The sequence below is a fragment of the Patiria miniata genome, unplaced genomic scaffold (genome assembly GCF_015706575.1).
Source record: "Patiria miniata isolate m_02_andy unplaced genomic scaffold, ASM1570657v1 HiC_scaffold_7, whole genome shotgun sequence".
Lineage (NCBI taxonomy): Eukaryota > Metazoa > Echinodermata > Asteroidea > Valvatida > Asterinidae > Patiria > Patiria miniata.
Genome location: NW_024037074.1, coordinates 8584767 through 8873124, shown reverse-complemented (window position 1 = coordinate 8873124; position 288358 = coordinate 8584767). Strand labels below are relative to the sequence as shown.

Genomic DNA, 288358 nt, shown 5'->3' with positions numbered 1-288358 from the left:
GACAACGGCAACACGTGGTAGCCTCGCCTTCTGAAGAATCTGAACATCCAAGCAGCCCACCTGTATATGCTGAAGTGCAGAAAAACAGAGCGTCCCTTGTAGATAAAAAGGGAGAGCAGGAGAAAGTTGGCACTTATTCCTCAACGAGTACCGCCCCTAATCACGGCCAACCTGTCTATGCCGAAGTGCGGAAAAACAGACCTTCACAAGGACACACCAATCTTGCCTTCGTTCCAACTGATGATCAAGACGAGTCCTTAGACCCCACATCTAAACCGACAGCTATTGTAAAACCACTGAGTGATGGTCAACGACCGTCTGTGGCGTCCAAACCCCAAAGGAACCATAAATCTTTGAGCAACGGTGAGACTAAAAAAGCTGAATCGCCTGTGGTGGGAAACAAGCGAAATATCAAAAAGTTTACACCAAAGAGCGGTCAGTTGGCCAACCCCGACGATGTTTCACCGCCTCCTCCACCACCATCATCTCAACCATCTCCAGTGCCTGCATCCTCAACTGACCCACCACCTCATCAGCAGCCTCCATCTCAAGCTAAGGAGCAGATGAGTACTCCAGCCTCCTCATCAGAGTTACCACCTAGCCCACCATCATTTATCCAGAGACCAACACCTCGGGATGAGCAACAGGTGAACATCCAGAAAGACGATCATCACGAGGCATCAGCGAATCCTCAAGACCCCGATGAGAACCCTGCCTTCAAGGAACATGAAGTCATGTATGCTGAGCTTGATTTAGAACCAGACACATCGGGTAAGTTGCCTACACCCACTGAGGAACCGACAATGTATGCCACCATCAAGGATATGCCCAAATAGTTCATGATTGGCTTTGAGATTTACCGTTTGCAGAATTATATTCATTTGGTTTATTTTTTTCTCAAGTTTTCATGAGGCACTTATGGTATTGATGACAACGACGTAGACACGTCCACCTGTCTTGTCGGACATGCACCTTTTGAAGACAATTAATGGTCTTTTAATAAATTCCCATCTAAGTTTATCAAAATTCATCAAAATTAACTGCAAACCGCCTTAAAAAGAATGAATATATTTACAAAGGCTTTTTTTGTTTGTTACACTGCTATCCTTCTCCGCAAAGTAAGTGATGTTTTCGTTGAATAATAATACTCAGTGTGATTTAGGGCAAACATTTCACAGAGAGAGAAATTTTCCGGCGTTTAATCCTACTTGAATAAAAATTTTACTTTTCAGAATGTTTCTTTCTTGTTTTATTGTACAGCTTTGTGCAAAATGAATTTGTAATTTTATCCGTGTGTTTTAATCTCGCATACTGTGCCTTACATTTGGCTACTGGATATTAAAAAGTCTGTAAATATTCAAGTTGTTAATTCACGTTTCATACAATGTTATGATGAGAAATGCTTTTATGTAAAGATATGTTTTTAATACTACCATTGTATTTGAAACTCATTAATCGAAAAAAAAAGAGCTGCCCACAAACTATATTCTGGTAAATTAATATCAACTGTGATATTTTACACAGACATTTTTGTCAGGTTAGTCATTTAGGTATGGTAGAATTAGAATATAATACTCATGCAGTAGAATGCGGAAACGTTGGCACATTTTGTACCCTGTGAAAATAATGACGAAATGTTTAGTCAAAGCAAATAGCTGTACCTAATGTACATGTACTTCGTTTTCGTCACAAATTCCGTTTTTATAAAAACGAAAGTGCAACTGTGAGGTGAAATCAAAGGAAAGGTCCAAGAGTTGCTGATTGTTCCTGTTTCTCAACTATAGTCAATTTTGTACAGAATCACAGATATATCAGGTGAAAAAAATCATGTTAAAAAAACACAAGTGCAAGGAATGGCTAGACTCCTATATTCTACTTTCTTTTTGGATTATTTCCATGTGTATATTGGGACAACGCCAAATATCAGAGAAAAGAGAAAAGTATAACCCTACACTGTGCAGCTTCAAATCAGACGGAGCTATTTTTCTGATTGGGTTATTTCCTTGTGGGGAGGGTTTGTGCTGTGTACAGCCTATTTTGTGTAGGTATTTGACACGAATTCTGTCACAGCCACATAGCATGACCTATTCACACTGGCAACCAACGCTCAAGGTGTGGCTTTTGTTCCCAATTCAACCAGACGGCGGTGTAAGCCGCGTGGTATGCCGAGGGAATTCCCAATAAAAATCACAGCCATCGAAACCAGTCAAGCCCAGTATTTAAATTGTTAAAGAAAATAATTGGGGCGGATTGCAATAACCTTAAGCGGTCCAAACATGTTTGCAGCAGGCATAGCGAATCTAGGTTTGTTTGGCGTGGAGCGCGGCGGAGAGACACGATTGTTACCATTTTTACCAGCTGTAAGGTGTTGGGAACAGAAAAAAATGCCAAATTATCCCGACCCCCGGAACACCTCATTCAACATGGATTGAAATATCTTTATTGGAAAGAATGTCTTTTCGAAGCTTAGCCAGCGTACTTAAATATTTAGTCCCAAAGGAGGTCATTCATTAATGTTAGGCAGTGTTTTATGCCAGCTATTGAAGATAAATTTCCATATTCGTAAGCAAAAGTGCGATTTCTTTCAGACAGAAACCTCAGTTAAGCTATTTAAGCACCAAAGTTCCCAGATTTTTGGATATTTTGCCGTCGTACTCATTTGTTGTTTCCACAGTTGGTTCACAATCTGAATAAAACCCCCTAAACTGAAAAGTGTGTCCCTAATGACGTCACAGCAACAGCGCCCTCAGTTGTCACAAAAAGCATGAATGGTACATTTTAAATGTTTAAAGAAGAGCACTTTTCGAGAAAACAAAATCCAAAATAGGGATGTCAAAATTTCAGAGAAATAAAATGGTGCACACAATTTAATTGGTTCCGATGTAAAATTTATGTTATGGTAAGCTAATGCACAAAACTGTAAAGTTCATTATGAAAACAAATAAATTATTAAAATCACGAGTTCTGAAATTGGTTAATTGCAAAACGACACGCCATAATTTACAAGTATACTATACTATAGCTGGTATCTGGACTGTTGTTTTCGTTGAAATATCTTTCGCAGCTGACCGAATGCCAATCTTGACCAGGGGCATGCACACGTGCACGTCAAAGTTTCAGCGTGAAAATGTACACCATTACACGTTGTGGAAATGTTAATGCAATATCTGTACATAGGCCTACATGTACATACAACAAAATGTCACTCACCAAGTTGAATTGATGGAGAAATGTCAACCATCCTTACTCTTCCCAAAAGCTTATAAAATTCCTCACACGATCCATGGTATCAGTGCTTCCACGGTGTAATAGAACTTCCCATTTGCATCGTAATTTTGAGCCAGTGAGATTAAAATGTTTTCCCGATGATTTGCAGACGAAGTCGACAAACTTTGAACCCCGCGCGCTAAATAAGACTGGTTCCCGCTTCCATTACTATGTGGGTTGAGCTATGAGAATGATAATCAAGGGGCCGGGAACCACTCGAGTCGTGTGCGTCAGTTATTTTCTTTTGCAATTAATCATTTTGTTAGATATTTCCAATTCGTTTTGAGTATTTTGCGACCAGTCTTTGTTAATACCTTGACTGATTTTAAATGAATGGATATTCTTCGTTTATTGACTTTTACAATGTTTGAAAACATGACGCCATAAAAATGGTGGTGTAGATTAAACTGGTCAACACTTGACATGCATTGTCCATACAATTACTGTTATCCATGACTTTGTTCGCATTTTGTAAATTGATCTATCTGCAATGTGAACGCAAATAGAATGCTGAATAATTCATTGCTGATACTTAAATGGCCTACGTAATCTTGAAATGGGGGTGTGGGGGGGGGGGGGTAGCATATTGTTCCACGCTTGATTGTGCATTTGTGTGATGATCCCAGTATGTTTAATCATATTTGCTAAACTTGTACAAATGTGTTCTTGTATTTTCAACAGCAGCTGCTTCATTCAAAATTTCAAAAAAAAATTCAAAAAATAAAATAAAACACTTGGTCAATGTTTAATTGTACTTTTGCAATACTCATTGCAAACATTTTATTCATGAATTGAACATGTACACAGATTTGTAAATTATGGTTTTATACTTTAAAGTATATTTTGGTTGAATAGTTTATGGCTTACTTTGTAAATTAGTACTTAAAACAGATGACTAAAATAAGACAAAAAAACCAGAACAAACAATATTCAGCAAAAATATCTGTAAAAGATTCAAATGACAAAGCGTTCTAAATGTCAATGTATATTTAGTTGCAATCTTATGTCTTTGCTGCCTCATATAATAGCTCATATAATCATCGGAAAGCAAACTAATCACACAATGAATCAATTGTACAAAACAGCCAAACCTGCTTCAAATTTAAGCAAGCTACAATGTATGTACTGTCCTATTTAACCTATGCTTCTGTTTAGCTGAAACAAACAAATGATAATTTGGAACTGGTTTGGATTTGATTAAGTTGGGTTTGAATTTAAATAAGCTACTTTGTACTCAGTAAAAGTGTAATGTTTGTACTGATAATTGTAGTGACCTGTTCCCATGACATAACAGAATTATACCCAGCATGATTTGAGACGAAGGGGTACCCCCCCCCATACCCTATGCCAACCCTAGACTATTGTGACCTAACACATCCCCCTAGATATCTCACCTGAGATTGTGGTAACACAATGACCAACACAAAGGAGGGGGCTTTCCTCCGTCTCATATCGTGTAACATATGAAGAGAATAGTTGAAAATTTCAATGTTTAAAATTCAACTTTGTTATTCATTGAATGGAGATCCTACATTGACGTCTCTCGAGATGATGAACTCGGTAGGACCCCAGACATAAAAAAAAGTATGATTCATAACTGTCTGATTCAAGGAACACATTAAGTATTGACAAGTCCTATAAAAGCATTAAAAAAAAACTGAATCTGAAAATGTAATTCAGTCAAAAAACAACTTTCTGTGACCTCACCAGAATTTCATAGGACCAGGTCCCATTTACACAGAGCCCTTAAGGTACTTTTGTTAAGCTTTAATTACAACCATTTTTGCTATCTACCATTCGTACCCACTGCCCTATTGCAAACAGCTAACGATGGCCAAGCCCTAGCCATATCTGAATTGCGTGGCTGCGGCTTTCTGTCACACATGCGCTATAGAAGCCGCTGAAGCCATAGACAGGTCATTCTGATCGGGCCTCTTTCACAACATATTGGCCACCCGATTTTAGTTTAATAGTTTATATATAAATATTCCTGTTTTTAATATTTTAAAGCGATTGTGGATTTTATATGGGTTATGTAACCTTTTCCACAACCCGCGACAGAAATGTCGAAGTAAATAAATAAATATTGAGAAGGAAGTCTAAGGCATTGTGGGTAGTTACGAGGTATGCCATGCACCCACAATGTGCACAACAGATGTGTTGAGCCTGGGTGATAAGTCAAACACATCCAGCCAATGAGGGCACAAAGAAAATTGGCAGTCACCGGCTATGATAGGGCAGTGGGTACCAGTGAGTATATTACTGTAATACTTGAACCTACAATTATGCAATTAAATGTAATAACAGAATAGAATAACATGTACACAGAATGAGTAATAAATGCTACAGCGGCAAGGTGACGGGATGCAAATGGACTTAAACTTAGTGTGCATTATTAAGGTGTCTTGTCATAGTTAACAGAGAAGAATTAACAATTATAGTCACTTTCTGTTTGATATTCACAATTATCTATGAGTACTGTATTAACAAACAAGGTTTTCGTACAAGCATCCATTGTAATGAAGAGATGACGAAACGGGTTTGGAAATTAGCAGCCCGTTAAAAAAACTTCAAACTTCTCAGTATTTCAAGCCTGTAATCCCGGGGCACTGAATTAAAGCATTTCTGCAACTGGTTTGCCATTTATATGCTTTATGCTATGTCACGACCAAATTCAGACATGATAATAAATTTCAATGAAAAAAAAAAAACCCAGGAAAACTGAAGAAAAAAAATGTGAAATCAGGCAAAAAAGCCCCAAAACAGGCTCAAAATAGATAAAAATGTGGACATTTGGGGAAAAACAAAAACAAACCAGGAATTCCTGTTTAAACAGGAAGATTCTAATCCCTGCAAATTACTCAGTAAGGTCGTGTCCAAATTACTCGGCTACGACTTGCAATTACACAGGAGTCTATGGTAGCCGTTGCAGCCACTTCACATAGGCTCGTGTGTAATTTCAAGCCACAGCTAAGTAATTCAGACACGCACTAAGACGATAATCAAGGTGTGAATTTGAAGCCTGTACTTCTTTGGATAATAACTTTTGCTAAGAACAAGTCGATAAAAATATATTAGTTGCAATCATGTTTGAAACCAGGCAACCAACCACACATCTGCCAAAATATTCAATAGAATTTTCCAACAATTCACAATATACAACTTATTTTATACATACAATAATCACAGTGTACAGTTTTGTTCGAGGCAAACACAAACTATATACATTTCTAATTACAACATTCAAACATTTGAAAGTAACAGATTTCTTTCGTATAAATATCCAAGTACAGTACATACAGACAAATATTCACATCACTTCCAGACATCCAACCTTTGCAGAAAATCTGTCATTGTTAACAAACACAAAGGACTTAGCTGCGGTTAGTAAAGTGCAAACATGCCTGGGGGCACCTACATATGAGAGAGTACATGCCAAAGTTGGAAACAGGTGAACATGCACACTATTGTTGTGATTTCATACAAATATGCACTTCATTTTCATGTTCATGAATAGTACTGGGATCAGTGTTTGCGAATCAAAACAGACCATGAGGGAAAAAAATTGGTTCACTTTAACAACACTGAAAAAACTCTTTTCTCTCTTTTCCAATGGCATGAGGAAGTGGAGGACAAAATATTAAATCACAGTGCCTCCTTTTTTTATCTGAAATTTATTACATTTTAACGGAAAGCATATAAAAACCAAACTGATCAATCAAACCAATCAAAATAAAGGAAGTGTTCCACATCTATTTTGTAAAACTAATCCACTCGGCTGATTTCCAGATTTAACAGCTACATGGCCTAGTATTGTCTAGTACTGCATGAAGGTCGCATGGTTCCAGTCAAAAGTCCCTTCAGTTTAATAACATCAACCTCATTCCACCAGAAAGTGGCAGTTAGCACTGTTATTTAGGCACAACTTGAAATCCTTGAAAAATGTTTTATGCAAGGTCATAAAGTTGCTGATAGTGGTTTCTTTTAATCATTTACTACCACCAGAAAAATTGATGTCTAATAATTTTTGGGGGAATTGGACATATTCCACAAATCATCGCGCCAGTGCAACAAGGGCCAAGTTTGCGCAAGGACTAGAGTTGACCAATGGTTAACTAACGTTTGCCCGAAATCTGTCCAGTCAACGGTGGTTGACTACGCTAGTCGACTATTTGGAACCAGCCTACTGGGGTTGGTTGCTTCGCTGGTAACCAATAGCCGCGCGCATTCATAACGCTAGCAGAGAGCCAGGATCCAGAAGTTTTGACCAGCGTTTGACTAGAGATGTTCGCACGTTGCTATCAGTGCGCAGGCGTAAGGTACGTCACAAATCAACCACTAGTCGACTAATGGTCCTTGCCCGAACTTGGCCAAGGTCGTAACTCGACGTCCATCAAGTGTGTGCACATCCGGGTTATTTAAAGTGAGATACTACATTTTGACATTCTGAAACTCGCGTTTCACGAACGGCCCATTTTAGGAGACACGATCTTGTTGCACAGACATGACAAAATATATGTATATTTAACTAAAATATAATACTGCTCTGTTATCACATTTTTCTACATGCTTCCACATTTATACATGCCCCCTAGCTAATCCTAACTGAATACCAGTAAGATTTAGGAATTGAAAACAATCAGAAACTACAGCATCCACGTCAGGTTTCTGTCATTCATTTCTTCCTGCTTCCTGATGACCCTGGGCCGGTCTGTTTCCATGACGACATACCTACAAAATAATAAACAAACTGGATTTAGAGGAACTGTCCTTTCAATGTGCTTACACGGCTGGGTGTGCGTGTGTGTGCATTAAATGTTAATAGCTTCAGCCAACATTTTCAAGGTGACCAACATTTCCTGCAAAAGGAAACACACTAACATGGAATTCACATCAAATCTATTGTGATGAGGACAATGATAACAGCAAGCATGGATTGTGAAAACAAAAATAACTTTCATTTAGTGAGTAAGGAAAATCTTGACAATAAGCCAGTCCGGTATTCCAACTGCACATATGTGGGCATCAAGATCTGACGATCGTCCTATCTGGACAAAAATTCGCTGTGTCTGCAATAGCAGGTATCAGAAAAACTAAGGAAACTGTCTTGTTCCGAAGTAAACATAGCATTTCAAAAGTTTGAACAGCAATGTGATTTGGCTTATTATCATGACAATTCACAAGTACATGCTCCGTACTGTACCTGTGACCAGATCCAATACAATTAATCATGAGATGACAGAAATCGTGTATGCGGCCATTTCATTACAACCCTAAGAAATACATTGTGTTTTGAAAACAACTTTTGAATAAAATTAATTTGAAAAGGATCTTTCATGAGGGTGCATCCAAATCAAACGGGGCAAAAAGTACCATCTGTGGACTTTTTATTCAGATCTGGTCACATTTTAGTTACTTTGTCAAAGTGAATGTGCAAGTACAACTCCAGTGATTGGGCACTCGGTGCAAGGTGTGGTGCAGGCATCATTCTGTGACGGTTAATGCAACATGCCAACCTGTTAGAGATCTTACTTTAGGACAAATTAACGCAGGTTATAGCAGGTGGAGGATTACTGCTTGTCATCCTTGACAGAACCTGGGCTGAAGACCGAACGATCACCTATGGTGGGCCAAAATGTTACAAGTTAAATGAAGAAAATAATTACGTGAGCAAGATTAGTTAGAGAAAGGTGCCTTGTTAGAAAAACTCCAATGCTGGTGTGCCAGCAAAGGCCACAGAAGGCTCAAGGCGTGACGTAAAAATCGATTAAATTTTCAATTTCAATTTCAATTCAGTTGACATTGTATTTAGAACTCTCCAATAAACCAATACAAAGTAGGATAATATTAATAATACAGTAATATTAATGTGAACATTATTACCACTAGAAACAACATAATGCCATGAATGCTTTGAAAGGGGACCCTGGACTTTAATAACATTGACAAGGGAAACAGAATTGTAAGGTTATTTGATTAGGATTGATGCTGACATGTTTTGGCCATGATGATAAAAAAAGTTGAGCTATCAGGCACTGAGGCATAAAGATGGAGTTAATACATGAAAATGCCTATTAGAATTCAGTGACTTACAGAAAGAAGTACACTAGTAGATCACATGACATAAAAGACAAAATACATCACATGACTGGGTATGGTAGGTATGGTCATAAGACTTGTAAAGATTAGTAGATTACACAATACATACAGTGGCAGACAGACAGACAGACAGCAACACAATGACAGATGCTGACACAATATACAATTCTGCATCAACCCCACCTATACAGAATAAAACACTAAAAAGGATGACAAAACAAAACAAAAATGAGATGTTTGATGGTGTGGGGAATTTGGAGTCAGTGGATTGTATCGTGTGTTAGTGCAGACAGCCTACTTTTCACCGATGCCAATCCACTAGGTTCTCTGGACGGATGGTCTGATGTACCACTACCAAAATGTAGAGAGACTGAACTCATGACTGACACCACACCTGTTGGTAATTAATTGATTAATGGTCAATTAGTGAATGAAATGGATTTGCAATGAGCCGAAGCAATGAAAATATAAACACACCAGGCAAACACAGCACAATGCAATGCTTTCAAATACTTTGCGAAATCAAATTTGGTTAAAACCATTTAGTTTTACCAACCCATTCCAAACTTTTTTCATGTACTTCTTTATTAGTAACACCTCGTTACTCATATTATCCCTAGCCTTACCAACTCCATCAAAATCCATCCCCCATTTTTGGGAATGCTGGCAAGTAAGCCATGTGTACCAAGTCTATCAAAATCCACCAACACCAGTGGTGGATTTCAACAGATTTGGTCCTGAAGCATTATGTGAATCAGAGTGAGTGATGGATTTTGACGGACATGGTCCTCTACAAAGTCATGTAAGTCATGTGTGTTTGTAAGTAGGGAGCAGGGATGAGATTGTCAATTGTAAAACAACAAAACATGAAAATTGAAAAAATTGTCTGAAAGATGCATTTCTTTCTATACTGATAACATCTTACTCTCAGATTATTAAAATGCAAAAGTTTGAAAAATCGCATACCTGGTAGGACAATTGAACACTACCCTTCTCAAGTCAGGATGTTAATTTGTCAGTGTTTGTATCTTATATTTCCTGGAGATTTTGGATGATGCTTATTTGCCCCCCCCCCCCCCCTAACTGCTAGACTCTGGATTGAATTACACTCGATGCCAACATGAGGATGAGTGTTCCGTCACTACATACTTATGTAGGTTTCCCCCTTGAATGTCACTTCAGGGTTTTTCTTCCACCTCTTAAACTCTCATTTCCCTTCTCATCTTCTACAAAGGTACATGCATGTACCCAACAGTCAAGGGAGTTTTGTGGACTATCCCAGCTGAATACCAAATAAATAGTATACAAATAATGAATGGTTATGAGTTCAAAGGTAAGAATAACTTCATGAGGTGACAGATGGAATGTTCCATTCCATGAGGCGAGGCCGAGTGGAATGGATTATTCTGTCTGTCACCTCATGAAAATATTATTTCCATTGCATGAATGTACATGTAAACATTTCATTATTTGTTTTATACAACGCCCGTATAAATCCTCGTAATCTGATCGGTACCTCTGTCAACTGGTACTATGAGTGTACAGAGTTATCAGAGCTGTGTTAAAGCACAACCGATAATGTAACCAGGAAATGAAGTTCTATTTACTGTGGAATAGAACTTCTATTTCTGCGGTGCAGCTTCACTGTGCATTTGGACAAATAATTCAAAGACACGTGATCAATGACCCATAATCAGATGATTGGGATTTAGTCAGGCATTGTGCAATAAAATTAGCTTCACAGTCACCAACGCCCCGAAACCCATACTCCTGCGGAAGAAAAGCTTAGATTAATATCTTATGAAAACAAATCAAAATCAGCTGATGTTTTGTTGCATGTTAGTTGGCAGGAACCCATCTCACACAGCAAACCAGGACTTACTAGAGGTACTGCTGGGTCTATTTATAGCTTGGTAATCCAATTCCACATTCTCAACTGGAGGCAGACTAGCGTTCCTTACACCAGACCTGCTACCCTTCTTAGCTTTATGGAGAGGGTAAGAAATGGACATACATTTGACAAGGGACAAGGTACACATAATATATGAATTGTATAAACTGTACAAGTTGCAGCCGTTTACAAAACAATGAAAACGTCTTTTAGAATGATGCTCAAACAAATGGTGGACAATCAAACAGGTATCCAATGGATATTAGCAATGGAGTCAGTCAGTGACAGACTTCTGGGAGATCAACATTTTTCTGTGAATGGGCTAATGTCCACAGATAAATAAATAAATAAATAAATAATACAAATAAATAAAATAAATAACTCCATAATCTATTAGTGAAAACAGGCAGCAAACAGCTACCAGGCATGCAACTGTGAAGTCAAAAAAAAGAGGAAATTCACATCTTTCCAAGACTTTGTACAGTGTTTTTCTATTTTCAATGGCACACATGGGAAATGAAAAAAGAGGAAATCAGCTGATCCGAGGAAAAGCTGCATGCCTGAGCTACCCTTAATTGAAAGCTTGGCTGGCAGGCATTAAAAAGACTTCAATAAATGTCCAACTATGCAGAGTTGTTTACATGCAGTACATTTTCTGGGTTTTTTTTTTTGGGGGGGGGGGGTTCTTGGAGGAAGACATGTGAATTGGGTTTTGAATGCCTGCCTGATTTTGTGGGTATTTCCTCGGAATGTATGGGGGTTTTCCTGAATAACTTTTAAAACATTTCTTCATGCTTTTAAACGATTCTTAATTCCCTATTTTACGACCAAAAATATTGTGTGGCCCTCACATGAAAAATAAGGTGGATTGGTCGGTCAAGGGTTTTAACATTTTTTTGGGGGGGGGGGGGGTGGTTTCACATATAGGACCATCCTTTCGTCTATTCCATTGGGTTACCAGTTCCTCTCTATCAATGTACAAGGAACGTTTAGACTACATGTACTGCACGCAGCAACCATACTGTGTACATGTGCGTGCATGAATGTGATACAATGTACAGTGCATGCACACATGTATACACTGTATGCAGTACATGTACATCACACCACATGCCCCAAGCCTCAGCTTCAGTTACAAAATACCGTAAATTCAAACTGTACTACCATGCAGGTATGTACGTTTTGTAACGATATATTTATATGCAAAATTATTGCATTACAAAGAAACAGTAAAGGTAAGGTATAAAATTTATTTAATATTTTTCAAGTAGAAAAAAAAAAAATTGACTGGAGATTTCCAGCTTTTTGGGTCGGTTGGATGAGAGGAACACAACCAAATTTTCTTTTTGCCGTACATAATAGTTCTTGTGCATTATGAGGAATGCACTTTATCAGTTGAAAGACATTAAATGGACTTACTTTGTCTACTTCCCCCAGTGCTAGGTCTGTTCATAGGAGGTGATCCTGATGCCTTAGGAGCAGGTGGAGGGGTCATACCACGACTGCTGGGACGTCCCTTAGATGAGGTAGAATCACGCGGGATCTTAGGACGACTGGAGAACGCCAGCTCATATTCATTCCTGTGACAGACGGACAGTTCATCTTCAATGTCATTTGTGCATTGGTGATAAACTGAAGTCTCTTCAAGAGACTTTTCTGGAAGGATAAAAAACAGCCTAACCCAAATCTTAGATCATTTCTAAAACTCTTTCAGAGTAGTTTTCAATGACACTTGACAGTAGTAATTGAGTAATCTTTTACAAAATATCTAAATTTGGATGGAAAAAAAATTGCTATAAAAATTTGTCGGGATTGCATTTGAGCGAGTACCAAATAGTTTTGCTGAATGAGTTGAAATTAATATTGGAAATGAAAATGGATTAGAATGACAAAAACAACAATCAATTTAACTTTTGCATCCAACTGCATGGACCCGCTGACAAGACAAATGTTTAATAAGTTAATGTTCAAAGTAAGTACCTGAGAATGAATGTACGAGTACACCACATGCAGGGGTGAGATTGGGGTGAAAGTGAAAAATTGACAAGAAAAGCAGCGGAGGGTCTGAGGGTCACTGAGGGCCCCAGAGGAATGTAGGGTCTATGGTATATACCGGTATATGTATTTGCCTAAAGGTACCCCTTCAAACACCGATGTCTTTTGTTCTTTATAAACTTTTAAAGGCAAAAAACAAAATAAAAGAAGCAAAGTCTGTCAGGAACCAATGTGGCCCATCAGACCGGCGTTTACTTCCAGCTTTCTTGGCATGAAACCACTGAGAATATTTCTATTCCCCCTGGATGGGATGCTAGTCCATCGCAGGTTACCCCCCAGCTAATGCCGGTACCCATTTATACTCCTGGGTGGAGAGAGGTAAGTGGGGATGAAGTGGCTTGCCCAAGGACACAACATATGGCCAGCAGCTAGATTGGAACCCCGGACTCTCCGAACATGAGTCACAAACCCTAACCACTAGGCCACACTCCCTCTCAAAACAACTTTTAATGGTAAAAACACCTTGGGTAAAGCTCAGAAAAATTCCAGATTTCAAAAGGGATTCTTAAAAAATCCTAAAATCTGGAAAAAAAATCCTCACAGAAAAATCTTGGCAAATCTCACCCCTGCACATGTTATTCAGGCTGGTAACCAGAATAACAAATATTGGCTGTTCCAAGCAAATTCCTATGCCTAGTGGCTCCATAAAATCAGCCCATGAGGAACACTTACTGTGCTTTACTCTTCCCATTGACACTGTTTACTGATTTAGAGGAAGGAGTCCGTTCTGGTTTCTTATCCTGTTGCAAATGAACAAAAAAAGAAAAGATATTTGTTGAGATTAATTTGAATTTTCAATCAGATTTGAGCTTTTCACTGCTTTTTATTTTGATTCTTTTTTATATGTTAAAAAACAAAAAAATAAGCTTGAAAGTAAAACAACTCTTGAACTTACCGCTGTTTGTCTTGAAAATGTTTTTCCTCTCTCAAGTTCCAATTCTGCAAAGAGTGAAAAAGTTTGAAAATTATTTAAGCTAGATGAGAATATCCAGATTAAATGACACTGACCAATTTCTACTTTTAAACTTAATACCATTGCGATAAGTATACCTTTCTAAGAATACTTTAATCAAAAACAGGCTTGATTTCAAAATTCCTTCATTTTATGCTTAAATTTGACGATAAAAATGCATTTTGGACTGTCGGTCAATCATGGACCCTATTGTCCTCCATTGTTCAATGTGCATACACATACACACCCTTTGCGCTTTATAGTATAGTGGTGGTTCATTATGAATATTGTTCACTTTTTTTATCCACTTTACCACTCACAATCCAACACCCCCCAAAAAGAATGTGACAGCTCTTACCACTCAGCTCTTTGTCATTTGAGTCCCCTGCCGCTGCTGCTGCTGCTGCTGCTTGTGAGTGTTGACTGCTGCGACTGCCGCTGCGAGTTGGTGGCCTAACAACCTACACCAGCGACAAATCAAAGTACTGTCAGCTACAAGCACAAGTACATTGTTTTCTTGCCAAACACTCATGGTAGGTAATTCTCCCAAAAAATCTTAAAACTGAAGTTATATTTCACAAAACTAAAGCTGTACAGGGTGTTTCATTAAAAAGGAAACCCAACTTTGAAGAACCAGTATGGACAAACTAAATGTTTACTAGCTATAAAACTGGTATCATCTGAAAGCGTAATCTCTATACTTTTCAGAGTTGTAATGACTCGAGTCAATGACTCGACTCGAGTCCGACTCGAGTCACATTTTTTGGCGACTCGACTCGACTCGAGTCCCGACGGGTAAATGACTCGACTCGACTCGAGTCACTGTGAGCAAATGACTCGACTCGACTCGAGTCCCTCATCAGAATGACTCGACTCGACTCGAGGAAGGCTAATAAGACTCGAGTCCCAAAATGAAAGCAAAACTTACTTGCGAAAAATATTTGCAATGACTTACGCTGCGCCGTTCGCGTTGGCAGTTTTTGTTCACGTCACGTTAATGTTCGCGAATAATGTACAAACATACACCGTGTCGCGGACTCCCACCTTGTGGTTCTATAGCATGTATTGCTAAACCCGGAACCAGACTTAAAACGCATTTCTCAATCCGTGGTTTCATCATTGGTTTCGGGCGATTTTGAAGTTCTTGGTGGAACGCTGGCTAAATTCATGTCCCGATTTTACACAAAAAAATGGATACGGACGGGCCCACCTTTAAATAATCAGAAACAGTTTTGTATAATGCAATTAGGTTTTAACCATTGATCTCCATATACACAGTATATGGAGATCAATGGTTTTAACGTTGTCAGCGATCAGCGAACACAAAATCTAGACCCGAAGCCAAACCAGTTATAAGACCGAAGTTTCACATCTTCTTATCTGTGACGTGAGCTAGCAATGGAAACTGTTGGTTGGGTACCATACAGCATACTTTATGTCTTTGGATTTCCGTAATAGACTGGTGCCTTGTATTCTTTCTCTCTTGTGTTTGTTGCTTTTTATTGTAATTTAGTGTTCAAATATTTGTGACTCGATTGACTCGAGCTAAATACTTGACTCGACTCGACTCGACTCGACCACACTCTGTGACTCGACTCGACTCGACTCGACCTTGTTGACCTAATGACTCGACTCGACTCGAGTCACTTCTTTAAAATGACTCGACTCGACTCGAGTCACAAAAATCAGTGACTCGTTACAACTCTGAATTACTTTTTAATGATACCTTGTTTACATTTCCAGGGTCATGCATCACTGAGCGCCACTGTCATGAGATTTTGATGCAAAATTGCAGTTGGTTCACTTTCATGTCAAACGCAATAGGCATGGTGTGCATGAGAATAAGTATTCAGGAAGAAGACACGAGTGCCTAAAAAGAAACCAACTGCATTTTTGCATCCAGTTTTCAAGACAATGATGCTCAGCGATGCATGACTCACAAAACCTAAACATAGTATCATTGAAAAGCATAGAGATTACGCTTTCAGATGATACCAGTTTTATAGCCAGTAAACATATCGTCTGTCCATACTCATTCTTTGAAGTCTGGTTTCCTTTTTTTTTTAAACACCCTGTAGTAATACTTCATACAGAACAGGAAGAATTTTAGAATAAGTTATAATTGAACAAATAATGATTAAAGTTTGTAGTTACCTTTCGGGAAAACCCCCCCAAAAACAATAGATTAACTGCATACCTGTCCATTTGGTTCATTGGTTGCTGGTGGAATGCTAAAACAAATAATAAATGCAAAAGTAAATTCTGTGAAATGTTTTTAATCAGAAAGTAAATTCACCAATTCCACTAGAAACAATTTAAACTTTGTTTGGATAGGAGTCAGTCCATAAATGTGGGTCCAATTGATTGTATGTCCCTGTTACATCTGATGTAAGATTTTGTAAATGTGATGCGATCAAGCTAAATGAGTCGTTCGTCGGGAATTTTAATTTGGAGATACAGGCCAAAATAGGGCCACTTCATCACATCACTTCATCACATCGCTTGGTGCTCCGACTTCCATAATTGGTGAGCTAAAGATGGTATCAGCATGCGGTTTTGACAGCAGTAATGCTGAGGTTGTACTCTTTTCAAATCTGTAATAAAATTTTTTTTGACCAGGGTCGACAAACAACTCATGTAGCTTGATCGCATCACAAATTCAGGACATTCTTTAATGGCTTCTATCTCCAAGAGGATAAAAGAAAAGTACCTGACAAAAAAAGAAATACTTTGAAGTACATTTTAATAATACTTTATGGAAAATTGCACAGGTCAGGTGTAACAGGGACACCAAAATGTCACACTTTTGGACCCCACATTTATGGACTGATCCATGACTGACACTTTGAATACATTTATACACTGGGATAAGTATTAAAAAAAGTGCCACAAATGCTAAAATTATTTCTTTTGGGAAATTTGACAGGAACCTTAAATGCCAGTCAGATACTTACTCTTGTTGTCCATCAGTAACATCCACAGCTGAGTGTCGTACTGATGCCGCTGACCGTTGGACATTGGTCGCAGCTGACCGGCGCTCTGTGTCTGGTCTGGAAAATGGCTTCTCATTCATCGCAGAGCCCTGAATATCATCATACAATGAAACTAAATCAATCAAATAGCTGGAAAACTAAATTCACTTTAAAATCCACTTGAGTGAGTGACCTTTACAACCCAACAAACATACATGACTACATGGTTTAAAGGCAATTTCTTGGCTTCACGCATGCGCCACAGCCTAACAATAGGAGTAGACTAGTCTGGTTCCGGTCCCTCCACAGTGCTCTAGATTTTAATAGGAGAGAAGGAGCATTCTGGATACATGCAGTCAACTGGCAGGGTTTGACGAAAAATGTAAACATCAGCTGCTCACAACTAAAGACAATTGAACAATATTACCAATTACCACCAAGACGTACACATTTACCAGATACGATTCAGTGAATGACACAGCACAGGACACATACAATCATGACAATAGAAAGGAATTGAGTACATGTAGATTGAGAGTCATTGCATGTGAGAGGAACAATTTATTATTAGAAAAAAATATGCATTAAATGAGACAAAGGCATCCGAAAAACTATTACTGTGAATAAATTTCAAATAATGTACATCATAGCATTTGCAAGTTGTTTGGGTAAAACAGTGTCACCGATTGGCACAGAACATATCGGAATAAATATTGCAATCATGCATGTCAAAGTGTAGGGATGTGATTTTATTGAATTGACTGTTCAGACAAAAATTGGGGGTCTGCCGATGTGACACAATCAATTGATATCATGATCTATTATGTGCAATAGGCCAAAAAAGTTAATAGTTGTACTACTATATGTAATAGTATGAGTACCATTCGTTGTAAAGACATTGAGCTCTTTATCAGTAATGTAAATAGTTTCTCAAGCTACATATGGGCAATTCCACACCAAAGTGGACATGACACCAAAAAATTCAAATACATGTGACTTAAACAAATTTGGTATCAAATGAAAGCTAAAAGTCTATATTTTCAAGATTTGAAGTCGGAATTTTATTTTTTATACATTTCGGTACCAAAAAATAGGATTATGTAATAATCCTTTTTTAATCCTAAAAATGTGATTAATAGTGATATGAAAGTATTCTACCAATAGACACACAAAAATATGTACTAATGCCATCAGTTTCTGTCATGAGAAAGTATTGGTCTTGAAAAACTGACTAAAACTTGTTTTTAACATTTTGCGTAATTTGTTTCGCTTCAGTGACTTCTAATATTTCAGCCTTCGAAAATGTCCTTCCGTTACCGAAAAAATACATATTTTAAATTTATTTTTAAAACTTGCAGTATGAATGCATTGAAAGTTATTGTGCAAAGCAAGTTTGGTAGGCCTTCAATATGACATTATAACTGACACTGCTGTACTTCTCGTTTTTTAATTACAATTAATTAAATCACGTCCTTCCGTTACCAAATTGGTAACGGAAGGACGGTAACGGAAGGACAAATCGTATTTTTATCAAATGTTACGACATTTGCGCTCATGTTTGAAAAATAAAAATCACTGCAAATACATGCATGTATAATGAGCATTAAAAGGACATTCATGTGACCCACCTTCGCAAAAGCAGGATAAGCAGGGCAAGGTGTTTATTACAAAGGAAGGCACAGGCATGTACAACATGTACAATGTACATGTACATACATGAGAACTTGTACATGTATGGAGTTGTTGCAGAAAATCAAATCATAAAGTTGCTGCCATCAGCATTCATGGACAATAGAGAAAGATACGAATTCTGTGAAGCCATTCCAGAAGCAAATTAAGTCAAAAATGAGATGGCAGAAAGTACCGGTACTTTGGGGCACTTTCATTCAATTTACATGTGTAAGATATGTGAGGTGCAATCTTTGACAAATTATGCCCAAGTTAACAATTTCAGTTTGGATGTTTATAAATTAATTGTTACTACTCTAAATCATTGTAATTTGATTTTTCTTTTGTTATCATTAATTAGCAGGCTTCTATCTTTATCTCAATAGTTTCTTGGGTATAATTATTTATGCCAGGTCTGCATATTGTTGATTTCACATTCAGTTACACATTTCATCAATTTATTTCACTTGTATAATTAGTGTAAATTCACATTTTGTTCATGCTATAATTGAGTAAACCTTTTGTCCTTCCGTTACCGTCCTTCCGTTACCAAATTATAATCTGCTTAAAATGTTGTAATTATATTACCGAAACACTTAAAGTCAAATGAAAGGCGGTAGAGTATAGATAAAGCTTCAGGGATTCCATTTCCTACCTTTAAAATATAATTGCCCCATAAAATTCACAGAGTTTACGCAAAACGCGAGTAAGTTGGAAAACCCTTGTCCGTTTTACCGTCCTTCCGTTACCGACCTCATTAATATTCATAATTCATAAACGGGAGGCATTCATGCCCCCCAAAAGTGTGGAAAATGAAAGTAGCATGATAGCAATACAATTGTGACATTTGTTTGCTGTAACTATGAACAGTGTCTGTGATACACACATTTGAAATTTTGTTTAATGAGTGAAAACGTCCTTCCGTTACCGTGGAATTGCCCATATGTGAAATAACTGTAAGGGCGGAGTTAAACAGTGAGTCCCCTAATCTGATTGGGCAGCAGACCATGCAGAATATGAATAATGCATCACTTTCTATTCTGGAAAGTGTGGTGGGTGGGATGACACATGCATCAGCCAATCGGATTGCAGGATGGTTACACACTGTAGCAATTATGCAGGTAGGGGTGGGATTAAGCAAACCTCAACTAATCTGATTGGGTAGCAGGATATAATAACATGAATAATGCATAGACAGTGAAGCTTAATGCTACCTTGTCTTGGGACAGACTTAGAAACTGAGCATTGGTCAGCATCTGGAAGTGAATAAGGAATTAGGTCAAGAAGGAACAGGTTTCATATTCAGTACTCAGTTGAATACAATTCCAAACTCCTCAATTCCTGATTTGATAAACATATTTTTAATTTGTCTATTAGGTTAACCACTCCTGATGATTTGAGCATACAGTGAATCAGACACTTGACATTATACAAACATTAAGCACAATGAATTTATATCGACAAAGAACACCGCTGCAATTATGGCACGATAACTATCAATTCACTGCAAATAATCACTCAACATGATGAATATGCATGAGAACATATGAATAATTCATGATTGCAAATTCCTCTTACCCCTAGGTACTCAGTGCTGAGTAGTTTCTCTCCTGCTAGCTCACCAGGTTTAGCCTTGATGGCTTCAGCTTTGTCTAAATCTGCTTCCATCGCATCTTGGTCCTGATCTTCCTGTAAATTCAAATTAAGAATTGTATTGTATTGTATTGTATTGTTTATTTTTCCATTTGTCACAAATTAATATAATGCTAATGCAACAGTTTATTTACTACAACAATAACTAAACTTAATAGAATGCAAATACATGTACAAGACTTTGATCAATTAAACATAAATGGTGACAGATGGGGGAACCAGGAAAAAAGCCTCAGCTTATACAGAGCCTGGTCCCGTTTGTGAATAACTTATGAAATAAACAACAATTAAAGCTATAATCTAAATCAGTGGTTAATAAATTAATTAAGTAATTAGTTGGTATAATAGTAGAAAAACTGAAGGAAATTGAAATATACTGATTTACAATATAACATTTGATTATAATGGAATGTGACTTATACAAATGTGAATTATGGGAATTCAATTACTTTGGTTGAAGTAAATAAACAATTGTTTTATTTGGGGCCATGTCCTTTATAGTAACTCATTAATATTCATGAATACTCATTCATATTCATGAACTCATTAATATTCATCTTTTACCTCTCCATCTTCCTCCTCTTCTTCATCGTCTGATTCAGCGTCTTCACTGATGACATCTAATGAAAAAATAAAATATATATTTCACAAAAATAGTTCACTCACACCGACCTCGATTCCACTTACAGTATTAAATTGACATAAACGGCTTTCTAGATTCTGTTCTTCTCTTGATGATATTACGAAAAGACGATTTTTTTTCTATCTTTGCAAATTGTTTGATTGAGCAGTTTTTGATTTTGCAGAAATTTGATTGTACAGGATTCATTAGATGGCTTGAAGCTAGTATTGTTGCAGAGTTCTGTTTACTGCAGCAATTTGTTGAGGGAAAGCCTAAAAATGAGGGTTTTTTTTTATCCTTTTCTGATCCTTGTCTGATTCCCATCAGGAACACCTTGCAGATAAAGTCTCAGCTGTTTGTCTCCTCAAGTACGATTTGCCATGCATTAGTTTTGTGCATTCAATCATTTAAGCATCTGTCAGTCTGTACCTGTGTTTAGCTGTTTGATGATGAAGTGTATCTGTCGGTTCATCTCTGGTGTGTCATCTTTGATGAAACATTTCAGCGTTTCCTCCATCCCCTGAAAATATTGGAATAATAACAATAAATCACGGCAAAAGTGTTACCAACAGACAGCATGTAGCATTATGCTGGACATCAGAATTTTTTTGGCCTCAAAAAAATTACATAGTTTTCAACTTTGCCCAATCATTTTAAGTTAAAAGAAATATTTCAAAGCTGTAAATGAAACATGCAAACCTCTGAGGTCGGCTAAACTTGTCAAAAACATACCAGTAATTTCTTCAACAAAATAATGTTTTTCTCCTTGCAACCAAAATTACAAAATCAATCAAACTCTAATTACTCTATTTACTTTGTCCTTACCATTGCCTTAGCTTCTTCTCTTATTTCTGGCACAGAAAGGATGCTGTACAAGGTGCCATTCACATAGGGACGAATCTGTATAAAATACATAACGACATAATACTGCTAGAAAGGATGCTTTACAGGATGCAGTTCACATACACATATGAGCTAATCTTTACCAAATATATCACAAATAAGTTGACAAATACACAGTTTTGGATTTTTTCCCCAAGATTTCCAAGATTTGCCAGAGCTAGACACTATACCTCTTGGTCTTCATGTCCCAATAAGTCACTCAAAACCTTCAGCATCTTGGTCCGATCAGTCACACAGTTTTTCTTTCCTGTAAAGCACAAACACAAGAATGATTTGCATTCCAACAAAAGCTTTTTCTAGCAATTTTTCGAATGAAATGTTCACACAACTACATTTTTTTTTATAATAGATAGAAAAACAAGACCAGTCTTGTCTAGTTCAACTGGACCTGAAAGTCGGCCCAGTTAAGGACCGTCAGTCAGTAGGTCAGTCAGTGAATCCTGAGTTAGTCGGAGGATCTTTTGATCCATCAATAATTAAAACGTCCTCAAATTACCTGCGGTTCTGAGACACAAGTTCATCAAGAGTGCTACTGAATACTCCAGGGTGTAATCTGAGAGGGAGTCACTATCTTCTAGCACACCCACCAGCCAGTTGATGATTCCTGCATTGATCATGGATGTTTGTAGATGTCGCCTGAATGAAACAAAAATGTCAAATATTTCTTTACTATAATAATAATTTGGGGGCTTATCATCTTTACTCGCTGCTGAGAAACTGAATTGCGAAGGACACGGCTACAACGTGGTCGGGCCGCAGGCATGTAAAGGCACCTTAGGCAGCCGCCATGCGACCATGTATGACCACAGAGCACAGCCAGAAAACCGGAGAGTCGGACAAAAACCCTCGTGGCACAGGAGAGAATCTACGCACAACTCTACTTGCATAATTGTACGAGCTGGGAATCGAACCTGGGCAGCAGTGGTGAGAGGCAAGCGCTTTATGCACAAGCCACCTATGCGACCCTGATGGCATAAATAACTGTCTTAAACAATTGGAATTGAAAGAATGCTTGATGGAATTCAGCCAAAACATTGGTACATTGGTCCAGCAGGTACCATTTTGATCAATATTTCTGCTTACCGTACAGCAAAATGATGTAAAATGAAAAGATTCTTAACTATCATGAACTACTTCTGAAAGTTCTTATCATTTTAGGCCAAGTTTCCACAATGCCTCTAACTGTTCAGGTTTAAAAGCAGCATCTTATTTCACTGAGCTATAAGCAGAAAATGGTGCATAGCAAATAGTCTAAGCAAAAAAACCAACAGGGAGCCAGCCACTAGCAATGTACATCACACACGATTCCGGCTGGTGACCAGTTTGTGCTAAGCATTTTTTTTCTGTGCTTAGCATCTCTTAGCATCATGACAATGGGCCTCTATGTAAACAAACTAGGCAGACTTATCCGCTTACTTGAGACTGAGTTTCTGCAGAGCTCCCAGTACATTCTCTCTAGTGATAGGATCCTTGTCTTCTGATTGTAAGGCCAACTGGAGCACGGAGACTATCTCTTCATTCTTGCCAAGATAGTTCCTCCCTGTCAGTCAAGATGTGAAACATCATCACAATCATCTTAAGATCATGTGATTATCGTCTTGTGGACTTTCAATACTGCTTTTTGTAATCAAGTCCATAACAGGTCTATCACAGGGCAATCAAAAGTCCTCCATTCCCAAGTCTAGTCACAAGCTAATGAAACGAACTCTGACAAAGGTTTTGCGTTGTTATTGTCCATCTGACTTGTGAATTGACTTGAGATTTACAAGTGTTCTGCCTTGTGATTGACTTGTGATGAACTTTACTACATCACCGATGCATTAAAATGAGTTTAATTGTATTAAGTGGATTTTAATCCCTACTGTTACACTATTTTATAAATTTCACAAAAATTTGTTAGTGACTTCATGCTTTTCAAATAGGTTAGTACAGACCCTAACGTTTACACTGGCCTTGAAACAATGGTACACTAGCTGCAAAAAAGTGTTTTATAAGAAACTTTGGCAAAATTATGGATTTTTATGTTATGAGAACAAAATCTGAGTCCAACTCTACCTGTTGAAAGAGACGCAAAAGCATTGAAGAGCCTGGCCATATACTGCTGGGTCACCTCCTCCCCAGAGGTAAGTGCATCCATCATAGCATCCTGGTTACATACAAAGGAAAGGGTCAGGTTTTAAAACGAGGTTGAAATAACTTGAAAGTTGGGATGTTCAAGAGCAGGCTGATCACTAGTACAATAGAAAATGGTTTCATTTCATTTTTAATTTTTTTTTAATCAACACAACCATGTTGCTTATACTGACAGCAGTTATAAGGTACCATGACTTTCAGGGTTGAAACTTTTTTTTCTTCATACGGATACTCTTTGTATGCCAACTTCTTTTGCATATGGGAATATTATTCAGACACGTATGCACTGCTGCCGTTTTTGTCCCTGTGGTCACATTTTTACATTTTTGTCACCTATCAAGCCCGGTTCATACTCCATGCGAAAGCGAATGCGAAGCGAATTTGACGTCATGAAACATTTGCTGCGAAATTCGCCAGAGTTGAAATGTGTTCAACTTTTACGAATTCGCAGCGCGAATACTTGCCATGACGTCACAAATTCGCGTTCGCGTTCGCTTTCGCGCTGAGTATGAACCGGGCTTTAAGCACAGATTTTGTCTGTCAGCATATTTTGCATCCATGCAATAATGATAATGAGACAGCAATACCTCAATCTATGTCAAAGGACCAAAGGAAGAAGGCTAACACGTGTGTGTTGTTGCCAAAAGTAGCCTACTAATTCAGACACTGCCTAAGTCAGTGTTATGATGTAATTTGAATCACTTACTCTATGTTCATCATCCTCAGCACATCCCAACAAGTCATGCTGTATGTAAGCAGCTAGTACAGTGTCTCGCTGTTCGCCACGCTAACTGTGTGAGTCAGTGTTATGATGTAATATGAATCACTTACTCTATGTTCATCATCCTCAGCACATCCCAACAAGTCATGCTGTATGTAAGCAGCTAGCACAGTGTCTCGCTGTTCACCAGGCTAACTGCGTGAGTCAGTGTTATGATGTAATTTGAATCACTTACTCTATGTTCATCATCCTCAGCACATCCCAACAAGTCATGCTGTATGTAAGCAGCTAGCACAGTGTCTCGCTGTTCACCAGGCTAACTGCGTGAGTCAGTGTTATGATGTAATATGAATCACTTACTCTATGTTCATCATCCTCAGCACATCCCAACAAGTCATGCTGTATGTAAGCTGCTAGCACAGTGTCTCGCTGTTCACCAGGCTAACTGCCTAAGTCAGTGTAATGATGTAATTTGAATCACATACTCTATGTTCATCATCCTCAGCACATCCCAACAAGTCATGCTGTATGTAAGCAGCTAGCACAGTGTCTCGCTGTTCACCAGGCTAACTGCCTAAGTCAGTGTAATGATGTAATTTGAATCACTTACTCTATGTTCATCATCCTCAGCACATCCCAACAAGTCATGCTGTATGTAAGCAGCTAGCACAGTGTCTCGCTGTCCACCAGGTTCACTACGTGTCAAACGCTACAAGAAACAAAAAAAGTCAACAACATTTCAAACTTTTTACCAAATACCGTTCCTCTTAGATAAGGAGGGTGCCAGCATAGGGCTGGATAGCTTGGTTGGTAAAGCACTGGTAGGGTTATCCAGAAGTCCCGTTTTCAGCCAATTTCTTTGTAAAATTTAAAATGTGACTAATAAACAAGAGTAGGTTTGCCTTTGTCGTACTGGAGCCAAAAGCTCAGTTAATTAAGAACATTATTAATACTCGGTGGCTCAGTCAGTCTTTCACAGATACAGATACATACATTTATTTCGATGCTGCATAAAGGACGATACATAGTGTTATATATTCAAATTGGCAATACATGTACATATATATGTATTTACAATAGTGAACATTAACTAAATGGCAGCATCTAGGTACGGGGTGAAGCATCAGCTTTTGTTCCCCAGCCTATGGACAGACAGACAAGTGACAGACATACATGGAAAGACAGAGCACAAACACCGGTGTAAGACAGTAATCAAGGCCGTTGTTATCCCTATTACATTGTTTTAGTATGCAATTAAAAATTGATTTTTTAGTTTTCTAGCAAAAATAGAGAGAGTGGGTGATCTGTCTGTCTGTCAGTCAGTCATCCAGACAACAAGAGGGAGTCCAGCCAAAAGGAAACTTCACCAGTTTGGCTTGTTTGTTTCAGTAAAGTACCAGTTCCTTTGAACCTTCTTAGTATGTTTGACTCACCCATCTTAGAGCTTGCAGCAATAATTCTCGTCGTCTTGACGGAGCCTTGACCATGTCATGTTTCACTCTGTCGTAGTCTAGTGATGGTAGTAAAGGTACCTCCTCCTTACTGTGAACCAAGATGTAAATGTGTCAAAGTGGTGACGTACTAAGAAAACTATACTTTCACAAATTGACCTGATACACCCAACAAAGAAAGTCATTAAAAGGTATTGCATGCGTTTGTCAAAGTAGCTCAAGCATGTAATTTAGTTAGGAAATAAATATCTCGTCGGGTCTCTAAACTCATAAAGTGGAAACCTTTCTTACATAACTTTCATATATAGTTCATGCGGTACCCGCTGCTATGTACATCAGATTCGAACCAGCCAACCGATCCCGTTAGCTCGGTGGTCGAGTGGTAAGACATCTGCACTAGAAAGCAGGAGGTCGTGGGTTCGAGTCTCACCCGAGTGATTTTTTCCAACTTTCACTTGGGAGGTAACACACTGAGTATACAGTGTTTAAACGTCGGTGAAGGGCAAAACCTAATTTGAACTTTCATATAGTTAACAACTTTGTATATGTATTATTTTCATTTAATATAATGTATGAATCAAGCAACAGGTTGAAGAATGGAAAGTAGAAGCTACAGAGCTCATTCATGTTAGCAGAAGCAGAAAGCAAGAGATGCTGAGATGTTAATGTCTATCTAAATGCTACCACTGGAACTTGAAGGCAAAATGAATGCTTATATAAAAGACACACTGAAGATTTGTTGGATATGCACAATCTGTACAGCACTTTAATGAAAAATATGAAGTTATTCATGGCGTGTGTCGAGTTAAACTGTTCCACAAGTACACATGAATGATAAGTACACAGCGTTTGTTTGATGAGGATGACAAATGAATAAGCAATGTCTCTCTCACTGATTAGAGGTAAACAGATGTTGATTAGTCTATTTTACATTCATCTTGAAAACAGATATAAAAGGTACTAAAGAATTTGTGAAATAGTGCTAATGATTTAACAATCAAGTACAGAAACTACAAATTAACAATTCAAGAAGGAGAACAAAGGAAGGAGAACCAAAAGAACAAAAGGGAATGATTTACCTTCTTTCCTCGGGAATCGGGCTACATTGAGGGGAACACAATGGGGATAGGGACATGCATCATCATCACCAACATGCAACCAAATCAAACAAAAAATAACAAAATCAATTAGCAAAAATATATAGATTCACCTGCAATCATAAAAAAATATAATAAAAATCACGAAGCTAAATATTACACAATATACAATATTTGTACTTCAAAGAAACCAAAAAAAGAAAGAAAAAAAAGTAAAAACATCCCAACACCAGTTGAACTACTTTCCGTCATACTAGATAAGAACCACATGGTTGCAATTCAATTGAGATTAAAAATATTACCAAATTTACCACACAATCGGTACTCTTTGAAAAAACTAATTATTTCTGTGCAGAGATGGAAATCGTCGCATTGCATGTTTATGTTATATTACCTTGGAGGTGCAAATGAAGCACGAAACATCTCTCCAGCCTACAGCAAGAAAAAAAAATTGAAAGTTGATGTAATATTTTCCTCCCAAAATGTAAAATGCGTGAGATCCCAAATCTGACAGTTTGCCCTGAAACATGCCATCAACCAAATGTTTCCAAATTGTTGTAAATTGCATTTACAACATTCACTGAATAAATCATCAGCGATCAAGTGTTGTAAGTTGAGTCGATCAAGTGTTGCAAGTTGAGTCGATCAAGTGTTGTAAGTTGAGTCGATCAAGTGTTGTAAGTTGAGTCGATCAAGTGTTGTAAGTTGAGTCGATCAAGTGTTGTAAGTTGAGTCGATCAAGTGTTGTAAGTTGAGTCGATCAAGTGTTGTAAGTTGAGTCGATCAAGTGTTGTAAGTTGAGTCGATCAAGTGTTGTAAGTTGAGTCGATCAAGTGTTGTAAGTTGAGTCGATCAAGTGTTGTAAGTTGAGTCGATCAAGTGTTGCAAGTTGAGTCGATCAAGTGTTGTAAGTTGAGTCGATCAAGTGTTGCAAGTTGAGTCGATCAAGTGTTGTAAGTTGAGTCGATCAAGTGTTGTAAGTTGAGTCGATCAAGTGTTGTAAGTTGAGTCGATCAAGTGTTGTAAGTTGAGTCGATCAAGTGTTGTAAGTTGAGTCGATCAAGTGTTGTAAGTTGAGTCGATCAAGTGTTGTAAGTTGAGTCGATCAAGTGTTGTAAGTTGAGTCGATCAAGTGTTGTAAGTTGAGTCGATCAAGTGTTGTAAGTTGAGTCGATCAAGTGTTGTAAGTTGAGTCGATCAAGTGTTGTAAGTTGAGTCGATCAAGTGTTGTAAGTTGAGTCGATCAAGTGTTGTAAGTTGAGTCGATCAAGTGTTGTAAGTTGAGTCGATCAAGTGTTGTAAGTTGAGTCGATCAAGTGTTGCAAGTTGAGTCGATCAAGTGTTGTAAGTTGAGTCGATCAAGTGTTGCAAGTTGAGTCGATCAAGTGTTGTAAGTTGAGTCGATCAAGTGTTGTAAGTTGAGTCGATCAAGTGTTGTAAGTTGAGTCGATCAAGTGTTGTAAGTTGAGTCGATCAAGTGTTGTAAGTTGAGTCGATCAAGTGTTGTAAGTTGAGTCGATCAAGTGTTGTAAGTTGAGTCGATCAAGTGTTGTAAGTTGAGTCGATCAAGTGTTGTAAGTTGAGTCGATCAAGTGTTGTAAGTTGAGTCGATCAAGTGTTGTAAGTTGAGCCGATCAAGTGTTGTAAGTTGAGCCGATCAAGTGTTGTAAGTCGATCACAAATCTAGTCACTCGTCAATCGCAAGTCAATTTCCAAGTCCAGTTACAAGTAATAAGGGAAGACCAATGACAAAGGAATGCCTTTGTCACGGTTCCTTTGAATAGCTTGTGAGTTGACTTGTGGCTGGATTTCTTTTTGGGACTGTCTTGAGAGCACGTCTGAGGACTTGTGATGGACTCAAACACACCACTGCAGCAATCAACTTAGAATCAGTCCACTTACCGTGGAGGGTCTGTTGATATCCACAGATTCACGGAGTTGATTGGAGAACAGTCGCTGACAAACGGTCTGTAAGTACTCCGGGGTTACCTTTGACAACACAATACCATGAAAATTGGTGGATTGAGAATTCGTTATGGGCGTCTTCATATCACAAGTTTAACGACAGAAGTGAGAAATCATGAGTTGAAGAGTCTGAGTTTTAAAATGGATGTGATATCTTGAATCCATTTTTGTTTATTAGCAAAAGAAGAAGACCCCCCTTAGTTTTCACAACTTATATTAATTCTATAAAATCTAATACACAGTTTTGATGAATCCAATAAAATCACGACATTAAAAATAAAATTATATGAAGGAAAAAAACCTAGTTGAATTTTTATACAACTTATAAGATATTTAACATCTCTTATCAGTAACAGTAAGTGATTAGCAGAATGATACCAATTGGTGCTAAGCGTTTTTGTTAAACTGCTTACCGGGTCACCATTAATACAGCTTTCCAAGGAGTCCACAAGCTCTGCTGTGATCCCTATTAAGTTGTGGTAGTCCGACTGTGAAGGTAACAGACATAAATCCGATTCCAATTATTTCTGTACAATATTTCACAACCACTCTAAAGCATTATTAGCACCTGTACTACATTGTATTACATTGTGTTACATTGTATTACATTGTACTTCATTGTATCACATTGTATTACATTGTATTACCTTGTATTACATTGTACTTCATTGTATTACATTGTATTACATTGTACTACATTGTATTACATTGTATTACATTGTACTTCATTGTATTACATTGTACTTCATTGTACTTCATTGTATTACATTGTATTACATTGTACTTCATTGTATTACATTGTATTACATTGTACTACATTGTACTACATTGTATTACATTGTACTACATTGTACTACATTGTACTACATTGTACTTCATTGTATTACATTGTATTACATTGTATTACATTGTACTTCATTGTATTACATTGTACTTCATTGTATTACATTGTATTACATTGTACTTCATTGTATTACATTGTATTATATTGTACTTCATTGTATTACATTGTATTACATTGTACTACATGGTACTACATTGAATTACATTGTATTACATGGTACTACATTGTATTACATTGTATTACATTGTATTACATTGTATTACATTGTGTTTATTCACCGATAAATCCATACAAACATAGAGCGCTCAGGCAGTTTCAGGCAGTACGGGGAGTAAGAGGCAGGGCAGTTTGGGGCGGTACAGCATCCGCCCCTAAATGCCCAAGCACTCAAAGGTTTGTAGATTCAACAGAAAACAAATACTGTGGCAACAAGGTTACCCCAAAGTCAAAGTATATCTGACCTGTAGCTTGTTGTAGCGTTTGATGTACGTCATACACCGCTTCTCAGCCTCGACTACATTCTGCTGTAACTGGTTCATTTGCTCGGCATTTTCTAAAAAAAAAGAAGGAAGAAGCAAAATGTCTTTGTAAAGAATCCACCATTTAATATTGGAAGAAAGTCCAATTATCAGATTATACGATTGAAAAAGAAGGCACCCAATTAAAAAATTAGGGGAAAAACTATAAGTCGGACAGAACAAATGCTACTTTCACTCAATACAATTATACTTACTGTTATTGAGATCTTGCTGTTTTATACTAGGTTAAGAAAAACAATATTTATTGACACACGCATTAACCCTCCTGTATTTTGAACAGTCACAGACAGTCAAAAAAATCAGTCCTCTTCCCCTGCCATGCTTTTTACACAGGCTAGTCACCAACAGTCAGATCACATTTCAAGCAAGCACTGTGACTAGTCAAATTCAGTCAACAGACAAAAACAGGCAAGTGGTAAGCACAGCTGGCTTATCAATCACCTACAGTCAAAGCAAAGCTGTATCAAGTTACATAAACAGTCACAGCCAGTCAATCCTGCTTTATGTAGGCTGGGAACTCTGAACTGTTGAAAACAGTCACTTGATTGATTTTGACTGCAAGGACAACTTGGCACAGAATGTATGTGTGCATAGGAGGGTTAAACAAATTATTTCATATTGCCTGTACTTGTCCGTGTCATTAAAACATGTCAATGAGTTTTCACTCCAGAAGACTAGAGTTCATTCCAACACAAGCATGTTATTCTGAAAACTTGCTAGTGTACACAATCTAAGGATACGTAGATCTCAAACAGCCTCGGCTGTGGATGAGCAGGCAACGTCAGCATCAGAAACTTCTCCAGACGAATCTGAAGGTCTGGTACCCATGAGTCTTGAAACAGTTCCTTGTAGGAAGGGTGCTTAGTCGGGTCTGGAACGAATGGAAGGGCGTAGAAGGGAAGGAATTCCGTGGTTTGGCTGAGCGCGGCTCCTCGCGATTCAAGAAACGTCTTGAATGACAACATGGAGTCCTCTACTTTCATCTTGCTCTGTGGAATCATGGGAAAAGGCGGAAATTGAACTCTTAAGAAACTGGTAAATCAAGAAACTAAAATTTACATGTACAAAACATGACATCTACAGAATACGGTGCATCAACTCATTTTTAATTTGAAAAAAATATATGATATTTTACACAGCTCACTTTCATGATTATTGGCTTATTCTCCAACCAGAAGAAAGCAAGCACACACGTCTGCAGTAGTTAAATTCAACATTTTTTTAACCTCATTAGGACTATTGCTTGGAAAAAAAAAAAAGTTCCCTGCAACTTCAACTTCCTAAAATAAACCACTCACCTTTTTGCCTGTGCTGAGTTGATATTTGATGGGATAGATAGCAAAGTAGATGCTGAGATAAAACTCCAGTTTCTTGCAGACAGGGTCGTTGGACTTCACGCTCTCAGGAATGTTCTCATCCCAGAGGTGGAAGAACTCCTTACGAGAACCAACTTTGAACAGGGAGAGCAAGTTGGACTGCAAAAGCAAAAAGAACACATCAACTTATTTCAAGGTACATGAAGGGTAGGTTGGGTTGGGTTTGGTTGGGTTTGGTGGGGTTGGGTTGGGTTGGGTTGGGATGGTTTGGGTTGGGTTGGGTTGGGTCAGGTTGGGTTGAGTTGGGTTGGGTTGGGTTGGGTTGGGTAGGGTTGGGTCGGGTTGGGTTGGGTTGGGTTGGGTTGGGTTGGGTTGGGTTGGGTTGGGTTGGGTTGAGTTGGGTTGTGGGTTGGGTTGGGTAGGGTTGGGTCGAGTTGGGTTGGGTTGGGTTGGGTTGGGTTGGGTTGGGTTGGGTTGGATTGGGTTGGGTTGGGTTGGGTTGGGTCGGGTTGGGTAGGGTTGGGTTGAGTTGGGTTGGGTAGGGTTGGGTCGGGTTGGGTTGGGTTGGGTTGGGTTGGGTTGGGTTGAGTTGGGTTGTGGGTTGGGTTGGGTAGGGTTGGGTCGAGTTGGGTTGGGTTGGGTTGGGTTGGGTTGGGTTGGGTTGGATTGGGTTGGGTTGGGTTGGGTCGGGTTGGGTAGGGTTGGGTTGAGTTGGGTTGGGTAGGGTTGGGTCGGGTTGGGTAGGGTTGGGTTGAGTTGGGTTGGGTAGGGTTGGGTCGAGTTGGGTTGGATTGGGTTGGGTTGGGTTGGGTTGGGTCGGGTTGGGTAGGGTTGGGTTGAGTTTGTTTCTGCATTCAATAGGGGACGTTGAATAATAGAGGACAATAGGGTCCCGAATTCCCGAAGGTTCCCAATTTAGCGATCTGTACAAAACATATGGGAGGTCTTCCTAAAAACTTAAGAGCACAAACAAAAGAGGGACAATAGGGTGTTCCCTGATTGCAGGCAAATACACACTTGTGTTAGTTGGGTTGGGTTTGCTTGGGTTGGCTTGGGTCTGGTGGGCTGGGGTGGGTTGTGAGATTGAGTTGTGTTGTATTAAGGTTGGGTGGGGTTTTACTTGGATGGGTTGGTCCAGTGAGTTCAGTTGGTTTTCTCAAGCTGAGTTTGAAAGGATTGAGTTTCATTTGGTTAATGGAGGTTTGGTTGCTCCTACCTGTAAGTCTTTCTTCTTCATATCCCATGGTCTCTTCGGCAGCGGCTTCAAGGGTTTACCCCTCTCTCTACTCTCAGACTCAAATGATTTCAGTGTTGCATTGAAGGTGCAGAATTCTAAATACTGAACATCACAGACCAGGGAAAAAAATACAAATTAAAAGATTCAAATGGCAAAATTGGATCATAAATCTTAAAGTGTGCATTTTGGAAAGAATTCTTACCTCTTTAACGATTGAATTGAGATCATCCTCGAAGGCAACCAGAGTATTGCCTGGCGCTTTCTTGGATCCCATGATGGTTGAGTACTCTTGACACTGTCAGATGTTGAACAATTATTCTTGTCATCAAGTTGTGATATAGCTGAGCATTTTGGTTGTTACTCAAACCTGCAAAATACAACTATAAATTGTCAAGCAATGTCACCATGAAAAAAATAATTTATATTCAATGGAAGAAAAGAAGTCAGTCTCGCATCTCCTCAAGTATATCAAGGCATTTTGCTTTGGAAGTTGTGTACAAACTACAAAGTCTACGGAGAGACATGAAACATATACATTCTATATAGATAAACACTGAAACAGGCATCAATGACTGGCTGTCAACTTGGATGAATAAGAACTCCTCCATGCTGTCACTGAGCTCTATATGGTGTAAAAAAGGGAAAGGCCTAGGCCTACTGCATTGTAATTTTTAATATTTCCTCGATCCTCCTAAATCCGCACAGATAACGGATTAATGCTTTGCAACGTGCGCATTGCCAAACGCAAATTAAAGGTGAGTGTGTAGAAATAGGATCATGCAGTTTTACTGGTCTGATTATACAAACAATCAGACAATACACATGTATTCTGTTATCATGGTTATTATTTATTTTGTTTGTTGTCTGTTTGTTATTAAACTAGGCTATCTGACCATGTTGACTTTGTCTTTTCTTCGATATATATTTTGATGAGAAAACTACCACTGGCACTGACAAGTGACATGACTGACCATGGACTGACTGACACATGAAGTCATGTCACTCATGAGTGACACGACTGATTTAGCTCTGAAATATATCACTCAGAGTCAGATCCTGCAGGAAAAGTTCTGTCATTAATGTCCAGCATTATTAACTGCTGACACAGCCGATCGATCATCCATCCATAGAGCAAGGAACAGCTCTATGACATGTATGATCCATCCATCCGCATAGCCACAGCGTCCATCGTTACGGAAATCAACCATGCATAACGATCACACGGTACAGTGTGCATGTGATGCGCACGTCTTACCGTGAACTAGCTATCTGCTATGCGTGTAAAAATCACAACCAAACGATAATTACAGACTTTATTTGGCTCCCAAGTTCTTGACACTTTTCTACTAGATATATACACACAAAAGTCTCACACTGTGCTGAATTCTTCCTTTTTATCGGTGTCACTAATTTAAAGATCAATCCTCTATAAATCGAAATATTTGGTGGCATTTGACTTACCATTTTTAGAACCTAAAAAGACAATTTAGTGCACACACTGGCATTCGGATACAACCTCATACCCATTTGATTCATTGTCAGATTTCGTGTGTGTAAAAAAAGGTTGAAACTCAGCGTAAGAGAAAGTCTCATGGTACCCGGTTAAGCTGTTATAAATCCATAAAAGAAAAGTTTGGTTACCAGCCATGAGAAAATATCATTTTAAAGATGGCGGGTAACTCGCTCACCGGTGCTGTGAAAAGGCATCCAGACAATCCGGTTGTTTTCTTCGATATTTCTATCGGAGGACAGGTATTTATTTCAATGAATAAAGAATTTCAGAGTTGAGAAAAAAAATTGCTTTATTAATCCGTCTAGATCAATTCGTTGTTGATTCTTTGAATGTTTCAAACTTTCAATGGGCGTTTCATGTTTCACATGTTGACTGAACGTCGAACACCGACGGATCAGTACGCTGTGCGCCCTCGCGCGGTTGGCCAACTTTTTCTTTGGGGGGGGGGGGGGGGGGGGGGGGGGGGGGGTGAACTTCAAATCGTTTGGACCATGTTTGGACAGAAACATGTTCGGCAATTTCAATAATTCATACTGTCTTTAGGGCAGGAAAGGGGCGACAATCGAGTCAATAATGACAATGTTAAAAAAAAATTGATCTTTTTTTGAAATTGTTTTAATTTTACCCACCTTCCCGCCTAAATTTTGATTTTTAAATGCTGAAAATGACTTTTCAATATATCCAGCAATGTGTTTTTATTCCTCCATGATATATCGTATACACACAAAGTAGCCTAATTCTTCAAATGACACTGGGCAGACACTTCAGTTCAATGCTGTCCTGGCTCACAAGTTTTCAATGGTACTAGGCTTCCAGCACGCAACTTTGGTTTTGAAACAGACGGAAATTGCCAAGCACACAATACTTTGTACAATCATGACAATGTTTCCTGTTTTCTAAGAAATTCATAAAATAAAAAGGATTATTTCTGCTTCGTTATGATTAGCTCTTGCTGTGTCCAATGACAGACATGACAATCTGGAAGAGGCAGCTGGGTATTTTTTGGTTTTTTTTGTTGTTCCTTTCTTGTATTATTTTCTTCTACATGTAGTTCTAAAACTGAATTTAAATTTTCAGTTATTTCCTTTGACCCACCCACCCACAGTTTCGAATAAAAGATCGACATTTGTTAACATTGACTATTCTGAATGGCCCCTAAGTAAAACAAAAAAATGGGGCCTACCCCCCAAAAAAGAAGCATGCGTATGGCATGCTTGTATTCTGTTTTTTAGTTATTGTAGCCTAGTGTACAAGGTTTTATTGTTCGTTTTAATCCAGGATATAGGAAGAATGAAGATGGAATTGTTTGCCGATGTCGTGCCAAAGACAGCGGAAAATTTCAGACAATTTTGTACGGGAGAGCACAGGTAAATTCTGATCAAGAAACCATTGATTGTCTAGTTTAATTGTGTTTGTATTAAGCTTAATGCTCATGCTCAAACACAGGTTTGTTATTAATAAACAAGTTATACATATACCTTTGTTTTTGTCATTACTTGAATCCACAGAGATGAAAAGTCAATTCCCATTGGTTATAAAGGAGCAACGTTCCATCGAGTGATCAAAGATTTCATGATCCAAGGAGGAGACTTTGTCAAGGTACAGACTACAGACAGCAATGCCAATAAGTTCTACTAATGGAATTTTGCAATTTGCTTTTTTTGAAGTAAGTTGTTCAAACTAATTCATCAGCTTAAGCATGGATATTAACAGAATGTTCTGGATTCAGCCATAAAGCTGCGCCCACTTTTTGTCTGTACATTTCTCACAATTCTGTCATTCTTGTGACTGAGTTACCTGTATCTTTGCTACTGAACAAAGGCCTTGAAATATTGGTCATTGCACACTGTTTTATGGACATGCACAAAGTCAGGCATGCAACGTTTCCTCGGATCAGCTGATTTCCTCTTTTTTTACTTCCCATGTGTGCCATTGAAAACAGAAAAACACTGTACAAAGTCTGGGAAAGATTTTAATTTCCTCTTTTTTGTGACTTCCCAGTTGCATGCCTGACAAAGTATCAATTCTAGTGATGGGATTAAAATCTTGGTTTTCTAAAATTGATTTGAAACTCAACTACATGTGCATGTACAATCAAATCTCGTTAGTACAAACTCTGTTAATACAAAATTCTGGTTATAACAAACAAAAAGCCTTATACTGTGCATTTATGTGCACAATGAAGGGGACTGATGTTCCTCTTAATACAAAATTCTGATACAACAAACAATTTGGCTGGGTCCGAACGAGTTTGTATTAACGAGACTCAACTGTATTTGGTTTGGATTTTGAAAACTGGATATTCGAAACCAAACATTTGACCCTTCCATTTTTCTGTGACACAAGCTAAAAAAAACCAACTGGAACATCCCCCAATTTGCTCCATGGTGTCTGATTGTAACTGCATTCACTTGCTAGTGGTCTACTTGGTTCATTGAATAGCCTGCCCATTCGACTGATCAGCTATTTCCCACCCATTTTTTTCAACATTACATCTCTGCAGTGTATTTTCAAAGGCCCAGTGGTCACTGAATCCTGCAAACTATACCTAATCATTGTGCATGCAGCACGTCACTTGTCACTGTTTGTGAACATGACGGTGAGCTGAATTGGAGATTCTGGTGAAATCGGACAAGTGTTATTCGCTGCATAAAAAATTAGGATAACCGGCTTTTGAAATCTCCGATTTCTCCCACCATTCTAATTCTGATTTTTAATTGATTAATTTGGATTACTTTAGGGAGATGGTACAGGTTCAAAGTGTATCTACCACGGAAACTCCTTCCCAGATGAAAACTTCCGACTAAAACACGATGCAAGCGGACTTCTCTCTATGGTATGTAAATCCTGGCTAAGAACAATGAGAACTTCCCTCTTAAAACAAATTTTTTGTCTCTTAAAAAAAAACAGGTTGTTACATCACACCCAGTTGACTCTAGTTCATAAAAATTTGGTCACAACAAAATACTGGTTACAGTGAACAACTGAACATAAATCCAACAGCCCAGTCATGCATTGTTGTGTACAACAAATGGGACCATCGCTCCACTTGCTAATAAATTCCTAATATTTGGCAAGGTCCAGCTGAGTTTGTACATTATTTACTTACAAAATGCAATGCTTGTCGTATTCTTGACGCTGCATTGAAAGGAAGTAATCTTTGAGATGCAAAATGTTTCACCTCATTTCCAATCCATCTCATTTATGTCCAGGCAAATTCTGGACCCAACACCAATGGCTGCCAGTTCTTCATTACCTGCGCCAAGTGTGACTTCTTAGACACTAAGCACGTTGTCTTTGGCAAGGTGATTGATGGCCTTCTAGTTATGAGGAAGATAGAGGTAGGTATATTTCTCAGTTGATTCAGCGGGGAGGGGGGGGGGGCAGTTAATATAAAATTCCCAAAGTGAGACCCTTATATTTTGGCACAGTTTATAGGGCAAGCATAAGAATCGTTTTAAAAATCTAAATTTTTGACTTAACTTTTGCTCAGTTGTAAAAGCAAACCTGTACCAATTCTAAGATGATAACCACATCATTTTCAAGTTCTGTAGTACTCTCTTTATTCAGTGAGGTGGTTGCTCACCTAAGTAGGAGATGTCTTGTCTCATTGTTTCCCTTTTCTCCTCTTTTCTTTATCTACAACCCCGAACAAAATTGCATATTTTTGTCCCCTCATTCAGAATGTACCAACTGGATCCAACAACAAACCCAAGATCCCTGTTGTGATTTCGCAGTGTGGGGAGATGTGAATGCCTTCAAGGATTGCAGTCTTGCGGTATCACGGACCAAATCCAGGGATAAGTTCACGATGCTACTGGACCAACCTGAAGTGAACTGAACTATAGAGGGTGCCGTTGACACTTCCTGGCATGGTTTGAACTATAGGGGGAGCTCTTAACCATCCCTGGCCATTAAGTTCCGTTCCTGGCATGGACCTAAGCTGTGTATTATCAATCCGCATGTTGGCCTTTGGAAGATGGTATTTTAGAGAGCAGAGTGAACTTGCATCATCAGTGCCATATTTTGTGTATAGCAACCGAGGCGTCGTCCTCCTGCACTTCCGATCCCCGTGTCTTTAACGCCATTAATTTCAAGCCATGTCCACATGACTTGGCTACGGCTTCCGGTCACACAAGCACCTATGGGAGTAGTCTAGGGGCTAGACCTCGTTATGGTTAGATACGTGGTAACCTGCCGCTGCGAGAGGGCGCTATCACGACCAACCAATATCGTCCACGGACTTGTCAGAAACAAAGGAATCTCGTATTGGTTGTGAAATACGCACGCACCTGTTTGGCCTAATATTATAGAAGTTCCGAAGCAAACTCTCAAATTTCTTCCAGTGCAATAAAAGATGTAGCAAGACCTTTGTGCAACTTCACCCATCAGCTCTTTTGATACGAGTAGTATGTGTGGGACCGTAATTGCCTGCAGAAGTTGCGTATGAGCGCTGGTTTCCCCAATTTTTCGGTGGGAGATTTCAAGAGATTCCCTAGACATCGTTCCTGACAAGTCTGTGGGCGATATTGGTTGGTTGTGATAGCACCCTCTTGCAGCGGTGGGTTATCGCGTATCAATAGACTACTATGGAAGCAGCTGAAGTCACTTTCCATAGACATGTACACATGTACATACTGCTAGCCATAGTCATTCGGATGTTGCCTTAGCTTGTGCTCTGGCATGAATTAAATTGAAGCCTTGAATTCAAACAAACAAAAGACAATGTTCTTGTTTAAAAAAAAGTAATTTTAACATGATGCAAGGAAAAAAGTAATCGAGGAACAAATCAAGAGCCCACACTTGGCATTTTCTGCTATTTTGTAACCGTGAAAGTAGTCCGACTTGTTAAAATTGAAATAAGTTTTATTGGTGTAAATAAAAGGAGACAAACAGTTCTTTGCTCAAACGTGATGTTTTATTTTTGAGCCTTATTTGGACTTGCAATGCAATGAGGTGTTACAAAGCAAAGACAAGTTGCAAACAAGATCTCCTGCTAAAGATGGTAGTAAATTAACAGAAAGAAATAATAATACGCAGGAATTACCAAAAAATTGCCAAAAAGTAGGACCAAAATTATCCTGTAAAAGCGACTGGGAATTAAGAATGGCCTTTACGCCTGGCACCTGCCAATTACAAATTTAAATAATCCAAACTTCACAAGTTGTCATTTGCATTCAATCCATTCAAAACATTTTCTCAAAATAAATTTATTGAAAACCGTAAGCAAAAAATGCAGCAAATAAGCTTTTTTCTCTTTTTTTCCTTCAAAAAACCAAATTTCAGATTTAAATGAAAGTTTCAAACACTTGGGCGGAAAAATTCATCAAATGGTACAAAAATTCCTGCAAAAAAATGAAAAATTCCATTGGCAGATACCTGGGTTGGTGATAACATTAAACCACAGCCAATAAAGCAAGTCTGATGGAAAAAGACAAAAGACCTCAACTACAATACTGTAATACCATTAAGATTCGCTCTACAATACGCCAGGTCTTACGAGCTCAATCCCGTGAATAACTGATGATACTAAGGTTGCAACCGCAACAGGATATTTACGAGTTCTTGGTATATTGCTACATTTTCTGCTCGATTTGGTGAGCCTCAGCAGTCCAATTCTGTGGCTTAATTATTCTTTTTTGCCTTGAAATATTAACTGAAAATGGTCCTCAATACCCCTGCAAAATGGTAAAAATATGGATCAACGTAAAAAAGTACTGTTTGCATTTATTCCCATGTGTCCTAAATGATAAAAATCTTTCTGATTCATCCCGCTAAATATTTGGTTTCGTAGCTAGTCAAATCCAAAGAAGTGAATACCTGGACTGATTCCAGCTATTACATCCAATCTCAAGTCCATGAATGTGGTTCATCTAAAATTGATTTTTCTTTTACTTTCCAACGATGGTGCTTGGATTTACTTTAACTCTTAACGTCTGTTGACATGACACTGAATACCTGAACTAATTGTAGATGATTGTTAGTCAACAGATCAGAGCTACCAAAAAAGGGAAGCGCAAAAATTCATCCTTCATGCCTAGACAGCTTCTCAAGATAATTCCAAAATTGATGTTTAATCAGAAGCCTGCGGTAGCATTCCCCTGGGTCTATATGAGGGTATGTGTGTGGGTGTCTGCCTGGCCTAAACTCGATGTTATTCACTCCTTGTTCTCTGATGTATCTGCCGGTGCTCTGTCCTCACGGGCTGCAGGAGGACCTTCCTGCAGAGATGAGAAAACACAAGAACACTTAAAAAACAAGTCAGGTGTGTTTACAAACACAAATGCCCCGCAACCGTGACTGTTCCCATGACATATAACACCACTCTTTTAACATCAACTTGCATGTACCTTGGTCACATGGAACGTTCATTGACAGCATTAGTGTTTTCTGTAGGTTTATATGAATTAATCCCTATGATGATGATCTCAGCAAAAATACAAGATTTCTATTGTTTTAGCTACTGTGACCTTGACCCTTAAACTTGCGACCCCCAATGCAAAAGGTTTCTTAGGATTACCAAGAACGTTACAATACACAAACCAAATTTGAGATTCATATGTAAAGTATTTCTCCAGTTATCACGCTGACAAAATTTCTTTTGTTTTAGCCACCGTGACCTTGACCCTTGACCTTTCGGCCCCAAATGCAAAAGGCTTCTTAGGATTGCCAAGGACAATACCCAAACCAAATTTGACGTTCATATGTTAAGTATTTCTTAAGTTATCGCGCTGACAAGATTTCTATTGATTTAGCCACTGTGACCTTGACCCTTGACCTTTCGGCCCCAAATGCAATAAGTTTCTTAGGATTACCAAGACCAATAAACAAACCAAATTTGAAGTTCATATGTTAAGTATTTCTCAAGTTATAGCGCTGACAAGATTTATCCGAACACACACACCCACACCCACCCACCCACCCAGTCGTTTTTTGCTATGCTTCCGAGGATTGGCTTTGTGTTTTCCTTTGTTCCCTGATCTAAACCTTTCCCATAGACTTAGTGCACAAACCGGCGTTCGAGGACAATAGGCACCGTCGTTCGAGGATGAATGGCCCCTTTGTGCTCCTTTTGTTGTCTGTCCTCGAGCGTAATACAATACAGGAACACCCACACACACCCACCCAGATAAGGACAAGGCGGAAACAGTATGCCCCTTCGGCTTCGCCGCGGGGCATACAAAATTGGTTTATCTTCAAGTATACTAAATGCAACAATATCCAACACAGCTGAAGTAAACGCTCTGCTAAATGCAACCCACCGCAACAGTGGATACCGTTGCATTGTGCAGTAAACCCAGTATACACCTAGTAAGCACTATGGAGCTACCCTGCTACATGCAACAAAACTGCAAGAACGGATTCTGTGGGCAGTTAAGCACTATGGCCAGTCACCCTGCTAAATGCAACAAGATGCAACGCAACATGGGATTTGATTGCTTAAAGCAACAACTTTTTACCATTTTGTTGCTTCCTGTTGCATTTAGCATGGTTAGGGTAAAACATTATATGTGGCAACTAGGACATAAAAAAACAAATATGGAAATTATGAGCTTCATGTACACAACTTACAAAACCTTGTTCAGAAACTGATTGTAGTACATTGTGTAATTTAAAAGGACAGCCAATTCAAGACAAAGTTTCTCTGTGCACACATTCATTCCATTTAACACCTCAAGATCACGGCTGACATTACCTCTCCAGAGTCTGTCTTCTGGCTGCGTGGACCTTGAGGTCTGCGTCGACGATAACGTCTACGTTGAGGGCGCTGTTCTCCTCCCTCGTTCTCTTTGTTCTCATCCCCACCCCCTTCTTCCTCGCCTTCCTGACGACGTGGGCGTCTGTAGTTACGGTAACGGGGTCGGTAGCGACGACGGTTGGGATTCTGACCTTCCTCACCCTTTTCATCATCCTCTCGCTTTTGTTCAAAAAAAAAAATTAATAATAAAACCAAAAACAAATCATTAAAATTGCCAACAGAATCTGCATACTAAGCAATGATAGTCTTTAATTAATTCTTGTTTTAACAGTCACAGTCAGAAATTCAATGCACGTCCACTGCAAAAACCGTATACACAGGCTAGTCGCCAACAGCCAGATTGCATATAAAACACTCTGACTACTCAAATGTAATCACCACAAAAAGGTAACAAGTACAGCAGAGCATTGCTATAACAAACATGATGGGGTCCTCAATGGGGTCGTATAGTGATTTTTGATCATCTGCGTGACACTCCAAGTTGACAAGATGGTGTCTGTACACATGTGCATGTGTAACTGTATGTACTTTCCCTTCCATTCAATCAAAAACAATTCCAGTGCGTCCTCATCAAAGTGTTGCCATTAAATTTATAATTGTACATAAAACATCAGAAGCCAAAGGATGATACATGTAATCGTTATAGCCAAATGCTGGGTAAAGCTGTGTTCATTATAGCGAGGTTCCACTGTATAGTACGACATTCTACTGTACTGCATGGTGTACAGAGACTAAAATATTCAATATTTCTATGTTACAACATACTAACACAAAGCTCGTTGCCAATAACAATGGAAGAAAACCCTCGGGCCAAAAAAAAAAAAAAATACTAGGTCTCTGGTCAGCGCGCGTGTCGATTTTAATCATGCGCATCAACCTTTGTTTTTTTCTTCAAATTAACACGGAAGCTACAACAGCGCCCTCTATTGCCGCACCTCCTCAAATGTTTGTACCAAGGAGCACCAAGGAATGGGGAAATTGCACCAAGGCAAATGATAAAAGGGCACCAAGGCAAATTATGGAGGACACCAATGTATAATGAGGACACAAAACAGACCCACATTGTCTGTACAATACAAGCTTGAAAAAAAAAAGCCACAAAAAAAAACGCGTCGCCGCATCAGTTCCGGAACTTCGGTCTGACCAGAGACCGACTATTTTTTTGGGGGGGGGGGCCTAATCATAGGCTGGTATTTTATTAGGACATATTCTATACCAGCCTTAGGAGCTACATCTATTGTCAGCTTGTTCACAAAAAGTTGTAACGGGTGAAGACCTTGACTAAGCTCTAGACAAGAGATTCCAATACGGCCTTTATAACAACGAACAGAAAATCTGTCATCTTGGATTCACCTTTTCACCACCCTCGTCTGATTCAGGAGGCGGACGACGGTAACCCCCACGGTTACGATATCTGCCACGCCCTCTCCCACCTCGCCCTCTCCCACCTCGACCTCCTCCACGTGGACGCCTCCCGTCTGGGTTATCTCCTCCTTCTGAAGTTCCTCCCTCCTCCTCTTGATCTTCGTCGGGATCGTCTGTGTTCTTGCGGCGACGGTAGTAGTTACGGCGATTGCGGAACCGACGTCTGTCCGGGGCATACTTGCTTCCCTGCACTGCCTCACCATCAGGGCCGGTCACATTGCTGGCTTCATCTCCCTATATCAAGACAAGACACGGTTATGAGTCTATTGGCTTGATGCATCTATTGTTGAGGGCACTGTATGGACTCTGTGTGGGGACAGTGTTTCGTGACTACTAGGTAACACATGTAGCTCTGTTGGGAAGACACTGTGTGTGTGCATTACTTCATGCGCGTATGGGGCAAAGTACATACAATTAATCCTAACCCCTAGGCCTTTTTACAAACACTGTTAATACAAATTCTGGTTATAGCAAACATAAAGCCTTGGTTCCAACTGTGCTTTATGTGCAAAATGAATGGGACTGGCACTCCTCTTAATCCAACATTCTGATATAACAAACATTTTGGCTAGGTCCGGCTGAGTTTGTATTAACCCTAAAGTACCTGAATCCATCAAAATCCACACCCCTGTTTTGGAGGATTTCGGCAAGTTCAGGATACCTCCATATTGGACAAGTTGGGGGATTCTGATGGATTTAGGACAGTAAGCCAAGCAGTACTGCAGGATTTTCATGGATTCATGATACCTCCATATTGAGCAGTTGGGGGACTTTGATGGATTCAGGATCTAAACAGTTTAACTCCTTGGCTATATGTTTGGTGTGTATGATGTATTGTGGATTCTGATGTACTCACTGGTGGATTCTGGGGGACTCAGGACACCAACATTTTTTGCATGACAAAATTGGTGGATTTTGGCGAATTTAGGATACTTTCTAGTAAAAGTGCTCAAGGGGTTAGGGTTAAAGAGAGTCGACTGTATAGCCTCAATCCTCCAAATCATCAGATCTGTCTTGAATCTGTTCATTGGAGAGATGACCACTACCTCAATCCTGCAAAATCCACCAACAATCACTGTTAATACTCAAGTCAGTGCCGATGATATCCAGAAGCAATGAGGATGATTTCAAATATAATCTAGACCTAAATTTGTGCACGGCAAAGCATGAACAACACAAGGTGCACCCTGAAACTTGACACAGTGCATCCTCCAAAATCAACTGACACATTTTTGCCACGCACCCCCAATCCTTCGAAATCCGTCCATATGCAAAAAGGATTTTGGAGGATTTGGGAAGGTAGGGTTAATCACTGAATTGTGTACATAGTGTCCATGTAATGACTTACTTTCTTTCCAGCCAGAACGTCAAATTCTACCACCTCTCCATCGCCAAGACTACGGAGGTATTTCTTAGGATTGTTCTTCACAATGGCCGTCTGTAGAACAAAAGTAGTTGCACCTGTTAATATCCTGATATACTTCAAGGACCAACTTGCAGATTTTACTTCCTTTATCTGAGATTCATGCGTGGACAATTTTAGAATTGTTGTCTGTTCTTTAACCGTAACGGTGTCAGACGCAACACAGTGCATCAGGTGGGACATTGCTGCATTGAGCCATCAACACCAGTGCATAAATTGCAAATTCTGAAACAATGAGAGCTATAGTCCCATTATACAATGCCACAGTTGTATCCTGCTGCAGTTGATGACCACAGACTCTGAGGCACATTGGCCTCGAGACTTTTGACCTGATGGATCTTGCTTCACTGGCAGGCTTGTCATTTTGACAAGTGATGGATGTTGCTGAATGCTGACTTCAGCAGGGTTTGTAGCAAAAATACCCTAAGGGGGTTAAGTGTTAGCAAAGATGCATATGGACTGCAACTGCACAGATGTCACTGGTACAATTAATTCTGTGATTTTTTTCTTACCTGGTGAACAAATATGTCCTCTTGGGTGTCATCTCTGAAGAAAAAAAAAATATTCATTACTAAAATCTGCCGTGCGCATGGGCCTTTTCAATAAATTTGGGGTCCACTTTTTTCCCTGTCTACATGTATGTGACATCTGACATCAATGATTTTATTATTCAAATGAACTCCTAATTGCGGTTGTTACCACGATTGCAGTCGTTCTCCAACAAATCAAAAATCATTTGAAGTCATAATTAGGATACCTGAATGGCAAATTACAAAGTATCCAGGTAACAGGGACAGGAAAAAAATATCATACTTTGGATTCTAAATTTATAGAATGACCCACATGTATCTACCTCAAGACTCCAGGAAGAGTTTACTATTATATCCGCACCATTACTACCAACCATGATAATTGAAAAACAGCTAGCTTTTCTTGATCAGATTGATAGAAACCCATGACACAACCTCTGTACTTCATGAAAATGCTGAGTAAAATAGGCCAGAAAAGTGGGTGGTAGTTGTTCTTCATACCGTCCAATTTTGGACTGCTTTTTCACTGAATTGTACATACTTATTAACCCCCCCCCCCCCCCCCCCCCCCCGGCTGACAAGGCCAGCCCAGCAGTCAAAATAAATCAACTGACTGTTTTTAACAGTTGAGTGCTTCCTGCCTTCTTAAAGCAGGATTGACTGGCTGTGATTGTTATGCCAGTTGTGCCTACCTATCGCCTGCTTTTGTCTGCTGATGGAATTTAACTGTCACAATGCCTACAAGAAATATGATCTGACTGTTGGTGACTAGCCTGTGTAAAAGGCATGGCAGGGGAACAGGATTGAATTTTTGACTGTCTGTGACCGATCAAACGAAAGGTGGGCAATCAAGAGACTGTGCCATGTGTTTAGATAGTTGTGATCAAGTAGAACTTATTTTTCCAAGAATATTCAATTCCTGGTGCAGTGGAGGGCTGGGGTGTGGGTGGAGATGGGAGGGGGATGGAAGGGAGGGGGGGGGGGCTTCAATAAAGAAGTAAGATCTTTCCATGACTCTCATCTCAACATTCATGTGTCTGTGCAATGTTTCCGAGTTCATATTACCTCTGGCTCAGAGGCTGTTGTAACAAACGCTCAAATCTTATAATTTGTATCCCCTAAAAATCCCATTTTTTTAAGACTTCAAAACAAAGCGTGTCATTTTTTTTGAAGGAGACCAACCTGTTGATGAATCCATAGCCACTGCGGACATTAAACCACTTCACAGTCCCAGTGACTCCAGAGGCTGGATAGAACAAACAACAAGACAAGACAAAGTAAGCCTAGTTAAGCTGGTCCCAGAGTACACAATATTCTATCCAATGGATTCAGAATGGCTTTCATCGAAAAGATGTGTTCATGCATCTCAGTAGCCCCACTTGTGTGGCCTCAGTATTGCTGTGCTGTGCTGTACATGTACATTAGGCCACTTGTCTGGTTTCCCAACTTACTGAGGAGTTAGTCCAAACACTGGCGCATATGGACTCCAGAAAGATGCTAAATTTCTCAAAAAATTTGAAGAAAGATTACCTGATCTACCCGGAGGGCAAAAGATGAGAAATCATAGAATACAACCATATACACTGGTATATAAAAAAAAAAAGCCAAAAAAGGGTGTGCCAGTCATGCCAGTGTTTGGAATAAACTCCTCAGTAGTACTGGAGAACCTGGCGTGTGGCCAGAGATACAGCGCAGCAATATCGCGGCCATACTAGTGGGGCTAGCATCTCAGTCACCAATGTCAATGGAACTCCAAACGCATGCATCTATTGAGATGACATAATGATGAAAAAACTGGCGTGAGGATGCAACATTATTTCCAAATATTTGTTAAAGTTTATTTTGGCTTTTAAAAAAATCTTCGCAAAAAAAATGTAAAAGTTTGAGGTGGGCAAGTTGACAGCAAAAATCAAGATAGGTCGGTTTACTAGGCCTATGTAATGTTTTAAACTGCAAAACCACTTCTTCATTTTTAACCTAACGTTATCTGGGCTAGCCGTCTTTGACATGTTTGAAACATTAACAGTGTAAGTGATGAAAATTAAACCTTTTTGAAATTCGCACTGCATCATGGGAATGACAAACAAGTAGGGGCCTATGCAGTTTATGCTTTTTTTTTTCTTCATTCTATAGTATACGCTTTAAAAATGATATTTTTTAACAATTAGGCATGTTACCATGGTTACTGTTAGGCCTATATCAGACATGCAACTGGGAAATCACAAAAAAAGAGGAAATTCAAATTTTTCCCAGACTTTGTACAGTGTTTTTTTCTGTTTTCAATGGCACACATGGGAAGTAAAAAAAGAGGAAATCAGCTGATCCGAGGAAAAGTTGCATGCCTGCCTATATGTCAATTACCAGTGCAAAAATGTGTAAAAAATCATCATTATTTAAATTCTTGACATAAACATGATAAAACGAGGATCCAGAATCAACAAATGAAACTAAAGTTTTAAAATACTCGGCCCCATAGGTTTGTGCACAAATTGTCTGGTTGTTTGTCATCCAATCCCAAGATGCATTGCGAATATCAAAAAAGAAAAAGGAATCCAGTCTTCTTTTGCTCATGTTGCTTGAGCCTCAGAATCAGATGCTCTGCGACTGTACCCATGGCCATATTCATATAACTTGATGCCTGGTTCATCATTCCAAACATCCGCTGGTTCCCGTAATGAACATATTACTTGCCGGGCACCAGTTGAATACATTCCACATGACGCATGATGAACTGTTGTGATTTCACGTGTACCGTACACGCATTGGTATTGCTACTGCACTTATTTGAAGAAAAAAAGTGCACGAATGGTTAGCATTCTTAACGAATATCTCGGCAAGTATGGCATGTCTACTCGTAATTTTAACATCATTTTACCCAGTAATTTCTTCTCCGAGGGCAATTCGGCCTCAGGTTGTTGTTCCGACTCCTCGGGCATGTTTTTAAGGCAGATCTTTTTACCGGGCGGTGATGTTACTCCCCTTCGCACAACGATCTTTCTTTGTGCTGCCAAGATGGTGTCCAAATTTCTCACGCAATGAATTGTGGGAGTACGTGACGTATTCTTTTGGAATGAGCTAATTGAAATTTGTTAGAGGGGTGTCCTTGTTGTTGGCGTGTAAACTCGGCCTTGTGCTTTAAACTTGAAAAAAAAATCGAAAAGGCCATCAAAATTCGAAAATCATCCAGTTATATTCTAATGTGCCCATTTCCCCCTAATTTTAAAGAATGTAATTATTTCCAGTCTCATTAAAATGGCATTGAGTCTGGGAAATATTTGCATATATGCAAATTATTATAATTTACATTATTTAATTCTCTGCAGATAATGAAACAAAAGATTCCTCAAAAGCCCCGTAGGCCGTGTCACTCGCAAGCCTGAAGAAACATGTAAAGAGAAGACAGTGAGAAGAAATTACAGTTTTTGAGGTGGGAGAAAAACCCCAGAATACTACTCTGGTGAAAACCCAAGGAATCAGGTACGGGAGTAAAAACTCAATCCTCGTGTTGGCCCAGGCGGAATATAACTTGAACCCAGCTAGGTCACAGCGGTGGAAGGCGAGGAAAGTATCACCACACCAACCCCCTGAAGATTGACCTGACTCCCCTTGATTAATATACGCAATGTTATCGATCGATAACTGAGCCTGAATTTAACCTGCCTACGGTCAGAATATTAAATTTGTCTTTCTATAATCTAAGGGAATACGTATTGCAGTGTTTCCCCTGCCCATCCGAACGTGAGGCGGCCCACCTTGCTACTTTCAGTGACCACCTCACTCAATTCTTGCCAATATCACCACCTCGCTGTGAAGATTTGCAATAAGGAAATTTACTAATCGAAAAATTTACATTTTGTGTAATTTATGAGCGTTTTCCTTGACCTTTATGTATCAAGAACTCACAATTTGGATGTGTTTTGGAATCATCGCGCATTTTTTGAGAGCACTGCATTCTTTTTAGTTTGCAGCCTGCATAAATTTTGTTTCAATCATCAATTTGAATTTTTATCACCTCGCTCAGTTCATTAGTTAGGGGAAACACTGACGTATTGACTAAAATTCCAAATAGATAGTTGAACAGAACATTTCAAAAGCAGATGAAACGACTTGTGACTGTTTATCCGATAGGATTGAGCAAATATGAAACTTTTAATATTTGCCTAGATCATATGCTAATTAATAGGTAAATTTCAAGACAAGGAAATAGGTAAAGGTGTGTAAACCCATGGAGTAAACCACTGATCTCTCAACAACATTTCTACAATCACCAAACACCCCTACTATTTGGAACAGTCTTATTTGGGGGTGGCACAATTACCTCAATTGTGGCAACCCCTCCCGGAAAAAATACTCCGTCGACACGGGTGATGCGCATGCGTGGTGCCTTCATGCGGTCTTTCCCGATCCCGCACGAAGGAGCCACATGTGAGTAACTACGTCGTAATTTACCAGTTGAAATCTTACGATTTTGGGTTGAAATCGGAACGTTATTATGTTAAATTTCAAATACGTGTAATTTTCGATTGATTATCATCAAACTGTTCTAAAGCAGGTCAGCAAACACTTTTTTTACTGATGTTATTTTTTGAAATAAAATTTGGGCCTGTGATTTTGTGTTGTCATCATGGTCATGTTGGTGGCTTGTGAGTTGTACTGTGGGCACGTACAAGGCCCACGTACGGCCGGGCCCCGGACGACAATGCAATATTTGCACCGTACCGCGCCATGATGGCCGGTCAGCGCGCCTTCTTAATCCTCATGGTCGTTGCAGTGTTGAGTCATGCCGCTTTCGGCAGATTGCGTAATGTATGTTGGGCCCAAAAATAAAGTTTTTATGAATTGCAAACCTTTCAATATTTTTAACAATATAATTAATATTATGTGAATACTGAACATGCTGAATGTGATTATTGTGTGAATAGGCTTAGGCCTATGTCCCACCATGTGTTTTTATTCCTCCATGACCATGTCCTCCAAGTCCATGGTCCCACAATTATTATTGCCATTTTCAACTAAACTAGCGCAAAATTCAACGTGATCAAGGATTAAGCCGAAAAAATAGTTCTGCTTCCGATTACATGCCTTTCAAAACAAGGTCTTTTTTTTTTTTTGCCAATTTTTTTATGCAGATTGAATGGGGTATTCAATTATGGTATTCAATTATATGCGAAGTTTTATCCTGAACTATTTCCATTGCACTACGAAAGCAGCTATACACAAAATGGCCACAAAAAGTGAATAAAACCTACCTTAACTATTTTCAATATATTTACGTTCGATAATTCTTAAATTAAAAAAAAAATAATGGAAAATTCAGGTCGTTCGCACCATGTGCACAACGCTAGTCAAGACGGGAAGCTGGCCAAAACTCCGAAGTGTGTGATGCACTGTGCATGTGTGGCGCGCGGCCAACAGACCTCGTGATAATGTGTCCTAAAAAGTCAAATTTAGCAGGGAAAATATTTTAGTATTTACTGAGAAAACACTTAAAAAATTAAGAGCAGTCTCATATGGGAATCTTTCCACCATGTTCAACTATTAATTACCAACATGACCAAATCAACAAGTTTGTTACTTTTTTTGACTTGTTGGTGGTTGAGCAAAACACGTAATTAGGCAGAAACTTCAGTGTGCTCCAGCATCAAAAGTTTCCAGAATTTTTGGGGATATTGCCATGGTATTTGTAAATGCATTGTATTTGTAAATGATGTAGGTTTTTTTTCTTTGAAGGTTTAATCATGTAGACTTTGTATTTTATTTTGTAAACAATAAATATTTTAAGAAACGTTTACATTTACATGTATTTCACAAATGCTGATGTAGATCGGCGTGAAGGACATGATAAATCATCAATGATTGACAAAATATATTGTAGACAGTCATTGAAAAGTAAAAACTCAAGTAGGCCGCTGCGGTGCCTCTAAGGTTTTGTAAATTAACAAGATCTGAAGATGTTAATTTTTGTGCTATGTTTGTTAAACTCAAAGGAAGATCACATGAACATATGGACCCTTTTTCATAATTTGGGTTTTGTTTAAACATTTGGAAAATTTGTAAACGGATTTAGAATTATTTTCTTATCCTTAGTTTTTAGTGTAGGCTAATGATTAAATGATTAGCTCCATAAACATGTCTCAAAACATCTCAAATGCTGGACTTCCTCCGAAAAATGAACCCATTTTAATAGTGCATGGTCAATTTCTGTAAAACTTGTGTTTGGAGTTTGAAATCTGGGCTTGACTATTTTTTCACTTAATATTGAAGCTACTTGAATTCTGTGCCAGTACTATGTCATGTCTAAACAGAGGAAGGAACAGTCTTATCCCAAATTTGCAGAGTTTGTCCAACAATGCCTAGGCTATAGTATTCTTTTCAAGGTCATACACCTTTGACCTTTCGATTTTCACTGGTTGTTGAACAGGATCACCAGGTAAAGTACATGTACATGTGCAATGTACCTTCCGTGGTGAATATGAAATAAGAGAAAAACAGTCGAAATTTCAAACTGTGGAAACAACTTGCATGTACATGTACATGTAATTCAGGAAAGTTTGCATGCATTGGTGTGTGACTCACAATACAGAGGAAGTCCAGTATTTGAGCCACAATTATGGGGCTAGCTAATAATTGGACTAAGTCTGCATGGTCTGTTAGTAGTAAGTGAACTTCCTGTATACATGTAGTGTTACATCCCAACTATAGGTGGGTGCAAACATCTGAGACCTTAGTACTGTACATGTACATTGCCTTGTGTAGTTACCAGACCTATTAAAACTCAATGGTTCTCAAGTCTAGATTGTTGAATGATAACTCATCGCAACTAATGTAAACTGTTTGCAAATGAATTACAGGTACATGTAGACGTTTTCATGGGTTGGCAACTTGGCATAATCCCGCCCACACCAACAGCAGCTGTCCCTACGCTATATAAATAAAAAGAAAATATATAATCACAGGTTCAATACTGAAAAACCAATACTTGTCAGCTGGAGATTTGGACCCGCTCGCGCCCATGAATTTTACTTAATTGGATGGAGGAATGAATTATGTAATAACACCCGCATGAAAGATGTGTGCTTTACAAAATAGGCTCTGCAGCAAAAACTAATGTACCGAATCAAGAGATCTTGGTATCATGTTTCTTCTAAAAAGAGTCTCCATCCATTGGTACAAGTGGTTTGAGTCTCAAGCTAGTGGAAGTTTGCTGTTCCTTTTTTTTGGGGGGGGGGGGGCACCCTGTATCCGGTTCGTTAAAGTGACGTTATCTCAACTGAACTATGCCTACCAATACTTCACACGGTGTAGCATAGCACGAATGGAACCAGAAGTTAACGTAACTTGAGTGTTTATCCAATAGGCGCTAGTAATCAATGGTGCATGCGCGTATATGACGTTTAAATTAATAATGCACCGGATAGCACTTAGTGAGTAGTCGGGGGGGGGGGGGGGGGGGCGTTAGGTCTGAGACCAAGTCTGAGTTTCATCTGTGTTGAAATCCATGCAAGTCTAAACCCAAATTGTTATTAGATTCAAATTAAGCATGAAGTCATCAATTTCAGTTGCCCTTATTAGAACCTTAACCCTGCTGAATCCAACAGGATCCAACTATGTCACATACCCGATGGAGCCTGTTGGATTGAGCAGTTAACCCCTTGTGTATATTCCTGAAGCAAAATGTTGGATTCAGCAGGCAACTGAACAGCATTAGAACGTCATGTTGGACTCCATTGGATTCAGCAGACAACTGAAAATGGGGCACAGTGGATTGAGCAGGAAAGTCCAGTTGGACTCTGTTGGATTTAGCTGGGTAGTCCTGAGGAAGTACTAAGGGGTTAGGGCTGGGGGGTAAAATGTGGCCATGTTTATTATGTCAGTGGCCAGTTAATGGCCAACCATGTTCCAAACCATGCGAGATAAGGCCTACATCAGATTACATTCAGAACTACAAGTACATGTACATGTAATGAGTGCACACACAGAAATATGCACATACAATCTGCATGAACCACGTCTCGGTTGTAGTATTGTCTGGACTCCTTACTAATCTCGGTAAATTGCTTGCATTTTTATGCCCTCACCTTGCAATCTCGCATTCCGATATGGAAATGATGGCTACCCTAACCGCCCTGAATCCTTCAAAATCCTCTTTGCCAAAGTGGAGGAATTTGGAGGATTGAGGTTACATGGCAAAAGTGCGTTAACTGATTTTGTAGGATGCACTTTGTCATGGTCTTGGCACGGATCTTGTGTTGTTTTTGCTCAGCCATGCATATATACATGTAGGCCTGGATTATGCTTGAAATCCTGCGTACTGCTCCAGGATGTCACTGGCTAAGCCTCAACATATTGACAGTCACTGCTACAGGATTTTGCAGGATTCAGGCAGTGGTCACTCCACGGACCATATTCAAGAAATAATGGAGGAATTTGCAGGATCGAGGCTATATATGCCATTTTTCCATGAGGCCAATTGGAGGATTTTGCAGGATTGAGGCTACATCCTGGCAAAAAAGGCCTAGGGAGTTAGGGTTAACTGTGAGAGTGCTATTCCCAAATGTCCATCGCCATTTTTGCATGAGTCATCAAAATATGGACTGTTTGATATAACAAAATTGGGTTGTCTTCCCCACTGTATGTTAATCGCTTGAACTTTAAATGATCCAAACGTGTTGACATTCATGTAGTTTGTTTTATTTTGGGCCTAATGACATTACAGGGCCCATTGTCTATTAGGAATTGTTTTCCACAAAATATGTAGGCTTTCGTTGGTGCAAAACTTTTTAAAGCATGCGACATACAAGTACGTGTACAAACTTTACGACTCCACGAAGCTAAAGGACATGGGTTCGAGTCCCACCTAAGAGCTTTGTGATTTTTTTTCTTACAATTACCTGGGACAACACTGAGTATACAGCGTTTATAACATACTTTGGGGATGTTTTTCCAATGTATTTCTAACTTATTTGTTTGTTTTTTTTACAGTGAAATCACTCACAATGGCTGCTGAACTGAACTCCGAATTTGATACAGTACATTCGGGAGCCTCCGACACCTTTCCAGCTCAGTGTTCTAGTCTCCGCAAAAGTGGCCATGTGATGATCAAAGGCCATCCCTGTAAAATTATGGAGATGACCACATCTAAAACTGGGAAGCATGGGCATGCTAAGGTATGTACCTAACAATTGAGGTCTTACTGCATAGACTCACCGCAGTCATTCTGCACGGTGAGTGATAGTTTTAAAGCTAGAGTCCATCATTTGCAGCCATCCGAAAAAGTAACTGGCGTAATTATTGTTGAAAAACAAACTTGGTTGAAAGATAGTAAGGGAACTAAACTCCCTGTGAAATTATTCTTTCTGGGAAGCTGTCATTTTGAAGTAATCAACGAAAGAAGGCATTTCCAACGGTGATTCTTAAGAAGCACCGTAGGAAAATTTAAATCATGAAAAAAAGTAAAACTGCTGCAAACTGCTTACTGACTGGATGGACCTGAAATATATAAATCTTAAAATTAATGTGGCCTGACGTTGCGAACTTAGCAAGTTCTTCTTCAGAGGCTAAAACAGAAAAAAAAAAAAAAAGTTTTAGCCTCTGAAGAAGAACTTGCTAAGTTCGCAACGTCAGGCCACATTAATTTTAAGATTTGAAAATTTAAATCAGTAGTTCGTTTTGTTATTCAGCGCAGCGCGCACAAGTATTGGAACGACGCACACGCGCGCGCGGTTGTTATAATTCGTCGGATCAGTGCGCGACATCGCGTATAGCTGCAATTCAAAACAATTGAAAACATGATTCAGTAACTTTTGATTTGAAATTGAGATCCTAGAATGCTGTTTTTCATCAGGTTAGTTGCTCAGTACCCTTCATTAGATTTTGAGCACTTTTGTTGCTTCAAACGAACAAAATGCACAAATTACAAATGATGGACTATACCTTTAAAGCCAAGTGTACTGGGGTGCGAGTCTCGCATCTTTTGTGCATGCAGTGCTCCATCACGATCACCGTGCTAGAACGATACAGGAATATATGTATTGTACTTTCATTGTCGTCATACAGTATACATAACACATGGTGTATTGCGAGGTGAGTATGTACAATTTATGGTGTATTGCGATCATCACTGGTATCCCTGTGACAAGGCAACGAAACGTTGCCAGTATTTTGCAAGTACGTTTTTCGATACATGTTGAAGACCTAAGCAATCATGCAACACATCTGCCTTCCATAAAGTCTCATTTGAAAGCAGTTTGAATTTCTTTCCCTGATCAACCCTCGTATGCAAACATACATTCTGTGCCAAGTTGTCCTTGCAGTCAAAATCAATCAAGTGATTGTTTTCAACAGTTAGGAGCTCCCAGCCTACATAAAGCAGGATTGACTGGCTGTGACTATTTATGTAACTTGATATAGCTGCGCTTTGACTGTAGGTGATTGATAAGCCAGCTGTTTTACAGTGTTTACACAAACGTGAACTGGCTGTTTTTGACTAGTCTTTATGCAAATGCATGGCAGGGGAAGTGGAAGAATTGTTGACTGTCCGTGACTGATCAAACAGTAGGAGGGATAGATCAGTTTGATAGTAAACTGAGTGCCAATCAGGTCAATTTATTGCACTGGGCCTTGAATCAAAAAATAAAAATACTATCTGAAAATGAAGGGTTTTTTTTTGTGTTTTTATTTGAAGGTTCATCTTGTTGGCATCGATATTTTTACTGGGAAAAAGTATGAAGATATCTGCCCCTCCACACACAATATGAATGTTCCAAATGTGAAACGTACCGACTATCAGGTAAGATGTCTTCTTCTTTTATTTCAGTTGGAGCTGAGATGGTATTGGGTTCCTACCCCCTCACATCCCAGCCCACAATCGTCCGGCTCCATAGACCACAGTTTGTCATTCTGTGAAATTAGGGTGCAAAGTGTGAACTTTTTCAAGTCCCTGTTAACTTGGTACTTTGTACTTTGTCATTCAAGTATCTTTAACAATGACTTCAAATGATTATCTATTTGCTGGGTAGTTTGGTATTCATAATCACTCTTGGAGGACGATTGCATTAACCCTAACCCCCTAGGCCCTTTTTGCCTAGAACCATCCTCAATCCTCCAAAATCCTCCAAATTTTGCAACTCCGCCTACATTTTTCAAAATTGTCAGACAGTCCTGCCTCAAAATGCATTCATCGTCAATCCTCCAAAATCCTCCTCATCCCAAAATTTTGCACTCGTGTTTAAATGAAGGATAACCAACGCCAAATCCTTCAAAATCATCAGACAGTCCTGCCACAAAATGCATTCATCCTCAATCCTCCAAAATCATCTTGTGCTTCAATCACCATTCATCCTCAATCCTCCAAAATCCTCATGTGCTTCAATCACCATTCATCCTCAATCCTCCAAAATCCTCTTGTGCTTCAATCACCATTCATCCTCAATCCTCCACAATCCTCATGTGCTTCAATCACCATTCATCCTCAATCCTCCAGAATCCTCATTTGATTCAATCACCATTCATCCTCAATCCTCTAGAATCCTCATTTGATTCAATCACCATTCATCCTCAATCCTCTAGAATCCTCCAAAACGCCAGGAGGATTTTGGAGGAGTGAGGTGGGTTAGGGTTAACCCTAACAATGCCCGTCCATTTAAACTCCAACTTCAGGTTTTGTTGGAATCTGTTGGAGTGAGTGAGTACTGTACTAGTAAACTGATTGTGTATCGTTTCGGTTTGAGGTAACACCATGTGATAATAACTACTGCTTAGAAGATATTAGTTCTGAAAAGAACTTGTCCTGCTTATTATCAACTTTGCAAAGTAGTTTTTTTGTTCTGATTGAAAACTGATTGTGCTTTACATGGGGTTAGGCATGCCACAATAATCAGAGTCCAACAGTTTGGGTGTTGAGTTTACCAAATGGTGTTGGATTTTTTGTAGACTTTACCAAATGGTGTTGGAATATGCAGGAGTGAGGAAGGTTCCAAGTAAATCACTCAAGGGGATTAGGGTTAAGGAGTGCATCAGAATTATGAAATCACAGATGTAAGGGACAGGGGATCGGAAAAAGCAGACCTGAAATGTATAGAATGAGCCAGTTGCGATCCTGCCAGTGCAGGTTTTGTGGATTGTGTTTTCAGTAGTTTCCTCTGCCTTCTCAAGCTGAAATACAGTCGACTCTAACAAGGTCGATGGGACTAGGCAAATTACCTCTTTATAACAGGAATGTTGTTATAAAAGGACAAAGAAACACAAATAGAACCTGAGATTTGGGACCTCAGAATTTGCTCTTTATAAGCAGAAACTCTTTATAAAAGTGATCTTTATAATGAGAGTCGGCTGTATATGTCCGTTGTCTTACTATCTGGAATAAACCTTAATTCTCTAGATGGTATTTTGTCTAAATAACATGGAACACTTGACAAAATGAAAAGCCTGCTTGGCGTTAATAGTGTAACAGTATAAATGTCAAAAATCCTAAGATCAAACGGCCTTAAGCTGTGTTCACATTGGACTTTTTTTGGTAAAACTTACAAAGATTGTTGTCAACTTAACCAAATTAAGTCCAGTGCGGACAGCAGTTTAAGTTCGCAAATTGTCAAGTGTCGATTGTAAATGTTACGGTCCGCAGCAGTAAGTTTTACAGGGCCAACTGGCTCACAGAAGAATTACGTTGCTATGTTTACTTAACCCTAACCTTCCCAAATCCTCCAAACTCCTCTTTGCAAATGGAGGATTTTAAGGATAGAGGCCATATGGCAGAAATGTGTGGCTGATTTTGGAGGAGGCACTATGTCAAGGTCATAAGCCAGACCTTGTGTTGTTTATGCTCAGCTGTGCATAAATGTAGGCTTAGATTATACTTGAAATCCTCTGCACTGCTCCAGGATGTCACTGGCTCTGCCTCAACATTCTGACAGTGATTTTGCAGGATTGAGGCAGTGGTCATCCCTCCAAGGACCACATTCAAGGACCCATAGCAAAAATGCCTAGGGAGTTGGGGTTAATGAATGACTTTCCGTGGCCTGAAAGTAATCCAAGTGCGCACACACAGTAGAGTAAACGTTACAATGTTAACAATCACTCAAGGTAACTTTTAGCACATTAAATCCAATGCAAACGTGGCTTTCAGACAAGTTTTGTAAGACATTATAGTTTTATAATCGTTCTCAGTCCAAGTCCATCAAAATTGCCCAGAGTAATGGCCATTGACCTTTTTTTTCTATTGACAACAGATTGTCGACATTGAGGAGGGTTTTCTGTCCCTTATGGACGATGGTGGGGAGATTCGCGCTGATATCAAGGTACCTGACAATGAGATTGGTAAAGAAATTCAAACCAGATTTGATAATAGCGAGCAATTCATGGTAAGTATGCAATACTATTTTGATTAGATAATTTTGTTCAATCTACCCAATCTCGCTGCATGTACATGTACATGTACCTGCAATGTTCTCTAACTAGCTAGGGCTGTGCATCGGTACCATGTACTAGAGTACCTCAGTACGAATAATGTATACATTATACATACGTGGTTTGATCAGTGTCCCCATTAGTTGAATGACGATCAGCTGGCACCCCCTTTTTATTTTCATTAAGAGGCAAATGTGGTGTCGCTACACATGTAGTAGCCCGAATGTAAAATTTAAAAAGCCAAAAATGACTTTCTCTCTTGTGTTTATTTATTGTATAGTGCTCAAATATTTGTGACTCGAATTGACTCGAGCTAAATACTTGACTCGACTCGACTCGACTACACACTGTGACTCGACTCGACTCGACCGTCTTGACCTAATGACTCGACTCGAGTCACTTTTTTAAAATGACTCGACTCGAGTCACAAAAATCAGTGACTCGTTAAAACTCTGACCTCACCTAAAGCTACAGAATACTACTACTACATGTACTAAACTGTAGTATAAAATACTTCAGCATATAAGTGTGCACAACACTCATAGTATTCTTTAGTATTCAGTTCTTTATCCCAAAGTAATGGCTAGGATGTTGGAGTTCAAAGAGGTGTTTGAACTTTGTATCTTCGTAAAAATTCAGCGGAAAATAAAAGATAAAAGGAACATGTTGAATGTGGAACAATAGACATGTCGAGTCAAACGGTGAGGATAGTTGAGGGTGTGGTGGTTATGGAACAGCACTCTTGGTGTGTTAGTGATTCTTATCATATTTTTGTTAACCTATTCTTATTTCCTGTTTTTGTTCATGTTTTTCCCTCTTTTTTATGCAGGTCACTGTGCTAAAAGCATGTGCACATGAACTTGCTGTTGCAACCAAGAATCTGACAATTAAGTAGAGATGTGCACCCCCCGTTAACCTGTTGGCACCTGCTGGCCATAATGGATTGGTTTTGGGCAGAACATTTAGTCTGCAATTCTTCCACCATACAGGCCTGTTGGACTTCTTCATAATCACACCTTTAATTTATGCATGAAAGGGGATAAAGAACTGTTCTGGATTGGCCAAATATATGTATGCCCATACATATTTGGCCAAGTAAATGCACAATCCGTGAGTTATGTGTCTCACAAAGTCTTGGATATTTTAAGTTATATATAAGCCAGTGATTGCACTGGCTACGTTATTGACCAAATTTTCAAACTTCTGGGAAGCCGTGCCCACGGAAGATGCCATAAAGATCTTACAACTAAGTTAATTGTTGGTTGTTTTGGGGGGAAAGATCTTCAATCCAGGTATTAAGTGTCAGTATCGATTGTGCATTTGGCTCTAACAGACTTACATAGCCTCTGATGGCAAACAGTGCCTACATGATGCACCTTCAAGTATTTTTTATTATTATTATTATTTTGGTTTTTTTTTTAGGGGGGGGGGTTCATGAGCAGGCTTTTCACTGGGGCGGATGAGCTCAGTGTTTTATTTAATCACTTTTGAACTGTTTTCTTGTCCATTTCACCTGAGGGCTTACATGAAAGGCAGAAATTTTGAGATGTTTTTTTTTTCTGCTACCCATGTTTTAAGTTTTTGGTCCGTGATAACATTCAGTTCAATTTACTTGCATGTCAGTGGTGAAATGTCGGGAAAAGTCCAACATTTTCTGTTGGCTTGTCTGAAGCATTTTGGCATTGAAAGTGGGAGGATAAGATCAAAACATCTCTAAATTGATTTTTTTTTGGAAAGGGGGGGGGGGGTTTGTAATTGGGGCTGGGAAATTACATATTATTTTTTGAGTGTGAATAACTTGATAGCTTTTCATACAAGATATACAATAGGTTTTCCCAAGAAACTCATAGGCGTTGATTAAAGAAAGATCTATTTTAAAAAAAAACTCCTTCAGAAGGTAGAAAATCTAAAAGTAGAGAAGCTATCTAGTTGTAAGAATTTCAACCAGCAGAGACTCCCCAGGAATTGTTGGTTGCTGATGCTATATGATAAAAAATAGAGTTGAATTTATGTACCAAAAACCCATGTGTAGATTGTTTAAAGTTTGTATTGAGGGGCAAGCTGGAGGTGCTTTTTTGTGTATTTTGCCGTGGACTTGGTTGCCATGGTGACAAGTCACAGATGCACAGCCAGACGCCGAAGGATGTCTCTGTGTAGAATTCAACGCTTCACTGATCTACATGTATATGTATCCTATACCCATAGAATGCTGTTTCCGTTATACAAACATCTGACAATAGAGGGCGCCTTTTCTTATATTTCCAACCATAGAGGGCATTGCTTCTAATTCATTCCACCCAGACAGCGCCATTTTATAACCATGGAATTTTCTTGGTTATTTAATGTGAGAAAATGATATACATGTATAAATGTGCATGAGTGTTGCCTGATCCTTCTAAATAACCAAGTGAACTGTTTATGGCTTGTCTAGCGAGTCTTCAATGTAAACGGGAAACAGCGCCCTCTTGGTGTTGTGACGAAATCACGAACCAAGACGTGACATTTTCATGATACACTTACATGTGTGTTCTTCTAACATGTTGATATAGAGGAAGGAGATTGTTTTCAGCAGTTTTTTTGCTTTAACAAGCGAAGGAAGTTTTAATGTGTGATGTCAAATCTCGGAATCACATTCTTTGTTGGGGATTTGTCAGCAATCGTTGGCACTGATATGCTCCCTGTGAGATCCAGCGTAAACACCTTGCACTGTTGCATGAAGATACTCTGTGATGACAATTCTCAGCTCTTATCGTTTGCTGTTGCATGTTCCCTCAATAAATCTAAACATGTATGATACACGATACTGTAATGTCTGGAGCCCTAACTTCTTTCTACAAAGTAAATCTTGATATTCTGTATGTCATTAGTGTAGAGTTTGTAGCTGTAGCCTTACCTTAGGAATTGTTAATGTTTGTTTTATTTTTTTGGTTTTTTGGGGGTTTCTTTTTTTTGGGGGGGGGGGGGGGGCAATGTTTGTGGGTGACATGGGTCATGGGTGGTAACTTTGGGGAGGGGATGAGGACAATATTTTTGGATGGCATGGGTCAGGGGTGTGGGTTTTTTTTTGGGGGGGGGGGGGGAGTTGATACAGTGGTTTGCTTCCTAATTTCCATAGACAAACTAGGAACAAGACAATAAATTTAGAGTGGAAGTCTCTCAAATTGGAGGTTGAATTGATTTAATATTTCACTCTTCATTGTATTGTTTCTAGCTTCAGCCAGACTGAGTGAATTATCGGTCTTTGCAAACTAGAGAATGGTTTGGGGATTCCCCTATTGGATTAAAGTTGTATGGTGTTAGGGAGTTTCAGGGTTGGGGTATTGGGTTTAACTTTTGAAGAGTTGGAAACAATCAAGAAAGCATGCTGTTGCACAGTTGTGAAGCATTTAATGAAAATGATTTTATTGCAAATGCAGAACTTGGATTTTATTGCAAATGCAGATCTTGCATTTTGTAATTTCAAGTATTTTTCATTTATACTTGAATTCATTATTGAATTATGAAACACAATCGGATCATCGGAAGGTTTTGTAATGAAAAGCTGTATGTTTTTTTCATTGAACTTTAAACAATGTTGACGAGGTGAATGGTGTTGAGGTTTATCTTAACATGTTCATGTGGACTTTAGTTTGTGAATATAAACAAGTTTAAGGGTAATATTTATTCCCTGTTAGTGCTGAAAATAACAATAATCCCATCAACCCAAGTACAAATGGCCCCAAAACTTTCTAAGGCAGATGGTGCGATCCGAGTTCGAGGTTGAACATACAGTTGTGTGCATTACACAACACGTGCTTCGGTCTTGTTCCACGGGTGTTCTTAAATGGAAGAGTGGCTTACTGCACCAGGCACCAGTCTGTGTTGGATCGCTCGGTACTCTTGTGCATGTAGAATATGAAAATGGTTGCAGTTCAGGGTACGAGGTTGTGCCAAGGTTCCACTCATGGCTATTGCGCACCAAAGCAGGCAATAATTGTTTTATTATATACCAAAATTCCATGCAAAGCAATTTCCAGCTTAAAAACCTCGTAGCAGGCAATCAAGCCAAAACACAGATGTGGAATGCGGGCTGGTAACTATTAAGGTAACCTTAGTTACGGATGTACGCGTGCGCACAAAAGCATTAATTCCTGGCTTGCCCGTGAAAACATTCTAAGTCGGACCCTTCTCACACAATTGCTATTGCCGTCTTGTTCCCGAAGGCACAGCGCTCACTTCTTACTGTAGAGTATCGGTACCAGTCCATTATTTCTTATACAAGTTTGGGTTTTGAAAAAAAAAAAAAATCTTTGCACATTATGTTGACAAAACTGATTCGCCGAACGGCACTTTAATGTGCCTATGTACATGTACACGTATTGCTATAGGAATGTTTTCTTATAGTAAATGTGTTGTCCCTTTAATTAATATAAAGAACATGTATTGGTCAGTTTGATGCTTGACCGGATTAATCTATGAAGATGAGGATATTTCTGTGCTTCGATATAAAATAGTGGAAGTTAAATTAAGAAAAGTTGCAGTATGTTTGGATGACAAAATGAGTGTTAAAAGACATAAATTCATATTCTGTGAATAATGCATGTATGTACGTTATTAACCAATACCAATATGTACAGCATTTGTTTTTGTTTTCATTTTCTGTCAAAATTAATGTTGATCATTTATTTACAACGTAGTGTAATATGATCAAGTTAAATTGTTTCAAAATATTTCTTCAGTAATTTTGATGTTAATTCTCTGCCTCTGTTAAAAAAAGGCCACGCAAAACAAAATGGTTTATCACTTCAGAAGGTTTTCAATTGAACAAATGGACGATTTCCCAAATATGACGCCAACAACCGCTTCAACGTTTCTGCGATATTTCAGCGTTGTGTACACAATTTTATACAAAAGTTTGCGCATTTGAATCAGGTCTATAATTCGATCATGAGAATTATCAAATACAAATCAAAGAAGCTGGAAAACAACACGCTTTGTGCAGATTCCTTTCGCCTGTGGCCTTGTGTATTGCATTACTTATATTTTTCCTTTACCGTCATATTTCCTTCCGTTTTTTCTTTTTTCCTTTTTATTTTCCAAAACGGTGTGAACCGGAATATAAAATGTCCATTAAGGTTAAATAAGCAGGGTGGAATGAGTGGTCGATTCATGTTACCAAATTTAAATCGTTTTCAATTTGGTTGTTAAAAACTGGTTTTATTTTTGTCTGTTTTAGGTGCAACTATCTAGTCATTTACATGTACAAGGAGTGACACGATTGTGAGATAGTTGCAGCGGATATGTACGTGTCAAAGAAATGTTTGGTTTTCTTTATATCGTCGTTAAGGCAATCATTTAAGTGTTGCATGGTCTTACTTCAGTTTTCCTTAACATTTTGATTTTGTTTTTAATTTAACGTAAAATATGGTAGGCCTAACCTGTGCGTTTTTTTTTTTTACTTTGACCCCAAATGCATGTAGAGTGTGACTGTGACGCAATGCTTCGTTATGTGTGATTGTTCATGCTGTTCCATGAGGCGCTAGACCTAATGGTTACCAGTGTGGCATGTTGTAAGGTACAAATACCATGTACATGTACATTGTATGACGGGTCTTTGAACATTCGATTACGTTTCAGTTGCCGTCATGACTTGTTTGTAGATTATACCGTAAGGGGCGTCCTAAAAACAGGTCACTCTCAAAAAAAGCTTCAATGCTGCTTCATTGTCCGTTGACTCAATTCAATCCTTAATGTATATTCAGAAATTTGATATGAGTCTTCAAATTAAATCTCACTATTAAATCATTGTAGTTTGTTCGTTTTTTATGAATGGTCTATATACATGTAATGCTACATTTTGCATTAAAACATTTCTGTACATATCTGGCACTGAAAAGCAAGTCCTTAGCTGAGAATTTGACATTCATTCCCCATTAATTTGCTAACCTTAATCATAAAGATAATAAAAACGAAGTTCACAACTTTTGTTTGATTAAATATGTACCATGTCTTCATTTTGTCGATGTAGTGATTTTTGTATAATTCGCATTGTCAATATTGCGAAGGAAAACTAGTATTAATTCGTCGGGGGGGGGGGGGGATGCAAAGCATTGAGGCTTGTAAACTGTATAAGAGTGTGTGTGCTTCTACAAACTTGGAAAGAAGAAAACTTAAGGCCAAAAAAAAAGTCTCCGGTTTCTGGTATGCGCGTCGCCGTAGCCATGCGCTTCGGCAAAATGAAAAAGTTTTTTTTTCAATGAAAGATGATGTCTTAAAACCGCCAAACTCACTGGTTTGACTGAAATCCTGCTGCTGCACAATTTTAATGTGTTTTTAGATAGGGTTATGATCGAGAATACGTTTTATGTGGCCTCTCTGGACTCCCATATATTTGCACAAAGTTTAGTCGGGCACCATTTGCAGTCAGCCGACATTAATTTTGAAGCAAAAAAAAACAGGTAAAAAAAAAAAAGCCGCGTCGCCGCACCACTTTTTGGGCAAGCTCCATACCAGAAACCGGAGACTTTTTTTGTTGGCCTAATCAGAGTTATAATCCTTGTGAATTTCGGATTTTATGAATTAACATGACTTCCACGCATAGCAGTTTCTATTACACCGAAGTACAGTTTCTATTACACCGAAGTACATGTAGATGTACAATGTACAGTACATGTGTACTCGCATAATACGAGCGGCATGTACATGTATGCAGTCACGCGTGTTGTCTGTGCGCAAAGTTCGTTCGTGACGTCACGAGACCTTTTACTTTGAGTCAGGACGAAGCGCATTTATATTGCACAACCAAGTGAAATATTATAATAGTAGCGCGATATAAGCACTGACGCAGCACAGACACAGCACAATTCGCTCATTTCTGCCTTCTCTACACAACGTTCCTTTGAAGCATATCATGTTTTAGACATTTTCCACTCCTTTTCCAAGACTGAATTTGACGGCCTCTATGCCAGGGTCTAGTAGAATCTCACTTCGCAAATTGTTCAAGTCATGCAAAGCTTCCGAAGGTCGTGTTTCTAAGCATACAGCAAGTGGAATTGGCTGACACGCCCAGTGATCTCCAAACATCAAAAACTGACTTAAAAACAACCAAGAATTCAATTCGTTGTACTTCTGAGAAAAAAAAAGTCAAAATGCCGAGGAAGACTAAAGCGAGTAAGAAGACGCAGAAAGCTGCAGCCGCTCCAATCGACGTGATTGACATCGATGATGACTGTGAGGGTGGCGACGCCGGAGCATCTAAGACCTTCCCGATTCAGTGTTCTGCGCTGCGCAAAAGTGGTCATGTGATGATGAAAGGACAACCTTGTAAGATCGTTGAGATGTCCACATCTCAACCAGGAAAGCATGGACATGCCAAGGTAAGAAGGCACTGTATTTGGAAGAAACATTTCAGGACTTAAAACTCTTCTCAGTTTTACAAAAATGTTGGTGCCTCTTCTCAGGTTTTACAAGAATGTTGGTGCAGGAGTTGATTGTGAAATTTTAAGAATGAGTTAAAGAAAATTTGGAACTCGGGCTAAATGCAAGCTTTGACAAAATAAATGGTTAAGATTGGCAAGGATTGGCGAAATTTCTCCCTCCAGTTTTGGGATTGGAGACTGATGTTGCATCACCTTATAGGGCAAACCGTCTCTCAATTCACTGTGAAGAAGAAGTTCTTGGCTTTGATTTCTCCTGAGTACCCATACTCATTCTGCTTTATTATTAGTCTAAAATTAGTTGCATTACTGTAATTTTGGTCAATAACATTTATTTTCATCAAAAGCAGAGAAAAAGGCACATGATGTCCAAGTTTTGTCAAATAACCTCATCCTTTCTCGTACTGCAGGTTCACATCGTGGGCATAGATATCTTCACTGGCAAGAAATATGAAGACTTCTGTCCATCCACTCACACTATGTCTGTGCCTCACGTCAAGCGTGAGGATTATCAGGTATGTATAGGAAGATTTTGAAATTTCTACCGAAGGAGGGGGAGCAGATAAGGCAAATCTGAATCTAGATTGAGGTCTGTCAAAATACGGACAATGTTTCAGAAAGGATTGCTGAAAGCCGTTATAGGAAAATCGGTTCTTTTAGATGTGACTGAAATAATGATGTTGGAACAAGTAACATCACACTCGGTCTGTTCCATTTTATTTCTTTCTCTGTCCCAGGTGATTGGCGTTTGGGATGAATGTGTGAACCTGCTGGATAACAAGGGAATCTCCAGGGGCGACATTCGTTTGCCGGAGGGAGAGCTCGGCACCCAGATCAAAACTCGCTTCGAAGCCGAGGAGGAGTTGATGGTAAATTATTTGAAGTTTCTGATAAATTATTCAATTCGTTCGGGGCAACATAACTGAGAGAGGAATATAAAACAGTCGTCGGGTGGGAGATGAAAATAAAATGGTCATTGGGTAGGTGTAAAATATAAAACTAGTTACTAGTCGATTTCATTTCTTTTACATGGTCTATTTTTTGATTAAGGATTTTGTCGTCACTTTCCTTCTTTGTCAGGTGACCTTGATGACCTCCATGGACCGGGATATGATTTGCGGTTTGAAGAAACTGCCCAAATAAAAATCGGCAAACTTTGCCGGCCATCGGCCGGCATCGGTAATCACCGGCAATTATAAATCATGTTACTGATTGCGCTGCGAGGATTACCAAACATTTTCGCGTAGAATTTAGTCAGTTATGCTTTTATGCATGAAATAGATTAGACATTGTTTATCTCATTTTAATCAGGAATTATGTCTCAAATGTAGCATCAGTGCTTTAGCTTTAGATGTTTCCCCTAGTTTTATTATGCTCAAAATGTAATTGTTATCGTATGTATTTTCGGTCCACTAATAATAAAAATCTTGGAGAGAAAAAAACGAACAAACCCACCCGCCTGATAAAATACTTGGTTTTACAAAATATAAATATTTGCATGCATGACTAGTAATTTAGCTCCTTTATAATGATATCGAATGTTGGTTTCAATTTGGTAATCTCTTTGATTTCTTAAAGGCTTCGTGATCTCTAGTAATATTACTCCTTTAGCCAGTCTTTAGTCAGCTTAAAATGCTTATAAGGATGATGACCATAATATTTGCAAGCTGTACATTTAGCAAATTTCATTTGAGAGAGATTGAAAAACTCAAATCACTAAATTTCAACCCATTCAAACAAATCCAATATTAAATAAACAATCGTAACAACTTTTAGATGTAAATGAATTTAAGGATGCCTTGTGTCTGATCGAAAATGCTAATCTGAAAGTTAGATAATCATTTGTGAATTATAGTCAACTTATTTCTCATTTAATATGGAGCCAGATCAATTATTATTTTTGAAATAAATGTCCACGTGTACGAAAGATGAAGCATTACAAAAAAAATATTGTAGTTGTGAAAGTGTATCTCATTGAAAAGAGAAAGACGGACCAGTTGTTTTATTGGATGATAAAAATTGTTCCAGATTGCTGCTTAGTTGCCATGGAGACTCATCTAATTATTAAACATGGCGCCACGGTTAGCAAATGCTGCTTTCTTGGCCGCCGCTGCTTCCTTATCTCTCTTTGCCTGCCTCTTCCTCTCGTACTCTTTCCTCTGCTCCGAAACTATCTCATCATCCAAGTTTTGTTTATCATCCCCCGCTCGAGCCTGCAAACCAAGACAAGAAAATAACACATTGTGGGTCTACGCCATACCCGCAAAAACCCATCCATCCAAATAATTAATGATTCAGAGGTTTTTCTTTGGTCGTTACTCCTTATTATCCTATGCAACTTGAAGGGCGCACATTGCATCTAGTGGACCCGTCCCTTCTGTCAAAAATTTAAAAAAAACCGGTGTTCATTAATTGTCCAATAAGATCACGACTTTTGGTCAGGTGATCACGGTTACTCGGTCCAATTCGATCATGCGCACTGCAACAAAATAAAATGGGCACAAACGCGAGTAGGCAGGGCTTTTAATGGCCGAATCCGGATTAGACTGGTTCCCAGTCCCTCCAACATCGATATTTTACGGGAACGAGAACTAACATTAATCCGGATGGGAATGTTTCATTTCTCTTAGTTCTTATTGGATGATTGTTTTGTTTTCCGGGTCAGCACAACTGGCCCCCGGCATAGCGCCACCGCCTGACAAGTGGTTATGGAGCGCCGTCTAGTGTTCGTGCACACTCCATTAAAGCTACCAACCTTGGTTTCGAAGAGTTTCTTAGCTCCTCCTACTCCCGCCTTATCAACAGAAGCAGGCTTAGCCAAGACGATCTCATTGGTGGCCACAATCTTGGTGTATCCTGTCCCTTCAGGCATCTCGTCCTTCAGACACTTAATCCACATCAGCATGAACTGTACCAAAGTTTTCAAGAAAAAAAAAATGGAATGGTTACGTTGTCAGTAATCACATGGTCGAACAGTACTTTTGTTTGAATGAAACTTGAGGCCAGTACCACGTTAGGTGGCCCTTATAATATTGATGACCTTTTAAGTTACGAGGTAAAAGTCAACGACCCGCTAGTATTAGGCCTATAAATTAAACAGTCGTGGAAAAATCTAAAAGCGACTTCCCTCTCAAAAATACGTAAATCCTTTTAAATATGCAATTACAATGTGTCCAAGGGTCCCCAGCATTCCTCTCAACATTGCGCGATAGATTTTTAATGGTTGTCCGAAGAAAAGACTACCCGCCCTCTGTTGATAACATGCGGGGCATTGTTAATTGCATACTTCGCGCAGATGGCAAGTTTTTGAAAAATGATAAAAAGTGGCATCTTTGCGTTTACCAGTTGTTAACATACATGCATGGAGGTGTTATCCATACGTACAGACACGGTGCCTGTCACAACAGCCACTTTGTACTTGCTTGTGGCATGGCACTGAACAAGACGAACTTAAGAGTCTCAGCCTAATTGGAAACTTCAAACTGTAAACCGTCATATGTTCTCATTACAAAAAAACTGTTGGAGTTGTACAGCCATCGTAATCAAACTGAACTGGATGTTTCGGACATAGCACAACACACAACTGGGTTTGATCATTCTACCGTAGCCACGCCCACGAGGTTCCTTCAAGCTAAACCTGCAACTTCACATCATACAATCGGTCAGATCATTATTGTGCAAATCTTACACGGATTATTGTAGGTAAGCTTTCATTACCACCGTTGAAGTTTAATGGCGCCCTCTAGTTCTGGTTTTGCTTGCTGCCTTGTTTGTATGTTAATATCATGCCTTTTCAAGATTCAAGAACTTGTCCAAATAAGTATTGTTAGAGTAGAATGCAGAATTCGGACGCCGCAATTTGAACCACAAATTACCTCAACTAATGTTTTAAAACATGACTTTTGTGCTGTGATGCATTTCCAAATTATTAGAAAACTCTGAAAATGTTTCACGACTCCCCATGGACTTTGAAAACAAACGACAAAACTGTGTCAGGTCAAAACATTCTAATGTTTCTTGTGACTAAATTATTGTGACACCATCATATATAATTTTGTGTTTGTTTGTTTCATCTTTAATCCAAATTAGAAATGAACAACGGCCTGGAAGTCCTGCATGATAGTACTAGCTGGCATATATAACATAAACAGCGCCCTCGGTCTGTGTACCCTGGTATACCTCTCTAAAGTTGAATTTTCCATCTTGATCCTCATCCAATGTTACGATGAGTTTTTTGAGTTCAAGGTGGGTCAGTGGTTGACCTCGTTTCTCCATCATGGCCTTCAGCTCGTCGTAACACAGAAAGTCATCTTTGTTCTCATCGTACCTTTTTCAAAACAAAAATCCACTCATCTTAAATCGAAGTTTGTTTACCCGCCCTGGTTTAGTGCATTTACAAAAGATAGTCTATAATAGCAACGGCAAAAGCTATTCATTGACGCATTTATGACATTGTATTGCCAGTTTTTATTCTTAAAAAAAAAGCTACATTTATCAATTTGTCAAACATAAATGCTAACAAAATAATCGCTGTCCATATTTTGAGGTACATGTAGTTTGTTACTTGGTCTCAGCTAGCTTGTAGACTCAATAATAAATGGTATCGTATAAGTAATTTGAAATAAGATTAATATCAAGTATAGAGTAAGACATAGGCTCGCGTCGTTTTTCATTATGCTATTCTCAATCCTTTTTTATGTTGCTGAGGTGTATCCCATCTCTTTTTTTTTACTAGAATGGTAGCGTTGGCTGTGACTTACTGTGCGAACATATCTTCATACATAGCGCATTGTTCTCGTGTAAACTCGCTAAACTCTGGGTAGGGATGCGCAAACTCCTCGTGCGGATCTCGATAATCTCTCATCTTCTTATCCACATCTTTCCCTTCTTCGACTGCAATCCGATTCTGAAGACGGTTAGCGAGTTCGTTATCAGCCATACTGTCCCCCAAGTAATCACCAGGATTGAATTTTGAAAATAAAGCCCTGCGACTCTCTTGGTTTGTTGCAATCAGGACAAAAGTTGTGATACTCTGTTTACGTACCAAGCGCAGATAGCTGGTACAGTGAACGCGGTGCCGCGCCCAAATGCGTTTGACGCTTGTTACCTATGGTAGCGCGCGCGTCTTTGTTGCGTCATCGGTTGTCCAACGCGCAGCTGTCTTGAAATGCTATGGCGCCCTCCAGTGAAATCCAGAAAAAATAATGTTATGTTTGTACGAGTAGGGCATTTCAGATTCGTTGGAAGAGAATCATTTTTTGTTACGGTAACTCAAAACATTTGATATTCTAGATTCTAGGGCCTATTTGTGATGAAAAATTAGAAACAATATACGTGTGCAGGTTTTTATATTTATTTACAATGTTTCGAAAGCTCCAAACATAATGAAGATGACAAAACCAAATAAACTTATTTATGAATGCAATATGAATCTGTTTTAAATATTTGCAAAGCTTAAAATGATTTTATTTACGAAAATAAGTACAAATTTATACAATAATTACTTGCAAGCACCGCATTAGTTAAAAACATCATTTGTTTCAAAATGAGTGTACAAATTCAATACTATATATTAACAAACTGTCTTAAACAAGGCCCAATTTACGAATCAATGTAAATATTTAACAAACTAAACGTATCCCATGAACAAATAAGATTTTCAATTGTTCATCAACTTGATAGTCCCTCAAATGGTATTTATGGAACGATGCAATTTGAGTGACATTCAACACAAAACAAACGTAATTGGCACTCGTGAATTAAAAGGGGGAAAATGAAATTAATCAATTACTGTAAGGTGTAGAAACAGGTGTAATTTATTAAAAGATATACTTGTGCGATCTGATGCACACAAAAATATCAGTTTCTACTTTTAGTAAGATTAAAGTAATGAACATGATGTTTTAAGATTTTAGATTCGAAATCATACTGCAACCCTTGATACCGATCCCAGGTACAGTTTAGTTGCAAACCAGGAGAAGTTACAATCTAAATACAATTCACAAAGCTATAAATTAGCATGTCAAAATTCCACGCTAATACTTCCTTATGATACATTGAGTCCCAAAGCAAAGAATAAAAAGTAACCAAATTTGGCATACTCTCAGTCAAAAACAGTTCACACTTTCATACAGATGTATTTTGAAATTAACGCCATAACAAAATTATTCGCGACACGAAAGATCAATTTAGGCGACTGTCAAAGGCAATCGCCTTTGAGAGTCGTCTAAATACATTTTGTTTGTTACCGATAATAACACCCCTCAAAATCCAAAGACGAATGTTCAAAACCTAACCTGTTGAAGTTTCAGCTCAGTGAATATGACACTTTTCGAGAAAACAGACAACCATGCGCAACCTTCACGAAACACGATTTCGTGAATTGACTGATCGTCGGAAATCACCTATACATTTCTTGTTTATTTCTAAATGACAGCAAGCTAGACGGAATAATTTCACGGGTTGTTTAGTACCAGTACGATCTTAATCCAAGATTGTTTTTAAATATAATTATTCGGTAGGTTATGTACTTATGCCTATAAAACTATTGCAACTATGATCAAATAATACATCATTATGCTCACTCCATATGGACAAAAATGGCGGCGTGTACATGTACTACCTGGACCCATGTTCACGGAACAGTTAAGCGTAAAACTTTGCTCAATAAATTTGTGTGCTAAGCATTTATCGGCAGACAGTCACAATCCATATGCATTATCTGGCAGTTGGGCACCTTATTATTATCATTTTTTTTTTAACTAAGCCAATATTTGGATGCTCATCAGCAAATTTCTGTGCTAACAGTTCCACAAATGAGACCCTCGTAATAGTAGTAGATTGTCCTGGATGTGGATCAATACTGCAAGCAATTTCCGGTTATGGGATGTATAGGTTGCAGGTGTGTGTGGCTGGGGGCACTAATAATAAGCTCTGCTTTTTATATACTGGACAAGTTTAGTTTCAGTCTCTGCTTGTCAGGAATGCCAACCAGCCTGTCAATTGTACATTTACACGTCCGTAAAAAAATGCTTAAACCTCTAAGTAAAAACTAAACAATTCGGCGAGTATTCGATAGAGGAATTCCAATAAGTAAGAAACAAAAAAAGGCCAACACCGCCATCAAAATATACCGAATTCCCCAGGAAATGAAAAGCTATACCTTCCTTGTACATCCAATCCGACCTCTTTCCCCTTAATTGTCCCTGGGTGTGACCATATTTATTATTTTTGTCTACGCTGTAATGTGTCATCAAATGGGAAGTTTTAAGCTTCAACCTCTCAACGAAATTGGATTTGCTTCAAAAGAGGTATCGTTTACAAAATGGATTGTTTTTCCTTCTACATACTAGGGCACTTCTGGCTGAAGCCCATTAGTATTGTTTTGGTTGAGTCTCCGACTATCTCAATCACTAGCGATATCACAACAAAGGCGGAATGGTTTACCATCCATTGCCACAGGAAAATAATCTCGAAAATTGCAGTTTAAATAATTAAAAGTGGAAAGAGGCATTCAACTTCATCCATTAACAAAGCTAAAATGGTATCATAAAACAAGAAAATACAGAAAAAGGGGTGTTTTTTATGTCTTCTCCAATTCTATTTTCCCATATCTTGACTTGAGTTCTTTTGGTCAGATTGGCAATTGCCACCACGTGCACAATACGTTCTGACACTACTCCTCAATTTGTTTTTGGAATTTCTTCCAATTTGTAAGGTATAACAGTACGAAGAAAAGCAATAAATGTATAGGAAATTAAAATATGGCAATGCGCATCCTCCAGTCTAGATGATTGGTGTTGCAAATTCCTTACCGGCTTTTCAGGGTAAATGTCGTGATACAAAATGTGAATCCGTCTCCTACGGCAATTAACATTGCCACCATCGACAATTGTGGCCGGTGTCCATAGGTACAAAGTAATCACTATAAATCGCCTGCAAACACCTGATAGCAGTTCGATGTCCGTGATTGCCACGGTACTCCCATATCTACAATGAAATGGAGCGAATAAAAAAGCCTCTTCAACTTAATCTTCGATCTCTTGATTAGAAACCGTGACGAGAAAGTCCCTAACGGCACCTGCGCAACGTCAGATTGGATTGATGTGGGGGTCATTCCTGGGGAGGTTGATATATGTTGTCAAATCCCATGATTGCAAGGATACAAGTTCAGATTATGTCTCGATCAGTCACCTTCTACAGTTGGTAAAATAGCCTTTCATATTACACCTTCCACATTCCTAAAGAAATGCAGTAATTTTTTTTTACGATTGCTTTAAGAGTTCTTCAAGATTAAACTCTATTCTGACATGAATTCAATTGTCAAAACGTTTTGATCTCTTCTTTCAAATATGAGAAGTTTACAGTGAATATCATAAATTAAACCACGTTTCTGTCAAAATAACACTTTTCTCTCAAAATAATGCATCGTCTTTGAAATGGAAGGTTTTTACAGGGGTTAGCCACAACTTAATCGGCATAGGTGTTTTTTTCAAATTTTCTTTATGTTTCTTTAAAAAACAATGGTTTTGATATACGCCTTATATAAATATACAGTTGCGAAACATTGTAACTTAGTTGTAGGTTCCTGCCACATGGTACATTCTGGACCCGAAAATCTCAGTTTACGACGATATCATACTCAGCGACTCAGTTCGTCGGTCCGTCAGTCCGTCAGTCATTGTGTCAGTCATTCAGAGCATAGTAGGTTGTTCCTTCGGGTGCACCAAAAAATCAGGTTGTTGTTTTAGTTTGTGCAGCTGATGTCATCATTGCAGCCAGCACCAGCTGCGGTTCCGGTCACCGAGCCAAATCCCCGATCGGATTCTAGTTTGCCTCCTAGGCTCCGTCGATGCCAAGGAGCCCAGTGACAGCACAAGATGTGCTTAAAACCGGCACGGAAGCGGTGATTCATCACGCCGTATATGACAGGATTACAACAACTGTTGAAGAAACCCAGGAGAAGAGACGCCATATCTGCGGGGCGGAAGACGGGCCATGGAGAGAAGACACTCCAGAACATCGTGATGCAGAAAGGAAACCAACAGATGATGAAGACTAAGATGACAACTAAGAAGGATTTGGTCAGTTTGAGTTCCTCCTGCTTCCGTCTCATCTCGCTCTGCGTCTTAGCTCGTTTCCTCCGTATCCCAACGGCAGCTTTCAGACCGGGCACAGCCAGATTGGATCCAGAGATCTGCCTGGCAATCTTGGCCTGAATTTTGGGTGAAATCTTCCCTGGTTTCGTCACACGTTCCTCGCCCTCTACTATGAGCGACGAACCACTGCCTCGCCTGGAGTCCAGAGACATCGAACGGCTAAACGCTTGAAGTCGAATCGTCGGTGGTTTACAAGTTGTTGACGACTGGTTTTGCGGCTGGTATCTACTCCCAGTCCTACCCGGTGAGGTGTTTTTGGCATTGCTACTTTGTTCATCTTTGATCTTTATAGACGTGATTCGAGTCGGTAACGATCTTGGTCTGGTTCCTCCAGGAACTAAGCCTGGAAGATGAGTCTCGGGACTGCTTGGTTCGACTCTGATTCGTTTCTTTGAAAACTGTCTCGTCAATGCCTCATGCAGTGAGGTCATTCTACTTTTCTTCACCGTCCCTTGAGCATCCCCATCCCCGCCTATAAAGCCTTGATTAATAGCGCCCTCGTGGGAAGGAACATTGTGTCCATTCGGTTCTCTGCCCCTCCTCACGCTAGAGTTATTGTTACTGATTGTACTCAAGGCACTCTGTGCACTGTTCATACTGGAGGCGTCTGGTGAGGCTCCAGGCCCAGAAGCCAACCTCTTTCTACTTCTGCGAACCTCACGCAGAATGTTGTAATAGCAGAACGACATGACGGAGCACGGACCTCCGAAGCAGACGATGACCATAAAGAACGTGTAGCTGATGCTGTCCTCCCAGTAGCAGAAGCAGAAGGATTGTCCTGGCAGGTAGTCGTAGCGGGCCCAGCCGATGAGGGGTGGCGAAGCTAGAGCCATTGACAGCAACCATACGGCTGTAAAATAAAGACATAAAAAACTGTAAGGTTAGAATCACTGGAAAATAATGAACAACCACGCAGCTGTAATATTTTCTAATCATGAAATCGACTTTAAGCAAAACACTGTGAGTTTTCTGTGAGGTTATTGGCGTTAGGGAAATTGAGGCACTGCAACATTGCACGCAAGAGAGAAAACCTGATGTCATGAGGTTCCAAGACAAACATCACACTTGCCATTATTTGCCAACCGTGAGGTTCCGACCCCTAACTCACGATTGTGAACCTCAACGACTTATTTTTTTAGAATGCTTTACTTCGTGAAACCCTACGTGACTTCAAATGACCGAATGATGTTTATAAGAACGAGCTAAATAGGTTACTGCTAAGAGCGTCTTAAATCTCTCTTTTTAAAACTTCACCATGAAGAAACAACAGACAGAGTGTCTTTAAGAAAAGCCGTTTTCTGAGACACAAACAGTATACACAGAAGGTCTTTCCACAAATAAAAATGTTTGATCATTCATTTCACGCCAGAAGCCAAACTTTTATAATGGAAGTTTCATCAAATACCCACTGAAAATGAATCAAGGGACAGTTTATGGATTATTGGATTTTGATGACATGTATGTGATCAGACGAGGCCATCACTGTCTCAAAATGGAAACATAACATTTCTGTTTCTGCCAACATTCTGCTCTGCTTTACGTTTCAGTTGTGTGGATTGCGCCAAGAAATTCCCAAGGTCGCACGAGTGTCATGATGTACTGAAAACACTCCCGCCTGTCATGTTCTTAAATCTCAATAAAACCCGGGATATAACGTCTGGGGCACGGCACAGTAATCCACCATTCATGTCCGATCAAGTCTCGCGAGAATACGAGCGACGCCCCAAGGTTAACACGGCTTGAAAGTCCTAAACCTAAAACGCTTTTCGGTTTAACCAACATTCAAAAGAGACTAACACTCATGAATTTTACATGCAATATCCCGCGAGGTCTGGTTCTCTGGATCTTACCCGCCAAAAGCATGGCCGATGCGTCAATTGATACGATTAAACCTTCCCAGGTCATAATCGGATTAGAAAAGTGCAAGCGGAGACACATTAAAAAGCAGACATAACCTAATATGCACGATTGAATTAGCTTGTGACTTGAATATTAATACTAACATAACATTTTTCATTTCATTCAACTTGCTGTAAACAAATTACCCATCAGCCTGCAGTGGAAGTACAAGGCTATAGTTTTTTTTTCCAAAAACACTGAAAAGGAACTCTCCTGCATCGAGGCTGATGCTTTGTCCTGCTTTTGCGAGCTAATATTCATGGTAATACGAAACAGAAGCAGGTGCTTTTGAAGTCGATGCTTGTATGCAATCTTAATGCATATTTTGGTGCTTGGTTTCACATATCTGTGAGATTTTTTGTTGTCAGAGGGTTACTTATTGTAATTAATAATTTCCATTCTGTGAACAAAGGGAACAAAACTTTGATTAGATGTATTAAAATGTAATATGATTTAAAAAACATAAAAATAGAAATAAATAACAAAGTTTAAATAAGAATAAGGCAAGCATATTTTGTTTCTTTAAATCCTTTTCCTTTTACTCTGAATGGCTTCCAGTCTGATAATGAGCGACTTTCACACACACATACAAGCTTTTAACACATCTAGGCCTATATGGTTTCACCAAAGTAAAATCGCTCTTTGAATTACATTAGAAAACTCTTGTATCAAATTCCATCGTCAGGCATATTGCGCTTGATATCCATGTCAAGCACGTAGCCTAAGTCGTATGGATTACGGGCGTGACTTTAGTATTGATGTTGTATTAATTTCTTACACGGCGACACGCTTGTTTTGGCTTATACTCAAGTTATAGAGAACGACGACCGATAGAAAGTGTGTCGACTCGATAATCAGCAATACACAGAGGTGTGGTGCTGAATTGTGTTATACCAAACCAATCTGGTAATGCCTAAGGCGAGAATAGGGTCCTAACAGATAGCGTACATCCCTTAAGATATAATCTAAAGACGATAACTCTGCTCTCCGCGTCTATACGTACTCTCTGGGGCCACATGGAGAATATTGGCGCCAACAGCTATCGGAAATTTACAGATATTGACATTTCAAAATAATAACTTCAATCATCTTTATTGCCGGTCAAAGTCTTCTTTTGCGACAGTAAAATTGTGCCTCTAAAGGGGGGGGGGGGGGCTGTGGAATTAGGGAGACATGAAAATGTTTCCCTAATGACAGGTGTCTCCCTATTGTCGAAGAAATTACGATAACGTGTCTCCCTAATGCTACATTTGTAGTTTTAATACTACTACTACTACTAATAATAATAATAAGATAATAATAATGCGACGTCCAGCTCGCCTCCAAAACATTTCACACAGAGTCCGCAGTTGTTGCTACGATAAATGAACTAAATTTGTATTTAAAGGTTGACCTAAATTTTAATACATTCCAGTATTTTCCACAATCGAACATCAAATTGTCCTTCATATCTTGCCCTAAATTCCAAACATTTTAACCCCTAATAGGTTATGTTTTTTTTGTTGGTCCTTTCAGAAAGGAAAGGAGTTTCAGCAGCGCCTGATATTGCCGTATACATGTATCTGATTAATTCGTTTATCCAGGTTGTTTTTGAAGATAGACTGACCCGAACGAAATCGAATCCTTAACGGAACAAACGCAGGTGGTGTTTTCATTAATGCCGTCGAAATCCCAGGAAATACGATTGTTTTCAATAATTCATCACGGCACACGGCGTTCAATATTGTGCCATGGCATTCAAAAGGTTCGGCCTGTTTTAACTTTTTTTTCACGGCGGTATTACCTTTGCATTGAGGTCCAATTTCAGCACGTACTTGAAGCTATATTGGATAATTTGTTGAAGGCTTTTATCATGTTTGTATTATTTGTATAGCAAATTTATATAATATCTTCTGACTCATTTTTACACAGGTGATATAATCCATCGTTGGCTTTGCACTTGTTTCTTCATTCCAGTAATTTGTATGTAGAACTGACTGAAGTCGGTCGTAGTATTTTAAATAATATCACTTGGGGGAGGGGGGCTGGAGCATTAACCTTAAAGTTATTCCTCAATATACGTAGCTGTATTTCTATCCTCGAAATCAAATTTCCAAAAATGAAAATTGGAAGTTAAAGAGGTCTCCTTGACTATTAAAACACTCAATATACCTCGAGCGGTGCGTGTGGTTCTGAGGGTATTCTGTGTTTATTTTAATTTCGAACAATAATGAACAAAGGTTTCTAATGCCTATCCTAGCCATACCAAACCAATGCCCTCTCAATCGTACTACATCACCTTTCATATCCGTCTTCCTTCACAACTGCAATCTCCTTATTTGAAATAAAAATGGCCGACAATCTCCCTAGCGATGGCATTGTTATTCACCGGAAGTCAACGAAGCTGGTTCGTGTGACAAGCTTTCCGCCTCAAGATAACGCTACCATTGCTACTGGGGTACCATTAGGCGAACTGTACCTTCATCGTAGACTCATTGGCGTTATTACTTACACCAAGGCCACGCGTTAATAAAAGCATTAGCCAGTATTGTTTTTGTTTTTTTGTACAGGGCCTCGTTACTTCAAGGATGGGTATTATGAATTCAATAATTAGCGGGTGTCGCCACAGTGAACGTCTATTACACAGCCCTCCTGGTGTAATTTAACAAAATTTGTATCTATAAATGTCATTGGAACATTATCTCAGTTGACATTACTTGAACTATTAGCAATGAGCACATTAGGCGCTCATTAAGGACGAACTCATCGTAGCAAAGAATGTTTACGTTTACTGTTACATTGGCGCTTTCAATTGAGAAGCCCTTTGCTACTCTTATGTGCTCTTTGTTTCTCTAGTTTTTTTTCCTTTTTAAAAATATGTTTCTTTAATGTGTTTTGTACAATCTTATAGTTTATTACAGCGTTGCATTTTTATATCGAACGTTATAAACACACATTTTACTTATGTATTTGGCTATATATGAAAGTCCTTTGGATTTTTAACGTTTACCGTTAAACGTTCCTTCACATTTCTGATCTAAAAAGAAACCCAAAAATGTTATACTGGAGAGCAAGTCTATTGTGCATTAAATTTCTCTGCAGCCCGTCGACTGTCCTTTTTCTGAACCTTAAAATTAAGTAAAACAGTTATATGGACCTTCAACCGAAAGACTGAACTTTAAAAATCAAATTACACTGTACGAGATAATCGGTTGACAGTCGAAAACGTGGTTGTGGCACGTTCGTGCGTAATTGTAGAATTGATAAAAAAATCCTGCTTGACAGGGAAGAGAGCCACACATACAGGCGATATACAGCCATCCGGGTAGCGCAAATGGCTCAGCACTTCTCAAACTGGAAAAAAAAGTAGTTCTGTCGCGAAAAATGTGTTTACATGTGTACTAAAAAAAACCACAGATTTGGTCACGTAGATTTTTATCTGCAACTACGTTGTCATGACAACGTGAAATTTACTTTAGTCCTATTTCCAGGTATCAGAGTCGACGTGCATTCTTAATGAAGAGTAACGGGTCTGTGACCCTGAAGTCAGGTTATTATTAAACTGCTGTCTATGCATAACAGACACCTGACTATGTCTACGTCAATGTCTTGCTGCTTGGTCTCCGATGAAAAAAAAATTGAAATAAACCTAATTATGTCAATGCACTAATCAATAATTTCAATGCACTTCAAAGGTAATACGAATGTAAGGAATGCACGAATGCACTGCCAATAGATGACTTAATGAAATCCGTAAAACTGGAATATCGTTGTTTGTGTCCTGTCTATCGGTCTGTGAGACTCTTGGAAGTGTATTCATAGTCTTCCCACAGACACACACACAACGCCCGCAATATAATTGAGTTACTATTGACTGGATAACAAAAGACAACAACAAGACTCGCTAGTACAAAGTATTTGCCGCCTGAGCAATTTGTGCCAATTATACATTGAGGTAATTTTACATAGGGAGATTTTTGAAATTTAATATTTTGTTTTGCCCTTCGCCAACGTAACTTAATAAGCGATGCATTTTCAGTGTTGTTCGAGACTGTATAAAGTCCGAGTAAAAAGAATCTCACTCGGTTGGACTCGAATCGAACCGGCTACTCCACCTTAAGTCCGGTGGTCGAGTGGCTATGATAGTAATCGGTCGGTCGTTGGTTCGAGTCGTTTATCTCAGAAGTATAATGTGCTTATACAATAACAATGGCGAGGGACGAAGTCCTTTTACTTAGGTTGTTCTGCGAAACGAAATTTTACCCATGCAATCTAAGATTGAAAGGAAGTACGTATACCATTACGCATGTTTGTGCATGCGCAACTACAATAAAAGTGTGTCCTAAATAACGTCTTAGTAACAATGAGAAAAAAATACAATCGTCGAATAATTATATCTCATTGCAGAACTATTTGTTTGTTAACTTCAAAAAGTTTCAGCTACTTTACGTGTGAAAACCTTTTGGAGGAAGTGTTCGTTTTTGTTTTTCCTGCAGTCAAGTACGTTATCTTTACAAATGTTATCTTTTCTCGCGTGAAGGAAGTTCTCTTACGTTTACAAAAATAGACGGAGTTGTTAACAAAATACTTCACCGAAGGTGAGTCAATAATCTTTGTCGTTCCAACAGTAAAGGTAAGATCCCAATGCTCCCAACAATACTTAGGTAAGATCATAAGTCTCCACAAACATCTGTTTCTACAGTGTGTGATGGAGGCAATACGATAAGTCTTCGCTATACCCGTCCGCAAAATCCATGATTGTTTTGGGGTTAGAAAAAAAAAATTATTGTTCAAAAAAACCTGCTTATTAAACAATGCTTTCCTTTACAAACAAATCGATGGCTTTATCTCACGTTGCGGCTGAAAAGTTACGAGTATTCCCTGAACTACGAAAATAACTTCTATTCTCATTTACCAAGGTCCACCCTTAAATAGTTTCATGAAAATCCGTCCATAAATGTTATGGTTATCCTGTTAAAGGGCCTGTCACATTGATGCGCTCTCATAGGAGACCTTACGGCGACCATTTTTTTCTTCATGAATTGAACAATTGCAGCGAGGACGCAATAAAATGACAACTTTCTGCCTCAAAGAAGCTCAAGCTACGCTCATACTGTGCTCTTCCCGCGCTTACGATGCGTTCAACTCGCTCTCTATGCGCCCCTGTCAAGCCCAATTACTCGATCTAGTCGCTGCCGCTGCGCTGTCACTGCGCCCAAACTACGCTCTGCTCGCTGTTGACGTGTCCTAGTAGCATGCGTCGCGCTCTCTATTCGACCAAAATACACTCATGTGACGTCCATCATGCGATTGTTTTGAGCATGTTCAAAGACCTTTGCGCTCATCGGAGACCATTAAGACACTCTGGCGCCCATCTGGCGACCTATGTAGTTGTCGCTGCGATCTAGTAGTTGTTTTTGCGCCCCAGCTATTTTAAGGACGCAGTGAGAGCGCATATAAGATCGCAGACAGTGTGACAGGGCCTTTACAGACAAACCATCCAACGCCAATGAAAACATAACCTCGTTGGCAGAGGTAACCTATCACAAAAGCGTCCACCCATGGGTAGGAGTGAAATTCTCAATCTCAATATAGCTAACATGCGACTGACTATTCCCCTTTATTAATGCAGGTTCGTCAGGCTTGCAATGGCATATGTTGTTTCAATCTTCCAATGAGTTGACAATGTCTTTTGAGAATATCGTTTCGTCATATCACAACCGACGTTTTTTGTGCCTTCTTAAAAGCACCGCGGCTGTGCGTTACGGTTCGATGTTCGCCGAGGCTTCATATTTGCCTCAGAGAGTAATCAAGATCAACGAATACAAATGTGTATTTGCTTTGGAATTTTGTCTACGCTTGACTAGTGATTTGCCGGTGAAATATTTGTTATTATCATTTCACGTCTATATTATTATGCACGCAAGAAACCACATTGAGTAAAATTGAGTTAATAGCTAGCTTTCAGTGTGCGCTCTCTTTTATGAACGCCAGAAAGTCATTTTTAAAGACGTTGTTGATTGCTGATTGACATTTTTAAGAAATGAATTATAATTGTAAAATGAAAATCACCATACATGAAACAATTGCAGAGTACGACAGCATGCATTTGACCGTCATTAAAACAGCCGCACGTTCAAGTGTTGGTTTACTTGCTGACGACATTATGCTGGTCCTATAATAAGGTGAATAGCTTTTGCACTGGATACAGTCCATATGGACAACCCACCTGTGTTTTGCAAAAACCAATTACTTGAATCCTTGTAGTAAAAAGCCCAGCTAATTACAGTCATTTCCATGGGATTAGTATGAAGGTTAATATCTCAATATGTGTGACAATGCAGGATCGATGACATCCATTTATAGTTTAATTACCCATATTGGAAGGTCACAATAGATGAACGCGTTGTCGAAATAGAATAGCCTCGAACAATATCAAAAGATTAATGGGACTTAAAAATGCTTGAGTTTCGTGTATGAACTCGTGTATAAAAGGAAATTTGCATGCAACAATTTACGTACATGACGGTATACAACAATCATCCGGATTCGAATAACTAATGAAAACCTATGTCAAAAATGTTGGACTCAAATGGCGCTGAACACATTTTTTTTTCACGAAGACAGGTAAAATGAACAAGTAGAGTGCCTCCAAATCAACCGTGATTTAGGGCATTAGGGCGATGGTCACACGGTAAGTAGTGGCACGATCTTTGTAGATAACTTGTAGATATGCCCTAATGACGAACTTGCAACTGGTAGATACTAAGCAAGCTTCCTGTGCGCAATAATTATGTAACTCCGTCAGCGTAGGTTCATGGGGGTAGCAGGTCACTTTATACAGGAAATAACTGCTAGGACACCACTCAGTCCCAATTACTTAGTCGCAAAAGGAGCAATCCCTTGATTTTGTGTACCTGCATTTTGCAAACCTGCACAAGGACATCCGAGCAGAAGCTGCCACTTTCTTAATAAGCCATACCGAAGTTACAATGTGTGTGTTGTGTTTTCGTACCTGCAGATCCTTAGGTCACTGATAAGCAGATGACACACTATGGTCTCGCTTGATCCTTGCTCACCGTTCACAACACCGGTTATCGGACAATCCTTCGTATTGCCATTCCAAGGTTTCCATCAATGCTTCACTCAGTTCGCTATAATTATTAGTTTCAAATCGCAATGGCAAGGACGATGGAGGTACAATTGTCCACCGTTTTTCCCAACCTCCGCATGGCATGGCCAAGGTCGATTGTCCGCCGCGCGAGCTCTTTATGCCAACTGCATAATTTTAGATTGGAAGTTAAAAAATCAAAGCAAACAGCTGTAAAAAAAATAAAAGGGAATCAATGTCCACAATGTTAACCTTGAATTCAAACTTGCCTAGGATAACGATTTTACGATGCGGTCTAGCTTTTAATCGGTCTAATTGGCGTTTGTGTGGAGTATTGGCAAGATTTCGAGATAATGCTGGACAATCCAAATTGTTCTGCAGAAGTGTGGGTGCAGTTGGATTTATTTCTGTTTATAAATCAAAAGTAGGAAGAGGGAACCATATTCTAGCCTGACTACGTAGCTGACCTCCACCCTTCAGTTTTCAATATCCTCAATTGCACGGGGCACAAAACCTTATAATAACAGAGAATTAAGGACATGCAAATCGTGACTAGCCTGCCATCAAGCACTTTTTTTGAAAGATTGGAAATTTGAGGCCAGCCGTTTATTAACCTGACTGCATGGCAAAACTGAAAGGCACTTGTGAATTAGACTTGTTCAAGTGTCGCTATGTTCTAAAAGTTTCAATTAGGATTACCCAGAAACGCCAATGAAAGGACTAAATCTAAACAAGACTAAACATATCGGGCTAACTTTTTAAATATTTTTAAGTCACATAATACAACTCTCTGTTTTGATCACAATGCCTTGATCCCCCTCCCCATTTAGGGTTTTCTCTTCACAAAAGATAAAAACACTCATCAATTCACCTGTTATCTTAAACAGGTTGGAGGCCACCGTCCGTTACCACTTACCCTTTCGCGCTTCGCATTGTGGATTTTCTACCTTTGACTTTTGCATAACACCTGATGGATATACTGTCGAATGGTCCATTAAACCTCCAACGCGAGTGATATATAAGTAGTTAATTTATCTTTAATTGATGGACCTTGATGAATTATAAGACAATATTTCGATAATGTAATATGATGACCTTGTGATACATGTACTTACACTTTGGAGAACGCGTATCGAAATACCATAGGATGCATCTACCATGATTTCACTCACGATGTGAGATACCGTTTTCATTTGTGTTATTGAATTTTTGGAGATTTTTTTTTTTACTTCTTACGAGGATTTTCATTTAAAATCATCGTTTAATTCGTAAATATTGCCAATATTGTGTAAGATTTGTTATCCAAAACCGATTCACAACTCTAACTGTAATTGCTGAATAGCGCTAATATCGCATTTTGATAAATAAAAAAACAAATGTGGCGTTTTGTCAAAATCATTTCTAATATTTGCCGAAAATTGAAGCCAATTCTCCATATGACACGGCAATTATGTACACAACATTAAACAAACTCGGTTAGATCTGCCACCGGCATCTTCAAAGTGAATGTCCCAATACAATTATCGATTCTTTTTTTCCATCAATGCGACAGATGTTGTAAAAAAACACACATGACTTCTCTGAAACAGGCCCAGCCTTTCAACCGGCCGCCCAACCGTGTACTTTTACACACGACTATGCGCGGCCTAGGGACAAAAACACTGACCAATATGTAAACCATTCGTTGGAAATGTAAAGGTGACAGCTGGGGAAAACGAGTAATTTTATAAGTGAGACACAACATTGACAGGAACATTTGTAAAGCGGTGCTGATTTAATTAATGTGACCTAATTATGATGTCGTTGAATTTGTTTTCATTTTCTTAGCTGGGATATTAGCTAAAGTTACGTACAAAAAGCTGTATGCCCACGGTTATGTCCTGAACACTCATGTATAACGTCAGTATGATTTTGTTTTGTTTTCTTTTTTTGTTATTATTGAACTTTCCAAAAAAAAAACAAAAAAAAAAAACCCTAAAACCCAGACGGAGCAGAAATTTCAGACAGGACGTCGGTTGAACAGACTTTCCGGAATGGGGTTTAAAGCCTAGAAAAAAAATAAGTACAATTTCACAATGTTCGGTTTGATGGCAAATAGCCGCGCGATCGCTTCTGGTCTGTTTAAACATTACGACCCACATGAAAAAAAACATACCAAGCGTGGCGACAACAAGAAATTTGGATATATTGAAATCTCAAGTTTTAACAAGTGCCAAGTTGACACTGCACTTCAGTATAGAAATGAAAGACCCTTTTTTCAGGAGCATTAAACTGTAATAATGCAATAATGCCTTTGGGTCACATTTGCCGATATTTAATCTTAGAAAAGGCACAAGTCAAGTGTGCAGCAGGTGCACAGGGAATACGTATTAGACTTCTTCCGTCAGCACACGGCGTTTCGTTTTAATGTTATTTGGGTAAAATATTTACACCACTGAATTTATTCTACGTTGACCACTGCAACTGAATGACAGTATCTTTAAACTGATCATGCACGTACATTTCAGGCAAAAACGTATCACTCATTAATTCATTTTGTTCAAAATTAAATCGTCTTTTGATTTTAGTAAATTTTAATCCATGAATCACTTGTTGATTACCAGTCCTTCTGTTGTAGTGAGTTGCTGCTGCGCCTATGTCCACATTTGCAGTTTGCACGTTTACATTTGCTCAGTCGTACAAACAGTTTCCTCCGATTTGTGATTTCTATTTGAATGTATGTCACGTTCAAAAATAACGACCTAAAATTTCAGGAACAAATATAAATTATTTACTGTCTATTTGAGACCCTCGTGTCTGTCTTTTTGGATAAAAGCAAATGAAATTCAGTCGCGTTTACTTTACCTTAAGCATCGACAAATTAATTAGGTTCGTTAGTTTAGTCCCGAAGAGCGGAAGAAATGCTACTCAGATCTTGTGTTTATGAGAGGAATTTATCCTCATCAATTGAAAGTCCACTCGCTTGGTGGTTAATTTTGCTCAATAGCGGCCGAAGCGCGCCTCGCTGAGTGCACACAATCGTAAGTTGACATTTGAGAAGCGTCTTCGTTCCGTTTTCCATTTTTTTAAATTCATTTTATAAATCCATTTTTTTGTTTATCTTGTTCCTTGCGACGAAAGTGGGTCCGGATAATACCAGACTAAAATGAAATGAAAAGTAACAACAACCAAGAACGTGGGAAATAAAATACGACAAATTTATAAAAGTTAATCTTAGTGAAATCAAATTGTTTGTGTGCTGTGCTTATAGCAAACATCAATTTAGTAATGTATGGTCATGCTTTTTATTTTGTGTGTACAACCATTTGACAAATATATGTTTTCCGCAGCAATTACAGTGTTTTAGCTACCTTCAAATCCCAATAAACAATGTATTCCGGATGATGTGTTCAAATGGAGTAAAATCAATTCCAGCAAAGACGTTGTTGAAAAAACATCTTCAGTTGGTATCGAACCCAAGACCGGTTTGTCACCCAAGGCGGATGTCTGACGTACGCGTTGTCATGGAAACGTCCAAATGACACTAGTGTATTACTGTTCGCCGTTTCTATTCATGGAATCCTGATTTGTTTTTCACATCTGTCTAATGACATACATGTAAACCTTCCCGTAAGGACTTTAATCATCATCGTGGCGTGAATGTTTCCTCACGAAAAGATGTTTTCGAGTTAATTTCCCTTTCATTCTGAAATGTCTTTTAATATCAAAATTCATTTTGTTCAGCCTTCACATCGATTTTTTTGAAGTCCTCCGGATAAATTGAAAATGCATACAACGGAAATAATAACCACACCAAACGATATTCAGAGGCGTTTCCCGGTCTCTTTAATTGGAATTCTCGTTTTTCTCGAGTCAGCTGTAATATTGTTGGAGGCTAAACGTTTCTCGTTAAGGTCTCTTTCCCGATGCCAGCCCTCGTTTCACTAAGACGCGGAAGAGTCTGAGAAGAAGAAAACAAACTTTTGCCTCCGTCTCCTTAGATGGTCCCGGTCTATAGGCCAAGTATACACAAGGCCATCTTCACATGCAACATAGATGCAACCGAATGTACTGCAAGCTAAAGGGCCCCGAAGGAGAAATAAAGTAATTTTTCAAACGGTATTTGCAAAATGTCCCTTTTAACAAACAATTAACATTTTCCTTTCTAGGAGATCGCTTGCAAGAAGTAGTCGGTAATTTTACTGTACTTCTCTTCCTCTGTGTGTGTCTTAAATAATTACAAGCTTTAATTCCATCAGAAGATGGCATACAAGCCAAAAGTCAGACATGATCCAAGTCACATATATAAAAAAAACAAAAAACAATTTACTACACGCACTTTGAAACATTTGAATTATTCAATTTGTATGTTCGAAATTCGTCGGACAAGGTGTGTGAGTGAAAACAATATACTGCCTTGGTATTGTGTTCCTTGCGTATGAAATCATTTCCTCCATCAGTATTTTACATTTTCTTATATAAACGATCATGGCTCGATTACTTGAACCTCATTTTGTACTCTCGAAGCCAGACAAAAACTCAGACTTGTATTCGATTCACCAAACATCGAGTCCGAGTCAGGCTCCCGAGTCCGAGTCCCGAGTCATGCAGGTCAAGTCCGAGTCACGAGTCACTAGTCACAAAGGTCGAGTCCGAGTCCGAGTCACGAATCACAAAGGTCGAGTCCGAGTCCGAGCCACGAGTCACAAAGTTCGAGTCCGAGTCCGAGCCACGAGTCACAAAGGTCGAGTCCGAGTCCGAGTCACTAGTCACAAAGGTCGAGTCTGAGTCCGAGTCACAAGTCACAAAGGTCGAGTCCGAGTCCGAGCCACGAGTCACAAAGTTCGAGTCCGAGTCCGAGCCACGAGTCACAAGGGTCGAGCCCGAGTCTGAGTCACGAATCACAAAGGTGGAGTCCGAATCCGAGTCACTAGTCACAAAGGTCGAGTCCGAGTCACAAGTCACAAAGGTCGAGTCTGAATCCGAGTCACCTCTAAAATATATTGGAAATAAATATTGAGGTAAGGGCCTACTGCCAAAACCTCACAGTGTAAATGTTTCCATTTTTTCACAGCTTTTCTGGAAACACATGTTTGGCCGTGTCCGAATTACTCGAGTCCGAATCCGAGTCACGGAAAATGGGACTTAAGTCCGAGTCTCGAGTCATACAAGTCTGCAAAACCTGTCAGGCCTGTATACAAGTACAGTATTGATAACCACACACGGCCGATAGACTTGGTAATTATATTGCTTCATATAGGCCGATTATGTTTCTATCCCACTGGCAACCCACAGCATGAAGCCCCACGTGTTGGAACTGATTGCTTCTTCGATCGGAACTGTTGACCAAACAGACGGATATTGAAATAGGTCGTGAAATTCAGAGCAGATAAATATCCCTTTCTATTCTTTGTATTCTTTTCCTGAAAGAAATCCTTCCCTGGGGTCGATGGCAGGCCTCGCAGCGAAGTCTTTAAAAACTTTAAAACCATTTGAAAACTTATATTTCAACTTGGGAGCTTATTTGTTTTTCAAAATTAACCTATATAACCTATAAACAACTTTATTTTGTTTTATTCTGCCCATGGTACATTTTAAATTTTTAAAAGAAACTCAGTTTTCAATATACCTCTCTAAAAACATTTTACAAGCTTGTCAGAATTGGAAAGTTTGCATGAAATTGGTTTTAGACTTTTTCTAGTGATGGAGAACGTGCGATAAGCAATTCTCTATAATTCTGCTACCTCGTGCTGAAAAATTGCACGGTTTTGCATCCTACAAACTTAACCATGCCTGTATTTTGGGGCTTAGAAAACAAAACCCTATATTGTATATTCCAAACCTATTAAACAACCATTTATTGACGAAGAGGAGTACTGTGAGGCATGTGATTGGTTCACACATAAATATGAGCCTTAATCGCCAAGTTGTAGGGATGGAAATCTGCTGATTATAATCATGATATTATCATGATTATAATCAGCAGATTTCCATCCCTACAACTTGGCGATTATGATTATAATCACAAAGTCGGAATCCAGCAACTGTATATTGCCGAAAGGATATCAAACACAACGAGACGGTCCTATTGAAACGAGCAATTGTTAGTAGTGCGTTTTAATTTTAAGACTGCATGATCATTTCTATAATCGAATATCATTCTGAAATCACTCAGGGCTCAGGCTACAATGTTGCGTTGCCTGGTGTTTCTGGAATTTCAACCACTTAAGGGCCTAGTCCAATGTGCCCATTGTCGATCCATGATATACCAATCAGATTCATCCCGCTTCCAGACGATTGATTGAAATGCAAGGGAGGGAGCGGTGGATTTTGAATGGGTACGAAATCAATTCCCGTAAAACCATTTCATGCACTTACTCCCATTATCTGCAGTGCTCTCATGCAGAAAACACCGTCGTCCCATAATACCAAGTCTGGAGCCATAAATCAGAAAAATGACATTTAAAAAATGACTGGTCGCTTGACATAGATTTCATTTTGTTTTCCTACACTTATATTCATGGACATATATACGATTGTGCTTAAGTGTTTTGAGTGTTTGGGACTTTTTGCTCGTGTCAGATAATAAAAAAGCAGCTTGGTATAAAAAAAAAGAAAAAGAACCACACTCAATAGCGAGCTTGAAAAAAAAAATTAAATGCAGGAAATAGCTTTGAACTTCTGTGAAATATCGGCAATTGTCTTGGGATACTTGCTATTGAAATTATTTTGCTTTAATTCTTACCACACCCCAAATCCTGCCGATAATTTGAAATCAATTGTTCTAAAAAATAACCAGGAACAAGGTTCAGAAGTACATGAGACTGAAGTCAATTATACTCATGCATATGACATGACGCCACGTATATTTTTGATTGACGTATATAAAGCTCCACTAATATCGAACAACAAGAAGGTTGAAAGATGTCATATCGTTGCCATATTCGCTTACGAAAACACCTGTCATTGTCATTTTTGTAAGAGTGGTCCAGCAGAAAAAGCAAACTATAGGGCTTAAACTTATGAGCGTGAATCTGCACTGAATATACAACTATATATTTTATTCTTTGAGAGAAATTATGCGGCACTGACTACATGTCAGGCGTTTAATATTGTCTCAGGTTTTTCTTTACCAGATACGAAGAACTTTCATTAATTCCGCCGTTTTTTATTAAATAACGAAATAAAAACAAGGGCATTCCCGGCAAAAGGACGACGCAAATTCAATTGCCGACGCCAGGCACACACAGAGGAAAAACAAGGTGGTTTCAGTGCACATCACAATTTGCACTAAATTGCAATAAAACGTGCATTCCTATCTTCAATTTGTTTTATAGCACTGGAAAAATAGGTCCCTAAATGAACTGTAGGAATAAGCAAATGTACACGAATCTAGCGATGAATCAAGCGATTTTGATTGATACCATTGATAGGTAAAATACCTAACGGTAAGGTTGTAAAGAGAAAAGGCCGGTTTCAATTGATGCTCTTCAGTCTGCAGTACTACTTATAAAAGAATATTTCCGTGGGAGGGTATTATAAGGCCTGTAATTATTTTGGAGAAATGCAATGCTCACTTTTCAGGGCAGGACTTTTAAAAAATTTAGGCAATTTGACTTTTTTTTTTTACCAAAGTGTCGGTAAATATTTTTTTATAGGAAAATATGAGGCAATTAATTTTTCATCTTATTAATTGACACTTTAAACTTTGAGATATCTTTGACTTTCATTGTACTCACCCAAAATGACGAAACCCGTGTTCCTTATCGTATAGATGGTCTTGAATCTCTTAGGATGGACGATCAGCACATAGCGATTCAGGCTGATGGCTGCCAAGGACATGACAGAAGCGATGAAGAAAGTCATGTTGGCGAAGCCCAATACCACACACAGTTCATTGGAGTAAAAACGAGCGCCATTCAGGATAGTGAAAATAGTAATGGGCATGTTAACCAAGGACACCAAAATGTCAGCACTGCTCAGGCACAGCACCAAGGCGTTAGAAGTGGTACGGAGGGTTTTGTTGCGAATTATCACGCACCACAGAAGGACATTGCCTGAGAATGCCACGATGGATATCACGCTCAGCAGGAGAGCCTCGATGATTTTCTCAGCTGTGGAGATGTCGTCGTAGTCTGGAGAGTCTGTCACGGTGATTGTCACAGTCCCTGTGACATTGTGTGTGACAGTATCTGTCACAGTGTCTGTCCACGGTGACGCGGATGACAATGTGCCATTGTCATGTAATCCCGCGTTGGCCGAGAGGTACAAATTGAAGTCTGTTGTGTTCGACATTTTGGCTGATAAAGCTCGCCAAATCACCGGAATGGTACCAAAGATGTTGTATCTGTTCACGGTTATGCAGACATCATGACTTGATCATGCTTCTGGGGTGTTTGACCCAAACAATGACCTTAGTGAACTCAAGTCCACGCAACCATTCCATCATTACCCAATGACCGCAAAGCTCTAAATTAAATCGGCAGTATTGCAATTTAGTTTACTGTCGACAAAAACAATCCTCTGCAGATCCACGTCAGGATCTAACGAGAAGGCATCGGGCCAAATCAAATAATCCTTCCCTCCGCTATACCACACAGTGACTGAGCTTGATTAAAGTTTCCACCAAATTTGGTAAAAAGCTCTCGCGAAGGTTGACCATACTGTGTTCAGCACGCGCGATCAATGCCGTATAATTTCCGCGGTAAAATCCAGCTGACCTGCCGAGTCCCCAGCGAAACTGTGAAATGTGCGGGTTGCCCAAAGTGCGACCAGTAAATACTTCAAGCCAGTGAGTTCAAATTCTGTTTGAAGTGACAGGAAAGCTCGGTGTTTGATCATCGAGACCGGACATGGTGCCCACAGCTTTCCCGCCCGACTGCAAACCACCTGCACAACATCCACGCGGCGCGACAACTAAGTCAATTTTTTTGATGTCACTGGTGCGGATGCTTGGCCAACACAACGGCTATTTCATGTCTGTTAAACTAGATCAAAGATGACACTCAACAGGTGCTGTTAAATAGCTATCGTGTTCGCTGCTCCCTTGATCTGACATTTCAAAACGTGTGTATTCCGCTACGCTAAACTGGTAACTGTATACACGTCCACATCGGCTGACTATTTTTTCATGTTCTCTGGGGAGCTTGCGCGTGAGCATACATGTTCTAGTGACGTCTTTTGAAAGGTTTCAGAAGACGCTCATCAAAATAATCTTTACTCGAGTTCAGTTTCCGACTCAAATTTCATGATGATAGGCTTCCGCCCAGTGCGGCGGGAGCAGGTAGTTTATTTGTTATATTGGATGGTGAATTTGGAGGGGAAAAACATGTTCAAATACAGGCTCCTTAATTTGGCTCAAAGGTCCAAAACAATCAAATTTAAGATTGAACTGAGACCGTTACCTTTACTTGATGGTACTAGAAAATTTACTGCATTTTGTTTTGTGAACGACTGTTTGATGATTGGGAGTTTGCTATAAACAAATGTCAATACACCTGTGTATTGTAGTTGACGAGGTGTGGGGCTTGATACTTGTGGGCGATGTTGCGCCGAACAGACATACATGGTGGGTTCACAAAATCCTATCTTCCTGTATTTTTGTAGATTGTTGGGTTTTTGTTTCAGGGTGTTTCCGTTGCTCATTATGACTGAATGACTCGGTTTCTCGGTAACACCCGAGCATTGCCCTATACATTATCTGATTTAGGCCGCAGGTGCATGTGGTAAATGGTTAATTGCACAGTAGTTGACAAACATGTTTCGCAAATTTATCGAGTGATGTTAATATTAGTTAAATTTGATAACTTTAATTTTTCATTTCAAGATCAATTTGATATTGTTACGGTAATTTCGGAAATTGTTTTCAAAGCCGGGTGCTTTCTTCAGAGGTAAGACAATTGTATTTGGACATGACAGAAACAAAAAAGGATAAAACTGAGAAATGATACCCATTAACCATTGCCTGAGAGGTAACAATGATAAACCTGAATAATTTCTGAGACGGCCTTCATCTTTGTTAGGTCTCCATGGTAACATAGGGACTTGATTAGACAGATGTCTTGGTGTACAGCTGCCTCAGACAGGGTAGCCTTTAATCAAGGCGCGCGTGGCTGTCAGGGCACGTGGGGCCCAGGATGCTAGCACTAAAAAAAAAACCAGTGTGGGTGGCGAAGCCACGAGCGCCTTTACTATCTCGTGGAACTAATCCCTTATTCAATTATTCAAGTAATATAAATCATGCATATTTAGAGATGTATTTTAACCAGTCTGACGGTGGTTTGCTTCGCCACTCGCACTGATCTTTTTTCTTCTTCTAGTATCCGGGGCACCACACGTCCGGGTAGCCACGTGCGCCTTGACTAAAGTCTACAGACAAGCGGGAAATCGTGTGAAATGGAACAGGATGGATTACAGCATACTTCCCTTCACTCCAACAGACAGGAAACCAGTCAACATCTGTTTCAATGACCACCACCAAATTCATCGGTTAAATCCTTTGTATTATGTCTGTTCAAAGTTGAAGTTCCAAATATCTGTATTTTTTTGTTTTGATTGAATTTCAGACTTTGTGCAGCCGCAATGTGTTCGTGGCTGCCACGTTGATGGTTTGGTTTTCGTTTTGTGTCTTTTTTTATATTGGGGATTGATGTGGTGACTAATTCTTTGAATGTGAAGCGCTGTTTTGAAAAACAGATTAAAGTCATCTTCTCTTAAATTTCAAAATCGTCACGCAGCATGGGTTCAACATTAAACTGTGTTTTAAAGAAAAATATCGAATATAAATTTCTACGACGGCAGTGGTTCTGTATTGCTTGGATAGGTATGAGTGAGCCTTTGTGCATTCGTTTTCAATAAATTTAAATTGCAGAACACTCTCTGCGATAACTGCATCGTGTAAGTTCTGTTTCTGCCTTGTGTTAAAAGGCCGACATTAATGGATCGCTACACGAGAAGAATTCGTGGGAACTTTATCTCAGGAATTGCTTGGGCACTTTTACTAGGAATTCAATTGATTCAACGTAATTATATGTAATTATTTTTCTATTAAATCAAGGGAAAAACCACATAATTTTGTTTAACTTTACATGAAATTTTCTGGGAATTACCCGGAGTATTACATGGCTTCAATTAAGTTGAAATACAAGGAAATTCCGCACAACAAATCCTGCTCAAATTGAAAGTGAAATTCCATAGAAAGGTGTCGGGATTTCTGTTTATTCAATAAACAGATTTTGTAGTCATTTTAAATATTTATTGTTTTTTTCCAAAGAATACCGGGCAAAATCCGATTTCATTTAAATCCCCTCGATACGTCAGAAAATTATTGTGAATTCCATTTGTTGAGTGACCATTGTCTTAATTCCATTTGTTGAGTGACCATTGTCTCAATAATTGTTTGGACAACTGCAAAGAATTCACATATTCAAAACGTCTATAACAAAAGTAACAGCCGACAGTAAGTCTGCTGTATGTCTTGAGATGCATGACAACTTGAAATACGTTTGACTATATTTTAGTGCACGTTGTGATATTGGCAATATATTATATTCATATTTATGCTGCAGCAAAGCAATCTCTTTTCTCCTTGAGATGAAACAAATTCCCGTCGATGCCACATCAACCGGGGCTTAACGACGAATATCATGACCGAGCATATTAATTCCAAACCTGACCATAATTATTGACATACGTGCATTAGATCAGGTAATCACATTGAGTTGTGATCTTCGAAACCAAAAGTTCGTGTCAAGCATGAAGTCCTTTCTCGGCATTGTTCACCGGTTGAGTACAGCCTTCCTGTCACATACGCGCATGCGTGGTGACCATTTCTTTAACAGTGAAAGGCTTCAGCTTTTTGACACTTATTATACTTGCAACTTGGCTTGTTCGTTCTTTTTGGATAGTTATTGACATACACATACTGTACTTATATATGGTCTACATCGAGTCATTTCTATGTCGGTGGTATGTTTGTTATTTATCTGTATGTCTGTCAGTCTGTCAGTCGGTGGTCTGCAGTTGGTCAGCTAGTCATGTGGTCTGTCTACTTGTCTGTTGTTGTCGGTAGTATGTTTATGCATGTGTTTTGTTGGTTAGGGGCGAGGGTTGTATGTCCTCAAGTGCTGGATCTGGTTTACATTTAAGTCGGTCTGGTAATTGCAATGTAGCTTTATTAATTTGTCTTAAACTTATAACTGTAACTTAAAACAACAAAGAAGACCCTCTTCGAGTACCTGTAACGTTTAAGGTCCGTTTCTGCCTTGTATTGCCATAAGACTTCAATTAATGTTTCAAGAATGAATCGCTGCACGAGAAGAATTCGTGGTAACTTTATCTCAAAAATGGATTCGGCAGTTTTACTGGGAATTCAATTGATTTTTTTTATATTAAATCAAGGAAAAACACATTTTTTTTTAAAATTTAACATCTGATATTCCTGGAAATTGCCCGGAGTCTAATACGTGACTTTAACCAATTTATACAAACAAAACAAGGATATACCGCTTAAAATGAATCCTCAGGTCACCAGTGGAATTCAGTACACAGTTCTAGTTATAAGGATTTCTGTTCATTCAATAAACACATACAGTCGTGTACTTTTTAAAGTCATGATGACCAAGCGCAGCATATTCATATACGATTTCCAACCTCACTATTAATTGGTGTACGTGCATTGTACCAGGTATTACTAATTAGTATGTTGACCACATTGAGTTGTGATCTTTAAAACCACAAGTTCTTATTTAGACAGCTCCAATATAAGCCCGCCCCGTGGTGTTATGACCAATCACAGACGTGATTTATGTCCGACATGCGTGCACAAAAGACCGACATGCATACACGCGCGTATGATACGCGCGGCTGATACGCGCGGCTGGTGCATGGTATTGGAGAGGGGCACATGTTAATTGCCCACGTGCGCAGTGGGCGGGGCTTACTGGATCGGTCTCGTTTAATAGTACACCATTCTATTTATTAGTCACATTTATACAACGCCTGAATAAATCCCCGTCATCTGATTGGTGAATTGTAGATCACGTGACATATTATTATTCGGTATAATGCACGGTGCGACCATGCGTTATACCCATGCGTTATACCGTTTCACTTTGCGCTTGTTCCATGACGCGGTATTTGCGTGCAAAATGCATGCTGGTGTGCGCGTTCAGCGTAGCGCGTATTGTTCCAAAGAGCCAGCGCTACAGCGTTGGGTTCAAACATTTTCGTGAAGGGGTAGTTCAACATCTTTAAAATCAAAATAAATTGTAGTTTATAATTTACCAATCAAATGACGAGAATTTATTCAGGTGTTGTATAAAACAAATAACGAATGTTTTACGTTCGTGCGATGGAAAGAATAATTTCATTCGGTGACAGATTGAATGTTCTATTCCACTCGGCTTCGCCTCGTGGAATAGAACATTCAATCTGTCAACTCATGAAATTATTCTTACCATCGCACTCACAAACATTCGTTATTTGTATAACAACACATATCCGTTCAAAAAAAGCCTCGCATGTGTAACTGGGTTAATTTCCTTTTCCAAACCAAAACCTTGGTATACGGAAATGCATTATCTATCTTTAGATAAACCGTGACACACAAACCTTTAAACAAATCCTGCAAAATCATTCTACAAACGATTGACCCCGTTTTCATGTTTCAGCTGTGCAAATATGGAATGTTCTTCACGGCTAGGCTACACTCCAAAAATTGTGTTAGCAATTAAACACGAGCTTGTTATCACTTGGTAAACATGTTTAGAGGCTAAACATTAACGTGTCTTTTTCTAAACATCAATGTTCAATTGCTAAACGCAATCCATCAATACTCTTATTATTCAATATTTAAACGGGAAAGAATTTAGTATCCAGACGTCACTTCTTTGGTTGTGTTCAAGTCTACGGAGAGCTGAGTGCATTTTCAAAGTATTTTCTAACAAAACTGGAAATGTTTGTCCGTCCCAGATTAATGTCTTTTCAACATTTTTGAAATGGATGACCATCATTAAGATAATATATGATGAAAACAGTGGCGTCAAGATGCAACATTCTTTCCTTTAAAGATTCGATACAAATCTGAAGTATTAGCAAGAAAGTGTTTAGAAAAGTGTTTAATTGCACAGTTTTTGCTGTGTCCAGTGGGCCTTATTCACGAGTTGGCCATTTTTGTCGAGTACCCTGAATGTATTTCATTAATTGTTAACTGTTGAATGGGATGGCGCCAGACTTTTTATGCACGCTCAATGCAGCCTGATTTTTACTATCATTTTTTTTTAAAATATGGCTTTAAACATAAGGGAATGTTTAATTACAAATGTTAAATTATTCATTGAAGCAGACTGGAATTTATTATACATTAAGTTGCTTTCATTTCTCTTCGCAAGTTTTAAAAATTAAGATTTTACCTAACTTTCAATTCAATATGGCCGACTCGTGAGTAAGGCCCATTTCGGATCTGACGGTTACCTCACGTTTGCCTCATTCGATTGATTAAATTGACGTTTGTTTTAAATGTGTCTTTTGTTTTCGCGTATTGCGCTACACATAGACCCATTGAATTAAGCAACCGTCCTTGTGGTTTCGTTTTCCATTTCAATTCATTAACAGTGAATCCTCAAAAAGTCTACTCATGTCTATGTGAACAAAAGCATGCATCGCAGAGATGCATGGCTACAGTTCAAAGCATCAAATGGTATATGTCTATCTACTGACTTGTCGGAATCCAAATGCCGTCGAGTGCCCTTGGTCCTGATTGAATTCCTTGTGAAGTACATGAAAGATGCATATTTATTGATACTTGTGACATTGTGTTGAAGAGAAAATGGAATTATCTTCATGCGTGCGTCATAACCATGGCTGGACGTGTTAAAAGGTGAATCAAATGTCTGCATAGTTAATAATAATAATAACTGTATTTATATAGCGCTTTTTGCCAGAGGATACAAAGCGCTGGGGGAGAATGCAACCAAAGCCAGGTAAATGAAGTATATGAACATATGAGACCCATTATGTAGCACCTTTTTGCTAGGTGCTGCGGCGCATAATTGCTGCCACTGCCAGAAACACCGGGGCAAACCCCTCCTCTTAGCGACAAGTGTTACTGGGTTCTTTAACGTGCATTACACAACACACGGGACCTACGGCTTTACGTCCCATCCGAAGGACGAAGCAATAATGGTAAAGTGCCTTGCTCAAGAGCACAAGCACCATGTTCCCACGGTCAGGATTCGAACCCGTGTACCACGGCACACGAGTCGAACACTGTAACCATTGGACCACAGCGCCCAAAGTTACTGGTGGTGACAACATAAGTTATTTATTCATACGTGGAAACAATGATTTGCAGCGATGCCTGCTTTAATTTTAAAAAAACATGTTTTATTAATGACCAACGGGATCATGCACGCCATGCCATGATTATATCAGTAATCCTGTAATCACGAGAAGTCATTTTGGCGAGGATAAACCCTAAAAATAAGAATAATACCAGCAGACTGACTGTGAAATTTAATGTCAAGGCAAAAAAACTGAAATACATTTCATTCAACTGGTACTTAATTATTTTTTAATTTACAGCTGGTTGAAAAAATCGTTCTGTCATGGAAAAGTCGAACTTTGGTAACAAAAAAACAAAATAAAAATAAAAAATAAAAAAAACCGAAACTTGAACAACATCTTATCACAATCAGAAGAAATTTTACCTTAAAAAATAAATAAGTAAAAGAACATATAATTTTGACCGATAAAAGTATCAGAGTTTGCCTCCCTTTCCAAACCTGAGATACTTGTTGCCATATAATGCAGGGAAAAAATGCCAGGCTGAAAGCATTTGTGTCCAGTCGTGTGCTCGATTGTAAACAAACTACGACACACGATATACGAAGGTACACTTGACTGTATTGTTTTAAAGAACTTGGCTTAGTATCTCGCAAGGGAAGTACCACTGTCTGAAAATAGACATATGCATCGCTGGATATTCTAAAGTAAATATTCAAGCAGACAGCTTACAAATCAAAAGCGACATATCTCCATCATACCAAAGAACGAATGTTTGCTTTAACAGACCTTGTACTTAAAATGTATCCTCTCAAAGAAAAAAACAGGTATGCGTCATGATGATAAATAGATCATTGTAAATAGGTAAACAAGTGGCCTGTTGTGTATAACCCCGGCGGAAATAAGTATCCAGACAGTACGTAAAGGATATTGCGGCCAACAATGTAACACATTATAGTAAAAGAACAGTATTTCCTGTTTGGGCCCAAACCATCCGCTATTATTAGCTCTTCTTTTTATACGTTTCCTATGGCAACCGCATAATGAATAAAAAAGCTCGACAGTTGTCAAAATATCGCACGTGAATTTTTGAGTTAAATATGCTTATCGGATTGTGAACAAAAGCGTTTATCCCAGGATGGGTGTTTGGTAGTAATTCACATGGACAATGAAGTAGGTGTTAGTAGTATTGGAACAAATTCGTCCACACTATATAGTGTTTTATGTTGGATGGATGGTGTGGATAATCAATTGGCGATACGTGCGAAAACTAAATATTCTATATACATGTAGATGGTCAGAGCTTACTGAAGACGGTCAGAGCATACTGACCAGAACGTCGAGTTTATACCTCTGGTTCTTTTCAGAACCATTCTCTTAGTTGAGAAATTATTCGCACATGGTGTTTCCGCAAACCTTTCATTATTTAGTATCTTCACCATGTAAAGCCTCAAATCTTATTACATGTAGATTGTTATATTTATCATTCTCTGACATTTATTCGAGCTTTTGTGCTCGCCTCCGTAAGTCCCCATGGAATTTACTGTTCTCGCCTTCCGAAGAAAACCTCGTTTTGAGAGGTCACCTAACAAGTTTCAAACGCACGATTTCATTATAAGTTCCCGTATGAGTGTCAACGTGTAGGCCTATTCATCATTTTCTCGATCTTTGCATTAGTGTCATTTCCCCCAGTGTCAATAGTTTGATGGCTTTCATTTCGATCTAATTGCTCCATGTATGACAAATGCGAGGATTAATTGTTGCGATCACTCGCAAGCGAGCTCCATGACGAATGCTGCGTGCCTGCCTGCCAAGTTTCCAATCTTGGGCCTATTAAATGCAGATCTATTTCAGGAATTACTTCTCGGGCCAGACGGAACGGTGATTACTTAGCTCGCTTGATCGCACTGATGCCGTCAATGCTGAATATCAACAGTATACCATAAACGCGCGCACGGAGCTAGCCACGCCCCTGTATTTTGTGCTTCATCATTTCGACAGAGGGCGCTCCATCGACAAAACTTTTGCCGGTGAGCCGGTGTAGCGTGAATTTAGGTTTCTATGAAATTCCGACTCGTTGGTAATACCACGCATGCGTAAATATGATAATTAGGAGAGTGACCGGTCACATGAGAAGAATTAACCAATAATAGGGAAAAGGGGTCCGATTTTCATAGGAGTCGGATTTTCATGTGACACCGGTCCCCAAAGGGTGCACACCGGTAAATAGGCCTAAACCCATCCGCCGAGCTCATGAACAAAAGTTACATGTATATCTAAAAAAATATTCTAATGAAGCCGTGGTTGGCAACAGTTTTTTTCCCCACAAAAAATGTCATAACACTCTCATTACATATTAAGAAGAAGGCATTTTTTTTGTAGCGTTTTGTTGATAATGTTGAATTTTCAACAATCAAATAATATTTTTGTAATCATTAATAATTACTATACCTCATACATATTCATGATCGAGAGCCGAACGTTCAGTGGTCAATTCACCATCACGTGCCAGATGTTATTCTTGCTGTTTACCAAACGACAAGGATGTATATGTCAGTTATATAAAACAAATATTGAGTGGCTTTCAATTGTGAAATGGGAGGAATATCATCGCTCGGTAAAATCTGGACTTTTCCAGTTCACTCGGCTTCGCCTCGTGAAATGGAAAAGTCCAGATTTTACCTTGCGATAATATTCCTCCCATTCCACTCTGAGCCACTCAATATTTGTATACTAGACTTGCTCAAGTCTTAGGCCAAAAAAAATGATTTCCCCGTGTTAACGCCAATGAATGGGTCCGTAGGCCACATGCACGATAAACTTCAGCAAATAGCCATTATGAATCGATTGAATAGAATGTTGGGCACTTTGTGGCCAGCTTTACTGGGTTTGCCTTATAGTAGGGGGGCCAATGTGCAGATTTGGGTTCCCGTCGAAATTTCATGTTAATTTATGGCAACCATTATAAATGTAATCTTATGAGTCCTGAGAACAAGAAAATTGATGTTGCCATTTTTTCCATTGACCTTTAGTGACCTTGACCTGAGGTCAAAGTTCATGGGTCATTTTCACCTAAAATTTGCCTTTCGGAAGGGTTTGCAAAGATTTTCCAGGCAAGTGAGCACATATTGTATTTGGTTGAGAGTTTCTCCATAATAATAAATGTTATTATTAATGTATTTATGGGTTTTCCTGAAGAAAACATGGGAAAATGTCACTTTTGCCCGAAAAGGGCTGGGTTGTTTTGACCATCTCACGCAGATTCCGGCCCCCCCATGACCTCGGCCATCGAGTGACGAAAAATTATGAAACTTGGTACATGCATAGAACAACATAACATGAACAAACCCAAGAAATTTCATGACTAAAGTGAAAAAAGTAGGAGTCAATTTCTCAACATAACAGTTTATTAGAATAAACCCATAGCTCTCAGTGCCTACTGGCAACTGAAATTTACAAAAAAGTGTATTTTTTTCGAGGTTAATTTATTCAGGAACTGTGTGGGAAAGGGAACTGGATAGATTGTAAACACATTGCTGTTCCGGACAAAAGGTATATAGGCCTATTTCAAAATGTTCAAAAACATGTACCGGTATAGTCATTGTTTTTTTCCCCTCAAACTTCCTCATTATTTTTTACAAACAATATTAACAATGCTGTGTTTTGCGAGAGTGATTAGTTTAGTCAAGAACAGCCAATGATTTCACAGGTTTGAAAGTAGGGCCTACTACCAGAAAGCAAGACTTGTCAGACAAAATAAATTTTCTCTCTTGAAGAAAAAAAGGAACACTGAAATCAGGTAAAATTATGGATCCATCATCGTCTCGTTCGAGACTTTCAACAATGGGCGAGAGAAAATAATGCTCAATATAATTTTGCATTAATTTATTGCATTAATTTTACTTGGGATTCATAGGAAATATAGGTAGGCCCTACACACAATTTATTACAAAATTTACTACAATATATTCAGTAACAGAAATGTACGAAGAGATTTAAAGACGAAAATAAAAAAAACTAAAAAAAAACATTGCCGACGATGTCTTTTGATTAACTGTGCTGACTTCTGACAGAAGTACAGGAACGCGGCCCGCAAATATAAAGGTATCAGAACATATACCTAAACGAAACGAAACGAAAGTACGAAAGGAAACGAAAGGAAACGAAAGGAAACGAAACTACGAATAACAAATTAAAAAAATAATAAAGCATGTTTTTTTAATTCAACACCTATCTCCACATTAGACGAATTTCCCGAAACGTGGACGAATCTGAATGCTTTATATTATATTTGCGAATTACACTGGAGACATAATAGGAATTACATTCGAATTCGGAATAAACAATGGAGCCCAACGACGTTCTGGAACGACATTAAAGTATCTTTCCAAGGAATGCTATATTATACAATTGTTGAAGTAACTGGGAAAACCATAATTAAATATTAATTTTAAAACAAAATCCTCATTTTACGAGCATTCTGTTCAAGTAAGCGTAAATACACAATTACATAATTCATTGCATTTTATTCTGTATAATAATGTTTACACGGCATTGTAACATTTTATTGTGTGGAAATGGCAACATTGAATAAATGTTTCTACTACTACTATTAACAGTCTTTTTCCCGCCGTAAAATAGCTCCAAAATAGTGCCGTATAGCTCCAAAATAGTGCAGACTGATCGGGGGAGTATAATTATGGAGCAAACCGAGGTTTTGATCGCATTTCACAAGTGATTTTGATCTCAGGCATACCCCACCAAAAAACTCTCAATTGCACACTTTGTCAGCCAAAACGATTACTCACAGTATTACCGCATCGTCATTGGTGAAACTGTAATTCAGTCATCCTCCAAGTGCAGAAATCTAGGTGTAATCCTCGACTGCCATCTATCCATGAGCGATCAAGTATCAGCAATATGTAAAAAACGCAACTTTCACCTGCTAGTGGGGGGGCCAATGTACTTCCGTTGGCATGTCATGTTAATTTATGGCAACCATTATAAATGTAATCTTATGAGTCCTGAGAACAAGAAAATTGATGTTGCCATTTTTTCCATTGACCTTTAGTGACCTTGACCTGAGGTCAAAGTTCATGGGTCATTTTCACCTAAAATTTGCCTTTCGGAAGGGTTTGCGAAGATTTTCGAGGCAAGTGAGCACATATTGTATTTGGTTGAGAGTTTCTCCATAATAATAAATGTTATTATTAATGTATTTATGGGTTTTCCTGAAGAAAACATGGGAAAATGTCACTTTTGCCCGAAAAGGGCTGGGTTGTTTTGACCATCTCACGCAGATTCCGCCCCCCCCCATGACCTCGGCCATCGAGTGACGAAAAATTATGAAACTTGGTACATGCATAGAACAACTTAACATGAACAAACCCAAGAAATTTCATGACTATGGGTCAAAGGGTTTTGGAATTACGGCCAATTAATTATTCATAAGCACATATGGTAATTCAAATGTGTACACTACGTATATGGGGAAATTCAGTTTTGACGGAGGGTAGCGCCGAAAATATTTCGCTGCGCGGCAACCTGTGTTTCGATTTTTATGTTTTTGGTATCAAAAGATGTGCAAGACTCGAGGCTAAAAAGTCAGGACAGCTCAGGCCGCGAAATAAATAACTTTTCAAGAGTATTGCTGAAAAAGTTGAAAGGGGGGGGGGGGAAATCTGCCCCCTTTTAGGGCCAAAATATGACCAACCCTTTAGGGCCTGGCATCTTAATATGAAATGTTGTAAAGTGTCCTCTGCAGTACCGCATTCACACAGGGTGTTTGTCGGTTGAGGAAAATCCCCACTTCTTCATGGTGCTTTTGGTGCGAGCCACTCCAGAGCGGAGGTGATTTAAGCACCTCCAGGTCTTCCATCCTAATGCCACCGCCACAATCTACAAAACAGCCCAAGCCACGCATAATTATCGGCGATTTAATAGCCACAGCAGCATCATTGGCTATCATTCCAGCACAGACGTCGACGCTTTTGAATCGCTGGCCGAAGCAAGTCAACTGAGCCTTATTCACAATCAGGCATGCAACTTTTCCTCGGATCAGCTGATTTCCTCTTTTTTTATTCTCATTTCTGCCATTCAAAATTGAAAATCACTGTACAAAGTCTTCTGAATTTAGGAATTTCCTCTTTTTTGTTGAGTTTACAGTTGCATGCATGCACAATGCGAAACTGTCGAAGTTTTTCCATAGTGGCGGCTGGAGATAAAGTTTCAACCCTGCTCTAGCCCTTGTGAGCTCCAACATCGCCTCACTTAGCAACAAGATGGTCCTTGACCCCATTCCAAAGACCCGACATCGCCCTATTGGAATCAAAGTGACTGCTGCTGTCTCTTTGCAACAATTCCATTCCACCGCTGTTTCAACTTAGTAAGGCCAACTGTGAAGGCTTCACCAATGAGCTCAAACACCATCTAGCTGACATTGATCCAACCCCTGAATACTATGACACCGGTTTGTTGATGTGGTGGTGCAAGAACATCCCTACGGGCTGCCGCACTGATTACATCCCAGGCCTAGCAGCATCCCGTAGTGCTGAACTTTACAGGAAATAGAGACGCATGTATGAAAACGACTCTCTTGCTGTCGATACCATCTCATCTGAGGAGGAATTAATAACAGCCATATCAGAACAGCTTCAAAGCTTGTGGCAAACCCCTGTGGTAACCACCAATATGGCCAAGAAGCCAATATGGCCTCCAAGCCTGGAGTATAATATAAAAAAAAGCTCAGCCAAGTGAACAGCATTGTAACATCACCGCCAACCAAATAGCCCACAACAACTGCTATTTAAATGGTAAAGTGCCACGTTCTCCTGATAAGCGACCGAAAGCCAAGCTCCGCCAGAAAGACCCCGCCATCGACCTTATTGGCTTCATCAAATCCTTCTCTGCTAATGAACTTGCGACTGGCATAAATAAAGAACAGGAAATCAACCAAACTGGATAACATTTTCACCAAAGAACTGAAACATCTTGGACCAAACGCCTCAAATTGGTTACTCCAGCTCATCAACACCTGCCTCGCCACACAAACAATACCTAAAGTGTGGCAAAAGTCGAAGGTCATCGCCCTCCTAAAACCCGGAAAAGACCCAATGCATGTCAAAACTTATCGTCCCAAAGTCACACATTCAAGTTGCTGGAATATTTCCTCCTCAACCTTCTTGCCTCTTCATTGAGAAACAACTGATACAGGAACAGGCAGGCAGGCTTCCGTCCCGGCAAATCTACAACGGGACAGCTTCTAAACCTCACTCAGTACATTAAGGACCGCTTCCATCAGAAAAAATATATCACCGGCGCTGTCTTTGTTGATCTTACAGCTGCTTTTGACAGTGTTAACCGTTGCTGACTCCTTCAGAAGATCCTGGACATGACAGCAGACCTGACCCTTATCCAGTTTATTGGTGTTCCATTGAAGAACCATCGTTTCTTTGTAGTATTCAAAGGCAGAGTAGAGTACGTCTTCAAAGGAACGGTCCCCCAAGGGAAGACGTTGACCGATGTTATTGACCAGTCACAGCAGTGCTTCACTGTGAGTCACCTGAAAGCGATCAACCCTGCTATTAAGACCCAAGTGTGTGCCTCCTGGGTTGACCAGACTGGTGGCGTCTCCCCCACTACATGAGATGCCAATCAAGCCTGCAGAAGCCTTACCTGCAGGATCCAATGCAGGATGGAAGACCTGGAGGTGCTTAAATCACCTCCGCTCTGGAGTGGCTCGCACCAAAAGAAGTGGGGATTTTCCTCAACCGACAAACACCCTGTGCGAGTGTGGTACTGCAGAGGACACTTTACAACATTTCATATTTAGATGCCAGGCACTAAAGGGTTGGTCATATTTAGGCCCTAAAAGGGGGGGGGGGGGGGCGGATTTTCCCTCTTTCAACTTTTTCCGCGATACTCTTGAAAACAATTATTTATTTCACGGCCTGAGCTGTCCTGACTTTTTAGCCTCGAGTCTTGCACATCTTTTGATACCAAAAACAAAATTCGAACCACAGGTTGCCGCGCAGCGAAATATTTTCGGCGCTACCCTCCGTCAAAACTGAATTTCCCCATATACGTAGTGTACACAATTGAATTACCATACGTGCTTATGAATAATTAATTAGCCGTAATTCCAAAACCCTTTAACCCATAGTCATGAAATTTCTTGGGTTTGTTCATGTTATGTTGTTCTATGCATGTACCAAGTTTCATAATTGTTCGTCACTCGATGGCCGAGGTCATGGGGGGGGGGGCGGAATCTGCGTGAGATGGTCAAAACAACCCAGCCCTTTTCGGGCAAAAGTGACATTTTCCCATGTTTTCTTCAGGAAAACCCATAAATACATTAATAATAACATTTATTATAACGGAGAAACTCTCAACCAAATACAATGTGTGCTCACTTGCCTGGAAAATCTTCGCAAACCCTTCCGAAAGGCAAATTTTAGGTGAAAATGACCCATGAACTTTGACCTCAGGTCAAGGTCACTAAAGGTCAATGGAAAAAAATGGCAACATCAATTTTCTTGTTCTCAGGACTCATAAGATTACATTTATAATGGTTGCCATAAATTAACATGACATGCCAACGGAAGTACATTGGCCCCCCCACTATTATCCATAGACATATAATAAAACCTAGACACGACATTTGCTATTGCGCCTGTGAGCAAAATGCTGCGCGTATAACTAAGAAGTATGCGCGTAAATCGAAGCCATATGCCATAGATATAGAACTTAAGTTCTATATCTATGGCCATATGCATGACATTCGCGCATCGCGTAATTAAGCCGCGTGACGCAGCCCGTTTTACTCACAGAATTTACAACGTTAAAGCAGATAACGTCGTGTCTAGGTTTTATTATGTCTATGGCCTTATCTTGATAGATAAATGGTTCGCTGAATAAATATACAGACATTCACTGGGGTGGGACACAACACTGCTGGATTCATTTGATTCTAGTTGGAAAGCGATGCATAATTTTTCATACTAGACCTAAATTCATCACTAAAGCAGTCGACAAATTTCTTCTAGCGCTAGCCCTGCACAGAATAAAGGATAATTGTGGAAATAATTATCATCTATAACTTTTTATAATGTCGGGAATATCTGCTACACAGTGAGAATGACTTCACAATAAAACCAATTCTGGTCTTCACTCTCTGTACTTTATGTTATATTTTTCTCTAAATACAAAGACATTTTAAAATCACAACTGGCCTAATTGTACTGCAGAATCCAATGTTTATGCATACAAATCCACATGCTCCGTCAAAGTTACGGCTGAAATGTAACTTGACGACAAACTGTGAGAGTATGACTCAATTATTGCACAATAAAGTTAGCACAAACTTTTTCTTACAAATGAATGTTTCTTATGGTGCATGTGAATACAAGTTAATATTTGGCATTGCACGATATCCCATAATGACAGTCAATGAACTAATTTAAACAACCACTTTTAATTATTCTGAATTCAAATTGTACATGCAAATTAATAAAGTATTGCATACATGAACTTTCTATAGTTAACTCTGAATTTGGCAAGGAATACTACAGGCCCGAGTTACAATACACATGATTTACAAGTTTTTTTAAAGATGATTCTCTTTGTCCGAAGTTTTGCTATTAAGTCGCTAACCATACATCTGTATGATTTTACATAGTAATATCAAAAACATTAATACTGTATCTTAAAATCATCCACAACCGATTTCATATTTGTATTAAAAACAAATCATTTTGGCGACGAACACATTTCAATAAATGTATTGTACAACTACAACTGGGCAAGTTTCCGACAATAAATAAGTAAAAATTGCACAGCAATAAAAAGTACCCTGCTTTTTTTTTTATTATAAAGCTACTATTAAATTATTAATTAATTATTAATCTAACCATCAGACTACAGCGTGGAGCCGGACCACTTAACCTAAAACGAATTACTTCTGACTTTGTCATTTTGTTTAGTACTTTTACAAATTAATACTTGTGTTTGAATATCATTTCCACCTACTGTAATTAAATTCATGCACTAGTTAAAGTTCAAATATTAACTTCCAGTCAGAAACAATGAACTGAAATACAACAAGATTATTGTACATGTACATGTATTTCAGTAATTGCTTCATACATGGTAACTTATGACCGACAAGGGAGGTAAAAAATATCTAGGTCACGTTTAGTGTATTGTGTTTTAAACATCATCACCAATAAATGTAGCTTGGTCTTGAAACTAATATATATTAACGATTAAATGTAATGAAAATAAGTAGGTCGAAATTCCCCATTCTATAGTATGGGCCTTATGCATGAGTCGGCCATATTGAATTGAGAGTGAGGCATTCTTTATTATACAGCTCTATGGAGTGATGTTAAATCTTACTTTTTTGCACTTCCGAAGAGAAATGAAAGCAACTTAATAACTAATTAATTCCAGTCTGCTTCTTAAATTTGTAATTAAACATTCCCTAATTTTTAAAGCAAGATTAAAATAAAGTAAAATAAGGCTGCATTATGCCTGCACAAATAGTCTGGCGCCATCCCATTCAACAGTTAACAATTAATGAACTACATTCAGCCTTTTTTCAGGGCACTCGACAAAAATGGCCAACTCGAGCATAAGGCCCATGCAACACAAACATGACGATGTCTGCTTAATTATGGTTATGGTGTGTGTGCCCTTGGGCAAGACACTTTGTCGCTCATTGCGAGTCCTTATCCACGAGTAAATTGTGAGTGGGCAGAGATAATTATTGTGATTGATAGCTGCTTTGCGCCGAAATGGCAGCATGGAGCTGTATACTCCCCAGGGAGCCGAGACGGTGTTTTGGAATGTTTCATTGGCCCAATGAGCAGGGTAATCATGGTGTAGTACCTCGAGTCCAATAATGGTGGATACGTGTGCTTAATAATTACCCCTTATCATTACAACCACAAGTATGACCTTTGGAAGACACCTCAGAGTAATAAGTTATACCTCTGGGAGACGTGGAATAAGGGAGACATTTCAATGTCTTCATAATGCATCTGGCCCTATTTAGAAGCAAAATTGTGTTGTCGCAAATAGGATAGATAAATTGATCGTGGTCCTAAAAACATTGTGCACAAGTCTATGGGAATGTCTCCCTAGTGACCCATTATCGGTAATTATTATTATTATAATTATAATTAAGCCAAATTTTAGGTCACCTTACATGCCAAAGTTTGTGAATGTTATTATTTGAAATGGAAGAAACCAGACGCTAGACGCTCTAGTTTATTATGAATCAATAATTTGGAAGCCTTAATTTTCATTCCTTTTACGGCAAATATGACAGTTATTTTCCGATCCTTAGAACTGAGTCAATTTTTTAACTGTTGACGAAAGTTAGCCCATTTGCACAGAACGTAAACTGGACCATCAGAATCTCAGTAAAGCAGTAGAGAGACAAGCTAGGAGTCCAACGATACCTGGCTGGACCGTGATCGCTGAATCAAAAGCCGTCGGGTCAAAACTGAAGCATCTCTCTCTTCCAGGAACCACCTCGAAATTATTGGCCTCGCAGAACTGTCGACCCGATTCGTACTTCTCTCCGATGGAGGAGTCCCCTAGCCGAGCTTCCTTGCACATCTCAAAGGTTTCTTCACAGAAGTCGGAGCAAATAACGACTTTTCTGAGGATAACAACAAGAAGGTTTGAAACTGAATAGTTTGATGGAAGAAAAAAACAAATTTGTATTAGCATACACTAAATAATTTTGAAATTACGGTGAGGTTTTGTTGGTCATTACTGGCACGTTTCCATGCCTGAGCGCACGTTGCATGTATATTTTGTATAACTCCGAACATGTCACTAAAGGTGAGTGCTTTTTGTCAAATACCAAAGCGAGGTTTGGTATATAGTGGAAAACCGCCCAACACATGTAGCCACAAAAAGACGCGTTCTGTCAAAACAAGACACTCAAGGGCAGAGTTTGAAATTGATTTTTAGTGTTGCAATTTGTAAATTTAAAAAAAATGTACGTCTAAAATTTACTGCAAAATTTCGAATCAAATTTCAAAATTTCGCTCCAAAAGTGATTTTTTTTTTTGTCGGTAGAGGTGTAACAATTCGAGAAATGCGTAATCCAGAACTTTTATCTGGCGATTTGTCTGCTTGCACCTGTGACGTCACAAATTTCAAATGGGCATAGTTGTGCCAAGAAAATATCTTTTCAAAAACGAAACCGTCATTGTATTTCTGGATCCAGACTGCAATACTTACGAGTCATACCAATCCACTTGGCTCGGACTGCAGAAGTAACACATCATGTAGTTGAGTCGTGATTTACATTGTCGTGTCTCGCCGTGGATCTTGAACATACTACCGAAGACGGACGATACTTCGGTGCGTCTGCAACATGCCATGTTACGATACCACGTGCAGTTGGATAAATTAGACTGCTGCTCTGCATATCTGTAGTTGCCTGGAAAGGAATGAATGGGCGATTATGGGCCAATAAACGAGCGAAGACGAATGGAATTTACATAGTTCCAGAATCTTGAATATACTGCCAAAGGCATCATTCCATTAATGTGGGGTCTAAAAGTGTGACATTTCTGTTTCCCTGTTACACCGACCTGTGTGCCATGTGTAATACACTGTAAAAACAGTGTTTAGCATTTAAACACATCAGAACGTGTTTAGAGTTTAAAACGTTTAGGAATGTGTTTCAATTCTAAACGTTTACCACTTTTTAATGTTGTGAAACTAAACGTGTTTACGTTTTGGACATGTGCTTAGGATTGTATATATCTAAATGCGCTTAGGAAGGTGTTTAATTGCTAAACATATTATTCATTGAACATGTCAAACGGATAATGCGTGTCACAGAAAAAGGACATCTAAACATGTCATGATGCTAAACGTGTGGAAAAAGTGGGTACAGAATAAGTGTTTAGAAATGTGTTTAAATCCTAAGCACCATTTTTACAGTGTATCATTGAAATTAAGTATTTTTAAAAAAATTGTTTGGCAGGTAGTTTGCTTGCATATTCACTCTTGGAGATAGAAGACATTGAACAATATTTTCTAAATGTTCAAATATAAAATCTTATATCAGATGGAAAGTTGACACGAAAAAAATTTGATCCACATTTACGGACATGCATCATATACAAAAATGACATGTTGCAATATAAGCAACACATTTCTTTTAATTCACCATTTTCTGTAATGCTCCCAGCCCGATGTAAAATCATACCTTAAAGGGGATTTTGAGTTATACATGTAAGTACAAGTACTAAATGCATAGGCCTATTCAACTCTTTCGTCTTCAGATTTTAATGTTATCAAAACAACAAATTGTGAAAGTGCATTGGTACGGTAATGCATATTAGCACGAACATTTTGGTCGTATTTTTCGTTTGTTTTTTCGCAGTTTGAAGGGTGGGAAACAAGAATCAACAGAAGTATCAACACACAATGAAAATGGGTGAAAAGGACTAAATGATAAATGTTGGAAGTGTTTCGGTTCTTTGTAACAAAGAAAAATCTCGCTCTCCGCCGCAACTGATTGAAACTCATCGCGACAATACTCCTTGTGGCGACTATTGTGAGTTACAACTACATTCAAGATCACGCCGCGTGCAGGAAGGCTTTTCTCATCCAAACCGCGCCCGGCCGGCAGTGGGCACGCCCTAAAGCTTGGAATCAATGAAGCGTGACTTCTCGTGCACATGCGCAAATGCCGTTACAAAACGACAGTTGTCAATGATTGCAAGCTACTGTGAATGTCATGTTGCAGCTCCGAAGACCAGACTCCAGGTCAACGTTTCATTAGGTAACTCAGGCTTATCTACATTCGAATAAATCTTTCGCCTTTTACTAAAGATTTCCGTGCAGATGAGCAATTTGATGAGTCTATAACCAATTTTTCCCTGGCCGAGCGAAAACTCGGCCTAACAATCAAACCAAAAGATAGAATTAAAAATGATCTGTATGAACCGTTAAGGAGCTTAATATAAAGCAATTAGATTAATATAATTTAGCGAAAACATACGTCGTACGCATATACAACAACGCCTCTACCTAAAATAAAAAAAGCTTTAATTTTGTATTTTAAATGAAAACCCACTTTCAATAATTCACATCACTCCATTCGGCAAACTCATCACACCTTTCGGCGAAATCATTAATTCATTTGGCAATTTTATCATTCCGTTCTGGGAATTCGCCATTTCATTCCGCAACGTCATCCTATTCATCCGTCGAGCACACCATTATTTCGCCGCTTTGAATGCGGGCAAGTTAAGCCACGATGGCCATGGTGAAAGGCTAGCGTCATCGTGGTCAGCAAGGTGTAACGATTATTTAAAAAAAAAAGGTTCAAATTTTTTTTGTATTAATCTTCTATTCATCCCGCTAATTCACTGCGAACAGATTGTATTGCCTAAATGCCGGTTCATATTCGGGGCGAAAGCGTTCCCATCCCCGCCTAGCCGAGCCCCGCCCCGCCCAGCCCCGCCCTGGAGTCAGCGAAGCGCGACTACAAAGGCGCGCATGTGCAGATGCAAACCCCGGGTTGACGTTGCCATGCATCTTACTGTGATTGTCATGTTGTATCAGAACGGAATACAATTTGATCCAACCTTATTTAAGACAACTCAGGCTTATTTGCAATTCGAATAACTCTTTCGCCTTTTACTAAAGATTTTTAAATTTCACGACTGAGTACGCCAAAGCCAAGGATGGCTTTCTCGAGGCTCAACCGGGAGCTTAGCCTCAACCTACATCTTGAAGAAAAGACACAGCCAAAAGAAATTTTCGCATTGATAAAGAAGCATGTTCCAGAGAATGAAGTGAAATGCGTGCAACACGTGAAAGATGCTAAGCGGTGCGTCACTTTCAAAAAGACGTCAGCCAAGACAAAGATGACTACAGAACACCTGAAAATCAACGAAAGACCAGTAACGACTTCAGAGGCCGACACAGCATTGGTGTATGTCAACGTGCATAACGCCCCACAGGAGTTGGCGGACAGCCCCATCGTCACTACCCTAGCGCAGTATGGGCAGGTGATAGGACACCGACGTGGACATTGGCCGGCAACGCCCGAATGGGAGAATGGCATCAGCCATTTTCGCATGACCCTCTGTTCGCCCATTCCTTCCTACATCAAGGTGGGGCCTTTTCAGCTGTACGTCCAGTACGACGGACAGCAAAAGACCTGCCGACGTTGCGGTAAACCAGGCCACCTGGCAGCCAACTGCGGGACACTAACATGCTTCAACTGCAGGGGGCAAGGGCACCGCAGCGCGGAGTGCCCACTGCCAAAAACGTGCACAATTTGCAGTTCAGAAAACCACACCTCATTTAACTGTCCGACATCGCTCGCTAGACCAACTACAACCTCAGCAGCAACCAAGACGAAACCGGGCACAATGGTTTTCCCGCCATCCCGTGAACTGGTAAGCAAAACCGACTTTCCTCCCCTTTCAACCGGCGACAGCGAAACAGAGGAGATGGAGATCTCTACCAAGGCCCAGGGGTTCTGGGACGAGTTCCAAACCAACTCCCCGCCCTCGACCTACCACCCGCTCCATAACGGCAAGCTCAGGCAAGCCATCGCCGACCCCAAGCAAGATACCAACCGCAAGCAAGCCATCGCCGGCAAGCAAGCCACCGACCACCAACAAGGCCCCATTGACCATGGCCAAACCACCGTCGACCGCAGGCAAGTCACGGTCCGCCAGCGAGGCCCCGGCCCCATCGAAAGTTACCAGCAAGTCCGCATCGACCGCAGCAAGTCAGCAACAACAAGCAAGGTCCCAACGACTGCGAGCAAGTCATCAATAGAGACCGCCATCGAAAACGCCCTAAAGCTTGGAATCAATGAAGCGTGACTTCTCGTGCACATGCGCAAATGCCGTTACAAAACGACAGTTGTCAATGATTGCAAGCTACTGTGAATGTCATGTTGCAGCTCCGAAGACCAGACTCCAGGTCAACGTTCCATTAGGTAACTCAGGCTTATCTACATTCGAATAAATCTTTCGCCTTTTACTAAAGATTTCCGTGCAAATGAGCAATTTGATGAGTCTATAACCAATTTTTCCCTGGCTGAGTGAAAGCTCGGCCTAATAATCAAACCAAAAGATAGAACTTAAAAATGATATATATGAACCATTAAGGAGCTTAATATAAAGCAATTTAATTAAAAAAACATACATCGTACGCATATACAACAACGCCTCTACCTAAAATAAAAAAAGCTTTAATTTTGTATTTTAAATGAAAACCCACTTTCAATAATTCACATCACTCCATGCGGCAAACTCTCCATTGCATTCGGCGAATTCATCACACCTTTCGGGGAAATCATTATTTCATTTGGCAATTTTATCATTCCGTTCTGGGAATTCGCCATTTTATTCGGCAAAATCATCATTTCATTCCGCAACGTCATCATATTCATCATATCCGGCGAGTACACCATTTCATTCGGCAAATCCAGCAGGATGAATTCTACAAATGAAATGATGAGATTAGCGGATGGAATGATGAATTTGCCGAATGAAATTGGAGTTCGAAGAAACTAACTGAGGAATTCGAAGCAAGTAATTGTGAAATTACCGAATGGAATGGAATGATCAATCTGACGGATCAAAATTATTGCGAACTATCAAAGGCAACCTTGTCGTTTCATGCAGAAGACCAATTTCAGCCCGTTTCTTCACAATAAACTTGTTGGCTGCATGGTCAGCGTCATCGTGGTCAGCAAAGGTGTAACGATTATTATTTTTAAAAAAGTTCATTTTTTTTTGTATTAATCTTCTATTCATCCCGCTAATTCACTGCGAACAGATTGTATAGCCTAAATGCCGGTTCATATTCGGGGCGAAAGCGAAAATCATGTAATTGGTAACGCAACAGCAAGTTTTCGCTCTGTGACTTTGCAAAAGTTGAACACCATTTCAACTCCTGTGAATTCCAGCGCGAATGTTTCCTGGCGTCTAATCCGCTTCACATTCGCATTCGCGTGAAGTAAGGATGAACCGTGAAAGCATGGCGGGTAGTGAAGCGAATCGAAGCTTATTCACTTATAAAACCCTTTACATTCCCATCCCCGCCTAGCCAAGCCCCGCCCAGCCCCGCCCTGGAGTCAGCGAAGCGTGACTACAAAGGTGCGCATGTGCAGATGCTTGTACAAACCCCGGGTTGACGTTGCCATGCATCTTACTGTGATTGTCATGTTGTGTCAGAACGTAATACAATCTGATCCATGTTTAGTAAAGGCGAAATAGATTTGGAAGAATATCTGGCCTGCTTCTTCTTTCGATTTTCAAGTACCTCAACAAACCTCTGAGTTCTCATCAGTTGATGAGGACGATAAGTTTCGTTTGGACGCAACACTGCTTGTAGATATTGTCGTCCGAGTCTCTATCCTGGACCAAACATTTTTTGCTAAAATGCTGTTGATTATGAATGTCATGTTTTATTTATAAGAATAAAACATTTTTGAAAACCTATTACTAAAGACTTCCGTTCAGATGAGCAATTTGACGAGTCTATAAGCAATTTTTCACTGGCTGAGCGAAAGCTCGGCCTAACAATTAAAACCAAAGATAGAATCTAAACGACTAATCAATATCGCAGGAACCTCTTTACTTCATTACTGCGTAACTGAGCAGAAACAACCCATATCATGTTACATGTAACTCACTAAGTCTCATTAAGTGATTCAAGGACACGAACAGAAAGTAACAGATCAGATCAATTTGTTGTATGAACTTGTAGAACTCGGTAATATTGTAGCCAGTCAGATCCGACAATTAATCAAGATTTTTTTTTATAGATCCAAGAAAAATGGAGCACGGTGTTGATGTTGATGGTTGTACGGAAGTTTAGTATACTAAAAACACAATTTGATTTTTCATCTTGCGTCGCATTAAAAAGTAAACTTTGAAGAACGGCGATTTAAAAACTGATTTTCGTTCTACGTTTTTTAGGGTCAAACTCAAATATAAAGCAGACAATACTACCGTAACGTAAACCATATGCATGGTATGGCTTTGTACAATGCACATATTGAGTTGGCTGCAGTGTTATGTTAACATGGCTCATTTTCTAGCTTCCAAATGATTTGATTCCTTTTGCTTTCAGAACCACACACTCACAAAAGACATTTTGTCACATGGTGGTACCGCAACAACTTAGCTTATTATTACCCTTCACCATGCAAATCTTCAAATCTCATCTTTTGCTTCAGTTTAGCCATTTATTATTTTATAGAGCCTACGTACTACTACTACTAGTACTAGTAGTAGTAGTACTGAACTTTCTGGCTACTTTTAAGTACATGTAGTAATGAGGAGGCAACATGTACAGTGCAGTCAAAACATGTGTCTTTTGAATTCAGTTAGCAAAACATCCCATCCCAGGGGAAACACGTATTTCATGACAAATCAATAGCCCGTCCATGCTGTCTTGATTTTGCATGTTGAGGGCGCTCACTAAAATCTCCACAAATTTTCACGACACAAAACAGCAGCGTTCGTTCCCGTCCGATGATGCCCTTTCTAAAATAACAATAATGTGTCATAAAATGTACACTGTATTGCAAAGAAGGTAACTCACCGTAATATGTGCATACTTGACCCACCACATACGACAGAAATACGATCAAAAACACACGAAGAATAGAAAACCATCGGCAAATGACAGCCATTTTGTTTACCTTTTACTAAAGTTCAAGGTTCAAAGGTCAACAGCTGCGTTAGCTGGTTCCAATGAATGCAGTGCGTTCAATGCTAAAGCTACGTTTAGCATCAGGACACCAGTTGTTCATATGCATTTTGTACGTGTAGCAATAGCAAGACCTTGTGGAGCATCGTGCGCATTTTGGTTAAGAAAATGGCCAAAGAATCCTTGATTCGGAGATGCAGAAACCATATGCATGGACTCTTGTTCGACCCCAGTTACTTGTGGATAACAGCAGCAATGCTATGGCTTGCAGAAATTGTTGTTAATGTGATTGTTATTCAAAAAGTCAAGTGTAAGTTGTTGGCCTACTTACTCACCACGCTAGCTCTTTCTTTGGCATGTTTGGTGAGGTGACGTGGGCGGGGCACGGTCTGCATCCGGCCAGTTGGTGGGGGGGGGGTTCACTGGTGTTTATGTGCTGTCATGGTCGGCGGTGAGCAGTAGGCCTAGTAGAATATATTTTGGAAGGAATGTACTATCCAGACGCCACTTCTTGGGTGTGTACAAAGTCTATGCCTATGGAGACTTTGTGTGCATTTTAAGTAAACAATAAAGTAAGAAAAACCTACTCAGTCATACTTTTCGGGGAAATGTTTTTAAAGGAAAGATTCCCATATCTGGCCATCACTACTTTTTCCATTAAGTGATCTACCAGCCATCAAAAAGTGATAATATGTCTTAAAAAGTCAAGTTTAGCACGAATAGCAGGGGAAAAACATTTTTTTAAAGAAAACACTTAGAAATTTTCAGACCAGTCCCATAGGGTTTGTGCACAGGGTGACAAGTAATGGCCAGATATGGGAATCTTTCCATCTTGTATTTCAAGCTTCGCTGGGTCTCGAACTCGGATCACCGGGACCCATGGGCGTCGCGAGGGGGGGGCAAGGGGGGGCACTTGCCCCCCCCCCCCCCCCCCCCCCCCCGGAAAAGCAAAAAAAAAAAAAAAAAAAAAAAGGAAGAAAAAGGAAGAAAAAAAAAAAAAAAAAAAGAGGCGCGAAGACAAAGTGGTGTAAATTTAATGAGTTGGGGGGGGGGGGGGCAAAATGTCCCTGCCCCCCTCTAAAACTGATAAATCGAGAATGTGTTGAGAAATACAAGCATTTTTTGGCAAAAAATTTTTTTGCCCCCCTCTAGAAAAAATCCTGGCGACGCCCATGCCTGGACCGCTTTCCAAAATGACCCATGAGCCACACATTCGCTCAGAGATGGTAATTTATTATCTCAATAAATCCATACATGGATGTATAAGTGAGCATGTGTAGAGGAAGTGCTGGCGCAAAGGTGAGAAAAATGAGTCACCGATTCCCAGTATTTAAAATTTTCTCTCTAAAATTCCTGAAATTAAACGAATAGGACAGTAACAAAATATAGTTACCACCGATAATATCTGCACTAATGTCATATGCATTTATCCAAATTACTCACAAAAAGTGTCGGATATGATGGTGCTAACAAGTCATATGAAAACTTGAACGGTATTCAATCGAAAAGTCTAGTTTGCCGTCGTGACTATTTCTCTGGTCATGCGTTACACAGATACTGAGATTGATTGGGAAGCATACATGGATGAAGTTGAAGGAGTCGTCAATGGAACCTATGACTACATGAAGCTGAAGGGAGGCACTGGACCCCTAGTGTAAGAAACGATCATTAACCCTGACCTCCCCAACTCCATCAAAATCCATCCCCCCCATTTTGGTGGATTTTGGGGAACTTGGTCCTGCAGGCTGGTTTGACTAAATATTGATGGAGTATGATGGACTTGGGCCTGGAGGCCTTAAGCAAAGAGTGCACTGGAAGAAGTGTGATTGAGAAATGTTGGCGGACTTGCAGGGAGTTAAGGTTAAATATTGATGAAGCTGTGAGACGGTGAAATTTGGCAGCAAAAGTCCTCGGACAAAATCAACATGCACAATCAGTGTTTGGTTCGCTCAATGCACTTATACTATAGTTAAAAACAATTACAGGCATTTTTGTTCTGGCAATTAAAGTAAATATATGTCATCACACAATATCCCATAACAGACTGAAAATTCACTCTTAGATTTAGTCAGAGGTGAGGCTGTGAATTGGCATCAGGACTCTTGGGTTAGCTTCATTCAAATATTGAACATATTGAAATATCCATGCATGAAATTATACACTTAATTGGACACATTATCAATTCTATCACTGAGCCCCCCCTTCAATGGCGAAAGCATTGTGCTAGCTATTCAGCTAATCCGTCACAGGGCAGTTGCTTTGTACAAATAGTGTGCATAATGGTTTCTCCATTGAAGGGGGCCTCCCTAGTGTACTGTGATGGATTTTTGAACGTTGTACTTTGTGTTTGTATTGATAGGTATCCAGCAGGTTTTGTCTACATCTTCATGGCGTTATACTACATCACCGACCAAGGCCGTAGGAAGCGGTACGGCAGGTACGGCTATGGCCGTACCAATAATGACAGGCATATCTTTTTTTTTAATGTATACAAGGCCTTGCATGGCCCCAAGGCTGGATTTTTTCTTTTTTTGGTTTCTAGATGCTCTGTGGTGCGATCTGAGGCAATTTCTGACCACTTTAACAATTTTTTTTAAAGAAAAAGATGGTGGTGTATGCAGTACCTGCCTCTATTGCGACGACACTGAAACAAAAAATGGCTTCCATTTTTTTTGGGGGGGGGGGGCATGGCCCCCGTCGCCCTCCCACAATTTTTTCTTGTGTTGTTTTTGTGTTTTGTTTTGTTTTTGTGTGTGTGTTAAAAGGGAAAGGGCGTAATCATACATGTCGCCACTATAGGCCTACATGTTAAGTTAAACGGAATGGCGATTAGCCGCCACCATGAATTTTAGTTGTCCTCGGACTAGTACTTGTGTTTTCTTAAAAAGAAGTGGTTTTCTAAATGAGAAAATAGCAAGGAAGAACCGGTTTTGTGCAAGCAAAATTCAGGGAATAATCCGTTAAAGTTAATATCTTGTTGGAAAATTCCAAAATCATTCAAAGAAAGTAATTACCGCTGTGAATCAGAGTTTATGAATGAACGGAAAGTGGGATTTGCTATCAACAAGACCGTTCGTCATTCTTTACCTGATGGGATGTGAATCAATTGGAGGATGAGAGACTCTGCGAGCTGATGTATTTTTTTTAGAAAAAAAAATACTTAACAAATACGCTCGGCAGTTCAATCATGTACGTACACTGTATCCATACCGGTGAATTAAATTTCTAAAAAATACATCAGCCGGCAGAGCCTCTCGTCTTCCAATTTGATTCACATCCCATAAAAGGTAAATAATGAGGAACGGCCCTGTTGATGCTGATAGCAAATCCCACTTTCCGTCCCTTCATAAACTCTGATTCACGGCGGCAACTTTCTTGAAATGATTTTGGAATTTTCCAACAAGATATTAGTATCAACGGATTATTCCCTGAATTTTGCTTGCACAATACCAGTTCTTCCTTGCTATTTTCTCAGCTAGAAAACCACTTCTTTTTAAGAAAAACACAAGTACAAGTCTGAGGAAAACTAAAATTCATAGTTAAATTCCATTTAACTTAACGTGTAGTGCATGGCGACATGTATGATTACGCCCTTACCCTGTAAACACAATCATGGATCAAGCTAAAGAGCACAAATCTAGAAAGAGAGTCAAGCTACAGTTTTGATGTGATGCTTGTGATGTAATTTATCATCTTTGATGACCCACCCACTAAAACACAAATACATTTCAAAGTCAGGGGAAAGTGGCCAGGAAATGCCTCAGATTGCACTACAGAGCATCTAGATCCAAAAAAGTTTTGCGATGAGCAAATGTCCAAAACTTTTCACTACGATAGGCTAAATTTTGACGAATCCTATGTAAAGTTCATCAAGTGACATATACTGGTTAAACTTGCAGATGTGCAGTGCTCCAAAATGTGTCTTGTACAAATTACGAAGATAATATGCATGCATAGATACATGCATAGTGTTGGGGGGGGGGGAGTGGCTTTTGGTTACATTTGGAAGGGATTGGGTCAAATCCTGGATCTGCCTCTGCAGGCCTGCCAACTCTAACACATTGAGCGTAAGACTCACACATTTCAGGTTATTCTCATGCTTTAACGCCGACATGGGATTTCTCACGCAAAAAAAAATATATATAAAAAGATAATTGACTCCAAACTTGAAAATGATGTTTAAATGATGATAGCTCAAAAAAAGGTTAAAGTGGTCAGAAATTGCCTCAGATCGCACCACAGAGCGTCTGGAATCCAAAATTGTTCGGGGCCCTTAAGCGGGCCCCGAACCCCACGCCGTTAGGGCTTCGCGCTACGCGCTCGCATCAACTGAGCTCCCTGCCCTGAGATGAGCCTGACCAATAAATTTTAGCTTCCTACGGGCCTGCCTTTCGGTACAAACATCAGACTGGCACAGTATATCTTCGCTGGCCTCTACTTGGCAACATTGCTGCTCGTCTTTAGAATATACAACAGAACCAAAAAGGTTGGTTTCATTTGAAAGAATGTTATCAATTTACACGAACCAATGAAATGTGAATTTAGTTAATGCATTGTGAGTTTTAAGACAATTCTTTATCATATCATAGTTGACATACCGAGTATGACAAATTTGTACAGCAAAATTTCTTTACTTGTTGTTTCACTTTTGTATGATTTCATTGTTTTGTATAATTTTGACGGATTCACAAAATATTCAAAAATTGATTTTGTATGATTTTAAAGGATTTAGGACTGGCTGAATCTATCACTTGTTGTTGTAGCCCAGCCTTTATTATATAAACTTTACATGTATGTGTCAGATTTGTTACAAGGAATGGTGTCATTGGTTTTCTTGGACAAATTTCCAACAACAAAATGCCAAGGAAATACAGATTAACCCTAACTTTGTCAAAATCCATCCCCCGTTTCGGTGGATTTTGGGGGACTTGGTCCAGAAGGCCTGGCGTGATGAAATATTGATGGAGTATGATGGACTTGGGCCTAAAAGCCTGTAGCAGTGCTAGGGGTATCCCATAGATTTTGCCTAGCTTCCTGTACTGCTATGGTGATAAAAGCCATGTGTAGGAAATCCATGAATGTCAACCAGTGCATCAGTGGTGGATTCCATTATCTCATGTACAGTTTTGTTTTAGGCGCACAGTGATTGATGGATTTTGATGGAATTAGTCCAGTTCCTAGTAAAAGATGCTAGGGAGTTAGGGTCAACAGCATTAATTTCAAGTTCCAACTTTTCCCTGTATCTGTCCAGGTTCCACCCTACGTCTTGTTCTTCATGTGTTGTGCTTCCTATCGCATTCATTCCATCTACATCTTACGAATGTTCAACGATCCTGTCGCCATGTTCTTCCTCTACCTTTCCATCAATCTCTTCATGGACGGACGGTGGAATTGGGGATGTTTTTGGTTCAGGTAGGAGGATTAAGAGACTTATTGATTGAAAAACATGTATATATTTTTAAAAAGTAATTAAGGCCGCTAAATACTTCTTGCGAATGTCAGTGGGTAGCGAATTTGTTAAGGAAACAGGATGTCACAATGAAACTTTGATTGTTTCCTTGATGAATTTGCTTCGCTTCCGTTTGAAGTGTGAATCGAGCTTTAGGCTTCACAAGGTCCCATGATCTTATGTGCAAATTTATTTAATAGCCAGTGGTACTGTTGTGCCCAACTAGACTATCCCAACTAAAGAAATTCAACTGAAACACTTCAGTTGGGATGGTGCCGATACCCTTCATACAGAATGGCAATTATTGGACCAACAAGGCTAGCTTCGTAGTCAAGAACATCACGGGGCGTTTTCGAATCCCTGTTCTTGACAACACGCGGGTAACACGAGAACGTATTCTCGAGCTGGTTGTTACGAACGCGCGGATGCGTGTCGCATCGATATAAAGCAATGCAAAATGGCCGACAATCGTCTGAATTTGTTCTTAGGCCTATTCCAAATGAACGAGGACGACTGTTGCAAAACCAGACATGCGGGGATGAAATTGCATACCTGCACTATAATGGTATTCTTATTCCCATCATTAGGGTATTAGCAACAAAAAAAACACCACAAAACAATTTACGAATCTGCACAGTCCGCCATTTTGTTCAAGCTGCACCTCGCCGAACCCTCCATCAACCGGGGAGTGAAAAAATCGATCCGCGAACGCCCTCTCGGGTCTGTTCGTCACGTTCGAGACCGCTGTTCTCGTGTCGGGTTAACCCGAGTGTTGTCAAGAACAGGGATTCGAAAACGCCCCACAAGTCCAGTCATAATTCACAGAGGATGAATAATAATTTGTCATCCTTTGTTTGGATACCTTCTGACTTAATTTGGACTTGAGTATGAGGACTCGTGATGGACCTTACTACAACACTGCCTCAGAGCATATGCTGGGGTTAAGAGCCTGGATTTAATGACTTGATATTTGCTTGCAGCGTGGGTGTGTCAGTCAAGATGAACGTCCTTCTCTTCTCTCCAGCTCTCTTACTCCTTCTACTGTCTGAGTTTGGTTTCTGGGCAACCATTCCAAGACTCTTCATCTGTGCCGTCATACAGGTACTGAATGTTAGGATTGTGTCTTTGACTATGACTGGCTGGCTTGCTGGCTGCCCCGTCCTCATCTTGTATGATTGTTGACTGGGAGGCTTGATGCTTGATGCTTGACTGACTGACTCCGCTGTTCTGTGTTCACCGCTTGTATGCGGCTTTCTAATGAACAAGTTAGCCACAGTTTCTATTTGAGTGGCCGACGTGTTTTGTTGATTTGTTGACTGACTTAAAAAAAGTTTAAAGAACAGAGGAGTGGACTTAAGTGGAGTTTGAACCTGCAACCATCTGGATTGCCATTGCGGTGCTCTACCTACTGAGCTATATACATAGGGCTGGATAGCTCAGTTGGAAGAGCACCGGAACAGCAATCCAGAGGTCGCCGGTTCAAATCCCGCTCCAGTAAATCTAAATGTATTCAGTTTTCTTTCTTGGTTTATTTTAAACAAAGTTGTCAGATTTTGTCTCCTTGTTGTGTGATGTACATTTTTAGATGTTGGCAACGTTGATTTTTCTAATTATTATCTTTCATCAATGTTTTCATCCAGCTCCTTGTGGCCATTCCATTCCTTCGTGAGAATCCTTCAGGCTACATCATCCGCTCCTTTGACCTCGGTCGTCAGTTCTTCTTCAAGTGGACAGTGAACTGGAGGTTTCTTCCTGAGGAGCTATTCCTGAATCGCTACTTCCAGACATCTCTCCTAGCCTTACATGCAGTTCTTATTGCATTGTTTGTAATACATCGATGGAACAGGTAAAGATATGAATATTCAATGGTCACATGATTGTGTAAGCTGTAATCGTACTTTCAGTTTCAGCTTGTCAGCAGTTTCATGCTTAATATAAAATTGTCAAAATAAAGTTTCTCTGAACTAATTTTACTTATCTTTTTTTTTAATTTCAGGAGACGAGGTGGAATCCTGGCTCTTTTACCCAAACCAAAGAAGGAGGAGAGATTTATCCTGGGAGATAATTATATCCTTTGATAACAAGAAACGTTCTCTATCTTTAGTTTGAAGATTTTTTAAAATAAAATCTTGACCAAATTTTGTTGTTCAAAGTTTGGAGTGATGCTACTTGAGCTTTGTAATAAACAAATGTCCGGTACCCATGGCAGGTTTTGCTAGAACAGTAAAGTGACCAAAGAAATGCTTGATGTTACATGTACAAGTACATGTGCCAGTCTTCAAGCCGGTAACTTTTTGAACTACCTCCTCAGACTTCCTATCCCGCTTTACTGGAAGAAAGTAAAGGGGGATAGGGACTTACTTACTCAAGAAAGCCCTGTTTTTTGAGACGTGAGAATATGACAATGCTTACTTGTTTCTTGGCCCTGCTGTGTCACTCGTCATACCTTGAGATCTGTCTTCATGTTGTTTTTAAGCTGTACAGTGATTTCTTTGCTAAATATTTCTTCAAATCCTATATAAGCTTTTCCTTAATTCGATCCCACATATCGTTGCTTCCTTATTTGCTGCGAATTTCATCGGTGTTGCCCTCAGTCGATCCCTTCATTATCAGTTTTACGTCTGGTACTTCCACACGTTGCCATATCTTCTCTGGAGTACCAATTTACCTTCCGTCTTTAGGTAAGTCAAACTTACATATCCAGTCAAAGATGTGACAAAGGAATTAAGTCAGGGTGTTGCTAGTTAGTGTGTAAGCGGGGGTAATTTTGGAAAAGGGTTTGGGTAAAGAGCACAAAAATGTTTAGAGTAGAATTGGCATGGCCAGACAATTAGAAATACAGCCCTCATGCCACTTGCCCCTCATCCTGCCTGGATGCCCCCCCCCTCAACCCCCCCCCCCTTGCCCTTGGTCAGTCACATTTATTTATTTTTAAGAGGGGGTTTATTGTTTCCAAAGTTACTGAGAATAGATTGTGCTCTTCTAGTATTTGTATGGCTTTCTCAAAAGAAAGTTCTCAAGCATTGTCAAGTGTAAGTCAGCTATTTCTCTCATCTAGAATATAACTGACAATTTTCATTTTGAACGTTCTTATTTTCAGGATTTTAATTCTGGGCGTGATTGAGCTGTGTTGGAACACCTACCCCTCCACCTCGCTTAGCTCCGCCTCTCTCCATGTCTGCCACGCCTTAATGCTACTAGCCTTGTGGCTGAAACGACCAATCACCAAAGAGGATTTAGCTCAGGATAGTAAGAAATCGACATAAGTCCCCCCAATTGCCGAGGTAACAGAATTTCCAGTGGTGCTAAATTTAAGAGTTACACAAATATCATTCTACATATTTGATTTTATGAAGTGAGCTTATAAGACCGTCTTTGATTTCTCGGTCTGATGTTTTAAAACAACGAAGATATTTTCCTGTAAAATTGACATCAAAAACAAAATTTTCTGCATGTTTGTCTGGTTTTAATCTAATCGGGCCAACAAGTCAGTGGCATTCAAGTTGTGAACAGCGCCCTCTTTTGACCATTTTACAGTAGTCGTTCATTACACTAGCTTGCATCCAGTTGCTTTTATGTTTACATTCTTTTCCTTTCTTCATTTGTTGTTATGTTGTTAACTTTCATCGGCCTTTATGGTATCGTCTGTGCCTGAACCATCTACATGTAGAGCTTAAGCTTGCTTAAAAATGTAGAGCTTTTACAATTTAATAATGAATATTCTAAAGGGACACAGGGTTTGAATGGAGTGTACTTGCAGAGTACTTTAGACTAAATTTATACATAAACACAAATGTCTTAGGCTGTACCCAGCATTGCTTTTGTTCAGTCGTGCATAATTGAGCCTGCATTATGCTCGATATCATCCGCACTGCTTCTGAATGTCATCAGTGCTGCCTCAACCCATTAACAGTGATTGTTGGAGGATTTGGATTAATTCATCACCAGGTTTCTTAACATGTTTCAAAATCAGATCAACTACGTAACAGTGTAATTTTGTACCTGAAAAACAACGTGCTAAAAAGACAACAGGAAATCCGAAATAACTGATGGACTGATTGGTTCACTCTTGATTGACTGATTGATTGTTTGATTGATTGCCTGGCTGATTGATTGATTGATTGGCTGACTGATTCACTGGTGGACGTCTTGGTTCTTTTCATGATTGATCGATTTAATGACTGATTGATTGATTGATTGATTGATTGATTGATTGATTGATTGCCTGGCTGATTAATTGATTGATTGATTGATTGATTGGCTGACTGATTCACTGGTGGACTGTCTTGGTTCTTTTCATGATTGATCGATTTAATGACTGATTGATTGATTGATTGATTGATTGATTGATTGATTGATTGATTGATTGATTGGCTGATTGGTTAGCTGGTTGATTAAAATATTGACATAATTTTCAGAGGGTTCATATAAATATCAATACAAAATTTACACCATTTTCGCATGACATTATTCAACATTGCAAACGTTAGACAAAATTACACAATCATCACGCAAACTATGACTTTTTGATGAAATAATACAGATACAATTTCATATAAACACTAAATCACCTACAAATAAAGAACAGTAGTAAACCTAATGCACAATAACAATGCTGCCATGTACTATTATATAACACAGAAACAAGTCTGAATTCTTTACACTCATGTTGATTCTTGTAAATGTCTGAGAACTTTAATACCTTTATGATAAGGGGTTGATTCTTCTTAAAATAAGTCAAAACTGCAAACTGCAATCAGCACGTAACCATGTTGTCCAACATATTTCTTGACAGCTTAAAATAGCCATCAATTGTTCTTTTTATGAATGGGGATTTATTTTATCTCATAGAAAAAAATAGTGCAATTGTTCATCAAATCCCATTGCTGCAAAGAGATTATTTGGATTTTACATCCCAGTCCTTTTTTGGCCATTACCTAAGAAGTTAAGATGTTCAGAAGTTGAGATGTTGACATGTAACACCAGGACGGTTTTTTTGTTCCGTCTTGTTGTCTGAGATGTTTCTTACCTTTGGGATACTCAGTGGGTTCTCTCATGAAGAATTATGTGATCTTACCTTAATAACATTTACACATCTGTAGAGATTTCAACAACACGCAGCTTAGATGCTGGAGATATGTTGTTAATGGAGACGTTGGTATTCTTTATCTGTTTGCTGTGGTTCTTCTGATGTTAAGAACCATACTCAAAAGTATCTCTTCTTAATTATCTTTTGGAGGTGACGGTTTAGGAGAACATGTTGATATTCCTGTACCCTTTTCTGCTGTATTTGTGATCTTCATATCAGACACATCCACAAACTAAACTTAAAGTCTCCCGCCAAGGAACATTCTTTGTAACATGCTTTCAATCTGTTGATAAAACTTGACTGAACGGAATACATAGCCTTAGTCTTTTGTGTTCACTGCATTTTCTTAACTTGATGTGTTACTTATGCACACTGGATGATCCAATGTGAAGACTTACGTTCAGTGAAACAGCAACTGGAACAGGCATAGTCCTATAGGAAAAAATATCAATTTTCTTAATGGAATGTTTTTTCCTTCTTTCAAAGTTATACACCTCCCTCCCCCACTTACTCCAGATGAAGTCCACCCCATTTTTGGTCAAACAGACTACAATTATTAACCAGCGACCCTTCATATTACCATAGTGGCTTGTTTTATTGTCACATTATTCATAGCAAAATACCATAAAACAAAAGGCAACTTATTAATTTACAAGCAACTAGTTCAAATTTGCATATGAAATTAAATGCTTAAAACATTTACTTTTAAAGCATGTGTTGCTTGGAAACTGCTAATTTTTCAAATGTATGTTTATGAAAAATATATTTTTCAGACAAAATACACATAGATTTATTTGTAATCTGATCATTTTACGCATGAAGTACGAGTTGAACAGAGAGCAGCATTACACAAAATAACAAAACAAATGTAATTAACATTTAGTGCTGTGCATTTCCAAATAATTTAGTATTCGATTATTGGAACTTGGTTTTGCTTGAATATTCAAATATTCGACCATTGATATTGAGGTTAGAGCCTGTCGTAAATATCATGTATTTATTTTTTTGAGATAGCTGACTAGTTGATATGTGACAGATGTTAAAGATGCAAATTAGGGCTATTTTCCTCGTGGAAGCTCTAAAATTATGTGTGCAAAGTAGCTGCCCACAAAAATGTGGCATTTCACAAACATTAAAACCACTCAACTTCTACAAATATGTTACATCACGGACGTTTTTCGTCATCTTCTCGAGTATTCTTTTTTTGTAAATGCTATTCTGATGTTCGGTGGATGATTGAATATTCGGTGTACAGTCGAACACCTTGATAACAAGGTCCTTGGGACTTGATAAATTACCTTGTTATAACAGGTACCTTGTATTAACAGTAATGGAAAACAAAGAAAAACAAAGACTTGGGACCTACAATTGTCCTTGTTATAAGCAGGATGTTGTATTAACAGTGCTCTTATCAGGGTTCGATTGCATTCGACGCAGCCCTGTTAACATTATTGTACATGTAGCTACCTGTATAAGTACACAATTTCTTCAATCAATAAACTTAACATTTAGATTGGGTTTTAGATCACAATGTGTGGTATTGACATTTCCAGATGGTGTTGCTTTGACGAAAATCTGTTTAAAATAATTAAGTAATCGTTAAAATATGCACATTACTGGAACAACTAAGCATAGGACATCTGCTATTTTATACTAGCTAAACTAATCAAAATAGAATATTTTTACATAAATCTCAGCTGTAGTGCAGCAGCTTGATACAACATGTGTACATTAATGTACGGAATAATAGAATGCAATATATTTACATAAATGTAACATTGCTACTGTATTTATGCAAAATGCTGGGTTATGATAAAGGCCATACAATCAGTTTTAGGGACTTTTCCGGATCTTTCCCGAAAAAGGTTTCGAACGTCTTTTGATAGAATTGTTACTTTTTTTTTCACAATTATCATTGAAGAGCATTGGTCTTGCATTATACACTTGCCAATGGTTTAAGTTTAGATGGATTTGTTTGTTGGCCAAAACGTCTTCTAGTAAACCTGTGTCTTATTATTTTTCAGTAATATTTGTTTCATGTTAAACATTTTGGTCACAAATTCTGATTACAATGTATAATAAAATGAGTACGATATTGACCAACCAATCAGACGTCTTAACAAAGAACTGTATCGGTGTAAACATATAATTACTTGTTACTTTCATATTATCAAAACATCCCGTACAATTTCTCACAGAGAATTTGCCTGCCAATAATATATATCAACAGAGGGCGCTATTCTTGTTTATTGTTGGAACAACATATTACAATCACAACAGTGGTTTAAAAGAAACCCTGTTAACTATGTTTTATAATTAAAACATAGTAAGTCGTTAACTCTTTCTTGCTCTCTAAATCCAAGTCGTGAGAATTATTCCTGAATTTGAAAAATATGTTCTTACAGTGTAATAATATTAATTTCCACTTGCTTCTACCGTCCTTAGCTCTAAGCGCCTGAGGCTGGATGGTTTAAATCTTCACTCTCGTCACGCTCCATTTTCATCTCGCGTTTTATCTCACACGACACCTATCAACTTTTAGCCACAACAAACCGTGACTGTCAGTTCCATCTAAAAGCTCACAAAGGCAACCACGTATACTCCAAGTACTATCACACTAACACACACCTAACTTCAATTCTCTATCCCTCTCACACCGAATTTCAAGGCACCACATCATTCCAACACTTTCTTCAACCATCCAACTTTACCCTTGTAAGGCTGCCCACCCAACCGCTGACCATCAGCCATCAACTATCAGTCCTGAGATCTCAAGCCCTGAGCCACTCACTCCGAAGCCAACACCAACTCACACCTCTCACACTCCCAGCCTCAGACCCTCAGAGTTAAACATTTTGCCAGGGGTACCCCTTGTAATCTCAAAATCTGATTCTGGCTGAAAAACGTCCAAGTCCAAAACAAAAGGAAGAATTTTCGAGAAAGATCGATGGCAAAGAGGAAAAGGGGACAGACTGTCATGCCGGATGTCTCCGGTTTGAGTCCTGCTCTGCAGCATACTCTTATATTTATCTTTAAAAATTTTTACCGAAGTGACGAATAAAATCTTCCAGGCCTTTCCCAGCCACGCCGATCGGCAGAACTGGGAATCAAACCCGGGACCCAAGACCATTGGTCAGCGAGCTGTACCACCAGGCCACGGGGTTTTTCGAAAAAATATTTTCGGAACTTATATTGAAAGTTTTCATTGAAAAAAAAACCCCATCAATTCAGCACCTGTGACGTCATCGGCGGTATAAAAAGCAGCACAAAGCCACGGAAAATTGGACTTGCATTTATAGCATCGTTAGGTGAGAACATTTAAATTTATTCATTCAGCTCAACAAATACAAGGATAGACATCAATTTAAAAGCTAGACTTCAGCCACAAATTTCCGGCCACAGATGAGGTCAAATGAACCGTTTCGTTTTTTTTGCGGAATAGGCCGAGTGGTAACGTCTAATACCATTGATATTATAAAGTTAAGAACATTTAGACTAACGTTTGTAATTATTAAAGATAATGTGTCAAACTTGGAATTTTCATCGAATTATACCAAACCGAAATTAATTACCCTTTTCAACTTTTGGTGATTCGTTTCAAGAAATTGTCAAGAAACTTGGTACAAGGATGAATACATTAATACTGTTTTCGAAACCATCAGCTTCAAAACATCAAAAAAGTTAAATTCTGTTAATACACCAATTGCAGCTGAAATGAACATAAAGGCCAGAATACCTGGACTGTTTCATTGACAAAAAGAAAGTTTACACTTGTACATGTACAAAGCAATAACATTAAATTAATTGCAGTTGTCTGCTTAGCTTATGCTTAGCAGAATTCATGCATTTGCCGAGGCGCGAAATATTCTTTAATTCAATTCCAGATGTTCTCGCTCGATTTTGTTATTCAGAAATGTCCCGAGGTAAACTTTCCCTTGAATTAAAGCATTTGGGGATACCTATTACCTTTGCAACCAAATATCTTCAAATTACGTCTACATATGCATGAACCTTCAAGACGTAATTTTCAGCCGCAAATTAATTTTTCATCCGTTTTACATCTGAAAGGCAAAATTAAATGGCATCAATTTACATTACAGGAACATTTCGTAGATTTATACTTAGGCCTATTCTCGTCTTAGAGAAACCACGTTTTACATTGGTGGTATTTATGGCACCTTTTCTCTCAATTCTTTTTGCGTCATGAAAACCGTCAGCAAAACAAAACGGTTGCTGCCAACAACTCGCAATAGATAATTTACGTTACCGCAACGTATCATGCTTCTTTTTACACAGCGCCCTCTTGTGATATGTACACGGGTAATGCCTCTGTACGTTAATCTTATTCATAAAAATAAATTATTGAGTCACATTTAGTTTCTGTCTAGACTATGAGACTATATAGTACTGGCATGAACTGCCTATATACGCTGACACGTGTTCACGCAAAGGCATCAAGAGTAATAGAATTAATGAAGTATTTCTACTCATTATTTACAATGTGAATTAATGTGAATATTATATACAATATCTGAAAAAAGATTGTTTTTAACATAGAAATGAATGAAAGACTCGCCATCGCAGTACTTGTCACGTGTTCAGCTTGCAGAATAACTTAAAGCACGTGATCACATTTTCACAATTGCCAACATTGGATCAGCTGGCATACTTCACAAGTTCACATAAATAAATGGAGAAATATATTTAATAAATACATATAGTTGTTAATCATGTATATTAATTCTGGCTCGATATCGTAACGCTTTGGCGTCTTCAGGACTGAAGTTGTTATATCTTGCAGTAGTTATTTAGTAAAGTCATATCAACCGTTTCTTAAGGCAATTCCGTATCTCTCTTTAAGACAGATATTCAACGTTCTGTATTTTCTTAATTTTCTTAATTTATATAATTGCAAAAAAATTATAATAAACATTCCTTCAAGTAGGCCTTAGTATATTTTTTCCTAAATTTATTCGTCCCGTTTCAACGGATTCTGGGATACTTGCAACATTAACAATAATCATACGCGACGTCTAAGTTTAACAGTGATTCACAAAATAGCACAAACGCCTTGAATTGACGGCTAATACTTTAAAAACGGCACCAAATGCAACACTTATTTCTTTCATGTACTGTGACAGAGAAAATTGAACAAACACATTTAAACACACTTCGGAATGCTGATAATAAGTTATGCTGATAACTTAGCGAAGGCCTCGAAAACTTTCTGTAACATTTTACACTTTAAGGCCATTTTTCCAAACTTACTCGCCAATCACATCTAATAAAATTAATTTCAAGGCACATGCCTTCCTGATACCCCCTTTAGTCTTAACTTTCCTCTCCATTTTATTTTATATCAAGCAGTTCTCTCAGTCTGTTTTTTTTCTTCTTTTTCAGTTGCATTTCTGTTAGAAGCTGGCGATATGCCAAGCGGGCTAAAAGTGAACGAAGACACTTTTTGAGGGATATCCTAAACGGGTACAAAACGTTTTACATACAAATTATTATCTACTTTATGCGAAGAGTACAGTGCTGACTTATTAAATAACCGCTTTCAAAACAGTGAAGAAAAGTTAAATAATACTCTTTAAATTCCAAAGACTGAAATTAGGGACTAGACGTTTTCGAGTGAAATTCACTCTCATTTTCGATTGAACCACTTCAGTCGAAGCTTGATTGAAAACTCGATCTTTACGATTCAAGAAATTTCACTCTTAAACGTCTAGTCCATAGTTTCCGACTGTGGGAGTGAATCTTCACTCGAATGGAGTGAAATTTCACTCTTCGGAATTTAGAGAGTACATCTGTCAAATTGGTATGCTTTGGGTTTTTTTCAGGTTTTCTGTGTCTTCCAACGAGTAGGATTTTTCCAATGCAATGTTCTAACCAACTTTACTTTTTTTTTCAAAATGGCAAAATAATGGACGGAAAAGTCAAAAGATCTTTGGAACCATACTTTTATTCATTATTTGGTGCGTCAACTTCCGGATATATTCAGATGTAACTTCGTATAACCTTTTTAATACTACAGGTATATGGCACTCAGACAGGTGTAAGACCTCTTTAATTTACTTTCTTGACAACACAATGACTTGATAGGCAGCTGCCTTCAAGCCAGGTAGATCGAAACCTCTGGGTAGTCGCTGGTCATTCAACCATCGGTCAGCCTTAGCGGCAAGCAGCTCCCATTCATTAAAGAAAGAAGAACAATTGTGTTCCAGCCAGGTAAGGGACAGGACAGTAGCCCAGAGTCTATTCTCTAAGACTTCTCCAACTGAGTCATCTGATCCCAGACGTTTACTCCCAGGACTGCTGTTACTACAGACATCACTCTTCCCCACGTTACTCTCAGTTAACGATGACTCAAGGCGCGTAGAGTAGGTCATGGTAAGTGCACCCAGAACGGATTCATCAGGAGATGAGAAGCATGACCTCACGGTCTGGTATCCACTGTCGGACTGCGGCAAAGTAGTTGCGGTTTTTACTCCCTCAACGGGGCTCTCGACTATTTTGATCAGCATCTCATCTTCGTCTTTATCCTTGTCCTGACTGGTGTAGGCATCATCGGTGTCTACGTTGCTGGGACTGGATGCTCCTCCTTTGGTGGTTGTCTCCACATCGGCTTCGAAGACGCTCTCCTCGTCACCAGCCGGGATGCAGAGAGGAGATGCCTTCTTCAGCTTCTCCATCAGGATGTCCAAGGCTTCTGCTAACTCCTGGTCTAGTTCCCAGGATCCATTAGACAGTTGTAGGTTGACCAACGCATGCAGCTCCACAGTCTCCATGCTGAGGGTTCTTCCACCTCCTTCCATCATATCCACTGCGCGGAAGAGAGGCCTCTTGGACGGCATCGTGCTGAGTCTGTTGCTAAGCTTGATTAGACGGGTTGCTAGTTGCCATGGTTTCGGCTTACTGATGTTGATGTTTGAGAAAGATCCAGAAAACGACCCTGATAAATAACATAAAAAGATGGAGTACGTGAAATGGTCAGCGTTGTCTTATTACAAGAAACAGAGTTGTCTTAAAAAAATCACCAGTCAATCCGGAGTCATTATTCATCTATGTTACTTGATTGTCATAGTTCACCATGTGTTACCTGTTACCTTACAACTGACCTACCATGTGACTTTGTTATTGATTGACTTGATTTCAACAGTCACAAAGTATTTAATTGTTGCATTCAATTTGTAGCTTCTTAGTACACATTCAAGATTTGTTTTCAGCGACCGTTTAACTCACATTCAGGGACGTCATGAGATGACCAGGTAGGGCTATTGGTTCCGGCGTGTGGTAGATCCAAGGAATGAGAGGCGGAGTACGGCTGAGATTGAGACTGACTAGAACTCATCGAGTCAGATCGACCTGGAAAAAAATTAAACAAAAGGTAAGAATAACGACAACCTACATTACATGGACCTTAATTTAAGCAATGATGATCTAGGATGCATTGGGATTTGCAGGAACCTTCCAAGAGGCTGGAACATTCGAAGCAGGAAATTGAAGTTTAAAAAATGCGAGGAAATCTAACTCTGAGTAGTCCGAGTTAGTTTAGTCATATAGTGCAAGGCTGGTGGGAAATTACTAGAACTGAACGTCGACCGAAAGATATAATAATTACGCTAGGTCTTAGCTCTGGTGACTAACGAATTAGCAAGCAGGTGCATGTCCAAACATCTCAGTTGAACTGAAATCATTTCACTTAAACACTCGTAAACCAGCAGGTCTTAGCATCTTTGTAAACATCTTAGTTTGCTTAAAATCGAAAAAAGGATACCAACTTTTACATTTGAAATATTGTGCCGTGTGCCTACCATTTAACTTAACTGTAATGATTGAAGTTTGAATAAATACCAAGAGCAAAACGTGAGAAAACTGACACAAAAATTGAGGATGTCAAAGGATTGACAATCACCTAATCCTGATGAGAAGGCATCCTCCTCCGAGTCAGTAAAGGACGTTGATATCCGTCGGCCTAATCCTTTGCTGTAACCAAAGCGGATGGATCGTTTACCGACGGGCTTGGAGATTCGCGGCGTAGGCTGGATCACCTGAGAACAGGAAATATTAAAATAGTCGGGAAATGTACTCCAATGTCCTCGATTACACCTGTCATTTTAAATATACAAGTTTGGCTAATTGCGATACCAAAACCTTTCGAAGACTTGTGATTTCCTTTGAGTTGAAGACTTTATTAATAATGATGCAATCACCTACCCATAAAAGTGTTATTCAAGTGAACCCAAGTTTTTCAAGGTTAATGGCGTTATTTAGTAACTCTTTAAACGGCCAATCTAATCTCTTTTTCCTGTATGGGTGATGATAAATGTTTTGATATCTCTTATTGAAAGGATTGAAAGTATTTCAAGGTTCTTAGTTCTTAAAGTTGCCGGCCTTAACTAGCCGCTTTAATCTCTAGTTACCTATATGGGCGATGGTAAAGATTTTCATATCTCCATTTGAAATGAATGATAGTATGGCAAGGTTCTAAGTTCTTAGATTTTGTAGACCGTAACTATTCGCTTTAATCTCTAGTTACCTGTATGGGCGATGGTAAATGTTTTCATATCTCCATTTGAAATGAATGATAGTATTTCAAGGTTCTAAGTTCTTAGATTTGCAGACCGTAGCTTATCGCTTTCATCTCAAGTTACCTGTATGGGTGATGGTAACGGTTCTAATGTTTCTTGATCAACAGAGACGAATGCCGTGTGACGACAGATAACATTAGCTGCTTGAGACACCTCCAACATCTTGGTACGAGTTTTAGTCAGTTCTTCGGCTGTCGCGTCAGAGAAACTCCGCTTGTCACCTAAAGTTGACCAAGGATCGACAAACATAAAACAGGTGTTTAGTACAAGTCTACGGGCGTCTGTTGACGTGTACAATTTGAAAGCGAGTAAAATGTTAAATTCTTCAGAACCAAATAGTTTCTAACGAAAAAAAAACACAATTCTATTTATATGGATTTGTTTCTCAATAACGTGTCGTATATATCGTACCTTGTAATTTGGAAGAAAAAAAACTTGTATTGTTAAATGGAAAAAGGTAATATATTTTTAGCAAGGAAATGGATTCCAATGTTGGTGCAATGTTTACGAATTTATCTTTAATTTTAATGATTTTAGGGTTGAATTGACTCATAACAAAATTGTGTTGGGCGTGTATTTGTGTAAAGAAAGACACGTGTCTGACCATTTTCATGTCCAAGACGCCTGGAGAACGCGTCAAAATCTTGCAACAAACGCTTTGCCGCCAATTGATGTATAGTCTCTTCCCAGACGTCTTCCTCGCCGCACGGTCCAACCCATTCACCTCGCACCAGCGTTGATATGTCGAACGGGACGTCGCAGCATATTGGACGACCGCAGAAGAGGCCAGACACAGTGACGCCACATTTCCCTGTTCGTGTTGTCATGTCAACCTGTAATGTGTTATTAAATGGAAAACAAATAAAAGTAAAATAACTTCAATGAAAAAAAAATCACTCAATCGCAGACTTATCGCTATGCAAAACAAGTGAGTTTTATCTTCCTGAAACCGCTACTTATTGCCAAAATTGAAATTAAGTGTTATTTGCATTTAGACAGAAAATGATGCTTTCTTTACCAAATTTCCGTCGTCTAGTACCACAGCGTCACTCAGCGACATCTGAACGTCCTGATCGAACAGTTCCTCCCCGTCACCAGACTCCATGAAGTTATCCCAAGCTGGGCTGGACGGCTCGAAGTCGAAACTAGTCGTGCTTCCGCCCTCAGTTCTCACGACGGGCGAGAATTTGCGAGCTCTGGCTGAGAGTGGGTGGAGCTGTGACTCGGATTGTCTGCGCTCATTGTTCGCTTCCAGGCGCGTCAGAATCGCCTGGACAGCAACAGGGTCGGCCACGCCCCCAAAGCGATTATCCGGAACAGACACTGTGCGATTCCGCTTGGCAGCGAGTTCCAAATAGCGCTTTTGAGCCTTTGGGTAAAACAAGTTGCAAGCACAATCAATATACTTTTGTTTGTCAAAGATAAAACACGATATCAGGTCAATCACAAGTCAAATCACAAGTCAGGTCAACGGTTACGGGAAGCGAAGAACAAGAACAAGAACAAGCTTTAGATAGCTTAATCTTAGGAACTTAGGTAGAATAAGAAATTACACAAACGGTTTCACGGGGTTAAACCTCGAGTAACTGCATGAGTTTTGCATTTTCCCCACATTTGCGATTGACTATAGATCGACTCGTGATTGACTCGTGATCGACTCGTGACTAACTTGTGACTGACTTTTGGCTGACTTGACTGACTCGTAACTCCCCTGCGACTGACTTTGATTGATTTATGACACGACATGTGATTGACTCGTGTCTGATTTATGACTGACTAATTGTGTTCCGACTTGTGACCCGACGTGTGAATCACCTGCGACTGACCGGTTAACCAACTCATAATCATCGAGAGTGATTGACTTGTGATTGAATGTGACCGACTCGTTATTGACTTGTGACATGGTACAGTCCTGGGATCAAGAATAGGAAGGTGTTATTGTACTTACTGTTTGGCCGACATTAGACAGTTTTCTTCGAGGGCTATGCTCAACCGACGAAGGCAAAGCAACATCATTCTCTTCAATCATAGAAGGCGTGGGATGGGTAAGGCCGTTGGATTGACTTTTGGGCGGCAAGACTTCTTGATTTACAGCCGTAGCGTCGTCTGTGAAAATATGGAAAAAAATAAGATAATGTTAAGAAGCATTTCAAGTAGCTTCCGAGTACTTGCTCTTAGTGTTCACCCCTTAAGAGACCTTGGCGTCGACGTTTTTGAAATTCGTTTATAAGAATACAATTTCTCGGTGGTGAAAGTCCAATGACAACATGGAGGATATTCAGCTGAAGAGATGTGTGGATTCATCATGAGAATGGCTGACTCTTACAGCGGCAGTATGGTTTGCAGCGGAACCAGAGGTATCTGAAGAGGGTAAGGCCGCGTTCGAGTCTCGGTATTCTAAAGTCATTTCTTGGTCTACAACATTAAAACTACAAGTGGGCACATGCCGACAACAGGCGCAATCGTAGCTCATGAAGCGCGCTTCGGACAGTGCTTATCGAGTGACGTCACCAAGGGTACAACATATCACAAACCATGTTTGTAGCATGTAAAATAAGACATTCTCACCTTGTTCCTGGCTTCCACTTGTTGACTTGGGTCTAGTCGGTGACGAAGCATCCTCCTCAGCTTTCTCATTACTTGATCCTCTGGACAGAGCCTTCTCCACGAAGGGATTCTTCCGTGCCGTCTTGAGAAGCACCGAGGCCAGCGTGCTATGCATGCGGACGGTATCGCACAGGAGACCGTAGACCACCAGCGGTTCGCCCTGGAAGATCGGTGGGTGGACTGTGGGAGACTGAAGCACTTCTACTCCGTACGGTAGCTTCCAATCCAGACGGATATCGCTGATACATGGCTGGAGGGCGTGCTTTAGGGTACTTAGCACCTGATCGGGGGAAAAAAGTGACAAATTAGTATCCACCTTTTGAAACAAACTTAGGCCCTACAAATACTAGAAGAAAATTATTTCGCTTCAATTAAAATAGGTTTGTGTTCACGCGCAATTGATAAAAAAGAAGTACCCAGCAAATAACATTCGTAGGCGAAAAGGCGGGGTAGGAATAAAAAAAGAGAAGAGCTCTACTTCAGATGAAGTGTTGGATTTCAAAAAAACATACAAGACATCATAAAAGAAAAGGCCAAATACCTAAGGCGTTAACATTTCAGACATAGCAATACTGTAAGTCCTTGGAACATATCAAATTGAACGAAAAAAAATGGTAAAATCCAAGAGAACTTAGGAAGATTTGGTGTGTATTACATCATGCCGCTTATTCATCTCCCAACGCCTTAAATAAATGAAGTGTTTTTTTACTAACCTTTGGGCAAAATATCAAGGAACGAAAATTAGAAAACAAATGACGAATTTAAAATATACTTTTTATTCAGATTTTTCCAACCGTCTTTTCTCAAATGTCAACATGTAAGATAACGGGAAGTACCACTCCTCGGTTTCATCAATTAATGGCGGCCCTGCACTAGCCATGATATAAACAAAGCTGATAAGTAGCGCATCTCTACTTTGAGAGAGACGATCAAATTTCGCTGCATCGGAAGATGACAAATCATTTTTGTATGTATACAACACCGAAGCAGACTCGTTACTGCCACTAAATTCATTCCAGTTGAGTTGTTTTTCTTATCGCGTCCCTGAAAATCTCGAGGTCTGCGAGAAAACAAAACCCAGACAGCGCTACTGGATAGTTGCAGTTGCAGTCGGTCGGGGGAAAAGTCCGCATGGTTATTACATGCATGAAGTGATCGGGCGAGTATTGGCCTTTGGCGCCCTGGCTATTTTTATCATCGCACCTTTCTTGTTATTCACGCACCGTCAAAAACAGTAGTGAACCATTTCCAATGTGATTACACAACAGCCGTCGGGTGATGTTTAACATGTTGTGGGTCAGTTGTGTACAACACAAGTTCCTTTAAGGACTACAGTATATAGTCCTTATGAATTCAAATTGAGATGTTGCCCCCCCCCCAACGAAATAGAGTAATATCACAATATAATTTCAACGAAATGACGAAGAACACAAACACATAGACACACATCTACAAAAAATACAAACTATTAAAAAAAAATCACCACACCATGAACAGCAGATGAAGCAAAATCCGGATCTAACCAGTCTGAGCGGAATCGTGAAATATTCATGATAAGAACGACAAATCAGTTTACACGTATAATAGATCACTGTTCAGAATTGCTAAATGCCTTTCCAGGAATAATCCAAGGCTTCTCACATTGCAGAACAACTGGCCTAATACATCAGAGTCCCCATGGACAATTCTGACCTATCAAAAATTCCCAGCTATACAATCTGGATTTCCTTTTAAATAATTCAAAGTGAACTTTTACAAGAAAATAGCCGCCGCGCGATATGTCTTTGAATAATTTATCGATTTGGTATTGATACGGCTGTGCGATGCCACTCAGTTGTAATGAGAGATTAAAAGGCCATCTTGCGTACTATATGAAGCATGATATATCCTTAGGGAATTATTGTCCGCTTATTGCAATGCATTTGAGATGGAATGGTAAAGCTCTGGGTGATTGGTAAGCTGTGAGTCATCGCCTAAAGCAGACCCTGGATGAGGTAGAATGGACGACGCCATCTTGGAAACAATCGACAATCCTGAACGGTTTTCTAACCCTCTGTTTCGCCCCTGGCTTCGGGAGATTGTTAGCTATACCACTGGCTCGAGGGATTCCAGCTCAATGATTTTCATGTTCTGCTTTAAGAATATCAATCCGTTACAATCACCCCAATGTTTAAGAGTATTTCCTATTGGATGTTTTCATTATACATGTAGTGATTCTTGAGCCACAGGTGAAAGCCAAGTCGGAGACAAAGCAGAGTTGTCAACACAATTTTGAATTGCCGAGGTATTATTAAAAAGATGCTACACTCTTACCAATATCGTTCCGTGTCAAAGAAGCACAAAAGTGAATAACCTAAAAGTCGAATAACAGCTGTTTATTATGCAAGAGGTTCAATCGTTACCAAACTGCATAAGGTAAAAACTCAAAAATCATCTCTATAGAGGAATTTTGAATTGGTAGTGAAGTCGAGGGCCCGTCGAGTACTGTCTTTTGATGAGAGGATAAAAAAGGAAGAAGAAAGGTCCTCAATTCATACAGTGGCTTAGCACTGACAGCCTCAGTTTCTATGCTTATTTTTGGATGTCGTCTGTTGGGCAACAAATCTACATGACGGAAAAACCTACGTCACTTGCGAAACTAACCGGCACAACTAGGTTTATGACCACACGAATTGTGTTTTTTTATCAATGAGATAATAAACAAAAGCTGATGCTTCACCCCGGACCTAGATGCTGCCATTTAGTTAATGTTCATTATTGTAAATATATCTATGTTCGTGTATTGTCCATTTGAATATATAACATTATGTATCATCGTTTATGCAGCATCGAAATGAATGTATCTTTCTATAATCATTTCCCGCGGTTCGCAGTATAGCGGGAAGTCCTTTTTTTATAGAGATCTGAACGTTGGTCGTAATGTTTCTGGAGAAAATAATGAAGGCCTTTTCTAGCGTTTACTCCAAAGTAATAACTCGATTTCTAAAATATAGTTTAAAGAAAAAAATATTTTAAACAGAACAAGATGATTTAGCCATCATGATTTATTATCAAGGTGAAGTAGGAAAGCATTGATTGTTTTGGGCCACAGGTTTTCAGAGCATTTTTATCACTCATCTCTGTGTTTTTCCTGACGTCGCGTTTTCCGATGATGTGTTATCTTGCTACAACAAAATGTATTAAAGATGTGAGACTTGGTATTGTAAAAGATTTGTTAGTGGTTTAATGTGACCAACATTACAATGTAATCTTGTTATTTGAAGGGCAACATGCAGTCTTTGCCTTCAGTAATAAAGAGCGGAAGTACGCGGCGATCCAAGAGCTCTGCTATCGTCTAATGTAAATGATGAGTTTATAGTTGTGATTTATGTAATATGTAGATAAGACTTCTACAATAGTCAACACACACACACGCACCCAACCTGATTCCTGAAGAAGAGCAGTTTTACTGTCGCGAAACGTCGATTAAATCCACTCCAGCCAGCAATGCATTGGTTCTGTGTCACCCTCTCTTTTTTGCTAAGACTTATATACGTACACTGAGGTACTACTCTTTTGCATAGAAGCCACTCGAAGAACCAAATAGTAGTAGGGGAGGTGGGGGAACCGGAGCAAAATGGAAAAAATCTGCGGCAAGCCTGAGCACGCCGCTCTCGATTCTAAAAATAGTTGGGGAAAAATATAGGGGAATCCCCCGATCTCAAAAAAAAAAAATCTGACGCCGGGTGTGGGGGAGGAAAAAAAAAAAAAAAAAAAAAAAACTGACGCCGGGTGTGAGAGAAAAAAAAAAAAAAAAAAAAAATCTGACGCCGGGAGAGAGAGAGAGAGCAAAAAAAAAAAAAAAAAAAAAAAAAAAAAAAAATCTGACGTCGGGAGAGAGAGAGAGAGAGAGAGAAAAAAAAAAAAAATATCTGACGCTGGGAGAAAAAAAAAAAAAAAAAAAAAAAAAAAAAAAAAACAAATCTGACGCCGAGAGAGAGAGAGAAAAAACAAAAAAAATCTGTCATCGCTAAAATGAGGTGATGTCACCACCACGTGACCTTGAAAAATATGTGAGTCACCACCACGTGACCTTGAAACGTGTTGAGGCACGATAGAAATTTGGCGTAAACAACGCGACCTTGAAAAATATGTGAGTCACCACAACGTGACCTTGGGAATTTTTACTACAGTCAAGCTCTCATGGTTTATGAAATAATTGATCGCCCTCCAAAAAAAAAATGAGAAAAAAAATATTATATTTCTTATAATAAAATGGAGAGTAATATGTTCAGACCGACCGTCAAAGGATATTCTAAATGGAACAAAGCTACGCTGCGTGATTACGTGCAGCGGTATAATATACCGCACAATGAAAATGTTTCTCTTACTCGTAAAGTCTACATCGAGGGGATAAAAAATTATGAAAGTCAATTTAAAAACTTGAGGAAAAAGAAACTTTATGAGCTCAAACAGATTGTAGACGAACAAAATCTAGAATACGTACCGACGGGTTATAAAGGACGAGTTTTGAAAAAAGATTTACTCTCGGCGATTAAAACATACAGACAACCCGAATACTTTACAGAGTCAGCTTTTAGAGAAACGAGAAGGTTTAGAAATTACTACAGAAACTGGGAATTAAATCCCAGACTTTATAACCACGATTTAATCAAGTTTTTTGATTCGCACAAGGAACAAATAGTCAATAAAATCAAGTCTGAATTGAGAGAGCTCAGAGGTTTAAAAGTAGAGCTTGTATTAAAAATAAGGTATCGAAAAATCAAACCGGATGGTACAATCGAAACGATCGAAGCTATTCATTATAGCAAACCGAAAGCCGTTTTAAATCAAAGTCAAATAAAACAGGTTTTAAAAGAGGAGATCGAAGAGCTATTCAAAAAGGATGAAAGGTATACGAATCAAGGATCGGGTTGGGCAGTCGATACAATACTCGCGTTATACATCAACATCAACAGATATAATCCAGCGAGAGGTAGTTCTTACATAAACCTACCCGAACATCTTAAAATTAAACAGGCGATGATCAACGTACAAAACAAAGACAACGAGTGTTTGAGATGGTGTTTGAGATCTGCCTTGGGGTTATACACAGACAAAGTAAAAAATCAAATAAGAAATAATCCTAAATATAAAATCAACGAAAGCAGACCGTCGATTTACACCAAAGACGACGGACTCAGTTTTAAAGGCGTTGACTTTCCGACACCGGTCGATCAGATACCCAAGATAGAAAGACAAAATAATTTATCGATAAACGTATACGGTTATGAGGGTGAGATATATCCATTATACGTGTCTAAAAACTACGGGGCAAAAGAGATCGATCTGCTTTTGATTTCTAAAGGTGACAAGCATCACTATTGTTGGATAAAATATTTTACGAGGTTGATGTACGACGTTACAAAACATAAATGTAAGAAATATTTTTGTAGAAGATGTCTATGCCATTTTACCAATCAAAACAAATTGGACAGACATATCGCCGATTGTAAGGGTATAGATGCGCATCCATCAAAGATTGTATTTCCTATGGGTAAACCAAAATACATAGACGGACAACCGGGCGAAAGAGACGTACCGATATTAGAATTTAAAAACTATAGACACAAACAAAAAGCACCATTTGTCATTTATGCTGACTTTGAATCCATATTACAAACAACAACAACACCCACACAGACACTAACATCTAAACCTACTCACTCAGACAAAGAGACAAACACAAAAAAGATTAACGTTCACAAAGCTAGCGGTTATTCGCTAGTTGTCGTCCGATGCGACGGTAAAAATGTGTATCAAGAGACTTATAGAGGCAAAGACGCTTCAACTAGATTTATAACGACGTTGTTACAATTACAAAGCGATATTAATTGCATATTTGAAAAACCCCAAACCATGAAATTTAACGAGCGAGCTAAAGACCATCATGATAAAACAAACGCGTGTTGGATTTGTGAAAAACCAATTTATCCCAATTACTCGAGCAACTGTCAGTGCCAGAAACCCAGAGAACCCAAGACGATAAAACAAAAGAAAGAATATCAGTACAAAAATAGTAAGGGATTTATCGAGTCTAAATGTCTCGACTGCCAAAAGAGCATTAATAAATTTAGAAAGGTGAGAGATCACTGCCACGTCACTGGTAAATATAGAGGTGCCGCACACGCCTATTGTAACCTCAAACTACAAATTAAACCCGGTTGTACACCGATACCAGTCTTTTTTCACAATTTACAAAATTACGACGCGCATTTAATCATGCAGGGAATGACAGAATACGATAGTCAAACAGAAATACAAGTGATCGCTAAAAATTCAGAAAAGTATATTTCGTTCTCGATAGGAAATCTACGATTTTTAGACTCGTTTAGTTTTATGGCATCGTCGTTGGATAAATTAGTGAAAGCTTGCCCAAAAGAGTCGTTTCAGCTACTCAAAAAGCATTTTAAACATCCTGACTTGCTATTACAAAAAGGAATTTATCCCTACGAATATATGAACTCGTTTGATAAGTTTCAAGAGACCAGCCTACCACCCATCGGCAAGTTTTACAGCAGACTAAAAGACGAACATATATCGCAACAAGACTACGACAGAGCTCAACGCGTGTGGAACGAGTTTAATATACAAAATCTAGGAGAATATCACGATTTGTACGTGACGACCGATACGTTATTACTTGCAGGCGTATTTGAAAACTTTAGAAGAACGTGCATTACAAACTACGGGTTAGATCCAGCCAATTATTTTACCGCACCCGGATTGTCGTGGGATGCTCTATTAAAACACTCGGAAGTTAAACTCGAACTATTGCAAGACGTAGACAAACATTTATTTTTTGAAAAAGCAAAACGAGGAGGCATATCGAGCGTGGGTGGAATGAGACATCACAAAGCCAATAATCAATATCTCGATGACTACGATTCAAACAAACCCTCGAGTTATATCGCTTATCTGGATGCCAACAATCTGTACGGTTGGGCTATGAGTCAATATCTACCGTACAGCGATTTTAAATGGACACCCTCGAAACCGTTTACCGAAGAAAGAATATTAACGCTTAAGAAAACGTCCAACACCGGTTATTTTTTCGAAGTAGACCTCGATTACCCGCACGATCTACACGCAAAGCACAACGATTATCCCCTAGCGCCAGAAAACATCGTCATACCCCAAGCTTGGATGTCTGATTATCAAAATGACTTATTGGATACCGAACCTAGTAGCGACGTACAAAAATTAACGTGTACGCTTAATCCAAAACAAAAATACGTGTTGCACTACGTTACGTTGCAGTCATACCTCAATCTAGGTTTGAAATTAAAAAAGGTGCATCGCGTGTTAAAATTTAAACAAGCGCCTTGGATGAAATCTTACATCGATAAAAACACGCAACTCCGAACCAAAGCAACCTCTGATTTTGAGAAAGACTTTTTTAAACTGATGAATAACAGCGTGTTTGGTAAGACGATGGAAAACGTCAGAAACAGGATTGACGGTTACCTACTGAGAGACAATAACGAGAGCGATCAAGAAAAATACAAAAAAATAATTCAAAAACCGAGCTATAAAACAACAACGCCGTTTTCAGAATGTAACCTGTCGTTTGTCGAAACGTACAAGACTAAAACCTTGTTAAACAAACCCATTTACTGCGGAGTGAGCATCTTAGATCTCTCTAAGACGCTGATGTACGATTTTTATTACAACCGATTGAAAGACAAGTACGGAGATCAAATCAGGTTGATGTATACGGATACGGACAGTCTGTTGATTGTCGTTTACACGGATGACATATACAAAGACATGCAATCTCACGGGCAACACTACGACTTTTCAAATTACAATCTGGATCACGAGTTGTACGATCCAACCAATAAGAAAGTGATCGGTAAATTTAAAGACGAGTTTGGAGGTAAGGTCATTCAAGAAGCCGTTTGCATAAGACCTAAGATGTACTCGATTTTAGCGGATGACAACAACATCACTCTTAAAAAAGCCAAGGGGGTCACAAAATCGGTCACTGACAAAAAATTAAAACACCGGCACTACTACGACTGCATCTTTAAAAATAAATCTAAAACAGAAACGATGACTCACATTCGGTCGGAAAATCACATCCTTTACACCATATCTCAAAATAAACTATCGTTGAGTCCGTTGGATACCAAGAGGTACATTTTATCGGATGGAATACACACGCTCGCTTATGGTCACCGTAATCTAGATATTAATTAGGCGGTAATTGCGTGTCCTCGGGTACGACTTGAAGCTCTTGTCTCACAAAACTCCTTTTTGGACCGTTTTGAAGGTAATAAAGAGTAGGACCCGTCGTGACTTTTTTACCGTTAATCATTTTAAATTGACTCGTTCTTTTTTCCACGTTATAAATGTCTACGCTCCAAATGGGGTCCGTGGCTCTTCTCGAGGTTCCACCCTCTTGCTCACCCGGGTAATATAAATATCTAACCATGGCGTCTTGCGGTAATTGTTGCTCTTTTGTTTTAACGGGGTTAGCCGGCGATTGCCGGACCTGTTCTAGTTTAACCGCCTCTGACGGTGCTTTAGCTATTAATCTCGTCGTTTCATCGTTTATAGCTTTGATCACGCTGGGTAATCGCTCGACCCATTGCGTGTTTCTACTCTCGGGATTTAACATTTCTTGAGCGTACTGATGACCAAACAGTCTCTCGGCTAGCGTTCGGTTAAATCTTTCTACGATACCCTGCGATCGGTGGTTTCCTGGTTCACCTACGATAATCTCGACGTTTTTTGAGGTCATCCATTTTTTAAATGCACCTTTAAATTCGGTACCGGCATCTACTCTCAACGTTTTAGGGTAACTCAAAGGCGATCTCGCGTAAATCTTGACGATAGCATCCTGGGTAGAATCCGCCGTTTTAGAAACCAAAGGTTCTGCTTCGTGGTATCGACTCGCAACGTCGACAACCGTCAAAGCGTATTTATAAGTCTTGCGTTTTACTTTATCCCAGGGTAGGTATAGCACATCCATTTGGTGAAAGTCGTTTGGTGTTTCAAACTCTCGCGAAGTACTCGTAGGCCTGGGTACATATGCAGGACCCGGCAGATAAATTTGCCAGATCGCTTGTTTTTTAAGCCAATCTCTGATTACCTTTTTATCGAATTTGGTTTTATCGTGTAAATGATCGACGGCGCTTTCACCTTTCCAATAACCGCTCGGGCTATAATACAGTTTTTGAAGTTTATCCATCATTTACTATAATAATAATTTTAAAAGGCTTTATACATTAAATAGATGGCGTCAGCTGTTGCTATGATGATAGGAGGTGCGATCATAAACGCCTTAGCTTTTTCGGGTTCAAACTTTTTATTTTCAAGTCTAAGGGATGATGGCAGCGAAGAGCGTAAGAGACACGATTTAGCGACAGAACAACTCTCGGCCGCCAAATATCAGTGGCAACGAGAACGAACAAAACGACTCGATTTTCTCAACGAACGTATCAGAAAACAAAATGCCTCTAAAGAAACATTTTCCAACGTAGACCAAGCGTTGCGTTACTACAACGAAATGACCGGAGAAAACGTCGAGTTACCCCGCGAACCCAAACTCGAAGATTTTTACGAGCCTAGCGACCAACAAATAGAAAAAGAACTGGCGTTTATCGCGGGAGGAACGCTATTGGTGGGCTTCTTGGCTTACAGATATCTTTAAATTTAAAACTCGTATAAATAAAATGAATGCGTATGGAAAAAAGCTCAATCCCAGCAGGCTATTAAAAATACCCAGATCTATCAAGGGTGAGAGAAAAGAGGTGGTCATTACCCACAATCCTAGTAGTATATCGGCGGGGCAAACGCTGAGAGTTAAGTTTCCTCAATTGGGCGTAGACGACGTGATCGTACCCGGCACTTGTAAATTAGCTTTTAGTTTAGAACTCGACGGTGGAAGCGACGACAATAGAACCATTTTTGGTAATTTGGCCAGAAATTTAGTCAGCGAAATCAGCGTCAGGCTTCAAGGTCACGAAATTGTAAGTTATCGTCACGCCGACGTGTATCACAACTTTAAAGACAATTGGATCAACAGCTCGACAACTCGAAACATGGCGTACTCGGGCATAGAAAAAGAAAACGTGTCTAAACTAAGAATGGGAGCTGGAGATGCTAACGCGGGTGCCAACAGCGGTAAAGATCAAGCTATCGCGGATGCCTATGGTAACAGATATTGTATTCCCCTAGACATTGACATACTGACTTCGCATCACCCTTTTTACCCCAGCGGTTTAAAACAACCTCTGACGTACGAGATAAAGTTTAACGATCACGAAAAAGTAGTCAACAGTTCAGATACGGCGGCGATGTATTCTATCTCAGACTTGTCTCTCGAATACGAAGTGGTGACCAACAGAGACCTAGCTATCACCATCAGGAATAAACACAAGGGGTTAATGCAATATCTGTTTGATAAAATCCACTCGCTAGAAGTTAGATCCGTCAACAAATCGGACACGCTTTGGAACGTCAGCGTCAATCAACCCATCAGGAGTCTCAAGGGTATTTTGTTTTTGTTTAAAGATCCCGCGGTCAAAAATCCGCAGCGATTTTACAATCCAAAACTAACCAAAACATCGGTGACCGTAGAAGGTAAACCCAATCAACTCTACAGTCAAGGCATGTTTCAGTATCAACACTGGAACGAAATCAACAAGTTCTTTGGAGACAGCGATACCGAAAGCGGGCGCGGAGTAGCTAAAGACTTAAATTTGACGGGTTTTGACCTCGGAGACTACCTAAAAGACAAGTACGGTCTGTGGCTCGATTTTAGAAGTAACGACGACAACTCCGCTCACGGATCCGGTAGGAAACTCGGAGACGGAGGAGGCATCAACATTCAATTTAACAGAGAAGCCGAAAGTCAAGGTGACCTCACGATGTACGTATTTTTAGTCATGGATGCTCAATTGAACTTGGAAGACGGAAATTTTAAATCTCTGTTAAGTTAAAATGACACAACCGCATTGCGCTTTAATCGTCGGCAAAACAAATTCGGGTAAAACCAAATGGATTTTGGATCTGTTAGAGTCAGACTATAAAAATACATTTGAAGCGATAGTCATCATTTGCCCTACCATATTTAAAAACAAAACGTACATCGAAAGAAAGTGGATTCAAGCAGATCTCGAGGTATACCTCTGCGATCCGGAATTGTACAAGATGACGCTCAACGAAGCGATCGATTTTTACAGTAAAATATTCGAAGGTGTTGCCACGCTGTTTATCGTGGACGATTGCTCTTCGGATCAAGAGATTAAATATCGTAAAAAGACGTGCGCGCTAAGCAAGATGGCGTTTAGCGGAAGACACGTAAATCACAGCTGTTGGTTACTGACCCAAAAGTACAACAGCGTTTTAAAAGATTATAGAGAAAACACGGCATGGTTAGCGTTATTTTACTGTAAAGATAAAACATCGTTTGATCAAGCGTTAGACGAAAATGACGTCGTACCCATTGAAGAACGAGATTATATAAAACGACGTTTGAGAGATGTGAAATATAGTAAATTGGTCGTCTACACCGAACCTCCAGTTAGTTACGAGCTACTTGAGTAGGTCAATAACATAGCTGATTAACTAAAATAACCTAGGTGCTCAAGTGAAATAAGTTAGGTGCTCAAGTTAAATTACCTAGCTTAGTAGCAAATATGACCTAGCTTAATAGCAACCTATTCAACAAACTACACAAGCGTTACAATTTGTTAATCAACAAACGTCAACAAAATACATTTTGCTGTTAGTAAATGATAGCAATATTCGAGTATTTGCAGTTTTTGGCTATTATCGTCATATCGATTAATTTATCGTTTTACACCTACGAGTACCTTCGCTTGTGTAACAAAGTTGCAACAGCTACAACAAAATTAAATTCGTTTCTAATTAAATGGAAGACCTAAAACTGACTTTAACAAACGAACAAGATCACAACGCAGAACATAAAGATCGTTTGTGCGGTGTCGTAGCAGCCGGAAACTCTAGAAAGTACTTGGGAAAGGAATACACCGTTAAACAAATCGAAGCTCTTGACAGCAAAGAACTCGACAAATTATATCATCTGTACGAAACTAAATTTGGAAATGAAATTGTTCAAACCGTTGGTAAATACACTTTAAGTCTATTTTCGAGAGTGTTAGCTGTTGTTACACCCGTACAAGTTTTAGGCTATAACGTTACTATAGATTCTGAAGAAGAACTCACCAACGACTTGAGTTCTGATCCTATTATAAGCGCGAGTATGGCTGGTATGTTGAGCGACGTTTGTTACAAGTACGGAACTTTAATATCGCCCCTTGTTGCTACGATTATCACAACAAAACATTTGAAATTTAATAAACCTAATATAATAAATGGAAGATCAACAAGCAGCGACAGCACCGATCACAGCTCAACCAGCAGAGACAGAGACGCCCCAATCGATAAAAACAACGTCGTCACCGACGGTAACGAGAGTGACCAAGACTAAAAATCCTAAACGAATTCAGCAGGGTAAAGCTTTAGCCGAGCACAATAGACAGATGAAATTAAAATTAGCAAAAATGAACGTAACATCGGACGAAGCTACGAGCTCACCAGACTACAACTCTTGGGTGATGTGGGGGGCTATAGCGTCCATAATAGGAGTGGGGCTGCTGGTACTAAAAAGTAAGGTGACTGCGCCGGTAGTACAGCCAGTGCCGGTAGTCACGCAACCCACTACACCCATCGCCCCCAAAACGCTAGACATGGAATAGATCAGACCTTTTAGGTCTGTAGCTAAACCAGCAATTTAAAAATTGTTATATTAAAAACGATGAGTAACTTTGACACCAACGGAATAGCAAATACGATTTATCACGGAGCCGTCATATCGGGTCTGGTGATGGGATACGCCATGGTAGGAAATAAACTACTCAAAATGAAAGCGCCAGATTTAAGCAAACTAAGCGTAGAAGATGCGGGTAAATTGACGGGTATTATAAGTGGATCTCTGGCCACGCAAAATTGGTTGGTGGCCCAGGGTATACTACCGGGTAGTATAATGAAAACGACATAATTTAAATAGGTTTATTAAATAAATGGATGAGGGAGGATTTTATGATCCAGACTACGAAAGAACAGATGATTACGACGATGATGATTATGACGATGATGATGTAGCAGAGACCAATGTAGATGACGACTTTGATACTACTACACCACCGGTAGACACAGAAAGCGTCCTCGGCACGGGAACAATAAGCAGATTATCTATAAAAGTAATAAAAGAAGATGTTGATTCATTTTACAAACAAAATAATATAGACCCCGCGTTTATCGACCCCAACGATTTTGAAATTGGTAAAGACAGAAATCTATACGTTAAAACATATAAAGGTCGAGAACCATTATCTTATAGACGAGGTGGTCAAAGAATATATTACAAATTAAGTACCTTACAAAATAAATATGGTACCGCATTTATTCGCGACACCCTCAAAATCGCTGACTATAAACCAACACTACTTGCCAAACTAAAAGATAAACTCGAAAAAGTACAACCCGAGAGTATCCCCTTGACAGAACTACCCAGAGCCACCGATGAGGTAACCGAGATTATAGACGATTTACAACGCGACACCAGCGCTCAAACGGAGGGGTTAAATTACAGAGAACTCCAGGGTTTAGACAAAAGTCTTCAGACGTTGAGAGGTAGCCTAGAACTTAATGTGGCGCGTCTCGCAGAGGTAGACCAAGAGATATTTGATGCCGAACATGAATTAGGTGATCATAGGATAAGCGAAGAAGAACGACTAGATTTAAGGATTAAATTAAGAGAGCTAGATGATGAAAGATCTGCCAGATTAGAAGCCGCAAAAACCGACTCAGAGGGACTTAAAAGTCAGATCAATAGAATCAAAGAAACGATTAATAAAATATTAGATAAAGACACGACTCTAGGAGAAAAGATTAGAACTCTGTTTAGAGAACAAGGTGTGACTGTAGTGAGCATTTTAGCCGCTTTGAGTTTAGCCATCAGCACGATAGTGAGTAGCATCGTCGCTAGCGTGAGAGGCGCGGGTGCCCCACCCACGCCAACACCAACACCAACACCACCAAAAGGTGGTATCAAAGAGTGGATTTCAAAACAACTCGCTAATTTTGCATCTGCTCTTCAAAAACTCGGAGTGAGCGCGTTGGGTGCTCTGCCGGGCATCATAGGCAGCGTACTCAGTTGGATATTTAACGCGCTGAGTAAGTCCGTGTCGTGGTTGGCCGAACACGTGTGGGCTTTGTTTTTGGGTGTGGGAGCCTTGGTGTTTGCGTACCTGCAAAAACGATGGTAGTTGTAATCAAGTTTAAACAAAAAAAAAGCCTTACCAACTTTGTGCTGGTAAGGCTTTTTTTTTGTGTTGTGAGATTAGAGTGTGACTTATCGCGTTGCCTCGTAAGCTAAAATACCCATGCCAACGATAGCTAATATTCCTACCGTCAACGATAATTTTTCGTCTTGGTGAGTTTGTAGTTTCGTGGGTTGGGTTAAAACTGTTGGTGTTGGTGTTAGTGTTGGTGCAGGTGTTGGTGCTGGTGTGAGTGTTGGTGTTGGTGTTGGTGTTAGTGTTGGTGTTGGTGCTGGTGTTAGTGTTGGTGATACAACATCGGTCATAGGCTCTAGGGGTGTTGGTGGCGCGACGTCATCGGTGTCATCAAAAGAGTCGTCCGGTTGAGGTTGTGAGTTTAAATCTGGTACCAAACCAGTGTTCATACTCTGGGTAGCGATTTGAAGATTGTTGTTATAGCCGTCGTGCGTTCCAACCCTCAAGTTCATATCCGATGGAATTAAATATAACCCCGGTTTCACGACAAAATTTAAAGGCGTTCTGGCATACTGCAAAGAGTCTTGAAATTGATCGATACTCGTTTCCATGTCGTCTACTGCATTGATGATATCTTCAACGATGACGTTAAATTGTCTCTGAGCGTCTAATCCGGTGCCCGGTGATAATACGCTCGTTTTTGTTTGAGCCTGCGCACCGAGTAAAGCGTACACGTAAGATCTGATCGATTCGTTGATCTTTATGATTCCCGCGGGGGTAAACGAACTCTTGGTGGGTATAAAATCTAACCAAGCCATTTTGACGATGTCGTCTTGTTCGAGATAACCCTTCCAATGCTTAAAAAAAGCATCGTGTTTTTTTGGATCGTCTAAACCCCAATTTTTATCACCCGTGGGGTTGATAAAATCGTCGAGTGTGGTCGTGTTTTTATCATAGTCTAACGGCAAGAGTAAAAACGATTTTGTTTTTTCGTTCCAAAGAAAAAGCCGACCTAAGCCATAAGTCTTTTGATCTCTCGTCTGTTTAAAAGACTTATTTTGATCGATGACAAACGTCCGACAGATGTTGGTAAATGCTCCACGATCATAGGTGTTGCTGAGAGCGTCAAACGAGTCTTCTCCCGGTATTGCTACGGCCATGTCGTTTAATATCCTTCTCACCGTAAAGTATAGATGAAAATTAAATAAGGCTTTAACGTAACGGTTGTTCGAGTTTAAAATATCGATTCCAACACCACAGCCCGTTGTAGCGCAATAGATCGCAAAGTTTAACTGATTTTGATAAAAAGACATGGGGTCTATTTTCCAACGAAGTACAGCATCGTTGGTATTGAGGCGAGATATTTTATAGTCCGAGATTAAGTCGGGAAACGGGGTTAAAAACGTGTTAGACGCGTTGACCGTAATCTCGAGTTCGCCAGTGAGATACGGACTGTCTAGTACATGCGCTGGGGTGGTAGCTTGTCGTTTAGCTACATTTTGATTTACTTGTCTCGTTACCTGATCGGCTATCGATTGTATCTGCTTTTTTAACGACTTAAAATCACTCATTATTTTAGTTTCAGTTTTAATATAAAAAGACTTTAAAATAAATGCATTGGTTTCACTTGTTTCAAAATGAGCAGACGTTTAAATTAGAAGACGTCGTAGATAATTTAAACGGTCAAAAATCTATACGCGTAAAAAGGGTGTTGTTTAACGCCGGATATTTTAATATTTCCAGCGCCACGGAGATTGATTGGTTTACGCAAATAGATGGGAGACCCGCGTTTACCACGGATAAACCTCCCCTCATACCCGCGGAGTTTCTTTCAGATGTACACATAAGAACGCCGGATAGAGATTTTATAGAGCGATTGTTACCCGATATACCATACCACTTTTTAATTAACGATGAAAATGTTTTACAAAAAACTATAAACGATCTTATAAAAGCGTACGAAGACGATAGACTAGAATCCGTTTTAGAATCAAACAAAAGAAAAAGAGCTATTATAGCTGAACGGCGAGGGTTGATTTTAGCCGCCATGAATTCAGAAATACCAAAAACTGAATTAGAACTTAATACGCTTCAATCTTTAGTAAGAATATTATTTGTTAGAGAAAGAAAAATCTTTGAAGGTGAGGAATTGGCTTTAAAGTTTATTGAAGGAGAAATGGGTGCGAGCGAATTGAGCGAGTTGAGAGATAGTAGGGAAGCAGGGGTAATTATCAGGGGAAGTCTTATCGTGACGGGTGAGGATTTAGATTTTATTCCTCCGAGTCATTTAGAGCCGTTGCCACTCGGAGTCACCGGTTCGGTCATCATAGCACCGGGGTGGTACGACGTCGATTGGTTCGATTTCATTTTAAATTCTATACCCGGGGTAAGTTTTCGAATATTTAGAGAATCTAAAAAGGTGACATTGGTGATAACCGACGTCAATCTCAAATTGCGCTTGAACAGAGAAGTATCTCGATTACTCAATTTACCCAAAGGAAGACTGGTACCCAAAGTGGTGTATACGGGGTCTTACGACGTTAATCCGTTTAAATTTTTGTTTATTCACTGCCCGCAATTAAGTACGAGTGAAAACTTTTTTAATGGTCGTCCTTCTGACATCTTAAAAATCGTACCCGTGGCTACGCGCAAACCCGATATTGATAGAGCCGAGGGATTCAAAAATCTTAAAAACGGTATAATCGACAAACTGACATTTTCTATCAGCGGTGAAAAAGGACAGGTATTCAACAACAAGGGTGAGGGTATCATTATCGAGTTGGAGATCTTTTAATTTTAAAATCTTTTTATATTAAAAACATGAGTGTAGATGGTAAGGCGTTATACCCCGATATTTCTGGAGATGTACTCCGATTAAATAGTAACGAAGAAACAAAAGTGTACAGACTTAAAAAGATTGAAGAGATTCGATCTTTAATCTTGAAAGAGAGAGACCACCGAGAGCGCACTTATAAAAAAATAAAGAGAGTGATCGACACTATTAATTACGTAGAGATAGGATTAGAAGGATTGGGGGTTGTAGCGGGGGCTGTCAGTATTCCCGCTCTCTTGGGTGTTATATCAGCCCCCGTTGGATTGGTGCTAGAAGGAACGTTTATAGGCGCTTTTGGTGTAGATATTCTGCTTAGAATCGCGTCTAGGCGATTATCCGCCAAGCTAAAAAAGCACGACCAGATTAAGATATTAGCAGACTCCAAACTTAACACGATTGAAGAATACGTGTCTCAAGCCATCAACGACGGAGATATATCGCACGAAGAGTTCTTATTGATTACGAGAGAGCTCGCCAAATTTAACGAGCTTAAGCAGAAAATTAGAACAAAGACCAGCACAAAGCTTCAAAAGATTAAAAACGATACAGACTTTGAAAAAGAAGTTAAAAAACGGGTAGACGAACGGCTGGCAAAAGAAAAAAAATCTCTTATCGAAAAACTTACAAGTTCAAATTCTCGGTAAATAAACATTATGAAAGCGAACCACCGAGTTATACCTCTATTTCACCTCTTAGGGTGTTACCCTCGGCCCCGCCTTTATTGTAGTGGTCATCGTATATTTTTAGTGCTTTATTAAATTGATTTTGAGTCACTTTAAATAAATCTCTAACTCGTTCTTTGTCTAATCCAACGACGTGATGATAACACGCCGCTATTAATGACCGTTTGACGCAACCATTTCCCCTCAATGTTTTGTAATTAACGAGCTCGTTATATTTATTGATTGTTTCTTGGACATCTTCTGAGTCTTGCTCTGGACAAACAGACAAAATAAGTTTCTCCACAGTTTTTCTTTTGTTTCTCTTTAAAGTTGACCAATTGATACGATCTTCTTGCACATTTTCTGCCGAAAAATCAAAATAACGTGAAACTATTTCACCGCACGTTTCACAAATTAAAAAACCATTCTCGATGATTATATGATGATCGCACTTATCCCCAAGTTGTGACGTCCCAAAGTATTCCATCTATTTAATAAAAACCGATATTATTTTTTATTCATTTTTCAAATACTCGTCGGTCTAAACATATTACTCTCCATTTTTATATTAAAAAACAGCTCCTCACCTTTTACAGGGTAAGGAGCTAATTTTTTTTGTCTCGAGTTTCAAGGTCATGTTGTGGTGACTCACACACGTTTCAAGGTCACGTTGTGGTGACTCACATATTTTTCAAGGTCGCGTTGTTTACGCCAAATTTCTATCGTGCCTCAACACGTTTCAAGGTCACGTGGTGGTGACTCACATATTTTTCAAGGTCACGTGGTGGTGACATCACCTCATTTTAGCGATGACAGATTTTTTTTTTTTTTCTCTCTCTCTCTCGGCGTCAGATTTGTTTTTTTTTTTTTTTTTTTTTTTTTTTTTTTTCCCAGCGTCAGATATTTTTTTTTTTTTTCTCTCTCTCTCTCTCTCTCTCCGACGTCAGATTTTTTTTTTTTTTTTTTTTTTTTTTTTTTTTTTTGCTCTCTCTCTCTCTCTCTCCCGGCGTCAGATTTTTTTTTTTTTTTTTTTTTTTTTTTTTTTTGCTCTCTCTCTCTCTCTCCCGGCGTCAGATTTTTTTTTTTTTTTTTTTTTTCTCTCACACCCGGCGTCAGTTTTTTTTTTTTTTTTTTTTTTTTTTTCTCCCCCACACCCGGCGTCAGTTTTTTTTTTTTTTTTTTTTTTTTTTCTCCCCCACACCCGGCGTCAGATTTTTTTTTTTTGAGATCGGGGGATTCCCCTATATTTTTCCCCAACTATTTTTAGAATCGAGAGCGGCGTGCTCAGGCTTGCCGCAGATTTTTTCCATTTTGCTCCGGTTCCCCCACCTCCCCTACTACTCAAATTATACAATATCTACGCCATTACGTTAAATCTTTACTATTTTCCATCCAGTTCCATTTCAATAAACTGCCCTTTCAAAGGACAGCCTCAAATACACGCTTTAAATTCATCCGATTCCATGTTTCTCATTTCACCTGCAGAATAATTGATAGTTGAATGTAACACAAACTTACACTTGACAAACTTACACTTGACAACCCATCAACCATGCTCTACGTGATCTGAACTCTAAAAGCACCGGCTACCCAACCAACTGTTTGTTCCTCCCTCGTTCCGATCCTCGGGGTCCTTTAGACACGATCTCAGGTCGAGAATAGATCCTCGGAGAATGAAATTGCAAAAGTTCAATTCTTCTTGATGGGCGCACGTTAATGGACAATCGCTGTCCCCAGAGAGAAAGGTGTTCCTACGAAAAACAGCTCTCAGTGAGCGGGTTGACCCGAGTACCTGGGCGGGTTGTGGCGGTGATTTCTCCCCACAGCCCTGATGGCCATTAGACGAGTCCTTGTTTGCGTCCATCGTGGCTTGTTGATACAGGAAGCGCGTTCAAGCACAATACGCCATCATATTTTTTTATCCTCAATTTATTCCCCAAAGTATCAACTCATATCCTAAGTAGATTGGTTTTGAACAGCACATTTTTTTGGGGAAAAATCACCCGTCCGCCAATTCCGTTCAAGAAACTCAATTCAATGTTGTTTGGAGCGTCGATGCTTTACATTTTAAAGACGGACTCAGCCTCTAAGATCGATATATCAAATCAACATCAGAGAAAAATTGCCTTCGTATGAAAAATATCCTCTTTCTCGTCTGAAATACCAGACAACCAGTTTCTAACATACTGATCACTAGCCATATATCAGAAAAAACTTGGTAGATAGTCCTGCAGTATTTTAATAATAACAAAATACTATTCCCATTGAATCCACTACTAGGAATGCTTAACTTTCCCCCTTTTCCCGAACAATTATTAACTCCGTGAAACCTTTACCATAAGAGGTTTAAACGAAGCCTCACAGCTGGAACTATATTTGAAAGCAAACAATAGCCAGATGTAGAACAAGTTCTTCGTTCAATCTTAAAGTTGTAGTAAGACGTTTTAAGTGTTTTGGGTGTTTTTTTTTAACTTCGGATACGCAATACTCAACTTTTTGTAACAGCGCACTCATAAGACGTGAAATGTGATCTCTTGTTATGCCAAACAACATCCGAAAATCGTCTTGACATTTAAGAAAGAACCCTCCAGACAAATCCAGACAATCTCCCATGAAATGAATAACCTCCTCTCCATGAAAGCACAAGGACCCCCAGGGTCGAGTCAATCACCCATCCCATCAATAAACCACCATGACAACTCACAAAGTCCCTGTCAAATCGGATACGGATCGTTGGACTACCTCCCAATTACACAAGAGTGATTTGTTAAACTTTGTTTTCATGCACCCAAAGGCAATGCAGCTCCCACCGATGACGTCATGAGAGGAAAATGTCAGCGCGCGCGTGTAAATGCCAAGGTCGCACTATGTAAATTCCATCGATTTAGCTGCCACTTGTGTAACCCAAACCATCACAATGAAACGCTCGTTACTTTTCAGTTTGGGCCCTGGAGCCCAAACTGACACAATGACAATCAATAGGAACTGCAAACGTTGTAACTGTCTGTATTCATCATCCATAGACCAATGTTGATGCCAGTGGCATAATATATCAAAATTATACAAGAGTATGCTCAATGCAGTGCGTTGAAATGTTATTAGTGAGAAATGTGACGAAGAGACTTTTTTTTTTTTAAATACGAGGTCACATTTTCTGAAACGCTATGTCGCAGGTTAACAGCGCATTGGAATGACCATACCAAACGACGTGTCTGTCCAACGTGCGTGTCGGAATTATAACAACATCCTTGTCATTTCCGTTTGATTGGTTTAACATGCAAATACACGCCTGAGTAGGCCTTCACTGTTTTTGACGATTCTGAAATTTATGCACATGGTTCCATGTGTTTCGTTCAAATGTTTTCTGTTATCCATACGTTTTTTTTACCTAAAAAGCTTCAGGCAAGTGACGTCACAACTTTGTCATGTCATGCATGATACAATCAGACCAAAATAACCAGATCCGGTTCTTTTTCTGCATAACAATGTACTATATTCCTATAGACTCAACGCTATCAGGAAACAACGATGAAAAATCTATACTAAATCATTTAAATTAACGGAACCCGTGGCTACATGATACCTAATTATATTTTGACAACCTCAGGCCTGAATATCAATAAGTTGACAACATGAAAAGGTGTCTGATAAAAAAACAATTGGTTAAGCCACGGAAAACTAGCATCACACGTACGGTAGCTATTTTATCTATGGTTGAGTTAGGGCCATAGCACGACATGCCAATGCGTCGAGACTAAATCTGTGAACGAAGTTGCACGTCGCGCTCCGGCCTTCACAAAAGCACGTTTTGCTAGGAATTGTTCATTACATTAACTTTCCCTGGCATTTGCATTCGTGTGAAGCATAAACAGCTTCGGTTCGATCTGCCTCAAATGTGTATCTTCCTTTTTTTACGCCTTCTCACTTTTCAGTAATTACATTCACAGTATCCGCACACCAACCTCCTGTTTACCTGCGAAAAGAACGCAGCATTAATCTATACCCTATTCTCCGAGTCGTCGTCCGAATCACATCAACGCGATAGAAATCGCATTTTTATCAACCCCTTTTCGAGCCAACCAAGACTCACGCATCTGCCATTTTGAGGACACGTATACGCATTTACTTGAAAATGGCAGACCCATAACGTCACGCGTAAAACATTCAAGAATGGCATTTTATTCGAAAAGATGAAACCAAAGAATGATTGTATGGTATAGACCTTTGTGAGCACATTAGCCACTGTCCACTCACGGATACCCAGTCAATGGCGAAAGAATTATGCTAGGGCAGTTGCTTGGTACAATAGCTTGTACAATGCGTTCGCCATTGAAGGGGGCCACTGTGAATTTACAGCGATATAAACTTCTTAGTTCTTACCTTGCTTTGCATACGGTCTTTAATGGCGATAAACTCAGCGCGCCCTCTACCGGCGCGTGCCATTCCCTTCACCAGACGTTTAGAAACGTTCTCCCCAACTCCAAAAGTGTGAACTCTGCAGATAATAAAAAGTCATAAACAAGATTCGAAAAACGGGAAACAAACACTGGCGAGGTGAATACTCTTTAAAAATTTCTTCTTAGGATAGTGATAGCTTTGGGAATTCCTCTCACGAAAACAGAGTATAAGTGGAAATTAACACATTCCCCGTCTATATACGGCTGATATCTCTTACATTCTCTGATTACACGGATCAATGTTTTCGATCGCTAAGGATTGAGTATCAACAAACTGCAACAAACGAACTGACCATTTGATATTTTCTTCATGAGTACCTTCGCACGATCGCACAGCGTCAATTAGTTTGTACAATCAGAAAAAAAGTGGCTCTTTTTTCAAACCATGTGCTATTTGATATGGTATAAAGACTTCGAAAGTATTTATCACTGTGAAAAAGAGAAAGCTAGAGATGCATCAAAATAGAAATTGCGTCTCAGTAAGTGATGGACAGGTGTACAGTAACAAGGTCTACCTAACAGGTGCTCTTGACCCAAGAGATTGATTGAAAGGTCTCATAAACACGCTGACAAAATATTTGTAAAAAATTGGTAATAACATTCAGCTAATAAGGCTTTTGTGATTGAAACGCCATATTTTGAACATCTTCCTTCTTACCTTGTATGTCTGGAGTGACTGCGCACTAGGTCTAGTATATCCCCAGTGTTATTAACACCACCATCTGTGAGAACAAATAGCTGCCGTGGCCAACCCCTGGTGACGGGTTGCTGGTAGATCCACAGCAGCGGGGCAAGTAGACTCGTGCCTCCCATGTCAGCTCGCATCTTGGTGATATAGGAACTGGCTTCTCGGATATTGGACTGGGTGTAGGCTCGGCTGCACTCGAATAGAGGCTTGAAGGATGACCCGAACCCAACGATGTTGAAGTGGCAGCAGGTTGGTAAACTCTTCAGAAACATCATGAGAGTCTCGCGAGCATTAGCGATATATTCACCACTCATGCTACCACTGCGGTCAATCATGAAGATATATTCACCTTGGATATCGAAACGACAGGGTATCATCTGGCGGACTAGACTATCGAAATCTGGGCAATAGTTCAGCATTGATACGGCATTGTGCATTATATCCTTGTGCATTCGGTTTAACAGGTCTCGTCGCTGATCGCTTTCCGTACTCTCGCCAGTCCGGAAGTACTCCTGTTCCACTTTGACGAAGTTTTCATACTCCGCAGGGCTCATGTCGCCATGTTCTAGGATGACTATAGGCAAGTGGGGTTTGGGTGGGTGGAGTATGACCTCTAAATCTCGGTCCATTTGATGAGGCTCGGCTAGAGTCACGAAAACATCCGAAGCGTTATCGGCGTAAGGATCGGCATCGACTCGTATCGCGTGCGTACACGACGACACGCCAGCAAGCAAGGCGGGGGCTTTCACCTCCAACTGAAACTCAAAGTCGTACTCCTTGGGTGTCTCGCTGACTTCCTCGGCTATATCAATCAGAGATCTGAGGATAAATTGATGCTGTGATGCTACAACTAGGCTAGGCTTGGCTTTAGGACGCGAGGAATGGGCGCTGCTCTTTCCTTCAGAAGGCACAAGTTCGCGGACTAACCTCGGGGTGAATATATGCGGAAGTTTCATGAGCACTTCCCCGGATTTACCGGTTTGAAGCAAAGACGAGATACACATGAGTATGGTGACCGTCCCGTGAGGTCGGATCGTGCCGAGATTTGCGCAGAATACACGGGTACTGTCATACTCAGTCAAGGCAAACTTTCCTGGTGGGATGTAGGTATGATGGTGGCCTCCATTGTTACGCGAAGTTGCAGGCGAACCAGTTAAAATCTCGTCGTAGTGTTCGACCTCGCAGCGGTCCTTCACGTGTACGCTGATGTTACGCCCCTGGGACATACGCGCCTCAAATCCCGTCACTGACGTGTTCTCGTCCAGCGCGAGACAAAAGACGCCCTCAACGACGTGGTCTTCATCGTTGAAGTAGGTCAATGATGAGGTCAAACCGAGTGACAGTCCGTTCAGACACGTTGACACTCTTGTGGCTTGGAGAGCCAGTGGCGATCTAGTGTGCCTGTCAATAAGCCCCGGCATTGTGACAGTTGGCTAGCTCAATCCAGAAACACGCTCGGCAGCTGCACCAAGATAGACTGAAGAAGAAGAAGAAATAAAAGAAACACAGAAAAGAGAATTATGTCAGCACCTAGTCATTACAAACTCTAACATTCTACTCAAGGAGCCAGACAAGAAACGTTGACGTTCTCTCTGCATGGACAGAATTTCGATATGATCTTGGAGCCAGTCTGTCGAAGTGGGCAAGGAGAGTTTCTAGGAGGACGTGTGAAATGTCACGTAGATAAACTCACTTGGAGTAAAGTGACCAGCGATGAAGTACACACCTTCTTATCATCATCATTTACAAGTAAACTAGTCTTGCAGTCTCGGTGCGTGGGCATGTATAGACATGCTCTGTAAATTCCACCAAGTCTAACCCATAATGACGTCATCAAGCGCTTCTGAACATTCTCCTGACATACTCCACCTTGTCTGCAGAGTACCTTACAACGGCGCTGATAACGTCATCATGACGTCAATCCAACCCCAGGTTCCTTAGCTGCTTGAACCCACATAAGTATATACATAATGCAACAGTTGCGGCACTATATGGTGTAATTAGGTTTAAAGAGATTAGACAGGGAGACAGATTCGTCTTACCATTTCCCAACTCACCAGAAGTGACAGTTGAGAGCTGCCTATGGCTGTAAATAAATAAGTGCAATGGAACATAAATATTCAAAGGCACACAGTAATAATTATCAAATTCCTGGCCCTGGCCTCCGACTAGATTCATACGAAATTCATTTTAAAATACTTGTAAACTTTGGAGACATTCAGATTAAATTTCGAAACAAAACGCATAAGGTACAACAAAAATAAGCTCGCGGCATTCTGCCCACCTTTCAAGTATTTTGCTTGTAAGTATCTCACTGTATTTCGCACAGTTAATATCTCATTGTATTTAGCACCCACGTGACAGCACCTCAACCAATCAAAATTTATGAACCTTGATAAACAAGTTGCTACATCTGTTGAATATTAAATAGGATGTACATCAGTGTGGTTAAAACATACAATACATAAACTCTAAATTTGTACATTCGGTAAAGTCGTCACCTTTAACAGTTTTAGTACAATAAGAAGTATATTATGCTCCGAAAGGAATACATATACTGCCTTTATTATGCGGTTCATTTTTCGCAGGACCTTATAAAAGCAATTTCTTAGCAGACAGGTTGTCCCAGGGGTCGACCTGACAAGCCCAGACTAGAAACTCATAAAAAGACGAGTTGCATCCTTAAGAAAATGACTGGATGCGGGATCTGAAATCATAAACGGAGGCCAAGATAACAACTTGATTTCTGGGCGAAGAGCGTCTGTTGAATAGCTTCTTGTTATTATAGAGAAATTTAATCTCTTACAGCAGACAGTGTTCTGTGATCGCCTCGATATAATGGACATGATGGATAATGGATAAGGGCAGCAGCGAATTTCAATAAGATAACGAAGACGAAAACATGATTATAAGGCGGTAACATGCTGGCGATGAACATTATAAACATAGTGATGCCGTTATGCAATTACCAGATAATGAAGCATAATAATTGTGTGCAGTGGAAATCCAAACCCTCACTAGTGTGTTTTAATACTCAAAATATTCTATTGTGCGCGTAAAGTTCGAGAGGGAATATATGGCCTCCGACAAAAAGATAAACCTAAGTATTATTTGATTTTGCACGATTTGGTTTTTAGTATGTACGTTGCCTGCAAATGTAACTCAAAAGACTGTTTTGCCATCCAAAATGCAAACACAGTGTATTTGTATTCAGTTCTTTCCACACGGTTCGTCAGACAACAACCAATAAGATTATATTAACTTTCAATAAAATTTATTCAAAATTGGAGCAATATTAACGATGTTTAACGACCATGCATAAATAGTTTGATTCATAATTCCTGATTTTGTGTCTTTTAATAAATAGAATAAGAAGTTACAGTTTAAAGAATTAACTCAACAGAACAGCACTATAACAGACACCTTAACAACCCACTTTGGTCAATCATTAATATATATCTGACCTCCTTGAGCACTTCTAAGACGATTGCGACAACCCGACAGTGGTCTATATATAGCCTCAGCAGGTGTTTTTTTTTTTTTTTAAAATGTATTCGTACATCATTGGTGTCAAATTGCATTCATGCTTTCGTCACATGTATGTCTCACGACCAAAGGAAAATGAATAAAGAGTCTCGCATATTTCTCACCTTCGATTAAGTATCTTTATCGCTCGCGGTGGTTCCTGTTTCTCCACTTGGATCAGATAGTGCATTTAGGCGAAGGGCGTCGCGATGGCCTTGCTTACTCATCGCGCTATAGGGAGAATTCACCCGTAAAGATGACGTGATCCTAATTGCAAGCTGCACTGCCCCAAAGCCAGGATCACCAACAGCGAGAGAGGCGGAGATTAGACCAGTAATTGTCGGCTTTGTCACGGGCCAAGGAACTAGACTCATGCGCCGGAAGTCAACCATGAATCGTCCCATGGCGGATGCCGAGAAAAGAAAAATTTCATTACCATGAAATTTATTTCTCTAGCGTACATTATTTTGGTCACTGGTGAATGAGTTTAAGGAGCATTTGTCTATGCACCGACGCCTTTTGCTATTTCCTTTTCAAACGACATTTTCTTATATGTTTTTTCTCCCAATGTCAAAAAATTCTACACTGTTTGTAGTTTGAAATTTATAGAAGGCAGCCCAACATCATTTTATTCAGCATGTAACAGTTTCCATGGTGATCACGCAGAATAAATTTTAAAACGGTGGTTGAGAACATGTTGAATATTCTCCGCCTTTTCTTTCTCCAGCGAGTGGAAAATGATTTCACTTTAAAGCAAAGGGTCCACGTTGGCGTCCGTTTTGCGGAATCTCGTTGGCAAAATTGTGGGTCAATTGCACTCGACCCGGTGTCACATGTCTCGGTCCGTGCCGAATTTGTATTCATGGATTCTAGGATGAATTTGCACGGATGAATGTTTGGTTGATGTGGACTGCGAATAGTTACGACGAAACGTTGCTGCAATGGTAACGAACATCGTAACCACTGATCTCTATATAAAGACATATAGAGATCAGTGATCGTAACGGTCAATCAGGCATGTCAGCAAAAAAGTAACATGGCAATAATCATTTGCGCATGCGCTTTGCACTCAACTTATTTCGTGCTTTCATCAATGAAGGATAAACTTGAGACGCCACTCCCTAACCGTTTTAATAAAGGAAAATGATGAAAGAAAGAAAAAAGAAAATCCAGACAGATAACCCGGAAGTATTGCTAACTTGCATTATAATACATAAAGATCGCAGACAGACAGCATTGCGTTGTGTTGTATTGTGCTAACTGTACGAGATAGCGTTTGTACAGAAGCACAGCAAACAGATGCAGATGCAGGGGTATTGGAAAGCCCCTTTGAACCAACAGATCACCTTTTCCAATGTCAAAAGGTATCACAAATCCTTTCGGCATCGTGGAATTTTCTTCATCACAACTTGCTCACAGTTTCATACAGAACAGCGAAAGATGTCCTAATAAAAAATTCCTGTGCTTGTACTCCATTAATGAGTTTCTTATTAAATGCCTGGCGACCTACATGCTATTAACTCATGAAGGATCTATTTCTTTCTTACCTTTTCTATAGCTGCTCCTTGCTCTGCTCCATAAGTAGTAAGATACCTCCATTAAGGCCGCATCTTCAGATTCAACAGAGTCCTCTGAAATGATGCAGCCTGCCTATCTCATCTTCCTATTCAGTTGTCAAGCCAAGCCGGATAGTATGAGGCATCACTCACGCGATGACGTCATACGCGCGGTGGACGGACGCGGACGCGCTGCCGACGATGTGGATTGGCGACCGCTTGAGTAGTCTGGTTGAAATGTCAGGGGCCATTAAGGGGGCCGGGAGCTAGACCAATAGCTGTAAGCAGATTGAGAAAAGTGATTACAAATTACGATCGACATGAGCGGGCTCGGCGGGATACAGGTGTATGTCTTGAATGTACCTGCTTAAAGATGCTGCATCATTTATTTACTTCAGTATCGTGTACGTACTTCAACGTTACTAATTGACGGATAATGATTTTCACCTAGTCTATGATTAATGAAAGCTAAATGGTCAATAAACTTTCCGTCACTAGTCTAAAAGGGTTCGATGAGAAACCTCTTTGTGCTACTGTGAGTAACAATAATAGATATGTACGCAGCACTAATATAAAATATAAACAACTGACTGAGGGTAACACATCTTGTAGAAATATTTGGGCAGTTCCATGGCACAGTGTCGGACCGGACGTACAGGTACATCTCACAGTGCATAAGACAATTTTTAATCATAAAATGGATTCTAATTCTAATAAAACGTATCAGTAAGTTACTACAATGATTTTAAAAAGAAATAATTCATCCAAGTTTTTTTTTTGCTGCAGTAGAAATCGGCTCGATACACCATGGTGTCGAATGTACTCAGACGAAGATATTTGTGTACTTATTAAGTTTTCAGTTAAAAGCAACATCTGAACTGTTGAACATTGTTAGAAATAAACAATTTAATCAATAAAAATGCAGACAATAAGCTTCAAAATGGTATATATGTTTCATTTGTGGCCTTTGGATTTTTTTCGAAGTTATAACATTGAGGTTTATAAATCTGTGGAATTGCCAATTTCCAACAACATTACTTCATCAAAAGCAATGAAGAAGGACACAGATTATCACATGGCCGAGATGTACAGCCAACACAGTTGTGTGATGTAGCAATCAGGTTTGGAAAATATCAAAACTATTTTTATGGTTTTTTTTTTAATGGGGAAAAAGACCAATTATATTTAGCCAGCTCCTCTGACGTCAATGCTGTCATCGTGAACGCATAAAATGAAATCATATTATTTAAGTTTTATGATAAGTGTATGTCTTGCAAACTATCAGTTTCACCGCATTACGCATGTCACAAACAATTTACAGATCCAAATGAACGCAAAAGAGACATATATTATTCAGACGGCTGTTTCAAGTTCACCATGATGATAAGCCCAAGTTAACTTTTTGAAAGCCAACGGCTGTTTAGCGATGAAACGGGTCCCAAGAGGTTGATATCAGCTTCATCCGAGTGGGTTCCAGGAATCGATACTCAAATGCGATATTAATAAATCCACAATTATTCGGCTTTCGACCGGTAGTAGCGCAGTCATGCCTTTCGGCCTGCGTACGGAGGATATAATGCTCGATTCGCCATGATCATAGGTTCATAGCGATGCTTAGAACCTAGTTTGGCCTTGACATTTAAGCTTGACAAAGTAATTAATGAAGGAGAGAATGAAGGAGAGAATTAATACGGTGTGACTTTTTTTTTATTATATAAGGTATAGCTAAGAACTACTGTTAAATAGAAACACAAAAGTAGAAAGTGTTCTTTAAAATGTTAGGAAATTTGTTTTTCTGAATAGACGATTAAACAACAGGAATTGCGCGAATGAAAACAGATTTGTGGATTGTTTTGTTGTCGTGCATCGCTATGTGATCTTACACCATGCCATGTAGTCGTTTACGCATTACGAAAAAAATCCGAAATGATGAATAAATCTATCTTGTCAGTGTAATGACTTAGACAATAAAGAAGCACGTCATCTTAATATGCAGGCAGACATAAAGTCAAATGGCGGTGATCTTTAAGATCAACGCGCGTTATTTGATATGTAAATTTAAATTTCCCCTACTAGATGCGAGAATATAAATAGGCCTACTTGGAAATGGCATCAAGCAAAACGTGCAGAAATGAAAGCAGCTTTTCTGAGTAGCCTACGGCGGCTAGGAAAGACCAGCTCGGAAAGACCAGGAAAATACAGAATTTATTTTCAATTTGCTTTTAATCGATGAATTAAACTTGCAAAACGGTAGGAGGTATCAAGCAATTTCTTCAAGAAAGGTGTAACATTACCGAGCCTTGACCACCACGAAATGACCGGAAACTACGCTGAATTATTCATCAATAGGTCTGAAATTTCACCGGAACACCGGCTTGGTGTTAGGTCAGCCTCTTCAAGTGGTCAAGATGACCAGAGAGGCCAGTCCGTACTGATCAGGACGATGACCCTGACAGGCAAATACGGTGATAGATAAGGTGGGGATAGAATGAGACAAATGATGCAAACACAAGTAAAATGGGCGGGGACAAGACTAGAGGAGACCAATCAAACTCCAACCATGATCGATCCCATTACAGAACTCTCCAACACACTTGACCGGGAAAAAGTGCAAAAACAACATGCTCTCGGGAACGAAGAGGCAACAAATATGGCGGTGTATATGACAAAGAGACAAAGAACATCTCCTTTATCATCAACATTTTGAAATTTTTTGACACAACCTGAAAATAAATTCACAATTTTCCTTATAATTTATAATTTTATATCACACTGAATAGCTACGTGTCCATCATTTTTCAAAGCCTGTCTGAAAAATCAATGTACCACCACATTGCGACCGTCAGAAAATATCGACACCATATTTCTTTCATAAAAATACCCAAAAGAATATGCACCGTTAGCATCTTTTATACTTAAAACAGACAATGAATACAGGAAAAACAAGCTGCACAAAGTATTTTATGTAGGCCTAAGCAGTATTGCGTCATTTTTTTTCCTTGGCGATTTGTAAAGACCGTCAGAACGAAATTGGTTACCAACACCTTTTTTTTCTTCATGCAAGCAAGGAGTGTAATTTTAGAAACGGGTTTCGGATACTATAGACTTTTTCGAAATCAAATTATTCCTTAATGTGAACACGCTAATGGCCAGTGCGTGTATATATCGCCGCCTTAAATGAAGACTAATATCTTTTCCTTCTTAAGTGAGCTTTAAGTTTCGCACGGTCAATATCTTAATGGTAAAAACTGTCATCATTTATCACAAGGCTGGCGTGTTCTTTTATATTCATAACGCTCCCATTTCTCCAGATAAATTGCCGTTGAATCAGTGCACAACCCGAGGCGTTAGCTTGCCGACAATATTTGTCATCCTCTCCCTGTGAAAAGTCCGAAAGTGGATGTTGGTTGTCACGGCAACGGGATGTGTTGCCGACCTTTCATCATTTGCTTTCCCGCCATCCGTTTCCGTCCGGGCGTTTTCCCCGCGTTAATTACGCTCAGTGCGCAGACGCAGCATATCTCTGGAGACACACTTGTTTTGCCTACAGCAATGAGGCATTTTTAAAGTCTATTCGTTGTGGGATTGATACTTCACGTTTTTATTTCAACTTCCGTTTGGTAAAATCAAACTAAATACAATGATTGTGGTTTCACCGGTGCAAAATAAACCAATATTATCATTTCAACTTGATAACTTCTTTATTGGATATAAATCTCATGGCTCAAAAAAGCCCCATGAATTTTTCAATTTTGAACCGTCACATCGGGGTGTGCCAAGATAACAGAGCACCAAGATAGGAGTTTGTTCAGTAAATTACATTTCATCTCTCTCGCGGTGAATACAGCCTTGTATTGTTTGTCAAGACCTCCGCTACGGAGACTTGGCTTCTATAGAATGAGAACACGGTATGAATATTTGATTGATGCGGATTGTGTTTTCACCTGCAGAGGCAAACATGATGTCACCAGACGAGGATGAGATGGATGGAGATCAATCAAAGTACAGGCCATGTGTGGACTTTAAAGAAGCCTTGGTTGATGTCTATCTAAGGTTAAATTATGGACCGGTGCGGTAGTCGTTTCATCCTTGTATAAATATTTGTTTTCACTACACTAACCAGAATATTGTTTCAATGGTTCACGAGTTCGTGGCTATGCATCCGGCTTGAATATAATCTACAGGGTGGTTTGAAATAAAGAAAATCCACTTTTGACAGCAATTTCCACCTATTTTTACAAATTATTTAAACTTTTGATTGGTAGTTATTAAAGTACCGGCCTCAATAAAAGTTACCAGGTCACAACATTTTGTTGGCAAGGTTTATAATTTTTTGTGAACTACAAAAAAGTCCAATTTACATATAATAATACGTGGAAAAGACTCATTTTGGTGAGTTTTATTCAAATTAGCATAATATCACTAGTCTTACTAAGCTTTTATCACCATGCCTGGTTAAAGGGCTATACTTCACTACTATGTGAAGAAACAATTAAAATAAGTTAACTAAGTAGGTGAAAATTGATGTCAAATGTGCTTTCCCTTTATTTTGAACCATCTTGTAGTTTTAATTGTATCATGAAACTCTATGTTGGCCTAGCAGCAGATTTTAGAAATCATATCAAATACAGACCACATCAAAATCATACATTAAAACAGTTTTTTCGTAATCATAAAATCAAATAATTGGATCACATTATTTCACATTACTTCAAACAGTTTATTCTGTAAGACATAGGTATACATTTCGTCGGTATATTGAACGAACAAAACAATGCCATGTTCACCTCGATTAAAAAAAAAAATCGCTGTTCAGTAGTTTCGGAGAGTCTATAGCCTTTCGAACTTACGTCTCAAACAAGAAGGCACAGCCTTTCAATAGTTTCAAAACCTTACTCGGCCATGGCACGCAAATCAAAATGCGAAAAACAGAAGAGCTTCAACGGCAAGAATTGTTTGCCCACAAATATTTGTCGGCTTATCCTAGCTCTTGACGCTCAGGTAAGGTGGTCCTTTGGTCTAGATTTCCCGAGTTCATCGACTGATGACAATTGAACGTGAAATCCTACCCCATCCAGCGTTTCTCAAACAACATGCCGATGTATTGAAGTAGAGCATGGGCCCATTAAACCATATCCCTCTGTATCCAAACCGAGAAATGCGAGCCTATTTTGTCAAGCTTAGCCCCACTCTCTGAAACACTCGAATCGCACCACGAATCTCATCGTTCGGTAACAATTTCAGAATAAGTAGCACATTTTTCTACTGACATTTGATTTCTTTGACTTTATTTGATAGAGTCAAATTTGACTGAAGTGTCCTAGCTTGACACCCACACATTCTATTTCACGTTTTTATTACCAAATCTGCCTATGAGAAATAGCTGTCAGGTTGAAAATATCAAAAATAGGTTCTCCGTTGTGTCGCTTTTTTTAATGCAGACGCACAAAATTACAAACTGAAATGCGTAAACAACTTTCGCAATCATCACCGACTGTTCAGAAAGAAATTCAGGCAGTTTGTTCTTATTCATTTCATTTCATTTCTTTTATTTGTCTCAAATCGTGGCCTAAAGGGCCAAATTCCAAAAACAATTAATTCTAAAAGCGATTAAAACTTGCATAACACACACACAAAAAGAAATGATGAAAAAATGATGAAAAATTAAATAATGATGAAAAATCTCCATATTCATGGAGATTCTTTCATCAATATACCCAACAACAAATGTTTCTTCCTAAAAAAAGACTAGATATTTGAAAAACAATTCTAACTATATGAGAATAGACGAGTTGCTGTCAAGGACACAATAGCCCGCAACACTCAAATTCAGTGTTTAAATTAACAGCATTTGCAATCTCCAAGGAACCAGTCTCCAGATGCAACAGGTACGACAACCTAAATTATTTTAACACTTCCACAAATTTTGCAAAGCATCTTTTCCCACGGTTCAATTCAAACCCTAATTATTGAATAGACCTCATGCCTTGCGGATGTCGGGGGGGGGGGTGTCTTTGTTATGTTAATGTTTTACAATGAATGCACGTAAGGCTTACTCGTGTTTATCATAGTATAGCGATACCAAACCATTTCCTTCTTGCATGTCGCTTTTTCCAGACATCATAAGTACCGAGCACATCATAAACTTGAAAATGAATACGCTATTTGTTGGCCTCCCTGCGTGTAAAACATCATATCGGTGTTTTAAAAGCATCTTGATAGGAATACAAATACAAATCTCAATTTTGATCTCAAAATGATTGAAAATATCAGACAAGGGAACGCGCCCGGCAAGCAAACACTTATACAGGAGAATAGGAGAGTTCTAGGAAAGCAATGACGTCACGCACGCTGCCCGTATTCCCTCCGTGTGTTCTACTTCGGAAGTGCAGTAAATTACCCCGGGGTTTGTAATCAAGGCACCCTTCGCCTTGGATTATCATGGGGAGATTGGACGACCGACGCCCGCTAACAAATGCCCTGGGCCCGCCAACAAATGTCATGTTTCTATACGGTAAATGTTAATAATGGCCTTTTTGCTGTTTTTTTTTTTTTTTTTTTTTTTTGCCGCCTGAATGAAGTTTGCGATCAGGGTGGAGTTAAGGTAAATTGCAAATTGCCGCCAAGGCTATCAGTGTGCAACCCTATAATAAAATTACATATTCTCGAAACATAAGTATATTTTTGCGCAGGAACCGAAGGGCCTGCTTATTCTATGAAAAGCGTGCAAGTCTCGCCAGTTCAGGCTCGATCCACCTTCATGTGAACGTCTTGGTACCGAACACTGATTAGTCTGGTCACCGACTCTCATGTTTAGAATTTACCCAATTGTTGTCTGTGCGATCGAGTAAATGATATTTGAGGTCAAATTCTTTTGTTATAGTCATCAATTCGCAATCATAAAATGTTCATGCTTTCTTTTTCTTTAACAGAACCCAATCAAATTAGCTACATGTGGTACCTTTTGACTTGTCAGGACACAAACTATAAGCGCCAAAAAATAGGATGGTGGCCGGAAATGTACAATATTCCCGTAAAAATCTCGCCGGTTTCAAAAATGCACAATCTACAATCGCAGGGGTAACTAACTGACTGAGTCCGCAAGTACAAAATGAGACCTGTAGGCCCAACACCAAGCAAGCCTTGCCGTGCTGAATCAAATTTGTGTATGAACGACACAGAGCATGGAAGTCAAGCTGGAAGCTCATGGTCTGCCGAGGGATCTTCGGTGGGGAATTCAGCCGGGAATCACCTATTGCTTGTGATTTTGTTCGTTGCAGATAACGATGCAACCGCATCTCCCTAAGCAGAGATAATCTGCTAAATTACTGCGTCTTTTAAACGAAACCGTGACAGGTGCAGACTATATAAAAAAAAAACTCCGTTGCTAATCTTTAAACAAATTACTAAACGTATTGAACCAACAGAATTACGTACATAACTGATTTACACTGTTACAAAGATTTTACATCTCGTTATTTTGCAGAACGCAATAAGGATAATGTACATTGTATATTCTCGATCTCGTAACTGCCGCTAACCAAAATAGAACGTCGTTATCCCCGAAGTGATAAATAAACGCCTTGTTGTCAAAATCAAACAATTTCCTTATAAAGAAAATAAAATAACTCATCCTGGAAAGACATTTCTGTTATTTCCTCCAGTGAAAAGGGCTGCGTAGGGTATAAGGTGATTCGTGACGTCATAATTGGCTCCCATGTGAAACCACCTGCTCATTTTGCTGCCAACTGATCGATAAGGAAACCGTCCTATATGTACGGATAGCTTACTACCTGTCACCATCACAGACTTGAACTATATTTGTCAAGTTCCCCCGGAAAAAAAAACATGAAAATGAAAGCGACCATAATGTTATTTTTTTTTTTACGAATTTTCAGATAAGTTTGAAGTTATTAAAGTCCATGAAATGGCGTTCCAATATTCTGTACATCAATTGTCACAGCGGATCTATTTTTATTTGTAGCACTAATACAATATTTTACATTAAAACCAACATAAATGCATAATACATGTACGCTGTTCGTTTAGCATTGTCGAAACTATGTCAAGCACAGCATAATTGTCTAGCTAAGATTATAAATTCAGGCTTAAATGATATAATTACACGATAAATTTGACTATCCATGTGCGTGAGTTCAGATTTCTGGTACGATATATTAGCCATTCCATTTTTAATGACACTGTTTATGTCTCCGGCCATCGTGACAGAAAAAATTATGTTTCTGAGGATTGATACCGTTGCCCACATTCAGTATTAATAGAACCTGCCCCAAAGGTAGTGAACTTTACGAAATTCCGACGACTGTTTACAAAAACTCCACTTCAAGTACCTTCCAAAGAAATAGATGAACGAACAAACTATGCAGAAATGGTATCTGTTTCATGTATTCATTCATTCCAAAGTGCCAAATTGGAAACTCGGTACTTGTAAGTATTTTCTAGCTTTTATTTAAAAAAATATTTGTAAATGATAGTAAACTATGACCCCAAAACGAATCTGAAACAGTCGTTTGGATTGAGAGGCAATAGTTTTCATCAATCTGATCGGGTTAAGAGCGCAGCAGTTCGGATCGATTTTTGTCCACCTTCGATTTTCCTCGAGATGACATTTTGACGCCGGTTTAGCTGATCGTTTGGCCGACATTATTGGATTAATGATGACTGTTTACAACGATGCTTCTCTGTTACGAAAACGCTTGCGTGCAGCTCAGCTCAAAATGACGCAGACGGGTTGTATTTTGTAAAAAAAAAAAAAAATGCAGTAAGCAGAATACGTCAACATTAAAAGAAATTAAAAAGAAAAACGAAACCAAAGCAATTTTGTTTGAACGGATATCGAAACCTTGGTCAAGTGACATTTTGTGTACTACAAAAGATTTTTTTGTTTCATTAACTCGAATACGGAGACGTGACCATGAGAAATAAGTGAGACATTATAAAGAATACTTTGGAGAGGAAAAATAACGACCTGACTGCATAATCGGGTCTGCTTCCAGGCGAATAATCCATCATACGATCGGCAACATAATCCACCGCGCCAGGAAAGTTCTCTTCAATTTCAAAGTCCTTATTATTCCTCGGAATTCCCGGTGGATATTTACATCCCTAAGTATTCCCCGGGAAATATTGCAACCCTAGATCCAAGAGATGTGAATAAATAGAAACGCAAGCTGATCACAACCTACAGCGTCGCTCTCGGAGGCAAATGAACGGAATTACATTCTAAACACTCGCGATAATCCACAATTGAATGTTCCTATACCACGGGGGCTTGCGCTTATACATCAGACTCACGCCACACGCACGGCTCATAGTCGTCGCAGTATAGGGCCCACCTACCCGCTATCCCTCCGGAAATCTAGCCACATATATTCAAGTCACGATCAATGCATATATTTCCACAGATAAACTGCAAATTTGCTGGAAAGCTCATACGTCATTACAGCGTCCGGTAAAAAAACTCCAGCTTTCCGCAAATCATTTCATCGTCGACTGATCATATTAATCGTGCAACATATCTGATGGGAATACTCGTTCATCCGTACACAAGGTTTTTTTGGGCATCACATCGACAAATATCACGGGCTAGTGTGTCTTTAGGCCCTAGACCTATTAATTCAACATCTTGTAAAAAAAAATACAAGAATGGTCGCGGGAGTGATAGTTTGGTATCATTGGGTAATCAGAGCAAAGTTTTTAAAGACTAAAAATAGAATTATTATAATTGCCTGCAATTTAGCAATGTTAACCGGCCGTTTGCAAGAGCCTGCGTATCTACGAGGGGGGGGGGGATTAGGTCTACGCCCCCTTTGGCCGCAAACAAATAGGAAAATGATGCTGGAAAAAGGTAGCTGATGCCTGCTCCCCCCCCCCCACCCCCCCGGGCCAAAGTTGGATTTGCCCCTGAACCAAACCTAACTTTGAATAATAATCTTATAATGAAAGAGCTTCTCCTGATATTGACTACAATCTCTACTGATCTGACCGGGTACTTGGTGTTAAAGGTAAATGTATCTGGTATTTCAGACAAAGTTTATTACGACTTTCAAAAGATAAATTATTGTTATACCGAGGACCTCGATCAAAATGTTAGCCATGCGGTTAGCTATTATAACAGAAGATGTAACATATCCCATACAAGCCTGCTTTGTTATAAACGAAGACAGAACAAAATCACATGCCACCCAGATCTTTAGAAAACATCTATTGACAGCAAAGATTACAGAATATAAAACTGCAGGATATGGCCATCTTTTGAGATGTGTGCTGTTGTTTCACAAGGATATATACGCAGGAGCACACCTTTTGCGCATACATTGTTACTGAATTAAAATAACAACAAAAAAACTCAGTGATGGCCACCGCCTGCAAATGGTCTATAGTCAGTGTGGCGCAGCATCTGCTCAATCGAGAAAATGACAATCAGCATTGTAGCAATCGCCGGAGGGTCGTTGAGTCTTACATTGCACCAATCGACACTTCTTACATCGCACAGGGACCCATCCTCACCGCAATATAAATTTTCTGCCTGACGGCACCACATGCAACCTTCCCAACTCAATTTACAAAATTCAACAATGCAAATCTCATTTGCAGCGGACGGGAAGGTAACAGTTTAAAATGTCCTGTCACAACTTGGCCGAAGGGAAAGTACGGACGCAAACCTGAGAGAAACAAGACTCTCTCGTGTTAAATTATAAAGTGGAAACATCAATACGACCGCCGGGTACAGGGACGTACCAGAATAAAGAATGTGATTTCAAACCAGATTGGCAATCATAAAATATTCACTATGCAATAAACAGCGACAAGCCGTTTTTGGCTCCAGGCCACAGGTCTGTACACTATATTCATACCAAAAATGCGCGTGAAGTATTCAACGTTAGATTGCTCTTCATTGTAATAGTATTGGTAGGCGGACTACGGACTGAATGTTCTCTTTGACATTTTTGTTTTGCATTTTATTTTTGTCTTGAAATTCTCATTTGGTTCTGAGAAGAATCTGTATAAACTCACTGAAAAATTATTATTGATAGGATGGGTTTTTAAACTACGACCGGTACGTTACCTTTTTCGGTTTATCTGAAGAAAGAAGTAAATTTTATTTTTTGTTGTTGACATTACCATGTACACCGTCAGATTATATTTTTTAAAAATACAACTTCGTTTTTATAGTCTATAGCCTGTCGAAGAGGAGATCTTTTATAGTTGTAGTTTTTACAGATATATTTAAAACACTTCAAACGAAATGCAATAAATGACCAAAACACCTCTCCCGCGAAGAGCAGTTCGACGTCATACGACTTCAAGTTATATCAGATATGGCCAATCAATAATTTTGAACTTCGACACTTTCTAGCGGAGACACACCATTTCCGCGTTCATCGATTTTGGCACATACCCCCGAAAGCCTCGCAGAAATAAAGTAGATCGCGATATTACTTTATTCGTGAGGCGAGCGGGAACACACGTGCTCATCAAAAAGCACAATATCTCAATCGATTGTGAAGTGGTAAAAGGAAGGATACAACAGGAAACGCAGACTGAGGGTTAAAGCGAGTCACAGAACAGGAAGATGGGCTGGGCATCGCTGTCAAAATAAAGGAATATTGAGGTTAGATTCACGAAGGAAGTTGTACAATTTTGGGCAAGTGATGACAGTTTGTACGTGACTCGCAGTTATGTCTTGTCATGTTGTATTACCTTTCGATTCACTTTGGCCTTTACTATATCCCAACGCACATCGCATTGGTCACGTCGATTGAACACAATGGCACGAATGTGGGGAGTTATTGTTCGCGTAATTTCACATCTCTCAAAGAATATATTAAATAGATTTTGTTTAATCATTCCCTTGTTCTGAAGTGCGTCATTTTTTTTAAAAGTCCCTCTTGGAGTATATAGTCACTGCGCATGCGTAATAACCCATGCTTGTGACCTTTTGTGGAGAGCAAATGATTTATTATTTGTCCCCATCTTAAAACCTTTCCAGTGAGTGATGGACGGAAACACACTGCTTTCTGTGAAAACCTCCGATGTGTGATGACTGAAGGAACCAGTGAGATTAATACACAGTGTTTCGTCTCATCACTCATCGGTCAGTCCTCTTGCATCCAATTCCCCCCTCTCGATTTCATCATCATGTCTCGTTTTGTTAGCTTCAATGGTTCCTTCGCCCACTCGGTACATTCACGGATCATGGCTGACTGGGTGATTTCTTAGTAAACGTGGGTGGTACATCGGCTAGTAATAGAGTTTATTCATGAATTAACTGTCAGGAATTGTCACGGAACTTTGATGGATGTGTTTTACTCTTGACTTCGTCTGTGGTGTGTGCTTACACGAAGAAACACTTGCGTGTGTATAAGTAGACTTTCTTTGTATTAACAAAATACATATCTGTAACATTTTAGGTATGTGCGTGGGTTATGATTGTACATGTTGTGACTTGCGAGTCCGTTTCCTGACCTAACAGTAATGTTCAACAATATAGTGGGAGGTTTTTCGAGAATCCGATTGCAACGGAAACAACTGAAATGTCATCTTCGTAATTAAAGGGAATGTACAACATTTGCTTTTGCTGCAATTTTCAGAAATAAATGGATTTGGATGATTAGTTAAATGTTAAAGCAAATATTGTTAAAATGACTTGGTTCACGTTTTGGGCTTGCAGATGCTGGAAAAACCAAGAAAACCATTCATGTTCTTGTAGTCTGATTCCCTGACCACACTTAAGATGAAACAGAGAATTTATAGACTTTGGAGAATTGTAAGGTCAGAGAATCAGTCTAGCAGGCTTGTACCCCTTCACAGTTGTGTAGTCAATTGCAAAGAAAACGCGGAATTACTTATTATGAAAAATTAGGAGCAGTTTTTGAAAAAAAGCCAGTTTTCTCCAACGCTGGTCGGCCGACCAGCGTTGGAAAAATGCCATGTTTTTCTTGAAAAAGTCAGCACACCAGGAGCCACGATTTTACAGGATGCTTTAGACTGCCATTCCCTAACAATCCAGTAAGGTATTTTGTGATAATTTCATCATTTCGTTTTGTGATAATTGCAAATGTTGTATCTTCCCTTTAACTATAAAAAGGATCAATTTAACACCAACTTATATGATTTTATAAGGATATTGATAAGTAAACGAGTCAGTCGCAACATGCGTAATCTGTATTGGATATTTCATTTCAAATACGACTGAAAATTGGTTTGTTTCAACCGATATCACTAAAGAGGTCTCTATTCAAACAAATTGAAAAAAACTCTACAAAGACCAAACGTCTCCAATCCATCAGAAAGGGAAAATTTAAGGCAACCCCACAGAGTTGCAGAGATTTAGAAGCAATCGGAACATTGTGTTGACATGGACTTTACACAAGAGGTTCTTCCGTTTACATTGTTGTACGTTTCTCCCTACTCTTCCTTGAAGGCACACACACACAGCTATCGCTGGCACCCTTGAGTTTTGAATCGCTCAATGTTAGTATTTCTTGTCCGCCGATGAATCATTCATCAAAGACAGATGTGTAGAGAACCTAATAAGTATTGGTACGAAACTACAACATGATATTTTCAGAATGTACTTGATTTCCCCCATTTTTTCATACATTAAGTTCAAACCTCCATGGCTAAGTTTCAAGAGGTATATAATTGATTGATATCACGAACTCAACAGGTGCAATGGATTTTAAGATGAGTCCCCCCCCCCCCAAGAATATTGTTTAAAAATGTTGACTGCAAAGAATGCATCAGGGTTTGATTTCCAGGAAATTTAATTTTGCATGATTAAACAAATCTTCCTCAGTATATATTTGTTTACAATCAAATCAAAAAACGCTCCAACAGCGGGGATTATATCACAATCTAGATGAAATCCTATCGTATTCTTTACTACGCTGTTGCGAATCAGTCCTGCGCTATAGATCATGCAGGCTTAATGTCATAATTCCGCTTCTGTCTCAAGCTAAGCCGCCTTTGCTTTGATTTCTAACATCTGAATTCTTATAAGAGTCATTTTAACTAGAGCGGTTGATCATCATCACCAGGTGGAAACCACGAGGAAAAATAAGGGAAGACAAATAAATTGCACCAATAATAGAAATGAAGCACGTTGTTACCGGCAGAATCCTAACAAGGTAAGGGACATTAATTGTCATGTTTTTCTCAAGCGAAGGTTATAACTTCATTTTTGTGTGTGGAAAGCTGCCGTGCGCCATAGTTTGACGACTTTCCTGAAAGGTGGAGTGTATTAAATAAATAACAGCCCGAAATCCCTTGAGGTTTGATAAATAACAGCCCGAAATCCTTTGAGGTTTGGTTGTTCACGAAACATTGTTTATAATTCTGGAACATATATGTAAAAATACAATTTCAGAGACCAAAGCATGCAAAACCACGAATTAGATATCTACCAAACAATTTGGTGCGCATCGATTCCATTGCCTGTGATTGAAAGAAATTAAAATAACATTCAATATTTTACCCTCAACTAGTCGGTGCAATAAAAAATTAAAACCCAGAAAGATGACAAATAAAACGATGATGCGAACCGGTTACTGAAATACCTGAAATACCCAAATCGTAGCGTACATACATTTGGTTTTTATCAATAAGTATACCAGCATTCTGATGAGTTTCAAACCATATAAGGCAATAAGGAGAATCTTTTCAAGTCTAAAGTGTTTTTTTAAATATTTTTTTTCCTCTCTTTTTGGTGACGCTTTAAAAACAAAATGACCAAATTGACAGAACTCTTCAGACGACGAAGCGCAAAATTGTCCAGAAAAGGAGCAGACATTTCCCATCAAAAAAGCAATAACGTCACGAAAGGGCGGGAAAAGTCGGACGAGGTCAAAAAAATATGAAAGCGTAGACACAAACACTTCACGTCTACATCGAGAATAAAGTGAGTAATGCAGTTGATTAAGGCCACTGACATTTGATATTAAAAACACCAGATACCGCGCTCCCTACGCCACCAATTGACATTTCTGGTTCGGATGAAGAGTGATCACGTGATTTGGTGATGGGAATACAGCATATATTGCTTGAAACCTTTATGATTGTCTTTAACTTACCGATGATTATACGCCTTAAGCGACATTAACAGCGATTTTCAATAGGGTATGACACACACGTACAATTAGTTTTAAAACAATGCGGATATTGCAACAACAAAAAAACTCAACAAGTTTATAAATCATATCTTTATTTTTGAGGTGAAGTGCAGTTTTTGGTTTTGTTTCAAGAGTGCTAAGGCTCAAGTGTGACAGGGTGTAATAACATTTTATCATATAGTTTCCCGTTTACTAGAGGCAAAGTATTTTTTTTCTTTGAATGACTCAAAATGTAAACAATGTAGTGTAGTCATTCATAAAATTTGTGAATAATCTTGTTCTTGACTACCAGCAAAACTTAGATAAACCGAAAGATATACCAGTAAAAAAGATTCCAATGTCAACATCTGCGTAAGATAAACATCGCATGATATTAACAAAGATCATAACAAAGGAAGTCATGGTTATTTCAAGATTATGATTTATGAATTACTTTCGTTCTTAGCCACGGACGGATTATGCTCGTTTCTGCTTGAGTGATTTGTTTTCTTTTGATTTATTTCACATGCATTTCTTCATAACAGCAGTATATCAAGGACAATGTGCAACGGTCCAACAGACATTCATCGACAATTTAACCAAAAAAATAACATAAATAACATATAAGTTCCTTGTAAATCTGATGCAAGGTCTAATGGTTGTCTTAAAAAAAAGCCTATACAAATGGGGTTTACGATTTTCTTAGTGTGAGATATGTCAAGTTTATTTACAAATAAAATTCGCTGAAGGGATGTTTAGTAAAAAAAAAAAATGAATATTCTTCAATTAATATTGTAAAGACACATCAATGTAAACATTTGTCGAAAAGCTGCGATAGAAAAACCTGCAGTGGTTGAGTATAATCAAATTTAGTTCACTAATTTACATCCGATTATAAACGTTGCTAGGAATTGTTGGTGGTTTTGGGGTTTTTTGTTAAAGTAATGAAGCATTGATACAGTTGGGATATCATCCAACGATAACATAGTTTAAACACTAATCTTCAAACAGAGACGAGATGATATTATATGTGTGCGCATGCGGCTCATTAAGACTTTTCATAAAAAGACTGATAACAATTACTCTTTTCGCCCCAATAGGGTGACTTTCCCATAGACTTCTGCACAAACCTAAACTGTCACCTAACCCAAGTTTACCTTATGTTTTTTTCCACGAAATTTAGTATTTATACTAATTGGACCATGAGGAATCGATCTAGATGGTTAGCGACAGCAAAATTCATTGTCCTAAGGGTCGTTTTCATAAAAGGGCGACAGTTATTTTGTCGCCTCAATAAGGTGTATCCCCCTATTGTGGACGGAGTTCGCAAAACCTGTCGCCCTATTACAGTAATAGTAGTAATAAATGATTCACTGATGTTGGCCATCATCGAATCATCAATGTTGCTAAGAGACATGAGACAAATGTAATGAAGCCTGAATACTGCCAGACATGATCTATATTAAAAGTATATCAGCCGTATCCGTAGCTTTGTGACGGATGGTATAACTTGCTAAGGCTCGTTAAAACTTTTCAGAAATGACCGATGAATGATCATTAAATATAATTCACTCATTATGTACACCGAAGCATGAATGTTGCTAAGAAACATGCTACAAATGTAATGCAGCATGGAGACAGTCGGCATCATATGATGAAAGAGTTTAATAATTGAAACAGAAATGAGTCGTAAACATCATGTCCCTTTTCAACGGATGGTATTATTTATGCAGCTCAATAAAATATGTCATTATGCTGATGAATGTCGGGTTACCGCTGAGTAATTTTTGCCCCAGTTATCTCGTCTGGTCGTGAATTAATGAGGCGTGCTTGTTTATGGATTCCAAGAGTATTTTCGAACGCCTCCGTCTCGCATCAGTCACTTGATGAATGATTCGCGCACGATTCTGGTGTTAATTTCCTCCGATTTTTATTGCATCATACCATATATCATGATAATACTTTGCCATAAAGTAAAGTGCAAAAATAGGCAGACGAAGATGAATACATCAGTAATAAGGTGTTTGCTTGAGGACAGACAAAACTTTGGCCCAGATATTTTGTTGGCTTATCAGCATCTACAATGTTTTGGTAGCGTCCATGCCACACCATGCCACACCAAACATTACATTGCATGCTACTCAAATGGAGTATGCCTTCCTTATTAACCAATCGTTTTCGGCATAAAAATACAAGAATGATAGTCAATGTTATTTTGTGAATACTATCACTCAAAATTCCTTGGAATATTTTTTTTCTTCAATTTTTGTTATACATTCACTGTACTTAAAAAAAAGGTGCTAAATCGGGACAGGTTATCTGAAAAGCGGGAAATCCAATTAATAATTTGGAGAGCTAAACAAGTCAAGCAAAATGGGATGTCTAGAGAAAATTATAAATAAGACTATTTTGTTAACCTGCGATCAATATGTTGAAAGTGTATAGAATCTGAGCGGCACGTACGCACATATTCATTGGAATTACAAATGACCGTGTAGCTTGCAATGATTATTCACGATAGGCCACATATGATGCTGTATCAATGATCGAAATCACCTGTAAAAACATGCCGTTGTGTCAAACATGTTACAGCATGGTAATGTATCCGTTGATTAGCAAACCGTTCTACAATTGATAACACATTATATGAATATAAAACTCCTTTTTAATTAAATGAAAATTACTCCTAGACACGTAAGATAAATTCACATATACTTTAAATTCTTCATTTTATAACTACGTGAATCCTGCCATAAACGTGGTACCAGAAAATGAAAGTGAATCGCATTACAGCGTTTATGCACGCTGCAATGTAATTAAACAGAGTGAGATCTTACCTTAAATGCAACGTGCTTGTAATCATTGATTGTCTCTACGATACGGTGCATTATATATGGCTGATACCTACCTGGGTTGCAGTGGTTGTATTATGCTGAGCACATGCACGAAACAGCACCTGACCGACAGCGGTGACCCAATTGAACTACGTCCATTCACTCAGTGCAGGTCGGGTCTTATCTACGGTAGATAGCAAACACAGAGGCGGAAATGCATTAACACAGCGCACAACCCCACCAAGTCATTTATTAATTGCCAATGGTGAATGTCTGTTTTTAACTGATGCTTGCCCGATATCTGACAGTTCATTAGTCGGCGAGGCGAAGGATCAATCCTGAATGGGCTTGAGAATAATTCAAAGGTCAAAGGTCACGTATCGCTAGACTCCGTACCTAGAGACTTTCGATTTTAACAGGTGGTTCACACTTGATTTAGCTCAGTGGACTTTTATTTTGGTTCATTTAAAGGCTACTCAAACCAAAGGAAAAACGTTGAAAACGTTTCATGAAAATTACACTGCAAAAACTGTGTTTGGCAATTAAACACTTTTCTAAACACTTTCTTGCTATCAGTTTATAAACATGTTTAAATACTAAACATGTTTAGCGTAAGGATGGACTGTGTTTAGCTAGTGAACACTAATGTTTAGGAATTGGACACGTGATGTTTAGCATCTAAACATGTTTACAAATTGATAGCAAGATAGTGTTTATAATTGCTAAACACAGTTTTTAGAGTGTAGGCCTATGCCTATACCCGTGTCTTTACCACTGTGCCTATGAGGTGTGTTTTCTTAATTCTTTAATAATGAATGCACCGTGAAGAGGTATACGCATGTGTATTCCTGTAGCACACAAATCAAAGCTTGCTGCAACCAATCTATATATTTTGATAACCAAATATTTTTATAGAAAGAATTACCTTCTAGATGAACAAACTAATAAATAGTAGGCCTAGTCTCTGCTCGATAAGAAATATTTAAACTTCCTCTCCCTTGTTTATGATCTGTGAGCTTCACAAAATATACGGATCCCGTTTTCGTTAGAAAAATATTGCAAATTCAGAATATTCTTGCAGAGACTGGGCCCGGAGGGGTATTTTTTTATTAGAGAAAACAATGCAATATGTAAAAAATTAATGTTTGGGGGCGAATTTTGCACGGGAAAATTTCCCTGTGCGTGTGACAAATTAAAGTAAACCTCTTGAACAAAGCGACGCCTTTTATTTTATTTAGTATTTCAATCCTGCTGTAATTTTTTTTAAAAGAAGAGAACTCGGTGTTCCAACTCTCAATCCGTACTTACCATTTGTCTATTATGCGTGAATTATGTGCATACTCTTCGATAGCCCCATGCAGCATTAGTGCGGTGTGAAAACGTAATTGATAAACACAGCAACCAGAATCTAATTTATCTTGATCATACACAACCTATCGGCCTCCAGACAACGATGTTATATCCAAGCCAGAATTCACTTCAAACACGGTCCTCTGTTCCGAGATGCATAATTGCTGCTGAAAGTAGTCGTAGTTTTTAATGCGAGAAAAGTCAACATGGTGGGCTTTAGTTGAACTGCGAATAAGCTGCACTCGGTGCATAGTGTAACGTAACAGGAGTTAGTTATATGCAAATTGGGTATTACGGCCTAGAATGGAGAGCAATCCGTAATGGCCCTGTGTGTGTGATTACCTAGGTATGGTAAATTGGCAACATTTGTCAATGTCAGACTGGTCTGAAAGAACAGATCAGCAGCCATCTTTGAGGTGTGTTATGTTAATTCATTAGGTGTTATGTTAATTCATTAACAATGAATGTATAAGAGGTTTACGCATGCGTATCCCTGTTGAACAAAAGCACACACCTCACACATGGCCGCAGTGCAAACGGTCTATAGGAACCGTGGACTTTTAGCCTCCATGTAGAAACCAAGGTAAACTCTCCGAGTGTCATTATCAGAGACAATAATCCTAGGCCTAGGAATATTGTCTCTGAAGTTCTTAATGCCATAATTTTGTTTGCTTATTGTGAGGAAATGTATCGCCCAGGTTAAAAACAAGTGGACTTTTGTATTTTTAGCAAGTTGCGGCCACTGATTGGCGATTTTTTTTTATAATAAATTTGTAAGTAGAATCGCTTAAAACATAATTTTGGCAAGCTTCTCCAAACTCTGATACGAATTCCTCTCAGATTTCAAGGGCGGATCCGGGGAGGGGGGTGGGGGGACTAAAGGGGGCCATGCCCCCCCCCCCCAAAAAAAACCCCCACCGAATCCATTTTTGTTTTTAAGTGACTTCGCAATAAAGGCAGGCAATGAGTACACTACCATCTTTTCCTCAAAAACATTGGTTAAAGTGGTCAGAAATTGCCTCAGATTGCATCACAGAGCATCTAGAATCCAAACATTTTTCGGGGCCCGCTTAAGGGCCCCGAACCCCACGCCGTAATTTTTTTGGACACCCTTTTTGGGGACCAAAATTTTGTTTGCCCCCCCCCCCCCCAAAAAAAAGAATTGTGTTCTTGATCCGCTCTTGTCAGATTTTGATGGTAAAAACCACTGCACATGCACTCCTCGCAAACTGGATTTATAAAACCGATGAACAAAATGATGTAGTCCCTTTAAAGCAAACACAGTTTAGCCTGGCCACCTGACTAGATCACATAGTTTTATGGTTTACATTGCAAATCTGGGGACTGGGTAGCATTAGTGGACGATAACGAGCAAGTGAACACATCCAGCTGTTTCCGTGAAATTCCTACCGACAGAAATATGTGCAAGGTGTAACACATGGGTGGATATTTCTCAATTAATATTTTTCTCTGGCTTGGGTTAATGAATGACCCCTTGCGAGCTAGCAGTTTGCTTAAAAATTGACACTGATAGGGACGAGGATAAATATAAGGCAAACTTTCTTTGTACAGGCGCAAATGAGCAAAATAATCTGAACCAGAACTAAAATGATTGTAAAACGTATTAATTCTTTTGGAATGGTTTTGCAATGTCAAGAAGCATTTTTTTGTTGATTATATACCTTTATTTAATGAAGCATTTCCTTATTTTGTATTCTCATGGACAATATTTTTTTTGTATATTATTTAATACAAACTTCAAAAATAATAATTGTTGAAACAAACTTCAATCGTGTTAGCTTGGAAATGAGGAAGACAGTGCAGCTGCGTTCGAATGTGGTATTTGGTTATTTTTAAGTTGCATGTGAGCGTGATGTATTGTTCCCCAAACACAAGTGTTCTCTTGTAAATGAAAGGAGTGGGCGGCGTAAATAGGTCAAAATTGTGTGGGTGGAGAAAATAATAGCTTCCCTGCCATTGTTAGATAAATTATCACATTAGAGGATACATATACATGTAGCTGAAATGGATGTTGTGACCAATTCATTGTTTTGTTAAAAGCATTTCCTCGCGCGGAACGGAACGCAGGAAGTAATTCTCTGTGATACAGCTACTCTCAATTACAACTGACTATTTTTCTCTGGGTTTCTAAGAACATCATTTCGTCTAAAAGCATCCTGCGTGTTCGAGCGGTGCGACTGGCCGGGAGTAATTACAATTATCAAAGGGGGAGGCTTGTTTGTTGGACTGCCGATGATTTTTGTATTAATTGAAGCGGACACTTCGCGGAGTGAATGTCTTCCGTCCGTCAGAATGAATTCAGATCTTATTTCCCAAGATATCGGGCAAGATTCTTCCCTGTTGGGGAAGCTTGTTGCTTTCTTCTCCGTTCGTCTCGCATCCGCGGAAGATACGGGAATTGGGAATTCCTGTTTATCCGACAGAAATTCTGCAAATAGAATCCTTTTACCGAAGTGTGATGATCAAACATCGTGTCATTGCCAAGTGGCTGGGAAGCTTGATTTGCATAATGACTGAGAACCTAAATTGAGAAGCTAAAGTAAGAAAATAGGAAATTATACCTTTTTTCCTTGTGCTCCTTTGGGTCACAGCACTGCGCATGCTTGAACGTAGGGGTAAAAGATGACCCAAAAATAGTGACCGAAACCTTGACTTGGACATAATTCTTTTCATGACGTGATTTGCAGCAATACTCTGATCTTGCACTGTGCCAGATCCACTACAGACACGCACATCATGCCACGCCCAACCTTACCAAAAGACTTGGGCCCATTTCCACATAATTTCTCCCCAACAAATCTATACCTATATACTCATACGGAATGAAAACTGTATTAATTCAAATGGTTTTTTTTTACGTGCTTTATAATGATGCAGGATGTTTATCTTGGACCAAAAAAAGTCCAACCTTTCAGTCTGCTTAACAAAATTTCTTCATATCAGGCCGCGAGAAAGCAATCTGAAAGGTCTTTCTGAATGGCGCCCTCCACGTCAAGCTGCTGTCATCATCAAGGCATATACCATCCTCGAGGTTATTACATGAACTAATAATGGCCAAGGAATCACAAAATGAAGATTTTAATATACAAGATATAAATCCATAACAAATAAACCAACCACGCGTAGAAATGTTCAAGCCATTTTTGTTTATTAGGCACTGATAAGGACGCAAACCACAGATTACACACAACAGCTTTGGGTACATTTATTTTCAAGTACAGACCAATCCGAGCACGCTGTCAATTCTATCATGAAGGCCCCCTTCAATGGCGAAAGCATTGTGCTAGCTATTGTTCCGATAATCAGTCACTGAGAAGTTACTTGGTACAATAGCTTGAGCAGTGCTTTCGCCATTGAAGGGGGCCTTAGTACAGTAATCGCGCACCAGGACTCGTCTGTGGTCTAGACAAACTTCAGCCAGTATACACGAAATGCTACACAAGACGAAGCAGACTCACAATACTCATCGGTGCTAACTGACCAGTCAACTGGCTCAGATCGTGTAAAGCGTTGTGATACCAGTTTGTGTAAGAACGCTACATAAGTGCCCTGATTATTATTATTATATATTATTGACCTCAAAAGTTTTAAGAAGTCCGAATTGTTCTCTTGTGAAGGCTGTTGATCCAACCCCCTGGATCCCTCCCCCCTCCCCTAGACAAGACAGACAGTCAACAATGCACTTCAATTTGGCTCATTACATGTACATATACGACTTTTATGGGAGAAAATTATTTTCAATTTGATCGAATAAATACATTTTTACGGTCACATTTTGCCTGAAACATTAACTTCATAGGCTAGGACTAAAACGCTATTTCATTCTGAAAGTCAGATTCGATTTCGTTTGGAAAGAGTTGCAATAAGATAGCATGACAGCTTCATCACGATGTTTGATTGAACAGGAGCGAATGGGATAAAGCAGGACAAATACATGTTTAAGGTACTGGGTTTGGGGCTCAATTTGCCCCTCATTGCATTAAAAACCAACCATGCCTGATGGAAATATCGAAAGAATATTGCATCCTGACGCCGCTTTTTTCATCATAGATCATTTCACTGAAGGTCAGTCATTGCAAAAATGTTGAACTGACATGAATCTGGGACTGAGAAACATTTCCAATTATGTTAAAAAATACTTCGAAAATGCACTCATTCAACATACATTTTGTACACAACCAAAGAAGTGGCGTCTGGATTCTACATTCTCTCTGAAATACCAATAAGCCTCCCCCAAACACTTAGCCCCACCAGTACCCACGAATCAATGCTTACAGCATCTGTGTTCACTTCTATGATATCTCAGAAGCCACACTATCAATAAAATCTTTAACATTGAATTATAGGCATTTTCTGTGTATTGAGTCAATTGGCTGCTTGTCATGATATGGCATTTATCATAAAGTGCTTTAATACACATTAAGCTAAACTTACTCAATTTATGAGTTACATCAAGCCACGCGATGGACATTTTAAACGTGTTCACATTTTTTTCAACAACTGGGCAGCTTTTTAAATCACTGTATTTTTTTAAACAAAGAAACAATGATTGTGTTCCTTGTCGTTTAAATTCCAAGCAATCTCATGAACAACTTTGATGTAATACTGGAAATATTAGTACAAATTTACAGTTTAAAGCATATGAAAAATAATTAATTATACTAATTTAATTTGAAGAAGAAAATTATATTAAGTAATGCTATAAAAAAGTATAACCCAAATTAGACAAAGTTCGGTACATGTATATATAAAACAAAAATTGCATTTTAGTTCAGGTAGTAGGAAGCATTGATTGAACATATTTGATATTTGTATTGCACTTCATTAAGTATTTCATGTAAAGAAACATTTACTTTCTGGCTATATAAAAGGAAAATTAAAAGTCTTCCCATTTGGAGTATCAATTAAGATCTCAAAGAAGTTTTCAAGCAAGTTTTCTGTGTCAGTAGTAGAGCAAATTAAAGTGTTTTTTAAAGCACATAAACATATTTTTTATATCTTGGTGTAAGTGCAACACAGAGAAATATCACACGTTTCTCAATTTTTTTTCTCATTAATATCTCACGGTAGTGACAATGTAGGTTCCGTGCACAAGTACCCCCTCAACGGTAAGAAAGGGAGAGTTGGGGGAGACCACTGGGAGAGAGATTGGAACGCATTGCTGACGACGCTTGACGCTCATGCGAAGATGCTATTGCCTTGTACATTCAGAATAACATCAGTAGTACTTACTTTGCCCTATATATGCGCAAATCAGTACGATCACCTGGTGTGTCCCGTCCAATGGGCTCTCAAAATTGGTAAAAGAGCGCCCTCTCAGTTAGTGCACGGAGCCCATTATCTCTCAAATCTGACAGTAGGCTTTTAACAAGCCTCAGTATTCCACACGGAGTCAACATTTGACAGTTACAATGCAGGACAACTTGCATATTGTTACAATACGGTGTGAGTGAATATATATCTTTTGAATTTCTCGTTTAGATTGGTGCTTATCAATCATAAATCACTGTATTTACACTTATTAATACACGTACATTTTCAATTTTGAATGATCCATTTCACAATGAGAACCTGAACAGTTCCTAATCTTCGCATATATTTTACCTAACATTCTCAAGTGAATTATTTGGCAGCTTAGACGACATTGATATATTGAGGCAGTACTACAGACCTCACAGTAACTTCATCTTTGCTTAATTTACGATAAAAAGGGCAAACAACAAAAAGATTTTCATTTACTTACATAAAATCAAATAAAGATGATTACTAAATTGTTATTTTTGCACGGCCCAATTTTACCAGATACTTCCTCCGATGCGACCTCTCATTAGACTATCACTGCGTTGCCATGACGACTGGATGAGAGCAGAGCACTCACAGCATCTCTTGTGCACGCGGTCATCGTCGATGGGCGTTACTGGTAAATCAACCTGGAATTAAACAAGACAAATGAGATTCCATTGATGCTTTACCCTACTTTTACCCTAACTTTGATGAACTGAAAATGGGTTTTTCAGTTCCAAACTAATATTGAGTGCGCGCCGCATGAAAAGAGCAATGAAATAGCATCGCGTTTGGCTGGAAATGAACTCTTTCTTTGTATGTGTATGTGTTATTTACTTGTATGTGGAATTTTGAAAGATGTACATTTGTGACTGGTGATGAACTGAAAATGGGTTTTTCAGTTCCCAACTGATTCCATGAGTTTCTGTCCATAGATCCTAGTTTTCCTCTTCCACTCAACTTCACAGTAACACTCTGACAATAATTAAGGATATTTGGGGATGTTATGAGCGAGGGCCTTCAAGAAACCCACGAGGGCTGGTAACGATGACCCTGAAGGTGAGTACCAACAAATAGAGTGGAAATATTTCCCAATTAAATTTTTTAGAGTAGCCAAAGGAGTTTTGCGTAAATAAATCAGAAGAATATAATTTAATAAGGAGGTTGAGAAATTTGGGAACATTCAGAAAAATATTGATACAAGGTATTTCTGACTCTACTATTGGCGTTGACCAAAAATTGGCGTTGACCAAAAGTTTCTTTTACATTAATTACAAACACAAATGACACAGAAGGACTAACAGAGACGTGGACATTGGATATCAACAACGTACTGCAGCTTTCTTTAGACCAATCTGCCCAAAACAGCTGACTTTAGCAACATATAACTTGATAACAATAGGCCTATATTAAATTACCAGAGCGCTGACTCATGTACAAAGTGATGCCTGCTGGGCGCATCCATGTTTGTGCACAAACCTACGGAAAGTTCGAAATTTGTACGGCTTTTGTACGGCTATTTGCATATCTGCGTTTGTATTCCATACCGGTGCGTTATCGAAGCCAATACGCCCAAAACTGAAATGCACGATCAGCAAATGAGCGTGTCATTTTGCTCTACGAAATCAGCACAACGCGTGTGCATATCCGCTGTAGATGATAAGCCGCGACGTGTTTTCTTTTTAAAAGCGTCTTGACGAGCTTAAGTTGTTTGGGTACGTTCTACATGCGTGTTGCATTTGGAGTACACTTTCAAAATTCAATCCATCTACTTTCACTATCTACAAACACGCACTTGAATTCAAAATGTCTGCGCCCAGGATGGCTTCAAAGCGTCTCTGCATACAAGAATGAGGAGTAAGCGCTCTAGTAATTTAATATAGCTCTATGGATGGCACCCAGAGACAGCAAGTGCAGACCTCAATAAGAAGAAACACAAACATTTGGAGACTCTAATCTAACACTGATAATATTTCACTAGTTTATATGGTGCTCTTGAGTATCTTTCACGAAAGACAGCAATGTATGCTCATAAAAGTCAAGGCTAAAATCTATCACCAACTTTGAATGATTGCAGTGAAATAACAGAACAAGTGTCTTTAAGGAGTAATAAGACCAATCGTCAGGCAATTTTCCAAGCATACTAACCTGTAACTGTTCCTTCCAAGCACTGTTCAACGTGGATTCAAACTTGGCTTTTTCCTGGACACTATTGAAGTAAAACACCCAGGGGTTCTGAGCACACTCGGACTGAAACTCCTGCAAACAAAAGACCAGCAATACCGAATTGATTTTGGAATACATGTAGATGACTTGTGAGGACTTGTGATGGACTTGTCATGAACATGTGATCGACTTGTGATGCACTTGTGATGGACTTGTGATGGACTTGTCATGGACTTGTGATGGACATGTGATGGAGTTGTGATGGACTTGTGATGGACATGTGATGGACTTGTGATGGACTTGTCATGGTCTTGTGATGGACTTGGGATGGACCTGTGATGGACTTTTCATGGTCTTGTGATGGACTTGTGATGGACTTGTGATGGACTTGTGATGGACTTTTCATGGTCTTGTGATGGACCTGTGATGGACTTTTCATGGTCTTGTGATGGACCTGTGATGGTATTGTGATGGACTGTAAGCACTTACAACAATGACATAAGTCCCATCCTGTGGATCATGCGTCAATCCTGAGATGTCGGTGATATCAACCCCAGCCAGTAGACGATAGAAGTTAGTCTGACAATCCTCATGGCAGATGAGGAGTTTATGAGAGGTAATGACTGAACAGCAGGGCTGGCAGGGGGACGGAGTGTGGGTGGGACTGGTAGCCGCAACTTGCTGTATGGGAATATACAAATACAGATATATAAATTGTTCATTATCTCTTTGCAGTGTTGTAGTCGAGGACTTTTATCCGAGTACAAAGTACTGCCGAGTACCAAGGCTATCGAGTACCACCCGCATCCGAGTACTTTGACCCTTGAGCACAAGACAGGTACCCGAGTCCAAGTACTTGGACCTTGGAGTACAAGTTTTGTGAAGCTGAGTCCGAGTACTCGGACCTCGAGTACAAGTATGAGTACTTGGTCCTCAGAGTAAACGTACTTTATGGAGTACTCAAGTGAAAACAACTAAAATCTCAAGTAATGAGAGAAAACTGAAACCACCAATTCAGAAACATACATGTAGATGTTATGGACTACTTTTGAACAAGTCTTCTTGAAAGCCAAGACTAAATTACTTGATAACCCCCCCCCCCCCCAGGTCCTTAAACAGAGTTGTGTCTCGAGTCCGAGCATTTTGATATTCTTGAAGTTGGTAGCTGAATCTGTGAGCTTACCGCTTGTGCTACGACCTGACATATTGCCTGTAGCCAATCAGAAACCTGCTCCTCCTTGTCACATGCCAACTCTAGCGATGCTCCGTCAGATAAGATCAATTCAAAACTGTGAGGGCGATCTCCATTTCTCACCCGTCGGCAGCCGCCAAAATACGGCGTTCTGTTGGTGAAAAACAAGAAGTCATTTCTAAGCATACATTACATGGATTAAGTATTCAAAACATGGAGCCCCATCCCCATTTTGCAACAGCGCCCTCAAAAGACCAGGCACAAACTGGATAGGAACAGAGTTCAAAGGTCACATATCTCACCTGAGCTGTACGCTAAGATCAGGCTGCTGGTCTTTCCGTTGGAGAAACCGACAGAACATCTCATTCCTCAGAGCAAACCATGCCTTCTTCCATGAGTTTCCTTTAAGGAAATTGCCAGGGACCTTGTAATGGAGGTAGCCTTTGCGTGTGACCTGGGGTTCATAGAGCTGGAGGTCAGGGGTCATGGAGAGGTCAGTCAGGTCCTCCCAGTGGACTAGGGAGTACAGGTGGAGCTTGATATTTTGCATCTGAGAGACAGAGAGAGCATGTGATGTTTGTGATTTAATATAACAACTGACATTGTTACAATTAACACATTTATGGTAAAAAGGCGCCATCTTGCTCACAGGAAAAAAAGAACATACGTTGCTAAACGTGAGTGCATATTGGAATGAACACACGATAACTTGGAAGCACAAACGTTTTTGATTGACAGGGCATACACAGCAATGCTTGTAAGCAAGATGGAAAACATTTTAGTGATAGTGCTTATTATCACACACTGGCCAGCTTATCACAAACACCTTCAAACAACACACAGTTCAACTAGTGAGTCAAGTCCTACTGGATATCGTCTCTGATGTCTCTGTTGTAGATGGTGTTTGTCACCACTTGCCAGAGCTCTAGTGGCAGAGACAATGCGCAAAGTAAGCACAACTTATTTTATTCAGAGCGTGTACAAATCTGTAACATCTTCATGGTAATGTATCGCACCGTTGCCGTAATGTGTTCAAGAATCTTACCAAGTTGACTCTCCCAACCCTCTCTATGAAAGGAGGTAACTGTGCACGGTACCCACAAGACAACCAAAAGGGATTGGAGAAAAGCGGGCAGACAGTGCGTTAGTCAGCAGGTTTACAAGCGTGAGTTCCTTCATCTTTGATTGATTGATTTAATTAAAATAACAGAGATTAGAAAAAAATCCAAATAAACAGAGAATTACTTCAGTCTTGCTTTCCTGTGCGGCCCACTTTCTCAGCATTATCATCTGAGCTGTAGCATCTGTCAAGATGCTGATTGATTCCTTGGTTAGTTGACTTTCCTCCATGATATGTTTCAGGGAGGACAGGAAGAACCTACAGGGAAATGAGAATGAGTCATTGACATTAGATTGCCATTCTACGGAGTGGATTGGCAGCTGAAAAGCAGGGTTGTAGCTGAATCTATCACGAGTCCTAACAAGTCTGAAACAAGTAAATCCCAAGTCAACTCACAAACTTCTATTAACTGTGACAGAGGCATTCCTTTGTTATTGTTCAACCCCTGTTACTTCGACTGGACTTGCGAATGGACTCATGATTTATTTATTACGGGACTTGCGATGGACTCAACCACAATGCTGGTGGACATAAATATTAACCCTCCTTTTGTTTGATCAGTCACACACAGTCAAAATCCAATCCTGTTCCCCTGCCATGCCTTTTACACAGGCTAGTCACCAACAGTCAGACCATATTTCAATAGGCACTGTGACAGTCAAATTCCATCAACAGACAAAAGCAGGTGACTGGTAGGCACAGCTGGCGTATCAATCTCCTACAGTCAAAGCATAGCTATATCAGGTTTCATAACAATCACAGCCAGTCAATCCTGCTTTATGAAGGCAGGGGGCACTCAACTGTTGAAAACAGTCACTTGATTTATTGTGACTGCTGGGCTGGCCTTGTTGCAATTGCCAGCCAGAGAGGGAGGGTTAATTAAGAGTCTGTGATTACCTTGTGAGTGATTCGTCTCCAGTTGTCAGCCAGTACTGCCTTCTCCTGTTAGTACAGACAACCTGAATGGTCTGATAGTTCAGACCGACCTGTCAGAATATTGCAACAATATCATTCTGTTCAAACAATCGTTACAAGGTATTTAGTGACAAAAAGTAGAGTGAAACATAATGGGAACAAAGGCTATGCACTACAATTGATTGGGCTGTGTCGAATATACCAAATATTCTATCAATCATCCACCAAATATTTTGAATAACATTTTTTTGATTCAGATATTCGAACAATGTGAGCAGTCTTGTACGAATGATGAAAAGTGTCCACAATGTTGTTTTCATCATATAAGTTGCGTGGTCTTAGTTTTTTTTGTCAAATGCAATTCATTTGTGGAAAGCTACTTTTAACACGTGATTTGAGAGTTTCTGTGAGGAATGTGGCTCAAATTGGATATTAAAATCTGTCAAGTATTAGCCAGTACGTTTGCTACCATGAAAAAGCATATCAATACATACATGTGCATGATGTTATTAATAATATTTTGATAAGCTCTTTGTCAGTTTTTTTTTAAAAGTGCAGGCACAAGCAAATCGAGATTGGCGGCCAGTTTAGGCCGGTGCATGTAAAATTTGATCAGCACTTTTTGAATATTTGAATATTAGATCAAGTCCAAGTTAGAATAATCTAATACTAGATTATCCGAAAATACTCAATCTCAACGGCTTGGGACCTCAAACCAACTTGAATACTGGAAATGAACACAACATTTAGTTGAAAAAGGTCTACGATTGAACAATGTAGCAGTACCAACACTGGCCTGCGAAGAAGATCTATCAAGGTCGAACACTCGACATCGAGAGCTAGGATTTTCAGACATCCACTGATATTATCTATTGGTTAAGCTTACCGAGATGTAATCTAGCGTGGTATATGGCAATCTCTGCTGAGTTGAGTAGTGACCTTGCTTATCGCCTCGTCTCAGGATGTACAACATTTGATCAGTGAGTAAGATGAAAGCTGGTTGCAAATCACCTTCCATGTGACCAGTACTCATACGAATCAACTGAGGAGAATAGACAGAAAACGAAGGATGGTTAAGGAGAAGAGGTGTGGAGGAAACAGAATTCTCAACTAAGACATTAGTTAGAAGGATGACAAGATCAGTGAGTAAGATGAAAGCTTGATGTAAGTGTATTGTGTAATGCACGTTAAAGAACCCAGTAACACTTATCGATAGGAGAAGGGGTTTGCCCTGGTGTTTCTGGCAGTGGCTGCAATATGCGCCAGAGCACCTTGTAAACCCTTATAAAGGTGCTACATAATGGGTGGCATATTTTTTTCATATAACTTAATTTACCTGTCTTTAAAAATAGACATAATTGCCAGCGCCTTGAGTACCTAAATGTTGGTAGATATGTGCGCTATATAAGACTCTAGTATTATTATCATTATTAATGAGAATGCAAAGGAAACCAATGATGATATCAAGTTGAACGATTCCTCTGATTCAGACATACATACCTTCTTAAATTCTTCGTGTTCCTTCTTAAAGATTTCCAGCATCAAATACAGCTTGAGGTTGTTGTCCACTCTGCAGATAGATGAAAAACAATTCAGGATTAATTTTTACAAACATCTTCAAGCAACTGCTTAAAAAAGAGATCTCTCTACAAGTGGTGATTTGAAACAAAGTGTCAATAAAGTTTCTAAAAACTTTCCAAAACTGACATCTAAAAACTGACAACTACTTTCCAATTGTTCACTCACTCGATCTCTGCTTCATGACTTTCACTGCCCACGTCCAATGCTGCCATGGTCGCTGTTTCCTTGGCAACATCACTGGTGCCCTCATCTGCCTCCATGGATTCCTTGAATGAGGAGCTAGCATCTGAAGATGACCTCACTCCTTTACCGCTACTACCGCTTGTCTCATTCAATCCTTCCTCGCTCGGATTGGCCGAGATGTCTGAGGCCGAACAGGAGGAGGAGCTAGGCGATGGGAGGGGAAGGGGGTCCTCAGGACTCATGGAAGTTGGTGATGCGGGCTTAGCGAATAGACTGGCAAAACTGGTTACTGTCTCCGAGGGCACGGTAGTCAGAGAGGTATCGAGATCTGATTGACTATCCTTCTTCTGGATCAGATCGGGCAGGGCTTGCGATGGCGGAGGATCTCCTTGGCTTGATGCTTGAGTAGTACCTAGAGTCATTGTCACCGTTTCATCAAAGTTCAGACTTGCTCTTGAGGCAGGGGCTAGATCAGGCTTCACGTCTGGACGTATGATTTCAGGTTGGAACTTGGCAAGATTAGAACTGTTTGGTAATGCTGAATCGCTGTCAAATGAACGAGGCTCAAAATCGGAATCATCTTTTGTGTGGCTCAGTTGAGGCGAGTCGTTCGTGTCTTTGGTCTGGCCTATTTCTAGCCTCAAGTTAGTCGTCTTCTCATTCATATCCTTAATAAGTTTCTTCAGATCTGTCATGCCATCCATCTCATCACACTGCTCATTCGGTGTGTGTTTATCTTGTTGATTGTCAGTCTTCACTTCAAAACTGATTCCACTTAAGCTGTCGGCATCTGATTTGCCCAGGATGGCAGCCTCATTCCACGATGCCCGGTCTGAGAAACTGTGCAGGGAAGAGTAAGAGCTAGATTTTGATATGGAGTCTCCTGCTTGAGTTTCCAACCTTGGACTAGGTGTCTCAATGTCATCACACATTGAGCTCAGTGTGCCAGAGCTTCCGTTTCTGGACAGCTTGTCTCCATCCAGTGACGTTCGGTCTCCCCTCTTCTTCTTCTTGTGACCTTTCTTGGTCTTCTTGGTCTTGACCCGGATGACTTCCAGATCGCTGCCTTCAAAACCTTCCTCCACAGATTTAAACGATGCATCTGAACTCAAGGATCTCTCATTGCGAAATGGAACACCCAGGGAAGACGGCCTTGTCGGCTTCCCTTCGATGATTTTCCCCGCGCTGAAAGATCTGTTGAAAAACTTGTCTCCAGGTACTTTCCCCATTCCTTTGTCCTCTGGTGGAGGGGTCTCAACTAGTGGAGGAACGTTCTCATCAATTTCAGAATAGTGTTGTGGGAAGGAGTGTCGCTTTTCAATGTCTGATCTGTTCTTAATGACAATATTTGGGATTCTGATATCTGATTGGGGAGATTCATCCATTGGTGAGAACGGCTCGGAGCTTGCAATGGAAGAGACACTATCGGGGATGGTCGCTGGGGTACCGGGAGTAGTGGGTACGCTGTCGTTGGATGGAGTTGTGGTGTCATCTTCGGGTTCAGATACGGAGGCCGAGCGAGGGATGTAGCTGACCAGATCAAAATAGGCAATGTTCTGGAAAGAAAAATTGTTGACAAAAATGCTTCATCTTCATGGAAAAACAATTGACTGTTAGGCCAAAAAAAAAAAATATTCGGTCTCTGGTCAGACCAAAGTTCCGGAATTGACGCGGCCACGCGGCTTTTTTTTTTTTTTCCTTTTTTTTTTCTTTTCTTCAGCTTGGATTGTACAGACAAGGTGGGTACTGTTTTGCTTTTTTTGGTGTCCTCATGTACATTGGTGTCCTCCATAATTTGCCCTGGTGCTTTTGATTATTTGCGTTGGTGCAATTTCCCATTCCTTGGTGCTCTTTGGTAAAAAAAAATTGAGGAGGTGCGGAAATAGAGGGCGCTGTTGGAGCTACCGCGGAACATTTTGGAAAAAAAAAAGATCGACGCGCATGCTTAAACTCGACGCGCGCGCTGACCAGAGACCGACTTATTTTTTTTTTTGGCCTTATCCATAAAAATACCTAAAAAACATTAGTTTTACCTTTTCTTACAAGCATAAAACTTTTGTACGATGCAATACAACAGATGGCCACAAAGAACAGTGGAACATAAAAGACAGGGCAAGGTCTAAATAATTTATATAAACATGCGTCCAAAAGTTGGGATTTACAATAGTGACAGGCTAACACAATGGATAGATATCCATAGGAGACTGGGCCAAAGCACCTGCTAAGGAGGTAGATAAACAGGTGTGTATACTGGACATGCGCTTGTGTTCAAGTGGACTTGATCCACACATCCAATTTAACACCTATTCAACACATGCCTATACTACCTCATCATCATTTTTTATAACATAGCCTCAGCTCTGACTCCTGACTCATAAAAGACAACACGTATTCACGTTACGACCGTAACAAATACAATGGTCTCATATTACAACATTTGATATTACTGCAGCTATAAAATCAGTCTTTGTTTGAGGCAAGGATAATGAGCCTGAGCATGAAGACAAAGCTGGAGATAAAGCCTAGTTTTGGAAAACTCATCCTCAATGCTTTACTCACTATTTCAAGGTCAAAGGTCACATAGTCCAGGCCAGCAATGAGAGTCTGTAGTACCATCACCCTCTGCTTGTCCCTCAGCATCCCCGTCCTGTGACAGAAAAATCAAAGTTTACAAAATAAGTAGAATGGTTGGATTAATGCTTTATGTTTCCCCTCATCTTCAAAACAGCAAAGGTAGAAATGGGATTTTAACTTAGAATTGAAGACGAGGCTCTCAGAATAGGAACTCCTGTAATTAGTAAATTATTCTAAAAAAAAGGCTGTTGGGATCCAAATTTTAAAATAAAAGACAGCTCATTATTTTTTGCTAACTTAAGAAACCCTTACCCCAGGTACAATGTAAATTATTTGAAGCATGTTGACTTTGGCAGCAGTAAATGTAGGTGCAATCATTGGCCAAGCTAGGCACCTGTTTGCGAGCTCTCTGAGACAGAAATACACCTGTTTCCAACTCAGGCATTTGATGATGGCATAGCAACTAAAAAGATGGCAATTTGAGTTTACTTACTCTACATAGTACTTCCTCATCGTGCTTGGATTCTCCTGGAAGCATCTTAGATAACTCTCCAACGATGTGTCATTCAGTGATTTGTACAGCCACGCCCGACCTGATGAAATGCAGAGAACAATATAAAATTTACAATAAAAAACATCTCACCGACGCAAATTCCATCTCATAAACAGTTTGGTTGTGGTATCCAGTGCTACATCAGACTTGAACCGGCCAACTGACTCCGGCAAGCATGGTGGTCAAGACATCTGCAGTAGTAAGCAGGAGGTCGTGGGTTCGAGTCCCACCCGAGTAAGCTTGTGAATTTTTCTCGCAAGCCTTCGGACAACACTGAGCATACAGTGTTTGTAAAATACTCCGACAAAGGCAAAACCAATAACATCTCCCCGACGCACACACCATGGCTGTGTAATTGAAGAGAGCAATGAATTCTTCTGGACTTACTTCTCCCAAGATCCGTTGTCAGCCGATCCAGCTTTGTTATCTCATCAATGATTCCTCGATGAGCAAAGAGCTTAGCCACACCCCAATAGCCACGGGTTACATTCTTTAACCTGAACAGCGGAAAAGTAACGGGAATATTATCATGCATAGAAAAAACAATTATACTGGTACCAACTTGGCACTGTGTGTCTAATTTATTTACAGGAATTCAAATTCCCTACTTGTAGTAACACCATGAGCTTCACACAGGAAGTGTTGAGACCCATGAAGTATTACATATTCAAGTGTGAATAATGTTGTCCAATCCTCAAGAACAATTTTCAGTTTTCAAAATGCTTGTTGACATATTTAGTGTACATGTAATACTGTATGTTGGATTAGTATAAACATTACAAATTGCATAAAATATGCATCTTTTCATAATAGTTATAATAATAATATGTACAAGCATTTTCAAAGCACATAAAAAGGTTGCAATGCGCTACAAAAGAACAACTCCAGAAAGTACAACAAATGAAACCTAGAAAAAAAATGAACAATAGGAGTACAATTAAAATGAAAATAGATATGATTTGAGTTTACTTTTGAACTGGTGGATGGATTTACAATGACGGATATTGAGAGGGAGTGAGTACCAGCATCTACCGTAGGTCCTGCTACAGAAAAAGCCTTTTCACCTGCGTGTTTGAATGTGCGTTGTATTTTTAAGTTTCGCTCTGAGCGGAGGCCTCTTCGGTTCGGCGTGCTGAGGTCTAGTGAATCTGTTACGTATTTTGGATGTGTATTTGATAGTGCTTTGTACATATATCTATTGCTGTTTTGTAGATGATGCTTTTTTGGAAAGGTAACCAGTGTAATTGTTGAAGAAGCGGTGATGCGTGGCAGTGTTTGGGTTGAGTGTATATATGATACGAGCAGCCTGATTTTGAAGTCATCTAACACCGTGATAAATCGTTTCGGTCCGTTGCAAAGAAACTGCATTCAAAACCAGTGTAAAAGTAACCAGTGTAATTGCTGGAGATGTGGTGATGCATGACAGTGTTTGGGTTGAGTGTACATTGTATATGATACTGGTTACCTAAGTACTGGAAGTCCTTACATAAATCACTTCAGGGCATTCATAGCCTTCCATTATTTAAATTCAAACTTAAATCACATTTACTATCAAATTATAATACCTCAGACTAATCTTCTTAGGGACCGTGACCATTCAGCCCCGGTATGAAAAGGGCCCCCCGGTAAGCTCGTCCCCTCCCAAGAAGTCCTTTCCTACCGTCCCAGCTATCGGCCTAAGAGCTGGTCTGGTTGCTAATCAGGAACTCCTCTATCCTGGGGTCTATTGTTTGCAAGTATTGACACATGTAATATATCCCAGAAGAAACCTGCTTGTGGTTTTCATCTCTCAGTGCGAAACAATAGAACACTTTCGTCGGCACAGATCAAAACCCCTGCCATGCAGTTTCGCGCACAATGGGACCGTAAATTAAAAAAGGCGTTCGGAAGGATTTTATCTTTAATCCGGTAAATCTGCTATTGTTCTGCTCTGGACGTTCTCTGAAGGGCAATAAATTGATGCGCCTGACTGATTTCAAAACTTCTGGTCAGACAGGACCATGTACCAGATGAGACTAGGCTGAAGACCGGACTGGCTCTGGACCGGACGAGGTACCGGGGGGCCCATTTCATACCAGGGCTGAATGGTCACAGTCCCTTACTGGGTTACTACTCCATATTTCTTTTTTTTCTGATCAGGAATATTATTGGTTTTAAACGTTTTTCCATGTGTTATGTACAATTTACAATTTACATGTTCAATTGTTTTTCATTTGTTTTTCACTCAATGTTAAAGGGGATCCCTACTCGACAAGCTCCGCTTTTTGGGGATCCCCTTCCATCATCTCGAATTTGAAAATAATGTGCCCAAAGTGTATAAATATATTTTGTAAAATCAGTTCTAATTTTTTAATATCTAAAACTACATGTATGTATTTATGCCTTGTCACTTCATGAAATGAGATGTGGTAAAAATAATAAAGAATGAATGAATGAATGAAAACAAATAATAATTCGCATTATTGTGAGCACCCGACTTTTCCACACCTAATTATATTGTTCGAGATTTTTGAATAACGTGACTTATTGTGAGGGGGCAAGTGATAGCGTGCTGGGCGATGCCATGATGATAAGGCCCACTTTTACCTGTGAACGGACTGAACTGCATTGAATTGTGATTAACTTGTGATGGACTTGATCACTTTTAATTGCTCATTTTTAATGAGCTTTTTAATGTACTATTATGACTTTTTTATGCGATTAATTTTGTAAAGCGCATTGAGATATTTCTTTTGATGTAATGCGCAATATAAGAATGTATTATTATTATTATTATTTTCAGTAGCATATCCAGCTTGGGATGTCGGGGGGGGGGGGGGGGGGCAACCACACATCTGCGCCGAAATGTAGACATTTTTTTTCTCCGGACACTTACCTCCGTAAAATCAAAAAGCGAAGGGGGGGGGGGGGGCCTAGTACCCACCTTCCAAATGGGGGCGCTCTTTCAAAATGTCCATTATTATGCATACTGCAAATTATATCCATTTTCACGGCGCATTGTAATGCTTTTTGAGGGGAGTTTCGTTTCGGGGATTGATGTCAAAACTCTTTAACCATTTATTGAAATAATTGCTGAACAAAAACAAAAAAATTGTGACAAAAATCCACCAGGGGGGCAGACTGCCCCCTCTGCCCCTGCCTCCATTGGATACGCCACTGATTATTATCATCTCAATCACAATGCTGGTTTATAGGCTAATAGTGGAGCTGCTTAGGTCAATTTTTGGCCCAAATCGTGCACTTTGTGGTAAAAGCATGAAATTTGGCAGGTTGGGTCCAAATGGGCTAGAATTCATTTTAAGATCGGGACCCATCCTGGATCTTGCCCATTTTGGTGGCGGAGCTTGATTTTTTTTTTAAAAGGGGGTGCAAACAATACAAACTCATAAAAATCGTATTTAACATCCATTTTCCTTGTTTTTCTATGGTTTGAAATAAACTTAAACATAAAATATAACATTCTAGCATTCGAACACCAGTTAATTTCCACCCATTTTGTGGGCGTGGCCTAAATGTACAAAAGAGGCGGTATATATTAGCAGTTTGGTTCTAATATGGAAAACATTATTCGGTTTGGTAGTAAAATCCTGAAAATTGGCCAGTTAAAATGGGCTGAAAATAATTTTAAGAGGTGAACACATCTTGGATCTTGCACAATTTTGGGGGCGGAGCTTGATTTTTCCAAAAGGGGAGTGCAAAAAATAAAAAAACTCAGAAAAACTGTATTTAACATCCATTTTCCTTTGTTCTTCATGCTTGAAATAAACTTAGACATGAGAAATAACTTTATGAGAAATAACACGTTAAAATTGTGCAGCAGCAGGATTCCAGTCGAACCAGTGAGTTTGGTGGTTTGAGACATCATCTTACATTGAAAGACATCATCTTACATTGCCGACGCGCATGGCTATGGCGACGCGCGCGCATACCAGAAACCAGAGCCTTTTTTTGGCCTAATAATCGTTTTCTTCGTTTCGTATGAATAAAAAGGAGTAAATGCTTCAGATTTCAAATATGCACTTGTCATTTACAAGGCTGGGTTGGGGCAACCTTGAAATTATAAAGCAAAATAATTCTGCGCAAAAACTACTGCATTTATTAAAGTTCATAAAGTACAAATGATACCATATGTTTGTATGAATAAAGCATGGCATTTGCTTTTTCTACCACTTTTGAAGCATTTACTCGCATCTGTATGAATGAAAATTAAGCAAACACTTTTACTAAAAACCATTTGCTCTGGAGTAAATGGCCTGCAAAATGTAAAGCTTTACATGTTTATAAGTTTGCAGAAAATAAAACTATCGTAACCGAAACGGAAAGCGGCACCGGGGAGGGTCACATGCTGGAGGACAGATACAAAAAAAGCGCATCAAACGCGACCAACGCAATGCCGTTTACGTGCACAATGCGCTGTGCATCGGCACCCATGGTCTACATATGGATTGGGTTTTCAGTCCCTACCTGATTCCGTGGGTTTTCCCCAGACTATTCTTCTGGGGTTTTCCTCCCACCTCTAAAACTGTAATTTCTTCTCATTGTCTTCTCTCTACGTTTTTTTTCGGGGTTTGCGAGCTACAGTGCCTGGGGCATGCACTTTTGAGGATCCTTGGTTTCATTACCAGAAAAAAAATTATTTATCGTTTACTTCGTTTCGTATGAATATAAAGGAGTAAATGCTTCAGATTTTAAATATGCACTTGTCATTTACAAGGCTGGTTTGGGGCAACCTTGAAATTATAAAGTAAAATACTTCTGCGCAAAAACTACTGCATTTATTAAAGTTCATAAAGTACAAATGATACCATGTTCGTATGAATAAAACATGGCATTTGCTTTTGCTACCATTTTGAAGCATTTACTCGCATCTGTATGAATGAAAATTAAGTAAACACTTTTACTAAAAACCGTTTGCTAAATTCTGAAAATAATTACTTTTACCTTTAAGCTTTTGCTACACTATAAGCGTTTACTTCGTTTCTTATGAATAAAAAGGAGTAAATGCTACAAATTTTAAATATTTACTAGTCATATTTCAAGGTTGGGTTGGGGCTACCTTGAAAATATAAAAGCACATAATTCTGCGCATAAATTACTGCATTTATTAATGTTAATCGCGAAAAAGTACAAATAATACCATACGGTAGTTCGTATGAATAAAAACTGGCATTTGCATTACTCCCATCTGTACGTTTCGTATGAATATAAAGGAGTAAATGCTTCAGATTTCAAATATGCACTTGTCATTCACAAGGCTGGGTTGGGGCAACCTTGAAATTATAAAGCAAATAATTCTGCGCAAAAGCTACAGCATTTATTATATGTTAATCGCGAAAAATTAATATTAACAAAGTTCATAAAGTACAAATGATACCATGTTCGTATGAATAAAACATGGCATTTGCTTTTACTTCCAATTTTGAAGCATTTACTAGCATCTGTATGAATGAAAATTAAGCAAACACGTTCGTGTAGGTTTTATATGAATTAATCCCTAATCCCTATGATCTCAGAATAAATACAAGATTTTGTTTTAGCCACTGTGACCTTGACCCTTGACCAAGAACGATCCACAAACCAAATTTGAAGTTCACATGTAAAGTATTTCTCAAGTTATCGCGCTGACAAAATTTCTTTTGTTTTAGCCACTGTGACCTTGACCCTTGACCTTTTGGCCTCAAATGCAATAGGCTTCTTTGGATTGCAAGGACAATCTACAAACCAAATTTGAAGTTCATATGTAAAGTATATCTCAAGTTATCACGCTGACAAAATTTCTGTTGTTTTAGCCACTGTGACCTTGACCCTTGACCTTTTAGCCCAAAATGCAATAAGCTTCTTAGGATTGCCAAGGACAATCCACAAACCAAATTTGAAGTTCATATGTAAAGTATTTCTCAAGTTATCGCGCTGACAAAATTTCTATTGTTTCAGCCACTGTGACCTTGACCCTTGACCTTTCGGCCCCAAATGCAATAGGCTTCTTAGGATTACCAAGAAAAATACACAAACCAAATTTGAAGTTCATATGATTTTGATAGTGCTACATGCAGAACTTCATTAAAAAAATTTGTCCTGCCATTTGGGTTTCCTTTTTTTGACTCACCCTGTGTAAGTTACTTGTAGACAATCATAACAATTTAGATATGATTTTTTTATAGCCGCCTACTTTAAAATGTAGCTCCACCCCTAAAGGGCAACAATTAGTCTTGCAACCGTTTAAACTTATCTTTACAGTCTATGGTAAACATAGTTAACCGATGGAAAAGTTGTGTTTTTACCAGCAAAAATGATGATTTTCCCTCGTTTGAATCAAGCTGCTCCAATGTACCGCCTCTTTACATATTTAGGCCACGCCCGCAAAAGGGTGAAAATAACACGTTAGAATGTTAGAATTTACATCCACTTTGTTTCAAAGCATGAGAAACAAAGTGAATGTAAAATACAGTTTTCTGAGTTTTCTTTTTTTGCACTCCCCTTTTTGAAAAATCAAGCTCCGCCCCCCAAATGGGCAAGATCCAAGATGCGTTCACCTCTAAAAATTATGTTCACCCATTTCAATTGGACATGCCAATTTTCAGAATTTTACCACCAAACTGAATGATGTTTTCCATATTAGAACCAAACTGCTAATATATACCGCCTCTTTTACCATTTAGACCATGCCCACAAAATGGGTGGAAAATTAACAGGTGTTAGAATGCTAGAATGTCTTATTGCATGTTTAAGTTTATTTCAAAGCGTAAAAAACCAAGGAAATTTGATGTTAAATACAGTTTTCATGAGTTTGTATTGTTTGCACCCCCTTTTTTGAAAAATCAAGCTCCGCCCCCAAAATGGGCAAGATCCAGGATGGGTCCCGATCTTAAAATGATTTTTAGCCCATTTTGACCCCACATGCCGAATTTCATGCTTTTACCACAAAGTGCACAATTTTTCGCTTAGCAGCTCCACTATAAGTAAGATTCTTACCCATGCAGGAATGCATGGTCCAGTCTCTCCACTAGTTTCTGTAGGGGTCGGTCATCATTTGTAACAGTCACGATTTCACCATCAGCGCTACAACTAAAGGCATGAACCTTTCATAGAAAAAAAAAGAAGAAAAACCGAAATCATGAACCAAGTGGTCTTGGAAATGCAAAATGTTTTTTAGGGAAGGCAATATGGGTTTGAGGAAGGATGGAAAAAAGTGATTTGCTTGCTTGTGAATGAACATTATTTAATGTCACGAACAATGAAAAAAAAAATCATTGCGTAAGGCCAAAAAAAAAAGTCTCCGGTTTCTGCTATGGAGCTTGCCCAAAATGTGATGCGGCGACGCGGCTTTTTTTTTTTTTTACCTGATTTTTTTGCTTAAAATCATTGAAATGTCAGCTGATGACTGCAACTGGTGCCCGACTAAACTTAGTGCAAATATATGGGAGTCCAGAGAGGCCACATAAAGCTTATTCTCGACCATAACCCAATCTAAAAACACGTTCAGCAGCAGGATTCCAGTCAAACCAGTGAGTTTGGCGGTTTTGAGACATCATCTTTCATTGAAAAAAAACTTTTTCATTTTGCCGACGCGCATGGCTACGGCGACGCGCGCGCATACCAGAAACCGGAGACTTTTTTTTTTTGGCCTAAGGCCAAATTTTAAAAAAACATGTTAAGCGTCCCCAGCCGCTTCCTTTTTGGAGGCCGCCTCCTTTAAAAAAAAAAAAAAACAAAATGTCGATTCTAATTCTAGACTCTATCGGTCACTTCCCACATCATGCATGCAGTCGACCCTGCGACTTCCAAACCAGCCTCAACGTGGACAAGAATGCCCGCGCAGCAGTATTTTTTAATTCTTGTAAAACCGTGCTGGAAAACTATTAAAAACACTGTAAACATGTTTAATTTTCTTGTCCAGCATGTCTGTTTTATTTTTTGTATCTTTGAACAGTGTAAAAACCAACGGTTGCCGGCTACCTTGAAAAAAAAACCCAATTAAACAAACAAACAAACACCTCCTCCTTTTTTTTCACAAACCCAAAACTAAACATGTTTTTTTTACTTGGCCTAATGCAATTCAATCTTCACTGAATATAATGGGTCTTTCATAATAATCCTATTTCGTATCAAATGTGGGGATAACGAAAAAGCCAACTAAAATAATTTAACCGACCTGAAATTTTGACCTTCAATTAAAAATCTGTGAATATATTTGAAAAAACAATCAGTAAGTTTCTTTTTTGAGACCATTACTTGTTCTAGTACATGTACTTCAACTTCTAGGTGTTAAACTACTGGGTGACCTTCCCCCACTGTTGGAGGAGGGGTGGGGGGAAACAGTTGATGGGTGCATTAAGTTAAAGACTTTTTTCATTCACCATTCTTTCACCCTTTTTTGTATTTCAATCCCATTTGTAATCTAATGTCATGAATGTTACGCTGATCTTTCAGCTAGGCCTACTTTTCCATGCTCATCAAAATCGCAGTTTTTGGAAGCGCTTCTTTATATGTATTGTTATGCCTGCATATGTGTTTGTACGCAATACCAATGATGTACATGTGTTTATTTGCACTACTACGAGTCTACGCCGCCAAGCCTAGCCCCATAAATGTGGCCTATTTACTGGACTGCCTCCGTAAACATAGGCCACACATCCACCTGTACAAAAAACGTGTCGACTTTGCCAAATTTTGATTTTCACATTTAGGCTTACTTTGTAGATTTTTTTTGCTTTAGAAGCATTCTCACCCTCTATATAGGCTAATCAGAAAGTGCTGCCTTTTTCAGATGTTTAATTTTTGTGAAATTTCATGTTGAAATTTTGATACGCAAACGTGTGTAAATGTATCTGGAAATTTCACGAAAAATGGACATCTGAAAAAGGCAGCACTTTCTGATTAGCCTATATAGACGGTGAGAATGCTTCTAAAGCAAAAAAAACGTAAAAAGTAAGCCTAAATGTGAAAATCAAAATTTGGCAAAGTCGACACGTTTTTTGTACAGGTGGATGTGTGGCCTATGTTTACGGAGGCAGTCCAGTAAATAGGCCACATTTATGGGGCTACGCCAAGCCAAGCCGGCTACAGCTGATTTAACGATTCACTAAACACACCTCTTTTATAGCCTTCGCAATGCCTTCTAAAATCCTGTCTTTGAAATGTCCACGCCTAGAACTCATCCTGTTGATCTATCTGGGCACATTCCTCCTGATATGAAAACAACAATGCGACTTCGATCAGTAAAAACTAGAAAAATCATCAAAGTACTGCGTCAGCTGGACGAGTAAATAAGCCCGTGACAGGCGGCGGCCATTTTGAATGTTGCATGCTGGGTCGAGTGACATCAAGGCCGGCCGGCCGGGCTCGGCGCGGTGTCATGTGTTGCGAAACCTCCCAAAAGTTCGTTAGTTGGTGAATATATAAATTAATAAACTGACAGATAAAACTGTGATTGTTTCTACATTGCAAGAGGAGGCAATTAAATGCCTAACATTGCATATTTTCAAAATTGCTTTCTCCTTCACCCGAATTATGCCCATACAGATATTGCTAAAGCATAGGCCTGTACGTGAGCTATGCCCTACGTGTAATTTTGTTTAAGAACAAGAATGAGACATCGAACGAAAATAAATACAACCAGTCTAAAGTACTTATGTAAAAGCCAAACAATTACTCCATTAATAACGAAATATTTGGACGGAGTCCGAAACTCACGATGCTGATATTTTGTGCTCCATGCAGTGACGCACTGAAAGTAACCCGAAATGTAAAAGAAAACCTTCAAGTTCTTTTTTAGAGCGAGGGTTGCAGACGCACAAAAAGTGACAAAAAATATCAGTTCTGTTTTGACGGAGAGCAAGTTTATCTGATAAACGACTAGATGTAGGCCCTAATTTAATTTTGGTGTCCTCTGGTATGGTGTCAAAGGCCTATCAATTAATTGTTTTGTTTTTTCTTTCGCCTTTCTTTTGGATTTTTAAAAATTGATTTTACAATGATTTAAATTTTAACTGCGTAATAAAGTTGTGTGAAATTGATTTAGTGGCATAAGTATAGGACACAGTGTTCCTGACTCATGAACCATCACTCGCCGGTTCGGCCTTAGTCCGGCCTTAGCCTTTAGAAAAAAAAATGAAGGAGGCGGGCACTCTCCCCCCCCCCCCCCCCGATAAAAATGGCGGATTTTCCAAGATCGCGGATCGGAATTCTTCAATTTTCTCGATTTTCTCCATAAGTTTCCTACATAGCTACAATTTTGTTGGAAACAAATAAAAAGACAAAATATTGACAATATTGAGTTATGTGCAAAATATATTTCAAAAGTATATGAATTAAAAAAAAGGGGGGAAAAAGAGGCGGCCAGGAAAAAGGAAGCGGGCGGAGACGAGAAACTGGTATAGGGCCTATATTGGCCTAAGTCTCGCGAGTCCATATGAACACTGACTATATAGTCTGGAGTCACACTGCTGCCGTGTTTGAATGTACCCAATTATTGTTATCTGCGTGATCGATTGAACGGAAGTTGAGGTCTACAATTTTAATCTTTATCTGGCCATCAACTGAATTCGCAATATTTTCAATATGTTGTAAATTGAAATGCTCTATTTTCTTTCAAAGTACTCAGTTATTGCCCTCGATGGGATGGGCCCAGTCGATCAGGACATAAAATAAATGCAACAAATAAGACGTTATATAGCCTACACAAGTTGTATATCGCTACAATAATTATGCCCGGATAGTGTGCTTTTTCCTCACCGGTTTTGGAGACGGTCGATCAACTTACATTAATTGATATTGAAATAATCATCGACGAACCGAAATTTAGGCTCCCACAACACGTACGCGACACGAAAGTACCGGATCTAGACAGGGGGAGTTGCAACACCCCCCCCCCCCCCCAGCCGCTGACTATTGGCTAATGAAACTGGTAAAATGGGGCCAAAATAATAAATGGGAATGTGTATGTGAAATTTCTTCAATTTATTCTTGAATTGCCTTAAGAATGCAAGAGAAGTCATCGTAGGTTTCAACCGTTCTCCGGGGGACATGCCCCTGGAGCCTGGACCCTTAGCACTGCGCCTAAGACTCACCCGCCCCCTTATATCACACACCCCTCTTCTGAAAGCTCCGCCCCAGCGAGTCATAGCGAAACCGGGTCATTGGCACGGCACAATAGCTTTACAACAACGAAACCAAATGTTAGTCATATAAATATATATTCCATGCAAAAAGTGCCGGACTTATCGAGCCGAAACCACGAAAGCTTTTCAATCATTCACCAAATTCATTCAGCAATGTTTTTTGCGATGATATAGCTCACTGCATTGATCTAGTATGACTATAGTAATTGATCCTTTTGATACCATGATTCAATCGTAAACTAACAGCTCGATTGCTGCCGCGCAACTGACTTGAGGTCAGGCCTACGCGGATGCGATCACAAATGCAACTTCCGCATTCCTGTAAATTGCTCATAGCCAGGAGAACAAAGACAAAGAAAAGAACAAGCGCATGCATTAAGCTTATATGCTTGTTTATACACCCATAATCCTGTGGACTTTGTACACGATATATCTTAGCCACCAACCTCAGTGTTTTAATCATTCTAAACAATTACGAAAGTTTTTACAATTATGAAAAGTTTCACATATTTCGCGGCATCATGAAGGAACAACGCCATGAATTAAAGACCTTTTCATTTAACCTATGAGTTCATCATAGTTAATTCCGTCACATCTGGAAAAAAAATTCTCTGAAAGCTATTAATTTACATCTTAAATGGAGACTTTGCCCTATATAATTGCCCACTTCTCAGTTCCCCATCGACCCCAGTCTTGCAGTACAAATTGTAACACGGCTAAATTCATACTTCCTGTTTTCGATACACCATTGAACTTGACTGCGTGGGCTAAAACGTATTGTGTGTGTGTGAACTTTGTAGCGTGAGCATGTTGTTTGCTTGAATGTCTGTGCATACAATGTACATGTAGGTCGGGACAGTTTTGCCATATGAACATTCATTCGTTTCCTTGATGCGCATGAGTACCGTGATAATTTGGAGGGGTCGCATTGGAAACTAGTTACGTGCCATATTATGCGTTATGCCAAGTCGTAGTCATTGTAATCTATAGTAAAAGTCAATCACCCACACTATATAACATTCTCGACCCATTCAAATTGTGATAGACCACAGCCCAGAAGGTATTCCTTCAGCGATGACGAAAATAACGACTGCCAGTTTGTTCCGTCCCCGTGGGCGTCTCCCGCCTTCAACCTGGACGACGCGAGCGACGACGACACAACGACGTCAAGGATGACCTTCAGACCATTGTTTTTTAGGTTAATTATTTGCAAGTCACGTTAAAATTGTTTCAATTAGATACTCCTAAACTACAGGGTCTTCGTGGTATATATGGTGAAAACGGCGCTGAAATAAAGCCTAACTTAAGAAATGGCGATGGTTTAATTAATAATGATCAAAAACCAGTTTGTCCACACGCAAGTCTATGAGATATGGTCAACACAATAGCACTGCACGTACAAAGAACTTCAATAATTGTAATTAGGTCTACACGCCTGCCATAGACGTGGACCAACTAGTTTTTAACCATTCTTCTGTAAATGGCCGCTTTTTCTTAACCTGAGCTTTATTTTCCACGCCGTTTTCACCACATACGATCAAGATCTTGTCGTTTACGAATATCTTAAAACAATTTCGACATGTCTCTTCAATTTTGAGAAATCTGCCTCTAAAAAAGTGTAAACTTGAAAAAGTGACCACTCTGTATTACAAACCAACAACCTTTTGTCGTTGTTGAATCCTTACTCGTGACCTGACTTCTTCACTCCGGATTAACTGCATTAAAACTTCCCTGACGAACCCCCTCCCCCCTTCCCACTGAATGCAACGTAGATTAAGCTGAAATTTGGAATACACTTAGATGATATAAGTGTTCAACTGCCCGTGAAATAACAACTTGAGGGAATTCCCTAGAAATTGAGATGAATACATAGATTTTGGGGACGTTTTCGAACGATTTCTTCCCGACTTTATGTCAGTATTACCAGTATTAAACCAGAATTGACGTTTCGGCATGATCGATATACGAACACGGCGATTTTTTCACTGACATGAAATTTGGAATTTCTTCTTCCGTTAAAATTTAACATTTCAATCATACTGAGCATATTTTCTGAGATACACAACGTTCAAAAGGCCATGTTTTTTGGGGTGCATGAATTTCACTGCTCTGCGTAGTGTTTAAGTACGTGATCGGATTAACTTTGTTTAACAACGGCGACGCTTATAGGCCTTCGCAACCACGTACGGCTGTTCACTCCGGATTGACTGCATAAAACTTCCCTGACGAATCCCCCTTCCCATTGAATGCAACGTACTAGCATGTATCACGCTCTGTTGGTCCTAATTCAGTCACGTCAGTGCGTTGGTATAGTCAACCTTGACCGGAGCAAAAAAAATGGTACAGATGTGAAGTTAAAGTGACACGTCAGGAAATGCACTACCTGACTGAGTTCAAAATCTACAAACAGGCCAAATTTCCTTCATCTGCTCAGCATTTTATTTTTTCCCATATTTTGGTACAACGAAGTAAACACGGGTCATATCGTTTTTTTCTTGCATGGTCTTTCAGAATTTTTTTACATCATTTAAAATTGTATATGGGTTTTACTTAGATTTTGTTCAACGCGATAAACTCCTTTAATCTTTCGTCTTCATGTAGTAAAAATTAAAAACTCAAATTATCCAAATGATTGAAAGGTCTTTAAAATACTAATCAGTTTTTTATTACGGCATAATGATCCAATTACAAAAAAAAATAGAGCTCATAATTTAACAGTTTATTTACAAAACGCGACATAACCATTTAAAAAATATAAACTCTTTGCACTGATATGTACTTAAAAGAATAAAAACAATAAGTCATGTTTCTAATGCTCAAATTTCGCTTTGTTGTATTATAGGTTTTCTCGGCCAATTTCCTAAAATGTTCATTCACTTCTGAAAATTGGGCATTCGTTTTCGTCAGACTTTGAATGCACGTCTTTAATCACATTTCAATTCAACGAAAGTTCACTCGTTTTCATTGTCCGTGCATTCGGTTATAAGAAACAGACGACCAATTACGTTACCTGTGCATTCATTTACGCAAGAACGCCTTTAAAAAAAATTGATTTCAGGTACAGCTAATTTGATTGACGGTTAATGAAAAAGAAACCCCTAACTGTATCTGGTGCCGAATGCATTAAACTAAAAGGGAAATAGAATGGTGAATATTGAAATCGCCCTCTAAAGGCGAAACAGATGTCTTGTAAACGAATCTGAACATAAACGAAAGGTGCTGCTCAATCACTTAATTGATTGAACTGAAATGGAATCGAATGCTCTGCAGCGAAAATGAAACGCATGTTCAGAGCGATTCTCAAATTCAGACGAAAATGAATGACCGATTTTCAGAAGTGAATGAACATTTTAGGAAATTGGCCGGGAAAACCTATATTAAATTGTGTTTAACTATATAAAAAACTATAACCAGCTATGGAAACTGACTTTAGGAGAGGGCGAAATTCTCTTAAAGATAACAAAATGGCGTTTATCGCGTTTTGGAAAAAACTCCATGTCTTTCAAGCAAATAATCCTTCAAACTATTTTCTAGAATTTCAGATGGATTGCATTTCAAAAGACGGAAATTAACATTTTCAGTAACTTTAGGATATAACATAATTCCAAGATAATCATTAAGTTGCGTTTCTGCAATGCCAAATAAATGCAGAAAATGTGTTCTAGTTAAGCTACAAGGGCATCCCTTTGTATTTCTTTGGTTTTCATTTCCGACTGACCCTTTTTTGGGCTCCCGACCCAAGAAAAAAACCCTCTTTTTATTACCTCCGACCCTGTCTGGATTAACACCCCCTCAAAAAAAACCCCCAAAAAACAAAAAACGAACAAACAAACCAACAATTTAATACGAAATCTAGGCCCTATAATCATGAGTACACATTCAGGCAATTAGGCTCTGTGTTACCCAAGTTACCTGAATAGCCTTTTTATACAGCCATGTCATTCAGCTGGTACCCGCTCTATGTTAAATGGTTCCCTGCACTTGTCTTTTGTTCCCAAGACTTACGCGGCCAAGCGTTCTTTTCAATATCTTGGGACCTTTAGATGGAGCAAGCTAACTGCTTCTCAAAGGAAGGCACATACTCTGTCCCAGTTTAAACATCTGCGTTATTAATTACTGTGTTTTATTGATATTTTAAGACTTGCTTTATAGTTGTACGTTATCTGATCAACTTCGTGTGATGTGCCTAATTGTTTTATTTTAATGACGTCCCGTTTTATTTGTTTTTTACTTTACTTCTTTGAATTGTGGGACATTTTATTTATTTGGTTTTCCAGTAGATGTGTTTTATCATTTTATTATGATGTAATTGTACATGTAAACTTATATACATGTTATCGTAATATTTTGTAGGATTTTGTTATATTTTTTACTGCATTATAACCAGGTGATCAGTGAGGCAGTTTCTAGACACATTAAGGTTAACTGTAGACATACTGATGACGTCAGGTTTATACATCTCGTCTCTAGAACTCAACGTTCACACTGCTCTCCCATTCATGCATTTCCTAGACTCTGGGATGAATTGCCTAAACAGCTTCGTATTGATTTTGTGACAACTTCGCTGAATTCTTGGTTAAGAAGCCTGAAAGATTTTGTTTGCTCTTCTGAGTGAATTTTAATCATCTTCCTAGCTACAGTGTTTTAATGTGCTTTTTATATAATGCAGTTTTTATATATAATTCCTATCTTCATTGTATAATTTTTGGTTTTTGTGTGTTTTAATTCATTGTTTTTTCCATTATTTAAGCACTTTTCTCAACTCTAGCCGTTATTTCTCTTTCGTAAAAGTTTTGGTTTTTATGTCTAAATTCAGTGTTGTTTTCTTTCATTCTGTCATTTGTTTTTCTGTCATCATCCTTCCGCATTCTTTTGATCATGGTAAAAAAAAATTTCATCTTTCCCCGCTTAAGTCACCTAAGATATGTTTTAATGTCTTAATTCATTCATTGTTTTGTTTTTTTGCCTTTTTAATCATCCTAATTCCCCGTATTAGTCATTTTTTTGTGTTTTCTTATCTCGGTAATCTCCCTTAAATTTTGGGTTCATGTTTAAATTCATTGTTTTTTCTCTGTCAGTGTCTTTTCTTATGAAACGTTTTAGTGCATGTTTCTATATATGTACTTGCTTTTTTATGTATCAATATGCTTTTTTATATACATCTTTTTATTTATTATTTATTTATATAGCTTGTTTTATTGGTGCAGCAGGTTGCTGTTCCTTGCCTTTCTTTATAATGTTGTGAGAATGGCTAAATAAATAATAATATACGATTGAAAAAATTATACGTTATCTGTTTGTACCCAGTGGGATTTTATAAACTAATTAGGCCCAGCCATTTAAGTGAAACCCAGTGCATGGCATACCCATGTTTTAGCCTCGGAGAGGCGATTGAGGAAAAAAGTAATGGGCTTTAACTTTTTTCCTACATAATTTTTTTTTTCCAAAACGAAGGGGTACCGGGTGTGGGATGTAGCAAGGCGTATGTTTGACCTACTGTCATTGAGTGCAGGTCCTTATGGGGCAAATTTCACACCCAGCCACCACCTCTCGATAAACCACTTTTGGTATCAGCAACATTTTCAACGTAGGCTTATCTTGTGTTGGCTAATCTCGTTCCATGGATGCCACCGTAAAGGTAGATAATCGGAAAGGCGACATGTCCTTACCAACAAAGAGAAAGTTCGAGCGAGATTTATGGTTAACAATATACAAACTAGTTTGCTCGAACCAATGCTGGTCGAATGTTCTTTAGAGTTTTCTACGGGTACGGTCTGCTAATTTATTTCAAGGCTTAATTATATGCGGTATAAACCCTTTCCATGACACACGCCACGCTGTACGTTATGCTTAATTGCTTTGCGCATTTTATTGTTTTTTTTTTTGTACAGAAGCCTCCTTCTTTCAGTTTTCCATGAAAAAATCATAAGTAAATATGATTTGGAAGAAGACAACAGCTGTGGCAGATTCGTATTAATGAGATATCAGTGGTGATAGCCTACATGCACGACGTACTGGTGAAACCATTTGCTTGGTAGAGAATATTTTCAATCATATACTACATTGTGCATTGATATACAACTGAGCTTATTATATTTTTACACTTTAGGAGGAAACATCTGCTGAAATGTTTGGATCCGCCTGAAATAAACTCCACGAATTTGTAGATATCAATATAGCGGGGAAATATTTCTACAACTTAAATAATGAGGAATAAAAAAGACAAATTAAAAACAAATTATATTGTTCTTTACATGCGCAAGATAAGATGTGGCCGCAATGCAAGAATTGATAAAGGAATATGGGCGTTATTGAAAATAGGTATAGGCCTATAGAAGTAAAGCAATTAAAAATAACAATGAACAATACTAAATATCAAGACCACCTTGACGCTATATGTACAATCATTGAACGAACGACTCTTTTAAAACAGAATTGTTGCTATTTTATGAGCCGATGAAGGCCTATCGGCTGGCCGAATGTAAACATTAATTAAGCATTGGTATATAATCATGACCAGTTTCCATGAAATACAAAGATAGTTTCATTATTTTGATTAATTTGATTCGGGGTGTACAAATCTAGTGGTTGCCTTTATTTCTTTCAATTTGGCGATTGAGTTGTATGCATGTACATTATAATATCACCATATAGCTGGCCTCAAAATCTGTGGTATACATGAAACATCTTGCTGCTATGAGTGTTTGCTTGTTTGTGTTTTTTTTCTGAATGGCAAGTGTGCCATCAAAACCTTCCATATATGCGGTCATGCATTACAGTGTTAAGTTTCATATAATTTGCATAGGATAATATTTTAGAAATCCTATTTATCGGTACACCGATGCCTCAAAGCAATATCTGTGACTAGTCGATCATATCTAAGGGGATCATGCACACGAACTAGCCCGAAAACGCGGCCGTCACGCATCACGTCACAATGGCTATTTTCTCGGCTGTTAAGTCAAAATGGCGGCTGAAGGTATTGACGCAGTCATTTATATTAGTATGCCATGCAGTATCACTGCAGAGTAAATGAGACATCTATATTCACAACATTATAATAGCAGGTATAATATATCTCAGTCTCGCTGCAGCGTAATATCTTCCCATGCACTGACACTAAATCGATATCCGTGTTCTGCAGGTATAGGGTCCGCACTACGTTCCGACTACAAAAGAATTGACATCACTCAATTAAATATATAAATAGGTGTTTACGCAGAATAACGGCAGTGTTTTTAATTTTAATCTCTGATACATTACACTGCATAATACTATGGACCAAATCACTGGTGAATAATGATTATTTAATTTTAAACGATTGTGTTTAATAAACTCCGATACTCGAACGAGTTAACGTGCAAACTGATAAAAAGTCGCAGTTATTTATTTGAAATTATAGTGATATATTTATGCTGTTAAGAATATTTGTTTGTTTGGAAACCAGGTTTGAGGCATTTTTGGGTTCAATTTTTTTATCCGTCGCAAAACAAAGAGAAACACTTCAGGGAATCATAGTAAAAATGGATTGAAAGAGTTTTCAAAGTGTGAGTAAAATTAGTGTTTTTCTCACAGGTTTCTCTTAACTACACGATAACAAAGGAATGTCCACACAAGGTATATGTAACGTAAACATGGATGTGCATGCACATGTATACACGAGGACACGAATAGAGGACAATGGTCCACAATTCACCGAAGGACCACATTGAGGTATTAGGTATACAAAATATATGGAAGGTCTTCCCAAAAAGTTAAAGGCTCCATGAGATAATTTTGTTTTTATCTGAGAAACACTTTTTGTTCTACTTTCCAGTCCTCTTACATGTTTGAAAACTATGTCACATTCCTTTTTGGATAATTTTAGTGGAAGTGCAAATTAATGTCATGCTTTTCTGGACAACTGAGGGCACTGTTGCTGTGATGTCATTTCAGGAATTAAGACACTGTGCAGTTTAAGGGTATTTTCTGTTCAAATTGTGAACCCTAAAATTTGTTCATTGAAAAACATTTATGAGAAAAGAACATTTACGAAGGCAAATATCCGAAATCCTAGCAATTGTTTTTGTACTGAATTAGCTGCAACATTAGGCTTTTGCCGGGAATGATATCACAGTTTTGCTATATATGGTAATTTGCATTAGGATAAAACCCCCAAAAGGCACCAAAATACCCTTGAAAATGGCAAAATGAAAATATATATGGGACACAAAGGTGCATTTCCAAGGATTGCAAGAAAAAAAAAATATATTATATAGGCCCTTTAAAGTATATACCAATGAGGGACAATATGAGGTGAACGATTGAAGGTGTTTGCAGATATGTACATGTACAGGGTTCCTTATGGGGTAGAAAACACAATTAGACTCCATAAGGAAGTATTTAGTATTTATAGGGAAACGCTGTGGTGTTTGAGAATTCAACAGCAACAAAGGAGAACAAAGAAGAGAAACCAAGGGGTACCCCAATATGTGTGCGTGTGAGGCTGCGTTTCAGTGTTTAGGGTGTAAATCAAGGACAGCTATACACGTGCAACATCATCGATGAATTGAGGACAGGAACCAAATCGAAGACGACCTCGATTAGAAAACATGTGCAAAACCAGTGAGAGCTGTTGCAAAAACGTAAGAGTATAATTAATTAAACATAAAGGAAAAGGGAACAACAGAAAATCCTCGGTTTACACATTAAACAAACGTGTCTGAGTTTGTATATGCATTTAAATAGTGGAGGTTAAACAATAGAGGGCATGAATATATCCCACGATTGACTCCGAAGGTCCACGATTGAGATTCGTGCACAAAACGAATGAGAAATGTTGCTAAAAAGTTAGTGTACACATCAAAGAAGGACAATCACTTGCAGCTGTATAAACACAGTTGTCTCGGTTGGTCATCCTTTATGACTGAGGACTTGGGACAATAGGGTGTGTGCGATAACCCGGGCCCGACTCTGCCCGAGGACCTGGGCACTTATGGGAGCTGGGTAAAAAAGTATCAAACAAAAGGAGCAAAGAAGGAAAGGGGACGGAATTAGGTCGGATCCTCATAAGTATCAGCTGCGTGCCTGTGTGGGTGTGTGTATGTGAGGGGGAGCTGGATTATGAGGGCACTCTGAAAATATTGAATTGTTTTTGATTTTTATTGATTAAATGCAGGCAGGATAAGTAATGATGAGGTGCTGATTAAATTAACACTACATATTTATTTATTGACTTCGCCCTCTTGTCTTTGTCAATTTTCTTATTCCGTCTTTGTCCCCCCCCCCCATTCCCCGCGACATGTCCTAAATGTTGACGCTCCTATACTCCTATCAACTTGTTGTGTGTGGTAACTTCGTACATGCAGAATTGACGTTAGCTTTGATAGCATCAACATCATTGAAACTTCCTGGCTATTTCCGCCATGAACGCGAGCCTTAATGCATTCCGCATCGATCAAAGCTCAGAGTTCGCGTCTGTGACAATGATTTATGACGCATGACCTGCGCTTAACACTGCAAGTTATCTGAAGGGGTACAGGTCGATTGATTTTGCAGGTGCACAATTAGCCGTGACCCTCAGGTCGTCTTCAACCACGTACCCTAGTCTAAGGGAGTATGCACTGTTTCCTGTAACAAATAATTGCAAAGTGCATGGTTGGTATTAGGAACTAGATTTTGAAATTGCATAGTTTTCTTGATTATATATTTTGAGCTATTAATCATCTAGCTATAGTTTCATCTAAGAAATAGTGCTAAAACATCAACGATAAGTTAGGATTTATAAAAAAAAAAATTAACCCATTGTCCTTAAATAAGAACAATAAAACGGTTAAGTTCCCCCACCACCAAACGGGAATCAATAAACCCAAAGTGATCTTGCTTAAATTTCAAGCGAAAGAATTAAGCCACAATGAAATAGGCCTATTATCGGGTCCAATCATAGTAAAGGGGAGCAAGTTAACGTAGTGAGGGGTCCAGGATTTTACAAGGGCGTGGCTGTTGAAGTCCAAGATTGTTCAAGGTGGGTGGATGGGGCGTTGCCGTCAACACAAAAATGAATCAAAAATTGAGTGATGACAAATGCAGGGAACTTAAGGAAATTTTGTATTATTTCCAGTATAAATAATTAACATTTGTCAGTCGGTCTACCCCCCCCCCTCCCCACCTGGAACCGTCCTAGATGCAGCAGCTATATAAAACCTGTTTATAATAGGATATTATTTTTTTATTTGTCCTGAGTAAAAACTGCACAGAAAACACAATCATCGTTTACATATAACGTTAATACTATTAGCGCATGGCATACGTTTCTTTAACTCTGTGGTGTGCGACAGTACTAGCATTGTCAGTAGACATAGCTAAAAAAGCATCGTGAATGCCCCTTTAACCCTGGTTGAACTTTTGACCCAGAATTTTTGAGGCAAAGATCCGACCCAGGCTCGAAGTCCCATAGGATTTGTATTGTCAGGTATAGACACTATGAGAAGGCATTCTTTTCACCAAAACGCCTTTGTAAGACCGTAACACCCATGCACCATCATACTGAAAAGTTTAGTACTGTTGATTAATTTCAACTATAAAAGACGATGGCGCCTCCAGGGTTTAAAAAAGTATAAATTATAATGTTAACGTTTTCATTCATTGTTCATTATGAATGATCGACACGACATTTTTTTGTGCATTATCATTGACACACAGGTCCCGTGGCCTTTTGGTGCATTTTAAATTGAAATTTAATACGTTAGCTCCGGGTGTCCCATGAAATTGTAACAAAAGCAAGTAAAACGTGTTGGTTTTGTATTGAATTAAAGGTATAAAAACGAAAGATTATTCAACATAATGTGATAATACATGATGCAATATATATTTAATATATATATATCGATTATTTATGCTAAAAATAGTCGACCTACGTACGTTTGTCTCGATTTCATATTATTTTGAACCTCAAGCTACAGCATACAGCAGGTGTATTTCTACTTTTCAGATAACACGATGTAATTTCCCCTTTCTTGCACTTATATAAATAATTAAATTCATGTTTTGTTATTTCAAAATCACGGGAATCTAGACCAAGTACACGCAATTAGATAAAGCTATCATAAAATATTTGGATTTCTTTTTTGTTCCGTTAAAAAAATGAATGTTTTATGTTTTCTAAAAAACAATGATAATAATATATACTTTTTTTCATTGAAAACGGCTCTTTCTATACCAATGGCTTTTTTTTCATTTTTGAGTAAACCAAGGCAAATCAGTCGGTTGTCGTATGGTATTGTTGCTTTATGTATGCTGTAACCAGTGCAATAAAACATAAATTTGCAATTCCGATCAGCCTAACGAATTGAATATTTTGGGTTTTTGTCTAGTGTATTGCAAATAGGTCTACATAATATGTGCATGGAGAGAATAAACGTATAGAAAAAACCGCACAATGTCAAACATGAACGAAAAGTCAAAATAATGTTACGGTATTTTGCAATTTGGTCGACACATTTGGCATCTAATACATGCTTCCCTTTAAGAACGCCAGTGGCATGAATTTAAGCATTTCTAAATTTACGATTCATTACTTCTCATTATTATCAAACAATATCAATGTACATGCATGTTTTATTATTGGCACACGAGATAACAAAGACACAAGGTTGATACGAAAAATGACGGCATTATATCGGCAGTAAGTGACCATAGAGAGCTGCATGAAAACATCGATCGAGTGTCCCTGAGTCGATATCGACGATTTTATAATCAGCATGTATCATCTCAAAATGATCATGTTCTCCGATTATTCACAGAAACTAATATAATCACTCATCCTTATCTGGATTTGATTATGCACTGAATATTTTAGTTAATTTACCAAATGGCCTTTTTTATGAAGGTAGATGTTTGTCTTCTAATTATACAATATGCGTATCTTCAGTATTACGCACTATAATGATTTTTTGTTATCCATATTTTAATGGCCATATGGCCATAAAACAACAATTATCTGAAGATGAGCTCGGATCTCTACTAAACAGCCACAAATTTAAGAAATTATTTATTATAATAATCTTGTTTCGGGTTGTATAGCTGTACATGGACGTGAGTCGTTTCACGGATTCAGATCATAGATTACCCAAATGGACAAAAATGGACGATGCACTAATAGATAATGCTGATCAGGGAAATTAATTATGCAATGAACATGATATGGCGACGGCTGTCCGTATAGTGATAATTAATTTTGTTTCTGATTATCTTTGATGTATAGATAACATGACGCGACACTGAGCTGCATGATCAAATTCACCTGTGTTCTGTGTGTTTGTAAATTATACTGTTTCATTGAAAGGATTTTAGTCCTTTTAATAGTTTTAATTTTTAAGAATAATTCTGCTCGGATTTCGTAAGGCCTATAGCTCCCTCTAACTATATTCTTTTTTATGCATGTCACTCCAAATACAGTTTAATTACAGCTTTAAACAAAAATGATATGGAGGGAATCTAACTTTTTCCTGAGGGACAATTAAGCTGAAGCAAGTAATAATCGGAAATGAATATAAATTATTTAATTTACTAATTATTAAACATCTAGATAAAAATATGATTTTTTTTTTTTTACTAAATTATCATTTTTGGAGAAATCGGAATCACTACGTACGTGTTGCATTATTGATAGAAAAATTCTAATCAATTATATATAAACGAGTGTTGACCGCTCATTTGTGTCCTAGAAGCTACCTTTAACATTTAATAAAAAATGTAAGGGCATTGCAATTTCAGAGATTATTACCTATTTCCTTTCCCCATTTCCCGCTGTTTTCTGCCTGCGTGGCCTCACATAAAAAAAACAGGTTTCAAAATAATGATAATGATAACCACGGTTTTCCCTCCTCAAAACTGAGGTAAAGGACTATATGCCCTAAATATCGTCAAATCGTTAGCGCACCGGTTCCCACGGCGCCCCAATCGCACTCAACTGTTTTTTTGTGTGAACCGATTCCTGGTGCGAGTTTGCCATTTGGTTTGCGGATTACTGCTTGGTTGGCGTCGATTCCCCCCGTAATAAATGCTTTTGATACGCCAACACACTGATAAGCGATGTCCCTCAGGCCATGGGCATACTTCACTGACCACGAAACGGTCAAGCTAGTCCACACAAACCCCAAAACTTACGCGTGAGTTTTGTACTAGATACAATAAACGTGCCCCGCAGACCAGCAACATGAAAAGCTGCGCGCGCATCAATATCCTATCGCCATTTTGGATTCCACGTCTGTTTTCTAAGCCGTTAATTCCGCGTTGCATTTTTCGTCTTTGCGGCTCTCCGTGCTCGAAAATCTCCCGAATTTGACCGTCAGCGGCCAGGTAAGAATACACCCTCTCGGGTTTGAGTATTCCCGCGACTTAGTTTGGGGAATGGGAAAATATTTTGCGTTGGAAAGAGTTTCGATGTGCCGTTCGTTCGTCGTAGCCATGCATTGACAATAGTGTCACTAGTATTATTATTCTTTACGACCCAAAAGTTAACGGTGTAAAGTTCCTGGTACTAGGAGTGGATTGTGTACATAAGCAAAACGATTCCAACATCTTTGAAACAACTGTGAATATTGCTATGTGTAATGTATCATGGGTTGTGACTTGTCCATGTTGTGTGTCAGTTATCTCGTTGGAGAGCTTGGATTACCGTAACATTAAAGTAACAATGTCGACATTGATGTTTACGCATTGAAAGCCACACTGCAGGAAGTTGAAGCAATGAAAAGGAAATTCGTCCTTGCAAAAATGTCCGTGCGTGTATGGCGTATGCAGATTATAGCCTGCACGTACATGTACATAATATGGAGGGGTGTGTGTGTGTGCTTACGGGTTGTGTAACTCATGGCGCATCGACTAAATCCTAGACGTGACCAAAAGGGAGTTTGGCTTGGGTTGGGACTGCATGGACCGGTTGGTGGTTGTTGAAGTGCCCTTAGCCTTAACGACTGTGTGCATGTGATGTGTTCTGGATTTGTCTCGTCAATCCGCACTAGTGATTGAAAGCGTATGTGAGTCGTTATTGATACGATGTAGAATTGTTGACTTATATGTGGCAAACTTTACCTTTGTATTTACTATTTACAACAAATTCACCGTCGGTTTTTCTCGCTATCAAATTACGCTTGATGATTTACGGGAAGTAATTTGCTTGTTGATTGGTGTTTCCGTAGGGATATGCGTACGTGCTGCCGTATTCAGCTCGTAGAATCTGGCATCTTTAGATACATATTTCCGGCGTTCGGCGTTCAAGGATATTTGGTTAATTATCGTCTCATTTCTTATTTCATAACTATATAGTTATAACAGATGTTATATTTGCGTTATAGTATTTGTTACAGTATTCGTTTTAAATGAAAACAGTATTCGGTTTTAACTTTATATGACAACAGTTACTGGCTCATATCATGCATGGTTTACGTCGAGGCGTGCTTTATGATAGGGGAGTCACTATGATGACTAGCTGCATATGTGGGCTGAAAAAAGCCATTCGTTCACAGTTTACAATTAACCAATGCATGACATTGGCCGAAATTGTGAATTATGTGATGACTGATGATACAAGTGTGTGTGGGGGAATTATGTGAAGTAATTTGATGTAATTACCAAAAAACAAAACACCCCAAAAAACATTTTTGTTTCAGTCAAATTTAAAAGATAGGCAAATTTATGATGGGTCGAACTTATATCAAAACGACAAAAGAAAATGCACCGTAATGTGATAAAAATTAAGACAATCAAATTGGGAAAATTAATGAGTTTGCGAATTGGACAGACAGACACAGTTATAGTTTTAGTTTTTAATATAAACGTTGTGTAAATCACAAAGGTCAGGTTTACCCTTTTGGCTTTTCGTATCACGGGTTTCTTATAATTATGTTTACGTTAGACCTTGCTAAATATAAGTATAAGCTGACGGCCACAAATTCACAAGTTATAGCTGATAATGTTAAACATTTAAAAATACTTATTATAAGATGGAATTTCGCGTCGGGGTGATATAAATCAAATTAGGTTTAAAAAACGTCGGTGAAGGGCAAAACCTAATTTGAAAAATACGTATGTTCAACTTCAAAGCTATTTTTCATCTTTTTTTTAAATTTCAGTCAAAGCTTAAAACGAATCAAAATTATTAAAGAAAATTTATATTTAGAAAAATCCAAAGATCAGATAATTACGGACTTAATGTGGTAAATTGAAGGGCTGACACGGAGAGCATGTCAAACAGATTATCACTTTTCAAATAAGTGAAGACATGAAATAGATCGTGACATGCAAAAGTACGCAATGAGGAAGTTCCAATTATTTAAATCGATGTTTTGAAAAGCGCCAGCTTTATGCCTATATAATGCTTTCAATGGGTATATTATACAGAATCGTCTAATCCTCAAGAGAATTACACCTATTGCTCAGTACGTGCGTGTACTGTCAATATACATGTACATGTACATGTACATTCTCTTGATTGTTGTTACATGTGCACTGTTGTGCTATTACGTAACATGTTTGATAGATCAGCATGATCTCTTATAAGATATCCTTCATGATGCATGAGGTTGCATTATCGTCATGATATTGGCATGATATTGGCATGATATTGGCTATTGTAATGAACAATGAAATTTCTCGTTTTTAAATTTTAACAACACATCCGCTCAGAAAAAAAATATTGATTTATTTAATAAAATAAAATGCATAGTTTGGTATATAAAGTTTAATTAAAACTAACGTTGGATTGTTTTACTTATTTTTGAGAGATCGAAATTCCGAAATTTAAATATCGGTTAATTTCAAATCAGACCAGACAATTATACTCTTTAGATGTGAAAATCCGACCGAACAAAAATGTATATCGGCACTGTGGTGACTGAAATCCACATAATTATTTATAAAAATATGGGAAGTTTAATCACGTTTTTAGCTTTTCACTTCCACTGAATGACGTTTTATTGAGATGAAATCAACAACAAATTAATTGTACTGCTCTCAACAGTTGAAAGATAAAGAAACAAAGAACACTTGATTGATTCTGGGATTAAAAAAATAAACCAAAAAGCCACTTACATTTGCTTATTTCCATCGGTATCCCCCCCAAAAAACCCCCCTAAACTTTAACATAACACACAAGTTAATCACGTATAGGCCTATATGTTACACTTGAAGTACAGACTTCATATGAGATGTCACGCCAAAATAGCGGTCTAACGTTAATTTAGCTGAAATTAATTAAGATAAGTGTTTAATTCGTTACTTTTTTTAAATTTATTAAAACTAAATTGACCTTGTAGAGATCGGTCACTGATACTAGCCCACTTTATCAAAATGGGATTTAGTTTTGCTGCGTGTTGTTACTTCCTTATCGGACCAGGAGGATCCATCAAAATTAGAATTTATCTTCCTTGATTTATCTTAAATTTGAAATCAATCTTTAAACAGTTGATGCTCTTTGAAGTGGCCATTATTACCAGGAATAGTTGAACTTTGTATATTCTGTAAACTTCCTCTAACCAAACATTTTCGTCATGGAAAAAATTATTGTATTAAAAACAGCTACAAAATATAATTGAGGCATTACTCACTAAAAGTGAACTATTTCAGGAATGAAACATAGCCCATTTCTTTTGTTTGCTCTCCAATGCTTTCAAAACTTTTATCGAGGAAATATAGTGGTTTCACATATTTCTATCAAAACTAATACAATTTGGCGTGTTGTATGAACTTTCTGTACAATGACGGTGTACTCTAGCTTGTTCATATAAAAACTCTAAATTAACCTTTTGTGCTACTACATGCCAGCGGCATAATTTCACGATTTCACATGATTCATGACCAAATGCTGAACGGCAACAGCAAACCGAAAGCAATTTGTCAGCCGTGTCGAAACAACCAACTACCGTCAAACGACGGCTCACATTGTTCAAGATAGGCCTTATACCGGTACGCCTGATATCTCACAAATTCAGCCTAAAGGCAAAACGTACACGCACACACAAACAATTGAAAATCTCTGGCAACTTCTTTGTTGATTTTAAAGCAAGCGAGTATTACAGCGAAGAGGTCATCACATCAGTTGGGATAGATATTGCTGTGGATGTTTTGTTCACGCACACACACACACTGTGGCGTTCTTGCAATCAGTGCGCTCAAGTTCCACACAAATTTGATCCTTGACCCGAACGTTCAACTATACGTACTCGGAGTTACTGAAAAAAAGGTGGTTGTCTGAAGGCAGGCTATCGTTAAGCGTTATAGAGGCCATACCATGTTGCCAAACGCTAGACTATAGCGCACAAAACTCAAGTTAGATGTCTTCGTGTATACACAAATCATAATACAAAATGTACGTGGTCTCATGTCATCCTCCACTGAGACTATAATGTTGACTTTGGCACATATCGTATTGTGTGAACAAGTGGCGTCTCCCAGTTGAATACAATTAAGCAAATCAATATCCTCAAATCTTCAGGATATTAAAGGGGACGTGCAATCTCTTGCAGCGATTGTGTTTTTAAAAGAAAAAAAAAAGTCTAGTCCGTGTGAAGAGTTGTGCGTAACACCTGTTTAACAAATGGGGGACTCGAACGTAAACTCCAGGGAATGTACTTGTCGCCATAGGCGTCGCGAGGGGGGGGGGGGGGCAAGGGGGGGGGCGCTTGCCCCCTCCCCCCTGGAAAATCCAAAAAAAAAAAAAAAAGGAAGAAAAAAAAGAGAAAAAAGAAAAGAAAAGAAAAAGAGGCGCGAAGTTATAGTGGTGTAAATTTATTGGGTTGGGGGGGGGCGAAATGTCCCTGCCCCCTTCTAAAACTGATAATTCGAGAAAATGTTGAGAAATACAGGATTTTTTTGGGTTAAAAATTTGTTTTGCCCCACTCTAGAAAAAATCCTGGCGACGCCCATGCTTGTCGCACTTGTTTTCCTTATTTGAAAAGCGTCCTAATATGCAACCGAGCAAACTGGTATTCTGTTTGTGGATTTAGCAATTCTCATATTAAAGAAAAGTTTCAAATTAGATTCCGAGAGGAATTGTCGAGAGAAACTATGTTACAGAGATCACCTTGTCTTTCTGCTATTTTTTTGCCATTTTGTTGTTGTTGCCATTTTACTTAATTCAAGGGCGAAGTTTGTTTACAGGATCCAGTACTCACTACGTTGACTCTCACGTGTTGGGATTAGAGCTGTCGTTTTACATGACTTGCGGCATAGAATCTGAACAATTGATGATCAAGTGGACCATGACCCTTGTTTTCAATACATGATATTTTGGACCCTCTTACCCCGGTGGTACTGATATTGTGTAATGGATGAAAACCTGGCACCAGTGCTATCATAATAAGTATGGCTCTTTTAACTGTAAGGGGAGCTATAGTGGGGAATTGGCAAGTAGCAGGCTATATATAGTGTGTGTCTTTGAATTCACCCATGCAGCAAGGGGTTTGGGGGCGGAGGATAGCCGTGGTGAATTTATTTTCCATTTGGTTGAACAGGTATAGCATCGCGTCCACAGTGGGCAGTAGCAGGTGACCTTTCCGCCCACCGACAATTTCTGGTTATTTTTAATAGGAGCTATCGATTCAAAATTCAGTGCGGCAACAATTCGTTCACTTTAAAGATTCCACATTTTGCATCCTGAATTGTTCAAATTTTAAGCTAAAGATCAAAAAAAAATTGCTATTAATCGTGACTATGCAGGTAAACAGGCCATAGTTTCATGTTCCCTTTCTTTAGCACATGATATTACTTGCATGGGTATACTTTCTCGATATATAATATTTGTCATCACACATGCCTTGTCCGTAATAACATCAATATATATGCTTTTCCCATTTTTATGGGTCAATGTAAACATTTTGGGAACTTTGTGTGCCCAAGTTGCAAGAACCATTATGCACTTTTAGGTCAAATATTCCGTAAAATGTTTTCGGGTTTAGCACTTCAATCAAAATCATTAGTTTGATCTGATGGTGGCGTTTAACTTGCCCTAGACTAGTTTCCTCCAGGGCAGAATTAATTCAGCCAGAAAATGGGGCGATTTACAATGAAGGGGAGCTGCAAAAAAGGCCCGTCGCCAGCCTTGAGCATCAGGAGGGGCCAAAGTACCAACCAGGGGGCCTACTACCATAAAAATACAAAAATACATATGTATGGGTTTTGCCGTTGGGGGGGGAGGGGATTGCTCGCCAAGGGGGGCCCGGCCCCACCAGCCCCCCCCCCCCTTAGTGACGGGCCTGAGGCCAATGCATGTAAGTTGCACTAATACTTGGTGAAATTCCAGATATTTTTTTTTCGAAGACACAAACGACCTTGGTTGGTACAAAATGATTGACTACGTTAACATCAGTTCTTCTTTTTTTTAGAAATAATTAATTTGTTTTAATTGTACATCTTTCGATCCAATTCAACTACATTTATTCCTATCAAAAGCAAGGTATAAAAGAACCATGAGAACAATAAGTTGCTATAATATGAAGAACATCAGTTCTTCATAAATACTCATATGCGTTGTTTCGTTATTCAACCTGTTCGACACTGAACATACTCATTTAGACCAGGTGTGCGCAAAGTAATTCGGGTTTGATTGCATCGTGGTTGTACCCAAAACGGAACTGCCTGTCATTTCATGCTAGCGATGAGTATTTTCTTTTTAGATATATACCTGTGATATAAACTTGTGGAGTACTGTGGCCTCGTGGTTAAGGGCACTGATTCGTGGTCTGTGGGTAAAGCTACAGGTTGTGGGTTCGAGTCCAGCCTGCGGCTATGGTGCGTGTGCCCTTGGGCAAGGCACTTTGTCACTCATTGCTTCTCTCCACCCAGGAGTAAATGGGTACCTGTGAGGGCAGGAATGGTTATTGTGATTGAATTAGCTTCCTTGCGCCTAACAGGCTGCATCGAGCTGTATACTCCCCAGGGAGCTGAGATGGTATTTTGAAAGTTTCATTGGCCCAATGAGCAGGGGTGATAATGATGTAGCGCCCTGAGCACCAGTCCTGGTGGATACGTACGCTTTATAAATATCCACTATTATTATAAGCCACATGTGAAAACATACTATAATGAATTGAAATCGATTTCACTTTGTGCAAAATCAAGTGTATACTAAGCTGCCTCTGACTGTGCGCGCACGCTGAATTGCGTTTATTTTCATGTCTTGTGAAGTCAACTTGCAAATCCCAACGTTTGCTTTTCTAAACTAGAAAATGCACGCGTGAATAATTATGAGCTGAAGAGCAATTTCATACAGTGCTGACGGTCTCACAGTACGGCAGATAGGTGTTGGGATTGTGCCTTTTAACAACAAGCAATGGAAACCATTTTGAAATTTTTGCTTGTTATTCTACCTATATTTTTTTCAATGGAAAAATCTGCGATGGCCCTATAGGCAAATATGTTTCTCATGACATACTATGGCTGTGTCAGCCCCTGTGTGCCAAATTCCATGCTTGTATCATCAAAGGCACAATTCCCTCAAATCTTTCCCTATCTGCCCCACTATTTGCATGACATAAGACAGAGAAAAACTTATTAAGTAGAAAGTATTTTAGTTTACACTGGCTTTCCGTCTTTTCAACAGAACTATACTTTCAGTGAACCGTGAAATTAACTTTGCTGACATTTATTTTTTTGCTATGTACACAACACATGTACATTCACTTCGACACTACTTAAAATGTGTTGGTGTACATGTATGGTGTTACGATTCACAAATGGAGAACACATTAAAGATCGTTCAGTCCTCGGTCCTCGATCGTACGGTTATGTGCTTAGTCTTTGGGAGAGTATTATATTACAGGGACAAAGGAAAACACAAAGCATTGTCCTCGGGCGTATAGAAAAACACGACTGTGTGTTTCAGATGTGCATTACATTGTATAGTGTACCCTTTACGTACAGATATTACATTGGCAATGCACGCTAACGAATTAGTTCAAGTGCCAATGAGCTCTTTAAATCAAAAAAGCAATTTCAATGAGATTTCGTTTTTAGTGTAAGTTACCACCTGCTTCTTTATGGGAATTGATTTCATTTTTGACAAGAACAGTACCGTCGAATTAAGATAGTGAAAGTCCCTTTAATGGGATGTTCTGTTTGTCGTATTAGGCGCCAGTCGGGCCATTTCAAGTCTATCCTACACCATTAAACTAATTGGTACACGGTATAAGACTAAGTGTCCACGATATTACACTTTATAATATTAGTCCCGAACGGCATCAAACAAGATATAAACGTTGCTAAATTTGGTGGGTTTTGGATTGGCAAATGCCTACTGAATGTACACCTGTACTTGGCACGATGGCGCTACTAGCACTAGACAACAACGCTGTAAAGCCTAAAGCGAATTCTATTGTCTGATTTTTCTTAAGGTAAAGTAACCGCCAGCCAGTGTACTATCAACGCCATTGCTGTTTTTAAGGATGGCGTCATTGTGACCGCACGGCGTATACGCCTCCCTGGTCACAAATACACAACACCCGGATTTGTACTCAACAAGGAGCCTTTGATAGTGCGGTCTGCATTGTGTGAAATACAAAATTGTACAAAAGTACTATTCCATGGTTGTGATTGAAATTTTGTTTGCAGTCAGGTCAAATGGACTTGCAGACATTTCATATAAAAAAGAATGCATTTGTCTGCGGGAACAGTATATCACGCTTGCGTTAGTCAATACAGTCATGTTCAGCATTACTGTTGCGATATGATTATGTGCTTTTCCAATTAATGTGTAAATTCATACATTATCAACAAAATTAATGTGAAGGCAGAAATCGTTATATTCAATACATATTGTGAAAGTATTCCATTCTTATTATTGTTGTACATGTTGTATTCTATTTTTGCATGATTATTTCATCTGGCACATATGGGCTATGTGCATTTCACATCAAAATGTTAGGATATATAATCATACAAATTATATAACGGATATATGTTTTCCAAACCGAACGCGAATTCTGTACCCGCACCAGTTCAGATGGTCCGATGCCTTTGTTTTCCGTTCATGTAACTCCATTTGTTTACACGTACTTCCTCACACGCATCCCCGCTTGGTTGACAGATGTAACATTCGCCATTTCGTTGTTTCGTTTTCAGTCTCCTTGTGTAGGGTGTCCCGCCATGGAGGCGGTACCAGATCCGATCCTGCGGACCCTACCACGCGAACTAGAGTTTAGGGAATCTTCCATGTTTCCCGAACACATAGGTAAGATAGACTTGTAGTCCTTTCAACGATACGCACATTCCTCCGGGAACAAAAAATGTTGTTTTTAAGAAATTGCTTTATAAGCTTGATTGGAGGGACGGGGGGAAGGATAATAACAACGCTTACATTATCGGATATGTGGCCTTACAAATTATGATTGCATTTTAATACACATAATTTATGTCAAACGGAATTGAAAGAAAATGAAGTTCTTTTAGAATTTATAAATCTGATTTTAGATTGAGCTTTGAAATATTAGTTCGGGTGGAACTATCCAACGAATTCTAATAACAGGCTGGTATTCAAATCAAACTGTATTATTCAGTAAAAACAAAAGCGTATAAGGAACAATTAGAGTGAATTAATAATATGTGCAAACTATCTGATTGCACATTATCTAAAACTTTAAAATCGGTCCATAAGACACATTTGGGGGCGCGGTATGATTTTATCCATGTTTCTCTTTCTTCTCTGCAGGTGTTTGGGCCAAGAGAACTATCAAGAGAGGAACAGTGTTTGGTCCATTTGAAGGAGAAAAGAAGAGACTTCAAGACGTGGAGGATGATACTTTTAGCTGGGAGGTACGGTTGGATATTTGAATTCGAATACAATGAAAATTGTTACATTAAAAATGTAAAATAAAGTTAAAATGAAATTGAAATTAGTCATTCGAATCTTAACAGTTTCTTGGTTTCCAAACACGGCGACATATTGGTTTTATAATACAACTAGTTTTAAGCATGGTTATTTATTGTTCAACATAAACCAAATTCCTCGTAAATCATTCGGGTGAAATTGAAACCATCGTCGTTTGTTTTATTTCGTTTATATAACAAAGTGAAGGTACATTTATCAGGAATACACAAACACGTTTTCTATTATAAGCGATGTCGAACACGGAATAAATCTTTCCACATGTGTCTTTGCAAAATACATTTGATAACAGTTTCGTTAAGTCTGTGCTTCTCTATTTATGCTCGTGAATTTGCTTAAGAAGACCTAAACATTCAGAGCTGAGGCAAAGGTCAAGAAGCTGTTAGCAGATAAAGTTGCTTGGCACTAAAACTAAACAAAACTAGAGCTTCGCGTTTGTTGAGTTACAAACGCAGAGTGGTCGGGCGGACAGCCTGTCCATTATACACTGCCCAGTTACATATGTTTATGTAGAGCAAAAGATCACGAAATTTAATCCCTCTCAGTACAATCAATTATTTTGTTACAAAAATGTGTCTTTAAAGGTGTGATAATTTTCAGTAAACATTCTTTGTGCGCATAAATATTAGTTCTAGTTTGATGACGTCATCAGTCAAAAAGTGAATACTAATAAAGTTTGGAGAGGATAAATTTTCATTGTTTAGTTAAAATAACGTATGAAAATATGGGAAATATAATTGTATGCATTAATAACACCTAACTTCCGGTTTGATGACGTATTAATAACACCTAACTTACGATTTAATGACGTCACAGCATAAGAGATCCAAAGGTGAACATTGCAATGGATATCATTATTTGGACTACGAAGACATGACAGGGATCAAATGATAGAATTAAATTAAAAATATGATACTTTTCAAATTTTCCTTAAAGTAACTTCTGGTCTGATGACGTCATGCATTTGAAACCTTGCCAAATTATCTGTGGTTACCAGAGAATATCAAGGGGCGATTTGGTAATATGTGGACGGATGGTTTTAAAATTAAAGAAAGCAAACTCTATATTATGTGCCGCTAGGGAGCGCCCTTTCAGATGATGACGTCATCACACTGTTTTTTGTGTGTGGTATTCCTCACTTAACACTTTCATAATTTATATGTGTGTAGTAAAATGCTTCCGCTTTTAAGTTATTTTCGGATTTTATTGCACTTCCGGTAACACCGGAAGTGAAGGTCAAGCGGTTTTGTATCCGGGGACAAGAAATGTTTGGCACGGCATAGTCTACAACGTCACGAAAAAACGAACACGATACTCTATTTAGTTCAAAAGATATAGCGCAAACTATTTTGTCAAAATTTGGCCTTAAATCGCTTGCAATTTGATACCTGATGACGTCATGATGACGTAACAAAGATTATAACATCACACTAGGTTTTATGATCATAGCGTTCACATTTTTGGAAGAAATTGTGCTTTGTTTTTATTTCAGGCTAAAGTCTTTATTTTGAATTCACGTAACTTTGACCTTCCGGTAGACCCGGAAGTAAAGGTCAAGCGAGTTCACGTACGCGACAAAAAATGTTTATCAACTACTGGTCTATCTGATTACAAAGTTAGAACATAATTGGTTATTTTGTTTAAGAGTTATAGGTGAAAGTAATTGGCCACTTTTTCCTCTAAAATCGCTTCTAATTTGACACCCGATGACGTCATCGTAACGTCAGAGTAATATGCACCACTTGGGATGAGGGTCGATATATGTTGCAAGTCACAAGTTCATATCATAAACCGTCTAGGAGAAAACCCGCGGAGAAGTATTGTCCGGAATAAAAAGATGGAAAGAAAGAAGATTTATGCGAACAATTCCAGACAGTGGTCGGGTTGTGCCCGACCACTCCAAAACTCAAAAACCAGCCAAAAATAACGTCATGCGATGTAAATTGCTCCTGACTGATGTTCTGCTGATTTTTTTTGCTAAGCACATTGAAAAGTAAGATTTGTCTGCTTGCTCCATAAAATTACGTCCAGCTTTTCGGCGTAAATCATTGTTTAACAAATTCTCTTGGTTCTACGGCACTGGAGAGAACTCCTCATAAGCATAAAGCCGGATACTCAACTCTCCTAATTAAAACGTTTTGCTTTAATCGCTGAATTTGTGCAGCGAGGAAATATACTTTGACGCCATTGCTACCTATTGGTTGTTCTCTATCTAAAAACCTGCCAATTAATCGAAATAAATTCAAATTTGTTGTTGCATTTATATAATTTTGTTATAGCATAACTCACGAATCTTTACTACTTGTATTTAACAACGTTGTGTGGGTATGAATGATTATTTTGTAAAGATTGTACTTAAAATTAAGTGATTTTCTCTGACTGTGCCTCACATTACGCCAAACTCGAACTTATTTTTTAGTTTATTGAAACATTGTAGCTCAAAAATATATTGGAACAAAAATCACTTGAATAGAAATATCCTAAGCTATTGTAAATTGAGTAATACGGTGATAATTTAGAGCCTTGTACTTGTTCGCAAGAATTGAAGGTATAAACTGTTAAAGTATCAACACGTATATTTTTGGTATACCTAATACTAGATTCGTGGTCCCAAAGGGCGTCGTCTGTATTGCATCGATGCAGCTGATCCCAACAAGGGTAACTGGTTGCGTTATGTAAAGAGCGCTCGATATTACGAAGAACAGAACATCCTGGCCGCACAAGAAAAGAAAAGCATCTTCTACAAAGCTATGAGGGTAAGACGCCGCTGGTTATTTTCTTACTTCAATGTCCTTTTATTATATTTCAATATTCCTTTATTTGTTCACCTTACGTCCACAGTATATCCGCAATATTCATCTCTTCTTTTGTGGTTAGTGGTAATATTAGATATTCTCTTTCAATTTTGGAAAGAATCGGTCGACGCGATCTCCTCAGTATGACCGTAGGCCTTTTGGTATAAAAAGATTTCGAATTTCCTGCCTTTTCAAGAAAAGGTTATCCCATCCTCCAACACAAGTCTCTGTGATAGAATTGAGTGATGACGATTTAGTCGATAGGCCGTAGTCAATGTTTCCCCGAGAAAACATCCGCATGATGAACAAAATCGACTCAAAATTAAATCATGATAAAGTCACGATATTTGTCAAAACCAAGGCAACTCCGATGTTATTGTCAAATCATTGTAGCTTTATACTTTCAGATGTCTCCATAAAGACAAAGATGTACTCTCTTCATGCTATGATCGAGCTTCGATCCGATTTTTGTTTCTTTAAACTTCGGGCAGTTCCATGGTGTTGCATGTACATTTTGGCTAATTAAATCGTGTGCATAAAAGTTTTAATCATAAAGTGGGTTTTAATTTTGATAAAACATACCAGTTACTTACAAGGATTAGAGAAAAATCCATCTGACGTTTTCCACAAGTGTGAAATCTCAGCTTTATAGCTGATTTCAGCTTTTTTGTTTTGGATTTCAGCTTTTTTCCCCTCACTTGCTGTGTACAAAAGTATAGGAGATTTCCAAAGTTCAGCTATTTTACACCTTTTTCAGCTGTTTTCAGCTATTTTTATCAGTGGTCATTCACACCCCTGGTTTTCGCTGAAGTAGACATTTTTTGTGAACTTATTAATAAATGCTGCAGTTATTAACAGCTGAACTGTTGAACTTAGTTAGAAAGAAACTATATTTCAATGAAATACAAATAATTAACTTCAAAATGATATATATGTTTCATTTGTGGCATTTAGATTTTATGAATATTTTTCTACTGAGATTTATAATTCCATGGAATTGCTCATATAAAGTTAAGTTTTGCATGAGACATCAAACGACTAACATTCCGTCCACTTTTATTAAATAAATAATCACTTTAGAAATTTCGTGGTTATTTTTGGGATGCGGACACCGAAAATATAATTTTCGTTTAAAGGATCCATGAAATATTTTTTTTCTGAAAAACACATTTTGTGCTACTTTCTACTCTTCTATAAATGTATGAAAACTATTTGACATCCCTTTTTGGTTTATGTTATTCAAAAGTGCACTTCTTTAAACTTTTAAAATTGTCTATGCTTTTTTGGACAACTGAGGGCGCTGTTGCCGTGATGTCATTTCAGGGAGACACTGTTCAGTTTAAGGTTTTTTAGTACAAATGTGAATTCCAAAATCTGCTCATTGATAACATTTATGAGAAAGGTTTGTTCATTGGCTTACCGCCATGTACTAACACAACAACAAATCATCGAAGAAAAGAACATTTTCAACAGCGAAATATCAAAAAATCTGGCAACTTTTTTGCTCAAAACCAATTGCAACATTGAGGTTTCTGCCTGGTAATCACGTTTTTGCTAATAAATAGGGAAATTTGCATTAGCATAAAAACCAAAAAGGCACCCAAATTCCCTTGAAAACGGCAAAATGAAAATCGAAAATAAGATTATATGGGACACAAAGGTGCATTTTCAAGAATTACATTAAAAAGAAATACATTTCATGGGCCCTTTAATATAAATCGTACGAGTTCAATATTTGTCGAGAGAAATGATGGAATTTATTAAAGAGCACCGGGAAATCAACTTTATACATTGCATGGACTTGCCTCTCTATCCGCAGGATATTCCCCCTGGCAATGAACTCTTGTGCTGGTTCTCGACGGGCTACGAACCTAAAGTCTCGCCACGTAAGGAAGCCAATGATGAAACCAGTGAGGAAACACGGCAAGGTACTGAATCAGAACCAGAAACAGAGCTTGAACCAGATCCAGAACCCGAACCACAACCAGAAAAGGAACCAGAACAGGAACCAAAGCTGGAGCAGAAGCAAGAACCAGATCCGGGACCAGAACCGAAACTTGAGCCGGAACCAAAGCCGGAAACAGTACCAGAACCGCAACTAGAGCCAGGACGGGAGCCGGAACCAGAACTGGAACGAGAACCAGAGCCAGAGCCAGAGCCTGAGGTTGGCCAGACTTCATCCTCACCTGGCAGCAACCCGCTGGCTATTGCACTGGGAGGAATCCAAATCACCAACGTGGTCTCACTAGCAAGCCCTGAGAATGTGGCAGAGTTCACTGCAGATAATGCAAATGGTACGATTGTATAGATTATGTAAAGATGTAGCCAAAGTCATCCCAAGTCAATGCCAAGTCAATCAGTTCAATCATATGTCAATCACATGTCAATCACATGTCAATCACATGTCAATCGTATGTCAGTCACAAGTCAATGACATGTCAATTACATGCCAATCGCAATGTCAATCACATGTCAATCACATGCCAATTACATGTTAACCAGTCTTGAGTCATGTCACAAGCTGTTCAAATGAACTGTCATTCATAAATACCTCAGACAGTTTAGCCATTCCTATTGGTCGAGAGCCCGTCACGTGGCCGGTATTAAACGGATGATAAAGACATGGCTAGCTGGTCTTAAACACTTTTCCAGTGTCACAATAAAATGTGGACTCCTAAAAATCCAGTGCCTCTTATCGTTTCATTGGTTGAACGTTCACAATCCTCACGTAGGCATGCGCAACACTACTAGGGAGTCAGAATTTTAAAGTTCTAAATTCAAAACGCAACGCGCCAGGTGCGTTCTGCGCGACATCGCGTAGAACATGATACGCGCGCGTCAATCTCCATAAAAGGGTTGTTTTCATCTTACTCGCCAGCTGAACACTCCATTATTTTGCAGGAGGGATGTTTCAAAAAGCATAAAGTGAATTTGTTGAACAAAATCGGGATGTTTTGAACGAATTATATGATTTTTTTTTACCGAAAAGGTATTTATGAATGGGAATAAATATGTACTCCGTCGGTATTTATCACTCTGTTTAATACCACTTAGAGTCTGGGTGCTGATAATTACCCTCGCCTCCGGCTCGGGTAATTATCAGCACCCAGACTCTAAGTGGTATTAAACAGAGTGATAAAAACCTCCGGAGCACACATTTATTCCCTTACAAAAGCATAGTTGTTATGGCCCGACCCGTGAATTGCCTTCTTACAGTTACAGCGCTGATATTTTTATTTGCAATCGTAGATCGGGAAACCTAAAAAAAAATACAGAATATAGGTTTTCCCAGCTATCTTTAAACGTTATTGATTCAAATTCATCAATTCTAATACCATCGATTTACTTCACTTTTAATATTTAATTTTGTCCCCGTTCGCTTAACTTCCATTCTAGTACCTACAAACATAGGTACACACACATTCATTATAGAGTATTCGATTTCGTCTCGTCTACAGCAAACGAAATATTGTAAAATTATTTTCAATATCGTCATACGTCTGTGTCTGCAGTAGATAGCAACATAAAATGTAGGCCGATATGGAAATGATTTTACACTTTTTTTTCTTTCCTTCTCGTTCATGTCGTTGCTCTTGATTTTGTTTCTTTTACGCTAGACGAATGTGTCAAAGTGAGCTTGTCGAAACAAAGAGCTTTACTTCACACCAGACTAATTCAATTAACAACACTATCATGATGGACAAAAGTCGACTTCCATTTTTGCATGCTGCCATTCGGCAACATATGCGACGCATTCAATCAATATTGACGAATATTCATGACCTATAGCGCTTAAATAGGTTAAACAAACTTTCAAATGGCTTGATAAACGAATAATTGGATCTTGCTAAACTCTTCAGTGAATTCAGAATTGGTGAACTAGAATTATTAACGTTCTAAAATAGTTGGGAAAACCTATATTAGCTCATTTTATTAACGAATAGGATTTTTTTTAATGCACGTTTGTATTTTCAGATGTAGTCTCGATTTTTTTTGGTGTACCAAAATTTGCCATTCACGAAAAAAATACTACATCGAATGAAAAATGGAGAAGAGATGTTAACGTTTTTTCCGGAGCTACGTTTCATGTAGGGAGTTTTAGCCTATGGTTTGTCTTTAAAACTTTATCAAGGAAAGTTCCATTGCCAGTGTGAATAATTGTTTCGATCCTTTGCTCACGCGGGTTCCAATCTTTGGAAAAAATTGTTTCTCGCCATGATTCATACTCTATCGGTATCAGAATTTAAAGTTAGCCCGCCTGTGGTCGAACGAGTGAGTGAGTGAGTTTTCCTGAAGACTTACTTGTTCCAGAATACCCAAAATATTTTGGTATAGTTATATTTAATTGTTTCGATTTTTCTGATTTGTTCTGATTGTATTGCACCATGAGCGTCTTTTTTGGCGGATACCGGCGCGTTATAAATGTCCATTATTAGTAGTATTTTTATTAATTAAATTGTGTTAGAGAAATTCTGATCCCAGACAGGACGTTCTCCAAGGAAACCACGACCAATAAGATAACATACTTGGCATTCCAAAAAAAAAAAGAGTCTACGGTTTGTAACTAACATCGTTCATTCTCAGCCTCGGCGTCTGACTGACATAATTTTTTTTCGCTTTCAGAATCGACAGAGGGCGCTATCCGAATGCCGGTCCTCGAAAAGATCAACAATCAACAGACACGAGACGTTGAGGACGCTACTCAGCATGGTCCCATCGACATACGGATCTCACCCACAAACCGTAGCTCATGCGGCTCGCCGCCTTTAATATCCCCGATGTTCAGCAATAACATTGGAGACGCACAGGTGGCTAAAGGCGTTGTGAAGGACCGTGAAGATGGGAACGGTTCAACTAAGAAACCCGTGGACGAAAACGGGAGAGTTGGTAAAGTAGTTGAAAGTGTGAGTTTATTGGGATATAACATAGGTGAAGAAGAGTCAAACAGTGCATCGTCCAATGGAGAGCCTTCACAGTTGGTTAAAATTGGAGAAAAAGATGATGAAGTTGGCATTAATGGCGGGAGAGAAGCTGAGAAAGAGGAAACCAAGACATTAGGTCAGTTACCTATGCCGACCATCGTCATGGCGACAAATGAGTCCTCAGAAGACATATTGTCCATTGGATGCTTTTTAAGAAATCCCAACCACATGGCGAAGAAGGTTGATTTCCTTCCCACCACCAAATACAAAAAGAACGTTATGAAATGCCTGACGTGTGGACAGCTCTTCCAGAACGTAGCCGATCTCAGAATTCATTTCGTTAACAATACAGGTGTGCCTGTTAAAAGGCGACGGAGGTTTAAAAAAGGAAGCAAAAAGGTAGTTAGTAAAAGTGTTATGACAACTAAGATCACGCCCGATAGGCCTACTGGGGAACAGACCAGTGCCAATGATAATGGCAAAGAGGTCGGTAACGATAACGAAGGGAATGGAGTGAATTCCATCATTCACGATAATGCGATGGAAATTCAAAATGCATGTACCAACGACGAATCTACAGCGTCGGAGGTCTTGCCCTCAGTACAACTCGATCCAGAACCGAGTACCTTGGAGGACCACATGAACCCAGAGGTGGTCGTACCAGCAGCACCCTTACCTAAAAAGCTTGTGTGTTCCTGTGAGTTCTGTGAGTTGACATTCGACAGTTTCAAGTCCCTTGATACCCACGTTCAGGCTCACTATACAGGCCAGCTGCCGTACAAGTGCAAAATGTGCAAGACGGAAACCAACACCCTGGCGTCCATTCACGCTCATATAATATCGCACCAAATGAGCGTCGAATCTCAGCCGAGCTGTGATCAAGTGACAGAGGTGGTCGACACGGAACCAGGTCACAACGTGGACCAAGGTTCCGAGGGGAGGATTGAGGAATTGCAGGGTCGACCATCTCGCCATTCCCAACGTATGCCCAGGCCGTTCGGCAGACGACGGCACTTTCAAAAACCTATAAAATCTCACCGCATGGCCAAACCGCAGGAAGTGGCAGGGATTTATGCAATCCCGCTCGAGGCATCCCAAGTCAAGATCAAAAAGGTGAAGGAAAAGAAACGGCACATCAATAGAATCTACCCGTGTAGCTTGTGCAAAAAGATGTTTGCATCATTACCTAATGTCTATCGACACAAGCGAGTCTTGCACGGAATTACTAACACCAGGAGGAGAAGTAGAATGAGATTGACACAGATTATTCAAGAAGGAGAACAGTCTCAGACGAATCCCGAATCTACCACAACGATGGTGGGTGATCAGAGAGGACCAGTACCTCAAATGCAAAACACTAGCCCTAGTGATGATTCGTCAACAGAGGGCGTTCTTGCCGTGCCTACTTATAGTCAGGTACCCTCTAACACGTTCGTAACTAACACACATTCACCTACAAATTTTTACGTCTTCGGCGGTACAAAGCGAGTGAGACCCATCCTGCCTGCACCAACCACGGTTGTGGGAACCAATAATCCTTTAGTAAGCATGCACACTGTGGTGTCAAAGGTGCCTCTCACTTCTTCATACCAGCAAAATGTGACTCCCGTCATGATCTCTACTTCTGGTTGTCCCAATGATGTCACTGATGACGCAACCAGGGAATTCGGAAAACAACCAGAGTATTCTCAGAGCCTGTCTTCTGCTAGCCAAGCCATCAGCATTAACTCCGTGAGTCAAATCAATGCAGAATCGGACCAAGTTGGACTTGAAGATCAAACACAGTCTGGTCCTAATATGCAAAGTTACCACTCCGCTGAACAGGTAGTCCAGGCTCCACACAAGTTGGTATCAAATTACGGAGAAAAGCCTGTAGCTATTAACGTTTCTGGATATTCGGGCATCGTACCAAAATACCAGACCACAGAGGATATCTACCAAGACATGAATATACGTCAGTTTTCTGTTGTCAGTCCGCAGTATGCCAATACGCCGTCAAATCAGAACTACCCTCCCACACAGACCGGTCCGTGTCCAAACACTTCATCCCCTAGTCCAAACGAGGGAACTCTTGCTTCGCATCAACAGCGTTCATTCCCGAAGGACAAAGTTTTTGCGCCTAAGCCGACCATCGGCAACCCGAGCGCGAAATCTCACAATCCGCTCCCTTTCATCCCGACAAAGGATCTGAAGGTAACGACACATACTTCCAGCATGGGAAATTTGGACACGTTTGGAGCAATGAACCTGGCTACCAAAAGGCCGTTTGCTCAACCTAGTGGCAACGAATCTGCTTTGGATTTAAGCCTTCCAAAGAGAATGCGACTCGACTCCAAAGAGGTTGCAACGATTCCTAAGAACCAACCTCCAGAACAAACAGTTCCTTTGGACCTTAGCAAGAAAGCGACAAGCATTCAAAGTAATTCTTTCTCTGCCAACGATGGTTTCAGAAACACAGGTGCGATGTCAACACAACTCCAGAGGACTTTAGATGTGGTGAATGCTCAGGCTGCCTTACAAGTTCAATCACGCAAATCAGATCGCAACAAATTACAGGTGGTTTCAGCTTCACCAGGGCATAGCCGCTACTCCATCGAAGCTGAAATTAAGCCAGCATCCATATCTGCGACGATGAAGAAATCAAGCATCTTATACCCATTACAGAAGAAGGCATTCTCGCCTCCAAACTTCACAGTAACACCAGTATCCCACGACGACAAGCAAACCTCATTCCAGGCCATTAACCCGAAGCAACCCCCATCTGTACCATCAACAATGTACAGTAAACGCCCTGCCTCGATTGAGCGTAGCCCCAGCAGTCGTCAAAGTGACGTCATCCAAAGTACAACTGTTGACAGTTCCATCCAGAAGACATTCAAAGACGAGAGTGATCTGCCCTTACTTGTAAGCAATAAGATAGACTTTGCATGTAATGTGTGTGGTGTAATCTTCCCTTCCATAGCGTCTATGAGCACACATGTCATTGAACACGCCCAAGATTGGCCCTACAAGTGCGAGTTCTGCGTTTGGCTCTTTCAGAGTCCAGAGAAACTTGCTGCCCACAGAACCCAACACCACCACGTCAAGAAGATGTACGCATGTGGTGTCTGCCGTAAAGACTTCGCCTACAAGTCTAATCTCCAAAAACACCAGGTGGACTGTCATGGACTAAAGGAATATGTCTACAGAGAGTTGAACCCAGGGGAGTTACGCCCGCTTAATTTCACGGACCCAAGAAGGGCTTGCCACTCCCAGGCCTCAGCCAGCACCCAAGTCCAGCAGCCAGCAAGGGTGTCGTTCATTGCTCAGGAAATGAGCAAACTCAGTCCTCTAAAAATAGGCAAATTGACGATTCCAGTCAAGACATCCTTGCTGGGAGCTTCACTCGTAAAGAGCAAAACTGTGTCCCGGAAACACGTTCCCCTTAATCCGCAGAGGCACCATCCTTTTGCTCACGCGCGCCAAATTGGGTACCTAAGTATGCTTGCTGACCCAAAGAATCAGGAACAGCTGAGCGGCACGTTGGTCAACAGGTGCACCAAGTGTGAGAAAGAGTTTGACAGTGTGGCTGATTTCCATAAGCACATAATGGAATGTGCTGCAAAACTACAGACGACTCAAGCCAGTGTCGAAGGACCAAAAGCAAATCAAGAAAGCAAGATACATGAAGCCCAGCCAGCACCATCAACACCGACAGAGAAAGTGTTGAATCCAAGCAGCCGCAAACCCAAACCTGAACCTAATCAACAAATGAAATCAAACGCCTCAGACAAGCCAAAGAGGGCAAAACCTGGCTTGAAGATCTACAACCCGATGAAATACTCCCGCCGGGAACCGGCAGCCAACATGGACGACATCCACACCTGTCAGGGCTGTGGGAAGAAATTCTACTTCATCAACAGGTTGGAGAGGCACATGAGGATGTGTCCCAATCGGGATAAAATTAAACTTACCCAGATCCTTCAAGTAAGACAGATGACAAAGCTTACTGAGGAGACTCTGCTCAATTACAAACACCAATGCCCCTTCTGCAAGCATCACTACACATACCTGAAGAGTTTGAAGAAACACGCATTGGTATGTCAGTTCCGTCCTGCAGATATTGTAGATCCATTGAAATATATCGAGGAAAACTCGAAAAACAGTACAGAAGTTTCCCGAAGTGGTCGTAACAAAGAAGAAGCTCCCATGTCAGTAAACGAAGGACATTCAGGTCCAAGAGCTAGTTTAGAGGCTTGTGCGGATGGCCCTCGAAAACAGGACAAAAGATCTAGTAAGGAGTCGATATGGAAATTGGAAGCAAATAACCAACAAGAATCAGAAGGAAACAGTGAACCAGCCCAGCGTTTTGCAGTTGTCGAAGGGGAAAGTTACACCGCACCAGGTAACCAACTGCGTCGCTCAACACCATCTTTCCAACTGCGGTTGAGACGTATGAGCGTTGGTTTAAAAAAGGGGGAGAAAACACATGCTGTTGCTCAGTGGAGCTTGGCTGCCCCCAAAAGCAGTGAAACAGCAAGTCCAGAGCAGGCTGCAGCTGACAGTTCAAGTCATGCTTTGAAGAAATACCCGATCAGGGAAAGGTGTCCCTCCATGACAATGGGTTACGGAGAATTATCTCATCTTTCAAATCAAATTAAGCGTCGTCGAGGGCGGAAAAAGACAGGAGGTCCGCTTAATCAAGTTGTAGGTGCTTCAAAAAAACGAGGACGAGGAAGGGGGAGAGGAAGAGGACGCGGTAGAGGCGGTAGAGGTGGTGGAGGCTATAGAGGAGCAAAAAAGCAGGGAGCTTTCGTGACAGAGTCTAGACGGATGGGAAGTGACAACGAAGAGGTAACAGACGAAGGACCATCGGCAAGAGGCAGAGGTGGGAGAGGTCGTGGAAGGGGGTCGTATAGGGGACGGGGTCGAGGACTTGTTAGGGGAAGGGGAAGGGGACGGGGACGAGGGAGGGGGCGTGGTAGAGGCGCAGGGAGAGGAGCAGGTGTAAATGGAACAGGTAGGATGCCTTTGGAAGCTAGACAGATGGGCGAGGAGGTGAATGCAGACAGTGATCACGTTAAATCGCACGAGCTGCTTGTTGACTACGCAAATTCCGGAGATGAACATCCACAAAACCAGTTGGAGACTGAGTCTACTATGAATGTAAGACAAGACAAGGATGAGACAGACGGGAAAAGGAGAGAACAAGATGGAGAATTGGTTGATAAGACGGCTAATCAGGATGATTCTGTTGTCAAATATCTTGAGGAGGACGAGGAACATTTGAAGCAGTCAGAAAATAAGCCAAAAGGTAGTGTTGACGCCACGCCCGTTTCTTCAGAAAACACAGAGTTCCAGTCACAGCAAGCATTTCAGTCGGGCCTCCCAGACAACAAGACGTTGACGGAAGAGGTAAAGGGTAGCGTAGACAAGACGGCAACTCTGGCAGATCCCATTTCAGCTATCATGAGAAAGGCTGATGGCGTACTTCAAGACGTCACTGGTATCCACCTTGGAGATATTGCACGGAGCGAGGGAAATAGTTCGGGACCGGTTGGAACTGTTCGACTGCAGGAGAGTGACGCAAACACGACACTGACGTTGGTCGTTGAATTGCGCGGCTAGTCAATTTTGGAGGTTTTTGAAATGCTGTCCTTGTGACGACTTCGGCTTCAACTCTGGCTATAGAGTGTAATTTCGGAGCGAAGCAAGTGACATTCTTCATACCTTTGGCTTCATTCTGTTTGATTTGATATTCCAAAAGTAGATCCTGTATTCAGCCACAGTCATCTAAGGCAGGATTTTAAACTCTCCCAAGCCGGACACGAAACGAAAACCGAGATTTCGAAAATGTCAAATGCAAATCTTGTGAGTCAGATAAATAAAGCATCCCACCAGGGCCCAATTTCACGGCGCTGCTTAGCACAAAAATAGTCTAGCTTATAAAAGCAGGTAACCATCCAAAACTCCACGTGATGTATATTGCTCGTGATCAGTATTCAGCTGTTGTTTGCTTAGCATGAAAATCACATGGAGTTTTGGATGGTAACCTGCTTTTATAAACCAGACTTTTTTGTGCTAAGCAAATTTGTGTGCTTAGCAGCGCCGTGAAATTGGCCTCATGTCTGTCCGGGATGGAATGTTCGATCCCGTACGCATCAGAGAGAGAGAGAAAAACAACTGTTTAAATCTAAATTGTGTTTAATTTCATATGCATGATACGCATGTATAAACTTCCATTATTGTCTTCCTTTTTATACGAAACAAAATAAATATTAGTAATTAGTACAAAATGACTGGATTTTTTTTCAGTTTCTTATGATTTCATTCTAATTTCATGTAATAAATGTAGGTTGTAGTGCACTGCTTGTTAAGAGGTTTGCCTGCTTTTAATGTCGGGCAAAATGCTTGAAAAGGATCTTTAAAATGGTTACATTTACCGATTAAGTAAGTCTAATGTAGTTTGGCAGTTAGAAGTTAGGTAGACGTTAATCTCACACCGGTGCCACACACAAGACAGAAAGGATGCCCACACAATCCAGAAGGGATTTACTTGGAATGAAATATCCAAACTGAGGGGCAACCTTATATTTTCTGTGGACTTCTTTCGCCCAAGTGCAGTAGTTTCGATAAAATTGCAGCCCAACTGAAGAGATTTAAAGGGAATGTACAACATTGGCTTTTGCTGCTATTTTCAGAAATAAATGGATTTGGAGGATTAGTATGTTTTAGCAAATATTGTTAAACTGACTTGTTTCACGTTTTGGGCTTATAGTTGCTTAAAAAAAACCTAGAAAACCAATTATGTGCTCGAAGTCTGGTTCCCTGACCCACTTAAGATGAAATGGAGCAATTTACAGACTTTGAGGAAGTGTGCGGTCAGAGTATCTATTTGCTTGTACCCGTTCACAGTTGTGTAATCTAATTGCAAATAAACTGTGGAATAACCAAATATAAAAAATATGGAGTAGTTTTTGAAAATAGCTAGTTTTCTCCAACGCTGGTCGGCCGACCAGTTTTGGAAAAATACAATTTTTATTGAAAATGTCAGCACACCAGGAGTCACAATTTTAAAGGATGCTTTAGACTGTAATTCTCTAACAATCCAGTAAGGTATTTCGTGATAATTGGATCATTTCGTTTTTTGATGTTTGCAAATTTTGTATCTTCCCTTTAACGGTGTTTGTAGTTGTAAATGTAGTTTGCAAAGCTTGTTGAGTAAAATTCATTTCTGTTCTATATTTCCTAAACAACAGAGACTATAGACCGGGCACGCTATCAATTGTACCACGAAGCCCCCTATCAATGGCGAAATAATTGCGCTAGCTATGTTTAGATAATCCGTCATGGGTAGTAGCTTGTACGCCACTTGGTCACACAATGTTTTCGCCACTGAAGGGGGCCACGTGTTTGTACAGTGATCACGTGATCGGCCGTATCGGCTATAGACATATATATGTGGGCATTATACATGTACATACATTAATTTTATGAAATCGCTGCACGCACGTATTGTGCTATAGTTATTGTGTAAAACAACTGCTCCGTGGCGGTTCTGAATAATGGACCTTTTTAGTAATAAATTCATAATTATGCACGCATGCGCATAAATGGACCTGGTCGCAAAAATCGAAAGCTGTCCATTGAAAAAGTACAGGACTTCAAGCATTCGCGTCTTTCTCTCTCAATTTCTCCAGGATTTGTCACTTTTTTCTTCAGAGAAAGCAATGCCTTATGGAGATTGAACGGGTTTTTATAAAGAAAAAAACAGCGACAAATCCTGGAGAAATTGAGAGAAAATTACCCGAATGATTGTAGCCCAGTACTTTTTCAATGGACCGTTTATGCGCAAGCGTGCAAATTTATGAATTTATCAGAAAAGAAGGTAAATATTGGTACAATTAATGATTCCATCATTACGTAAGATAAAAGAGAGTTTACGGACTACAATGACTGTGAAGATGGACTGGTCTTTTAGTGATTGAATCTTGTAAATAGTTCTGGGCCCTATCAGTTTGGAAAAGGGTATAATCATTACAGTTCATCGGGTCCTCAAATTCGTTTACTTATCTTGAAATGTTCGTAGATTTATTAAAATGAGATTATTCAGTGCCTTTCAAGTTATATTTTGTAATACGCATGAGCGTGGATGCAGATACAATATCCAACAATGCTCATATGTTTATTAAATTTGAATTTGTTTTTTGCTTATAACAGAAAACGATTACGTAATGTAAAAATAAATAGAGGGGGGTTCGCATCGCAACCGTCACACAAACATATATGCAAAATCAAAAGAGAAAAAAAGTAGATTAAGTGTTGACGCAATAAAAAAAGTTCACTAATATTCATGTGCCAGTATACCAAATTTTACAAAATAATTGTTTAATCATTACTTGAAAGGGTTGCTTTATTGCTTCGAAGCATTTAAAGTTTTCGCATAGATTTAGAACACCAAAAGGATTTTAAAAAAATGACATACATGGACATGTAAATTACTTTTGAAATTTAAAACACGTACAACTTATTTGTTGATGAACGTTCATCTTAATTACGCTTCACACTATATCTTAATGTTAATTTTTTAATCATTAACGTTACACATACCTTTATTTACAATTAGCTCTGTTTTGTAAGTTGTATTTCTTTTGTAGGCTATAACCAACGTACTTTAGTTTAAACCTTGCTTTGTTAGTGCCGTATACGATTATTTACGCAATGTCTGTGGCAACCACGTTTGCGGTTCAATAAAATTCGAAGCTACCAAAATACAACTGTACGTCAATTCCTTGGTATGGATGTCTGGGCTCAATATTATGGCGCTGCTAAGCACACAATGTAATGCTAACAAAAACTGTGTCTGTTTCATGAAGACCGTAAGCAGTAAAGCACGCCAACAAAACACGCTTACCTCGGAGAAAATAAAATTGCTTATTAGGTAATTTTACAATATAAATCTCCATGCGCTCATGAACTAAATAGTGCTTGAGATGTAATAGCACTATTAAACTCCGACAGGAGTGTCTGTTTCTACATGTTTCTTGGTGCTCGGTCTGGCTGTCCCCGGAAAATTGACCACAATATGGCCCCGTAAAGTTTCCCACAAAATATAGCTATCAAATTATAATAATAAAAAAAAAGGAAACAAATAAATACTTAACAAAATTGTTAGTAACAATTGGGAAAGATGTTAAGAACAGTTTGTAAATGGAGGCAAAATGTGTGCATTCATGTTATAGTCACGTGGTATTTATCACAAATCGACATCTTCTAGTATGGTGTTCCATCGCATTTTCAGCTCTGGCAGGGATCATTTCATGCAAGACTTTCATGTAAGACGGCCAGAGCTTATTCTTCACTCGCACTTGTTTTGCTATTAATAGTAAGCACAGTTTTTTCTGCTATAACTGTTCAGCAGCGCCGTGAAAATTATTGGGCCCAGTGTTTTAAGCTTTTTTTGTTGGTATACAATAAACTCAATATTTGCAAATAAAACTGCAAATAAAACTGTATAATGAGGCCTCGTAGCCGGGTGGTTAGAGCACGGAGTGGAAGGTTGGCGGTCGAATTCCATTCGGACCAAAAACTGGAAAACTCTCTCTGACGACCCAACAGTGGAAACGAGGGGTACCCAACCTCGTCCCCAGTGCTTACTTTATTTCCAACCGTGTTTCCAATAGTAAACCCTGGATAGTAAACTTTTTCCCTGTATCCTGATTCGATATCGCAATATTATTGGCTAGTAATGGATTTTTATCGTGTACTTGATGTTGTTATTCACAACGTGCAGAACGTATTTTCACGATCATTCGTCCACGCCTTCTCAAAAACATTCCTTTCCTTTTCCAATTTGTTCATATTTATATGAAATGTGATACTGCATGTTGTCTCGATAAGATCGTAACAGTTTAATTAAATAAATCGCGTTTTCGTAACTCACGCCGTGCTCGCGCTGCGACGAATTGACTCTGTTTTTACCCCAGACACCGCATACACTAACGAACGATAATGTAACGCACATGCAGGCACCAGACTATTCCTCATTTGCATACGTGTTCAAAAATCTTGCACATGCAAATGATCCAATACCAGGGTGAGAGAGCAGGTAGTGATGGGCGCGTACTGCTCGACACCCTGGGGTCGAGGTTGAGGGGTACCTGATTCGTTCAGGGAAGGTAAGACGGCGAGAGGAGAGGACTGGGCACCGCCGCTCATAATGCCGCGCCCATTGGAAGAGTGGACCTCCAGCATCCCACTGCCCCTACCGCCAGTGGCTATGGGGTATACTTTACCTTACCTACGTGTAAGCCTATCTCGGTGCATTTTCCTCTCGTGCTTTCGAATTAACCTTTTGGAATTTTTAAGTCTGTCACCTAGACACCTAGAGGGCACTATTTGAAGCGGGTAAATTTGAGTAAATATAGAACTTTTGTTTGGTTGTAAAAAAATAAAAGGCATTTTGACTGCCATTTTGCATGGGCTGCCACAAGGGCATAAATTTAAGCCGTGGTCGTCAACAACTTTTGCCCCAAAATGTTGATCAACAGGCTCATTTATTAAGAGAGGAAATTGTATTCAGTCTTTATAGTAGCGTTTGTTGGTTATTACGTATTTTCAACAATCCGATGATATTCTTGCAGTGAAAATGTTAATATTGATTCTAATTTGCATATTCTATAGACCTGTATCATGCTGCCACCATTTCAGTCATGTTCCCTGTATCCAATAACAGTACTGAATGATAATGTTTTTTGTACAAAAAGGAACCAGACTATTTTTCCTTCCAGCCTCGCTTTGGTTACGTTGATTTGAATGGGAAAAATCATGATGGCTGCAACATGATAATGGTCTATAGTTTGCCAAAGTGACAACCACGGGCCGGGCTGGCAAACGAGTTTAAGTTTAGTAACTCCAAAACAGCGCCCTCTTGTTGTGTCCGCCAAACTGCCGCAACTAGACCATGCCAACAAGTTTGTACGCTCAGAATTTTAGAAAAGCCGCATCTACTAAATAAGCGTACACTGCAAAAACTGCAGTGTTAAATTTACACCATTGGTATCTATATAGGACCATCTGGTGTTAAATCTTACTGGTGTTGTCCTATATAGATACCAAATGGTGTTGAATTAACACTACAGTTTTTGCAGTGTACCGTTCGCGTTGGGGGCGGTGTTACGTTTGGATGGCCTAAATAAAATAAAAAATAATAAGTTATCCTCAATGAACCAGAGTTGACGAATGTTCACAAGAGAACGATATCATAATCTTTCATTGAGTCTCGATTGTGATTGGTACGGTCCGGAGCTTCTTGTAATGTTCACAATGTAAGCAGACATCATACAGAATGGAGCCATTATAATTGCATGCAATTATATTAAAGTTACTGAAATCTCTCTACAAATATCAATTACCTACTTGAATGCAGTGACTAAATAAGTTGTCGATTGTTTTCATTATCCAATTCAATTCAATTCAATTCAACATGGTTTATTAACAAATCACGAATAGCAGCCACAGCTGAATTGCACGTGATTTACATTAAAAAAAAACATTTAAAAAAAGTTAAAGGCCTACCGAGTTAAAAAAAAAACAAAATATGACATTAAATACTAATAGAAAAGGTTTAGACATTGTGCATACAGATCTGACTAAAGAAAATTGTCTATATAGAGAAATACAAATTATTATTACAGATTGTGTTGCAATCAATTTATCTTACTTTAAAAAGGGGGCATGACTATTTGAGCAAGAAATTGCCCCCCCCCCCTTCCAGAATAAAGGCACTGAAACGTCAGAGAGCACGGGCATTATTTTATACAAATAAACGAATGATATCAATGACATGCTTACATTTTATTTGAATGCCACTCCAGTGGATGATATCGAATCACTAAGTCCTATAATTAAGAACAGATTAACGCCACCACAAAACCCTTTTCCCGCTGTTGATAAGTTTCCGCTGTTGACAAAATTCAAGGACGGTGACTTCCCTTTTGGAGGACTCGGAAAAATCATAGGTGCCGTGATACAAAACTATGTAGGGCGATTGTCTTTACAGGTAGGTCTATATATGCCTACCGTGACAATTAAAGCAAACGGAAAAAAGGAGGGGGGAGATACAAACTACGACTGGACAATTAAAAACCAGAAAGAAACATAAATATTAAACAAGCAATCAAAAGACTTAAACGAAACAAATTTCTGTACATCACAGAATTAGCAGTTATTTTCCCCTGTTGGAATCCGGGAAGATTGAGGCTAACACAAATAGGCGAGCTCGGGGGCGTGGCCCTTGTGAAATCATTTGAGTGGAAACATAATATCAGTAATAACTTGAACACACTAACCGCATTCTTTTTTAAATGTAATTAATTTTCCATTCGCCCCGTAAATATATGTAAAAAAAATATTTTTTTTTGAACATTTACTAGGACCTACCTATACTAATGACACTGTACTGCCTAAGGCGTCATACCATACCACAACACCATACCACATTGAATGTCAATAGAACAGAACGTAATTACTTTAACAGTCGGAGGCCATCTCCCTTCCGTTAGCTTTTAAATGGTGAATGCAAAAGGTTTCAGACTTGAAATACGTGTACGTATTTCTATGTACAAAAGCATTGCAAAGCCATCACAACGTTGATGACTGTGTACGGACTACGGTAATTCACTGTAGAAAACGTGCGGAAATCCACAATTTCGATCCCCAAATCCTCTAAATCATCAACAATGCCATATCTGGAATGTACAGGTTTTTAGTGTTAGTCCCGTAGTAGCCTACATCAGTGCTTGATTTCGCAAACTTCGTCGCAAAGCGAAGGAAATCGTCGCAACATTCTGGATTTTGGGAGGATTAGTCTAGCGAGTCCCAACGTGGTGCTGTCGGCGGGGCGAAGCAACATGATGGCCCGTCGAGGATCCATGGTGCCCACGTTCCTAGTCATACTCGGATTGTTATTCTTGGGATACGTGGGTATGTCCTATTGGCAGGTCCGTAAGGCACTAGAAGAGACGAAAATCAAGGCTAGACAGCATCAGCAGCAGCAGGAATCACTGACTGCACAACTACAAGGTTTGTAAAAAAGTGATTTCTGGAATGATTTGACAATGTTTGATGGAATGATTTGGGTGTGTACAAATTAAATATGTACGTGTACACACATTCATCATGTACATGTATTAGGGGTGTAGGCGATCTTGCGAATGAAGAATGATGACTTTGTTAATGTTGGTCATGTTGGTCGTTAATGCTATTTCATCACACAAGTAACCGGGGTAACAGTTACATGTATTTTTGGCGATTGTGTAGTTTGGCCCAGTTTCCACTGGTGGGCGCGGGCATCCGGGAATTTGTATGCAGTTTTTCTTGCTCACAGACCTATGTTCTTGAAACTCAATGGTTCTTGAAACTCAATGGTTCTTGAGTCTGGAGTGCTGAAATACTGAACATTGCTGAATGGTAACACATAGCAACCGATGAAAGCTGGTGTGCTAATGAAAAGATGTTTTCATCTGTTCATTGGATGGCGTCAGCCCGCCCCCACAGTAGTACTTATATTGACATGATTGAGAACAGAAATCCTTTTGATCGTGCTCACCCAACATGAACTAGTACTTAGTTAGCAATATTTAAAACCAACAGGAGTGTCATAGGTATTATGGCATAGTTTTTATTTTTTGAGGGTAAGTTTGGGGTACGGTGATGAAGACGACAAAACGCAATACAAAAGTAAAGATGGTGATCACTACGACGCACCGTGAATGGGCAAAACTGCTTTGATTCCCATGGCATCAATCGATAAATGCGCACAAAAATTGAATTTTCGGAAAAAAATGTTGCAACCTGACGCGACTTCAGCAGTTGTGTTCAAAGTCTATGGGGAGTCAAGAAAATTTTCTAAGTATTTCCTTACAAAATTGGAAACGTTTCTCAGTCCCAGATTCATGTCTTATTACATATCATTTTTGCAATGACTGACCTTCATTGAAATGATAATATATGAAGAAAAAGTGGCGCCAGGTTGCAACATTTTTTCAGAATTTTCTACCAAACAAGAGTGTTCAAAATGTTGAGGTACGGCGATGTAGACAACAAAAACGCAATATGAAAATTAAGATGGTGATCACCACGACTTATCGTGAATGCGCAAAACCGCATTGATTCCCATGGCATGAATTGAAAAATGCGTATAAAAACTGAATTTTCTACCAAAAGATACTGTTAGAAATTGAAAATAATTAGGGTCATTAGAAATAAAAGACTGGTTAAAGGGAATGTACATCATTGGCTTTTGCTGTAATTTTCGGAAATGAACTATTTGAGGGGTTAGTATAATAGATCAAATATTGTTACACTGACATGTTTGAAGTTTTGTGTTCGAAAATGCTGGAAAAACCATGAAAAACAAAAATGTTCAAGTAGTCTGGCTCCCTGACTCCACAAAAGATAAAATGGATCAATTTATAGATGATGGAAAATTGTAAGGCAAGGGAACCAATCTAGCTGGCCTGCACCCGTTCATGAACATGTAACCAATAGCAAACAAAATTTGGACTGAAAAAAATGGTAAATTTGGAGCAGTAGTTGAAAAATAGTTAGGATTTTCCAACGCTGGTCGGCCGACCACCGTTGGAAATGTATACAAAAATACCATTTTCTTGAAAATGACTTCACACCAGGTGCCATAATTTTACAAGATGCTTGAGACTGTCATTTACCAACATCCTAGTAAGGTTTTTCGTAAAAACTTGGTAGTTTTATTTTTCGATGTTTGCAAATGTTGTATATTCCCTTTAAGTTTGCAGAAGTCATTTTAAAATAATAAAAATTCTCCAAGGACCGAAACGAAAGTGGGGCCTATAACAACACGTACTTACACAATCGCCATATTTTCTATTAAAAAATTCAATTTTACTTTTGAGTATTTTTGTCTTGCTATCACTAAAGTATCAGTATCACCGAGGTTATTAATGACAAATTTGTTATGTCAGTATAGGCCTATTTAGCTTCTTCCTGACATAAAATCATAAAGCATGAATAATCCCATTACAGTGTAGTGCCTGTACTCCTGTGCTGCCCCAAACTGGTTTCATAGATTCATGAAGGAGTGAATGCAAAGTATAAAATGCAATTTTAAGCACAAATGCTGTCTTAAATGTGGGGTTATAAAATTGTTTACGTTGAGTAAAACATTAAGATGTGTTGTATAGTGAACAAATCAACTTCATTCACTCGATTCATTTTACTTACAATGTAACTTGCTTTTTACTTAAGCTACACATTGCCAAGGCATTGAATAACTCCCAATGATTGTCTCTAGTTTACTATTCCTGTCTAAACAATTTGTGTTGAAAATAATTCCTAAAACAGTTCTAATGTTCTTCATATTTTTACATTTGTTGATAGTTGTTTATGAGCACAGATCAAGGTTGGAGAAGATTTTACAAAACGAAAAAAGCGACCACAAAAATACAAGAGAAGGTAAGTTCAACGTAGATGATGATGTCAAATTAGGTCAAATTGCACAGATAACCTTGACAAATAATATATTCTTATTACATTTGTTGGTACCAATATTCTTTTTGTAAGGGAAGGGTGGAAAGAGGGCTGAGTTTAACTGGGGAAGGATGTTTATAAAAAAGTTAAAGTGCCTTTGTGTACAATAAATAATCCATTGGAACTGAAGAACTATATTGGCATCTTAGGGTCTAGTTTTTGTTATTTTAATTTAGTAAACAGAATGCCTGTTACAACAGATAATGTAATTACCAACGGATAATGTATCAATAATGAAAGGTTTGTGGAAACACCATGTGCAGATCATTTCTTAACTGAGAGAATGGTTCTGAAAAGAACCAGAGGTATAAACTCGACGTTCCAACAGATAATGTATCACCAACCGATAATGTCACAAAATTTACCGATAGTGTAGTGGAATGTACTACACTATCAGTCACTTTTTGTGACATTATCGTTAGGACTGATAATGTAACAAAAAGTGAATGATAGTGTACATGTAGTACATTCTACTACACTGTCGGTAAATTTGTGTTCCATTATCTGTTAGTGATACAGTATCGGTCATTATTGTTGTTTAATATAGCATCAGTTGATGATATGTTATCCGTTGGTTGTTACATTATCATTTGTCATGTTTGTAAAGTAACAATATCATTTGTAACAATGCCCACCTAAAAGATATAAAGAAATTGCCCTGAAACTCCACCTTAAAAAAGTCTATGCAGGGGTGTTGGGAATGAGGCCATTGGGTATTAATTATTACGCATGACAATAAAAGTTTTAAGTTTTGATTATCATAAATGGTGAACTCTATACAACTCCATTGATTTTTGCTCCAGTGGGAATTTTGCCAACATCAATGCACCTGTTTTAAAATGAACATGTGTTAAAATATTGAGTGAGCTGTGCATTGCTATTTTATAAGCAGAGTGTACATGTACATGTACTGTGGTACTTTGCCATTCAATCTTGTATTTACTCTTTTAATTGCAACCAGGCTTTGAAACCTGTTCAAATCAATTCAATTAAAAATTAAACGGATTTGCTTCTAAGTTGCAACAGTTCATTTTGTTCTTGGCACATAACATAAGCAGGAATTATTTATAATACGTGTACGTATGTGTGTGTTCGTCTGTCATTGATTGATAATTTTAGAAAAATAAATAAAGAACATGTTCTCAATATAACATTGGCACTGAATAATTTTAGAAAAATAAATAAAGTACACATTCTCAGGATAATATTGGACCAGCTGAATTCATCATGCTGAGGGTTTTTGATTGTTTAATTCATACACTCTTATCTGCATACTTAGCCTATTTTAATTGTTAATAAAATGTAATTTACTTTGTTTTGCAGAATATGAAGATAAATTAGAAAAACAAAAGGTATGTGCAAAATTCAGTCGTTGTTTGTAGACTGAAAATTTCAAAACATTCTAATGTGGTTTGATAAGTAAATTTTAAACGATAGGGGCATATATATGGTTTTTTTTAAATACATTTGTTGGAAAAAAATAAAAACAGTGTTAAATTATTTATACTCATTGTTTAAAAGATTTGGTCCAATCGTACAATGTATATTTACAATGTACATGTAGATGAAGAAAGATTGCCCAACCAATGTGCATAAAAACCAGGATTTTTATTGACTAAACAAAAAATTCACACATTGGGTTATTAACAGTTTCCATGGTTCTGACCTTGTTTTCTTCTTTTTTTTCTTGCATGATTACCATGGCAACACAGAAAGAGTCCCTAAACCGATACAATGCAATCAATATTCAACACAAGATGCTGCAGGTAAGTGTATGGTTCAGTGCAATCAACATGATCAAGGTCAACCTGTTTATTTAGGCAATAACATGTAAAATGTATTTTCTATACATTTGCCCTCCAAAACGCTGATCTACTCTCTGACTGTAAGCGATCAGGTTGGCATAGTGGTACTTTCCTCGCCTTCCACTGCTGTGATCCGGGTTCGAATCCTGCCTGGGCCGACATGTGGATTGGGTTTTCAGTCCCTGCCTGACTCCGTGGGTTTCCCTCGAGTATCATTCTGGGGTTTTCCTCTCACCACTAAAACTTCCTTCCACATCTTTTACCAAGTCATATTTATGCTGTTCTGGTGCCTGTGCTGTTGGGTGTCGAAATAAATAAGTTTAAAAAAAATGCATTTTGTTGTTTATATTTCCGTATGCATGTGTAAATAACAAGTTGATTTTTGGATCAATTTAAATCATTATACGTGATAAACTGCCATAATTTTGGTAGCTCATTGGTGTTCAGTGAGGGTCCAAATTGAGGCCTTCAATTAGCAATTTTGTAAGAAAAATAATCATCTACATGTAGAGGAAATTGCCATTCATTTCTGAAATTTCATAAAGCTGAAATTTTCTGAAATTTCACAAATTTTGCATTGCAAAAAGTTAAAATTGCCTTGCATTTTGCAAATCCTATCAAAGTAAATTGCTCATTGATCTGTGAAAACTGTACAGTTTTTCAGGAAGCAGCCTTGATAAATTTTGTTTAATAAAATCCTACATGTAACTGTACACGTACATATATGACCTGCAGACACTTGATGTTGTCCCATGAGTTTCCTAAAGGCTTAGGCTTACAATGTACATATTAATAAAACAGGGGAGTATGGAATGTGTTAGTCATAAGTCATGTGGAACGAAATACAGTGTAAATATATGGATACATTATTTCCCCCATGAGAAAAATCAGCCACTGCAAGGAACATTATCAGGGATACATACATATACAGAAATTCATCATCTTGTATATGTTGTAAATAGCAGACATTTCTCTGCATCAAGTATGTTATCTTCATGTGGTTAATACTTTATGTGGTTAATACTTTGTACAAACCTCATGTACATGTATAGTCTGGCTTCTGTTTAGCATAATGGGGCTCTATCATTCCACCCTGGGGATATATAGCTTTAAGGTCTGATCAGAGGGGCTTAGGGTTCAGAAGATCAGAGCAATTAAATTAACTACCATGTGTCACAGCCCAGTGTTTCCCCTGGCTAATGAACTGAGTGAGGTGGTAAAAATTCAAATTGATGTTTGAAACAAAATTTATGCAATCTGGAAACTGAAAAGAATGCAGCGCTCACAAAAATGCGCGATGATTCCCTTTACACATCCAAATTGTGAGTTCTCGATACATAGAGGTCAAGGAAAACGCTCATAAATCACACAAAATGAAACTTTTTCAGTTAGTATTTTCTTCATTGCCAATCTTCACAGCGAGGTGGTGATATTGGCAAATATTGAGCGAGGTGGTCACTGAAAGTAGCGAGGTGGGCCACCTCACGTTTGAATGGGCAGGGGAAACACTGCCACAGCCATTATTTCATAATATAAAGAATGCACCGTGTACCTTGTTTACTGTTGAACATAATGAGGGTTCTATAATTCCACTTTTGGGGATGTATGTAGCTTATAGGTCTGCTTATGAGGAAAGGAAATTATCAGGTTTCACATTGATTACCTAAAACATAAACAACAAGAAAAGGTTGTTATCTGTACACTCTTAAGGCATTCAACTTCCTCGTTTGTGTGATGTAATACTTCTGGCAAGGGCCAGATTACAAGCACATGGGTACTTCATTTAATGCTGATTGTTTCTCTTCTCCTCAGACGCAACATCAAGATATAAAACAAGAATTAGAGGAAGTCAAGCAGCAGCACAGCGATGCAGTGGTGCGGCATGAGAGAGAGAAATATGAGCACGAGGAAAACTTGACACGTTTACAGCAAGAGCAAGAAGACGAAGTTCACAACTTGAGAAGTATAGGATCTTATAAGCATTTTTAAGAGAGTGAAAAAGAAACACCAGCAGTTTTTTCTCTTCTCTGAAGTGCTGTCCAATTTGTATTTATTATTCGTTGACCACCCAGGCACAATTTCATCTGCTAGCAGAAAATTTTGCTTAGAAAAGCTAACAAAAACTAGCCAAGAACCAATCACTAGCAGTAAACATTGTATTACTTTTTACATGGTGCCATGTTTGTGCTAAGCAAACATTGTTGTAATGAACAAATTGCCTTGCTAAGCAGCTCTATTTGCTCCTGGGCCCAAGTACATTGCTCTGCTAACAACAGAATTCCACGATCACCATTTAATACTAACAGCACTAGCAGAAAAATTTTGTGTTAACCCTGTAAGCAGAGAATCCTTAGTTCCGGGATGTAGGCATGTGCAGAAGCCAGGGTTCCTCGCCAACCCGCAAAATACGCTTACCGTAAGCACGGAATTTAAAATGTGTTCCTGGGTTTAATAAAAACTCTCAGCATTAAATTACGTAATATATTACGTAAGCAAAAACAGCAGAGAAGCACTTGCACAAGCATTAAAAAAAGTGCATTCAAAAAAATTTCATGCAAAGGCACAAAACCATAATCATGCTGTAAATGCTTTAATTGCATGGATTATTGATGCATTCACGTAATTATCTCCCTTTATTTTCCACCATTTCCACCATTATTTTGCTGAGCTCCTTACACTGCATGGATTCTGTATTACATTTCGGTAATGCTTTTTATTTTGTGCAGTTCAACTTGCATCAGCTCAGGAGGAATTAAACAGAGTGCGAGGCCAACATGAGGAAACAGCAGGTGTTCTACGGCAACGGGAGGTAACAATTACCTTTCTCACACCTTAGAAAACTTTGCAATAAATTTGAAGTTTTTCTGGAAAACAGATCAAGTAAAGCAAAACGCACTAAAAAGATGAGGGAAAATGTATCACAAGATCACATCTGGAAGCAGAAAATGAAATGTTGGGGGAGTGTGACCTAGTGGTTAGGGTCTGTGACTCATGATCAGAGGGTCAGGGGTTTGAATCCAGCTGCTGGTCATACGTTGTGTCCTTGAGCAAGCCACTTCATCTCCACTTGCCTCCCTCCACCCAGGCGTATACCAGCGTTAGCTGGGGAGTAACCTGTGATGGACTGGCATCCCATCTTGAGAAAACGGCAATATTCTCAGATGTTTCAAATTCATGTATTTTTAATGACATGCTGATCCTTTTGTTGCATTTTCACAGCAAGATGTTAGTAATGCTCAAACAGAGAGACAACGATTGGAAGAGCACATTGCCCAACTGCAGGCCAACATCGGACAGTATCAGGTAGGAAGCAGTGGCTGTGTTGTGATTGAAAACTGAAACGGGGACGAATAAAGGGCCTTTCACACTATTTACAACCTCTGTGTTGGACCCGGGTCCAACACAGAGATTGTATTGGGGGTTCAACACAGAGATTGTATTGGATCCGGGTCCAACACAGAGATTGTATTGGATCCGGGTCCAACACAGCGATTGTATTGGACCCGGGTCCAACACAGCGATTGTATTTGACCCGGGTCCAACACAGAGATTGTATTGGATCCGGGTCCAGCACAGAGATTGTATTGGACCCGGGTTCAACACAGAGATTGTATTGGACCCGGGTCCAACACAGAGATTGTATTGGACCCGGGTCCAACTCATAGATTGTATTGGACCCGGGTCCAACACAGCGATTGTATTGGACCCGGGTCCAACTCAGAGATTGTATTGGACCCGGGTCCAACACAGAGATTGTATTGGACCCGGGTCCAACACAGCAATTGTATTGGACCCGGGTCCAACACAGCAATTGTATTGGACCCGGGTCCAACACAGAGATTGCATTGGACTCGGCTCCAACACAGCAATTGTATTGGACCCGGGTCCAACACAGCAATTGTATTGGACTCGGGTCCAACACAGAGATTGTATTGGACCCGGGTCCAACACAGAGATTGTATTGGACCCGGCTCCAACACAGCAATTGTATTGGACCCGGGTCCAACACAGAGATTGCATTGGACTCGGCTCCAACACAGCAATTGTATTGGACCCGGGTCCAACACAGCAATTGTATTGGACTCGGGTCCAACACAGAGATTGTATTGGACCCGGGTCCAACACAGAGATTGTATTGGACCCGGCTCCAACACAGCAATTGTATTGGACCCGGGTCCAACACAGCAATTGTATTGGACCCGGGTCCAACACAGAGATTGCATTGGACTCGGCTCCAACACAGCAATTGTATTGGACCCGGGTCCAACACAGCAATTGTATTGGACTCGGGTCCAACACAGAGATTGTATTGGACCCGGGTCCAACACAGAGATTGTATTGGACCCGGCTCCAACACAGCAATTGTATTGGACCCGGGTCCAACACAGAGATTGCATTGGACTCGGCTCCAACACAGCAATTGTATTGGACCCGGGTCCAACACAGCAATTGTATTGGACTCGGGTCCAACACAGAGATTGTATTGGACCCGGGTCCAACACAGAGATTGTATTGGACCCGGCTCCAACACAGCAATTGTATTGGACCCGGGTCCAACACAGCAATTGTATTGGACCCGGGTCCAACACAGAGATTGTATTGGACCCGGGTCCAACACAGCGATTGTATTGGACCTGGGTTCAACACAGCGATTGTATTGGACCCGGGTCCAACACAGAGATTGTATTGGACCCGGGTCCAACACAGAGATTGTATTGGACCCGGGTCCAACACAGCGATTGTATTGGACCCGGGTCCAACACAGCGATTGTATTGGACCCGGGTCCAACACAGAGATTGTATTGGACCCGGGTCCAACACAGCGATTGTATTGGACCCGGGTCCAACACAGCGATTGTATTGGACCCGGGTTCAACACAGAGATTGTATTGGACCCGGGTTCAACACAGAGATTGTATTGGATCCGGGTTCAACACAGCGATTGTATTGGACCCGGGTTCAACACAGAGATTGTATTGGACCCGGGTTCAACACAGAGATTGTATTGGACCCAGGTTCAACACAGAGATTGTATTGGACCCGGGTTCAACTCATAGATTGTATTGGACCCAGGTCCAACACAGCAATCGGCATCAGTTGGCGCTAAAAAAAATTGACAGTGGCAAGAGTAGAAAAAGTTCAATTTCTGCAATGTGTTCGCAGGATTGCTCAGTTTTATGACCTTAGCATTATTCTTCTGCTTGATGCCGACGGTTCCATCGTGGCCCAAGCAAGTCGTGGGTCGACCTGAGGCCGGCTTTACAGCACTAGTGCACAGAAAGTGTTACTTGAGTTCAACTACAAGAACTTCTATTCTTAAATTGTCAACAATGTACTTTAGTACAACTACAACAGCAGATATTGACTTAGTTTTACCATTGGCGTTTGTTTGGTTATGGAAAATACCGAGTACAAGTATGCGTACAACACCACTGGTGATTGATTTCATAATAGGTTTTATAATTGAACCCATGTAGGTATGCAAATGCTAATGACTTCAGCATGCTTACAAATACAACCTGCTGAATCATATTCCTTTAAATTCAAGGGCGGATCCAGGGGGGGGGGGGGCCAAAGGGGGCCATGGCCCCCCCCCCCAAAAAAAAAACGAAACCAATTTTTTTTTTTTTTTTTATGTGACATCGCAATAAAGGCAGGCAATGAGTACACCACCATCTTTTCCTCAAAAAACATTGGCTAAAGTGGTCAGAAATTGCCTCGGATCGCACCACAGAGCATCGAGAATCCAAAAAGTTTTCGGGGCCCTTAAGCGGGCCCCGAACCCCACGCCGTAATTTTTTGACCCACTTTTTGGGAGACACAAAAAAAATTTTTGGCCCCCCAAAAAATTGTGTTCTGGATCCGCCCTTGTTTAAATTATTCTTAACATCAAGAAAAAACATTTTCGTGTCATTTTTGTTTCTTTGGTTTTTCTTTGTGAATAGTTGTTATAATTGACGTTCTTTTATTTTTTGAATCATGAATGGCAATAACTGATTACCGTCATTCACAAGAAAAACCTTAAATAAACAAAATAATGTTTAATAAGCACCTAGTCATCATGAAGCCAACCGTGCCAGGAACCTGGAGATTCGTTTTGTCCTCGTGCATGTTTTGTGAAACCGTTTTATTTATAAATCACAGTATTTTGCACTGTGACTGCATGCACAGCACAGTTTCATCCACTTGTAACATTTCATCTTAAACCCATTATTGCTTGATTGACTGCTGTGGAAATTTTAGTTTGTATTTGTGTATTAAAAGCATTGCAATTGACAGGTTTTTCTCCACCGCACTGCAAGTTTGCATGTCCTATATATCAAACAATGGAAAAGTTGTTAACAATTTTAAAGTTGAACAAAAAAATTGACTAGGGCAGGGTTTGAACCTGCGACCTCCGGATTGCGGTTCCGGTGCTCTACCAACTGAGCTATGCAGCTCTATGTTGGCGGTTCCCCATTTTGTCAATGTCTTTGTTAATAACAAGTCAGTTTCTCCTATTGGTTGGATTAAAATCCGTTTTTTTTGTAAAATTCTGTTTGAATTCCACTATTCAGTTTTGATTTTTGAGACCGAATATTCCAAAACAACCGTAAACATTTTTAAGCATTCCATTTTTTGTGACACAAGTTGAAGAAATAAACTGGAACATCGACCAATTTGCTCCATGGTCTCTGATTGTAACTGCACTCGCTGGTTAGTGGTCTTTTTGGTTCACGAATAGCCTGCCCTTTACACCCAACCCAACCCCCGCCTCAAATAGAAATTCTTGAAAACTCATTTCTTCACGTAGGGTTTTGGTCTCCCATAATTGTTCTAAACTTTTTTAACCCTAATTTGATCACACAACTTTTTATGTTTGTTCCCTTTTTTGGTTCACAATCACTTTTTATTTCTTATTAACAGACTGAAAACGAACAACTTGTTAACGAACATAAAAATCTACAACAAAAAGCTAAGGAATACAGAGTAAGTAATTGTTTAGATTGTTGGGGGGGGGGGGGGTGTACTCGTTCCAATGGGGAAAAAATAGTAGAAAATTGAACACTTGATTCTGGATTTGTTGCAGCAAATATGATGCAGCAAAACTGTAACAAACATGTACATGTACCATCGTATCACTTGGTTATTATGTAAATATTAATTTTAAATCTCAAGAATAAACAGTTGAAGAATAAATTGTTAGTCATTGTACACAATTTTTGAAGAATAAATTATGTACTGAATAAACTGACTTTTGTAATTGCATGAGTGTTTATACAACTGTTTTTTTTTGCTGCTTTATTTCACAACTAACCCCAATATTAAATGTTAACACACACACATATATGAAAGAAACGAAGATTTGCATGCAGCACTTTCACAAGTGTTAAAATTAATTCACAACTGAACAAATCAAGCTCAGTTACACAAAAAAAACCTCTGTTTGTTTTCTCAACTAGAATTAGGAAGTACTAGTTCTAGTGCTGCGTTCCAATTGCGTTGTGTTTATCATGTTCACCGTGAATTACTCCTAGTTCACGAGTGGGTTGCATTCTTATGCTACAGGCTTTCATGCACATTGACCCCGCTAGTGTATTTGTTAAGTCTCGAGAAGAAAATTCCACCTTCAGTTCACCACTGGTGAATACGAGTTACCAGGTGATAAGAATGCTATAATACGACTAGTGAACCCGTGAACATGATAAACACTAGGCGATTGGAACGCAGCATAACGTCCATAAATATGTAGGCTGCTGCCAAAGAAATAAGCGTTTTTACAACAAACTTTCAGTGTGTTAATCAGGGAGCTAGACAATCATGATCTAGAATAATATTAATATCCACATTTGTCAAAATTTAAAAACACATTGAACTTTTTATCTGACAGCAACATATAGATCAATTGAGCCAGTTGAATAGATTCAAAGTAGGCAACCCACAGCAGCAGCAGGTCAATCCTGAAGATCAGCAGCAACAGCAGCAGCAGCAACAGCAACAACCAGTGGACCAACAACAGGTGAATCAACAACAACAGGTGAATCAACAACAACAGGTGAATCAACAACAACAGGGGAATCAACAACAACAGGGGAATCAACAAAAGCTGCAGTTGGACCCCTCACAACACAGAGTGTACATCAAACCACAACCTGAACTTGGAACATTTGACAAAGTCAGACAACAGGTACGTACTGGGCAGACCTTAATGTCATAGTATCCTAAATAATCACTTGAAGGAAAGAAATCAGGTTGGGTTTTGTTTCACATTAATTTTCAAAATGTATTTTAAAAATATGTAGAGTGCCATTGTAGAGGACAAGCTCCTACTGTCCTGGTTTGCATGCACTGCTAAAGCAATACAAAAGCAACACAAAAGCAATGTTAAGAATCATTTTATACCATGTAAATGTTGAATATTTTCAGTGTTAATGTTAAACGTCTTCACTTCTGTGCAGAATCTTCTGCCATTTTCAGTTCTTTTCTTTCTTCTATTCTTCTATGTATGTATGTATTTACTGTTAAGGAATTATTAAAACAACAGTATGCAGCAAGACGACAGCAGTATTTGCAACAACAGAGGCAGCAGCAGCAACAATACGATAACCAGCAGCAACAGCCACAGCAGCAGCCACAGCAGCAATATGCTGGCCAGCAACAGCAGCAGTATCCAAACCCACAGCAACAGTATGTAAACCAACAGCAAGTGTATCAACCGCAGCAGCAACAACAAGCTGGCCAGCAGCAGGCTTATCAACAACAGCAGCCTCAAGAACAGCAGCAGCAACAGCAGGTGAGTTGTCAGACCATCCCTGTCTGTCAGTCAAACAGTGCGCATTGACCAATAAGATCATGACGTTTAGTCAGGTGACCATGGTAGCTCGGGCAAACTTGGTCACAAGTGCTGTGAGAAATGTACACAAACAAAAGATGTGCAGGGCCTATGACTCAATCCAAAACATTCCAGTGATGCTGAGGCCACGTCAGAAAGCGAGTCTCCAGAGCTATGGCTAAACCTTTTGTAAGCATGAACCCAAATAGTTTTAATTTGCGAAGACCTAGACAGCAACCCGAGCAATGAGATTTAGACACTGACTTTTTTTCTCTAAACAAAATCTTTGCATGGCTAGGTTCCTCAACAGGAGGCGATGTATCAAACGGGCTGCATGTGGCTTTATATATATATTTTTTTCGTTGACCTTTATTCTGTTGTTCATGATTATTCCAAGATATGAAAACAAAATAACCTAACTCTTCCAGCAATGAAAATGGAAAAGTTGCTTTCAGGTGAAGGAGTTTTATGTTTCTTTTCAAATAGTTTCAACTATTGAAAGTAAATTACAAATCTCAACAGGGTGAGTATGGTACTGAATATAATAAGTATTAAATGTTTAGTTGATAAAATAAAAACCATAAAGTAGACATTTGTGATCGTCTAAAGGTTGCCCTGGAACCATCATCAAAAACGTTAACGGCCTGGATTGTTAGGCCAAAAAAAAGAAGTCTCCGGTTTCTGGTATGGAGCTTGCCCAAAAATTGGTGCGGGGGACGCGGCTTTTTTTTTTTTTTACCTGATTTTTTTGCTTCAAATGTCGGCTGATGACTGTAAATGGTGCCCGACTAAACTTAGTGCAAATACGGTATGGGGAGACCAGAGAGGCCACATAAAGCTTATTCTCAACCATAACCCAATCTAAAAACACGTTAAAATTGTGCAGCAGCAGGATTCCAGTCAAACCAGTGAGTTTGGCAGTTTTGAGACATCATCTTTCATTGAAAAAAAAACTTTTTCATTTTGCCAACGCGCATGGCTACGGCGACGCACGCGCATACCAGAAACCGGAGACTTTTTTTTTGTGGCCTTATAGCTCTTTCTTTTTTTTTTACATAAAGCCACCTGTTATTCAACCTACTAGGGTTAAACTAATCATTTATCTAGATTAACAACAAAGCTGAAGCTAGCAAAGACACCATCAAGGATCTACTTAAGAAGAGGGACCAAGAGCAACGCTATTACCAACAGCAGCAGGAGTTGCTACGAAAATATCAACTCAAACGGCAACAAAACCGAGCCGATCGACAAAAGAACCGCGACGCGAAGCAGCAGGTATCCTAACGATGGCTGGATGTAGGATGTGGCATTGCCGTCATGCACGCATGTCGACTCACGCACCGCTAACCTACTAACACATAGCCATTGCTTTGTTCTGTTGCCCGTCATTGTAGATAAAAGCTGGACGGCCTGTGTGACATCCATTCCACGGAACACCCATTGAACTAATTTTTTTCAAAAGAGAAAGGATTGTTTTCATGTTTCGAGACAGTAACATATGTGTACCAGTAGCAACATTTATTTTGATTTGATTTTCTTTAGTTTGTAGATGAGATTATATAAATATAACAAGCTGTTTTTGCAAACAAAGAATTGCTATAAATTAACTCAAATTAGGGAGTAAATGATGGAAACCAGGAAGAATTACTAATACCGTAGCTGGCCCTGTTCGATTATAAATTAATTTATAAGAACAACTAAATAACAATCATACATGCATGTAAAGATAAGACTCCGAAGGATGAAATAATAGCAGAAAGTAGTTTCACTCATTCAATCATATTTGCAATTTGTGAACTTGCAAAAAGAATGATTTACAAAAAAAGAATAAAAACCAAGCGAAAACAAAATTGAAACTTGCATGCCTTGTATTTTGCAACATCATTCCCGAATGGTCATGCATTTAATAATGGATTGCTAGATTGCTTTGATTGATGCATAATGTGCCCATTATTTGTTTCATTTTAAAAGGGTTGTATATGTTTCATATTTTGTTTTGATTACAAGTATATACCATCACTGTTTCAGTTTTAAACTTTTTATCTCTACTTAGTTAAACCAACATCGTATACACAAATACAAGCTAAAAATATTTTCAGCATGCTTATAATTGTTTATGTTGCCTTTTGATATCAATCTTGTCCTTGCTTTTAGCAACTTGAGACTTCACCCATCTTGGGTTCCTCAACCTAACAGTTCTGTTTTGCTTTGTTTTTAGTTGTAGCAGATTGTCATTAAATTTGCATCTAATCATGAGTAGAAATGTGTTCATTTGTGTAACGATAATGCCGTATGAGTGTAATGTATGTAGTGGCCTCTAACGAGCTGCTTTTTATTTGTAGTTGCTTTGTAGTAGCACTTTAGAAAGATGATTGAATGGCAGCCAATCGTGCACTCCTAGGCTTGTTTAGATTAAATGTAGCCCTACTTTATGTTGCTTCCTGGATAATCCAAGAATCGCATGCTTTGTGTGAAACATGAGGTCACTTATCTATTATTGCCACATGGGCCCAATTTCACGACGCTGCTTAACAGTTAGCAGAAAGATTGTGCTTAGCATAGCAGAAAAATGTGCTATACTTAAGCACCTTTTCACGGCGTATATGTGCTAATGGTCGCGCGTGCATGGAGATTTCTATTGTTACGTCACTAAGTTAAGCAAACTTTCCTCTAAAGTAAGCGTGCATTTTGCTGTGCTTATGCTTACGGTCTCCATGAAATAGACAAAGGCTCTGTTAGCAGAAAATCATGTGCTTAGCAGCGCTGTGAAATTGGGTTCTGTTCATTGTGAAAACATATGTAATGTGGCCACCTGTTCAGTGAGTTCAACTGAGGTCATCTGTTTATTGTGTCAACCTGTGTAAAGTGGCCACTTGTTCATTGCGACAACCTGTCTATTGTGGCCACCTGTTCAGTGAGGTCACCTGATGAGGTCATCTGTTTTTTTGTGGCCATCTGTTCATTGTGTCAACCTGTGTAATGTGGCCATCTGTTCAATGTGTCCATCTTTAGGCCACTTGTTCATTATTGCCACCTGCGTATCCACCTGTCCACTCTTGCCTCTGATGCATTGCCGCCACTGCCGTTGTTAATGCAGGTTGAGTATTGACACATTTGCACATACATGTACATGGGCATGAACATGTAGCTATTCGTCCATCCAAGCACCTGTTCATTTCAGCTACATTAATCATCCCCTTAATTATCTTACGTTTCAGTGTGGTAAATTTGAAACTTACCTTTTTAAAAACATGTGCAGTCACTACAAAAGTCTGGGGAATATTCAGTCTTCACCTCATAGCCTCAACCGGGGATGCGCTGAGCCGTAAACCATAACTTTAATTCCCTGACATTCCTGTTTCCAATTCTGTTTGCCTTCTTACAGCAACCAGGTCAGGTCTTTCATCAAAACAAGCCCAACGATGAGGATGACTTGAAGCAAGTTGAGGAGGACAAGACTCGCAGAGAGCAGGAGGAACGTCGCAGGGAGGAGGTAGAACGACAACAGAGAGAAGCTCTGGAGAACCAACAACGTGTCCTGGAGGAGCAGAAGATGAGAGATGCACAGGATGCAGAGAGACAACGACAGGCTCAAGAACAACAGGTAAAGAGATAATATAATACCCAGACAACATATATTACCTTGAAGCAAACTTGAATCCTTGATTCTGATTGGTCGATCCAAGGCAACAACAGTGTGATATACCTCATACCACAGTCCATATCGTACTTTGTGTATTGCGCTATTCTAAGATTCTAAGATTCCTACTGCACGAATGTGATTGAGAACAGTAATTGAGAACCACTGATATGATCTTTATATAAGGAGAAAGAGATGTCGAGCAAGCGCTGTGCAGCACACACCATAGAGTAACATGCTCAACAAAACATCATATGAATTTTGTAATTAAACAAAAATTAACAAAAAGGTACTTATGAATGGGAATAATAGTGTAGTGGAGCAGTTTGAAACGTCCGCTTTAAAACTGGTTTAAAGGGCCTAGTCACCTGTATTTTGCGAGGGCCATTATCGGCAACCAGGACCCTAACCAGTTTCAAACCAGCGATTTAAAACTGCTCTACCACACTCTTATTGCCTTATTCCAACCCAGCAAGACACTAAATGGGGTGACATCTAACTCTTTACGATCACAACCAAATTGACTCTTTGAAATTTCCCTTGACTGCAGGAGCAACCTGATGATGCTGGTGAAGACAAGCAGGATGAGGCAGAACGAGGAGAGAGACAGGAGAGAGATGTCGGTGATGCAGCAAGGGACGACGCCCAGCAACGGGATGACTGGGAACAAAACAGACATAACCTCTTCAACAGGTCAATAAGTTCTCACATTTTTTGAAGACTTTATGGGCTGCAGATTAGCCTGACTGAGATTTCAGCTATCAAATTTTTTATCATCTGTATACCAAATTTGGCTGTTTTTGTTGTCTTATTTCCAAGCATCACAACAACATATGTAGAAACCAACTTGAAAGAAAATACGAAGACAAAAACAAATTCAGGTATGGAGCCTTGCACTTGTACACATAATTACAAACATTAAGTAAAATTTGCCCAGATAAATAGATAACCTTGAAAAAAGACTGACTGAAATTATTACAGAATAAGGAAGATTACTATTTAAAATTGGAACAAAAAAAGAAAAAGAAAACTTATTGATATTGAGATATTTCTAAAAATCGTAGACACCCATAGTTGTGCTTGTTCCTAATCATACTACAGACAAGACGACATGCGAAGACAGGGCCAAGTATTCAAGCAGCAGCAAGCGCAAGACAAGGAGACTGATGACCAAGCGGAGGCAGAGAGGCAGAGAGCAGAGCAAGAAGCACAGCAGCAGGTTGCCATACAGCCCCAGCAAGGTGAAGAGGAGGATGACGGTAGGAACGAAGGAGAGGAAGATTACGCTGATAAGATGCAGAAACAGAGAGAACAAGAGATGAGAAGAGAGCAGCTCAAACGCTTAAGACAAGGCAAAGGTGAGACTTGACCATGGGTCTTGTTAACTGTCATCCCAATGGTTTCTTTCTATCATGAGATGGGCAGGCAAACTGAAAAGAAAGGGACACAATCTGTCACGGTTTCCACCAGTTAACATGCTGAATTGATCGAGTCCTTGCATAACATATCCCTCCGTAACTATCTCCACAAAGTGTTGTAATATCTTAACCCTAACAGTCCTGAATCCTCCAGTTTTAATATGAGTATTGTCATAGCCTAGGAAATTATGGTTAAACAATTTTTTCTTAAACGAGTTGGAAAGAACACCTAAACTAGTCAATAGATGCAGCAAATTTAAGACAGAGTCATGGAGTTATGGCAATATGGGAACATTTTGCAATATTAGAGTATCTACCATTAGAAGAGTTTTTTGTAAGAAGCTATGTTCTACTCATTTTTTTCATATTTCCTTATAGAAAAATCCGGTGGCAGCCATTTTCTGTCTTGGCTCAAGGCTTGCGCGATTCGCGCTCAGGTAGTACACACACACTCCGGGCTTCTAAGACTGATAGGAATACCAAAATGCACGTGCGCCTTGTCTTTAAGGACACCTGCAGCATGCACGTGAGCGTGACACCCCAGTAAAAACTTCTAAATCTAGTCCCGGATTCCACTATAGTTACCAATTTAGCTGGTTTTTTTTTAGAAATTTAATCGTTGGTCTTGCTTCTCAGCAGATGACATGTTTGACGGGAATAGAGGAGGCGCACCCCAGAGGGTAAGTGGAAGATATTACCATCGCTTTAAGGATTCAATGAGAACAGTTTTCTGCAGCAGCTCAAGATCAGAGCGGTGTCATGCCCAAGAGCAAAACACCATTTTCCTGTCAGGGTTTGAACTCATCTCTCATTGCACCTGAGTTGAGTGGCATAGAAATGGGAGGTTAACCCCCCCCCCCCCTTCCCCTCCCCCTCCCCCCATGACCCAAAACAATAAATTGGGGGAAGGGAGGGGTGGCTACACATCTGAACAACGTACTGAACGCGCTCTCTGCACACGGCGTGCTCGTTGTAGTGCACTGTATTTGACATCAGTTTGCTTGAAATGGCCATCAGTCCTAGGCCAATTCTGAAACCCCGGCTTAGGGGATTTTTTGTTAAAATACCCCCCTTCCAGTCCAAGACGCTCCAGTCCAAGGCCCCCACCCCACCCCCCCCCACCCCCCCCCCCCCCCCCCACCACCCCGAGTAGTCCTATGGTTTCTAAGGACTCCCTAAAATTTCTGTCTTGGAAAGTCACTTCCTTGGTGCCTTGCTTATTTTGCCTGTGGTTTCTTACCTGTCAGCATGACCAATGGGATGAGGAGCAACAGGAGATTGATCTCAACGAGGAGGAAGGTGACGATACTGACGATAAACAAAGTCATCATGATGATAGAGATGACAGCAATGTTGACAAGTAAGTGAAACTCACAATCTCTTCTGGTATATTTATCGTTTGCTTATCCTCGTTGGCCCAGTGTTGTCATTCAGTCAATCACAAGTCAATCACAAGTCAATCACAAGTCAATCACAAGGTGAACCTCAAGTCAATCACATCTCAGGTCACAAGTACAATGTAAATCAAATCAGGTTTTTCCCTTCACCGACGTATAAACACTGTATACTCAGTGTTACCTCCAGAGTGAAAGTTGGAAAAATCACTCGGATGGGACTTGAACCCACGACCTCCTGCTTTCTAGTGCAGATGTCTTACCACTCGACCACCGAGCTAACGGGATCGGTTGGCTGGTTCGAATCTGATGTACATAGCAGCGAGTATCGCATTAACTATTCATAAGATGGAATTTTTGCGTCGGGGTGATGTAAATCAAATTAGGTTTTTGCCCTTCACCGACATATAAACACTGTGTACTCAGTGTGTTACCTCCCAAGTGAAAGTTGGAAAAATTCACTCGGGTGGGACTCGAACCCATGACCTCCTGCTTTCTAGTGCAGACTTCTTACCACTCGACCACCGAGCTTGCGGGAGCGGTTGGCTGGTTGGAATGAAGAGCAAAAACCTAATATTGGTTTATATCACCCCGATGCAAATTTTTCTTATGAGTAGTTTATTTGCGGTACCCGCTGCTACATGTACATCAGATTGAAAAACACTGTAATAAGTTTAATAATGCTTGGAATGTCCCCTCTTTTTTGTTACTCCCCAGTTGCACGCCTAATTAATATGTTTTTTTTTGCTGTGCATAGCGATTTAAGATTTAATAAACATGTACTCACTCCAACTTTGTAATTGACACAGAAACCCTGGGGATGGCATCCAGCTGCAAGCACCAGCAGACCACATCGGTGATGTAGACAATCCAGACGTAGAAGATCAGCAAGTACAATTACCCGACCCTCAAGGTAAGCAGGATTTCAAACCATTTTATTATATGTATGGCCCTAATGATAAGTATGATGTGAAAGCAAATTGCCATTATGGTAAGGATGATGTGAAACATGTAGTATCTGACCCTGATGGTGAACATGATTTAACGATGAAGTAAGCAGCTTTCAAGTTCTGCAACAGATACAAGTAATGCAATTCAATTCAGTTCAATTCAATTTGACTTGATTATCCCAAACAAAAATTTCCGTTCGGCCTTTTACATCGAACAAGTTAATGAATGCATTAAAAATTACGAACAAATATTATACATTTAGGCACAGATTACGAGCAAGTCGAGGCGAGGACCATTAGTCGACTAGTGGTTGATTTGTGATGTAACTTACGCCTGCGCACTAATAGTAAGGCTGCATCCGAATCAGCTGTCTAGAGCTAGGTCTAGGTCCGCGCCCATTGAAAATACGCGGGGACGCGCTGACAATAGACGTAGCCGTAGCTCTGGAAGCCCATTTCGGACACGGCCTAACCGTACGCCTCTAGTCAAACGCTGGTCAAAACAAAACTCCTTGGTCCTGGTTCCCCGTTGTGCTTTATGATGCAAGCGGCTATTGGTAACCAGCTATGCAACCGTGCCCCGTGATACGATTCCAAATAGTCGACTAATCTATCCAACCATCATTCGTTCGAGCAAAGTTGGTCTAACTATGGTTAACTGTTGTTTGTGCCGGAACTTGACCAAAGCAGTAGGTCTCAACATCTGTTTTGAATATGGCTTGGCTTTGATAACACACAGAGTAGGCTAAATACTGCATCATTACATGTAAGCATTCTTTTACTTTTGTTGTTCAGGTTTAGTTCCAGCTCACCAGCAAGATAATGCATATATGAATCAGGTAAGCCATTAACCAAAATATATCACTCACAACCTAACTATGCCCATGCATCGTTACCTGAACAGGTGTTTTTTGATTACATAACCTAACTATGCCCATGCATCGTTACCTGAACAGGTGTTTTTAATTAATTGACACTGACAGGTACCAATGGCAGGTGTGGTACCTCTAAGACACTCAACTTGAATGCTATGGATTCCTATGAAGAGGATTATATTAACCCTAACCCCCTAGGCCCTTGTTGCTTACAACCATCCTCCAAAATCATCCAAAATTTTCCAAAATTTTGCAACTCCGCCTAAATTTTTCAAAATTGTCAGACAGTCCTGCCTCAAAATGCATTCATCCTCAATCCTCCAAAATCTTCCTCATCCCAAAACTTTGCACTCGTGTTTAAATGAAGGATAACCAACGCCAAATCCTTCAAAATCATCAGACAGTCCTGCCTCAAAATGTATTCATCCTCAATCCTCCAAAATCCTCTTGTGCTTCAATCACCATTCATCCTCAATCCTCCAAAATCCTCATGTGCTTCAATCACCATTCATCCTCAATCCTCCAGAATCCTCATTTGATTCAATCACCATTCATCCTCAATCCTCTAGAATCCTCCAAAACCGCCATGAGGATTTTGGAGGAGTGAGGTGGGTTAGGGTTAAAGGATGCTAAAATTGATGTAACAGCGAAATCTTGATAAGTCAAACCTCAGGGTCTCAGATTTTGAGATAAGCAGAGTTTTGAGTTAGCGAATGGATTTTCTATTCAACAACAATTGATGGGAATAAGTTTTTTGAGTTAAAGAAGAGTTTTCGAGTTAGCAGGTTTTGACTTATCGATATTTCACTGTAATTAAATTACCTAATATGGAAAGGTATACTAATCGAAATTGAAATGTGAGTTGCATTTTAATTAATTTGTAGCTGTTATTTTTGGAAGTTTCATTCCAGGATGATACATTTTTCTACTGCAGAAGAATTTCTCTCTTTTATACCAAGATCATCTTTGAAATTTAGACTCAATAATTACTATTTATTCATAGTGGAAAGCGCCACCAGAAAGACATTTATCAGTAGATGATAACCGAGATGTAGAAAGTGAAGTAAGATTTAGAAATTCCTCCACAGATTTCTTTTGTTCTCACTCAGTTTTCCTTTCTCAGGTACCAGCATGCTGTGTTTTGAACGTCAATTTCATTTATTTTATTTGTGAGGATGCACTTGACCCTTTTAACCCTAACCACTCCAACTCCATCAAAATCCATCCCTCCATTTTGGTGGATTTTTGGGGGACTTGGTCCAGAAGGCCTGGCGTGACTAAATAGTGATGGAGTATGATGGACTTGGGCCTAATGGCCTGAAGCAGTGCTAGGGGTATCTGATTGATTTTGCCCAGCTTCTTGTACTGCTATCGTCATATAAGCCATGTGTAGCAAGTCCATGAATGTCAACCAGTGCGTCAGTGGTGGATTCCATTATGTCATGTACAGTTTTGTATTGGAAGCACAGTGATTGATGGATTTTGATGGATTTGGTCCAGTTCCTAGTAAAAGACGCTAGGGAGTTAGGGTTAAGTTGAGATGCTGTTCGGAGCAACAGTGTTGTTATGATTGTGATTATTGGATTTTGGTGAAGAGAATACAAATATTGACTGCTTTGAGTGGTGGTGTAAAACTAGCCTCCCGAGGTAATCTATGGAGCATTCTGGTGCCAAGAGAAATGGAACAGTCCACGGATCACCAAGGGAGGCTACTTTTACTATACCACGAGTTGAAGCAGTCAATATTCATTTTGTAACACCTCATCAACAGATTCTGCTTTGTTTTGACAGATAGCTGATTACATTAGAAATACGAAATTCAATATGAAATTAGTTGAAAATTACTTGCACTTTTCCAAACTACCCCTTCATGATATATTTGAACCCAGCTCTGTGGATAGCGTGCGGGAACAATACGCGCAACGCGCACACCTGTATGCATTTGCAACTCATGCATATCGGTTCATAATTTGGTTGCTATATGTATAGTTTTGTTTTAATCGTTGTATAGTCTTTTTGGTCGTGCACAGCCAGATAGTAAAAATAGCGAGTGCCATGCGTCTCGCTCTTGGCCACTCAATCAAGATACAGAATCTTTGGGTGAGGTGTCATAAAATAAATTATGTACCTCATAACATGCATGACTAATACAACTTAAACTGCTTGACCAGTGATTGTTCATTGTAGTGCAGAAACTTACTTAATAGGATCCGTTGTTTATATTTTCAGACGTAAGATCTCACTAAGAACAATTACAGAATTTGACATGCACGTTATTAACTATTACTTTTTTACTGATACTTTATTAATAGCTGCTTAAATCTTGAATTGAACGTTGTTTTTGTTTTGCATCTTGGAAAGTGCAACCACTTCAAGAAAGATGGCTGGAGTGGCTGTACAGTTGTGAGGGTGGAAATAATGGTTTCCAAAGACCAGGGATGTAGTCCAGTCTTTTACAAATTCATGCAAGTCCATCACAAGTCCCTGCGAGTCCATCACAAGTCCTCCAGTCCCAATTCAACTCACAAGCTATTCAAATGAGCTTTGACAAAGGCATTCCATTATTGTTCATCCACTGTTACTTGTGACTGGACTTCTGATTTACTTGTGACTGGACTTGTGGTTTACTTGTGATGGACTCAACCACAGCCCTGCCAAAGACTGACAACACAGATATTTTATAGATCACCTAATTTTCATCAATAATTTTTTATTTTCATACAGGAAAATGAGAGAAGAGATGAAAAGCATCTAGAAGGAGGAGACGCTATTCACAGGGGACGTGAAATGTGATAAGACCGGAACCCTTAAGAAGATAATCTTGAGATGCACAGAAGATGTTGGTATTGTTGCACACAGTGATGAGTTGCTATGGAAATATTTCCACTTGCCTCAATTGCCTTAGATGTTTAATTTATGAATGTTGTGGGAGAGGTTAAAACAAAAGCAATACAATCCTTAAGGTGTTGGCTAAAACTCAAAATTGTCCTCTACTTTTCAACTTCAAAGCTTTGTCTTTGACATAAAGGGTGGAGCTCATGAAGAGAAAAAAGGTGTTTTTACTTAATATTGAGATACTTGACATTTTTGGTGGGATATGGAGTTCCTTTTTCCCTTTTTCTTTCAAAAAATAAAATATTGATTGATCATAGTTTCCCAAATAGTGGTTTGTTTCAAAGAAACATGAACTAAAACATGCTTCCGGTTGTAAGGGGAAATACAGCACACTTGTACTTATTGTGGATGATGTACTTGACATTTTTTTCTAATAAGTTCTTTGGAAGTGGCATTATTAAGTTAAATTACTTTCTTTGAGAAAAAAGGACCAAAGAGACACTGTTTTGTCTTTTGGGATCTTGGAATCATTTTCTGAAAACTGCCATTTTAGTTTAATAGTTTTAACAGCCGTTTTGTTTAATAGTGTCATATTTGAAACATCTTTCAACAAATTTTGATATTTAATACATCATTAAATATGGGGAAGTGTTATGACATTTGTATGTTATTCTGCTTTTGACGCGACGATTTCGAAAAAAGAAATTGAAAATAATCAGCATTTTTCAATTATACCATAAATGAATTTATAAAATGTAAGCTTCTCCGTATCTCAAATTATTTCACCTAATGAAACAAATGCAGCTTAAGCCTTAATGAATTGTAATCTTTCATTCAGATGATGTTTTTTAATAGGATGGATAATTTAAATGCTAACTAAATGTAGACACATAGTAATACTTAAAAAATAAAAAAAAAGTTGTAGATATTTTTTTAAATTTCATTCCAGTTTTGTCCTAATAATTTACTTTCTTTTTAATTCCTCTAATGAACATTAACATTAACATATTTTTTTTTTAGTAAGCCCTGCATCACTTACTCTAATTTGAGCAATTTTATCTGAACTTACAGGCTGTATTTGTTGTGGATTTCATATCGGTATTTGCATGTTTAGCAACAAAACCAACATCTCAAGTAGATCGTTGCTTTGTTTACAACTAGAAAAGTGAATGTCTGTTTCTGTTTGTACCCGATCAAAATATGACACCTTAACTAACAAAGTATTTGGTGCATCAGCTGTACACAAACAGTCAGTCAATTTGGCGTGTACCCTTAACCCAAATAGCACGGCAGATAGGTGATGGGATTGTGCCTTTGATGATACAAGCATGTCATTTGGCACACAGTCAGAGAAGGTCATGATAAAGATGGTTTAACCATAGGCCATGCAGATTTGTCCTTTGAAAAACAATATGGGTAGAATAACAAGCAATTTTCTAAATTTTCAAAAACGGCTGCAATTGCTTGTTATTCTACCTATGTTTTTTCAAAGGACAAATCTGTGATGGCCCTGTAGCCAGATATCTTTCTCATGACATACTCTGACTGTGTGCCAAATGCCATGGTTGTATTATCGAAGGCACAATTCCCCAAAATATTTCCCCTATTTGTCCCACTATATGATGCACCTGACTTAGTAAGTAAAGCAAGTTAAACTAAGAATATATTTTTCTAGCGCTTATGCTTAAATGCTGTGTAGATAACATTTTACTTCACTTTGTTTTCAGTTGTGAGGATACTATCTTTTTTCATTTGTTGTTTTTGGTTAGATTATCTTAGAGTTTCATAGGTCTAGCCTTTTCTTAACATTTACAATGGGAAACATATTTTGCTCTGTTTCCTTATTTTCAATTATATCTTAAGAAGATCAGCATGAATTCTGTACAAGCCAACTTAAGAAAGTAGTTGAGAAAATTGTGATAAAGTATTAAAGGGTGTAGCATACAATTTTGTATGATTATTAATTGTACATTTTATTCAGAGCAGTCGGTTTACATCTCTTTGATAATATTTTCTTTTCCATCATAAAACTTTTTTTTTGCAGTATTCGTAAAATGTTAGACCTCAATCACTTATACCAATTGTTTGTAATAATTTTAGTGGCAGGTCATGACAGTGTTAACTCGGGCATGATAAAAGTGTTATGAGATAAGAATGTAACTCGGTTGTTTTTGGTCGTATATGAGGGATCTGCCTGCTCAACACCCTAAAAGTAGTTTTAACATCTCTGCTTTTGTCTGAAAATGGATTTCATTGATAACTTACAAAACTGCAAAAATGTACCAAAGACAAGAATTTTACTTGCCTTTGTCCAGAGAGTGTTCTGTGAGTAAGTGTGTGCAACATATATTCGAAGGCATGGCTTCCGACGTCACCAGTATCACTGAGCTACACAACGGACATTGTACCTGTTAATGACACTTCGGCTGGTAAATCTATTAATTTTTTGCTAAGCAAAAGTAAATAATTGGCTGCTAAGCAAATTGCTTAGCACGTAATTGTCAATTGCAGCTTTTGTTCTCAGGTCCACCGGCCAATTTGCTCCTTTGTTTGTAGAGAAAACCTCTCTATCTCTGGTTCTTTTGGTTTTAAGTTTCAAAATTTCATTTTTTGTTGTAATCTAGACAACTCGCCTGTAAATGACCATCATTCATTGTAACATATACAGTGTTAATGTTGTATAGCCTTGATATTCCGACTTGTCTTAACTTCATTTTAATAAAGAATTATTTTTCTTGAGGAAATGATTTGTCAAATTTTGTTTATGTCGTATTCGGAGGAACACACGCTTTGGGGGACAGAAATATCACTTGATCAGTGTTTCTACTCCATGTGAATTTGTCTAGGGGAAAAGGTTGGGCCTATTTTTGGATTATGGCGAAGTCTACCAAGCACAGGCCTATGTGGTGTAAAAATAGATTCAAATTGCAAACACTCGGAGATTCGTTCGGAACATTGACACCAAACACATTAAATACTGAATTTATGTCAAATAATGGAGTCTTTTAGTAAAACCAACTAACTTCGAAGTCTGATTGAGTTTACAGGTGTTAATTGTGATTTGCTCAAATTATATCGCGAACTTACCAATTTACAAGTCAAACTAATCTGTTGCACATTAACTTTCAATTTAAAATCCTGCAGACTAAAGATAGCTCGTACACCAGCCTTAATAAATGTGGCAAATGTGGTTAATTGGCGAAGTATAACAAAATGTGTCGATAACACCGGCACATGTCCAGTTGGAGAGCAGACGACATAGCCGCCATTTCAAAAACTTCCTCGCACGGTACTAATACACGCACTGCGCAGATGCAGTGCAGCTGGAAAAATCAACGTTTTGTGATTGGCTACAAGTGGCGTCACGTGTTAGTCACGTTGTGCTGTGTATTTTTTTTTTAGCTCTAGTTGAAAGCATCCGCCAGATTTGTTGCTCCACTTTTGCTCCTACGACTGCAATAATTATATGCAGGGGAAAATACCATAACTTGCATTCCGGCTTAAAGTTTGCATAGGTCGATCACGGAGAAGAATACGAAAACCCGCCATTTCTATAGCATGTCTCGTCTCTGGCATACCAAGGCATGTTCGCGTGCATTTAGAGCGCGGGAGTACTGCATACATATTCTTGGCTGTATGTATTGGCGTCAAAAGTATGCACATTCGTATGGAATTGGTGCTGCTTGTGGTACTGCGACTTCAAGTTTGCTCGAACTATTGGAAGGAACATATGATGAACTCGGCAAAGGAAAGATGGTTTGGAGTTTTCTGTCGTAGTAGTGCGAGTCTTTAAAGGACCCCCAAAGACATGTATGGACAATGCATTCAAACTACAGGACGAAGTGGTGTTTACTAACCCATTTGAGCCTTGGAGGAACTTTCGTTTGGTGAGTAGAGAATTGTGTAAAAACACCGTTTGGTCGACCGAGGGATATTTGGGAATATTTGATGCAAGGAAAGATTATATACGAGTGAGGTTTTGTTTTGAATTTCATCGTTCCTTTGCACACACCAAACGTGCAACCAAATCAGTGAAGCATGAGGGTTCCGAGCTGTGGAACTCATTGGACACTTCCTTAAAAAGTACTTAAACCAGTCTGTCTCTATTTAAACGTAAATATAAGACTTGTTTGCTTAATAATTATATGGAAACTGGTTTAAGCCTCACGGGGTTACGGGATACAGGCTTTGTTTATGTGTTCATTATTATTCATCAATCTATAATACTGTTTTGTCATTGCAAATGTGTTAAGTGTCATTATGTATTGTGTGTGTTAAAGGGAAAATACAACATTTGCAAACATCAAAAAATAAAACTACCAAATCATTTTGAAATACCTTGCTGGACTGTTAGTGAATGACAGTGTAAAAGCATCCTGTAAAATCGTGGCATCTGGTATACATGTACTGTCATTTTCAAGAAAAGTGGTATATTTGTATCAATTTCCAACGCTGGTCGGCCGACCAGCGTTGGAAAAAAACTGGCTTTTTTTCAAATACTGGCCCCAATTGACCATCGCACTTGTTTGCAATCGATTACACACCTATGAACTGGTACAAGCCAGCTAGACTGGTTCCCTGACCTTACAATTCCCCAATGTATGTAAACTGCTCTGTTTCTTCTTATATGGAGTCAGGGAACCAGACTACAGGAACATGATTGTTTTTCTTGGTTTTTATAGCATTTTCGAACCCAAAACCTAAAAAAAGTCAGTGTAACTATATTTGCTATATATTTCCAACCCCCCCAATTCCATCCATTTCTGAAAATTACAGCAAAAGCAAATGATGTATATTCCCTTTAAGTGACGTTTGTCCTGATGCACAAAGTTATGTGGAAAATAAAGTAATTGATTGATTGATTATTATATTTGGAACAGGCCTACACGGCATTAGTTATTTTAGGACCCCTCTATATTTTCGCCGTTGTTATATTTACGGAAATCGATCATTGCGCACGCATCACTCGTCAACCGAATGGTTCCGTAGGACTTTACTTCCCTTTAACACATTTTTCTGAGCCATAAGAAAGAAAAATGAAATTTGGCATTCTCCAGCTGTTTAGGTGAGTTCAAAACTGAGAGAGACGCTAAAAGTAACTAATCCCCAATACATTGTAGCCTGCATGTAATTGTGACTTGGTGAAATTTTATTTGAAGTTTGTCTTTCACTGTTAATAAGACTTTTTTTGGGGGGGGGTAGCTCTTATACTCTTGCATTCAGTTACCCTCGTTATTATGATGGACATAATTGGACCAACGGCGGATCCAGAACACAATGGGGGGGGGGGCACAAACAAAATTGGTCCCCCAAAAAGTGGGTCCAAAAACTTACGGCGTGGGGTTCAGCTTAAGGGCCTCAAAATTGTTTGGATTCTAGATGCTCTATGGTGCAATCTGAGGCAACTTCTGACCACTTTGAGCATTTTTGTAAGAAAAAGAAGGTGGTGTACGCAGTGCCTGCCTATTGGGGGGGGGGGGGATGGCCCCCATTCCCCCCCCCTGGATCCGCCCTTGAATTGAACGGCGCTATTGTGAGTAAACTCTTCAGTGTTTACTCAAATTTACCCACTTCAAATAGTGCCCTCCTGATGAATATGTCATATCTAATGCTAATGAAAGTAATAACAGAAAACTGCATAATATTTCAAACAAATGTCAACCTTCGACTCTTTGAACTATAGACTCTCAACACCACCTGTATTTACAAAACCGTCAAAGCTTTTATTTGTAACAAACGTCACTAATTTTCTCTG

At 39.1% G+C, this 288358-nt stretch overlaps 13 protein-coding genes and 2 non-coding genes across 24 annotated transcripts; 8 read left to right on the top strand and 7 right to left on the bottom strand.

Moving 5' to 3' along the window:
• Positions 1-7567: 7567 nt before the first annotated feature.
• Positions 7568-34927, bottom strand: LOC119744622 (lisH domain-containing protein ARMC9-like). The gene is made up of 30 exons (XM_038220657.1): positions 34847-34927; positions 33588-33752; positions 33365-33487; positions 32131-32307; positions 31573-31821; positions 31027-31042; positions 30755-30846; positions 29863-29937; positions 29387-29473; positions 27879-27916; positions 27467-27487; positions 26370-26478; positions 25547-25645; positions 24138-24228; positions 23499-23622; positions 22579-22718; positions 22253-22329; positions 22005-22079; positions 21609-21699; positions 21122-21177; positions 20483-20593; positions 17219-17346; positions 16462-16495; positions 14623-14725; positions 14208-14251; positions 13985-14052; positions 12677-12837; positions 11249-11350; positions 9665-9760; positions 7568-7998 (listed from the first exon to the last, which is right to left on the bottom strand). Exons 2-30 carry the CDS (start codon positions 33657-33659, stop codon positions 7943-7945), a joined length of 2715 nt encoding a protein of 904 aa, XP_038076585.1. The 5' UTR covers positions 33660-33752; positions 34847-34927; the 3' UTR covers positions 7568-7942.
• Positions 34928-34981: 54 nt separating this feature from the next.
• Positions 34982-39793, top strand: LOC119744620 (peptidyl-prolyl cis-trans isomerase H-like). Its single transcript, XM_038220654.1, has 6 exons — positions 34982-35137; positions 36177-36265; positions 36407-36497; positions 37639-37734; positions 38111-38239; positions 38582-39793. The coding sequence occupies exons 1-6, from the start codon at positions 35054-35056 to the stop codon at positions 38648-38650; spliced, it is 558 nt and encodes a 185-aa protein (XP_038076582.1). The 5' UTR covers positions 34982-35053; the 3' UTR covers positions 38651-39793.
• Positions 39794-39797: 4 nt separating this feature from the next.
• LOC119744619 (Y-box-binding protein 1-like) lies at positions 39798-49078 on the bottom strand. Its single transcript, XM_038220653.1, has 7 exons — positions 48911-49078; positions 47218-47281; positions 46018-46051; positions 45431-45520; positions 44011-44316; positions 42595-42816; positions 39798-41119 (listed from the first exon to the last, which is right to left on the bottom strand). The coding sequence occupies exons 1-7, from the start codon at positions 48969-48971 to the stop codon at positions 41057-41059; spliced, it is 840 nt and encodes a 279-aa protein (XP_038076581.1). The 5' UTR covers positions 48972-49078; the 3' UTR covers positions 39798-41056.
• Positions 49079-50357: 1279 nt separating this feature from the next.
• Positions 50358-62242, top strand: LOC119744621 (eukaryotic translation initiation factor 5A-1-like). 2 transcript variants are annotated; one of them, XM_038220655.1, is made up of 5 exons: positions 50358-50460; positions 55018-55202; positions 56720-56824; positions 59262-59393; positions 60269-62242. In XM_038220655.1, the coding sequence occupies exons 1-5, from the start codon at positions 50403-50405 to the stop codon at positions 60332-60334; spliced, it is 546 nt and encodes a 181-aa protein (XP_038076583.1). In that variant the 5' UTR covers positions 50358-50402; the 3' UTR covers positions 60335-62242. The 2 variants fall into 2 exon arrangements, with proteins under 2 accessions (XP_038076583.1, XP_038076584.1); XM_038220656.1 differs by lacking the exon at positions 50358-50460 and adding an exon at positions 50472-50587.
• Positions 62243-66230: 3988 nt separating this feature from the next.
• Positions 66231-68791, top strand: LOC119746463 (eukaryotic translation initiation factor 5A-1-like). Its single transcript, XM_038223425.1, has 4 exons — positions 66231-66794; positions 67265-67369; positions 67592-67723; positions 67935-68791. Exons 1-4 carry the CDS (start codon positions 66567-66569, stop codon positions 67995-67997), a joined length of 528 nt encoding a protein of 175 aa, XP_038079353.1. The 5' UTR covers positions 66231-66566; the 3' UTR covers positions 67998-68791.
• On the bottom strand, positions 68153-71971 carry LOC119746462 (EF-hand domain-containing protein D2-like). The gene is made up of 4 exons (XM_038223424.1): positions 71615-71971; positions 71034-71181; positions 69610-69762; positions 68153-69067 (listed from the first exon to the last, which is right to left on the bottom strand). The coding sequence occupies exons 1-4, from the start codon at positions 71791-71793 to the stop codon at positions 68912-68914; spliced, it is 636 nt and encodes a 211-aa protein (XP_038079352.1). The 5' UTR covers positions 71794-71971; the 3' UTR covers positions 68153-68911.
• Positions 71972-73315: 1344 nt separating this feature from the next.
• LOC119746312 (alpha-2A adrenergic receptor-like) lies at positions 73316-93892 on the bottom strand. Its single transcript, XM_038223188.1, has 2 exons — positions 92720-93892; positions 73316-76862 (listed from the first exon to the last, which is right to left on the bottom strand). The coding sequence occupies exons 1-2, from the start codon at positions 93273-93275 to the stop codon at positions 75601-75603; spliced, it is 1818 nt and encodes a 605-aa protein (XP_038079116.1). The 5' UTR covers positions 93276-93892; the 3' UTR covers positions 73316-75600.
• Positions 93893-109111: 15219 nt separating this feature from the next.
• LOC119744290 (riboflavin-binding protein-like) lies at positions 109112-118997 on the bottom strand. Its single transcript, XM_038220161.1, has 3 exons — positions 118872-118997; positions 112518-112719; positions 109112-111927 (listed from the first exon to the last, which is right to left on the bottom strand). Exons 1-3 carry the CDS (start codon positions 118960-118962, stop codon positions 111675-111677), a joined length of 546 nt encoding a protein of 181 aa, XP_038076089.1. The 5' UTR covers positions 118963-118997; the 3' UTR covers positions 109112-111674.
• LOC119718930 lies at positions 114077-114195 on the top strand. The gene has a single exon (XR_005269865.1). It is a non-coding gene; the product is annotated as a U5 spliceosomal RNA (small nuclear RNA).
• LOC119718937 lies at positions 116255-116373 on the top strand. The gene has a single exon (XR_005269871.1). It is a non-coding gene; the product is annotated as a U5 spliceosomal RNA (small nuclear RNA).
• A 93-nt stretch (positions 118998-119090) lies between the features above and the next one.
• Positions 119091-131624, top strand: LOC119744291 (dol-P-Man:Man(5)GlcNAc(2)-PP-Dol alpha-1,3-mannosyltransferase-like). Its single transcript, XM_038220162.1, has 10 exons — positions 119091-119289; positions 120534-120633; positions 121339-121393; positions 123373-123465; positions 124231-124391; positions 125409-125529; positions 126069-126274; positions 126425-126495; positions 126974-127109; positions 127529-131624. The coding sequence occupies exons 1-10, from the start codon at positions 119148-119150 to the stop codon at positions 127692-127694; spliced, it is 1251 nt and encodes a 416-aa protein (XP_038076090.1). The 5' UTR covers positions 119091-119147; the 3' UTR covers positions 127695-131624.
• A 3836-nt stretch (positions 131625-135460) lies between these two features.
• Positions 135461-188270, bottom strand: LOC119744289 (von Willebrand factor A domain-containing protein 5B1-like). The gene is made up of 13 exons (XM_038220159.1): positions 188004-188270; positions 186770-186879; positions 168740-169026; positions 163638-165144; positions 162903-163017; positions 140677-140995; positions 140057-140214; positions 139127-139477; positions 138713-138941; positions 138172-138329; positions 137433-137568; positions 136760-136882; positions 135461-136469 (listed from the first exon to the last, which is right to left on the bottom strand). Exons 4-13 carry the CDS (start codon positions 165086-165088, stop codon positions 135589-135591), a joined length of 3921 nt encoding a protein of 1306 aa, XP_038076087.1. The 5' UTR covers positions 165089-165144; positions 168740-169026; positions 186770-186879; positions 188004-188270; the 3' UTR covers positions 135461-135588.
• A 2927-nt stretch (positions 188271-191197) lies between these two features.
• LOC119745515 (pleckstrin homology domain-containing family M member 2-like) lies at positions 191198-212933 on the bottom strand. The gene is made up of 15 exons (XM_038221900.1): positions 212726-212933; positions 210606-210712; positions 204021-204130; positions 203574-203673; positions 203066-203153; positions 200489-202062; positions 200243-200312; positions 199629-199784; positions 198725-198813; positions 197953-198085; positions 197010-197257; positions 196699-196858; positions 196005-196196; positions 195498-195608; positions 191198-193996 (listed from the first exon to the last, which is right to left on the bottom strand). Exons 1-15 carry the CDS (start codon positions 212789-212791, stop codon positions 193862-193864), a joined length of 3339 nt encoding a protein of 1112 aa, XP_038077828.1. The 5' UTR covers positions 212792-212933; the 3' UTR covers positions 191198-193861.
• Positions 212934-227927: 14994 nt separating this feature from the next.
• On the top strand, positions 227928-251244 carry LOC119744256 (PR domain zinc finger protein 2-like). Of its 3 annotated transcripts, none has more exons than XM_038220113.1 (6): positions 227928-228091; positions 236849-236957; positions 237435-237538; positions 240212-240367; positions 242226-242700; positions 245030-251244. In XM_038220113.1, the coding sequence occupies exons 2-6, from the start codon at positions 236873-236875 to the stop codon at positions 250933-250935; spliced, it is 6726 nt and encodes a 2241-aa protein (XP_038076041.1). In that variant the 5' UTR covers positions 227928-228091; positions 236849-236872; the 3' UTR covers positions 250936-251244. The 3 variants fall into 3 exon arrangements, with proteins under 3 accessions (XP_038076041.1, XP_038076043.1, XP_038076042.1); XM_038220115.1 differs by lacking the exon at positions 227928-228091 and adding an exon at positions 228628-228771; XM_038220114.1 differs by lacking the exon at positions 227928-228091 and adding an exon at positions 228644-228767.
• A 6690-nt stretch (positions 251245-257934) lies between these two features.
• LOC119744929 (trichohyalin-like) lies at positions 257935-285347 on the top strand. Of its 7 annotated transcripts, none has more exons than XM_038221137.1 (20): positions 257935-258390; positions 260725-260799; positions 262198-262226; positions 262587-262640; positions 264492-264642; positions 265406-265488; positions 265899-265982; positions 269586-269648; positions 270550-270846; positions 271204-271452; positions 272599-272766; positions 274877-275095; positions 275682-275824; positions 276233-276489; positions 277186-277229; positions 277797-277909; positions 278753-278856; positions 279689-279732; positions 280772-280831; positions 282493-285347. In XM_038221137.1, the coding sequence occupies exons 1-20, from the start codon at positions 258219-258221 to the stop codon at positions 282559-282561; spliced, it is 2478 nt and encodes an 825-aa protein (XP_038077065.1). In that variant the 5' UTR covers positions 257935-258218; the 3' UTR covers positions 282562-285347. The 7 variants fall into 7 exon arrangements, with proteins under 7 accessions (XP_038077065.1, XP_038077064.1, XP_038077063.1 ...); XM_038221136.1 differs by having other exon boundaries at positions 271186-271452; positions 277189-277229; XM_038221135.1 differs by having other exon boundaries at positions 271186-271452.
• Positions 285348-288358: the final 3011 nt, after the last annotated feature.

What these genes read in the sequence shown, in the direction of transcription:
- LOC119744291 (XM_038220162.1), top strand. Translation starts at nt 119,148, where the DNA reads ATGGCCAAAGAATCCTTGATTCGGAGATGCAGAAACCATATGCATGGA. An exon ending in TATACTACATCACCGACCAA is followed by an intron (nt 121,394 to 123,372) that starts GGCCGTAGGAAG and finishes GGCCTGCCTTTC; the next exon opens with GGTACAAACATCAGACTGGC. An exon ending in TGGGGATGTTTTTGGTTCAG is followed by an intron (nt 124,392 to 125,408) that starts GTAGGAGGATTA and finishes ATTTGCTTGCAG; the next exon opens with CGTGGGTGTGTCAGTCAAGA.
- LOC119745515 (XM_038221900.1), bottom strand. Translation starts at nt 212,791, where the DNA reads ATGAGTTCTAGGCGTGGACATTTCAAAGACAGGATTTTAGAAGGCATT. An exon ending in GACAACGGATCTTGGGAGAA is followed by an intron (nt 203,674 to 204,020) that starts GTAAGTCCAGAA and finishes GCATTTCATCAG; the next exon opens with GTCGGGCGTGGCTGTACAAA. An exon ending in TGACCTTTGACCTTGAAATA is followed by an intron (nt 202,063 to 203,065) that starts GTGAGTAAAGCA and finishes TTTTCTTTCCAG; the next exon opens with AACATTGCCTATTTTGATCT.
- LOC119744290 (XM_038220161.1), bottom strand. Translation starts at nt 118,962, where the DNA reads ATGGCTGTCATTTGCCGATGGTTTTCTATTCTTCGTGTGTTTTTGATC. An exon ending in TCAAGTATGCACATATTACG is followed by an intron (nt 112,720 to 118,871) that starts GTGAGTTACCTT and finishes ATTCCTTTCCAG; the next exon opens with GCAACTACAGATATGCAGAG. An exon ending in CAAGTGGATTGGTATGACTC is followed by an intron (nt 111,928 to 112,517) that starts GTAAGTATTGCA and finishes TGTTATCCTCAG; the next exon opens with AAAAGTCGTTATTTGCTCCG.
- LOC119744622 (XM_038220657.1), bottom strand. Translation starts at nt 33,659, where the DNA reads ATGGGATCCAAGAAAGCGCCAGGCAATACTCTGGTTGCCTTCGAGGAT. An exon ending in GAGAAGAAGCTAAGGCAATG is followed by an intron (nt 21,700 to 22,004) that starts GTAAGGACAAAG and finishes CAATATTTTCAG; the next exon opens with GGGATGGAGGAAACGCTGAA. An exon ending in CATTTTCAAGACAAACAGCG is followed by an intron (nt 14,053 to 14,207) that starts GTAAGTTCAAGA and finishes CATTTGCAACAG; the next exon opens with GATAAGAAACCAGAACGGAC.
- LOC119744621 (XM_038220655.1), top strand. Translation starts at nt 50,403, where the DNA reads ATGCGCATGCGTGGTGCCTTCATGCGGTCTTTCCCGATCCCGCACGAA. An exon ending in CCCGCACGAAGGAGCCACAT is followed by an intron (nt 50,461 to 55,017) that starts GTGAGTAACTAC and finishes TTTTTTTTACAG; the next exon opens with TGAAATCACTCACAATGGCT. An exon ending in ATAATAGCGAGCAATTCATG is followed by an intron (nt 59,394 to 60,268) that starts GTAAGTATGCAA and finishes TTTTTTATGCAG; the next exon opens with GTCACTGTGCTAAAAGCATG.
- LOC119744289 (XM_038220159.1), bottom strand. Translation starts at nt 165,088, where the DNA reads ATGCCGGGGCTTATTGACAGGCACACTAGATCGCCACTGGCTCTCCAA. An exon ending in AAGTGGAAGCCAGGAACAAG is followed by an intron (nt 140,215 to 140,676) that starts GTGAGAATGTCT and finishes ATATTTTCACAG; the next exon opens with ACGACGCTACGGCTGTAAAT. An exon ending in CGTTACCATCACCCATACAG is followed by an intron (nt 137,569 to 138,171) that starts GTAACTTGAGAT and finishes TCCTGTTCTCAG; the next exon opens with GTGATCCAGCCTACGCCGCG.
- LOC119746462 (XM_038223424.1), bottom strand. Translation starts at nt 71,793, where the DNA reads ATGGCTGATAACGAACTCGCTAACCGTCTTCAGAATCGGATTGCAGTC. An exon ending in GAAAATTCAACTTTAGAGAG is followed by an intron (nt 69,763 to 71,033) that starts GTATACCAGGGT and finishes ACTTTGGTACAG; the next exon opens with TTCATGCTGATGTGGATTAA. An exon ending in AGAAACTCTTCGAAACCAAG is followed by an intron (nt 69,068 to 69,609) that starts GTTGGTAGCTTT and finishes CTTGGTTTGCAG; the next exon opens with GCTCGAGCGGGGGATGATAA.
- LOC119744620 (XM_038220654.1), top strand. Translation starts at nt 35,054, where the DNA reads ATGGCGGGTAACTCGCTCACCGGTGCTGTGAAAAGGCATCCAGACAAT. An exon ending in TTTTGTACGGGAGAGCACAG is followed by an intron (nt 36,266 to 36,406) that starts GTAAATTCTGAT and finishes TTGAATCCACAG; the next exon opens with AGATGAAAAGTCAATTCCCA. An exon ending in AAGGAGGAGACTTTGTCAAG is followed by an intron (nt 36,498 to 37,638) that starts GTACAGACTACA and finishes GGATTACTTTAG; the next exon opens with GGAGATGGTACAGGTTCAAA.
- LOC119744256 (XM_038220113.1), top strand. Translation starts at nt 236,873, where the DNA reads ATGGAGGCGGTACCAGATCCGATCCTGCGGACCCTACCACGCGAACTA. An exon ending in ATGATACTTTTAGCTGGGAG is followed by an intron (nt 237,539 to 240,211) that starts GTACGGTTGGAT and finishes ACCTAATACTAG; the next exon opens with ATTCGTGGTCCCAAAGGGCG. An exon ending in CACTGCAGATAATGCAAATG is followed by an intron (nt 242,701 to 245,029) that starts GTACGATTGTAT and finishes TTTCGCTTTCAG; the next exon opens with AATCGACAGAGGGCGCTATC.
- LOC119746312 (XM_038223188.1), bottom strand. Translation starts at nt 93,275, where the DNA reads ATGTCGAACACAACAGACTTCAATTTGTACCTCTCGGCCAACGCGGGA. An exon ending in CACGGGTTTCGTCATTTTGG is followed by an intron (nt 76,863 to 92,719) that starts GTGAGTACAATG and finishes TTTATTTTACAG; the next exon opens with CCGTATGGTTGCTGTCAATG.
- LOC119746463 (XM_038223425.1), top strand. Translation starts at nt 66,567, where the DNA reads ATGCCGAGGAAGACTAAAGCGAGTAAGAAGACGCAGAAAGCTGCAGCC. An exon ending in TCAAGCGTGAGGATTATCAG is followed by an intron (nt 67,370 to 67,591) that starts GTATGTATAGGA and finishes TCTCTGTCCCAG; the next exon opens with GTGATTGGCGTTTGGGATGA. An exon ending in AAGCCGAGGAGGAGTTGATG is followed by an intron (nt 67,724 to 67,934) that starts GTAAATTATTTG and finishes CTTCTTTGTCAG; the next exon opens with GTGACCTTGATGACCTCCAT.
- LOC119744929 (XM_038221135.1), top strand. Translation starts at nt 258,219, where the DNA reads ATGATGGCCCGTCGAGGATCCATGGTGCCCACGTTCCTAGTCATACTC. An exon ending in TTGACAAAGTCAGACAACAG is followed by an intron (nt 270,847 to 271,185) that starts GTACGTACTGGG and finishes TTTACTGTTAAG; the next exon opens with GAATTATTAAAACAACAGTA. An exon ending in ACCGCGACGCGAAGCAGCAG is followed by an intron (nt 272,767 to 274,876) that starts GTATCCTAACGA and finishes GCCTTCTTACAG; the next exon opens with CAACCAGGTCAGGTCTTTCA.
- LOC119744619 (XM_038220653.1), bottom strand. Translation starts at nt 48,971, where the DNA reads ATGCCCGAGGAGTCGGAACAACAACCTGAGGCCGAATTGCCCTCGGAG. An exon ending in GGCTATGGATTCATCAACAG is followed by an intron (nt 46,052 to 47,217) that starts GTTGGTCTCCTT and finishes TTTTTTCTTCAG; the next exon opens with AGATGACACCCAAGAGGACA. An exon ending in AGGACATATTTGTTCACCAG is followed by an intron (nt 45,521 to 46,017) that starts GTAAGAAAAAAA and finishes TTTGTTCTACAG; the next exon opens with ACGGCCATTGTGAAGAACAA.